The following is a 213626-nucleotide window of genomic DNA, read 5'->3' as shown; positions in this document are numbered from 1 at the left end:
CATGAGAGAGAGAGAGACACATGAGAGAGAGACAGAGAGAGAGAGAGAGACACACATGAGAGAGAGAGAGAGAGAGAGAGACATGAGAGCGAGAGAGACGCATGAGAGAGACGCACGAAAGAGAGAGAGAGACGCACAAGAGAGAGAGATGCACGAGAGAGAGAGACACACGAGAGAGAGAAACGCACAAGAGAGACACACGAGAGAGAGAAAGACGCATGAGAGAGAGAGAGAGACGCATGAGAGAGAGACAGACAGAGAGAGAGAGACAGACAGAGAAAAATGAGAGGAGGGAAGGAGAGACATGAGAGAGAGAGACTGAGAGGAGAGACATGAGAGAAAGAGAGAGAGACAGAGAGGAGAGAGACAGAGAGGAGAGACATGAGAGAAAGAGACACATAGAGGAGAGACATGAGAGAGAGAGAGAGAGAGAGAGAGAGAGAGAAAGAGAGGAGAGACATGAGAGAGACAGAGAGGAGAGACATGAGAGAGACAGAGAGGAGAGACATGAGAGAGACAGAGAGGAGAGACATGAGAGAGACAGAGAGGGGAGACATGAGAGAGAGAGAGACAGAGAGGGGAGACATGAGAAAAAGAAAGAGAGAGTCAGAGAGGAGAGAGAGAGGAGAGACATGAGAGAGAGCGAGAGAGACAGAGAGGAGAGACCAGAGACAGAAGCAGAGAGGAGAGACATGAGAGAGAGAGAGAAAAAGAGGAGAGACATGAGAGAGAGAGAGAGACAGAGAGAGAGAGAGAGAGAGGGGGGAGAGACATGAGAGAGAGGAGAGACATGAGAGAGAGAGAGAGAGAGAGAAAGAGAGGACAGACATGAGAGAGAGAGACAGAGAGGAGAGACATGAGAGAGAGAGAGAGAGAGAGAGAGGAGAGACATGAGAGAGAGAAAGAGAGGAGAGACATGAGAGAGAGAGAGAGACAGAGAGAGAGAGAGAGAGAGAGAGTGAGAGGAGAGACATGAGAGAGAGGAGAGACATGAGAGACATGAGAGAGAGAGAGAGAGAGAGAGAAAGAGAGGACAGACATGAGAGAGAGAGACAGAGAGGAGAGACATGAGAGAGAGAGAGAGAGGAGAGACATGAGAGAGAGAAAGAGAGGAGAGACATGAGAGAGAGAGACAGAGAGGAGAGACATGAGAGAGAGAGAGAAAGAGAGGAGAGGCATGAGAGAGAGAGACAGAGAGGAGAGACATGAGAGAGAGAGAGACAGAGAGGAGAGACAGAGAGGAGAGACATGAGAGAGAGAAACAGAGAGGAGAGACATGAGAGAGAGAGACAGAGAGGAGAGACATGAGAGAGAGAGAGAGAGAGAAAGAGAGGAGAGGCATGAGAGAGAGAGACAGAGAGGAGAGACATGAGAGAGAGAGAGAGAGACAGAGAGGAGAGACAGAGAGGAGAGACATGAGAGAGAGAAACAGAGAGGAGAGACATGATAGAGAGAGACAGAGAGGTAAATATACACGAACACACACTTTTTTTTTTATTTTTGAGGTTGGGGATGGTAATCTGGGGTGAGTTCCCACACTTTATTTCCCAGGACTTGACCCCTGGTTATAACATAAACAAAAAAACTTTTTTTTTTCAAACTTTTCGGTCTTTTTTTATTTGTGTAGCAAAAAATAAAAAACCTTGCGGTAATCAAATACAACCAAAAGAAAGCTCTGTTTGTGGGGAAAAAATGACATAAATTTGGTGTAGGTACAGTGTTGCATGACCGCGCAATTGTCATTCAAAATGCAACAGCGCTAAAAGCTGAAAATTGGCCTGGGCAGGAAGGGGGTGAAAGGGTGAAGGGTGCCCTATATTGAAGTGGTTAAGTTGGCAACTATGCTCAAAGTGCACTGTTGCAGTCCAGGGAGAGTATCAGTAAAGTCTGGTGGGGACTCCATGAAGACTTGTTGAAAGGGGTGTTATTTGAGACCTAGCAATATATTTATATACAAATATTCTGTTTATATTCCCATAAATTGTAATTATTTGTGACCAAGCAATATATTTACATACAAATATTCTGTTTATATTTTCATAAATTGTAATTATTTGTGACCAAGCAATATATTTACATACAAATATTCTGTTTATATTTTCATAAATTGTAATTATTTGTGACCAAGCGATATATTTACATACAAATATTCTGTATAATTGTAAAAAATACATCTGTTCTGTATTTATTAAATGAACATATTACATAAATAAATGTGATATTGATTTAAGAAACCGAATCTGTAATTCTATTTGTTATTCCTAATTTTGGTTCATATTTCATGACCCCTAGCAACCCATATTAGCATATATAAAGACACTTTCTTTCAGATGTCCATTGATTTGTTTTTGCAAAAGCATAATTGCAGATGACATTGATTATGCGAGATATCCCAAACCATGGATTTGTACAGAAACCTTGTGCAGCACAAACAGAACATAAAGCAGTTTGCATAAGACGCAGGTTGTCTTTACATGGATGAGTGCATTTGGCTGGTTGCAAAAGCCCATACATTCTCATATTGTAGCTTTTAACCCTTGGCTAACAGAAAACATCTGAGATCACAAGGCTTTTAAATCTCTCTGCTGCAGAATGTGTGTGTGCCTGTGTAGGGGGAGGGTTAATGACCATTCATGTTCTAATGCAGTGTTTTCTCCTTTAAATATAGGTGGAGCATGTAGTACACAAAAGACACCATAAGGATAGTTGTGGTGCAAACAGCCAATCAGAGAAGACCCATTGGAATCCAACATACTCCAAGAGGAGGCGAGCCAGCAGCAGAGCAGAGATGGGATGCTGCAGCAACACAGGGCTGTCCCACTGCAGAGCAGCTGCAGAGCACAGAGAGCTGGCACCAGCCCTTCTATAGGACCAGCTGGCAGGTAAAGGGATGTGAGAACTGACCTCTGTCCCTGTGGAAGCAGTGTTGTCCTAATGTCCTTCAAATCATGTGAAAATGTCACTTAAATGTCTTTGCCATAGCTGTGCAGGTGCAGAGGAGCTGTCCTTCAGCACAATGCAGCATTTCTAAGCAGCTCTGTTCTGGTCCCCCAGCAAGAAAGAAGTAGATTGCCCTTTCACAGCCCACTCTATTATAAGCAAATAGTGCCTATGTACAGCCATGAGCTGGCAGATGATCATGAGTCAAGAAGAGTCCCATCCAACTGCGCACTGCAACGAGCCAGCCAGTCTACAACACTGCTCATCACAGCAATGTGCTGTATTATTACCTGCAGTATCAAATCTGCAGAAGTAGGGGGTGTCTACCAAAAACCTCACATGATACCCAAGTAGCAGACCGTAGCCAGCGACTAGATCTCTCCACCCATAGCAAGCAAAGCATGTATGCACCCAGGTCACCCTTTGCTATCTTACCAGCCAGCTGCATGAGATAAAGCCTTCCTCTGTCTGCTCCGCTGCCAGGCTCTCCACAATAGTGTTACCCATTGGAAAAACAAGGGGAGGGAGCATGGGGAGAGAGGAGACATTGCAGCATTGACCAATCTACAAGACCAGGGTGGGCTCCTCGGTTGCAGCAGTGCGGCGGATGCCACAGAAACTTCTCTGATCTCCTTGCCACCCTGCACCCAGAATGAGACACCAAAAGGAGACATTAGTATAATATTACCATCCCATGTGTTGGAGAATTGTGTGTCTACCCTGCGATGCCATAGAATTAACCCTATGTGGCTTGGTTTCCAGTTCGCAGCATGGGTGAGTGGGTGAATAATGGGGTTGTGTGGGATTAACTTGAGTTGAACTGATTTTTTTTTTTTGGTGGCCTGGGGAATTTAGCATTTTTTTTTGGCTTGCGCAAAATGTTGTGACTTTCTGCATTGAATTATATCTATCCAGGTATGGAGAGTTGGGATGTGCCATAGAGGAGTCTGCACCCAGGGCGCATCTTACACAGGGTGAAATGATAATAAGGATTCAATAACAGGATAATTGATGAGTGCAGAAGAGACAATCTTGGGGATGTGATGAATGCTGGTACTGGCTAGCGCTAATCGGTCGCTATGTCTCCACAGGACGTGTGATGAGATGCAGAAAGTTGCAAGTGTGCCAGGCTAGAGGCTGAAGAATTGGATAGGAAATTGATTACCAAAATTAAAAAGCAAGGATGCAGTTGGCATGGGGTATAAGAAAGGAAAGGGGTAATGTAAAAGAAGATAAAAGGCTCTTTATTTTTATTTTTTTTATTGTTCTTAAAATACTAAAATCATGTACATCCACATGCTTGATCCTGGAACTCGATATTAAGAATTTATATTGTGACCTCTAAAAAAGTATTAAAAAAAAAAAAAAAGTATATGTATATTGACAAAAAATCTAATTGTCCACTGGGATCTCACCAATGTTGTCATAATGGCGCAGGATCATTTATCAAATTAAGAAAAACAGTGAGCCTCAACTGATAAAATATATCCAACTCCTTGTGTTAAAGAATGGTACTGCTGTAATATATAGCACATAGATCTGACAGCCAAATGGAATGGATAGTATCCCAACAGTTTTTTTTTTATAAAACCTTCTCCGCCGTATGGATTTTGGGGGATTAGTCCCATTGACAAGCTTTCAGGGATCCGGTTGTAGTCTTTCAACTCCTTCACACATGGGGGAATATGGCACATGCTGTGCTGGAAAGTAAGTCCACTTGCCTTGGCCACAGATGGAGGGCAACCGCGTGCAGCAATAATCGACAGGAAGTGCCTGCATGACGTCATTTTCACCCAGACGATCAGATCGACATGTTTTGGGAGCCTCCTTTTTTTTTTTTTATCTCTTCTGTGTCCACAGTGCTTCTTTGGAGACTATGGTGTTAACTCTTTGATGCTCTTACTTTTTTTTTTTTTAATCTTTTATGGTTCAAGTCCCAATAATAATTCTATGCAACAAACAATACAAGTATCTCTATGTATAGGCATTGCATGTCCAGCTTTTTATTTACCTTCTGAACATACATTTTATTTCTAATAGCAGCATATCACATACTTATGGGCCATACACACTATAAGATTTTCTGAAGACTTTTTCCTTTAGACTTACCAAAACCATATAATATGAGGTCAAACCTAAACACTTTCAATTTGTATGCAATCTGGCAGGCCCTTGCATTACATAGAAAAGGTAAATCTGAAGGAAATCTAACCACAAAAGTTGTATAGTGTGTATCCAGCTTTAGACTCAAACAACATCTAAAACCCTTATTGTACTCATCGCCACCCTTAACTGAAGTTTTCAGTTTTTTTGAAATAGAAAATCCAAAACCAATAACCAAACAGACCCTTTAATTCATCACATCTAGTTCTTACACTCAATAATGTCTGCATTCCATATGCGACTCATCTCCACCCATAAATGAAATTTTCAATTTTTTTTCTCCGTTTTTAATAAAGCCAATGTAAAAAAAAAAAAAAAAAACTAGTGAAGATAAATAAATCCATAATGTTTTTGAACACAAAAAGTTAAGTTACTGTTAAAGTTAATACAGGGTTAAACAAACCCACTTTGTGACTCTTTCCATGGCCACTAAATGTTTTGTTTTTTTAATTCACCCCAAACTTTACAAGCTAGGTACCTATCAAATTATTGAAAACCACAGACCTTCCAAAACTGACTTTCAATTCTTTATTTTGTATAACCAAGGCTATTTTCAATCCCAAATTGGGATCTTCTGGAACTATAAGGCCTAAAGGCCCTGTACACACGATAAGAAAATCTGTAGGGAAAATTCGTCCGACGACCGATCTGCCGATTTTCGGATTGTTAGTATGGTGCTTTCAACAGCCAACTCTGACTTTTCGGCTGACAAAATCCTGATGTGCAGGCTATATAATTTTTGTTGTCCGTAATACAACGTCCGATTTTCGTCTCTCTAGAGTACAGATTTCGACAGAAAAAAATCTTAAGAGCAAGACTAGGCCTGCTCAGAGATGAAAGAACACATACAAAGCAATCCAACACATGACATCACTTCTGAAGTAGAATTCGGTCGTACGGGAAAATTCGTATGAAAATAAACTCTTTACTTTCCACATCAGACTAGCATGCCACAAAAAACGGACGACAGATCGTTTGATAATCTGATCGTGTGTACGGGGCTTTAGACTCTATTCCCCTTTAAGATGGGCCGGTATACCCTAATGATTTGTTGCATATAATTAGTAGGAGAGTTAAAACATAGAAATAATACAAAATAAATATTTTGCTCATCTCCGCCATCAACTATTTTCTTTTCTTATTCAGGATATCCTTTAATTTCATTCTACTCTAAATCAGTGTTTCTCAACTAGGTCTCCATAGAACCCTAGGGTTCCTCCTGAGGTTGCTAGAGGTTCCTTGAGCTGTGAACAATGGTGGATTTATATCCCAACCACACTGACCACCATTGCAAGCATGAAGTTTTCCACTAACCACCAATGTAAGGCATCACTTTTACACTGACCACTAATGTTAAATGACACTGCAATTTTAACTGCCTGCCCATCTTTTCTGCTGTTATTGTTAATTTCAAGAATATTACTGAAAATAATTCTGTAGAGTTTTGGTAACAAAATTGTTCGCCCTGGGTGCCAATTACGCTAGGTATGCCACAATATTTTTTATTTTATTTAAAACTTTATCAACTTATCATGTATGCTAATTCACACTTCGAGTAAATATAATCATTTTTAGCAGGACCTGAAAATTATTTCAAGGGTTTCTCCAGGGTAAAAAAAGGTTAAGAAAGGCTGCTCTAAATGCTTTTGTTCTTCTTCATTATAATGTTGCATCCTGCTACGTTTCCTTCTAAGGCACATGAATAGGCTTTTAGGCACATTCATCTGTCACTTCTGTGTGTGACAATTGTTGGACAAGATTTAACTATTTGTAGCTACCAATTTTCTAAAACGTCAAATGTGACGCTGTAAAATATTCACTTCACATGAACTGTGGGTGTGGGGGAAAAAAAGCTTCCAATCATTCTAATTTAAACAGGTCAAAAAAGATTCCAATAAATCCTGACTCCCCAGTACCCAAACAAAATGACGTTGACTATGTACCTCTTCCAAAGAAAAATTGCATCTGATCTAGGGGCAGGGATCATTCATTTTCAGAAAATATTTCAAAGCTTCACAACCTCTATCATGTTCAATAATCATAAAGAGGGATGTTACATCCAGAGTACCAATGATTCATCTCTCCTCCCATTGTTAACTGACTATTTAGAATGTGTTTGTTATCTTCTAAATAAGAGGGGTCTGCTGCACATATTCCTAAAGACATCTGTCTATATACAGTGACAGGTTGGCAGTCCAACTATTAGTCTAAGGTCTTCAAGATTTTGGTAGATAGTACAATTTAGGAATGCAGGGAGAGTTTACGTTATTAGATCTCCCCACCCATAGCAAGCAAAGCATGTATGCACCCAGGTCACCCTTTTCTATCTTACCAGCCAGCTGCATGAGATAAAGCCTTCCTCTGTCTGCTCCGCTGCCAGGCTCTCCACAATAGTGTTACCCGTTGGAATAGCGAGGGGAGGGAGGGCTGGGGAGAGAGGAGACATTGCAGCATTGACCAATCTACAAGACCAGGGTGGGCTCCTCGGCTGCAGCAGTGCGGCGAATGCCACAGAAACTTCTCCTCTGATCTCTTCGCCACCCTGCACCCAGAATGAGACACTAAAAGGAGACATTAGTATAATATTACCATCCCATGTGTTGGAGAATTGTGTGTCTACCCTGCGATGCCAGAGAATTAACCCTATGTGGCTTGGTTTCCAGTTTGCAGCATGGGTAAGTCAATGACGAGGCTGTGTTGACATAGTAGGGGGTTACCTGAAGCCAAACTGATTCAGCCTTTTTTTTTTTTTTTTTTTTTTTTTGGGGTTGCCCATGTGGCCTGGGGAGTTTGGCAGTTTTTTGGTCATCTACTCAGTGTTTGCAACAAATTGTTGTGACTTTCTGCATTGAGTTGTAGCCATCCGGTTATGGAGAATTGGGATGTGCCGTAGACGAGTCTGCACCCAGGGTGAAAAGAATGCATAATTGATGAGTGCAGAGGGAGACAGACTTGGGGATGTGATGAATGCTGGTACTGGCTAGCTCCAAACGGCCGCTATGTCTCCACAGGACGTGTGATGAGATGCAGAAAGTTGCAAGTGTGCAGCTGCCAGGCTAGAGGCTGAAGAATTGGATAAGAAATTTGACTAAACTCAGTGCAGGGATGCAGTTGGCATGAATAATGCATGGGTTATAAGAAAGGAAAGATAGTATTACTGAGAGGGAGATTGTCTGTCTGAGGGGAAGAAAGGTGCAGGAATTTGGGGGTGAGTGCTCTATAAAATACATCAGTTTGCTAGTTTATCCTTTTCCCTCTGTATTGCAATGCATGTGGATGTTCAATGAGAAATGAATGTGATAATGCAGTTTAATGCAGTGCAGGAATGTGTTTGGATAGCATCATGTTTATGTCATTCGTTTTCTAGAGAATCAATGTGATGTGAAGGTCTGTGGCTGCTCTGGTCATTAGCGTCTGTCTGGATGGGTAATAAGCTCCAGCTTGTATTTACTGTATTAGAGCCCAAAGCTATCAATGACCCTAAGATTCATTCATGACCTTTCTTGTGTCAGGCTGCAGCTTGAAGCATCCATGGATCCAGATATGACCAAGACTATTTTACAGGTGCCACTCTATGAGGGTTTTACTTGTGAGTCCGGTGTAAAGGTTTAGTCTATGATATCGCACTTCAATGATTTAATAGGAATGTGCAGTTGTGTTGACTGTGGATAAATAGTGAATAGCGTTGTCTCTTACTACAACCTGAGCTTGTTTACACCTTATCATTTCAACTTCTTTGCGTCCTATGTAATCAGTAATCCTAGTAAAATGATCCTGTACACGCATTTAATGAATCTTTCATGCTTTGCGATGGCTTTACTTGTTTTACTCCCTTCTGTAGGTTTTGATTCATCTTTTTACACCCTGGTGTAATTCACTGGACGGTTCATATTTTATCTTCTGGTAGCAAATTGACTATGACTGCTTTAAACAATTGCAGGGTTGCCTTTAGAATAACTGTTTAAGCCAGTGTTGACAATGACTTTAAGCCAGTGTTGACAATGACATATCTAAAAAAGGTAAAATATATAGTGTGTAGACCAGGTATATGCAATCCGTAGAGACGTGGTCTCTGTAAAGCATACATAAGGGTCCCTAATGTGAGCAATTTAAGGACAATCAGACCCTTGAAAGATAAATTTTCTCTAGGCTAGTAAACACGCATTCGTTCAGTTACTGTCACACGTTGTCCCCATAGACTATGACCTGGGCCACTATATTACCATAAATCAACAAACAATATCTGTCAATAACATGGATATTTCTAACTAACTGTACATTTTTTTCATGTGACACCAGTTTTCCCATAAGCATACTTGCCAACTGTCCCGTTTTTGCTGGGACAGTCCCGGCAAAAAGGAGCCTGTCCCGGGTAATTTACATTGTCCCGGCAATGTACTTATTTACACCTTGCACTTTACACTTCCTTACTTAATGTACTTATTTACACCTTGCACTTTATTTATATTTACATTTTTTGTATGGTAACACCTGAGCATATTTGACACTTTACAATTTCAGGGAATTGTGATGAGAATTTTAAACTTTAGGCAGAAGTAGTGCAGCTGAATGGGAGAATTATTCCAACTCTGCTACTTTGGCCTCAAGTTTAAAATTCCCTTTTCAATTTCCTGAAATTCTCTATTGAGTAGACCCTATAATCTGATAAGTAGGCGGAGATTAATTATGTGGAGTGGGCAGAGCTTCAGGGAAATGGATATAGTAAGTAATTGATAGCTGTGCTGCAAAGTGTCCCTGGAAATTTTTTTCAAATGTTGGCAAATATGCATAAGTCTCTTTTTCACTTCATGCACAGATGGCACAATGTTTGCACCAAAATCATTCATATCAACAGCAACCTCATTCCTTCATTCATAATAGTTTTTTTACTAGCATAAGGACATGTAAGTGGCAAGCAAAGGGGAATTGTACTTAAGGCCTGAATACACTTCATCTTATGCATAACAAACCACTTTTCTATTACTACTTCGTCATCAGGTGTATTAAGTACAGTAGAGCAAAGAGTAATGATGGTTTGAAAAGTGTGATACGTTACACAAGCAATTTCAATACACTACAGTGAGAGATGGGTTATATGATCGCTTGTTTTTTTTACCTTCCACAATAAGCTGGAATGAGTGCTTTCTTTGCTGTAACTGCCCTCTTTAGGTTTACAATCTCACATTACAGTTGTATAATGTATGTCCCAAGAACTTCCTGGTATTGTTTTCTAACGTAAATTGGTACAGTTGCACAAAATTTGCAGTATGTATGATTGACACAACTGTATTGTGGGGAAGCTCAGTGGCTAAGTGGTTAACACTTCTGCCTGTCAGCACTAGGGTCATTGATTCGAATCCCAACCACAGCACTACCTGTGCAGAGTTTGCATGTTCTCCCTGTGCCTGTGTGGGTTTCCTCCTACACTCCAATGACATGTTGGTAGGCTAATTGACTTCTGTCTAAATTGGCCCTAGTATGTATGTGTATGCGTAAATGTGAGTTAGGGACTTTAGATTGTAAGCTCCTTGAGGGCAGGAACTGATGAGAATGTATAATACATATGTAAAGCGCTGTGCACACTGCCAGTGCTACATAAGTACCTGAAATAATAAATATTGTAAATGCCTGTCAAAGTAGCTCTGCATGACCACACTGCCTTTGAAGAGACCCTGTTGCCAGACTTCATTTCAATAGCAGATTGTTTAGCCAGTTCTAGCCTGGGACTTCAGCAAATAGTATTTAGCAAGGGGGGTTCCAAGAACCCAGCTAGAGCTCTCCAGCTCCAAACTCCATGACCCAATGGCCATGTCAGGGAGCATTCCCACACTTGCTTGTGAGGGACCCTGGTTACAGGCCTGGTCCATCGGACACACCAGATGCCAAAACTCACAAGGTCACGGGATATGAGGCGCGTTGCCTCACTGAGAAACCCATCTCACCAAAGCTAATTTAGCTTCACTAAGCTACCACCTGTTCTTGACTAAGTCAGTCTCTATCTGCTCCACAAGTGAAGGCTTACCCATAGTTCCATAGGAATTAGATGAAGACTTACCCATAGTTTCATAGGAATTAGGTGACTCAGCCCACATCTTCCTTTAACTCTTCTTTAGTGTGCAGAAGCTTTATTACAATAGTCCATAGATAAAATGGTTTCATAATACATGGCTATCCACATTCAGATTCCTTTCCCACTTAACCACTTAAGCCTCGGAAGATTTTACCCCCTTCCTGACCAGGGGGTATTTTGCGATTCGGCACTGCGTGACTTTAACGGACAATTGCGCGGTCGTGCGACGCTGTACCTAAACGAATTTGACGTCCTTTTTTTCCCATAAACAGAGCTTTCTTTTGGTGGTATTTTATCACCAATGCGATTTTTTGATCATGCGCTATAAAAAAAAAAGAGCGTCAATTTTGCAAAAATAACAATATTTTTCACATTTTTTTTTATATGAAATTCCCAAAAAAAAAAAAGTAAAAATCAAAATTTTTTAATATTTTAGGCCAATTTATTTTATGCTACATATTTTTGGTAAAAAAAAATCGCAAAAAGCGTATTTTGATTGGTTTGCACAAAAGTTATTGCGTTTACTAACTAAGGGAAAGTTTTTTGTCATTTTTTTTTTAACGCGTAATGGCGGCGATCTGCGATTTTTTTTTTTTTTTTTTGCGGGACTGCGACATTGCGGATCCGACAGATCGGACCCTTTACTGACATTTTTGACACTTTTGGGGTTACCAGTGACATTACTACAGTAATCAGTGCTATACATATGCACTGTTACTGTAAAAGGACACTGGCAGTGAAGGGGTTAACTTTATTTGAGAGGGAGGGGTTGTGTGTGTCCCTAGGGGCGTGATTCTAACTGTGATTGGCTGTGGCTTGAGGTGTAGGAACAGTGATCAACGGTCCTACATAGTAGAATCGTATGATCACTGTTCTTACACAGGGGAGAATGACAGGCGGCTTGTTTACATCAGCCGCCTGCCTTTCTCCCACTCTAACGGACGATCGTGAGTGAGCGGCGGACATCGGGTCCGCCGGGCACAAGCGCGGGGGGGGGCGGGACCGAGCGGGAGCGCGCATCCGGCGGCGCGCGCGCGCTCCCTAGAGCCTCACAGGCTAGTGACGTACCCATACGTCACTTTGCCTGTGAGGGGCTGACCGCCTTAGTATATGTACTTGCGGCGGTCGACAAGTGGTTAAAGTGCTACAAATGGTATCTCAGGTCATAGGTGGCAAATAGTTGCCATCATCCCATGTAACAATTAGGAACAAACAAGATATTTTTCTCCTCTTAATTGGGATTTTTAAGGCAATCAATGAACAAAAAAGAAATTTATATAAAATATTTAAACATTTATTGGAAACATGATTAAAAGTTTTTACAAATCACACAAATATATCACAATGCATGAGTGATACCAACAACCACTAATATAGATAGAACCATAATAAAATCAGACAATTATTTGAAAGGAATGAAGAGGAGGGAGGGACACAATACACCTCCATAAGGAGAAAGTATCCATAAGGGAATATTCCCTCCTTATGGATACTTTCTCCTTGTTGGTATCACTCATGCGTGATAGATTTGTGTGATTTGTAAAAAACGTTTAATCATGTTTCCAATAGATGTTTAAATATTTTATATAAATTTATTTTTTGTTCATTGATTGCCTTAAAAATCCCAATTAAGAGGAGAAAAATAGCTTGTTTGTTCCCACTTAAAGTGTGACTAAACTGTATCCGAGCACCATTAACTGGAGCCGCTAAAATAATATATTTTTAATATTCAAAGTAGATTCACCCATCTATCCATATCTCCATGCTTTATTTTGTTAAGAAATCACTTTAAAAAACACCCGCTAGCGTTTCTAGCCATGGCAATCTTGAGTAGGGATGATCGAACGGTTCGGGTCGACCATCGGTTCGGCCCAAACATTGGGTGTTCGAGGTTCGGCCGAATTTAGAACTTTTTGCCCAAAAAGTTCGGAATTCGGCAACCAGAACCGCCCAAAATGCAATGCTTCAGGAAATGGGCTTTAAAAGCCCGTGATTGGACCAGAACCATTAGCAAAAGCCAATTGAGGGGGCAGGAGAATGCTAGGAATGTGATTGGAGTGACTAGGGGGTCCCTAGACCAATCATTAGTGAATAAGCCCCCCAGTATATAAGATCGCCCCCGCCAAATTCCTAGCATTCTTATACTGGACATGGAAGAGAGTGGAAGCAGTTCTGTTAATTTTACTTTAAAAGTGTCATTTAGCTATTTTTAGTGTGAGGAAAGGGATATCTAGTGTAGTTAGAGTGCTCCTTTACACTTAAGTTAGCTTCAAAAAATTAGTTTCTGTAGGGAAAGTATGAAGTGCCAGGGTGACCGTAATGTAGTGTAGGGGAAACTGACTGCCATGGCAGGCTGACCAAACCCTTCCATACCAGGGTGACCGTAATGTAGTGTAGGGGAAACTGACTGCCATGACAGGCTGACCAAACCCTTCCATACCAGGGTGACCATAATGTAGTGTAGGGGAAACTGACTGCCATGGCAGGCTGACCAAACCCTTCCATACCAGGGTGACCGTAATGTAGTGTAGGGGAAACTGACTGCCATGGCAGGCTGACCGACTGACCAAACCCTTCCATACCAGGGTGACCGTAATGTAGTGTAGGGTGAACTGACAGTGACTGCCATGGCAGGGTGACCAAACCCTTCCATGTTAGGGTGACCGCAATAGAGAAATGATCATTTCTCTGAATAGCTTCGGAACACCATTATGGCTTCTCACCAGCAAGCATTTTTTATGCTGCAGGGGCTGCCACTGTCAGTGCTTTTTTGAGGACATGTTTGATGTCAGACATGACATCTGAACATGTGTATAGGGGGTATATATACACATATATGTCTGAATATATACCCCTAGACATATATAGGTGTGATAGTAGCAGAAATAAATGCTTGTGCTAATGAAATCATTTACAGTAATATATTTCTGCTACTATCACACCTATATATGTCTAGGGGTATATATTCAGACATATATGTGTATATATACCCCCTATACACATGTTCAGATGTTTTGCCTGCCTCAAAAGAACCCAAAAAAATGCCAAAAAAACGCTAGCGTCAAAAAAAAAAGGTGTGTTTTTGCTGGCATTTTTTGGGGGGTTTTGGAGGCAGGCAAAACATCTGAACTTGTGCACAGTACCACTATACACAAGTTCAGATGTTTTTCCTGACTGAAAAGAACCCCAAAAAATGCCTTCTATTAAACCGGGAGAGAAGCTAACTACCTGTCCTGAAAGAAAGTGTTCTAATACAAACGATCTTTTTTTTTCTGGTTCTCGACATGCTACAGAGCTGAAACTTCACATGCACACCTTTTAGATCCCCCCCCCCCCCCCCCCCAGATACGAAATCCAAAGTAAAAATCAAAAAATCTCTTTTTTTTTCAATAATTGGCTTTTTTATAAAAAATGACAATTTTTAAGAACTTTTTTGTGTGATTTTGTGTCTGGGGGGGTCTAAAAGGTGTATCTGTGAAGTTTCAGCTCTGTAGCATGTCCAGAACCAGAAAAAAAGATCATATAGGTGTTAAAGTTAAAGGAGGCTCCCGACCCACATCCCGGTTCTACTGAAAAATTATCTTTTTTTTTTTCATGGTTCTGGACATGCTACAGAGCTGAAACTTCACATGCACACCTTTTAGACCCCCAGATACTAAATCCAAAGTAAAAATCAAAAAATCTCTCTCTCTTTTTTTTTTTTTTTTAATTTTTTCAATAATTGGCTTTTTTATCAAAAATGACAATTTTTAAGAACTTTTTTTGTGTGATTAATAGTTAATGGGGCATGACCTGGGCACTTTTTAGGGGCGTATATTGGGTTTTAGGGCTTAAAAATTGTGTTTTTTGATTACCGAAGTTCAGGTCCCATTGATTTCAATGGGGTTCTGAAATCCGGGCCGAACTTTCGGGAAGTTCGGATGTTCTGGCCGAACCGAACTTTTCAAAAGTTCGATCATCCCTAATCTTGAGTAAGGGCAGATGATTCATGTAGCATTTACTTTCTGGAATATGCCCTTAGCTCAGGCATGCACGCAGAAGGGTGGAGGGTGTGCTTGACTGAGAAAGCCCCATCCTCCTGCTCCTCCAGATGAAAGAAATAAAAAATGCCCAATCAGACTCATGGGATGTATGACATCATTTTGGCCTAGGGCAGAAACAAGGAAGCAACTGAAGAAGCTTAAAAACTAAAGGTTTAAAACAAGTAAGTATAATATACATTCCTATCTAATGCTAGCAGCATAAGGATTAACAGGTAATGTCTATTCAGAGAGTTTAGTTCTGCTTTAACCACTTTAGGTCCACCCTATAGCAGTTTTACTGTTACAGGGTCACACCTGTGTGCTAGATCACACACAGCAGAAGCCGATTGGCGCATGCAGGGTACTCCATGTCCTCCGACACCCAGCAATCTTCAGGCAGAGAGAAAGAACTGTCTCTCTGCCTATGTAAACAAGACAGATTGCTCTTCTGACAAGGGGGAAGGGATGGAGTTTGTGTCCCTGCAAAGCAGGGAATAAATTCCATCTCTTCCCCAAGTAAAAGCGCCTCACATAGTATGGTAAAACCCTGGCTAGGCACAGAATTACACCTTTGATCGCTTCTGATGTTAACCCCTTTCCAGTGTCATTAGTAAAGGGACAGTGCATATTTTTAGCACTGATCACTGTATTAGTGTCACTGGTCCCCCAACAGTGTCAATGGCAGAATGTCCACTGCAAAATCGCTGCCATTACCAGCAATAAATAAATAAATAAAAATATCCCAAAGTTTGTAGATGCTATAACATTTGCGCAAACCAAATCAATATACGCTTATTGGGGTTTTTTTTTTTTTTAACAAAATTATGTAGCAGATAACACATTGGCCTAAATTTATGAAGAAGTTAGATTTTTTCAATTTTTTTTATTTGATAGCTTTTGTAGCCGAAAGTAAAAAATATTTACAGTATCTCACAAACACCCCTCACATTTTTGTAAATATTTTATTACGGTACATCTTTTATGTGACAATACTGAAGAAATGACACTTTGCTACAATGTAAAGTAGTGACTGTACAGCCTCAAAACAATTCAACACACAGCCATTAATGTCTAAACCACTAGTAACAAAAGTGAGTACACCTTTAAGTGGAAATGTCCAAATTGGGCCCAAAGTGTCAATATTTTGTGTGGCCATTATTTTCCAGCACTGCCTTAACCCTCTTGGACATGGAGTTCACCAGAGCTTCACAGGTTGTCACTGGAGTCCTCTTCCACTCCTCCATGAGGACATCATGGAGCTGGTGGATGTTAGAGACCTTGCGCTCCTCCACCTTCCCTTTGAGGATGCCCCACAATAGGGTTTAGGTCTGGAGACATGCTTGGCCAGTCCATCACCTTTACCATCAGCTTCTTTAGAAAGGCAGTGGTCATCTTGGAGGTGTGTTTGGGGTGGTTATCATGTTGGAATACTGCCCAGCGGCCCAGTCCTTGAAGGGAGGGGATCATGCTCTGCTTCAGTATGTCACAGTACATGTTGGCATTCATGGTTCCCTCAATGAATTGTAGCTCCCCAGTGCCGGCAGCACTTATGTCGCCCCAGGCCATGACACTCCCACCACCATGCTTGACTGTAGGCAAGACACACTTGTCGTTGTACTCCTCACCTGGTTGCCACCACACACGATTGACACCATCTGAACCAAATAAGTTTATCTTGGTCTCATCAGACCACAGGACATGGTTACAGTAATCCATGCCCTTAGTCTGCTTGTCTTCAGCAAACTGTTTGTGGACTTTTTTGTGCATAATCTTTAGAAGAGGCTTCCTTCTGGGACGACAGCCATGCAGACCAATTTGATGCAGTGTGCGGCGTATGGTCTGAGCACTGACAGACTGACCCCACACCCCTTCAACCTCTGCAGCAATGCTGGCAGCACTCATACGCAGTGTTGGTCATCTTACTTTAAAAAAGTAATTAGTTACAGTTACAAATTACTTCTCCCAAAAAGTAATTGAGTTACTGACTCAGTTACCACATTGAAAAAGTAATTAGTTACTCAGCAAAGTAACTGCGACTTTTTTTAATATTCTATAATGCAATTACGTTCTATGAGATCTTTAATAGTGGTGGCGGTGTGGCACACTGTGGGGGTCTGAGTCCTCCTGACTGTGAGTAACTGTATTTTGTTTTGTTTTTTGGTACCTGCTGTCTGGAGTGGCTGGCTGTTGGTGGTGTGGCACACGAGTGGTGGCAGTGTGAAACACTGGTGGTGGCGGTGTGGCACACTGGTGGTGGTGGCGGTGTGGCACACTGGTGGTGGTGGCGGTGTGGAAAACTGGTGGTGGCGGTGTGGCACACTGGTGGTGGCGGTGTGGAACACTGGTGGTGGGGTGGCGGTGTGGAACACTGGTGGTGGTGGTGTGGCACGCTGGTGGTGGTGGTGGTGTGGCACGCTGGTGGTGTTGGCGGTGTGGAACACTGGTGGTGGCGGTGTGGCACACTGGTGGTGGCGGTGTGGAACACTGGTGGTGGGGTGGCGGTGTGGAACACTGGTGGTGGTGTGGTGAACTTCCAGTGACCAGTATGAGAGAGTGAGAGTGATAACACCAAACTTAACACACCTGCTACCCATTCACACCACAGACCTTGTAACACTAAAGTGTCACATGACGAGGGAAAATGGCTAATTGGGCCCAATTTGGACATGTTTACTCAGGGGTGTACTCATTTTTGTTGCCAGCGGTTTAGACATTAATGGCTGTGGGTTGAGTTATTTTGAGGGGACAGCAAGTTTACACTGTTATACAAGCTGTACACTCACTTCCTTACATTGTAGCAAAAGGTAATTTCTTCAGTGTTGTCACAAGAAAAGAAATAATAAAATATTTATAAAAATGTGAGGGGAGTACTTCCTTTTGTGAGATACTGTAAATATATATATATATTTTTTTCAAAATTGCTGTTTTTTTTGTTTAAAGCACAAAAATCAAATGCAGAGGTGATCAAATACCACCAAAAGAAAGCTCTATTTGTGGGGAAAAAAAGAACTAAATTTTTTTGGGGTACAGTGCTGCATGACTGTGCAATTGTCAGTTAAAGTAATGCAGTGACGTATCGCAAAAAAATTGCCTGGCCATGAAGGGGGGTAAATCTTCCAAAGGTCAAGTGGTTAAGGGGATTCCTTTAGTAGCTATAACTTCCAGCTATCCTAGAGTTGCCCACCAAGAAAACTACTCCAGCTTCCCCTCAAAAAGATAGCTACAAGTTATTGTTGCATACATAGTCTCGGGTGCCATTCTTTTTTCATCAGCAACAACAAACCTCAGGGCTCCTCCCATCTTAATATTTTTACCTCCTGGACGGCACCCCTCAAAAAGGGCAATCCACTACTATCTACAGAAGTTTACATCTAGTGGCATCACTAAATATCACCCTTTAACCCTACTGATAAAAAAAATATTACCCTTTACCCCACAATAGGAAAGTACAAAGAGCCTTACAATAATCTCATAGGATTATATCCGTGTTTAACATATATTATGTATGCTTTTTACCTATAAATGTCTAGACATCCGGGAGACTTCTGCTGGGATTTACCTCCTTATGTGATACCAGCAGTGAATTGTCACTGCTGTCAGAAGGAGCAGAGGTCTTGTTAGCTGCTGGAGAGAGGATTCTACTCTCTTTTACATCTAATAGCAGCCTGCTGTGGGCAGAGGAGAGAAGGCATCTATTAGGAACACACCTCCATCTCAGCATGGAGCTGCTAGGAGTGAAGACAGGCTGCCCTGTTTTCTGTCCCCCTTGTCATGTGACATATCATATAATCAGAGATGGGCAGAAAGAGGTGTCGCCTTCATTTGTGGTCTGCTCTGGGAGGATAAGGGGACAACTCAGCCCTAGACCTTCCCTCCCCTCCCCTGCTCAAAACCGCCCAAGAGCTCCATAGTCTCCTCCATCCCTTAGAGCCCTTCAGTCCCCCTTCCTCACCCAAGATCCCTTTAGTTCCATGCACCCCAGAGAGCCCAGCTCCTCTCATCTCCTTCATCCAGCTAACACAGATACCTAAGTAGTCCGCCTCAGACTGACAGTAACTGATGGGGAGACAATTTTTCCTTCCAGTGACACCACTAATGCAAGAGTATTTGTCTTTCAGTAACACCACATGGTACATGTTTTCTTTTGCCACTGTTCGCCCAACGTTTGGGCACCAATATCAAACAATTTAGTTTGCTGAACCATAGCTGTCAGCACGATCTCACCACATGCCACAAACATTAAATACATTTTGAGACAGGCCATCGTGTGCAGCCCCATCCCCTCCTCCACCTGGGGGAGGGTTGCACAATTAGCCATCTTCTCAGAACTGGATGACCTTGTCCTGGCACTGGCTACTTACTATACAGTGGATGTGCAAGCGTATTCACCTGAAAACCAACAAATTACACAACACAGACTCTTCATTCTTGACTTTTAGGGTCCATTCACACTATTGATGTGAATGTTGCATTTACGGTAAAATCTGTTTCATATACCTCCTAGGCCAGTGGCTCTCAACTCCTGTCCCCAGGACCCACTAAAGCTGGCCATACACTATACAATTTTCTTATTCAATTTCCTTTAGATTTACCTTAAACTATGTAGTGCAAGGGCCTGCCAGATTGCATACAAATTGAAAGTGTTTAGGTTTGACCCTATATCACATGGTTTTGGTAAATCTAAAGCAAAGTTGAACAAGAAAATTGTATAGTGTATGGCCAGCCTTACAGGCCAGGTTTGAAAGAAAACTACAATACATCACAGGTGATATCATTTGCTGCTCAGTGATTGCAGTATTCTAGCCACTTAAGCCCCTGAAGATTTTACCCCCTTCCTGACCAGGGGGTATTTTTTTTACTTTTTGCGCTATAAACAAAAAAAGAGCGTCAATTTTGCAAAAATAACAATATTTTTCACATTTTTTTATATGAAATTCCCCCCCAAAAAAATTTAAAAATCCAAATTTTTTAACATTTTCGGCCAATTTGTTTTATGCCACATATGTTTGGTAAAAAAAAATCGCAAAAAGCGTATTTTGATTGGTTTGCGCAAAAGTTATCGCGTTTACTAACAAAGGGAGAGATTTTTGTCATTTTTGTTGTTTTTTTTTTTAACGCGTAATGGCGGCGATCTGCGATTTTTTTTTTGTGGGACTGCGACATTGGGGCGGACAGATCGGACCCTTGACTGACATTTTTGACACTTTTGGGGTTACCAGTGACATTACTGCAGTAATCAGTGCTATACATATGCACTGTTACTGTAAAATGACACTGGTAGTGAAGGGGTTAACTTTTGTTGTGTGTGTCCCTAGGGGGGTGATTCTAACTGTGATTGGCTGTGGCTTGAGCTGTAGGAACAGTGATCAACGGTCATACATAGTAGAACCGTATGATCACTGTTTCTACACAGGGGAGAATGACAGGCGGCTTGTTTACATCAGCTGCCTGCCTTTCTCCCTCTCCACCCGACGATCGCGAGTGACCGGTCGGACATCGGGTCCGCCGGTCACAAGCAGGGGGGGGGGGGTCCGTGACCCATACGTCACTTTGCCTGTGAGGGGCTGACCGCCGCAGTATATGTACTTGCGGCGGTCGGCAAGTGGCTTGTCTGCATTTCCCCAAGGTAATACTTAAATCTGGCCTGTTAGTGGGTCCTAAGGGCAGGAGTTGAGAACCACTGCCCTAGGCACATGTGATTGGGTATATCCCTGGGTACATGCCTACCCCCCCTCCCCCCCCCATGTACTATCGGAGGCAGCTTGCTGTCAGCATTGGGCTACTATTGGAATTTACAGCCTACCAGACAAATTTCTTCAGAGAATGACTTGAGAGTCTCAAGACTCCTCTGTGCAGCCACTGTATCCTCTTTCCCTTTTAGTACTGCTGCTGGAATTTTCCACAATTTCTAGAAGTGACACGTATACCAGGAGAGAGGAAGAAATGATAAACATTGTGTCATTGCTCTCATATCTTGCTACCCTAGGCACTGGCTCACAAATACTTGGCAATTACGGCCCTGGATGAGATAGATGAGTACACAGTAAACAAAGGCACCTATCTGCTTTACTGTAATGCAGCTTTAGTGAACACCGGGTAGAGGAAAGGTTGATGCTGGCATGACAAGGAAGCTGGTTTGCAGTACTGCAGCTGCTTTGGCTCTATATATATGAATAACATTACTATTGAATGACCGCATTTCATATATTGTGTTGCCATATACATAAGAATCTATCGTCCACATTCCCCTTTAACCTGTCAATTTATCTGCTGCAATACTCGTATTTGAATTGTAAAAGATCGATTATCATCACAACCTACAGACTTTGTACCTGTGTAGCGGGCATCCTCCCATTTACAATTGTTCATTAGTAGACCGTATAACATTTTGAAGGAACTCGGCTCCATCTAGTGGCCAAACTGCCACACTGCAGCTTGGTGGTTTTCATCAGAAGTTTCTAGTGGCCAAACTGCCACACTGCAGCTTGGTGATGTTCATCAGATACTACGATACCCACAATTCAGTTGGAACACCAGGGTGCATTGCTTCACCGCACAGCCTTTTGGGGGAAGCTTTATAAAGGAAGGGAGGAGCCAGGCTCTCTCTCTTGTCTCCTGACACAACAGCTAGAAGGAAGCAAGTGCTGTGGGCTGATGCTGCGGACTAGGCCTGAAGCCTGAGCCTGAAGTGACGGAGTGGAAGCATTTCATCTTCAGTAAAGGAGCCTTCCCAGAGAACCCATTGATGCTCTGCAGAGACTGGTGTTGCCCACATCTAACCACAAGAGCGGCTGGTGACAGAAATCGGAGGTGGAGAGCTCGGGAAGGAAGAGGCCGTTTGGTGAGCAGGGCACATGCCCAAATCTGTTTCTCGCTTGGAAGAAAGTAACTTTAGCCGGTGCTAACTACACTTCAGATAGTACGCAGTACACTCAGCGGCCTAGTGCACCTTCCAGGAGACTAAGCATTTAAACACAAGTACATAAGGTGTCAGGGGCCTATATATGCACCACTAAGAAGATTAATACGCCCAATTACGCAGTAACATTGCGGGTGATTGTAACCTTTTTTTTTCTCACCCCTTTTGACTATATATCCTTACTTTTGGATTACAAATAGCTTGTGCACCAACGATTGCTAGCGAAGATTCCAAACCAAAAGGAAGGAACTGTGTATGGGATTCAAATAGGTTCTGCCTACCTGATACAAGAGACTAGACGTGTGTAAAGTATAGCCTGAATTGGGTAAAAGAAAGCCTATGAGTTATCTTTTAGTTGCATAAGTATACAAAAATAGCTATCTTAATTATATTGTTTATTATTGTGTCAATAACTTTATCTTTCTTAGTTGACTCTTGTGATGTCTTTTGGAGTCAACTTGTACTTTAACTCTCAGTAAAGCTACTTTGGTTAAGCAAAAGTCTGTGTGTTGCACCTTGTGTCACCCAGAGGGACTGCGGCTGGAGAAAGGTGACAAGTTATTATTACTTATTGGGGTGATATATCCTGAACTGTGTTCTCCTGTAGCCATTTGGTATTATAGTCCCATTTCGTGTCAGTTGTGCCTAGGGAGGGTTCGAGCCAATTTCAGGGGTTGAAAGGCAGGACGTAGACCCAATAATCTAATCAGCAGCTCCTGCGGGGGTGGTGCTACACGTGGGGGCTCGTCCGGGATATCTACGGTCCTGCAACAGTTCCCTCTCAGTGACAAAATCGCTGTTCGCACAGAAATGGACCCTGCCGCTGCAGCCCGGTGGTGCAGAGAAGAAAATGTCCTTATCGGCCATGGTCTGGTGATTGGAATCAAGGGAGAGAACTGGACAGAGGAACAACTACTCTCAGTTCTGAGAACATATTCCAAGGACAGGAAACTTTGGGTGATGGACATGAGGACAGATACCACCAATCAACACACCTACGCATTGTGTGAATGGAAGAAGGGGGTCCCAGATCACTTCAAGGGCACCAGCATAAAAACTATAGATCAAGTAGAGTTATTCCTGATACATCCAGAAGGTGAAGAGGAAGACCCTATACCCACTACTACAGGGGGACTGAGCACAGAAGAAAGTGCCAAAAAGGAGGGATTCAGTGCACCACCTTTGACTACCCTTAGCTCAGAACTATGCGCTGTCCTGGGGGAAATAGTAGCCAAATGTAACAAGGATCCTCCAAACTATCTGATGGCTGGATACAGGAAGCTCAGGACTTTTTCTGGGAAGCAACCTGTACCCTCAGTGGAAGATGGATTCGAGGAGTGGCTAGATAACGCTACTCAGGCCTTGGAGGAGTGGGAGATACCAGAACAGCATAAGAAGCAGCGAATCACAGAGAGTTTGAAGGGGCCTGCATTGGAGGCCGTACGCAACCTCAAGCTAAGCAAGAAGGATTGTACTGCACAAGACTATCTGGATATTCTACAAGATGTGTTTGGCCGGACAGAAAAGGTTACTGAACTTCTTTACCAACTGGAGCACTGTTACCAGAAGGAAGGAGAAAAACTGTCTGAATTCATCGGGCGTCTGGATAGGATCATACATCAGATTCTGTTAAAAAAAGGGTTGGATCCCCGGAAGGTGGATGAGACTCGAGCACAACAGGTGCTGAGGGGAGCTCAACCTCTAGACCCTATTGCTATACTGTTGCGAACTCGCCAGGACGGTGGCATCCTGGAGTACCCTGATCTGATCAGGATGGTCCGGGAAGAAGAGGTCATGTTGGATAACAAAAGGAAGAGCCAAGAACGGGAAACAACCGCCCGAGTTAGAGTGATAAGTGTGGAAGAAGGCGACTCACAAGTTGAGCTCTTAAAGACTCAGGTGTCACAGCTAATAGAAATGGTATCCATCCTGAACAGTCAGGCATCTGCTCTATCTAATAGAAACACAGAAGAGAAGCCTGCTAAACACCCTAGTTCCAGTGTTGAACCAGAACAGAAACCTAGGAGGCCGATAACCTGTTTCAATTGTGGAGGGGTAGGGCATGTCAGAGGAGTATGTCCCAGTCCAGAGGAGGCTGCCTTCAAACACCGCAAGCCGGCGGAAAACTTCAGAGGGCTCCGGTGAAGGAGTCAACCGGGCGCCCAACAGTTTTAATGGACTCCAAGAGATCCCTTAAATTTAAGAGCCACAGTCAGGGAGTAAGGCCCTCTTTAAATGCCTCTCATTCCACGACTTGGGCCGATAAGAGGCGGGAAATCAATGCACACCAGGCCCAGGAGGAGATGAGGCCCGGTAGAAACTCAAAAAGGAAAGGAGTACGGGTGCAGGTAGCTGAGCCCGGCAGAAGGGCTACTCCAAAAGAATTTCCTGTCAAGCTAGTGGGGCCTTCCCCTGTAGTCTCAATCCAAGTAGAAGGAATTTATACAAAGGCTTTACTGGACACAGGAGCCCAGGTGACTCTCCTGTATAGGGATTTCTACGATAGACACCTCAAACATCTGCCCCTGCAGAGGCTGGAAGACCTGGAGATATGGGGTATTGGAACACAAAGTTTTCCCTATGACGGGTATTTGCCAATCAAATTAACTTTTGACCCCTCCTTGGCCGGCAAAGCTGAAACCTTCGATACTTTAGCAGTGGTATGCCCTCGCCCACCAGGGGCCAATAAGAGTTCCCTCATTATAGGGACCAACACTGACCTAGTCCGGCGATTGCTGACACAACTAGTCCAGGGACAGGATGCCCCAACTCTGAAAGTTCATCCCATGTTAAGGCAGGCCTATCAACGTCTAGGTCTGGAACAGAAGGCCCCTGCCGAAGGAGTTGGAAAGATCTGGAAGCTGGATAAAACAGAGAAGGTGTTGCAGCCGGGAGAGGTGACCTGCTTGAGGGCTTCTGTCAAGCTCACTTGGAAGCAGCCAGGCCCTTTCATGGTTCTTGAATCAGGCCCATCGGAGGCACAGAAAGGGATAGAAGTGATCCCCGAAGTGATCCCATTGAAGGCATTACAGAAAAGTCATGGGAAGGTTTTGGTGAGTGTCAGAAATACTGCTACTACTCCGGTGAAGGTGCCGGCCAGGGTGCTGTTGGGCCAGGTGAACCCGGCCACCCCAGTTGCCCCATCAGATTTGAAGAGGGAAGACGGGGGCGAAATCACCATAGAGGAGCTCTGCTCTGGAAATACGGCCCTCCCACCGGAATGGAAGAAGAGAGCCAGGGCCCAACTGATTCGATGGAAAGAAATATTCTCTAGAGATGAATTCGATGTGGGGTGTGCAAAGAGTGCCACCCATAATATCCGCCTACATGAAGATAAACCCTTTCGGGAGAGAGTCCGACGGGTTCCCTTGGGTGACTTAGAAGATCTACGGGAGCAGTTGGGGGAACTCAAGAGAACAGGGATTATTCGAGAATCCAGGAGCCCGTACGCTTCTCCAATAGTGGTAGTCCGGAAGAAAACTGGGTCCCTGAGGCTCTGTATCGACTACCGAACACTGAACAGAAGGACTATTCCAGACCAGTATACCACCCCCCGGATTGAAGACGCTTTACAAAGTTTGTCAGGGGCCAAGTGGTTCAGTGTGATGGACTTGAAGAGCGGATACTACCAGATCCCCATGAACCCTGAGGATAGGGAGAAGACAGCCTTCATCACCCCCGTGGGGTTCTTTGAGTTTAACCGCATGCCTCAAGGGTTGTCAGGAGCCCCAGCCACCTTCCAAAGACTGATGGAGAGAACTGTTGGAGATATGAACCTGATAGAGGTACTGGTATACTTGGATGATATTATTGTGTTCGGCAGAACCCTAGAAGAGCATGAAGAGAGGTTGGAAAAGGTCCTAAAGAGGTTATATGAAGAAGGCCTGAAACTTTCTCCGGAGAAGTGCCAGTTTTACCAGTCCTCGGTCCATTACCTGGGTCACATTGTGTCTGCAGAAGGAGTGTCCACCGACCCAGAGAAGCTGGATGCTGTTACTTCCTGGCCGAGGCCCACAAATGTGACTGAGCTCCGATCATTCCTGGGTTTCTGCTCCTATTACAGGAGATTTGTGGAAGGGTTTGCCAAAATTGCCCGACCCCTCAATGAATTACTCAGAACCGAAGGGGAAGATGATGTTCCAGAACTAGTCAAACCAGTGAAACCCGCCATGGGGCCTAGAAAGCCCAAGGAATCTATTCAGGATCAGTGGACCTCGAAATGTGAGGAAGCCTTCATTCAGTTGAAGAAGAGCCTGACCACTGCCCCTGTGTTGGCCTACGCAGACCCCTCAAAACCCTACGAACTACATGTCGATGCCAGCAGAGATGGGCTAGGTGGGGTGTTGTACCAGGAGCATGACGGTCACCTGCGGCCCGTTGCTTATGTGAGCAGAAGTCTGATACCTTCCGAGAGGAATTACCCCACACACAAGCTGGAATTCCTGGCCTTGAAGTGGGCTGTAGTAGACAAACTGAAAGATTACTTATATGGAGCAGAATTCATAGTCAAAACGGATAATAATCCACTTACCTACCTGCTGACCACTGCCAAACTGGACGCTACAGGACATAGGTGGTTAGCCGCTCTCTCTAGCTTTATGTTCAGTTTAAAATACCGACCAGGTGTTGGGAATAGGGATGCAGACGCCCTCTCCAGAAGGTCTCATGCCCCCAACGATCCTACTGAAGAATGGGCCCACTTGACCTCAGAGGGAGTGCGCGCCCTATGTCAGGGAACGGAATTTCGATCCAGTGGAGGAGCAAGAGCCGAAGAGATTGGGGTCTCAGCTGCTGGAGTACCCAGGTGTTATTGCAGGGTGACCCAGGTTGAAGAAGAAGGTTTGCCTAGGCTATCGAAAGGGGACTTGAGGAAGGAGCAGTTAAAAGACCCTTTGGGGAAACTTTTGCTGAAGGCCATAGAGACTCAGCGCCCTGAGCTGCTTCTAACAGACTCCCCTCGGGAAGCCCGATTGTTGCATAAAGAATGGGACCGGCTACAGATACGCCAAGGGGTGGTCTACCGAAGGGGCCCCTCTGATGATCTGGAAGAGAAGTGGCAACTGTTCCTACCAGCTAAATTCAGGGAAGGAGTCTTGGCTGCTCTCCATGACAATCATGGTCATCTGGGGCCTGAAAGGACTTTCCAACTTGTGAGAGACAGGTTTTACTGGCCCTGTATGCGGGGTGAAGTTGAAGGATACTGTCGTTCTTGTGCTCGCTGCATCCAGAGGAAAACTTTGCCACGTCAAGCAGCCCCAATGGGCCATCTGCAAAGTCAGGGGCCTATGGAACTGGTGTGCATTGATTTCCTTTGCCTGGAGCCTGACTTGAGTGGTCAAGGGAATGTCCTTGTGGTAACAGATCATTTCACCAGATACGCCCAGGCGTTTCCAACAAAAGACCAGAAAGCCACAACAGTGGCCAAAGTATTAGTGGAAAAGTTCTTTGTGCACTATGGTTTACCGCAACGCCTCCATTCAGATCAGGGAAGAGACTTTGAAAGCCGGCTGATTAAGAAGTTGCTAGACTTGTTAGGCATCCAAAAGACTAGGACTACTCCCTACCACCCACAAGGGGATGCTCAGCCTGAACGGTTTAACCGGACTCTTTTGAACATGTTGGGGACCCTGAGCTCAGAAAAGAAACAGCACTGGAGTAAACATGTAGCTGCCATCGTACATGCCTACAATAGTACTGTCAGTGATGTTACAGGATACTCCCCATACCGATTAATGTTCGGGCGGGAGGCTCGGCTGCCAGTGGACTTGGCTTTCGGCATATCACCTGATCACACCTCAGCAGCATCTCACAAGGGGTATGTGGACCGGTTGAGGAAGAGCCTAAAAACGGCCTACGAAAAAGCCCAAGTCTCATCTGATCAACGGGGGCTGAGAAATAAAAGAAACTTTGACCTGAAAGTTAGGATCCAGGATTTGCAGCCAGGGGATAAAGTGTTGTTGAGGAACTTGGGTATCCCTGGGAAACACAAGTTGGCTGACCGTTGGAAATCCCAGCCCTATGTCATCTGTAAGCAGCTGCCAAACCTTCCTGTGTATCAGATTAGGCCGGAAGGGAGAGTGGGCCCACTGAAGACTTGGCATAGGAACCACCTATTACCTCTCTCAGAAGCAGTTCGCCTACCTCCTGACCCAGTCTCACATGAAGTCCCTTCAACGTCTCAAGGGCACAGGCCAGTTACCAGATCTCAAACAGCATTTCCAGATGTGAGGGATGGAGATTCTCCAATTGAAGATCTGGAAGCTGAAGAGGAGGTACCTGATTGGATGTGGTCATCTCAGTTACCAGAACCCACGACTGCGTACCTGTCTTCATCCGAACTGGTTGAAAGAGGAACCCTTCGGGCAGAAGCTCCTGAATTTGTGCCTTTCCACATGCTTACAGAAGAAGTAGCTGATGGTGAAGATCCTGAGGAGGAGGTTGCATCTTTCTCTGAAGAAGAATTAACTGCTTCTGAAACCCCAGAGTCCAATGCGTTGGGACTAGAGGAGGAAGCTCTTGAAGAATCCCCAAGAGCGGCTGGTTCCAGCACTTCTAAGATTGTGACTCCCAAAGAACAGAGGGAAAGAAGAGTCATTCACCCACCCAAAAGACTAACTTACGACAAATTGGGGAAATGCTCGGAAGAAGCTGTTCTTACTTCTAAGAGAACTCTTGATCAGCCTAGTTCTTCCACTGCAGATTTAGTGGAGGACAACCCTAGCTCACCCCCAGGCACATCTGTACAAGCCACTCAAGTGTCGGGGGTTTGTGAACAGAACCACCTTCCCTCCCCCAACAATTGGTGGGAGGTTCCGCTGTCGGCCCTGTGTTTTAATGTGCAGTTGTTGGGTTTGAACTCTGCTTCTGATAAGGGACATGGTTTACCGTTGTGCATGAGTTAATTGTTTTTTTTTCCAACGTATGTGACAGGATACATGCTGTCGTTATCTTTGGGGACCAAAGTTTCTAAAGTGGGGGGAGTGTGTAGCGGGCATCCTCCCATTTACAATTGTTCATTAGTAGACCGTATAACATTTTGAAGGAACTCGGCTCCATCTAGTGGCCAAACTGCCACACTGCAGCTTGGTGGTTTTCATCAGAAGTTTCTAGTGGCCAAACTGCCACACTGCAGCTTGGTGATGTTCATCAGATACTACGATACCCACAATTCAGTTGGAACACCAGGGTGCATTGCTTCACCGCACAGCCTTTTGGGGGAAGCTTTATAAAGGAAGGGAGGAGCCAGGCTCTCTCTCTTGTCTCCTGACACAACAGCTAGAAGGAAGCAAGTGCTGTGGGCTGATGCTGCGGACTAGGCCTGAAGCCTGAGCCTGAAGTGACGGAGTGGAAGCATTTCATCTTCAGTAAAGGAGCCTTCCCAGAGAACCCATTGATGCTCTGCAGAGACTGGTGTTGCCCACATCTAACCACAAGAGCGGCTGGTGACAGAAATCGGAGGTGGAGAGCTCGGGAAGGAAGAGGCCGTTTGGTGAGCAGGGCACATGCCCAAATCTGTTTCTCGCTTGGAAGAAAGTAACTTTAGCCGGTGCTAACTACACTTCAGATAGTACGCAGTACACTCAGCGGCCTAGTGCACCTTCCAGGAGACTAAGCATTTAAACACAAGTACATAAGGTGTCAGGGGCCTATATATGCACCACTAAGAAGATTAATACGCCCAATTACGCAGTAACATTGCGGGTGATTGTAACCTTTTTTTTTCTCACCCCTTTTGACTATATATCCTTACTTTTGGATTACAAATAGCTTGTGCACCAACGATTGCTAGCGAAGATTCCAAACCAAAAGGAAGGAACTGTGTATGGGATTCAAATAGGTTCTGCCTACCTGATACAAGAGACTAGACGTGTGTAAAGTATAGCCTGAATTGGGTAAAAGAAAGCCTATGAGTTATCTTTTAGTTGCATAAGTATACAAAAATAGCTATCTTAATTATATTGTTTATTATTGTGTCAATAACTTTATCTTTCTTAGTTGACTCTTGTGATGTCTTTTGGAGTCAACTTGTACTTTAACTCTCAGTAAAGCTACTTTGGTTAAGCAAAAGTCTGTGTGTTGCACCTTGTGTCACCCAGAGGGACTGCGGCTGGAGAAAGGTGACAAGTTATTATTACTTATTGGGGTGATATATCCTGAACTGTGTTCTCCTGTAGCCATTTGGTATTATAGTCCCATTTCGTGTCAGTTGTGCCTAGGGAGGGTTCGAGCCAATTTCAGGGGTTGAAAGGCAGGACGTAGACCCAATAATCTAATCAGCAGCTCCTGCGGGGGTGGTGCTACACCAGTATATACATTTTTCATGGTTTTGTCAATATACAGGTGCCTATGTATGATAGGAGCTGACTGCTACTGATCCAACTGATTATAGTAGGATTAAAAATAATATATGTTTATAGGAAGTGTGCAGACATCTAGACCTCTGCAGACACCCCTGGCCAATCTGAACCCAACACACATGTTTATGCTATGATCTTCCTAAAGAACAGCACCGCAGTGGTCAGATCTTTAGACCACCCTCCTTATAGATGGCTTGCACCTTTATATATGTAAGAACAGATCCCAATATGCTGTATATTGTTATTCTATAACATTATTCTGGGATATCTATGCATTGCCTATTGTAAAGCCTAATCTTTTAAAATTGTGTCTTTGTATAGGAAATGTGTGCATCAAAGTAGTGAAATCTATATAAAAAAAACTGTACAGGGGGATGTACTATTCTGCTTTCAAATCGCACAGTACAATATAGAGCCAGATACGTGTGTTTGTTTTTGTGATCACATTTTCTTTAAACATGGAACCAGTGTTGTTTCACATGGTTGTCTTGGAGTGGAAGATGTAATTTGCAATCACAGGTGTGAAAAGTAGTTATCCCTTCCAAGTCAATAACTGATTTTTGACACCTTACCTGCAAAAACAGCAACTAAATGCTTTATGCAGCTGTTGTCCAGTCTTTCATCACTGCGGAAATATACTGGAAAAAAAAAGTGTTTACCACTGCCTGTTCTCTCCAGGATATAATATATATATATATATATATATATATATATATATTTTTTTTTTTTTTTTATTTCTACATATATATTTATATATATATATATATATATATATAAAATATATATATATATATATACAGTATATATATATACAGTATATATATATATATATATATATATATGTGTTTACCACTGGCTGTTCTCTCCAGGATATAATATATATATATATATATATATATATATATATATATATATATATATATTTTTTTTTTATTTCTACATATATATATATATATATATATATATATATATATATATATATATATATAAAAAGTGTTTACCACTGGCTGTTCTCTCCAGGATATAATATATATATATATATATATATATATATATATATATATATATATATATATTTTTTTTTTTATATATATATATATATTTTTTTTTTATTTATACATTTATATTTTATTTATAAGTGTTCACCACCGGCTGTTCTCTCCAGGATATAATATATATATATATATATATTTTTTTTTTATTATTTATATATATATATATATATATATACAGTATATATATATATATATATATATATATATATATATATATTTATTTGTATATTTATTTATATATATATATATATATATATATATATATATATATAGATATTTTTTACATTTGTTTATTTAGTTATATATATAGTAGGGGGAGGTTACCCCCCCCGGTTTCAGTTCCATTAGGGCCCTTTCACACTATCTGTCCGTCGGACGGACTCCGTTTATCTCAGCGGGGGATCGATCGGCCGATCCCCCGCTGAGCATGAGGATGACAGCTGTGTCTCTGCGCTGTGTGCAGAGACACAGCTGTCAGTTCCCCATACATCTCTATGGGGGAATTGGATGGGAACGGACCGTCGGTCCATTCTCATCTGATCCCATCCGATCCCATCCACTGGACGGATGGAAAATAGGGTTTCCATCCGTCCAGATTTAACAGATCGGATCGGATGTCAGTGGACATGTCTCCGCTGACATCCGATGCCGCATAGGAATGCATGGGGGGACCGTTCAGATCTGCCAAAAAAACGGACAGGCGGATCTGAACGGTCCGCCTGTGTGAAAAGGGCCTTAGACACTCATCAAGTGATTGAAATCTCCCAAAAGGAGACATACAGCAATTGAAGATTGGCAGAGAATCTAAAGCTACTCCACTCAATCCAATAAAAAAAAAAAAAGTTTGGCCTGGAGTACCGTTCAAGGCAAAACAGACACATAGGTTTAGGCTATAAAATGTGTGTTTTTCCACTGCTGAAGAAGCATGGACATTTTACCAAAGGGTGTAACTAATCCACTTAATTGATAACCACATCATTTTTAAGGAATCATTTCATATCTGGAAAGTCGCCAACTGTGGACATGGAAAATGCTTCAGTTAGACGATGGTCACGGTAAATGCCTTGAAAGGAAAGCAAATTAATCCATCTTTCCATCTTGGCAGAAAAGTGCATCCATCTGAAGTAAAATTCATCAATACTAACTGTGTTGTTCAACACTATAGCAACACTATAGCAAAATGTTTTTTTTTTTTTGCTACGGTTTTTTAATACCTTAAATTGATGAAGAAAGAAAATAGGCATTGGGGTTGATTTATTAACGGCAAGTAAGCAGTTTACTTTGCAAGGAAATTTTCTCTTTGTATAGTGAGTGAGGTGAAGCTCTGCTGACATCCATCATCCAATCACAATCAGCATGTTCAAGCAAAAATACTGTTTCCATTTGTTTTCCTTGCATGAGACTGGGTATGCTTTGCAAAGGGAATGTTCCCCACATTCTCATAGTTAAAGGAGAAGTATGGCCAAAGCTTTTTTGGTCAAATTTCTCCATTAGATCACAGGAGTGGAGTTCGTCACTCAGCTGGTCCAGGCTTAGGAAAGGTCCTGACCATATGGTTGGGATCCACCCAGATGTTTTGAATGGCACCTAGCTCAGCCTCTCAGTGATCCAATGAGAGCCTGGACCAGCCCCTCCAGCTCCCTCCACAGCCTGGCGCTCCAATGAGCACTGGAGGGGAGACAGGGGAGGACTGGGCCAGGGGGTAGGGGGGCAATTGTGATGCCCTGTAAAAAGGCTGCACATGCCTTAAGGATTCCTGGTGAAGAGAAGTAAAAAATTCCACACCGCTGACCTACTGAGTGCGGGATGAAGACAAGGACAGAGCGCAGGCCTCCCCTCCAGCATGGATGGTGTAAACTGTGTCTGAGCAGAGGCCAGTTCCATGCACCACTGGAGAATCCCCCCCCCCCCCTCCGGCCAGCCCCGAGTTTGGTCAGTGAGTAGAGAGTACCAGGAGTGGAGCTTCAGCCTGCATTAGAGGTCAAGAGGAGGCCGGGAAGAGAGAGAGTGGGAGGGGGGTCAAGTCGCTGCACCATGGGCCTCTGGTTTGTACTTGCCCCCCAGGCAGAAAGTTGCCAGTCTGCCCCTGAGGGGAGAGCAGAGAGCCACTGACTAACGGTCATGGCTCTCTGCTCAGAGCGTAGGGGGAGAACTTTTTTGTCGCCAGGACAAAAAGGTAAAGGTAGCAATAGAACACTGTAATTTTCTGCCATTGTTCAAGCACATTCCCCACTACTAAAATGTGTTTTTGTTCACTTTGGGGAGATTTTCCATCACTTCCTGACAGGAAATGAGAGAACATCTTCCAATAAGTATACAGATGGTACTAAAACCCAACTGAAGCTCTAACTCTTCTCCAATATATTCGAATCAAACCAAACCAAAAGTTTGCCTGTTGTGGGGTTTTAATCGTTTTTTTTTTTTTTGTAATGCAAGTTAAAATAGAAAGAAATGGAATTCTGTGAATCAGTATTTACACTTGTTATGAGAGTAATAAGGGGCTGCCATTGTTGGTCTCCTTGTAAAAATGCTATTGCCTGGTTTTCATGCAGATTCACTGGCTTCAGTATTCTTCTAATGCCTCGTACACACGCAACGATTAACGTCCGAACGATCGGCCGTCTTTTGTCCAGTGTTGTTGTGTTGGTTGAAATGTGCTTTAGACTGCACACAAATTTTCTCGGCCAACAACAACCAACTTCAGAAGTGATGTCATGTGATGGTTTACTTTCAGTGTGTTTTTTCTTCTCTGAGCATGCCCAGTCTTGCTCATCTGATTTTTGTCTGCCGAAATCTGTACTGACTGACGAACAATCGGCCGTTCTGTTGACGGCCAACAAAAATTTTATAGCATGCACACCAGATTTTGTTCGGCCGAAAAGTCGCAGTCGGTTGTCGGAAGCATCATACTAACAAGCCGACAATCGGCCGATCGGACGTTGGCCGAAAATTCACGGCCAACAATCGTTGCGTGTGTACGAGGCTTAAGTAAATCCTGACCAGGACTATTTATACAGATCAGGTGAGTCAGACACTCTTAGAGCCCGTTCACACTGGGGCGATGCTACTTCCCGGGGCGACCTCACAGGTCGCGGTGCGTCGTGGAGCGGCCGGCACGGACTTCATATCATTGAAGTCTATGCAGGTCGCTCCGGGTCGCCCCAAAGAAGCTCTGGACCCTTTTTCTAAGTCGGAGCGACTTGTGTCGCTCCTATTAGAATGGGTCCACAGCTTCTCTATGGCAGGCGACCTACGGCGACCTGTCAGGCGACCAGGTCGCCTGACAGGTCGCCCCAGTGTGAACAGGGTCTTATATGGAGACTTCTCCTGGTTTAGCAAGTTCTGAAGCAAGGAGGTCAAAATGAGAGCCAGGCAACCAGCATTTAGCCCCCGTTCACACTGGGGCGACCTGTGAGGCGACCTGGTCGCCTCACAGGTCGCCGCAGGTCGCCTCCCATAGGGAAGCTGCGGACCCGTTCTGATAGGAGCGACACAAGTCGCTCCGACTCAGAAAAAGGGTCCGGAGCTTCTTTGGGGCGACCAAGAGGCGACCGCCATAGACTTCAATGTTAAGAAGTCCGTGGCGGCCGCTCCGAGGTAGCGGCGCGCTGCTGTGAATGGGGGCTAAGAGAAAGAGAAGAGAGTAAAGGTAGCCTTTATGTTTGTTTAATAACAGATTTTCTCTTCGAAGTTTTATTTTACAACAGGTAAAACAAATAAGATACAGTATATTTGGATAATCTCTGAAGAATCTTGTCTCTTTATGTTTTCCTGTAGGGGAACGTTGACCTACAGCCCATCAGTCATGATGGTCCAGAAGTATCCTTCAGAAAGTCCAACCGTTTTTCGGACATAGCCATGAACAGCTGCAGATACAACGGGGGGATCCCACGACCCCTCAGCAGCCTGAGCTCCTCCAGGAGAAATCTCCACGAGGCAGACCCAGAGACCCAACCCCTGCAGACCTTACACAGTCCAGGGATCGAAGTGGTTGTCAACAAAAATGACCCAATCAAAGCATCGCACCGCAGCCTACGAGGAGGAGATGATGGTAGCCACCGGGGCCAAAAGAAAAACCAAAACGTTGGCTACAAATTGGGTCATCGCAGAGCCCTGTTCGAGAAGAGGAAAAGGCTTAGTGATTATGCACTTATATTTGGGATGTTTGGTATTGTGGTCATGGTTACCGAGACAGAGCTATCCTGGGGGGTCTACACTAAGGTAATGTTGAAAACATGACTAACTTGTAAGAAAACTGATGTATTTAATGACATGGAATGATGAACAATACTGTGTAGTAACCCATAATTAGCAATCATATCTTAGTTTTCTCTAATACACAATCATATTTCATTTGCGTCATTTCCATAGTTTATAGTAGCCAGAAAAATAGATGAAGATTATGACTAATTGCTTTAGGGTATTGCACATCATTGCTCATTACACTTTCAGTGCATGTCAAGGCAGCTTCCCATAGGCGATTAAACATGGCACCAGTTATAAGCAGAGAGCACTAGGAGCTAGGCATTGTCTTCTACGCAGACTTATCGACTTTACATCTGTCTTTTCCTATCAGTTCCAGTTGTTTTAACAAAATACACTGTCAGATTGTCAGACAGTTTCAACTGAAATCTTTTGTATTGCCTGACAACTTGGCTACATGTACTGTTTGCATAGCTTTAAACTTATATTGTGTTGCATTGCCATTGTTAGCCATACTTTTTCACATCTCTCTGAGCTCCCACCGTTTTTCCTTTATTCTTTTTAACATTAGGAACAGTTATACAATACATGTCAAAAACATATTCGCTTCTGAAGCAAAATTAGAAATGTACTTGGTCAGTGTATTCTCATAGGAGATTGTGTTTTTTGGAATATTTATCTGTCTTTCTGAGCACCAACAGCTACTAAATGCAAATGATGATTTCATTCTAACTGCATAATATGTGGGCTTGATAAAATGTGCACTATTTCTTTCTTAACTAACACTGGCAACTTAGGAAACGAGACTTTGTGGTTTTTTTTCTTTTCCCCTTTTTTTTGTTTCCCTTTTTTAAAACTTTGGGGAAAGAGTTGCAAATGATTTAAGGCCTTGTTCGCAAGGGTGTACTTAGGCATACATCAGTCTGAGAGCTGTGTTTTGCCCAGGGCTTTTTTTCTCAGAGAATAGGTGCAGGAACTCCCACTTTCGGAGTTACCCCTTGTCTCCGCCCCCTACCTACCTCCTCCGAGCACCGTTCCTAGGTTCCACCCCCTACCCACCTCACAGTACTGCCCCTTTTAGAGAATACAGAATCAAGTATCATTTGTGGTACTAAGTAATTTGTATGGGATTTGTTAATGATAACAAGAAAAGCAGTAAAATTACAACAAAGGACCCCCCGGAAACAGTAGATCCAACCAGCAACAATTGACCAGCCACAACCAAATACTCACCAGACAACAATAGACCTTCAGCATCAACAGTAGATCTCCCCACAGACAGCATCAATAGACCCTCCAGCAGCCATTTACAATAGACGGTTCCCTCAACAGTAGATCCCGCTCAGCAACAACTGACCCCCCCCCCCAAGCAACATAAGACCAACCTCAGCAACAAAAGACCCCCTCTGTAAAAATAGATCCCTTCCGGAGACAACAAGTCCCCTAGGAGCAACAGTAGACCTCCCCAGCAACAATAAACCCCCCGCAAAAATATATCACCTCCAGCAACAATAGATCCCCCACCAGCCAGCCTCAAAAGACACCCATAGCAAAGCCCAGCACCCGTTGCCATTACATACATTCAGTGTTGGAGGTGCCGGAACTGCGTTCCCCCGCGTTTCCGCTGAAAAAAAGCCCTGGTTTTGCCTGTACGGGATGCACAGTTGTTCTTTGCATCTGCGTACATGCAGTCCCATTCATGTCAATTGGGACACAGCTAAATTAAATACTAATCAATCGCAGTAGAGTTATGTGTTTGGTCTGTTCAGCGCTGAATATTACCCTTTTTTTCTGAATTGGGACGCAGTGGCTGCACAGACAGTGACTTCCCTGTGCTTCCCTTCTGCAGTAAGTGAGTACAGTGGGAGGGGCTGAGATTCCCATCTGATGAATGCAAGCTGGCAGAGGGAGGTCATGTGTCTGCACAGCAGGGCTCTGCAAAGAAAGGTATTTAGCATTATGATTTTAGAAAAACATACGCACTGTACTGAACAGGGACCTAAAACAGAGAGAATCAAAGTAATTAATACATGTTTCTTGACTTTACAAGTCTGGAGCAGCTGCAGGGAATAGAATTACACAGCCATGAGAGGAGAGGGGAGGAGAGGGGCGGGGAGGAGATCGGCCCTTACACAGACTACATAACTGGCAAGGTGAGAGGGAGTAGAGAATATGCAGAGACACTGATGAGATAGCTTGATGATGGAGGCACATAAACTGACCAAGCTATCAGAGATCAGCAGCCATGATATATGTGGTCAGTTTACAGAGGGGAAGACAGGAACAGGCAGGATCAACTAGGTATTGTACAGCAAAGAAAGGGAAAATTGACATGGCAAAAGCGCAGTGCTATGTCTCGTGTCTTAAAGAGACAGGAGCAGGAGCATTTTTTTTTCTAGTTTACAACCACCTTAAGGCCTCTTTCACACTACCAGACCAATTGGGTCAGCCTGCCAGTTTTTCAGGCGGACTCAATTGGACACTCCAGCCTCCTCTATGGAGCGGCGGGTGTCAACGGACATGTGTCCCTTTACATCTGCCAACATCCGATCCCATCTGCTAAAAACAGACAGATGGGGATCCGTTCCCCAACCGTCTGGTGGATCGGATCAGATGGCAATCGGGTGTTAATGGACAAGCAGTCTGTTTACATCCAACCACCCATAGAGGAGAACTGGCTGTGTCTGTGCCCACTCTGGAGTGGACACGGACCAGCCATCTGCCTGCTCAGCAGGGATCAGAGGATAGATTCCCTTAGGCATCAAAATAAAGCAAGTGTTTTTTGTTTTTTTTTACTAATGCAAACTTTTTGTTTGAAAAAAGGTTTTCTTACAGATATTTGAAGCAACAATAATGGAACATACAAGTAGTCAATTATGGATACACTGAAAATGTGTGTTCCTTAAAAAGATAGTTATCTAATGTGGCATATAACAAAGTGTCACCTCAAATAACTATTGTTATAGAAGGAGTGTTTTTTTTTTTAAGCTAGAAAAATGATTAACATTGTTTGAAAGGAGATTTGAAGTTGATGTAAATCATTGCAATGAAAGTAGGGCTATAGGCAAACCTTTTTAATTTGATTTACAATAGAGCAAGGGAGGGTTATAACCCCTGTCTGATTTTTATTTATTTTTTTGCCGACTTCCTCTCATTGCAGAGATTTCCCTTCACTTCCTATCCCATAGCTAAACAGGAAGTGAGCGGAAATCCTTGCAAATTAACCACTTTAGGACCAAGCCTATTTCTGACACAAGTTGTTTACAAGTTAAAATTAGTATTTTTTGCTAGAAAATTACTTAGAATCCCTAAACATTATATATATATATATTTTTTAACAAAGACTCTGGAGAATAAAGTGGCGGTCATTGCAATATTTTTTGTCACGTGGTATTTGCGCAGCGGTCTTTCAAACGCAATTTTTTTGGGAAAAAAAAGAATTTCACTGCATTTAAAAAAAACTAAACAGTAAAGTTAGCCTAATTTTTTGTATATTGTGAAAGATGAGGTCACGCCAAGTAAATAGATACCTAACATGTTACGGTTTAAAATTGCACACAATCGTGGAATGGCGACAAACTACAGTACTTAAAAATCTCCATAGGCGACGCTTTAAATTTTTTACTGGTTACCAGTTTAGAGTTACGAGGAGGTCCTTTTCTAGAATTATTGCTCTCACTCTGGCGATTGCGGCGATACCTCACATGTGTGGTTGGAACGCTGTTTTCATTTGCGGGCGCAACTTAGGTATGTGTTTTCTTTCGGGCGCTTTGAAAAAAAAATGTTTTCCTATTTATTTTTATTTTTAGCACTGTTTTTTTTAAAAAAAAAATAAATAAATCAGATCACTTTTATTGTTGTCACAAGGATAATAAACATCCCTTGTGACAGTAATAGGCAGTGACAGGTACTCTTTATGGAGGGATCTGGGGTCTAAAAAACCCCAGACCCCTCCACTGCACTTCAAAGTATTCAAAACGGCGAAATCGTCATTTTTGCATACTGACAGTTTTTTAAAATCAGCGCCTTTAGCGTGATTAGCGTGAAGTGATGTTGCTTCCGGGTCACTACATCGATCAAAGCTGAATCCGGCTTTGCTCGGGACTCCAACCAGCCGGCGGATGTGCAGGCTGGTTGCTCAGGTCTCCCGGTGGGATGGGATACCCGGGCGGAGCCGCGGAAGGAGGCGGGAGGGAGGGGACGTCCCCTCCCGCTCGCTGGGATAACGGCCGAGTGGCTGCTGAGCCACATTGGCTGTTATCTCCTGAAAGCCGACCGCCGGCTCTAAAAAAAACGGTACCGGGTTGATGCCTGCAACTGCAGGCATCATCCTGGTACAACCACTTCTGCAAGGTACAGGTACGTCGGTTTGCGGGAAGGGGCTAAGGGAATTCTATGAGGACCCCCATCCCCCATGACACTAGAACTAGTGTCCCCATTGGAAGATTTCCCCTCTATTACTTTTCTGGGAACAACCCAAAATTTGTGATTTTCTTTTACTTTTTATATTAATGGTAAGTTAAATAAAGAGGGTGGATCTCCGTAAGGCCTCTTTCACACAGGGGGACCGTTCAGATCTACCTGTCCGTTTTTTTTTTTTGGCGGATCTGAACGGATGCCCCATGTATCTTTATGCGGCATCGGATGTCAGCGGAGACATGTCCGCTGACATCTGATCCGATCCGTCAAATCTGGACGGATGGAAACCCTATTTCCCATCCGTCTAGCGGATTGGATCGGATCGGATGAGAATGGACAGGCGATCCATCCCATCCAATTCCCCCATAGAGAACAGCGGGGACCTGACAGCTCTGTCTCCGCACACAGCGTGGAGACAGAGCTGCCACCCGCCTGCTCAGCGGGAGATCGCCGGATCAATCCCCCGCTGAGAAAAACGGAGTCCACCGACGGACTCCCCTGTTTGAAAGGGGCCTAACAGGGGTACAGACAGAAATAAAAACCTAATAGGTGTTCTAATCTATCTCCACTCTAATCCAAAACTAAAAAAAAAGTTTTGCCTTATACTTGAACTTCTCTTATTTACTTTGATTTGGTCTGTTAAATATACCACTGATTGATTTGTTGATTCTGCTAGAAATCCAGTAAACAAATAACTTTCTCTTCCCTCTGCTGTATTGTTGTCAGTTATAATTACCTATTCTCTCTGGACTACAGAACACCCTTGCTAAATTATGGAGAGGGGGGAGTTTTGTGGTCCTAACACACTTCCTATCCTAGCCTGACCTTCTATCCTAGCGTGACAAGGGAACTTTCCCTACAGCTTAGAGAACGAGGTGAAGTTTTGCTGACTTCCAACATCCAATCAAATGCAAGTAAAATAGCTGTTAAATTCCTTTGCATGTGATTGGGTATTCTTTGAAAATTGAAACTTTCTTCCTTTTCCTTTCCTTTTTTTTCATTTTCTAAAAGCCATCATATTTTGAAATAATGTTTTCTGATTATCCATCAAACTAGCTGATGATTTAACAGGTAAATCTAGTTTGTACAGTATAATAATTGGTTGATTACGCTGACAATAGAGAGAAGGTTTTCATGCTCAGAGCTGTATTCTTAGACAGCACGTGAACAGGAGGTGATCATCACATGATCCAGCCAGGCCTGCTCATATTCAATGATGATCACGTCATCCATGGTAACTATGGTTCTTGTGCAGTGGCAGCAAAATGCTGGCATATGTATTAAAGCTATCCTGTTGGGAAAGACATTTAGAGGATTATCTTTCTAATAAAAGGCTTGTTTGCCTGGCTATTTTATTACATTCTAAGTCACAGACCCTACACAAACATGCTGCAAACCATAACCCCTGATCAGTATACTGTTTCAAACCAGTGACTTTAGACAGCCTTGTGACCATTAAATTGGAATAAAAGTCAGGCAATGACCATTTGCTGAAGGAGATCAGCAGCATCAGCTCTTTAATTTCTTTAATGGCAAGTTTACTTTACATTGAAGATAATCATTTAGTCAATATCCTTATATATCCAGTTATTTCTTTTATTGGATAATATTTTCCTTCATATATGCAATTGGAATTACATTATAAAAGCTTTCTCTTAAGCCTAGTACATACTACTAGTTTTTTTTTCATTCAACCCAGCAAGGCTGAAGGAAAAACACTAACAGTTCTGGAGGAGCTGCTGTACTAACTATGCAATATTAGTACAGCGATCTCCCCTTCTGTGCTGTTGTGTTCTGATAGGGGGGCGCCAGTACAGTCCAGGAGCCGATCAGCAGACCTTTTTCCGGTTATGGCCCTTCAAGCCACCGGCTTCTGTTGGACTGGCTGTAGGGTGACCACATACTACCAAACTGCCATTCAGGAACACCCCACCCCTTTTCCAGCTAAAAAAGGATGATTTGCTAATACCACAGCCACAGTAGTTTATAAGACCAACGCAATTAATAATTCTACCTACTATACGGGCCCAGCCGCCCAGCATGTCTGCACTTAAGCTTCACGAGACACTATGACTCACTATGAGAACACCAACACCAGCGACCCAGCTGGTTACTTCACCAGGTTATGTTGCCCCTCTCAGGTAACAAAAAAGCTGACAAGTACCCCAAAAATAGCACCCCCTGATTATAAGTGGCTCACACACACAATGCCCCTCCATGACAAGCACCCCATACACACTTCCCAGTTGATAATAAGTGCTCCACACACAGCTGGCACAGAAGAATGTAAAGCTACCTGCTGCAAAATGTGGAGGAGGAGGGCATATGACACTGAAGCCCCACCCCAATGATGTGTCCCTCAGGTGACAGGTCCCTCAGTCAGTCGGGCAGGAGGAGGAGAACTGAAGTCCGGCAGCCGATCTGAGCCAGCAGTGCTGCAGCTCACAGAGGACGATCACCACCAGCCAGCCCAGCCAGTCCCTGCAAGTCACTCCCTCCTTCTCTGCATGCCGACGGGTGCCGGACTGGAAAAGGAGGAGGTGGTTGGACTAGAGGTGGAGCTAAATAAGCATCAATGACTAGGCAGGCACCGGACTGGAGAAGAAGGAGATGAGTGGACAGGAGGTGGAGCTAACTAAGCAACACTAGGCAGCCACCGGACCAGAGAATGAGGAGATTGTGGACTGGAGGTGGAGCTAAGCAGCACTAGGCATGGGCAGGCGGCCTTGGTACTGGCGGCCTCACTCTTAGTCTGTCTGTGACTGTGTAGGTGACGACACTGGTTGGCGCCAGACGGCACTAGAAACCAGTTTTGGCAATGTAGCTGGTAGGGTGGGTGTGTTTATTTCATTCTGGGACACTGTATTGTCCCAGAATAAAGGTGCCGGAGATTGGGACAGACAAGCCAAATGTGGGACTGTCCCAGGCAATCCGGGACACGTGGGCACCCTAACCAACCTTTAATACACGTGGGCCGAATGTCAGCTGGTTTCTATTGAACCAGCCGATGCTGTCCAAAATTAAGCCCGTGTGTACTAGGATTTACTTTTTGAGTGATTACAGGCGGTCCCCGGGTTACAAACATCCGACTTACAAATGACTCCTACTTACAAACAGAGGGAGACAACAGGAAGTGAGAGGAAATCTACCCTTAGGAAGAGAAATTTACTCATGTAAGAGTTCTCATGAGAAAAAGGTGTCTCCACTGAAGCGTTATCACTAATTCTTGTTTTCACAACAACTCAAAATTTTCAAAATCCTTGTGCAGGCTCGCCCCAGAGTCCTGCTCTGTGTGTCCATAGGACATAGAGACCGTGGCTCAGCCCCGCCCTCCCCACTCCCTCCACACTGGCTGTGGCTGACGGTGGCTCCCACTGCTGTGTCTGAGCCAATGTGTAGGGAGAGAGCAGAGAGAGAAACGCTGCTCTTGTGCACATCGTTGAATTGAAATCAGGCTCAGGCAAGTAAAAAGGGGTGCTGGGAGGTTTTTTACGCTTATGCATTGAATGCATGAAGGTAAAAAAGCTTCAGCCTTTAGAACCACTTTAACTATGGTGGAGAAATTGATGCCAAAATGGCAAGGCTCCAGGCAGACTTATGACTTACCCACTAGTTATCTCAAACGAAGCTTGTCCGCTCCCCACCGTACACATAACAATAATTCAAACCCCACCACAGCTGAAACAATAAAGCTTTTAATAATAGGATGCTGATGCATTTTGGACTTTATTGTTATATTTTCGAGAAACTTTGAATTGTATGATGCATTGGTATTGATTCTACATTTGTGAAAAATCTGTGTAGTGGTTCAACAGTTGTTGTCTTTCAGCAATAAAACATTAAACAGTCCCTGCGCTGTATGTGGTTGACTTTATGGTGGTGAAGTCAGGGAGAAAAGGTTTGAAATCTCAATAAGAAACATGGGAAATAGATAGAAAAGCCGAATAACAAATGTGTGAAAAATGTTCACTTATCTAAGTTTTGTCCAAAGAAGGTCTTGACTCTAGATATCATGACTACCTTTTTTCTTATTATATTAGGGTTACAAGACTAAATGATTTGAGCATCACATATGTGTATTGTGTATGTGCTGGGATGAGTGCTATTAGGGTCCATGCACTTTGGCTTAAAGAGGTTGTAAACCTGAAAAAAAAAAATTCTTCTTTTTGCAACCTGTAAGACAAACACATAATGAGCTAGTATGCACCGCATACTAGCTCATTATGAAATACTTACCTTAGAATGAGCCCCCGCCATGCCATCCGCTTACCTGTATGACGGGCGGCATGTCCAGTCGCCCGTCTTCCGGGATCACGGCATCCGGCCATCTGATTGGCCGGAGCCGCGGTGACGTCACTCCCGCGCACGCACGGGGGAGCCGACGGTCACGGCACGGGACTCTGAAGGAACGGCACCAGCAGCCGTTCCTTCGGAGCGCATGCGCCAGTGACGTCACTGGCTGCATGTAAGGTAAATATCTCCTAAACGGTACATGTTTAGGAGGTATTTACAGTACCTATAGGTAAGCCTTATCATAGGCTTACCTATAGGTAAAAGTGTCAGAGGAGGGTTTACTTCCTCTTTAAAAAACACTGCTTTTATGGGAGTTTTATGTATTGCTTGTAGAAGCAGCTCAATGTCATCCTATGTGCCCTTGCACATTAGGCCATTTTAAAGACATATTTTAAGGTCAGCGTTTAGAGGCAGGGAAAAAAAATAGTAATATGTGTAATAATGTAATAATGTTTTTGAGGGCAGTTTTCTGGCAAAAAAAAAATGCTAAACGCTCCTAAACTCCTGTGCAAAATCGTTTTATATCAGCCAAGGGAGCTGGTGTTTTTTTAAGCCCAGTGTCCATGGACCCTTAAAGTGGTTGTAAAGTCAAATAAAGATTATTGCCAGCTCCTCTGTTCTATTAAGTCATACTACCCTGTGTACATGTTTGCATAAAATTACGCCTGTAAATATCTTATTTCAGTTTGTTTCTGGCCAGTCACGTGACCTCCCCCGATCTAAGGGCAACAGCGGGAGGGGCCGAGATCCCCCTCAGCTGGGAGGTCACGTGACTGCTGTGCTGTCCACTCAGCCCTTCCTGCTGTAGCCCTTAAATTGGGGAGGAAAGTGGCCAGAGGTCAAGTGACTGGCCAGAAACAAACTGATATAAGGTATTTACAGGCACAATTTTATACAAACATGTACACGGTGTGGTATGGCTTAGTAGAACATAGGGGCTGGCAGTAGTCTTTATTAAACTTTACTGCCAGCTACTAATAGTGGCAGGAGGAGAGGGGTGGGGAGGAGATGGCTCACACACACAGGAGCTGACAGGCAGGGAGGGAAGGGGAGAGAGAAGAACAGCGAGATGACAGAGGCACGTAACCTGACCACGGTATCATGGATCAGCTGCCATGATTACTGTGGTCAGCACACTAAGAGGGACACAGGAACAGGCAGGACCAACCAGGTTTTTTACAGCATAGAAAGGGACAGATTAGGCAGCGCAAGCACTGTGCTGTGTAGCCTGCTATAAGGGAACAGGATCTTTTTTTTTTCTTTTAGGGTTTAACCTCTTTAATATATTGCAGAAACTAGTTTTCCTACCAACATTTCCTATACACACCCCATATGTTGTGCCAAGGCTGCATTTTGCTCCCACTGCAACCTTGGAGAAGAAGAAATTAGCCATTATCAAAAGAGCAATGATTTCAACAGACGTTGCCTTCCATTTCTGTTAGGGAAGTTTGTATAAAAAAACATTTAGAGGCAAAGGAAAATGTAGATCTGTTCTGTATATGCTATCATAAAGGTCTCTATTCTGAGACGGGGATCCACAACTGAATTACCTTTGATTATATACACAACTATACTTCCAACAAGCCCTCCCAAATGGGGTTCCTTTTCCCCCACACCTTGTTTTTTAACCCCAAACCTATTGAAAAAACTACCACACTGTTCTGGGAATTTAAGTGGCAAAATGGTCTCTGCAAAAAAAACCCCATCCAAAGGGTGAAGCAGTACTCAAAAAAATGTCAACTGCATTTTGCCAGATTCTAACTGACAACCCACAAATAAGAAGTCGTGAACATGCAGTATGCGTTATGTTTTGCTTCTTCTTGAATTCTGAGATTGCCAGCTATCAGTGACCAAATAGTGAAGAGCTGTCTTCATGGATTCCCTCTGCAGTCTGCTTTGCCAAGCAGATACCTGGCTTTGGAATGCCAGCTAAAAGTAAAGTGGTAAAGGCATCATTTGGGAAATTTAGCAGTCCACTTCCATATCCCAGACTCTGTTGGATGATCCCCTCCCACCTTCCCAATAACAAAAATTAGACAAATCGAAATAAGGTTATTAAAGTGTCACCAAAGTCATATCATTAAAAAACGATCAATAAATGGTGTATTAAATGCTGTTCATACTCGGGCACTATGGGATTCATTTTCTGTATTCTGCAAAAAACCTGGTTGATCCTGCTGTTCTCTACCCCCCCTTCTGTCCGTGTCCTCAATTCAACTAGGGACCAGCTGTGATGGCAACTCTGCACATACTCAGGTTTCAGTGAGCTTCTATGTTAAGCGTTTCCTCTCTATCACATCTGAGCAGCCCATGTGATTATAAAGTCACACATGTGGGTGTATACAAAGTGGTAAATGACAGTCCACTCCCTCCCTCCTCCTCCATAACCACTAAGCAGCTAAACACAATGGAAGCTGGATATTATATGTAGATTGATGGAGGCTTCGCCTCCCTCTTATTCTAAGACACAGGCTGGAGGGGTGGGACGCAGCCTATGATTGGCAGAAATCCGCATTACAAAGGCTGTTTTTTTTAACATGTGACCAACAGCAGAGGACTAAAAGCTCCTCCTGCTTATGTTTCCCTGCAGACAGGCTTGGAAAGAGCTGGGTCATGTGACAGCTGTATATCAATTAGGAAAAAGGTAATTAAATGTTTGTTTTTTTAATTCAAATAATTACAGTGCCATCATTCACATACAGAAATAGAAGGAAGAATCTAAATTAAACAGTGTATGTTTAGTATCACTTTAATGATGACTCAACACATCCAAAAGGTAATGTAATGCCCATTTCCCTGGCCCTAGCTTGTCAATCAAGGTTGATGAATGGCTTGTGCAACACCAGAGCTTGGGTCTCCCAACAAGGATTAAGGTCCAAAGAACCCCTTTGTCAGTTCACAAAGTAGATTGGATCGAGTTGTGATTTTTAGCAGATTATTTCAGTGTCCTTTAGCCCTGGTTCACACCGAATCTGACTCTGAAATCATGTGACTTCACTTGAAATCGCACGGTTTTAAAGCCACAGGTCATTGCAACTTTAGGTGCGACTTGGCTGACAACTGTGGGACTTCATGCACAGGTTTTTTTGTGGCAAGTTGCACCTGAAATTGCAAAAATATTACAAGAACCTTTTTTTTTTTCAAATTGGTGCGGCACTGCAAAGTCGGCATCGCACTGATTTGAACAGTTCTATTGCCAAAAATAGGGTGCGACTTGTCATGCGATATGAACCTGTCATATGGGGCTAAATCCTCAATGATGGGAGTTGCAAAGTGGGGGCTTTTTTTTTATCATCAACACTTCATATCTGAACCATTCTCATTAGCCATACACCGATTGATTTCTATAGGAAGCACTCTGTTATGTAGACTCATGAAACTGTACTATCAATGACAAGCACAAGCACAATAATCTTCAATGCCTATTTTTTTGTATTATCTGAGTAGTTATTAGTGTTTAATGGTATAATGGTATATATATTATATATTTCCATTAACAACCTGTTTCAGAAAATAATACCCAGGTAATGGCTGTGAGTTGATCTATCCTGTTTCTTTGTTTTTGTAGGAATCCTCTTACTCATTTGCACTGAAATGCCTTATCAGCCTCTCAACTGCTATCCTGCTTGGACTCATTGTCATGTATCACGCCAGAGAGATCCAGGTACTATCTCTTGTTAAAATTAGACTGTGTAACAGCTCTATTACTCATTTTCTCACATCTGTTGCAAAAATATGAATTCAAAGGTAAGAGCGTGAAGACATTTCTATACATTAGATCTGTGCTATCCTACATCTTAGATTTTATATCCTGAAGCAAAATATATAAGTAACACATTTGTTAATGCTTGCTTGGCTAGACTATGGAATGGTTTAAAAGGCAAAAATGCACCTTTAATAATATTATTCAATATACTACAGTGCAAATTGTACTGCACGTCCTTCAAAGGATATACAGTAAGACCTACTTATGGGTAAGGTGCAGTGTGGTGTGGCGGCAGAGAGACCACACACAGAAGTGGATATATTAAAAATGTTCCTGTAAGGTACAGTAGGGCCCGGTGGGTGAGCACAGCCGTCTGTTGCCACATACAAAGCTCACAGCAGTAATCCTGTGGGTTGAGCCATGCTGACAGTGTCTGCAGAGAGGGAGGGGAAGTGCAGCCAGTCCAACCCAATAAGGGAGCTGCTTCAAAGAAGGTTGACATAGTCCCTACATTTTTCCTACCCCTCCAACACTAAGCACTCTCCCTGCCAGATGGGTAACCTCAGTGGCGGAGCCAGAGGGTTAGCTGGGGTGGCGATTGCCACCCCAGACAAAGTCCTTGCCACCCCTGTTGCCACCCCGATCGTGGGCGGGTGCCATCCCCTGACCGCTCAGAAAAAAAGTCTTAAATGGGCAAAATTATCTGAAAAAACGGACCCTTTAACTACTTCAGCTCCCCCTTAATGACCAGACCATTTTCTGCGATACAGCACTGTATTGCTTTAACTGACAATTGTGAGGTTGTGCGACGCTGATCACCTCTGCAGTTTTTATATTTTGCGTTATAAACATAAAATTAGCGACAAATCCTTTTTACTTTCTGCTATAAAACATTGAACACGTTGTATATTGACCCCCCAAAATAATACCTTGTCACCCCTTTGCCACCCCTGTTTTAAAAGTCTAGTTCTGCCACTGGGTAACCTGTCCTTAGGCTAGCCACTTCGCCAATGTGTGCCAAATCAGAGGGTCATAAGCTTAAATAAGCTGTGCCCTCACCCAAGATGGCTGCGGAGGTCACGAGAGGGCCTGCATCCAATCAGACAGCTGCTCCCAAGTGACCATAGGAAATCATAGAGGAATTAGCTCTGCTAGACTTCCTTCCCCTTCTGTATTGCTGCTTTGGCCAAGCGCCACCTACAATGGGAAGTACAGACTGCACCTGCCTACATACTGCAGATGTTTTATGATTATACCGAAAGCTGGTAGGTTTATAAACCATGTCTTGGTATTGTCTGTGTGTCCAAACTTTATAGAAATTATGTATTTATATTACTATTGTGTGCTGCCTCTGGGTGACAGCATTGACCATGCACATTACCCATCTTACTTGACTGGTACCACGCCCACTGTTACAGTGCTTTACTTAGACTCCATCTGCCTACGACATAGATTTTTGTGGGGGATTGGTGATGGTGGAGTGGTGGGTTCTGCTGGAGGTGGTGGGTTTGGTGGTGGTGAGAGTGGTATGAGAGATTTTATATACTGCAATAATAAGAGCACGTTTTCCTGCATTTGAGTATGTCTTTTTGTACTGCATATATAGAGTACAAACAAATGCCTTTTTTATGGGTTGCCTGAGCGCAGTCCCAGGCCACAACTGGGTAACCCTTTGATTTCCAACAGAAATATACTAAGGCATAAAAAGCACAAAATACAGTTGTGGATGCACAATGCGTGTAACCAGCCTCTCACGTATAACATTTAAAAGAAGGCAGGCTGGTATGCATTTGAAAGGAGATCTGTGGTAACAGTATGCACTTTTATTTTAAAGTATTGGTATTGTAAAAGCAATACAAACAATAGTTATATTTGACAACGCAGTACAAGCTTTCATGAAAAATCTCCTTTTTATGTTGTGAATGCTATCTGTCTGCTGGCCAACTCTTCTCACAACTTCCTGGATTCCCTGCATGCTTTGCAGATTCTCCTCTGCTGTTTACTTTCAATTTATAAGGACTATATATCCCAAGGTACCTTGCTGCCTGCAAGCTGTGATTCCTGTACTGACTCCATATCCTTAAACTCCTCCCTTTAACACCTCTTTAGTTCAGTAGGAAGGCTCATGGAAATGGGTGACAGGGCAGTGTCTACTGTGACGGTACTAGGGTTATGTAGCTCAGTGCCAAAACAGTGAGTTTACTCCATGCCAGAAATAGTTTTCAGGGCTTTTCTGCCCACTTTTATTGAAAAGAACATCAAAAGTTCATAGAAGGTATGTCTTCCCGCACAGAGGGTTCTCACCATCAATATGAACCAAACATGACAATTAGTTTCCTGGCTCTCTTGACAACTTTACTGCTCCGATTAATACCTCGTGGTCCTCCTGATCATTAGTACCTCTTGGTCCTCCTGACCATCAAACACATCCCAATGTTCGTGCACAGGTGCTGTACCTTAGCTCTGCCTCTTTCCTGGCCGCTCCCTGCTGCTCTGTCCCTCAAGGTCTCTCTCTTATGGCGCTTTTCGACTGCATGGAACCAAACAGTTCGGCTCACTTTTGTGCTTTTTCCACTGCTGGTACCGCATGGCACGGTGTAGGAACAGTTCGGTACGGTACGGTACGGCGGCGCTTTTCCACTACATGGAACCGAACGGTACGGCTCGCTAAAAAAGTCCAACCTCGATTGTGGTTCCAAGAGGTACCATACCCGGTGCCATATCCCACAATCCTTTGCATGCAGCTGACTGTTTGTCACTGCTAGGCACTGATGGGTTAGAGAATCGTTGTTATCCCACCCACTTAACTTTTGTACTACTTTAGTGGAAAAGCAAACCATACCAAACGGTACCGAACCGTTCCAACATGCGGTACCATGCAGTGGAATACCAAACCGGGCCAAGCAGGGCCGAGTAGAGCCGAGCCGGTACTTGCAGTGGAAAAGTGCCATTAGGCTGGGGCCTTGGTCTATCCTGACCTGGACAGAATGGTGCATACGAGCACCTCTCACTGCTCCTTTCATACACTGACCCCCTCTGGAGGATGGGGCCCTGAGCTCTAACTTTGGCTCCCATATGAAGCCAGAACACACCTGTGCCATTAGTGTGCTTACTTTTTACAGAATCTGGGGTAAACCATAATAAACAGTGGCATGGGCTCGCCCTGCCACACTACTCACAGGACATAGTGAATATATATAGTGGAATTCAAGGAAGTAAATGTTTGGATATTTTCGCAAAGTAAGCTTGCAAACTTCAGTTAAATTAATAGGTGTAGGCTGGAAATAACCAAAAAGTTGAAATGAATATATGATTTTATACTTTGACCATAGATATTTGGTTAAAATGCGTAAGCTTGCCATTCACACCATGGGCCCTCATGTCTGGAGCACTTTCCAAAAACAGTTTCTTTTTGTGACCGAATGCATGAATATATGTATATAAAGTAGACCTATACTTAAAATCTAAAGTTTGGGTGTCTAGCAGGGGATTCATTAGAACATTTTATTGTGACAAAGGAAATATCATTTCTGAATAGAAGCAGCAGAGCACACTCTTCACACGTGACAAGTGCATAGTCATACACTGTTCTTTTAGCCTCACAGGAGCCTATTAGGAGATTGATATGCATAGCTTGCCCACCCCTTCATTTGATTATTGGATTACATTAATGTTTTTTTATCAGAGAGCGAGGTGTGGGAACAGGACTAGCTATTCCACAGGGATACTATGCAATGGATGAAAATGTGGGCCTAAGAAAATGAACAGCTGCAGCATGCCTACTAAAAGTGCTTTATCAGTCACAACTGATATTTCTTATACTGTTTAAACAATATGATTGTCTAGGTCTAGGTGTGCTGTAAAGTCATAGTAAAGGCTGGTATTTTTTACCCAAAATGAAAAAAGAAGTTTCCACTTATCAGCTCTTTGTAAGGACATCGCACAGAGCGGTCCCTTACCTCTACTTCTTGAGTCCCTCATTGGCTTTGTCCGCTCCTCCTCTCTTGAGTGTGCCTTCATAGCAAGCAGTGACGTCCCGTCCATACAGGGCGCAGGGACGCCGCTCCCCTAATCTATGCATCCGGCCCCTAATCTAATTCATGCCGGATGCATGAATTTCAATGGGGTTTTTATTTTTTTTTTGAAGCACATGATTAGAGCCTGAGGCTTTAATTGGTTTCAGAAAAGGGTGGGCTCACCCAGTTGTGTGACAAAAGCGAATTAATATTCACTATTGTCCTCCTGCTTCTCCTCCTGACCAATCAGGAAGTGGCTCCTCCGATTGGCAGTGATGTATTTAGGATTTGTGCTGCCCTAGGCCTGACTAAACTTGTGCACCCCCTAATTTAAATATGACCCACCCCTTCCTGCCAAGGCCACACCTCTTTCTGTTTAAGACCCCCCCTGTCATCTGCAATTCACACCCCTTCCTCTTAAGGCTTCACCAATGCAGTGGCTAGTGTGAATGGATGCTAAGCTGTGTTGAGAGGCTTTTGCATGCTTCAAGTAGGTTTTCCATACCCATGTAAGTCTACTGTAATGCAAAATCTGCATAAAGCACAGGTAAATGCAGGTCAGAAGGAGGTCAAGTGCACCTGTCAATGAATTCTAAATGATCACTGAAACATCTCAAACTGATGTCAAAACAAATGCCAATGCTAAGTGATAACAAAAGCTCTTCCAGTGGTGGAAGTGCTCGTATTCACCTGCTAAAATACCCCTAAATGACATCACATTGGGCCAGCAGATAAGGTTGGGCTAAATCCATATTTGTGGATTATTGGACATACAATGCTGATCTGACAACACAGGTACCGCTCTTGGCTGTCAGTGCCACTTATCCCAGGAGGGACACTGGGGATGGGGACCTGCCCAACTACAGTTCCATTTGAAGGTGGTCATGTGACATTCACAAACCAGTTTAACCACTTGCCGACCGCCGCAAGTACATTTACTGCGGCAGTCAGCCCCTCCTGGACAAAGCGGCGTAGCACTACGTCACTCGCCCAGGAGCCTGTAGGGGGCGAGCGCGCACCGCCGGAGGCGCGCTCCCGCCCCTGCTCATTCACGGCCATCCCCACGCGAGTGACCGGTGGCTCCGATGTCCGCCGGCCACTCGCGATCTCCCGCTGGAGAGGGAGAAAGGCAGGCGGCTAATGTAAACAAAGCCGCCTGTCATTCTTCCCGGTGTAACAGCAGAGATCATACGATCCTGCTATGTAGGATCGTATGTCTCTGTAGTTACATCAAAAGCCACGCCCCTTGACAGTTAGAATCACGCCCCTAGGGACACACTTAACCCCTGGATCTCTAATAAAGTTAACCCCTTCCCTGCCAGTGTCATTTTTACAGTAACAGTGAATATGTATAGCATATGATTACTGTAATAATGTCACTGGTACCCCCAAAAGTGTCAAAAAATGTTAGTCAGGGGTCCGATCTGTCCGCCGCAATGTCGCAGTCCCCGCAAAAAAAATCACAGATCGCCGCCATTACTAGTTAAAAAAAACACACAATAAAAATGACATAAATCTTTCCCTTAGTTAGTAAATACAATAACTTTTGCGCAAATCAATCAAAATACGCTTATTGCGATTTTTTATTTTTTTTTTTTACCAAAAATATGTAGCAGAAAACAAATTGGCCTAAAATGTTAAAAAATTTAGATTTTTACATTTTTTTGGGGGGAATTTCATATAAAAAAAAATGTGAAAAATATTGTTATTTTTTCAAAATTGACACTCTTTTTTTGTTTATAGCACAAAAAATTTAAATCGCACAGGTGATCAAATACCACCAAAAGAAAGCTCTGTTTGTGGGAAAAAAAGGACTTCAATTTCATTTGGGTACAGGGTCGCACGACCGCGCAATTGTCCGTTAAAGTCACGCAGTGCCGAATCGCAAAATAGGCCCTGGTCTTTGAGCAGCCAAATCCTCCGGGGCTTAAGTGGTTAATAGTCAAAGCATTAGGACTCAATGAGGCCAAAAATTACCCAAAAATATGTCAACGCACAGACTGAAAGATCTTTTACCCTTGTATGTTTAATTACAATATATTTTGCTAAATAAAACAGGAATAACTGCCATTAAGATGTTCCTATAGAGATAAACCTAAGACAAATCAGCAGGTTGCAAAAACTCTTTTCGTGCAGGAGCCTGGAGGCTTTTTTTTTATGCGGGGGCAGCTTTTTTGATGCCCCCCTGCAAAGTGCCTCCCTAGGCCTGGGCCTTGTTGGCCTAGGCCAAGATACAGCATTGGGACTCCCGGCCAATTGGGGTCTCAGGACCTACTTTCTGTTCGGCCGGGAGGAGAAGCAATGTCCCTGAAACAAGGAGAACCTGGAGCGCAGAGCAGCAGCCCTACCTCGGATCCTTGTCATCTGCCTCCTAAGGTAAGGAGGCCTCTGAACGCCGCTGTCCTGTCCGTCTCCCCGGTGGGGGGTGGCATTGGTTTGCCCCCAAAATATCGAGCACCAGCCGCCACTGATAGCAAGCCATGTACTATGAGGGCACATGTGCGGGTACACTCCTGAGCCCGGCTGTGTGCATGCATAGACACACAGTGCAAGTTGATCACCCCCCTGCTCCCCTGCTCTCTCCTCACTGGATTTTATTGACAGCAGCAAGAGCTAATGGCTCTTGCTGCTATCAGTCTGTCCTCTGAGAGCAGGGAAAAAGACCAGCACAGCTGAAGACAGGCACGGCACTGAATCTAGAGAAGACTCGGGTAAGTATTTAGGAAGGAGGGTGGGGGGAACAGGAGGAGACAAAGGCTTTTTATATGTATGTAGGTAATGCATTATGGTAAACAGCCTTTTGACTTTAGAACCACTTTAGGTAAGAATGTACATGTTTATTCGTGCCAAATCAGGAGATCATAAGTTTAAATAAGCTGTGCCCTCACCCAAGATGGCTGCGGAGGTCACGAGGGGGCCAGTATCCGATCAGACAGCTACTCCCAAGTGACTCTAGTAAATCATAGAGGAATTTGCTCCGCTAGAATTCCTTCCCCCTCTGTATTGCCGCTTTGGTCAAGCTTTGGTCAAGCGCCATTCTCCCTTGTATGTGCATGTATGTAAGTATGTTTATGCATGTATGTGCAGTACATAGGCGTGCTCAGGGGTGTACCAGGTGTGCCTGGGCACACCCTAATCACTGCGTGCAGTGCCGATTCCCCCTCTCGCCTGGGCTTCCACCAGTGTTGTGCCCCCCGGCAACGCTGCTGACTTCTTTCCTCTCCCTCCAGCTCCTGTGGGGGATGTTTCAGAATAGAGAGTGTGGGAAGGGGCTAGTAAATATGTCATTTACTAGCCCCTTCCATTTCCAAATGGACACAGTGAACACACTCACTCACTGTGTTCATTCATAACCCAAAGCATAGTGTGTTTACTATGCTTCAGTTTGTGAATGAACAGGAAGCCGCTCAGCACAGAGCACTATCCTGTTCATTTACTGTCCAGTGCAGCTGAGGCTGCAGAGAAAGGCATTTGTGTTTGAGCTTTGAAGTGCACACCCTAATGCCATAGGCTGCGCACACCTATGGTGCAGTATGTGTGTGTTTTAACTCCTTCCCACTCAGTCCCGGCATCCATTTAAGAGGGTCTTTATGCCTAGGGGGAGGGAAGGACTGCCCAATCACATGACTATTGTGGTTGGCTGTTACAGGGATCATATGATCGGGAGCTGGTCCCATCAGCTACCAATCTTTGCTAGAGACCGGTAACTGTCTTTGACAGCTTGGTCTCTGTGCTAGGAGTGCGCTCTCAATACAAAGTATTGACTCAGGGAGGCTGAATACAAATGCACACCACACTTTTTATATGTTTATTTGTAAAAAAATGTGAAAACCATTTATCATTTTCCTTCCATTTCACAATTATGTGCCACTTTGTGTCGGTCTATCATATTAAATCCCAATAAAACACATTTATGTTTTTGGTTGTAACATGACAAAATGTGGAAAATTTCAAGGGGTATGAATACTTTCTCAAGGCACTGTATACGTGAATATGCACAGGAGGGCTGCCCTGTAGCAGTATACAGTATCTGCTTTGGGTCGGTCCGGATGGGGTTAAATAACTTGTTCCCTAAATGTATGGCAATGTCAAACCTTTATCCACTGCTAACTGAAGTAATTCAAGAACTTGACAAAGCCAATATTGTCATGAGTCAAATTTTAAACTTTGTAGAGATTGAAGAATGTTTATACCTTGGGGTTCCCTTACTAGAAGCCCTTCTTGCTTCATAACAGCAAGAACACTTGTATGAGCGTAATGATACTAAAGAAAAAATGCATCTTAGCATAGCAGACATAAAAATAGTAGTAGGTGTCATTACTAGTAGTCATCAGACTGGTCATCATCTACTAAAATGATGATTATATAAATATACACTATCATGCAAAAGTTTTAGGCAGGTGTGCAAAATGCTGTAAATTATGAATGCTTTCAGAAATAGAAGTGTTAATAGTTTATTTTTATCAATTAATAAAAAGGAAAGTAAATAAACAGAAGAGAAATTCAAATCAAATCAAATATTTGGCGTGACCACCCATTGCCTTCAAAACAGCATACATTTTTCTAGGTACACTTGCATGTAGTTTTTGAAGGAACTCAGCAGGTAGCTTGTTCCAAACATCTTGGAGAACTAACCACAGATCTTCTGTGGATGTAGGCTGCCCCAAATCCTTCTGTCTCTTCATGTATTTCGAGACAGAATCGATGATGTTGAGATCAGGGCCATGTGGGGGCCAAACCATCACCATCACTCCTTGTTCTTCTTTACACTGAAGATTCCTATTGTCATTGGCTGTATGTTTGGGGTCATAGTCCTGCTGCAGAATAAACTTGGAGTCAGTCCCATGCCTCCCTGATGGTATGGCATGATGGATAAGTGTCTGCCTGTGTTTCTCAGCATTAGGGATACCATTGATCCTGACCAAATCTCCAACTCCATCTGCAGAAATGCAGCCCCAAACTTCCACCATGCTTCACCGTTGATTGCAGGCACTCATTATTGTACCAGTCTCCAGCTCTTCGGTGAACAAACTGCCTTCTGTTACAGTCAAATATTTTGAAGTTTGACTGCTCAATCCAGAGCACCTTCTGCCATTTTTCTGAACCCCAGTTTCTATGTTTTCTTGCATAGTTGAGTCACATAGTCTTGTTTCCACGTCAGAGGCACGGCTTTTTGGCCACAATTCTTCCATGAAGACTGTTTCTGGCCAGACTTCTGCAGGCAGTAAATGAGTATACCTGGGTCCCACTGGTTTACACCAGTTCTGTCCTGATGGCACTACTGGACATCTTCTAATGTCGAAGGGAAGTAAGCATGATGTGTCTACAAACCTCAGCGTTGCCTGTTTCTTTGTGCTTCTTCAAAAGAGCTTGAACAGCACATTTTGAAACCCCAGTCTGCTTAGAAATCTTGCTGATGCAGTGTAACTACCTTGTGTCTTGTTGCTGTACTCAGCCTTGCCATGGTGTATGACCTGTGACATGAAACTGTCTTCCACAACCTCACCTTAATAGCAGAGTTTGGCTGTTCCTCACCCAGTTTTAAGTATCTTACGCAGCTGTTTATGTTTAATTTAATGACTGTGTTTCAACTTACATATCAAATTGATAATCACTAGCACCTGTATGTGAAAATAAAATCTCTGTGCCAGTGGGTAAATGTGAAAAATATAAAAATAGAATTGAACTGAAAAAAGCTGCAGTTACTGGTGACCCAAAGTTGTTAGTGAAAAATATAAATTGTAACCACGCTAAGTGTATCTTTTTATGAATAAATATTAACCTAAGAGCCGGTTCACATTAGCGCGACTTGTCAGGCGACTTGTCAGCCTGACAAGTCGCGCTCCCTCGCGGCCCATTGACCGCTACAGGACCCGTTCTAATAGGAGCGACACAAGTCGCTCCGACTTAGAAAAAGGGTCCTGTACTATTTCGGGGCGACCTCTGAGCGACTTGCATAGACTTCCATCATGTGAAGTCCCTGCAAGTCGCTCCGAAGTCATGGTGCAATGTAATGTACAAGTCGCCCCCGAAGTAGTAAGGAGTCGTGTCGCCTCAGTGTGAACCGGCTCTAAGTCTCAATCTTCACTGGGGCGACTTGTCAGACGACTTAGTCCCCTGACAAGTCGCGCTACATTCAGTGCAATGGAATCATTTTTATCACAGCAACTCAAGCAGCTCCGACTTAAAAAAAGGTTCCTGCACTACTTGAGGGCGACTTCAAAGGGACTTGCATTGACCTCTGTTAGAGAAGTCCTTTTCAAGCCACGATGAACCGAGCTTAAATCAACTGAATTCATCTAAGCAAATTATTCTTAATAAAAAAATATGTGCAGAATTGATAATTCAACAAACCGAATCTTCATCAAAACATGTGCATAAACAATAATTATTAAGCCATCCAATTGATATATCCAGTCAATGTTAAAACACATTGTAACAATTCAGGGCGATTAATCTCAAGTGGTGCATGCCATTTGAAGAAGTAGTGTCAGTCCAGACTGCGGTTTTTTTAAAGGGCATGGCAGCCCATTTTTATTTAAAGAGTGGAAAATTCACAAAACCACAGCAATTTTCCTCGCAGGTGTTCCACCATTACTGTATATGGTTAATTCAGCCTCCTGGCTTACTCACATACCACACGGCTGCTTCAGGTATCACGCCTAGGCCTAAGGTCTGATCCTCAGGCCAACACAAGTATCCTTTGGCCAAGCTCCCTTGTAGCTTCCTTGGAATCAGCTTCATACTGAACTGTTGCGGAATACATCTGCCTCCTGAAGACCTGTAAGCTCTGGCTGCCAACTGCGGCCCCTCTCTCTCTCTCAGAGAAGGTGGGAGCCCTCCTGACGCCCATACACAGACCTTGTGTCTCTCAGTTGGAGTCCTCCTGACTCCTGGGCCAGACCTCCTGTCTGCCCGGGTGCAGCTGTCTCCAACTGGGAGCCCTGATTGCTAACCCTGGAAATAATATGAACCCAGCCCACAGGTGTGCAATCAGCAGGCCTGTCTTAATCAAAACCAGGCGTAGATTGCTAACACACACATTGACCCGGGGTCGCCTCTCTATAATATGTATCCAAATAAAGTGCAAGTGTAGTCCAGTCAACCAATCGATTCCACTAATAATCACAAAAAGTATCCCAAACCGTGATGTCCAATGATTCCTAGTAATCACCAGGTGTCCTTCTTTGAACACCCACTGTACTCAACAATTACGGAAAGATCACCAGATGGGGGTTGATAAATAAACACTGTTTCCTCTTATCTATTATAAGCTAAAGGTCTTTAATCCAATGGACGTTTCCTCTCCAGCTCACACCATCCTTTCCAGCAGTATATAAAGGGTTAAGAAGCTCCTCATTCACTTTTGCTCTCATATTCCTCTCCGATATAAAAATGAAAGTCAGCTCATCCTCCCTTGTTCATAACTCTCATGCAAACATAGAGGGTAGAAGACGAGCGCTCATAGTGTAAAAAAGCTTTAAACTTTTATTCGCAAAGAAAGGTATTCAACTTACAATCTCGGAGCCCGACACACGCTTAGTGTTTGTGCACGGCCGGCTCTAGCGGTAGCATCAAGCCGCTAGCAGACAGGCTGTGTGGTGTAGCGTCATGATCCACACCTATTGATCATTAGCACCTGCTTGGTATAATTGGTTAATCATACATCTGACTCTACTCCTACAACCTGACTTTATGCAAGTGTACAAAATGTGAAGAAATGATGCTGGTTTGACGCCAAAGGGTAGTCACACCAAATATTGATTGGATTTAGATTTTTCTTCTGTTTGCTCACTTTGCATCTTGTAAATTGATAAAAACAATGTTTTTGAAAGCATTCTTACTTTACAGCATTTCTTTAAATCTGCCTAAAACTTTTGTAAAGTACTGTAAGGCCCTGTTCACATAGGGGCGACGCTACTTCGCACCGTGACCTCCGAGGTCGCGGTGCGAGCAGCGCGCCGCGACCTCGGAGCGGCCGCCACGGACTTCATAACATTGAAGTCTATGGCGGTCGCCTCCTGGTCGCCCCAAAGAAGCTCCGGACCCTTTTTCTAAGTCTGAGCGACTTGTGTCGCTCCTATTAGAACGGGTCCGCAGCTTCCCTATGGGAGGCGACCTACGGCGACCTGTGAGGCGACCAGGTCGCCTCACAGGTCGCCTTAGTGTGAACCGGGACTAAATATATATATTTTTTTCTTTGTTTTCAATCAAGTAAATATGAAATATTACATCTGTACGTATTTGCCAAATCAGCCAATAGGTGGCATATTAGAGGGAGCATATAAGTAGATTTTCTGTACAGTGATTTACTTCTATGCTGTAAACCAGACTTTTTCAACCAGGGTGCCATGGCACACTGGGGTGCCTTCTGGGTTTTTCATGGGTGCCTTGACAAAATGTCTAAAAATTTCCACAAATTTCCCAAAAATTTGTGTACAGGCCAGCGGGAAGATTAAGCCTGCCTTTTTGTTACTCAAAGCCAAAGGTTTTTATTGTGCAACATTACAACCTTGGGCACTATGTGGGTCAAACGCCAGCGCTCTAACAACTGCTGATGCCTTCAGTTGATAAGGAAGATGTCTGTGACCTGGACAACATCCTTGTTTCACCCCTGTCTGTCAGCATTGGGGGTCACATTAGCATGGGGGAAAAAAAAATGAGCAAGCAGAAATGCTGCAATATTAATCTGTACCAGTGTGCAAAAGTTTTTGTTTTGGCAAGAAATAAACACCTCTAATGTTGGGTGTCCTATGTGTGTGGATGCCGCTACAATATGTAAAACTATTAGGGGTGCCTCAAAATTGTACTTAATTTTAAAGGGTGCCTTTAATGGAAAAAGGTTGTAAATAGCCTAAAAACACTGCGTAATTAGATATCCTGCTGTTTAGGTCTTTTCAAAATACACTCATCTGAATAAGAATGATACCATTAGCCATGATAGTTTTCCCTAAAAGTAGGCATAGCTTTTCTCTTAAGTCCAACAAAAGGCTCCTGCATGACAGTGTAGACAAATACCGAATCCAGTTGCTATATGACGCACAAGCCTTGTAAACTAAACAATAAACTTCCTTTACACTCGCTCACTGAGCCAAATCCTTCGTTATCTGTGCCTCACATGTGCTTCCCATCCCAGACACTGCAGTTCATAGTGGGAGGCTTTCAGCAACAGATGCAGTGCTTTCAGTTCACAAAGCAGTGGGCAGAAGCTGATTGATAAGCTGCAGGCTTTTGAATGTGCAGTGAAAATAAATGATAGCCACACCCGCAGCAACATTTTTTCACTCAATTGTAGTGCAAGCAGGCACAGCGCCTGCCTAAGAGCGGCAACTCTCCTCTGAATTCAGGAACAGTGCAGCATTGTTGCCGCACCATCACAGTAGGTTGCAACAGGTGAACTTCACTGGTATTCAACAGGTATTTGTGGGACTTTCCAGGGGGACTAAGAGAAAACTGTAAAGTGCAATTGTTCTACTTTAGGATATCTTCTTTACTCATGTTGGCACTAGCAACCATTTAAGCAATGTCAGTTTAGACTCTAAGAGCCTCTGTATCTCAGGTAGAAACTAGAGAGGAGTATCCCATGGAGGGAGTACTATTCCATGGTAGATATAACTGGAGATATGGCTTGGAAATTGCGTTGAGGACTTTCTCCAAATGTTGGACCTTTTTGCTAAAAAAATCATTTTTTAAATTCCTCTTTAAATAGAAATAATCTTTTCTGTGGGAAACATCAATAGCAAAATCCAAAGCAAATAAGTGTTTTCGCCCTTTTTTGATCCAAGTCCCTAGGATTTTTTCTGCTAGAGCCAACAGAGGTAAAAATGCCCCCATACTTTCCCGTTCTGTCATTTTATCGACTTTGCTCTAAATCTTTTGAGAAAGATGATTCCTAAAAACTTTTTCACTGACTTTCATTTGCCCTACACCCCTACAGGTTGTGAGCTAGAGCTTACCTACTTTTGAGAGAATGTTGCTGCTCCCTAGAATGGCAGTAATGCTTGTAGTTGCTGACTTTTAAGAAGCAGACACTTACTAGAACATGTAGTACAGCACTGTGTTCCCTAAAGAACAGGTTTTGGGTCTCTGATGTTTCCATTTTGGATATGGGAGCCAGCTATGACTTCCTGAAGTCCCACAGCAAGCTCCCCACTGTGCATGCACAAGAAACTGAGACTGGTCCTGCAGCCTCCTGGGAAACGTCATACATCCCAGTAGACTGTGGGACCAGTCTCCTAGTGCTGCAATGTTTAATGGCTGTAGGTGGTAAGTGGGGTGGCCAAGCTGGTGTAATTTTTGCCTAGGCAAGAATTGAGGCATTGGAAGCAAATACCTGTCAAAAAGATTGGTTAGATTCTGAGGGGAGGAAGGAAATGTGGGGCATTGAGCCACAAGCTTTTGTGGGAGTACAGTTTTAGTAAAAAAAAAGCTAAAAAACGCTACTGCAAAAACGTAGCAAAACTCATTCTACAGCTACAGCTTTCTACAGCTAATGCTACTGGCATTTTTATAATGTCCAGTGTGCACGAGGCCTAAAGTGCAAGGGCCTGCCTAATTAGATAGAAAATTAAGAGGACAGTTTAGTTAGGTCCTCAGTTTACATAGTTTTGTAAAAACATAGTTGCTTGTACAAAGATTGCATGGTCAGCTTGTAAAATGTATGTCAGGTATCACTACCGCTGACTGCAATCTGGATCCAGACAGGGTCACTGTTCCATATACAGTGTTCGCCACTTAGGAGCCAGTGCTTTCCCCCAGCCTCCACCTCTGTCATTTCATAGAAGAGCAAAGGGCACGAGTCACAGCAGAACTGGATAGAAGGAGGAATCTTCTCAAGTTAACTTTTCAAGTTAACTGCAGGTAATTGGTTGCTATGATGCTGGACGGTCCTAGCAACCAATCATCAGCCTTTTAATATGTAAAGTTAACTCCAGCAGCTTCCTCTCCCACCCTCCGTCCATTGCTGCTGTGCCTCCTGCCATCTGGTCTTTTGTGTGCCCCTGTGACGTAGGAGAGTTAAGAGGCTAGGACACAGCTGTGAAGGATGTGGGTGGGGGGTGAAGGGGGACAGAGGAGGACACTGATGCGGGGCAGTGAAGGGGCAAAAGGGTACACTAGTGTGGGGAGTAAAGGGGGGCAGAGGAGGACACTGCTGGGGGTTGGGGTTTGAAGGGGGAAGAGGAGGACACTACTGTAGGGGGGGATGTAAAGGGGGCAAAGGAGGACACTGCTGTGGTGGATGAAGGGGGGAGGGCAAAGGAGAACACTGCTGGGGGGGCATTGATTTAAAGGTGGGTTTAGGACACTGCTGTGAATGAAGGGGGGATGTTATGCAAAGGCAGGTTCCGAAGACTACTGTGAAAAGGATGGGGGGATGATGTGAAGGGGGGGGGGGGTGATGTGACGAGGGGCTGAGAACACTACTGTGAAGGGGATAGGGGGTTGATGTGAAAAGAATGGGGGGATGATGTAAGGAGGGGGTGATGTGACGAGGGGCTAAGAACACTACTGTGAAGGGGATAGGGAGTTGATGTGAAAAGAATGGGGGGATGTTGTAAGGAGGGGGTGATGTGACGAGGGGCTAAGAACACTACTGTGAGGGGGATAGGGGGTTGATGTGAAAAGAATGGGGGGATGTTGTAAGGAGGGGGTGATGTGACGAGGGGCTAAGAACACTACTGTGAAGGGGATAGGGAGTTGATGTGAAGGGGGTGGGAGGTGATGTGAAGAGGGGCTGAGAACACTACTGTGAAGGGGGAAATGTGAGGCGACGTGGGGAGATTGTGATATGCAGATGTATTGAGGACACTGATGTAAGAACGGGATTGTGATATAGGAGGAGAGGGGTTCATGTGAATGATCTGAGTCATTGCACAAACATACGATTCAGACCTTTGCTGTAATATCCTTTTTCTAATCGGACCCCTGTGAATTTTAATTGAATACCCCTTATCTCTGGTGACCCTAAGCGGAATGAGTGACCATAACATTGAGAACACCTCAGAAGGACATAAAGTAGGCAATTGAGGGGATGATTGAAAAAAGGTTTGGAGAACTTAAAGTGGTATGAGTGTCGTACAAAATTTTAGGCCAAATTTAGCACTTATAATTAGAACTAGAAATTACTCAATTAGAACAAAGAACAAAATGTATTGTATGAAATATAAAAAAAAAAAAAAAAAACAGCAAAAACCTAGTGAAATGTTTCCGAAAATATAACATCAAAAGACAATTAAGGTGGCATGTGTGCTATTACACACTGAAAGGTGACACATTCAAACAGGAAAAACACGAAATACACCCACAGCCCCAAGTGACCTTGTCATTTGATAACCCATCTATGCTCTACCATCCGCTTCCCCACCTGTCAGGTTTCTGTCCACACCGAGAACAGAAGCAAACCAATTTTAATTATAATCTCTTTGCTGTACACCTTCCTGCTAACATGGAAAGAAGAGATCATGCATAATCAAATTAGATGTCTTATGGTTCTCTTTGGCTATGCTATTACCACTTAAAAGGGGTAGGTGCAGAATAAATCCATCTGAAAGGTTTTCTTTATACAATCAAGAAAAATAAATGGAAATAAAGAAATACTTCTTGCTGCTTTACAGTGACTCATATTCTGTATATTGAATGCAATTTGTACTACATTGTTAAACATATTTAGAAAAGTTATTTTGAGCTTTTACATTATGTTACTTTTGATTTAAAGCCCAACTCCAGGCAGAAATAAAACTGCACAGCCCCACTGCAAGGGTTGTTTGCTCATTTTGTTCAGGGGAGAGGAGAAGCGCCCCGATTTCCCTTATCCTCCACTCCCCCCGGCGGACTGAGCTCCCCCATGATCGGGCAGTAGACTGCTCCTGGTGCCCTCATGTCCAGAGCAGGGTTATGGACACTGCTCTGGGCTTGATGATGTCAGAACTCAAGACAGCTGGAGCACAGTGGGGCAAGGGCTGCATAAACTGGTCTTTGGCGTAGAGGAATGGAGGATTGGGTAAGTATATCTCCTTTTATCTTTCCCGTAGGGATAAACAAGCAATTAATCCTTGAAGTGCAGGCACAGCCCCCCTGCAAGGGATAACTTTTTGTTTGCCCTGAGTTAAGCTTTAAAGCTGAACTCCATCCAAACAGCTAAAAAAAAAATAGCTAAAATACATATTATGAATATTATAGGAGAGCTGTTTTACTTGACAAAATATTTGTAAATCTCTGCTTTAATGCCTGAGATTTACACAGACTATTAGACAGCACAGCCTGGAGACCTGGCTTTTCTGTACTGCACAAAACTAATATATTAACCACTTGCCTACAGTGCACTTTCACCCGCTTCCTGCCCAGGCCAATTTTCAGCTTTCAGCGCTCTTACACTTTGAATGACAATTGCGCGGCCATGCTACACTGTACCCATATGAAATTTTTATCATTTTTTTCACACAAATAGAGCTTTCTTTTGGTGGTATTTAATCACCTCTGGGTTTTTTATTTCTTACAAAAAAAAAAAGTCAGAAAATTTTGAAAAAAAAAAAAGTTTTTCTTATTTTCTGTGAGTAAATTTTGAAAATACATAACTTTTTCTCCTTCACTGATGTGCGCTGATGAGGCGGCACTGATGGGCACTGATAGGCTGCACTGATGGGCACTGATGAGGTGGCACTGATGAGGTGGCACTGATGAGGAGGTACTAATATGCCGCACTGATGAGCACTGATAGGTGGCACTGATAGGCGGCACTGATGAGCACTGATAAGCAGCACTGATGAGCGCTTATAGGTGGCACTGCTGGGCATTGAGAGGTGGTACTGATGGGCACTGAGGGGTGGCACTGATGGGCACTGAGAGGCGGCACTGATGGACATTGATGGGTGGCACTGATGGACACTGATGGGTGGCACTGATGAGCACTGATAGGCAGCACTGATGAGCACTTATAGGTGGCACTGCTGGGCATTGAGAGGTGGTACTGATGGGCACTGACGGGCGGCACTGATGGGCACTGAGAGGCGGCACTGATGGACATTGATGGGTGGCACTGATGGACACTGATGGGTGGCACTGATGAGCACTTATGGGCGGCACTGATGAGCACTGATGGGCAGCACCATCAGTGCCCACACTCAGTGCCCATAGTGCTGCCAGTCAGTGCTCATCAGTGCCTAGATGAGCAGGCACTGATGGGCACTGATTGACAGCACTATGGGCACTGATTGTGGGCACTTATGGGGGGCACTGATGGCGGGCACTGTGGACACTGATGGTGGGCAGTTATGGCAGTTTATTTCCCTCTTGTGTAATCAGGGGACTGGTGATCAGTGCCCTGATTACATTTCTCTGTGTCCCCTATGAGGAGGAGCCGCTGATCGGGCTCTCCTCGGCTCACACACTGACATTGTGAGCCGAGGAGAGCCGAATAACGGCACTTCCTCATTCACATGTGACCGGCTGTGATTGGACACAGCCGATCACATGGGTAAAGAGTCATGTCATTGACTCATTACCGAGATCGGGATCGCGCCGTGTCCTAGCAACACGGCGCAGTCACGATCGCCCCTCCCCGCGCCCCCGGGGGCGCGCGAGAGAAGCTGTTCTGGTACGCCGTCATATGACGGCGTCCCAGGATAATAGGTACACCGCTCCGCCGTCATTTGACGGGTGGGTAGTAAGCGGTTAAAGTTTTGTCTCTGCCCCAGCCTGTGATTGGACAATGAAGAAGAAGCTGCAAACTGATGAGCTCTTCTCTCTCCTCTTGTCAGCATTTTCCTTTTTAAGGCCTGGTTCACACTGGTGCAATTTCAGATGCAACTTGGGTTACACAGAATCGCATGAAGATGGAAATTACAACACAACTGTGATGTTACTTTGGGGAAGGGTTATGTTGTCCCACCCCCCTCACCACCACAGCTGCCACTGATTAGTAATTAGTGCTAAAAATATGCACTGTCACTGTACTAATGACACTGGCTGGGAAGGGGTTAAACATCTAGGACGATCAAAGGGTTAAATGTGTGCCTAACCAGTGTTTGTGTGTGTACAGTGTGCTGCTTTCACTAAGGGATGTGCTAGATTTTATTCCCTTTTTTGCAGGGAAACAAAATCCAGCACATTCCCGCTGGCACGATGGAGCTCTGCATTGTTTACTTTTGCAGAGCTATGTCTAGTATGTCTCCTCGCTGATCAGCGGGTGCCGGCAGTCATCCATTGACCAGCACCCGCTGATTGGCTTCTGCTGTGACTAATCACAGTAGAAGTGGCATTCCAGTGGCTCGCACGTGCGCACCCCCTACCCAGAAGTGCAGAATCACGTATATATATGTGATTCTGCACAGAGTGGCTGTGCTGTAGCAGTAAAGCTACAGTAGGGCGGCCAGCAACTGGTTAAATTTGTATATAGATTTAATTTGAGGCGCTACTAATTGATACATATCATGTGTATAAATATATAAATGTGATGAACTTGTATCAAAAACACTCAGTCTTTACCTAATCATATATAACTTTTTCAAAAAGTGTCCAAAAGTATGTGATATTATATTTCTTCCACACCACGTGCTTAAATGTGCTCAATATGCCTTCTCAAAAGTGCTCCTTTGTATACTTGTGCAAATTGCTTTTGAAAGCTTTTTTTTTTAATGAGCATCATATTAGCTGCAATTGTAGGGTTTGTATGTGCCTACAGTTGAGGTTTAAAGTAACAAATGTAAAAATAAAATTTTTTAATTTATATTCTTAAATCAAAAAATTCTATTGCTCTCAGCCTCCTCCAAATCCCTCTTATGCTGCTATGAACCGACTTTCGACTTTCTGTTAGAGGGTGGCAACGTATGTAGGAACGTAGCTACCAGGGCTGGTGCAAGCATTTTTGACACCCTAGGGGAAACCTAATTTTGCTGCCCCCCCCCCCCCCTGGCTAGGAAGAGGAGTGAGCTTGGCAGGGATGGTGCTGAGGGGGGATCAGTGGGTGTGGTGATGGGGAGGATGAGATCAGTGGTAGTGATGGGGGGTGGGATCAGAGGAAGCGGTGGTGGTGAGGGGGGTAGGATCAGTGGCAGAGGTGGTGGTGAGGGGGGTGGGATCAGTGGCAGCGGTGGTGGGGAGGGGGGTGGAATCAATGGCAGCGGTGGAGATGAGGTGGGGGGGGAAGTGGCAGCGGTGGTGGTGGGGAGGTGGGATCAGTGGCAGTGGTGGTGGTGAGGGAGGTGGAATCAGTGGCAGCGGTGATGGTGAGGGGGGTTGGGATCAGTGGCAGTGGTGGTGCTGAGGGGGTTTGGATCATTGGCAGCAGTGGTGGTGAGGGGGGTGGGATCAGTGGCAGTGGTGATGGTGAGGGGGTTGGGATTAGTGGCAGTGGTGAGAGGGGTGGGATCAGTGGTGATGGTGAGGGGGTTGGGATTAGTGGCAGTGGTGAGGGGGGTGGGATCAGTGGCAGCAGTGGTGGTGAGGGGGTTGGGATCAGTGGTAGTGGTGGTGGTGAGGGGCAATGGGAGCAGTGGAAGCGCGGTGGTGAGGGGGTTGAGATCAGTGGCAGTGGTGGTGGTGAGGGGGTTGGGATCAGTGGTGGTGGTGAGGGGGTTGGGATTAGTGGCAGCGGTGGTGGTGAGGGGCAGTGGAAGCGTGGTGGTGAGGGGGTTGGGATCAGTGGCAGCGGTGGTGGTGAGGGGGATGGGATCAGTAGCAGTGGTGGTGGTGAGGGGGCGTTGGGACCAGTGGAAGCATGGTGGTGATGGGGATGGGATCAGTAGCAGTGGTGGTGGTGAGGGGGCGTTGGGACCAGTGGAAGCATGGTGGTGATGGGGTGGGAGCAGTCGAAGCTTGGTGGTGAGGGGGTCGGGATCAGTGGCAGCGGTGGTGGTGAGGGGGTTAGGATCAGTGGCAGCATTGGTGGTAAGGGGGTTGGGATCAGTGGCAGCAGTGGTGGTGAGGGGGTGGGATCAGTGGCAGCTGTGGTGATGAAGGGGGGTGGGATCAGTGGCAGCAGTGCTGATGAGGGGGTTGGGATTAGTGGCAGCGGTGGCGGTAAAGGGGGTTGGGAACAGTGGCAGCGGTGGTGGTGAGAAGCGTTGGGAGCAGCAAAAGCATGGTGATGAGGGTGTGGGATCAGTGGCAGCGGTGGTGGTTGGGGGCGGTGGGAGCAGTGGAAGTGTGGTGGTGAGGGGCTTTGGATCAGTGGCAGCAGTGGTTGTGAGGGGGTTGGGATCAGTGGCAACGATAATGGCTAGGGGTTGCGATCAGTGGCAGCGGTGGTGGTGAGGGGCGGTGGGAGCAGTAGAAGCGTGGTGGTGAGGGGGTTGGGATCAGTGGCAGTGGTGGTATTGAGGGGGTTGGGATCAGTGGCAGCGTTGGTGGTGAGGGGGTGGGATTAGTGGCTGCGGTGGTGGTTGGGGGGTGGTGGAAGCAGTGGAAGTGTGGTGATGAGGGGCTTTGGATCAGTGGCAGCGGTGATTGTGAGGGGTTGGTATCAGTGGCAGCGGTGGTGGTGAGGGGGTTGGGATCAGTGGCAGCTGTGTTGGTGAGGGAGGTGGGATCAGTGGCAGCAGTGGTGGTGAGGGGTTGGGATCAGTGGCAGAGGAGGTGGTGAGGTGGTTGGGATCAGTGGCAGCGAGGGTGGTGAGGGGCGTTGGGAGCAGTGAAAGTGTGGTGGTGAGGGGGTGGGATCAGTCACAGAGTGGTGGTGAGAGGCAATGAGAGCAGTGGAAACATGGGGGGGAGGATGTTGTGATCAGTGGCAGCGGTGGTGGTGAGGGGGTTGGGATCATTGGCGACGGTGGTGGTGAGGGGCGGTGGGATCAATGGAAGCATGGTGGTGAGGGGGGTTAAGATCAGGGGTATCAGTGGTGGTGAGGGGGTTGGGATCAGTGGTAGCGGTCGTGGTGAAGGGGTTGGGATCAGTGGCAGCGGTGGTGGTGAGGGGTGGTGGGAGCAGTGGCAGCAGCGGTGCTGGTGAGGGGCGGTGGGAGCAGTGGAAGTGGTGGTGGTGAGAGGGTTGGGATCAGTGGCAGCAGTGGTGGTGAGGGGGTTGGGCTCAGTGGCAGCGGTGGTGGTGAGGGGGTTGGGATCAGTAGCAGCGGTGGTGGTGAGGGGGTTGGGATCAGTGGCAGCAGCGGTGGTGAGGGGTGGTGGGAGCAGTGGCAGCTGTGGCAGCTGTGGTGGTGGGAGGGGTGGAATCAGTGGCAGCAGTGATGGTGAGAGAGTTGGGATTAGTGGCAGCAGTGATGGTGAGGGGGTTGGGATCAGTGGCAGCAGTGGTGGTGAGGGGGTTGGGATCAGTGGCTGTGGTGGTGGTGAGGGGGTTGCGATCAGTGGCAGTGGTGGTGGTGGTGAGGGGGTTGGGATCAGTGGCAGCGGTTGTGGTTAGGAGAGGTATGAGCAGTAGATGTGTGGTGATAAGGGGTGTTGGATCAGTGGCAGCAGTGGTGGTGAGGGGGGTGGGAGCAGTGGAAGCGTGGTGGTGAGGGGGTTGGGATCAGTGGCAGCAGCGGTGCTAGTGAGGGGCGGTGGGAGCAGTGGAAGTGGTGGTGGTGAGGGGGTTGGGATCAGTGGCAGCGGTGGTGGGGAGGGGGTTGGGCTCAGTGGCAGCGGTGGTGGTTGGGATCAGTGGCAGCAGCGGTGGTGGTGAGGGGTGGTGGGAGCAGTGGAAGCGGTGGTGGTGAGGGGGTTGGGATCAGTGGCAGCGGTGGTGGTGATGGAGTTGGGATCAGTGGCAGCGGTGGGGGTGAGGGGCGGTGGGAGCAGTGGAACCTGTGGTGGTGGGAGGGGTGGGATCAGTGGCAGCAGTGGTGGTGAGAGGGTTGGGATCAGTGGCAGCAGTGGTGGTGTGGGGGTTGAGATCAGTGACAGCAGTGGTGGTGAGGGGTCTTGGGAGCAGTGAAAGCATGGTGGTGAAGGAGTGGGATCAGTGGCAGCAGTTGTGGTTAGGGGCGGTGGGAGCAGTAGAAGTGTGGTGGTGAGGGGGTTGGGATCAGTGGCAGCGATGGTAGTGAGGGGGTTGAGATCAGTGGCAGTGGTGGTGGTGAGGGGTTTGAAATCAGGGGTGGTGTCATCCTCCACCTCCACCACCGCTACCTCTTACTGATACCATCCCGTAAGTGGTGGTGGAGGATGGAATCAATTGCACTGGCAATTTCTTACTCACTTTGACTTTCAGTCGATTGCTTGTCAGCCTCAGTGCCTCTGCATCTCCCTCTCCCTCTTCACACTTGCCTCCAGGGATTCTGCCTCTTGACATGGGGTCTTCTAGCAGCGCTCAGGGCTCACCCCCCTTCACTACAGGATCGCTGATAGGAGGGACCACCAGCCCTCCTGTAGGGGGCTGGGCACAAAGGGGGGCCCCAACAGCACAGGGAATCCGTGTGGTCGGGCATGGGGGCAATTACAGAAGGAAGCCCTGTGCGGATCTCTGCAGCAGCTGAAAGCCAGTTTCTCCCCCTCCTGACAGCTTTCAGCTGCTGCCATGTGAGACACAGACACAGGGCATCATTCCTGTAATTGCTTCTCTGACACCCATCCCCCTCCCTGTTCTGCCTGCTTCTGATCCCCCCCTCTTCTTGTGTGCCCCTTTTCAATGTATATATAAAAAATAATAATTAAACATTATAATAAATAATTTAAAAAAATTGTACAATAAAACATTTTTAACATTTAAATGTAAAAAACATTTAAAAAGGGCTAATTCAAACAGGTTCTCTGTTATGTTTTTGTCCACTAATAATGAATTTAGTGTATTTTTTGTGAAAAATATGTCTCGATATATATTCGGAGTGGGGCCTGCCAGGTAGGCTGTACGGGGCCCGGTGATTTCTAACAACGGCGGAACGAACAAAGAAACGGACGGGCGGGTGGCCCCCTTCTCAGCGGCGGAACGAACGGGTGGGTGGGCCACCCTCTCAGTGGCGGAATGAAAGAAGAAACGGATGGGCGGGTGGGCCCCCTCTCAGCGGTGGAACAAACAAAGAAATGGACGGGCGGGTGGGCCCCTTCTCAGCAGCAGGAAGGAAAGGGTGGGTGGGGTGGGCCACCCTCTCAGCGGCGGAACGAACAAAGAAACTGACGGGCAGGTGGGCCCCCTCTCAGCGGTGGAACGAACAAATAAATGGACGGGCCGGTGGGCCCCTTCTCAGCGGCAGGAAGGAACGGGTGAGTGGGCCACCCTCTCAGTGTTAGAATGAAAGAAGAAACGGACGGGCGGGTGGGCCCCCTCTCAGCGGTGGAACAAACAAAGAAATGGACGGGCGGGTGGGCCCCTTCTCAGCAGTAGGAAGGAAAGGGTGGGTGTGGTGGGCCACCCTCTCAGTGGTGGAACGAAAGAAGAAACGGACGGGCGGGTGGGCCCCCTCTCAGCGGCGGAACGAACGGGTGGGTGGGCCACCCTCTCAGAGGCGGAACAAACGAATAAACGGATGGGCAGGTGGGCCCCCTCTCAGCGGTGGAACAAACAAAGAAATGGACGGGCGGGTGGGTCCCTTCTCAGCTGCGGAATGAACAAAGAAATGGGTGGGCCCCTTCTCAGCGGCGGAACGAACGGGTGGGTGGGCCACCCTCTCAGCGGCGGAACGAACAAAGAAATGGAGGGGCGGGTGGGCCCCTTCTCAGCGGCGGAACGAACGGGTGGGTGGGCCACCCTCTCAGCGGCGTAACGAACGGGATGGGTGGGCCACCCTCTCAGTGGCAGAACGAATGAAGAAACAGATGGGTGGACAGACCCCCTCATAGTGACAGGTTGGGCGCACCCAACGGATGTGTGTGCTAAGCCGGAGCATACCTTGCCTATAGGTAGCACCGGCCTTGTAGCTACCCTCTCTTGCTTGCTTCCAAGTTGAACTAAGGACTATGAGCTGTGGGCTATTGGGGTTCATTTCAAAGTGAGCAGGAAAAGGAGAGGTTTGGGAGCTCATGGAGATTGTTACAAGGAGGCAGAAAAACAGTCATGAAAGATAGATTTCAGAGCCATTAGGTGGTGGATGTGTATAGGTTATTTTTTTTAGAGTAAAAGAATATTAATTTGTTGTTTAGTAGGATTTTTTTTTTAGTGCAAAGTGCAATAGGACATAGCAATCAGAAATCATTTTTCATTGCCCTGACTGCTCAGAATAGAGGTAAATCCTGGCTGATGACTATGGTTTACTACATTTTGAACACCATCATTACTGCTCTTTGCACTGCCTTGTTAAATAAACCCCAAAGTGTAGTGGTGTGTGAAATGGTTGAGAAAGAGGTGTCACTTTGTATATGTATGCATGCTGCCATTCACCTTTCCCTGGCTGCTGACAGTGACAGTTCTGTGTATTGCTGTGTTAGGGAATCTGGAGTTAAATAGTTCAGCAAAGAGGGGACAGCTCATCTATTTCATTTAGATTAGTATTCTTAACCTTTTGTTATGATTACAAATCCCCGATGTGTCGCCCTGTATGTCCCAATATCCTCTTTGCCAGACTGTTGAAATCATTATCATCACCAGAACTATTAGGTATCAGTATGACTTATAAGGTGTCAGTAGCCTGGATTCACATTACACAGAACGGCTGAAAGAAAATAAGATGTATTTACATAAAAATGGCAAATTACAAAGACGGAAGCTAGCTACAACTAGAGAGATCTTTGCTGTTGTTTTTGTGTAATCAAAGCAAGAAATTGAAGTACAATTACTCACATCATCTGTACAGTACTCCACTTTTCAGGTTTGATAATGCAGAGAATCCTGTTTCATTTTTTTCATTATACAGAGATCCAGACCCATCATTTGGTTGTTGTACCAGGGGTGTTGATATTCTGGTAAAATATCCTGATTTAGGGCAGCATCACTGAGAGGAGGAAAAGAAAAAACAATTTACTGACCAGACTATGGGTCAACATTATGCTGTGATGGTGGAGAACATTAAGCGCCGATTCACACATATATGCGAACTGCTCTGCAAATCACATGCAATCTCTGTACGATGCAAATTCAGCCATACAGGTTGTATGGCATGAATTTGCATCGGATTTGGACACAACACGCACAGGACACATAGGTGTTCACACCAATGCTATCCGATTCATGTCTAAACAGACAGTTCACAATGCCATTTGCAAACTGATCTGGGGGTGCCGTTAACTTTGGATTGACACCCCCAGCGATTTGCATATGGCAGTGTGTATTGCCTGCGAGTTGAATGTGATGCGGGAACCCGCAGTGGATTTGCAGGGTTTCCGCATCACATATGTGGGAACCGGGACTAAAAGCAATCATTTAAAGGTTAAGCTATCAATATCAATTCGTATTGAATTGTTTTAAACAGTTCTGGACCAGAAGTATTTTCCCCCTTAATGCCCAGGCCCTATTATGCGATTCAGCACTGCGTTAATTTAACGGACAATTGCGTGGTCATGCAACGCTGTACCCAAACAAAATTTACTTCCTTCTTTTCCCACAAATAGAGCTTTCTTTTGATGGTATTTTATCACCTGTACGATTTTTATTTTTTGCGTTATAAACAAAAAAAGAGCGACAATTTTTGAAAAAAAGGCAAAAACAATATTTTTAAGTTTAATTAGTTTTAAAAAAAATGTAATAAATACATTTAAAAATTATTAATTTTTGTTTCCATACTGACACCAGTCAGTGTCCCTGATCACTGCCACACCAGTTAAATAATAACGCTGTACTGCACTGGAAAGAGTATTTAACAAAAAAAAAAAAATTCAAATTTTATTTTAATTACTTAATTTTCCAAAAGAGTATGACAAGAAATTACAACTTCAAAAATCCCGCCATGCCTCTTACTAAATACCTTGGACTGTCTGGTTTCCAAAAAGGGGTCATTTGGGGGGTATTTGTGTTGTACTGTAATTTTAGGGCCTTAAGAAATGACATTTGTCAGTACAACAGAATTGATCAATGTTTAGATATATACCATAGTTTGTGGACTCTATAACTTTCCTACGAACTGAATAATATACCGTATTTTCCGGCGTATAAGACGACCCCCCTATTATATGATCTACCGGTAATACTTATACTTAGGTTACCTTGGAGATATTATACTCGGCGTATAAGACGACCTCCCATTTTTGAGGGATTTTTTTGAGGTTCAAAAGTCTTATACGCCAGAAAATACAGTACATTGATTTGGCTTATTTTCACCAAAGAAATTTAGCAGAATATATTATGGCCTACATTTATGAAGAACAATTATTTTTTTATTTGCAAAATTTTGTAACAGAAACAAAAAAAAAAACCTGGGTTTTTCTTCAAAATTTTCAGTCTTTTTTTCTTTATTTAGCAAAAAAATAAAAAAACAGAATGGTGATTAAATACCCTCAAAGGAAAGCGCTATTTGTGTGAAAAACATTATAAAAATGTCCTATTGGTACAGTGTTGCATTACAGTGCAATTTTTATTCAGTGTGACAGCGCTGAAAGCTGAAAATTGGCCTGGGCAGGAAGGGGGTTAAGGTGCCCTGTATTGAAGTGATTAAATAGGACAATAGAAAAAAATTAAAGCTGTTCAGGTTATCTAATGCAGTTGCTGTTGACTATGGTGCACTAGTGATTTGAGGCTGCATAGATATGTATTGTAGGCCAACTACAGAAGCAACAAATCACCACAAAAACATGAACATTCCTACCCATCCCTGCTACAAAAATAATACTGTGACATGGCAATTATGGACATATGAGATCTAAGTCTTAACTAGTGATGGGCAAATCTGCCTGGATTCAATTCTCCCCAAGTTCAGTGAATCTGGTACCAAGTTCAGTGAACCTAGACAATGCAACAAATGTCAGTGAAATCTCAGTGGGGCAATCCTGCTGTTAATTTCTGGCCATTCTTTGGAATAATTGACAAACTATTGTCAAGAAGGGTATGGGTAGCTGGGCATGTCCATGAGGAAGATTTAACAAAGCAAAGAAATGTTTTTGAATTACCGAGGGAGAGGCAACTATTAATGCAGTTTTAAGGGTCACGCGGAAAAAAAAAAAAACACCCATCCTTTAAATGACATGACTGTATGTGGTGTTGTGTAATAGTATGATTTTCCTGGGCAGCTTTAGTGACATTCTTTTTTTGCATAATATATTTAAATGAGTATTGATTTTTTAAAATCAAACTCTGATAGGCCTGAATTGACAAGTGGAAGTATGTGCCCATAATATTAAAAATACAGTATATGTATACTTCGATAATGTGTTTGGTTTAAATTGGCCATTACTGTATTAGGAAAGTAGATGTGCAAACCAATAGACAGTAAATAGAGACAAAGCAGATTCTATCTTGCCGTAATAATTACAGTTTATTATAGGAGACAATAACCTCAAATATTTATAGTGCCTAGATATTATGTAGGCATTCTGGCTAGGCCACAACCTAAAAATGGAGAGAAGAAGGCAAGTTTTATCTTGAAATAAAAATGAAGAGTCTATTATCTAATAGGCCACAGACACAAACTTTGTACAATGACTAGACAGTATGTAAGCAGCTTGGTTGGTTTGCAGAATAAGAGGGAGGGATGAGACAGGATCTATCTTGAAATAAAAACCTTACAGTGTATCATATGATAGACAATAGTTGATGTTGGTGCTGAGTATCTGCCTGATAAAGGACCTTTCCGGAAACAAGGGCAATTCATAATGAACCGCAGTACCATCAGGTTGATGACATGTACTAGGCAAGGTACATGTGTGATTTTTACAGACCAAGGGCAGCCAGTAAGTTGGTGCTGTTATTACACATGACCTTGCCTGGCTAAAAGGGGGTGGTGTCAGCCACCTTGTGGCCTGGTCCTGCAGGCTCCTATTACCCAAGCATACACACTGCAACACAACATAGCAGTATTTAGCCTAGGATGATTCAAGGAGTAGGAGGATGAGGCCAGAATGAAGGTTGGGGTTAAGTGACTTCTCTGTCACCATCAGAAAAGACACATGACGGCACCACCAAGTCCAGTAGTGAGCCCTGTTCTAAATACTTCCCAAGCACCAGGAAAATTGATCCAGTGTGCTGTGAAAAATATCCAAGATAGCAAGCAATTGTGCTGCAAGTTTGAAAATGACTTGCTAAGCTATTGCTAGACTTGCCAGGCTTTACAAGTTTTTTGCACAATTGCAGTAAGTCCGCATTTCATGACTCCAAATCAACTTTCTTTGCAAACATTCTGCAAGTCTGCTGCAAGTTCTGGTTCAGTTATGTTGTGCTATAGTCATCCCACCACAGGGGGTCACTGTGGCTGAAATTACATGTTGTAGACTTGCAGAGCTCTTGCTGTAGACTCACCACTACAACTTTGGTCTTGGTAGAGACTTACCATGCAAATTTGCTACAAATTGGAAAAGTGTCAACTAGAACTTGTGCTTCAAGTGCTCTGTAAGTGTAAAACTTGCCAGTAAAAATGTGCAGCAATTTAACAATTCAACAAGATTCAAGATTTACAATTCAACACTGCTACAAATTTGTGGCAAGTTATCCTTGCTATCTGGGATGTAGCATGGCTGCCCATACTTTCTGAACAATGTGTCTGGGGTCATGTGTACCCTGTCATTGACTGTGTGTTCTAGCAGCACAGACACATTATGTTGCAGCTGCTGGTGGAAGCCAGAGATGACCTTCTTGGCAAAGTAATGGGGGCTAGGCACCTGCCACTGTGGTATAACACAGGCCATAAACTTGAAAAGGGGCTGATTTCACGAGCTGGAATAGGATCAGCTGCAAACTCTGCTGCTGGCATTAGGGCACTGGGCATGGCGGGTGATTTGGGGACATATTTATTCTTTGCTTCCTAGAAACTTCATTAGACATGCCTTCCCTGGAAAGAAAACTGCTGAAGAAAGTGAGGTGTGTAGGAGAATTCAGCAGAGGTTCAAGTCTTTGATTGACCCTCCTATGTGTAGCCCTGTGACCCCCTTGACCACTAGATGGGGCATAGCCCAAGCTTCTGAAATCCTTTCCCTCACTGTCAATAGAGGCTGGAGATGTTGCAATGGATGCACAAGCAGAATGCTGGCATGGGAGTGGAGATGCAGAAAGTGAGGAGCGAGGAGTGCAGGTCTTTTGCTGCCAACCTATGTTATTGGGTCACTGCTCTCACTGAACTCTGTGGGGCAGGGTGATGAATTCTCTCATGCATATGGTACCCAACTGGCTGTTACTTGTACCACGGCTGATACATTTCTGGCAGAAACATGCAGACTTGTGGATAGCAGAAGCTTAAACCTCATCCCTACTAATTCTGAACACTTTTTGTCATTTGTATTTTTCTAAGAAAACTGAACTTTCACTTTTTTTACATCCCCCCAGTATCCTGGAAGATTTCTAAGTTTGATCAATTCGATTTTTTTCATACCCAAGTACTTTTAATTATTTATTGATTGATTCTTGTTTTAGCAAGTGCATGTTTTTAACCTACTATAAACCTAATTATTGCCTGGGAACCCTAAGAGCCCATTCAGACTAGCGCGACACGACTTTGGGGGGCGACCTGTGAAGTCGTGTGCACCGCGACTTCGGCGCGACTTGCAGAGACTTCACATAATGGAAGTCTATGCAAGTCGCTCCGAGGTCGGCCCAAAGTAGTACAGGACCCTTTTTGTAAGTCGGAGCGACTTGTGTCGCTCCTATTAGACAGACTTGTATAAAGTACTCGAAATTTCTACTTGAGTAAAAGTACAAGTGCTCGATCAAAAAGTGACTTGAGTAGAAGTGGAAGTGCTTACAGAAAAAGTTACTTAAGTAGAAGTACTAAAGTATTCAACATTTTTTTTACTTAAGTATTGCAAGTAGTTTTTTCAAAAAATTTGCTACTTAAGTACTAAAAGTAAAAAGTACCAGTAGTTTTGAAAAAAAATTTCTACTCAAGTACTAAAAGTAGAAGTACAAGTACTGTGTTATGTAGTTATTAAAGAAAGAAGTCAAAAGTTTGAATATCATATTGTTTTTTATTATTTCAAATGATTTATTCAAATGATTAACCTGTGTTTGTTAGTAGTTCCTTGATGCACTTTAAGCGCTGTAGCACCATTTATTTGTTTGTTTCATATTTTCTTTTTATTGGAAAGATTTGGTATAGCAGCTTTTATTATACACAGCCTTTATTTTCGTATGCGCTGATTTACAAATGACATTATACACATTTTTTTGAGCTTTATGCAACCTGCCATCTACTGTTCTGGCAGTGGTAATTTTTTTAAAAGTAACGAGTAACTATGCAGCACAAAAAAAAAATACTTGAGTAGAAGTATCGAAATCATCGAAAAATGTAGTGAAGTAAAAGTAGAAGTAGAAGAAAAAAATTCTACTCTAGGAAAGTACAGATACCGCATTTCGGTACTTAAGTACAGTACTTAAGTAGTTCTACTTCGTTACTATACATCTCTGCTATTAGAATGGGTCCTGTGCTAATCAATGGGCCGCGACCGAGCGCGACTTGTCAGGCTGACAAGTCGCCTGACAAGTCGCGCTAATGTGAATGGGCTCTTAATCAACTGTAATACAACAGTATATTTTTATGGCATATTAAACAATTTCTCCTACTACTCCCTTAGTGTGTGTCTAGGCAATAAAGTGTCAACCACATGACACTTCTTGTGCACATTGTCAATTTATTTAAGCATGTTTTTATATCTGCCGCAATTTTGTTTTCCTGATTTTCTATTGCCTAACTTTACTTTGTTGTAGCTTTTTATGGTGGACAATGGAGCGGATGACTGGAGAATAGCCATGACCTATGAACGGATATTTTTCATCACTTTAGAGTTGACTGTGTGTGCCATTCATCCTATCCCTGGACAGTACTCTTTTACCTGGACAGCTCGTCTGGCCTTCTTCTATACCACCTCTGTAGCCAATGCCGACATAGACATCATCTTATCCATCCCTATGTTCTTAAGGCTCTATCTAATTGGACGTGTGATGCTCCTCCACAGCAAGCTCTTCACTGATGCATCTTCAAGGAGCATAGGTGCCCTCAACAAGATCAATTTCAACACTCGCTTTGTAATGAAGACTCTTATGACCATCTGTCCGGGTACAGTTCTTCTGGTTTTCAGCATCTCATCCTGGATCATTGCAGCATGGACAGTCCGAGTATGTGAAAGGTAAGTCCCTCCCTTTATATTGATTACTGCTGTAGATTTTATAGAGCAGCAAATCCATCTTGTGTTTAGCATGCGTTTAGCATGTTTTTTCCTTTTGAATCTGCATACATCTCACTAAGGATAATTTATTTCCAATGAGTTTTTTACATTTCAGAAAATAAAACATAATTTTGAACAATCATTTTAAACTAACCATGGAAATGCAGCTGCTGATCATCTCCCTTATGCTGTTTGTCCCATGTAATTGCTGTCTCTGCCTGTCTTCCATGTATGGCTACATGACATTTATGAAAGTTTAAATTATGGGGTTTGAAATAGTCCTTTTCTGTCTTTCCACATCAGATGCCATCAAAAGTCACCTTAATCAAGCTTCTAGCAAACAGCAATCTAGCTGTTCTTCATTCATATGACAATGCCATGCCTACCACCCATTTTGACTTATTTCACATGTTTAAAATGACCTTTTACCCATATTTAACATTATCATATTGCAGCACAATCTTACTACATTAAAACGAAGGCGGAAACATAGAAGGCATTAGATGTCTCTGGCAAATGGGCTGCATGTAAATATTCACCTATAGCACAATGTCTTTGAAATCATGCCAACTTTGTTTTTATAAGCATAAAAAAGATCATATAGAATGAATGATTTTGAAGATTGTGTAAGAAAGAAGAAATACTTTAATTAGTAGTATATAACCCCATTCCTTGAGAACCTTAAACAAGAAATAATTTATGACTATATTTATTACAATTATTTAATTTAAAGCCCAACTCCACCAAAAAAAAAAAAAGACACCCTTGTAGTAGGGCCTCTCTGCACTACAGTTTTTATTTTTGTTTCTGGTGGAGGAGTTTGGAATTTAAAGAATAAATATAGGAAGGTTAACAAAATGCTCATTGGGTATATCAAATATAAAACAAGCAAAATCTTACCTTTGCACTAAAGAATTCTAGATAATTTTTCTCTTTCTTTTTTTTTGCTGCTATTTTACAGTGTCTATATAAACCAAAAATCTATTTTCAGTATGTATTGCATCATGACTCACTGTATACAGTTTTCCTAAAGCGGAGTTCTACCCAAAAGTGGAACTTCCGCTCTTTTGCTTCCTTCCCCCCTCTGATGCGACATTTGGCACCTTTTAGGGGGGAGGGGGGAATGGGTACCTGTTTTTGACAGGTACCCTTCCCTACTTTCGGGAGACGGCGCCGAGGCGCTGTCCCTCGGAGGTTTGGCCTCCTCCTCCTTCCCTGGGCCAGTTCGCGCATGCGCAGTAGGGACCCGCCCGCGAAGCCGCAAGGCTTCACTGCCGGGTTCCCTTACTGGTAATGGCGGCGGCAGCACCCGACAGCCGATGGAAACATCGGCTGCGGTGCCGACATCGCTGGACTCCAGGACAGGTAGGTGTCCTAATATTAAAAGTCAGCAGCTACAGTATGTGTAGCTGCTGACTTTTAATTTTTGGAGGGGGAGAAGGAACTCCGCTTTAGGCAAGCATTTTTTGTGACCCCTGTTGCAAAGTTTGTTTTACCTGGAGATCTTGCCAGACTCCCGTTTCAGGCTGACAATGATAAGCTGTTGTCTGTCAATGACCAGCATTGTTGTCAAACTCCTTTAATTAGCCATTGTGCTGCCTATCTGGTCTATCAGCAGCACAATGGCCAACAGAAGGCTTGTGCAGAGGAGCCTAATAACATTGTCGCTAAGGCCCTGTTCACACCTGAGCGTTTTTCAGTTTCTAAAACGTCATCTCTGAAGTTACAAAACGCCCAACAAGCAAAATCCCATACATTTCAATGGCCCCTGTTCACATATGAGTGTTTTGTTGCCTGAAGCAAAATGCCTGAGGCTCAAAAAAATACATGAGCTTCTTTTTTGGCAGAATACAGGCTTTTTTGGTTAGATGGCAATGCCTGCCTCCAAACACCTGCAAAAAACATTTGAAAAAAAGCCTGCAAACGATACGCTCAGGTATGAATGGAGCCAAAATGTGAGCCAGTGTCAGGAGGAAGTGCTATTACTGGCAAGACAGAAAAAACTGTATATAGTGAGGCTTGATCTTAAAAATAATGGAAAAAGATTTATGGTTTACGTACCATTGAAAGTAGTATTAAACACTCCCACAAAAAAACAGCTTGCTCCCCACTCATTCAGACAGCTTCCCTGAACTTCCAGTAGGGAAAGTGTGCACAGTACAAGTTACAGAATGGTCACATGACCAATCTTCTTGTATCCTCATAACGGTCTGAAAACAATAAAATACACATGTAAAAATGCCTGTTTTTACTATCTGGAACGCTGCCATATATACAATATATGCGTAAAGGATAGGTTTATTTTTGAACATGTCACACCTGTATTTAGGGTATAACATGTACTGTAACATGTTTAAGTAGAGCCCCTTTAGCCCCCCTTCTCTGTGACAACCCCTACAGAGGTATGGACACATCGCTGTAGAAAGAGCCTGCAGGAGCCTGACATTGCACCCCTTGTGAAAAAAATAATACATGCACATTTTCTTACCTGCAAATATATGTGCATTTATTTTTTTCAAAACGGTGAACTTAGCTTTTACATTTATCCAATAACACAGTCAGGAAATTAAATTTCTGAGGGCATTCCATACACCGATGGTATGCAGAATACCTCCACTGCATTTCACTTTTTTTTTTTTTTTTTTACAGTATTAGAATATTACAGCGTTTGCAGATTGAAATGGAAAGGTAATTTTTACTGCAATTAAATTACAACAGGCTTGAATAAAAAAAAAAATCTTTGACAAAAAAAAAAGAAAATAAAATTACAACAGGCCTGTGCTGTATTATATTTTTACCAATAGTGGAAATCTCCATCTCCTTAGATATAGATACAGTTGAATATGGCTCCCCACAACCTCTCTGAATATAGTAATGTAGAGGTTATTTAAACTAATATAATTTCATAAAATGTTCTTAAAATTTAGAGTGGAACTGAAGTGATGCTGAATTGTTTAAATTCAGCGACCTTCTCCATCCTTCACAACATCTATTGTAAAAAGAAAAAGGAAAAAAAAAAAAAAAAAAAAAAAAAAAAAGCAGACTTCTGATTAGATGCTTTTACTTGTAGTTCGCATAGCATCAGGTTTCAGGCTGTATTTACAAGGGTTTCCATTAACTAGTTTGGTGCAGTATCCATGAGTCACTGTACAGTGATTTTTTTAACATAATTTCATTTGCACTTTAACCAAAGATTTATACTGACTTACATTTTAATGCAGCTGACAGGTTTAAAATGATTTGGGACCTCTGAGTACTGCATTATGATATGACAAAAAAAAAATGCAATTTGCATTACTTTGTACTTCAGAGTATATACTGTAGGAAAGCTTTTCCCTCTATTTGATAGTCATAACCATCAGATCCACAGGGCTGCCTGAAGTTATTTACACCATTAACCGGTTTTAAATGCTGTATTGCAGCACTCCGTTTATTAGTTCAATCATCTGACAGGTCCCTCCTGAATGGCACGTAATGAATACCAGCCCGGACTTCAAAGAGCACAATAATGCTAACAGCATTAATAGTTCTCTAAATACACTTCATTTATTGTCAGATAACCAAAAGCCATTTATGAATCAGACTAGGCAGATACACTAGAAAAAGAAATGTGTATAGAGATTATATGGCACACTTCCATATCCTATCATATCCTGTCCTTTACAGTAATAAAGTACTACTTTCAGCAGGGACCACCCGAATTATGATCATTGTGTGGACATCTCTGCACAATGCAAGTCCATCTTTTGATAGATTTCTGTTGAAGGGACATGCTGAAAAACCCTTGTTGATCAGCAGCTTTGACAGCTGTTTAGTGTATTCTGAAAGCGGTGGGCCCCACTGTCAGACAGGACCGGTGCTACCACTAGGCAAACTAGGCGGTCGCCTAGGGCGCACTACCACCTAGGGCGCAGCCATGGCCAGTGAGACTTTCCTCTCCTGTCACCTCTTCATCCCCGGTGGATGTCACCTCTAGAGAGGGGGGGGGGGGCACCTTGTATATAAAGGGGTGTGTGGGGTTTAAGGGGGCAGTGTGTATATGAAGGGGGTTGTAGGGTTAAAGAGGGGCAGTGTGTGCAAGAAGGGGGTGTAGCAGAGTGTAGTGTTAAAAGGGGGCATTATGTACAAGAAAGGTGGCAATGTGTACAGTTATTTTTATTTTGGGGGGGGGGGGGTTGTGCGCAAGTAGCTGGTCTTGCCTAGGGTGCAAGATAGTCTAGCACCGGCCCTGCTGTCAGAATACAATATCCTGGCAGGGGGGATTCCTCCATCCACCTCACCATTTACTTATCTTTGCCATCTATCCCCCTTTGCATCCTTTACCCTCACTGGTGCACACAGACTTTGTAGTAGTAGTCGCAACACAGACCACACACTCACGTCACAGAACACAGACACCCATTCACAGCCATCAGGGCTCAGTCACACTTCCAGCACAGAGCTTTTTCAGGTTCTTGCTTTCAGGCTGCCTTTTCTTTTGAGCTGGTTCAGGTGCAGATTAAGAAATTTCTGTCCCTGTTTTGTATCTGATGGACTTAAGACTTGGGGCTTCAATAGACCTTTGATGTCTTAAAAAATAGACCATGTCACCACAATAAAAAAAAAAAATCATGTAACAAAAACATATGTTTCTTGATCAGGGTTCTCCAAACTGCTGCCCTTGGAGCACTTTTCCTTCCACTGACACCAAAGACGGAGCACTACTCCTTCCACTGACTCCAAAGACAGGGCACTATTCCTCTCCATGGGACCAACAATGGGGTACTATTCCTCCCACTGACACAAGAGATGGGGAACTAATCCTCCCACTGACACCAAATATTGGGCACTATTCCTCCCACTGACACCAAATATTGGGCACTAGTCCTCCCACTGACACCAATTATTGGGCACTATTCCTCCCACTGACACCAAATATCGGGCACCATTCCTCCCACTGACACCAAATATTGGGCACTATTCCTCCCACTGACACCAAATATTGGGCACTATTCCTCCCACTGACAACAAATATTGGGCACTAGTCCTCCCACTGACACCAATTATTGGGCACTAGTCCTCCCACTGACACCAATTATTGGGCACTATTCCTCCCACTGACACCAAATATTGGGCGCTAGTCCTCCCACTGACACCAATTATTGGGCACTATTCCTCCCACTCACACCAATGATAGAATATTTTTTACTCCCAATGACCACCAAGTCTCTTTGTTTTGAAAGTTTGGAGACCCCTGTTCTTGATCATTGAGGGACATAGGATTCAGAGATATTTGGGATATACCGCTGCCTACAGGAGGATTTGGACAGGGAAACAAACACAGTAAATAGTGACAAGCCTGGTACAACCTCTCCCACTCCTAGCATGCCTCAGTTTTTTGCTAATCTCAAAAGGATGGAAGACTTTTCTCCATTGAAAAAAGCTCACCCATTTTACTGGTCCGAATTTCTTTACTTAAGATTATTATTGTTTGTTTGGGTTCCACCCTTTGCTGTCTAGTCGTACTCTACTGGATCAGTGAGTTCTTCTTAGGCTTTTTAAGTGATTGTAAAGTCTTGTTTTTTTGTTTTCTATTAAAATAACAAACATATTCTATTTATGTAACAAACTATATAAATAAATAAATCACCGGGACCGGATGGCTTGCACCCGAGGGTTCTTAAAGAGCTCAGCCAGGTGATTGCCAGACCATTATTCTTGATCTTTAAGGATAGTTTACAGACGGGTATGGTGCCAGCTGATTGGAAAAAATCCAACATGGTACCAATATTTAAAAAGGGGCCGAGATATATCCCGGGTAACTATAGGCTGGTCAGCCTAACATCTGTAGTCTGCAAGATTTTGGAGGGGATGTTAAGGGACCACATACAAGACTTTAGTAATGAAAACTGTATTATTAGTAGTAATCAGCATGGATTCATGAAAAATTGTTCTTGCCAAACCAATCTATTAACCTTCTACGATGAAGTGAGCTGCCACCTAGATAAAGGAAAGCCTGTGGATGTGGTGTATCTGGACTTTGCAAAGGCCTTTGACACCGTTCCCCACAAACGCTTACTGTACAAACTAAGGAAGGTAGGTATGAACCATAAGGTGAGTACCTGGATAGAGAACTGGCTCCAGGGGAGAGTCCAGAGGGTGATGATTAACGGGGAGTACTCGGATTGGGCGGGTGTGGAAAGTGGGGTCCCCCAGGGTTCTGTCCTGGGACCCAACCTGTTTAATTTATTCATAAATGATCTAGAGGAGGGGATATCTAGTACAATCTCAGTATTTGCGGATGATACTAAACTAAGCTTGCCAATATCTTCTATGCAGGATGTGGAAACCTTACAAGCAGACCTGAACAAAACGGGGTGGGCAACTACATGGCAGATGAGGTTTAATGTTGAAAAATATAAAGTAATGCACTTGGGCTCCAGAAACCAGAAAGCAAGCTACTCACTAGGGGGGGGGGAACCTCTGGGTGAGTCTAGGATGGAAAAAGACTTGGGGGTACTGGTAGACAACAGGCTTGGCAGTGGCATGCAATGCCAAGCCGCTGCAAGCAAAGCCAACAGAATTCTGGGATGTATAAAAAAGGGGATTCACTCCAGAAATAAAGAGATTATTCTCCCGCTCTACAAGACTCTGGTCCGGCCACATCTGGAGTATGCTGTCCAGTTCTGGGCAACGGTCCTCAGGAAGGATGTGCTGGAATTGGAAAGAGTCCAGAGAAAGCCAACAAAAATAATTAGGGGAATGGAGGACATCAGCTATGAGGAAAGACTACAAGCACTGAACTTATTCTCTCTGGAGAAGAGACGATTGAGGGGGGATATGATATCAATGTACAAATACTGTACTGACGACCCTAGCATAAGGAACAAACTATTCAGAGAAAGGAGATACAATAAGAAATGTGGCCACTCACTAAAACTAGAGGAAAAGCGGTTTAACCTTAAAATGCGTAAGGGGTTCTTCACTGTAAGAGCAGTAAGGATGTGGAATTCTCTTCCACAAGCAGTTGTATTAGCAGGGAGCATTGATAGTTTCAAAAAACTATTAGATGGGCACCTTAGAGACCACAACATACAGGGGTATACAATGTACGGTTAACAGCAAACACACACACACATCATAGGTTGAACTGGATGGACTGATGTCTTTTTTCAACCTCACTAACTATGTAACTATGTAACTATATTATACTTGCCTCCTCTGTGCAGTGGTTTTGCACTGGGCAACCAAGATCCTTCGCTTCTAGTGTCCCTGGCTGGAGCTTCTGTCCCCTCCTTCCTGTTAAATGCCCTCACAGCGAGCAGCTTGCTGAGCTGCAGCTCTGTGTATCCATTAATTAATAGGTACACAGAGCTGCCATTCGGCCCTGCCCCCTCTCTCTCTCCAGATTGGCTAACTGAGTTTGATTGACAGCAGCGGGAGCCAATGGTGCCGCTGATGTGTCTCAGCCAATCAGGAGAGAGAGTCCCGGGCGGCTGAGGCACTCATGGACATCACTGGATAGAGAAGGGGCTCAGGTAAGTATTAGGGGGGCTGAAGGGGGCTGCTGCACACAGAGGGCTTTTTATCTTAATGCATAGAATGCATTAAGATAAAAAAACCTTTGAATTTACAACCACTTTCAGCATCAGGCAACTGTTTCCAAGATTTGCAAGGCTTCTACCTGTTCTTCTTTTCACACATTCTCTAAGTTCTACCAGGTGGATGTCCATGCCTCAGCTAATGCCCGCATTGGGTGTAATCTTTGGGTGGCTCTTTCAGTTTCAGGCAGTCAGTGTTTACTGTTGAGGGCCTTTTAGCATTTTGTTTGTTGTTATGCCTACCCCTCTGTTTTGGACATCCCAAATGTCTCTGAATCCTATGTCCCTCAATGAACTCCAAGAAAAGAATTTTACAGTGAGGACAAAAATCTTATTATCATATCCTAACCTTTCAACCCACATTTTGCTTGTAAATTGTGAATGGTCTCTTCTTACCACCACCTCTAACAAACACTAGATCTACTGGCATACCCTCCCCATTTCTTTCTTGAACATAGTGCTCACTACCTTGCATTTTACATGTTATTCCAGCACATACTGCCCCCCTATAAACCCTACACACTCTTTTGCATATAATGCCCATTGCCATACTCTTCACATTCTCCTGTATATAATGCTGCCTTCATACCCTTCAGCACTCCATTGCTGTACATATTGTTGTTGAACATAGTCCTCTCACTTATCTCCAGCACATAAACCCCACTGTCATACCCTCTGACAAACCTCTTCTGCACATGCCAACTCTGTCATACCAACGCACTGCATAGACGCATTTATGCACTGCACAACGCATAAATATGTATACGTACAATTATTTTTGTGATGAATACAAGCATGTTATAATGGATTATGCATATTTCTGAACCATATATAATGAGGTACAGCGCCACAATAGCAAATACTGGGAAAAAGAACACAGATAATGCAAAGTCCATGAAATTCTGTGAAACCAGTTGCTGAGGTGCAGAAATGAATGCAGGAAAGTCCAACACCATAGAGAAGAACACAATCCTGACGGTCACCACGTGCTCAAATAAGGTGATGCTCTTACCAGAACTTTAGACCCCCTGTTACGGAAGGTCAACCGAGCCAAAAACATGGAAAAAAACACCAGGATAGGGTCCACTCCAAAATCCTGCACCAGATCCACCACTTAACTTCATCCAGAGTATTGTGTCCTCAAATGCATAAGTGCCTTGGATAATGGATGGTGTTATCCCTCCAAAAAACAAATGAGGCTCCAATGGTGAAGTATGCACATTTATTGAGTAATAAAAATCAAGGAATAAAACTCACATGACATCAAATGATAAAAGCATGTAGTTCCAGTTGCAATCGCCACGGCTGGAGGCGTGTCTGCATGAGGGCTGGCGTGTTTCGTCTTCATCAGACGTTATTTCTGAACCAGCCTTGTATATTTATTTATTTTTTAAAAAAGCACCTAAGAGCTCTGTTTTAAGGAGTAGAACACAACAAAATACACTCTATTTAATTGCAATAAATGTTTATTCATATTTATTGCATGCCACAAATTAATTTTATCATTCATTGATCGACACAGAAATATAATAATTCTTGGATATTTGGGTTATACTGTCACCTTCAGGGGGCTGGAATATTAGCAGTATGAAAAAAAAAAAAACCTTAAGCCAGCTCCATATGACCCCACCCCTAATCATAATAATTTCCTAAGAGGTTGGATACTTTTAGCTGAGCTCTGCTTGTAAAAACTCTTACTATGTTTTTTCACATATTTTCTCTTCTGTTAACATCCTTGGCACTCAGCAGATGTTTTTTTTAATCAGACGTGAGTTGGTCACTATACAGCAGCTATCGGGTTTGGCGTATCTTTAGCAATAGATTTGGAGGCTGGACCTGGAACCCGCTAGACCAAAGATGATTTGGAAAGCCCAAAATCTGAACTTTGGGCTCTGCAATGGGTTCTTCCCTGGTCTTAGTGTACTGTGATAGTTAGCTGCAGAATATTCTCCAGTTCCAGAACCCTGGCACAGCCTCTGGTGTGACCCAGTCTCTGAAGATTTATTCTGTGAGTAGGCCCATCCTTGGACTGCGGGCAGATAGCCTGGATTGGGACCTTTAGGCCCTAAACTCCATATTGTGATGCTTTCCAGGTGCTTCTGTACCGTGTCAGTTAGTTGCAGGGCTCTCTCTCTAGTTTTAGAGCTGTGGTACAACTACAGCCTTTGGTGTAGCACAGTCTTTGATGACTCTCTGTTTGAGTAAGCCTCTGGAGGTTTTGAAGATAACTTTATATTCAGACATTGTGGTCTGCATTGTGGAGTTTTCCAGACCCTTCTAACCACAAATAACTCTCCAGGTCCAGAGTTGTGACAGTTTTTGTTGTTACCCAGTGTCTGCAGTATCACACTCTGAGTGAGACTGATTGTGATTAACATATTCTGATATTTGACTTTTGAGAAGTGGTGTCTGCTATATGGCACTTCTCAGTCCTTTGTGCACTATATTAGTATTATCTGCAGAGCACTTCCCAGTTCGAGAGCAATGGCAAAGCCTTTCAACGTGACCCAGTCTCTCACTACTCATTTATGGAGTATGGCGGTCGGGTTGGTCCACTGGCTGCCTATAGTGACTTTATAACCTTGGCCTACTATGACCGTCATCAGTACCAACTGCTTAGATTTTTTAGAATGCAAGGCCTTGCCTAACTTTAAGCCTAGCTGCTTACCAATAAGCAGTGCGAAATGTATTTTAAATGATGCACATAGGTCAGCCCACTGCAACGAGTTACCTTGACCCTTTTTCTCCTACTGTTTCTAGAAATGATTCATAATTATCCCCAGAAGGATCTGATGCCTGTAACCCAAACCCAAAGATCCCTGTTTTTAAATAGCTGTCTTTACCTACAGCTTCTTTAATGGAGTTCCACCCATTTTCGTAACTTTAGATGTATGTAATCCCCTTTAAAATGACTTTTACCAATGGAAACTTTTTTTTTTTTTTTTTGCTAGTAAATACCTTATTTTCTTGTTTATTCCTCCTCTCCTCACTTCCGGGTGATTCGTCATTCGGCGATTCGCAGTGTGTGCTGGGATGTATTCCATGCTAGAAATCTTGCAGTATTACCCAGGAGCTGAGCTGTACTGAGCCGTGACCTGCCCTGCCTCCACCCCGCCTCCTCTCAGTGAGTTGTACTGTATGCATTGTATTCAGTCCATGCTCTGCCCCGCCTCCGCCCCGCCTCCTCTCAGTGAGCGAGGACTGAAAGCATTATATCCTCACTGAGCTCACTGAGAGGAGGCGGGGCAGAGGCGGGGCAGGTCACGGCTCAGTACAGCTCAGCTCCTGGGTAATACTGCGAGATTTCTAGCATGGAATACATCCCAGCACACACGAAGTGAGGAGAGGAGGAATAAACAAGAAAATAAGGTATTTACTAGCAAAAAAAAAAAAGTTTCCATTGGTAAAAGTCGTTTTAAAGGGGATTACATACATCTATGTAATCCAACGTATTAAAAATGGGTGGAACTCCGCTTTAACTTCATGGCCTGAACCTAAGCTTTGTGCTGTGCCATTTACATCCACTTTTTATCTTGTGTCAGTCTGTGCACAAATAATGGGCATTCTGCTTGCAGGAGCTCCAATCACGCTCCTGCACCTTCAACGGCAGAGTTTATCACTGACCTTACTTTAACTAAGAGTGTCCTATTGCCACCTCTGATTCAGAGCGTGTACATTCTTCCTCCTAGAGGAAGGATTATATAACTCAAATATGCAATCTGTTGTTTCCAACCTGATTGATATAGTACACTCTACAGGGCATCTAGTGGATGTTGAGCTTCTTCATATACTCAGTACTTTAAACGTTCCTCTCAGAATGGCAAACATCCCATGCAATCATGACTTCTGAATAACAATGTGATGTTGTTTTTTCCAGTTGATAGGGAATTGGTATTGGTAAATGTTCCCTTCCTTTTATGGTTTCTTAGACTCTCAGATATATCATCACACAGGTTGATGGCATCTCCACCCTTAGGGATTTCACTGATAGGCAGGTGAACAACTTTGTCCTCTGTTGACAGGGACTATAATTTGTGAAACCATGCTTCATGCTTGGGATGTAGAGGATACTTTAAATAACACAAGTCACAAAACCCTTTAAGGGAAGGTATCTCTTTAGCCATGCACTGGTCAGTGGCCTTCCTGATACTACTGGACCTCACATTTTTCCCTACTTTCACGCAGTAGATATGTAGACAGGATAGAAGAGCCCAGATATTCACCCATTACACCTGTAATACCTTGTATGTCTGTATTTCTTCTTCGCAGTTTGGATGACCAGACTTAACCTGCAGCTTTTACTCTAGACACTACAACCAGGCATCTACTTCAGTTGTTTTTCTTACTTTTCTGGGTTTTCTGTACCCATTGTACATAATCACAGATTATTTAGGGTCTCTGCACCCCAAGACGTTGGTCTACATATGCTGTCTGAAGCTTATTTTGGGGTATACTACCTCTTTCCTTCTCTCACACTTTTTTCAAGAGTCTATTAACTTATAATAATTACATCCCTTGTGATGTTTCCTCTCCTCCGGCCTTTCTCTGTCATAAGGGACTGCTTTTTGTCCTAGCCTCCCCATTGTGGAATGCCTAATAGATCATTACTAAGTAAATTCAGCGTCCTAGATTCTGACAAATACCATTATGTCATATTAAAAAAGAATAGCGCACACATGCACAAGAAATGACTATCAAATATGAAGACAATCCATAAATAAAAATGGGGATTTGGTCCCACCATATGGCCATATTGTGCTCAAGCCCACCAAATACCATTATGTCACCTGCCTTTTCCTCTCTACTTTTTGAGGTTAGTTGATGCTACCCTATTTCACCCGTTTAGATTTGTGGGATTTATTGGGAGCTTCGTTCACATGCTCCCTTTTCACACTGTCCCTCAGTATTTTCTGGATCTGAAATGTGTACAATGTACACACATGGTCCTTGATCTTACAAGTCCCATTTACTATAGTTTCTGGATAAGGTGGAAATTGTTCCTTTTCCCTTTCCTTCAACCTAGAAATATTTTTCTAACTGGATTTATCAAATTTCATACTTGTTAGTCTTGTTCTATGAAACGTACAGTTCTCCCCAATCATAGGGAAATTTCTATGTCAGTCAGTCTCACATCTCAAAGAAATTGAGTACTCTACCTGTAACTGACTAGTGTCTTCCATTTTTGTTGGACAACATTGGTGGTGTCATTAATGTCCACACTATTTCTATCCCAGGCTCAAAGTCTTCTGGATTACTGCATCTGGGAGGGTTCTGATCATAACTGCAATATTTTTTCCTTCCTCAGAAGGAAACATCCATCTTGTTTGTTCTGTATATTCCTGAAGGTTCAGCAGGCTCAGCACTCTGTTACCTAGCTACGGAGTTCCTCTAGGTGGGGAAACTGTAAGTCCGGAGGTCCTTATGGGACCTATTTATGGAAGAAAGATCTTGTTCCATCTGACAGATTGTTTACGTGTTTATGTGTAACCAGGCAGCTTGTATTGTGGTTATAACGCCTCTGAATCTATAGGTGTGAGCTGAAAGGTCTTTCTCATCCTTCTCGTTCTGAGATCCCTGTACTATTTTGTTACAGCTTTTCCTAAACCAGCCTTTCCTTATGTATGGCGGTGCAAATCTCTTCACCACTTTCTTAAAAGATTTAGTAGTAGTAGTATATAACTTCACTTTGTGTGTTTCTAATGCCTTTGCAAACCCATATTTTGTCCTATAAAAGTAGTGGTGACATTAGCACTGTGCTGCACATAACCTGTGTAGAGAGCAGAGCTGTGGGAGAAATTTAGCAGGTCCACCTGCTACAAGTTGCCTGCAAAGGACTACACCCAACACTTGGAGAGAGAGCAACAGTGACTGGTGCTATTTTACATAGTTACATAGTTAGTCTGGTTGAAAAAAGATACAAGTCCATCCAGTTCAACCAATATAAGGAAAAAAAATGAACCAATCCTATATATACAACCCCATATCCACAGTTCATCTTCTAGACTAGAGGAATGCAGAAAACCCCAATAAAGCATGATCAAAGGTGCTCCAGCATGGGTGAAAATTAAGCAGCATTCATGTTTCTTTTTTGAACATTAATTAAGGGTAACTGGGGGTAATATAAAGCTGAAATAGTTTTATTTTTATTAAAAATCTTTTTATTTGTGAAGTTTTTACAAATGACCCGATATGCAGGCATAATTAATAAACATGTTGTAATAATATTCTTGTTACAACATATTTATAATTAAGCTTGTCTGCCCAATTTTTACCTGGTTCATATGCAATATTGATACATCTAATATAAAAAAAAAAAAAAAGGTTTCACCATAATAAAAAATGAAAATATATACAAAACCACTTCACATTCTGTTTAAAGTGTAACTTTTTTGCGCAATTATATTTACATCAGAGTCAGTGGCATACCTAGCCACTCTGGCAACCAGGACAGTACAGACATCCCCCAAAACCCCCCAAGTACAGACCCTCATTACAGATCTCCCCCCTGACTCACCAAATAGGCGGGAGCACACAATGAGTGGAAGTCTCGTATGAGCAGCTGCTGTGCTGGTGCCAAAAAGCAACATTTGGGGACTCAGCTGGGGGTGCTGGCTGACATTTCTTCATTTGACTTGCATGGTGGTGCAGAGAAAATGATAGGGGTGCAATGCTGTGCCATTCAAACGTCAAAATGTCAACCAGCATTCCCAGTTGAGTCCAAACCCGGAGTGGACTGCACCCCCTTTACCCACATTGGTGTGCCACTGATCAGCGTGCCTCTCATTCCTCACCTCACTGCCAGTCCTGTATTTACCTATCTCCAGTCAAGCAAGATATCACTGCATGGTCAGCTTTCATGATATAGGGGGTCTCCTATGCGGCCCCAACTAAAGGGCTGCAGATATTATTAATTGAATGTGATGTTACTGTCAGAGACTGCAAGCATGCAACAGAAGATAGTCAAAGATTATGTGCATTCTGCAAGAAACTGGGTTAGAGACTGGGGCTATGTTGTAGGGGATGGTCAGAAACTACAAAAATGCTATAGTACTTGTTGGAGACTGGGGACATGTTTCAGAAGACATTCATAGACATTAGACTCCTAAAGATCATGGTCATTACTTTCTCTGTACAAATAAATATTTCCCTATTTGTGTACTCTACAGCTACATTGTGCCACATTTGTTATTTCTTTCAGCAAGATCCATTATAAAAGATTAGTGAAAGAAATAAACATGGAATGGGATGGGCAGCACAAAAAAAGTGAAATACAGTGAAATAAATAAACCAAACTATTTAACTACTTGAAGCTGCTCTTAAGACTGCTCTTATTTTTCCTTCACTGGATTGAGTAAGCACCAAAGTATGTGTAGCGCTACTCCCATAGGAGCTACAGGATTTACTCGTTCAGGTCTTCCCAACTTCAGCCCCGCAACCAGGCACAAAACAGGCTCATTCACTCTTTCTTCAAAGACCAGTCTAGGGGATGTTGTTTTTATTTTTGGAGAACTTGGATAGGGATGAAGTTAGTGATGGGATACTCTAAGAATAAGAACTATGTACAACTGAGGACTTGGTTTTCCTTTCTGAGCAAGCTAGTGAAGTCCGAGCTTGTGGCAAGCAGTAGACTTCAGCTTAATTAGTAGTAGAGACACTAGAGCAAAGTCCTTTTTAAGTGGGCAAATATCTGGACAGAGCTCTTCAGAAGACCAGCTGGTGCCCCGTTTAACAGACCCACAGCTGATTATAACTGGGCACCAGAGGGGTATCTAGAGAACAAGGTCCCCAAGATATTTCAATGTCTAAGTATTTGTACCTCGGGTTGCCTACTTGAGGCCACCTCATGGCAGCCTGTGCCTGAGAGGGACAAGATCCAGAGCTCTCCCAGCATTCCATCAGAGCCTGCCTCTCTGGGATAGGCTGGGGCCATATCAACATTCATGCTGCTATCTGCATAGCTCCACACCTATCATCCAGAAACTTCTCAAGTTGCCTAGATACAGCAGACTGGCAGCAGCAGAGTACAGAGATCAGGCCTATTTAAATACAGTGAGCCAAACTATGCTTTTACATACAGTACATACACATTTGCAGCCACATTGCCTACAGTGTGGCAACTAAATTTACCTATCAAAAACACACTCTAACATTTATCTAACTATCCTAGCACCTACCTAGGAGGGTGCTACATATGGGAAACCCAGACTATGTCTGCAGGAGCCCAGTGGCTAAACAAGTGGAGTTCATAAGGGCTGTAGGTTGAGTGCTAGAAGCCTAGTTCCTATAGACACCTGAGTGCAAGCTCAGAAGCCTGTAGGAATAAATAATATTGTAGAACGCAAGCATGGGCACAGCCTGGGACATTCAAAAGTGACCAGTCTTTATTTTTTTTTTGTTGCAGGGGATCCTATACCTGTTTGCCACAAAAAAAAAAATCTTTCTTTCTTTCTCTTTTTCTCTTTCTTTCTTTCTTTCTTTCTTTCTCTTTCTTTCTTTCCCTCCTTCCTTCTCCTCTACATGACCACAGCAATACGCAACTTCTTGTTGGTAAGAGAACCAGCAATAGATCTTTGGTACAAATGACCACTGCTTTTGGAGAGCTGGATCAAACAGATAACCCTGGAAGGAAATTGATTTCTATATAGCATTTCCATAGTAAGCTTAAATGCATAAATTATTTAGCACCCTATACTACAATATAACATTTCTGACATGGAAGTTTAAGGAGAGGCTTGCAGTTCCAGCTTCCTCTCATTTAAACTGTTCCTTTTCTCTAAAATAGCACTGTAGACCAGTGAGGTCTGCTGTCTTCACATCACCTTCAATGTAGGTTTTGAAGTTCAAGGATTATTTTACTACAGGTTCTTAAATCACACCTATATTTTCACTGCCTTCACATTTCAAAAGAACACCTAGCAACATTTCTGGGGCAAACACATTACCACACGATTATGGTTATAAAAGAGGCTAAAATGACTCTCTTCCATTCATATTTAATATGAGTTTGTTTAGAATAATTGTATGCCTGATTTTTCTAGAGATATTACCTATTTATCTCTACCTGGCTCAGTCATTACTTCTAGTGGGCATGTAGTCTTAAAATGATGCAGTGGTGCAAGCTATTAGAGGACAGTTGTGGTTAAAAAACAAAGTATTTAAGCCAATTTTGTTCCTCATAAGCCTCACTGCCTGATCCCTAATGACATATATTCTATTGCTTTCACCCATGTTCAGAGAAGGATGGCAAAATGTATAGGTGGTAAAAGAGCGAACATACGTATTTGCTAGGTGAACTTAGCATTCAGTAAGGGCTGCAGTTTTCAGAGGATGGACTCGTTTATTTTCAACTTTGCATCCCACATTGTTAAAGTCTACAAACTAGGTCATTATTAAACACATTTGTCATATACATTTTATCTTTGATCTACTACTGTCAATCCACCTATGGCATCGCCTGCCCCGTTTTCTTATTTGAAAGCCTGTCATACACCGTTAGATAATATTTTGCTTTATACACAGTTAAAGAATATAAGATGCAATTAAAAGTAGTGAACATGTCACCTTCTGTCCAAAGCATAGTGCTATGATGACGAACAGGAATAATGTAATGTAAATCATAAAACCAATCATCAAAGAAAATATTGTGGCAGAAAAACTATTTGGAATAATAATAATTTCTACGAGTTTTAACATTTTCTTATTGTAACTGCCCATTTCTATACAATATATTGATGGGTGATGAAATAACTCCATTATTGTGATAATAATCATGGTATACATCTGTTGTCTAATTAATATGAGGTTAAATATGCTTTCACTTCAACTAAATGCAGTTTTTGTGTTTTAGTCAATGCTAAGCACAATAGAAACAGAAAATATTGTGAATTCAAAATGAATTTGTAAATGTACACTAGTGCATGTCTGCTAAAAGATGCTAGTACTGAAGTGCTTTCCTTTGTGAACGGTGGAAAATAATTAGCCGTATTCTTTGATCTATCCTGTGCATACACCTCTTAAAGTGTCTTTGATCTATCCTGTGCATACACCTCTTAAATTGTATCTATAGTCAATTTGTTTTTGGAAAACCTATGTTTATTTCCTATTCCAGAGACAGAACAGTAAGTGAGTAGAGCAAGAACAAATTTAGTCGTACAGTAGTCACCGGAACAGGTGTGCCTATTAGAATACTTCTCACCTGTTCTGGTGACAACTGTAAGGCTGGGTTCACACTAGCTGTGGCTGTGACTCACAGCAGGTCCAGTTCGACCCCAGTCTCCATTTAAGGTGCAAATCATGTTCAAAATTTTGCCTGAATTCGGACCTGAAACGGACCAGAAGACGCACAGGACCCTTTTCCAGTGCAGACTGCGGCCGCCCCGGGGCTGTGTAAACTGGCTCCATTAGGAGCCGGTCACAATCTCCTGTGAACCCAGCCTAACACTTTGAATTTCTCATCACTTTCTGTCTTGGTGACAATGGTCACCAGAAGAAATAGAGAGAGCAATCTACCCTTTGGGAAAAAGCACAGAAATTTTAAACCTCTATCCAAAAAATAAGTTTGTGCTATAGATACATTTTAGGGGTATCTGAGTAGAAGTTCCCTACACCACCTTTTGCAATTAATTTAATTAATTTTTCAGTTTTTTTGGTTCTGTCAATGGCTTTTACCTTAAGAAATACCCTCTCCAAGACTCACATATATACACATATACATTTGATTGCTTTAATTACTGTTTTTTTGTTATGGAAAACTTACAGATACTGCCTGAATCACTGACATGCAAAATAAAAAAAGGAATCAAACAGCTTCTCAAGCAGGAATGGGGTTATACTTTAATTTGGTTGTCCCTCCAGTGTTGAATGTTTTAAGACTTCGTAACCAGCATCCTTGTAAACCGTCCTGCTGCCCTGCTAATATTGAAACTGTTTAAGACTAGCCTATTCACCAGCTAATCCCTACATGTCTCTCATTTCCCATCTCTTCTGTCCATCTACCAACTCCCTTGCTGTCTTCTCACCAACTCCCCCAGTCTGTTACATGCTCCCTAACCTGCCGTTGTCTCCCCTCTTTCTAATGACCAATGCTGCTCCTAGGGAGAAACTGTGAGTTTTACTGTAAATGAACGTCAGGCTCTTTTTCTAAATGCACGACTGCTCTAAATCCTACCAAAGATTTAGGGCTTGCTGCAGCTGTTTGGGTACTTGAACTAAGTGGGAGGCCATAACATGTTAAACCAATTAATTAAATAGCTGCCTTCTGTGAATCATGACTCCATACAGTATATTGTGATGCTTGTTCAGATTCTGGACAAGGGAGTAAGTGTGGATTATCACATGAGACAACCTATTGATTATAAAAGCAAATTAATTTACAAATAAGGTAGGACGCAGAATGTACTTATGCACTAAATATGCAGTATGAATGTCTCCTTAACAACCTAGAAATGAAATAACTAAAACATGTGTCTTTGATGAGTATGCCACCATAAATGCTATAAAGTGAACCTATTACGTACTTTAGAAGTTAACATCCCTTAAAAAATTGCATGACCAGAGGTTGCCTTTAGTTAAGACTGTATGACAAAATGATAAGCAGATCCAGAGATAAAGACAATACATTTCATAATCAAATCTCAACATTCCATGTGCAAGTCAACCATGGCTCCACCATGGGTTTTCCCTCTGTTTAGTCAAGGAGGTTTGGGAGCCTCATGATGTGGGAGGACCAGCTTGACTTGTAGGGAAAGTTGATATTTGGGGGTAACTTAACCACTTGACCTCCAGAAGAATTTACCCCCTTCATGACCGGACCATTTTTTGCTATTCCGCATTGTGCTACTTTAAATGGCAATTGCTGGGTCGTGCAACACTGTACCCAAATTAAATTGATATATATATTTTTTTTACACAAAAATGTTACTTACTAAGTAGAGTTTTTTTTGGTGTTATTTGATCACTACTAGGTTATTAATTCTTTATTATATAAATGAAAAGAGATCGAAAATTTTGAAAAATAAATTTTCTACTTTATGGCCCTAATATGCCAGGACAGTATACATACCCCTCCAAATGACCCATTTTTGGAAAGTAGAAAAGGTCATGCAACACTTTACGCAAATGAAATTGATATTCTTTTCTTTTTTCACACAAATAGAGCTTTCTTTTGGTGGTATTTGATCACCACAGTTTTTTTTATTGTTTTTTTTTTCATATACTGTATAAACGAGAAAGACAGAAAAACAATATCTTCTCAATTCTGTTATAAATCATATCCAATAAAATCAAATTTATTAATACATTTAGGCCAAAATGTATTCTGCTACATGTTGCAAGTGCTGGCAGTGATTGGGGCTGATCCTGCTAACCCTGCGTTTTTGGGGATACTATACTATTGGGGACACTAATATAGTTCTGACCGTGACTAGGATACGGACCTGGATAGATAATATACTAGAAGTGACAGTGATTAGTGACTTAGTGTGACTGTGATAGTGTGGTGGGCAATCAGGGACTGGCGCTAACTGACACTGGCTGGGAGGGATGCTAACTGACTAACTGACACTATCTGATGCCACTAGGGACACTAATACAGTGATCAGTGGCAATACTGTACACTGACACTGTACTAATGGCACTGGCTGGGTGACAGGGGTGTTCAGGAGGGCAATCAAAGGATTAACAGTGTGCCTAACAAATGTATGTGTGCATAATTTACACACTTACAGACTGGCTAGCTTTTCTTCCTGATTTTAGCTCTGAACGGTAAGTGAAATCAGGGAGAAAAAAACAGTCATATCTGTGTTGTATTTACTAACACACACAGATCTGTGCTGTGATTGGCCACAACACAAACTCATGCTGTGTCCAACCCCACAAGAGCAGCAGGGGGCACACACATATGTGCCTGTAAATATAAAAGTTTGGCATGAGGTACCAGCATGTTGCTGTGCCTGGCGGAGTCACCCGCCAGCAGTAAATGTACTGTTGGCGGTCAGCAAGTGGTTAAAGTAGCATTGTGAGCAGGCTATGGACATTAAAAGTATTTTTTTATATTTTTAGCAAGCAGTGCATTAACATAAAATAAGTCCCAAATGACCTATGTAATTGCAGGCACTAAAGAGAAGTTCATCCTCAAATTTGACAAGAGATGCAGTTAAGTAGTTTAGGTCAGGTCTCAGCACTCTGCTCTCCCCCTCTTTTTCCATGCAGCTGTTATGTGTTTACATTAGAGATTAGAAGGCTTGCAGGCTGCCAAAAGCAAGTGCTGAAAATAAAGCTGTTCTTCTGTAAACTTTGAAGATGAACATCTCCATGGTAGCTGCAGCTACAGAGGTCCATGGAGGCTTGTTTTGAAGCTCATTTCCTACTTCCTACAATATTGCATTCTATAAAAGAGCAAAGAGATTATTAAATATGAGACAAGACAAAAACATCAAAACATTGCATAATGACTACCAAAATAGTTTACAGTAGCATACTGTCCTTATAGACAGCCCATTGCCCCAGATGTACGGATGGGGCCTAAGGTATTCTGCTCAAGGATCCATCCTGTACACCAAACAGCGCAGTCACAAGTGTCCAGCTTGGAGGGGAGAGAAGAGAAGCAAGGACCCAAGCAATCTATGAAAAAAGAAAAGAAAAAAGGGAAAAAAAACCCGTATATATTATGTCTAAGGCCTTTAAGGGCAACTTACATATTTTTTATGTAAGTTGCCCTTAAAGTTCCATTAGTACTTGGGGGTTACTCACATACCTTCTTTACAGATATATTTTAAGGCAGAATTGTTTTTTTTTTTTAAACTTACCTAGGTCCAGCTTGGCTTAATGCAAGTAGCCATATTTATCTGTAGGGCCACCGGGAATGCTGAAAGCCACTGAAGTCGTCCATGCTACATTCAGTGATATCCATGATCTTCCAGGTGCTGCTCCAATCGCTTTCCCTCTTCATACTAAACTCACAGCTGCTGGCAGAGACAACCTTCTATTGTTTTAAAGAAATGACAAGGCATTCTCCCTAATGGTGGTGGTGCTGAGTGAGAAAGTGTCACGGTTTGTTGTGCAGAGAAGAAGCTGCTGGAGCAGCACCTGGAACATCATGGCTATCAATGTATCTAGTGTAGACTACTACAGTGATTTTCAACATCAACAGCAGCCCTCTGGATATCAGATATGGATACTTACATAATGCCAAGCTGCCTAGATGTAAGTTTGCAAAAGAGATCATTCCTGTAGTTCTGCTTTAAGAAATCTGTATTTCTTTCTCTGCTGACGTTTTGACATACGCTGCTTATGATATATGCTCAAGTTGAATTGCCCAGGGCTGAGACATGTTTATTTTACCACTTGCTGACCGTCAACAGTACATTTACTGCTGGCGGACGGCTCTCCCAGGCACCGCAATGTACCCATACATCGTGGTGCTCATGCACACTGTGCGTGTGCCCTAGGGTGCACAGCAACGCAATCTGCAACCGCTGTGTCTACCTGACACAGCTGATTGCCGTCCTCGGTAGGCCGCTGGTGAATGGCCCAGATATCACGTGATCCTTGTGCAATCACATCACACATAATAAAAAATAGTGTTGAATATAAGAGCCGGTTCACACTGGGGCGATTTGTCAGGCGACCTGGTCGCCTGACAAGTCGCCGCGGGTCGCCTGCCATAGATTAGCACAGGACCCATTCTAATAGGAGCGACACAAGTCGCTCCGACTTAGAAAAAGGGTCCTGTGCTACTTTGGGGCGACCTGGAGCGACCTGCATTGACTTTAATGATATGAAGTCTGTGCATGGCGCTCCGAGATCGCCCCGGCGAGTCGGGTCGCGCCTATGTTAACCGGCTCTAATCCATTTATGACATCATTGTTTACTACTGTGTATGATCTGTAACACTAGTGATCACATGGTACCTGGGTCAATCACAGCACCCTGTACCATGTGGGCCAATAACAGCATCACAATAGTAAACAATGAGTCATGAATGAAAGTCATTCAAACAATTGCTGTTACAGTGATCATCACTGTAACAAACAATCATAGTGTAAAAAAAAAAAAACATCCTGATCATCCCCTAGTGTAGTACAGTGTCAATATGGTGACACTGAAGTACTCTGATGATGGTATGAAACAAAAATAAATAAATAAATAATTGTAAAAAAAAAAATAAAAAAAAGTGAATTAAAAAAAAATATTTATATATTTTTTTATATACTGTTACCAGTCAGTATCCCTGATCACCGCTACAACAGTCATATGATGATGCTGTACTGCACTGGTGACAGTATGTAAAGAAACAAATTTGAAAAAAAATCTACATTTTATTTAATTTGCTTTATTTTTCCCAAAAAAAAAAGTTCAAAAAACTTGCCATGCCTCTTGCTGAATACCTTTGACTGTTAACTTTCCAAAAGGGGGTAATTTATTATATATAATAAAAAAATAAAAAAAAAAACTGTAGAGATCAAATACCACCAAAAGAAAGCTTTATTTATATATATATATATATATATATATATATATATATATATATAAATATATATATTTGTGAAAAAAGTATATCAATTTCTCATTTGGGTACAGTGTTGCATGACGGAGCGATTGCCAGTTAAAGCAGCACATTGCAGAATAGCAAAAAATGCCTTGGTCATGAAGGGTGTAAAACCTTCCAGAGGTCAAGTAGTTAAGATCAACTCCTGCTAGATTCACAAGCTTTTTTAAACCACTTCTGGGTAAAACTAAAGCTTTTTTACCACACTTTTTGTGCTTTGCATCCTTCCTTTCTGCCTTCAGTGTGTGTGATTGAGCCTGCAGTGTTACTACAAACCTGAAAACTCTTTGCCAGCATTTTTGCAGACTCATATATTGTATATAGTGTCATTCAGAAAATCTGGATACTGTAATTGGATTTAGCCAGCGGGTCAGCTAGACAAACAAAAATGGAAAGGTGAAAAGCAGAGTCACAGGGAAGGTAGGCTTTGTTTATTCCGTGTGAATGCAACATGTGATCATTTGAATATTTTTCAATGCAGCACGCTTTAATATGATTACATTTCCTAACTACTTCTGAAATCCCGTAAAGGTTCAGCAATCTTATGGAGAGCTTTCTGTTCTGAGTTTGATTCTTACATTATTATATTTTTAACGAACTTACCTATGGCTGAAAAGTAATGGTGTCTAGAGCAGTGTTTCTCAAACTTTTTGCAAAATATTGAGGCATTCCAGTCTAAAATGGGGTCCCCCTGATCACATTAGAAGCCCCCTATTCACATCAGATTCCTCTGTCCCCAGCTCCCCCTTTTCACATCTGCGTTTCTCCCCAATTTCACATGGGTTCTCATTCCCCCTCTTTTAAATCAGAGTTTCCAGGCTCCCCACACACACATACACACACACACCCTTTTCACATCAGAGTTCTCAGTGCCCCCACATCCACCTTGCCCCCCAACCAACACACACACCTTTACATCCAGAGAGTCCTATCTCTACACTTCACATCGGGGTCCTACTTTGTGATCTTCAACATAGCGCAGTTGCAACAGCATACCAGTGACCAGAAGGTGTAGTAGGTATAGACAGAGGAGGATTTCCTTAGTTCCCCTCTTTTACATCAAAATCCTCAATCCCCCCTCTTATCCTAAGAGTCCTAAGTCCCCAAATCTGGCTCTTCAGCCCTTTACTTTCACTCCAGAGTCCTGAATTTCCCTTTACATCAGGGTCCTACCTTGTAATCTTCAACACAGCGCAGCTGCAGCAGCATGCCAGTAATCAGGAGGTAGAGCAGGTGTAGATGGAGATGGAGTTCTGTCTCCCTCTTATGCCCCGTACACATGCGTCGATAGTTGGCGGTGAATTTTCGGCCAACGTCCGATCGGCCGATTTTCGGCTTGTTAGTATGATGCTTTCGACAACCGACTCCGACTTTTCGGCCGAATAAAATCTGGTGTGCAGGCTATAAAATTTTTGTTGGCCGTCACCACAACGGCCGATTTTCCGTCAGTCAGTACAGATTTCGGCAGACAAAAATCTGATGAGCAAGACTGGGCATGCTCAGAGAAGAAAAAACACACGGAAACTAAACCATCACATGACATCACTTCTGAAGTAGATTTTTGTTGGCCGAGAAAATTTGTGTGCAGTCTAGAGCACATTTCAACCAACACAACAACACTGGACAAAAGACGGCCGATCGGTCGGCCGATAATCATTGCGTGTGTACGAGGCATTAATGCTTGGGGAGGCTCTAAATACCACCCGTCCTGTATTAGCATCTTGTGTTTCCATGGTGCTGCTGGCTGTCCCATCAAAACCATGGAAACACAGGGCACTGTGCAAAATACAGCATGCAGCATGGCACCCCTGATGATCCCAGATGATGGTCTAAAGGGCAGCTCTTACATACGTCTTATTCACTTCCAACATAAAACTAAACTGGTGTTTACTTTCTGTAGCTTTAGCATCTTAGGCATAATTCCCAGCAAGAATATTGATTATGTCCTCTAGAAGCCCAAATGTAATTCTTCCAGGTGCCTTAGGCTTCTCTAATACTTACTGCTGAGTTGATTGGCTTTATCTATTATCTAATACTGACCTAACAGTCTCTGCACACATGTATGACTATGGTAGGGACATCATTTTGTGGGACAGTGTCTTTTATGAGTGATTTTGTGAAAATTTTCAGTTCTATGTAAAAGAGTATATATAAATAAGTAAAATAAATTAATGGATAGCGGTGGAAAAAGTAGCCATTTGCTTGTCAGAGTACTGTAGATTGACCATGCTTTAGCTGACTAGCCACCCTAGCTACCAAGAACAAAAAGTATTGCATGGCAGGTGTACAAGTCTATCTTATCATCCTGTGAATAGTGCAAAACACGTACAGCATATGTATCTAAGGTATTGAGAAAATAAAAAGGGAGACACATATCCACATGTGATCCATGCCCTTCGGAGACTCTCTATAAGATGTGGAGGAGTCTGTCTCGAAATAGGTGAAGGGGATCCAGGCCCAGGTTATCCAACCATGGCTGCCAAATATTGGAGAATTTCATAGGGGCATTATGGTGTTGATAGGATTTTTTTCTCAGACTAAGATTGAGTTAACCTGTGTGATCCACTGTTGGACTGAGGGAGGGGGTCTTGTGGCGATAGCTATAGCTGGGTCATCTGTTAGCGAGCTTCATAAAGTAGGCATTAGATAGCAGTATATACTGGTGGAGTATATAGCTCCTCGTTTAGAGCACCCAGGAGACAGACCGTGGGGTCCTGAGGTAGAGGGCTATCATAAACCGAGGAAATGGTATTAATAACAGCTGTCCAATATCTAAAGAGTTTTGGACATCTTCAGAACATACTGTATGTATTAAACTACCTTCTTCATTATTGCATGTGGGACAGATAGGACAATCTCGCCTTCTCCATTTAAATAATTTTACAAGTGTCCTATAGACCTGGTGTAGAAGGAATAACTGAGACAGCTTTTGGGATGCCAAGATGGATAGAAAAGCAGCGGACACTAAAAAAGCTGCCCACTTCTCACCATCCAGGTGGCCCACACCATTCTCCTATTGCCCTCTACAGGGCAAATTAGCAGGGTCTTGGTCTTAGCATTGGTGCTAAAAGAGTAATATAAATGCGAGAAATCATACCCTTTTTTTCCGTTGCTGGCATAATGTCCCCAATAAGCCGAGGGTCTTCTAAGATTATCCTAGTATGTACTGTTTGGGATTGAAGCGCATGGCATAACTCCAGATAATGTGAAAAAACTAATTTATACCCGCGCTTATGGAATAAAATAACTAAATTATAAATCTCCAAGTGATCAAATGGTGTATAAATTCAGTGCAAAGAAATAATATATTTATAAATGAGCAGCTGCTGCGACACTAAGAAAATCTTAGGAATGATATACAACACAAATTTAAAGCAGCGCTAGCCCTTAAAATTGTATAAATAAATAAATAAATAAATGACACTAGGTATCTCCTAGGTAAAAAATGTGACACTCTCAAGTAAAAAATGTGGATATAAAATTTGGTTAAACAATTTTTAGAAACAACTATATATTAAATAATGTGAAAATGACAATATTTCGGTGCTAAAATACATATATAATTATAAAAAGCTGTGACATCGTGCTAAAGTCCATAAAAAATAACCCTTAGGTGATCAAAGTAAGGTGCTCCGGTGCCGGTTATACAATAAAGTGCTCCAAGGTGAAAAGGTGCCCCTCTTGGTTCGCTACTCACCACAACGCCAATATTTAAGAGCCTCAACAGTATTGCAAATAAGCCTTGACACCAGGATAATTTCCTCTGTACGCCTTTCACTGTATATATGGGTCCGCTTGCGCATCCACCATTAAGAGAAATAAAGGGCGTATATAGTGAAGTAAGTACGTAAGGTTTTATTTCTGCTTAGCAGCCAAATGCATACTTACAGCAAGTAAAAGATAATTAGGCATATACAAACAGTGCCTCGTGGTTACGCCGCTCGGCGTGCGTTCCACGGACAGGAAGTGATGAACCGGAAATGACGCACGCACGCACGGAGCGGCACGTCATTTCCGGTTCATCACTTCCTGTCCGTGGAACGCACGCCGAGCGGCGTAACCACGAGGCACTGTTTGTATATGCCTAATTATCTTTTACTTGCTGTAAGTATGCATTTGGCTGCTAAGCAGAAATAAAACCTTACGTACTTACTTCACTATATACGCCCTTTATTTCTCTTAATGGTGGATGCGCAAGCGGACCCATATATACAGTGAAAGGCGTACAGAGGAAATTATCCTGGTGTCAAGGCTTATTTGCAATACTGTTGAGGCTCTTAAATATTGGCGTTGTGGTGAGTAGCGAACCAAGAGGGGCACCTTTTCACCTTGGAGCACTTTATTGTATAACCGGCACCGGAGCACCTTACTTTGATCACCTAAGGGTTATTTTTTTATGGACTTTAGCACGATGTCACAGCTTTTTATAATTATATATGTATTTTAGCACCGAAATATTGTCATTTTCACATTATTTAATATATAGTTGTTTCTAAAAATTGTTTAACCAAATTTTATATCCACATTTTTTACTTGAGAGTGTCACATTTTTTACCTAGGAGATACCTAGTGTCATTTATTTATTTATTTATTTATACAATTTTAAGGGCTAGCGCTGCTTTAAATTTGTGTTGTATATAACTCCAGATAGTTAAAAGAAAAGAGTGATGTCTGTTTGTAATGTGTAGAAGGATTTTATAACGTCACCAGAATAGAATAAAAGCAAAAAGTGATGTCTCGGAAGACCAAACTCTGTTTGTAATGTGTAGAAGGATTTTATAACATCACCAGCTTACCGATCAATAGATCTAGTGGCTGCATCAGTTTTCTTTTTTAAGACTTTTTTCACCTGTTTTCACCTGGTGATCTAGCCAGTAACACACCTCCTGTATTATACTGCCACCAATCTGGATGAATGAGCACGGGGGGCAGATTTGGACAGCAGCATATACTTTCTGGATGCACTGTATAATGTACAGCACAAAAATAAATAATGACCAGGCACCAGTGGGAGAAAATTATGCCCCAGTAGGTGAAAAAAAGGCTCTGGTGTTAGTGGTCAGAATGAGAAAGACATTTCCCATAGTCAGTGCTTATTATGATGGAAATATGCCTAGTATTGATGTTCAATAGAAGGAAGACATGCCCCATCATTAGTAGTAAGACAAGTGCATTGTTAGTGGGTAGAAAAAATTATCCCATTGTCAGCAGTTGGCAACATGGTTATCATAGGGAGAAAAAATCCAAAATTGTCAGTGGTGAATAAGTGGAAGAGTGCCCTATTGTTGACATCAATTGAAGGAAGAATTCTCCTTAACGTCTATTTGTGGAAGGAGGAATCCCTCATCCCAGCATTGGTGTTAGTGGAACAAAGAAACCCCCCCTCCCCCAGGTGGTCAGTAGTAGTAAGTAGGGATGATCGAACTTTTCAAAAGTTTGGTTCGGCCAGAACATCCGAACTTCCCAAAAGTTCAGCCCGGATTTCAGAACCCCATTGAAATCAATGGGACCCGAACTTCGGTAATCAAAAAACACCATTTTGAAGCCCTAAAACCCAAATAATGCCCCTAAAAAGTGCCTAGGGTTCTGGGTCATACCCCAGGGACTATTAATCACACAAAAAAAAGTTCTTAAAAATTGTCATTTTTGATAGAGAGACAATTATTGAAAAAATTAAAAAAAAAAAAATTTCTTTGGATTTAGTATCTGGGGGGTCTAAAAAGTGTACCTGTGAAGTTTCAGCTCTGTAGCATGTCCAGAACCATAAAAAAAAAAAGATTGTTTGTATTTTGTCACTTATAGAACAGGTTAGTGGCTTCTCTCTTTTCACACCTTGCCGGTTTAGTAGCAGGCGTTTTTTTGGGCATTTTTTGGGGTCTTTTCAGGCAGGCAAAACATCTGAACTTGTGTATACGGGTATATATACACACATACTTATATGTATATATATATACACCTAGACATATATAGGTATGATAGTAGCAGAAATATATGCTTGCGCTAATTAAATCATTTACACTAATATGGCTCCTATAAGTGTAAAATACATATAAGTATGTGTGTATATATACCACTATACACAAGTTCAGATGTTTTGCCTGCCTCCAAAGAACCCAAAAAAATGCCCAAAAAAACGCAAGCGCCAAAAAAAAAAAAACGCCCAGGTGTGTTGTTGCAGGCATTTTTTTGGGGTTTTTGGAGACAGGCAAAACATCTAAACTTGTGTATAGTGGTATATATACACACATACTTATATGTATTTTACACTTAGATATATATAGGTGTTATAAGAGCGGAGCCATATTAGTGTAAATGATTTCATTAGCGCAAGCATATATTTCTGCTACTATCACACCTATATATGTCTAGGTGTATATATACAGGACAGATCACCCTGCCATAGCAGTCAGAGTCAGTTCACCCTACACTACACTACGGTCACCCTGGCAATTAACACTTTCCCTACAGAAACTAAATTTTTGCATCTAACTAAAGTGTAAAAGAGCACTCTAACTACACTAGATATCCCTTTCCTCACACTAATAAATGCTAAATGACACTTTTGAAGCCAATTTAACAGAACTGCTTCCATTCTCTTCCATGTCCCTGTATTACAATGCTAGGAATTTGCCGGGGCTATCTTATATACTGGGGGGCGTATTCACTAATGTTTGGTCTAGGGACCCCCTAGTCACTCCAATCACATTCCTAGCATTCTCCTGCCCCCTCAATTGGCTTTTGCTAATGGTTCTGGTCCAATCATGGGCTTTTAAAGCCCATTTCCTGTCCCATTGCATTTTGGTTGGTTCTGGTTGCCGAATTCCGAACTTTTTGGGCAAAAAGTTCTAAATTCGGCCGAACCTCGAACAGCCAATGTTCGGGTCGAACCGATGGTCGACCCGAACCGTTCGATCATCCCTAGTATTAAGATGCCCCCCTTGTCATTGGTGGGCAGTGAGATATAAATTCCACGGTTTCTCCTTCATAGGCATTGGTGATCTGTGGAAGGCCCCCCCACGGTATTGGTAGTCAGTAAAAAGATTCCCCACCCACACCCCCTCCCCCCTTCAAAGCATTGGTGGTCAGCGGGATGTAGCTCCACCCTCCTTTCTAGGCTTTATGAGCGGAGAATGTCCCCTCTTCCATCCGTGGTGGTCAAGAGGCAGTTCAACTTATACATACTTGTGTCCTGCTCTGTGTCCTGTGCTGCCGTCTCTTTGGAAGGCAAACCCCATAGGAACTTTGCAGACACTGCATTCCAGCAGCAACAAGTGTTCTGGATCTGCATTTTGTTGTAAGCCAAGACAGTTCCATGAGATTGGCAATGAAAACCCTAACTATTGGTTTGTAGGGTCAAAGGTCTGCTCAGTAATTGCAACAAGTTGAGAACCTAGGTCTGAGGCCAATCAAGACTGAAGTAAGTTAAAATTTATATTAAAATTTATATGCTACTTGGAAGGACATGTAAAGGATGTCTGAGAAGTATAGAGCATGGAAAATTCCAGTTTTGTCTAGAAAAAAAAACATTCCTTGTAGGTTAATTGTATACCTAGCAAGAATTGAACAATCGCTTTTTGATTGGCTTTAAAAGACCAAGTTCCCTATTTTTCTTAAAGTATAACTAAAGGCACATTGGTTTTGAATAGAGTTGAGTAGGGATTAGAACACCTCTCGGGTTTTTATTGGTGTCTGTTGGGGAGATTCACTCTCTCTAATTGTCCAGTTAGACTCAATATTGAGTGGTCACGAGAACAGAAATAGTGGGGAAATCTTCCAAATGAGAACTAGTTCTTGTAGTTCTACTAGTTCTTCTGACCTTGGTGACTACCAGGAATTACCCCACTTTGGAGGGATTTCCTCCCACTCCCTGTTGTGGTTATAGGACAGGAAGTGCAATGGGAAACAGATGGTAAACCCTTATTCTACCCAAAATGAGAAAAAACGTTTGCTTTCAGTTCTACTTTAACCGCTTGCTGACCACCGCACGACTATTTACTGCGGCGGTCAGCCCCGTACAGGCAAAGTGACGTAGGACTACGTCGCTAGCCTGTGAGCCTGTAGGGGGCGAGCACGCGACGCCGGAGGCGCGCTCCCGACCCTGCTCGTTCCCTAAGAAGTCAGCGATGTCCGCCGGTCACTCGCAATCTCCCCGTGGAGAGGGAGAAAGGCAGGCGGCTAATGTAAACAAAGCCGCCTGTCATTCTCCCTGATGTAAGAACAGAGATCATACGATCCTGCTATATAGGATCGTATGTCTTTGTGCTTACATCACTAGCCACACCCCTTTACAATTAGAAGCACGCCCCTAGGGACACACTTAACCCCTGCATCACCAATAAAGTTAACCCCTTCCCTGCCAGTGTCATTTTTACAGTAACAGTGCATTTGTATAGCACTGATTACTGTAGTAATGTCACTGGTAACCCCAAAAGTGTCAAAAATGTCAGTCAAGGGTCCGATCTGTCCACCGCAATGTCGCAGTCCCGCAAAAAAAATCGCAGATCGCCGCCATTACTCGTTTAAAAAAAAAAAACACCAAAAATGACAGAAATCTTTCCCTTAGTTAGTAAACGCTATAACTTTTGCGCAAACCAATCAAAATACGCTTATTGCAATTTTTTTTACCAAACATATGTAGCAGAAAACAAATTGGCCAAAAATGTTAAATTTTGATTTTTACATTTTTTTGGGGGGAATTTCATATAAAAAATGTGAAAAATATTGTTATTTTTTCAAAATTGTCGCTCTTTTTTTGTTTATAGCGCAAAAAGTAAAAATTGCACAGGTGATCAAATACCACCAAAAGAAAGCTCTGTTTGTGGGAAAAAAAGGACGTCAATTTCATTTGGGTACAGCGTCGCACGACCGCGCAATTGTCCGTTAAAATCACGCAGTGCCAAATCGCAAAATAGGGCCTGGTCAGGAAGGGGGTAAAATCTTCCGGGGCTTAAGTGGTTAAGATAGGTCACGGTTGGAAAAAATATTAAAGGTATATCATACAGTCACATAAACACCACCAGATAAGTAAAAAAAAAAAACTCACCATTTGATGAAGGTACATTAAAAACTAAATTGAGAGCCATGTATAAAAGCAGACCTGGTACCCTCGATTCTATACCTCTTTATACATAAATCCCAAAAAATAATGTACTCTATATTTCTGAAATTACTAAGGGCCCATTCACATTTGTGTGCTGTGCAGTGGGTGCTAAAACAAGCACATTCCAGTAACACACAGCAATGCTGTTGCTCTATGTTTAATGCACTGTGATATCATTCATTGTGAATCTCACCCTAATGCAATGTACATCAAAGTACAAAACACAGCGCACTGCAGCACATCAGAATGGACATACAGTACCATGCCTTGTGGTATTCCACAATGCCAAAAAAGGGTCATGTGCATTTTTTGATTTGTTGTGGTGCATTGGCAACTCACTTGAGCTGGCGGTCTTAATGGGACACATGTTAATGTGCAAAGTGTAACACAACACAACAGATCGCTAAATGTGAATCAGCCTAGTAAAATATGCAAGAATAAGCAAAAAGATATTTCTCATGCATTACAGGACAGGAAGGGTATTCGGGTATATGGGCATGAGGTTATGCTGCTGCCTTCAGGACTGGCAAACAAGAGTTGTAAGGACAGCTTAGTATAAACCCAGTATAACCCCTCCCTCTCCTAGCCTTGCTGAGCTTATAGCTAGTGTCCTAGGAGAACAGACATCTTCTCTCCTCGCAATAAAGCAATTCTCTTTTACTTTTCTCATAATTATTTTTTTCTCAAGTGATTTTCCATAGTTTGCTGCAGAGCTACTGGGACTTGTAGCTTCTAGATCAGCTAACTCTCTGCCCTAGAAGCTATACCCAGACTCTGCTGTGAAGAAGTGCAGCCGGACTGTATTGTGGCACTGGCCTCTGCAATAGGCGCTCACCTAGGCACCTTTGATGCAACGCGCAGTTAGCCTCAGAGTGCGATACAGGTCCAGGACCATGGTCCACACTACCAGAGGACTTCCATCCCTGAGGACTCCTTTAGCAGTAAGTACAGAAGAAGGATGAAGAACAGTGAATCCTGCTTATTTACCCAGTGGGGACCGCAAGCTGTCAAGACTACTGCTTTGGTAAGTCAGAGCTTCTCCTAGGGAGTTATATCTCAGGAGCTCCTGCATTCTGTTGCAGTTCGGTGGCAGGAGAGGACACTGCAACTCTGCGACACTGCAACTGATTTTGAATTTTGGTGCTAATATACAGGTTTACTACCTGTGCACCCCTACTAGTTGTCCATTGTGTACATGCATGCAGCCAGCAGATGTAAGCGCGTTTCAGCCTTGTGGGCCTTGTTTACTACAAACGCCATGTACGAAAATGCCACAATATATACAGTATCTCACAAAGTGAGTACACCCCTCACATTTTTGTAAATATTTTATTATATCTTTTCATGTCAAAACACTGAAGAAATGGCACTTTGCTACAATGTAAAGTAGTGAGTGTACAGCTTGTATAACAATGCAAGTTTGCTGTCCCCTCAAAATATGTAACACACGGCCATTAATGTCTAAACCGCTGGCAACAAAAATGAGTACACCCCGAAGTCAAAATGTACAAATTGGGCCCGTAACCCTCTTAGGCATGGAATTCACCAGAGCTTCACAGGATGCTACTGGAGTCCTCTTCCACTCCTCTATGATGACATGGTGGATGTTAGAGACCTTGCGCTCCTCCACCTTCAGTTTGAGGATGCCCCACAGATGCTCAATAGGGTTTAGGTCTAGAGACATGCTTGGCCAGTCCATCACCTTTACCCTCAGCTTCTTTAGCAAAGCAGTGGTTGTCTTGGAGGAGTGTTTGGGATTGTTATCATGTTGGAATACTGCCCTGGGGCCCAGTCTCCAAATGGAGGGGATCATGCTCTGCTTCAGTATGTCACAGTACATGTTGGCATTCATGGTTCCCTCAGTGAACTGTAGCTCCCCAGTGCCGGTAGAACTCATGCAGCCCCAGACCATGACACTCCCACCACAATGCTTGACTGTAGGCAAGACACACTTGTCTTTGTACTCCTCACCTGGTTGCCGCCACACACGCTTGACACCATCTGAACCAAATACGTTTATCTTGGTCTTTTCAGATCACAGGACATGGTTCCAGTAATCCATGTCCTTAGTTTGCTTGTCTTCAGCATACTGTTTGTGGGCTTTCTTCTGGGACAACAGCCATGCAGACCAACTTGATGCAGTGTGCGGCATATGGTCTGAGCACGGACAGGCTGACTCCCCACCACTGCGGTATTTTGGCCTAGGCCGACAAGGCCCAGGCCTAGGGCGGCACTTTGTGGGGGGGGGGCGGCAAAAATCCGCCCCCCCCCCCGCATAAAAAAAACCCTGATCCGTTCTATCAGACCTGTCTGCATCCGCAGTCATCTTATGTGCCGCCGCCCCCTTGTCTGCTCCCGCCCACTTACCTTGTCCTTCCCGAGTCCCGCCGCCTCCCACACACACACACACACAGTGAAGGGGCGTACTTGCCAGGAAGGGAGGGACTGGCGCCCCATAAAGCCGCAGTGAGCGGCTGCACTTCAAAAAGTGGGTGGGGCGGAGTTTAATGCTCCGCCTACCCTCCTCAGTGCGGCATGGGTCTATATCGAGCAGGAGGAGAGAGAGGACTCGAGGAGGAAAAGGGAACCCCCAGCCAAACCACCAGGACATCAGATAGCAGGTAGGACTGAGTCACCATTTTAGGTTACCACTACCACCACTGCTAATGGCATTGCTAGAATTACATATTAATTCCATTTAATTGTTGCAGAAAATGTCACTCAGTATGTTCAACAAATATGGAGCAGTTTGCAGTACAATACATGAACTTTCACTGCATGTGAACTGGTAAATGAGTTTGCATTGGTTTCAGCATGTGCAAAGTGCTCCATGCATTCTGAAACCAATGCAAATGCATTTAACAGTTCACATGCAGTGAAAGTTCATGTATTGTACTGCAAACTGTTCCAAGCTTTAACCACTTATGGACTGGAGGATTTTCCCCCTTAATGACCAGGCTATTTTTGCAATTCAGGACTGCATTATTTAATGGACAATTGCGCAGTCGTCGTGCGACGCTGTACCCTAAAAAAGTTGATGTCCCTTTTTTCACCACAAATAGAGCTTTCTTTTGGTGGTATTTGATCAGCTGTGCGATTTTTTTATTTATTGCGCTATAAACAAAAAAAGAGCAACAATTTTTTTTTCACATTCTGCTACATAATATTTCCAAAAAAAAAAAAATTAAAAATCAAAATGTTTTATCCTTTTAGGCCAATTTGTTTTCTGATACATATTTTTGGTAAAAAAAAATCCCAATAAGCGTATTTTGATTGGTTTGCGCAAAAGTTATCGTGTCTACAAGCTAGGAGAAAAATGTATCATTTTTATTTATTTAATTTTTTTTTTACTAGTAATGGCGGCGATCTGCGATTTTTAGTGGGGCCGCGACATTGCGGCGGACAGATCGGACCCCTGACTGACATTTTGTGACACTTTTGGGGAGACCAGTGACATTACTACAGTAATCAGTGCTAAAAATATGCACTGTCACTGTAATAATGACACTGGCAGGGAAGGGGGTTAACACCAGGGGTAATCAAAGGGTTAAATGTGAGCCTAGGGGGTGTTTTCTAACTATTTGGGGGAGGGACTTGTGAAATGACCACAGAGACCTGTGATCCTAAATAGGAGGAACACAGGCGCTCTGTGGTCATTTCAGAGAGAACAACGGTCGGCTGTGTTTACAACATCCGACCGTCCTTCTCTCTCAGCGGGGAGCGATCGTGTGTGCCCGGCGGCAACTGCGGCCGCCGGCCCTGTGGATTGGCATCTCCGCTGCCTAGTGGGGGCCCCAGGAGTGCACGCTTAGCCCCAGGAGCTCTCCCAGGAACCGATGTACACAAAGGTCAGTTTGCTCAGCCGAGCCAGCCTGCCGCAGTAATTCGGCGGTAGGCGAACGGCAAGTGGTTAACCACTTGCCAACCACCCGCTGCAGTTTTACTGTGGCAAGCTGGCTCGGCTGCGCGAAACAGGAAGGGGTGTGGCTTTGACAGGAAGGGGTGAGTCGTAGTTAAATTAGGGCGTGCACGAATTTAGTCCGGCCTAGGGCAGCACAAAACCTAAATACACCACTGCTCCCCACCCCTTCAACCTTTGCAGCAATGCTGGCAGCACTCATGCGTCTATTTCCCAAAGAAAACTTCTGGATATGACGTACGTGCACTCAACTTCTTTGGCCGACCATGGCGAGGCCTGTTCTGAGTGGAACCTGTCCTGTTAAACCGCTGTATGGTCTTGGCCACCATGCTGCAGCTCAGTTTCAGGGTCCTGGCAATCTTCTTATAGCCCAGGCCATCTTTATGTAGAGAAACAATTCTTTTTTTCAGATCCTCAGAGAGTTCTTTGCCATGAGGTGCCATGTTGAACTTCAAGTGACCAGGAGAGAGTGAGAGCGATAACACCAAATTTAACACACCTGCTCCATATTCACACCTGAGACCTTGTAACACTAACGAGTCACATGACACATGAGGGAAAATGGATAATTGGGCTCAATTTGGACATTGTCACTTAGGGGATAGAAAATAGTACTAAAACAGAAGAGGCAGGTAGTACAAAAGGGAATCAACATAAGTGTAAATCCAGGTCCTGTCTGAGGTTTAACCCCTAAGGGACCCTGGTATTTATTCTAAATATCCACCATGCCTCTCTATCTAAAAGCTGCCTGTTCCTATCGCCACCCCTGGGCATAGGAGTCAACCTCTCAATGCCAGTAAACCTAAAGGAAGACCAGAAGTTATCAGAATGGCATTCTTTAAAGTGACGGGAGATATTTGAAATATGCTTTGCATTTGGATCAACAGAGTCACAATAACATTCTCCTATTATTTAAAGAGCCCCCAGCCTGCCAAAACATTTTCTGTTCACTCATATTTGTTCAGTGACTGTCCGAATCCTGAAAGAATCTTCTCAAATGCTTAGGAAGTGGAGGAGTTCCTAAAAAGTGGACTTTCCCAGTTATGGATCGAGTGTTTAAAGACCCTGTGGATAAAAGGTTTGAAGCCCTTTCTAATGCTGGTCATACGACCATAAAAGCAAACAATAGTGCCATCATGTAATGACCGATAAATTGTTCAATGAACATAAATGAATCAATTTTTTGTTCCTTTTTTTTACATATACCTAGTGCAAACAGTTTGGACAAGAAACACATTAACCTTTTAATTTATCGTTCATTCGGCAGAAAATTTCCAAATTTGTCCTTTGTTTTTTCTTCTCAAAAATATCACAACCGATTACCAATTTGTGGCCATTAACTGGCCAAAAAACAATAGAACTTTCCAAATGACCGAATTTCGGCCGATTTTTCCTATAGTGTTTGGCCAGCCTAAAAACTTTTTTTTTCTTTTGCAGGCCCTGCTCTGCAACTTGTTATTGTGGGCATGTCCATTTGCAAGACCTCGGCTGTCTGGTCCAAGGAGATGTCTAAGGATCCTGGTTCTATCCTGGTGGACCCCTCTGTCCTCTAACAACTGGTGCTCTTGCCTGTGGCCTTGCTCTGTTGTGTTGACATAGGGAATATTATTCACCAAATATCCAGAATGGGCCTCTTTTCAGCACACATGCAGAGAACCCTTAGGCCCAAATAAACATTTCTTGTATATATGCCCTTGGGAATTGGAAATGGCTCCTGGAATAGCATTACCCTTTTTGTTCATAAAAAGAAAGAAAAACTTCCTATGAAACCTTTTGCTTCTGAACCTAAGAAGCGTTTCTTTTATTTCCCAGGCTTCCAAGTCCAATGCAAAGCCTGAAATTCAGTTCTGCGGCAACTTCTGAGCCAATCCTCTAGTTCCACAATCAAGTCTTCCTCTCAATGGGGGGCTCTTATTGTCTAGATACCATGTTCTGGCCTTTGGGGTCCAGACAAGGGTTTGCAGAGGCAGGCTACTAGCTGCAATTTTGGTCTTTACCTCCACCCTGCTCTCCCCACAAAGACTGGTGGAACTCCATACTGCTCTGGAGCAGCTCTTTCTGAAGGGGGTCAAACACTGTCTTAAAAATAGAGGGGTTCTAAGGCTTCTATTCAAACCTGTTCACCATCCCCAAGGCAAAAGGAGGTGTTTGCCCTATTCTGTATCTCTGGATCTGAAGGTCCTCAATACTTTTGAAATGTATTAAGGACCTTCAGATCCAGAAATGTTCTATATGGAACTGTGGTAATGGCTTCCCTGTTTCTGGGGAGCTGACCTCTGTGGACATCAAGAATGCCTACTTGCTTGTCACCACTTTCCTGGCACATCAAAAATACCTACATTTTGCTGTAGGCTTGCAACATCACCAATTTGCCGTCCCTCTCTTTATTCTGTCCACTACTCCTCAGGTCTTCACCATGGTGCTAGCTCCTCCACAGCCAACATCTTTTCATATGTATATTATACATCAGTGTTTCTCAACCTTTTTCCAGTCGGGCTCCCTTGACAAGTATTTTTAGTCTTGAGGCACCTCTGTCCAAGGTTCAGTTCACATTACTGTATGTCGCAGAACAAGAGCAAAACCGCGCTCGTTCCATGACAAATGCTCTGCTCTTTAGGGATGCCAATAATTCTTAATAGTACCCCACACATTAGAAAACATGGGGTGCTTTTGGTGCGGCGTAATTTAAAAAAAAGGGTCAGGGACTTCTTTCACTGCAGGTAGGGAATCCCATTGAAATGAATTTGCTGCCCTACACGCAGCACGCTGTCATGCAGATGTGAACCAAGGGCTTGTTCACATGTCAGGTTGGAGGGGTGGTAAAACCCAATGGTTGAGCTATTTTTACCACCCCAAAACTCCTCCCCTTTTAGCTGCAGAAGCAGCGGCTGGGGCTGAACACTTGCTGTGGCTGCAGCCAGAGGTATACCCAGGGTGAATGGGGCTGCACTGCAACTACCCCACAACTGTGTGCATTGCATGGTTGCGTGTAGTGATGCTACATTTACAGGCTTAAAATGGGCGGTGAGTAGGCAACATATTGCTTTTTTACCTCCTGCCAAATGTCTCTGAAAAGCAATCTGAGCATGGATTGCTTTTCAGAGGAGCAGCAGTCCTTGCTGCTATCACAAACAAGCCCTAAAAAAAGCATTTCTGATGGTACAGGAATAGGGCGGTTCAGGATTAAAAGAACATACACACACATATGAACACACATGCACATGAACACACACACACACATACGCACACACACACAAACACATGTACACACACACAGACACATGTATATGTAGCACCCTACAGGTAGGTGCTAGGTAAATGCATAGTGGGCCTTGTCTGCCTAACAGGGCCATGATTGTTTTGTTGGGTAGGGTGTCATGGCTTCCAGGTGTGTCTGCTGAGAGGGGAGTCTCCCCAATGGCTCTTTGAGAGGCTTCGCATAGGGCAGTGGAGGAAACGCAATCAGGGACACATTCTGGCTTGTAACTACCCCAGAAGGCAGATTCTGCTGCAAAGGATTCTGGGAGTGGGTATAAGTCTGAGGGGAATGCGTGACTGAGCGCCTTTGGCGGGAGCAGAGACCCAGGAGGGAGAGCACAGCTGTCTCTTCTCCTGTTGAGAAAGTGGATGTCTCGGGGTGCTGTCCGAGAATCCAGAGGATGCTGAGTTGAGCTGCAGGGATCCGGTGTGCCGAAAACTAGCGGAGGGAAAGAGGGGTCCAGTCCCAGGAAAGCCTACACAGGTCGTGAGTACTGAGGATTGCCCTGGGGGTCTGCCTAGTGTCAGAGGGGACCACTCCGGAGAAGGTTCTAGAATCCAAGTGTCAGCTAGCTGTAAAGGGGGTGCCTAGGTAGAGGACCCTGAAGTGACAGAGGGGGTGCCTAGATGGGGGACCCTGAAGAGTTAAAGGGGCTGTCTGCAGTTTGGGCCCTGAAGAGTCAATGCATAGTGTGTAGTGCATCAGTTAAGAGTTGCAGCCATACAGGAATTCACAACAAGCTACCTCAAGCCAGTGCAAGGCAGGAGGGAGTAGTCAGTGACTTTGAGTGCAAGTATTCTTAGAAGTTCAGTACTCTACAGTCCTGGATCTTTTAGACTTCGGAGTTCCAGCACAGCTTTCAGAGATACAGTGTGTTCCAAGCGCCAGTAAGCGCTGGCTAGCATCTGCTGGCGTCAAGACAGCGCTAACGGGCATTTTTGTATAAAGTCCCAGAATTGTACATAGTCGAGCCAAAGGGGTATCCCACTCATTCCCTTCTCCCATCCCCTAAAAACACAATAAAACAACCAAACAAAGATGCCGGAGTTGTCCATGTCTCAGTTCTCACACCCAGGGTCGCAGCTCACATGGGCCGGAGAGGTAACCAGTAACAATGGCAGACCCACATCAGGCCCAATGCCTGGAAAACCTACTACATATATATGCACACATACAGACACAGACAGACACTTGTACACACACACATATACAGACACACGTGTACACAAATACAGGCATATGTGCACACACATGTACACACACAGACACATGTACAAACACATATTAACACACATGCACACACACACACGAACACACATGTATAAAGCCCTTTAAAATGTTCTAGCACAGTACCTTTTTCTCATTCAGCTGAGTAATGCACTGTAGGGGGAAGCAGAGAGCACAGCACACTCCTTCCTTCCTTCCCTTTCACTTTTGAAGCTGACGGAGCTCCCTTGAAGTGCCGATGTACATTTTGGCAGGGGATCAGGAGATCGGGCTCAACTGACAGCCCTTCTCTCCCACTATTCTGCGGCACACTTCAGGACCTCTGGCGGCACACCAGTGTGCCGCGGCACACTGTTTGAGAAAGGCTGTTATACATTATGTACACTGCATGTTACTGCTTTGAATTTGGGAGGTTGTAGTTATAGATGCCCCCGAGCTGGATGAGTAATGTTATGCTGTGGGTGAGCTTATAAGGGGTTGGTTTATAAGAGATATACATTTTGTATGTTTTGTTATAATGTGGAACCTTTTCTCTTTGACCAATTGATTATTGGTGAAGCACTAATGAAATACAGATTTCTTGATATGGTTGAGAATTTATAGTTTTTGAGAGATAATGCACCTTTAAAATCACACAAATATCCATTTTGTCCTGAGAGACATATGTTGTTGTTTCTGTCAGCCTATGACCAATGAAATTTCTCGACCCTGTGAAGATTCAGGTGGACCCTGAGACTCAAGAAGGCAGCGTGATCCCATCAGTTGGAGTGTCTCCTTCAAGACAGTACTGTATATCCAATTTTACTTCATATCATTGCAACTTAACTTTCTGGCTGTATAGGGACAGGGAGGCTCAGTCCCTGGATCGTCAAAGTTGTTTGAACATGCAAAACCAGGCTTGCCCTAGCATGGTAGGTTACAGGTTGGAAAAATCATTCTTTTCATTGGCCTGGAAGGTTCTCTCCACAGATGCCAGCCAGTCAGACTGGGGAGGAGTCCCAGGGGACTGGATCTTGACTAACAATCAATATTCCGGAGCTCAGAGTGATTCTGTTGCCCCTATTATGCTGGACTTCTCAACTGCAGAAGGTTATCCAACCTGGATTCAGTCAGTGCCAAAGTAGTGGCATACATCAACCATTAAGGAAGAACCAGAAGTCTTGCAGCTTAGAGGAAAGCTGAGCAAATTCCGGCTTGGGTGCAGCTTCATGTTCCAGCCCTGTCCACCGTGCATTTTCTGGGTATGTACAGTTGTCAGACTTTCTCAGTCATCAAAATCTGGATTCCAGAGGGTGGTCCCTTCACCAGGAGGTGTTTCAAAGACCTCCTGGCTTCCAGGTTCAACAACAAACTGGCCAAGTTTGACTCCTTGTAGACTCTCTGTGGGCTATCCCAGATGGTCTGGATCTTCTGTCCAAGGTCTTGATTTGCCACCCTGCTTCTTAGTCACTGGCTTAAATGTCCTGCCTGTTGAGATCTAGGTCTTAAAGGGACAGTGGTATTTTGGATTTGGCTATCACTACATTCTTCAAAGTTAGGAAATCACCTTTCCGCAAAGTCTATCGTTGCATCTGAAAGGCATATTTCTCGCTCTTGAAGTAAGGTGAGAAAATGTCATCCTAGAAAGTAATCCATGGCATGAATACTGTCTTTTCTTCAGTCTGGTCTAGATCAGTGTTTGGCCTTGGGTAGCATGAAGGGTCGAATCTCTGCCTTAGCGATTCTTTTTCAGTATCTTTGCTACAGTTTTCCTACATCAGTCTGACTCTCGGGTTTCATTCCTAAAGGTTACTGTAAGAGACAACCACCTTTCTGTTCCACTATGGCCTGATTGATGCAGCAACTTATCCTTCAAGTCTGTGATCTCAGATACATAGTTTCTCCTTCTCATGAGATCAAACTCCTTTAGGTGGGTTAGTGCCACTTAAGCTTTTCAGCATCAGGCACCTGTTTCTCAGATTTGCAAGACTGCGATCTAGTCTTTTGTTTACACATTACAAAAAGTAGCTAAGTTCCGATAGGATATCAAATATTAATCCTCGATGAGGAGTAGAAAAAGAGAGCGTTATTAGGTATCTATCCCTAACTTTGAACAAGAAATGATCTTTGGGAGGGTCAGTTTATAGAGGAACAGGATTATGCGATACCCAGACAGTGTAAGTAATGGAACATTAACACGGAAGGTGAAAATATATAAAAAATGTTGGTATTTTTATTAAACACAGCATTAAAAAGGAGAAATACTCCAAAACAAGCAGTGAAAAAAGGTTGAATACACATATATCAATTCAATAAGAACAAATACAACTTGTATACCCTACAGCATGCAGCAGTATTGTTAATCTGGTATGGAACAGAGCATATGGACAAAGAGACCCCAACGCGTTTCAACACAATGTCTTCTTCTGGGGGAAGGATGTCCACAATTTACCAATGTCTGTAATTAACGTTTTTATAAAGAAAACAATTAGTATCAAGAGCTTATACAGTCCAACCGCAGTTCATATACAAAATATCTTATTTTACAGATCATATAGACACATAAATGCAATATCACTTACATTCTATCGTAGCATGTATAGTGACTAGACATATGCCGGTTTTCGGTAATTCGATATATCGCAGTATTGCATAGCCACGATATTGTTATTGTGGCATTTTTAAAATACCGAGTTTCTCTGCTCCTGGGTCTGACTTGTGAATTGATACATTTCAGTGAGCTGGATGACTCATTCACTCACACAGCTAACACCTAACTATAAACAAAAATGATTACATTGTATCTTTTCCTTCCCTCTGCCAGGGAGAAAGGAAGTTTAACCTCTTAAAGACTGGATCTTTTTCTGACACTTGTTGCTTGCAAGTTAAAATCAATTTTTTTTTTGCTAGAAAAGTACTTAGAACCCCCAAACATTTTATATATTTTTTTAGCAGAGACCCTACAGAAAAAAATGGCGATTGTTGTAATATTTTATGTCACACTGTATTTGCGCAGCAGTCTTTCAAACGCAATTAATAGACTTTAATGAATAAAAAAAAAAAAAAAACGTAACAGTAAAGTTATCCCAATTTTTTTTTTTTGTTACACAGAGAATCGTGAGAGAATCGTGATCTTTATTCCAAGCTAAAAAATCGTGATTCTCATTTTGGCCAGAATCGTGCAGCTCTAATATATTTATATATATATATATATATATATATATATATATATATATATATATACACACATATACACACACACGCATAGCAGCCCACATTACATTATTATATAGCCATCAAGCAGTGTCTGGCCTACCTGGTGATGACTGGTCCTGGCGCTCTGATCCGATGGCCTGGTCTTTAAAGGGGCAAATCCTTGCGATCCAGAAGTGGTTAAACCTGCAGGAGGACCGGTGTTTTTATCTATTAATGACTTTACTATTGCTTTAGGCCTGGTTCACATGTATGCGGGTTGGTGGTTCACATGTATGCGGGTTGGGGGCCCACATTTGCACAGGCATAGCAGCCCATTCAAGTGAATGGGCTTGAGCTGCTATGCCTGCGTTTTCAGCTGAAAAAAGGTGCATGCAGAATTTAAAAAAATGCAGTGGCCATGAAATCCATCCTTCTTTTGCACCATGCGACTTACCTGCCGTTGCTGCACACGCAAACTGTTTTTAAATGCCGTGCCCACGTATACAAAAAATGCAGAAAGCTTGCCAGAGCAGGAACTGCAGGTTAGTCGCATGGTGCAAAAGCAGGATGGATTTCAAGGCCACTGAATTTTAAAAAAAATGCTGCATGCACCTTTTTTCTGCGGAAAATGAGGGCATAGCAGCCCGTTCAAATCAATGGGCTGCTATGCCTGTGCAAATGTGGGCCGCCAACCCGCATACATGTGAACCACCAACCCGCATACATGTGAACCACCAACCCGCATACATGTGAACCAGGCCTAAAGCAATAGTAAAGTAATTTATAAACAACACCTCCTTCAGGTTTAACCACTTCTTGACCACAAGGATTTGCCCTCTTAATGACCAGGCCATCGGATCGGAGCCGAGCGCCAGGACCAGTTATCACCAGTTAGGCCAGACACTGCTTGATGACCTATTTTAGGCCTGGTTCACAGAGTCTGTACTGACTGACTATATAATAATGTGCAAAAGTGAACCAAAGCCCCTAAATTCAGCAATGAAATTGAAGTGAGGTAGAAATTTAATAATTTAAATTTAATAATAGAATACCGTGATAATACCGTATACCGTGGCAAAACCTTAATCAATTAATCGCAGCATGAAAATCTGATACCGTCACAAGCCTAATAGTGACTGATTTAACTGAGAAAAGACTACATGTCAAGGGTTCAAGGATGGACAAGGAGGTCCTAGACCACAATTAAGGCCACAAAAGGGACAGCAAGGAAAACAGGAAAACGTAATCCTATTCAGGAAAAAATAGGAAATAAAATAGTGATGATATATACACCAGTGTGTGTGTGTGTGTGTGTGTGTGTGTGTGTGTGTGTGTGTATATATATATATATATATATATATATATATATATATATAGGTATATCACCGAAGAGTGAACCCTCTGGGAAGGTGTCCTCAATGAGGGGGTTCACTCTTCGGGTGGTCAGTTACACCGTGGTCAGTTTACAGGGGAAGGGCAGAAACTGGCAGGATCAGCCAGGTATTTCAGGTGATACAGGGGGGCAAATTACACAGCACAAGCACTGTGTTTAAAGGAACAGGATCTTTTTTTTTTTTTTTTTTTTTGGGGGGGGGGGGTAAAAACGCTTTAAGGCAAAGCTGTTCCTGATTCTTGATGTCACATTTGACAAAGCCTTTCTAAGTTGCATATCACTTCTAAAATAGATTTGTTTTGAGCACATGTGTAGCCACTGCATGCTGTGTCTCAAATAAGCAATCTACAAAAAGTAAAATGATGGATGCAGAAATCAAAGTTTTTGAAATATCCACTTAATTAATCAATATCTACACAAAATGTAGTGTACACAAGCAAAGACAGTGCCCAGGACAATTTGCAACAGGTATAGAGTAAGGAAGAATTGTTATCAGTGCCCATTAGTACAGCCTTATGTCACTGGATTAGTAAGATTACTCCTTTCTTTTAAGATATTTGAACTTGTGTTTGCTGCCACTGATTGTAATCATAGGATTATTTCACTTATTTGTATAATGACTAGGAAGTCCATAGTCATTATACAAATAAGTGAAATAATCCTATCATTACAATTAGTGGCAGCAAACACAAGTCCAAATATCTTATCAGATTCAAGTAATCTTACTAACCCACTGACATATTGCGATAGCACATATGGGGTGAGTAGGTCCAAAATATTATTGCCATCATATACAATTAAGTCTTAATTGTATAGGATGTAATTCAATATGCTTGCTCAAGGACAAGGACGAAATTATATTATTGTCATAATGCCTGCCATACATGGGGGCGGAGGAGGGTAGGTGGAGCATTAGGCTGTAGTGCCACACTTTTTAGCATTGGCGGCCATCGGGCCAGTTGTATTAGGTGTGGTCGGCAGCCTGCGGTCTGTCTGAATGTCCTCACCGGCCAGTATTATCAAACCGGCAGGTAGCAGTGTGACTGCTTTATGGGGCCGTCAGACTGATTTGCCTCCTGAACCCTGCCCTCCGACCCAATTCAACCCATAAGACTGGCACTATACTAAAAGTGTAGTGCAAGCCGGCGGGGACCCTTTTCGTGCTGGAGTCGGGAGAAGGCTGTTTTTTTTTAGTGCGGGGAGCAGCTTTTTTGCTGCCCCCCTGCAAAGGGCCGCCCTAGACCTGGGCCTTGTTGGTCTAAGCCAAGATACAGCACTGCCATCCGTGAAAAGACCGCTTTGATGTTCCAATAGTCTGAGGCTCAAACTCAGTAGCTTCTTTGATACCCGAGGTCAAGATTTTAGCATGCGTCTGAGGAAACATCTGGCCTCTTGACCAGCTCTTCCTAAAATCCAGACCTGGTCTGTAAAAACATGCGACCCTCGCACGCTCTGAACTTTGTCCTCTAGACTGTGTCATCTTACGGCCTAGTGGGCACTGGTCCTGAGTCAAGACCCAACTTGCTAACTGTGGCCCGGGTTACGGTGCCGTCCAACTTGCCAAAAAATGAAGCTCCCTCAAAGGGATCTTACACAAGGCCTGTTAGAGGCGGGATCGGCAAGCCCAGGCCCCAGCCATAGCACTCACTTTGCCGTAACTAACGAAAGCAAAACCCAAGCCACTATGCGGATGATGTGATTTGGAGCCTCACAATGGAAACCGACACCAGCTCTGGCTCCGGATCCAGAACTACCTAGTTTCTGAAAACGCTCTTAAATACTGCATCCACATTCTCCTTCCACGTTTCCATCACTTTAAACATGGCCACAAGAGCCCAGGCCGACTTTCAGGCCATTCACTGCATCTTCCGAGGAAGAGCGACATGCTTGCTTGCCTCATCAAGGCCTCAACAACTAGAGAGGCAGCCTTTAGATGCTTCAAATCCTTATCTTTGAATGAACAGAGCTTGGCCATCTTGCTCAGAAGGAAGGTATATCTCGCGACCTTGCTCCACTCATCCAAAATTATGTCCTTTATTTCTGTTAGGAAAGGGAAGTTAGAACGCTCTCTCTAGAGGTGCTTAAAGAACTTCCTCTTGCTTTCCAGGACACTCTACAGGTTCTCACTCATATAAATGCCCCCTTCATTGCCTTGACCAAAGGTGTCACAAGGGCAAAGGGACTCATGCCTCACTTTCTGAGGTCTTCATAGATGGAGTCTGTCAGGAAACCTCCACTTCCCATTCCTCTGCTTTGCCCTGCTCCATGCTCTGTGACAGCAGGTCGGCAATCCCAGACGTGATCCACCAGTCACCTGGTTGCGAACGACTGGTAGATCATGGTCCACGGGTTGCCGACCCGGGATATATCTCATAGTTTGTAGACATTATAACTTTCACTCAAAACAATAAATATACCTTTATTGAGATTTTTTTTTTTTTTTACCAAGGACATTTAGCAAAATATAATTTGGCCTAAATTTATGAAGAAATTTGATTTTATTGGATATGTTTTATAACATTTTCTGTCTTTTTTTTTTCTGTTTTCAAATTCTGTTTTTTCTGTTTTCAAATACCACCACAAGAAAGCTCTATTTGTGTGAAGAAAAAAAATATATATTTCATTTGTTTGCATGACCAAGCAGTTGTCAGTTAAAGTAGCGCAGTGCTGAATAGTAAAAAATGCTCTGGTCATGAAGGGGGTAAAACCTTCTGGAGCTCAAGTGGTTAATATCACTTCCAGGAGTAAACAAGAGAGCAGATGAGAGCTAAAGGCATACTCTTTTGTTGTTTAAATATGAGAATGCTTTACTTATTTGGAAAGAAAAGAATGCATAAAGCTATAACTCTTGCCTGAGAATGGATGTGGTGCTACAAAGATGCCTGAACCAAAAAATACTATTTGTGTTGTGCTTCAAGCAAAATGAAAATGAACTAAAAACCTAAAGTATCTACACATGAGTTGCACTTAATTTAAGCATTCAGCACTCCAAACCCAGAAGCAAGGATGATAACATACTGACCTTTTACATCTAGGGACATCAAATCAACAGTGCAAAATTTTAAAGTTGGCCAAAAAGAGACTTGAAGCCGAACTCTATCCAAAAGGGAAAGTTCCAGTTTAAGGACTCGTCCCCCGCTCCTCTTGCACAATTGGAACTTTTGAGGAGCGGGGTGGGGGGAAGCAGGTACCTGATTTTGCTAGGTACCTGCTCCCACTTCTGTTCCTAGGGAATAGAAATGTTCCTCCCTCCCTCCCCCCTGCACTCTTCTGGGACTCTGAAAGGTCCCAGATAACTGCATCCACCAATCCAGAATGTGCAGTGCGACTCGCGCATGCGCAGTGGGCACCCGGCTGCGAAGCCGCAAGCTGTAACAGCCAGGTGCCCATAGTGAAGATGCCAGCGCCGCCGAGGGAGGATGGAGGATGAAGACGGCTGGGGTAGCTCACCACTGGTCCATGGGACAGGTGGGTGGCTGTTTTTTAAGAGTCAGCAGCTATACTTTTTGTAGCTGCTGACTTTTATTTATTTTTTTTTATAGGTGGCTGGAGCTCCTCTTTAATTGTAGCCTGACATATCCAAATTATTGTATATACAGTATCTTTATCTTTTCATGTGACAACACTGAAGAAATGACACTTTGCTACAATATAAAGTAGTGAGTGTACAGCTTGTATAACAGTGTAAATTTGCTGTCCCCTCAAAATAACTCAACACACAGCCATTAATGTCTAAACCGCTGGCAAAAAAAGTGAGTACACCCCTAAGTGAAAATGTCCAAATTGGGCCAATTATCCATTTTCCCTACATAAAGATGGCCTAGGCTATAAAAAGATTGCCAAGACCCTAAAACTGAGCTGCAGCATGATGGCCAAGACTATACAGCGGTTTAACAGGAGAGATTCCACTCAGAACAAGCCTTACTGTGGTCAACCAAAGAAATGCACGTGTTCAGTTTCATATCCAGAGGTTGTCTTTGGGAAATAGACGTATGAGTGCTGCCAGCATTGCTGCAGAGGTTGAAGGGGTGGGAGGTCAGCCTGTCAGTGCTCAGACCATACGCCACACACTGCATCAAATTGGTCTGCATTGCTGTCGTCCCAGAAGGAAGCCTCTTCTAAAGGATGCACAAAGGAAGGAAGCCTCTTCTAAAGGATGCACAAGTAAGCCCGCAAACAGTTTCCAGAAGACAAGCAGACTAAGGACATGGATTACTGGAATCATGTCCTGTGGTCTGATGAGACCAAGATAAACATATTTGATTCAGACGGTGTCAAGCGTGTGTGGCGGCAACCAGGTGAGGAGTACAAAGACAAGTGTGTCTTCCCTACGGTCAAGCATGGTGGTGGGAGTGTCATGATCTGGGGCTTCATGAGTGCTGCCAGCACTGGGGAGCTACAGTTCATTGAGGGAACCATGAATGCTAACATGTACTGTGACATTCTGAAGCAGAGTATGATCCCCTCCCTCCGGAGACTGGGCCGCAGGACAGTATTCCAACGACCCCAAACACACCTCCAAGAGGACCACTGCCTGTAGGTCTCCAGACCTAAACCCTATTGAGCATCTGTGGGGCATCCTTAAATGGAAGGTGGAGGAGCGCAAGGTCTCTAACACCCACCAGCTCCGTGATTTTGTCATGGAGGAGTGGAAGAGGACTCCAGTGGCAACTTGTGAAGCTCTTTTGAACTCCATGCCCAAGAGGGTTAAGGCAGTGCTGGCAAATAATGGTGACCACACAAAATATTGACACTTTGGGCCCAATTTAGACATATTGATTTAGGGGTGTACTACCTTTTGTTAAGGGGGCAGCAAATGTACACTGTTATACAAGCTGTACACTGATTGTGCTGGGTTAGCAGCTTCCCTGGCTGTAACAGCCTCTGAAATCAAGTGACAAAATAATTGTTACTTCTGGCTTCATTCACTGTAGAGGAGGTTGGGGGATGGATGTTCCTTTATCCCCTACCAATTGCCACCCTGAAGCCCTCCAGTATGGCCCTGGGCTCCTGGGAAGAGGATCTGTACCATGGTAGTTTTGACCAAAAAGACAAGCAGAAGGCAAAGAACTAGTTCCCAGTATTGCCTGTGGTCTCTCTGCAGTTGGTCTTTTACACTTTACTTGCTTACCATACCTTGTTCTTCACTTTTTATCTTATTGATAAATATAAGGATTTGCTTCCACATGTCAGAGCTGTACTTCTAATGCCTGGCTATCTGATGACTGATGGGGAGATCTTCAGGAAGCAGAAGTAGAGGTGGGAAAAGCACTGGTCCAGAGAATAAAAGATGCAGAAGCAAGAAGATCCTTGCGCTGCAGGTCTTCAGGTAAAACCCCCTCTTTAGCAAGGAGAACAATAATGCCTCGTTTCCACTGAGTGGTACGGTACGGTTCGGTTCAGTACGGTACGGTTCGCTACGGTTCGGTGCGGTACACATTGCGTTTCCACTGCCAATAGTACCCTTTCATGATAGGCGTGGTGTAGCAGGAAAGCTGTGATAGAGAATTCTCTGTCAACCAATCAAAGTTCTGCAGAGTGTAGCTCCACCCAGTTGGTACGGTACTAATGTGCTTGGTACCCCAACGAAAGGGTACCAAAAAAGTGGTACGGTATGGTTCGGAATTAGGGTACCATTCATAATGGAAACGGCATAAATAGCGTACCGTACCGCACCGAACCGTACCAGAAAGCTCAGTGGAAACGAGCCATAAGTGGCACAGAGACAGCAGTGCCTTGGATCTCATATTGCGGGTATTCAGCTATGGGACTCAAGGCATGGCTAATATTCCAGAGGAATTCTAAGCAAAAGGTACACTTTTTACGCTACTGCCTAAACACAATTAAAATCTCTAAATGAGCCCTAAGAGATAACAGATCTTCACTTTTTGGTGTTCAGGCCACTTTAGGTTAGTTTATCCAGTCATGGGTACATTCAATGTAGTTAACTCATTGACACACCGGTCACACCAATCGCGACATTGAAATTGTGCTACTTCCCCTTAAGTAGCATGATTTCAAAGTAATAAAAAGAAAAGAGAAGGCGCCTGGCCCTTTAAATAAAAGATTGTTGAACCTGCTGCCCTTTTAATTGTAATAAAACAATAAATAGGTATATATCATAGGTAAAAAGGCGCTGGTAATCTTAATATATCACGTGTTATAAAAATTAATAAGTGATTTAAAGTGTAATATATGTGATTAAAAATTGCTACAAATATATATATGATCTACTATTGGTGCAATTAGCAAAGAAAAGTGCATACCAGTGCAATTTCAATTCAGAAGTGTTTGTGCTTCTCAAAGTAAATTAATCCACAAAGGTGTGGATCAGTGAACCAATAAATAGATATATAAAGAATTCCATACAAAAATCACATAAGAATATATAAAAATATAAATATATAAATGTGCTCCAAGTAGTGTTTAAAAGTCCAGGCAATAGCATGCAATCAAAATTGTGCTTGGTGGATTCTTATTAATCCCTTCACAGTGCTCCAGGTGCTGGGATGTGACAACCGTCAATTAAGAAGTGCTTGTGCTTCTCAAAGTAAATTAATCCACAAAGGTGTGGATCAGTGAACCAATAAATAAATATATAAAGAATTCCATACAAAAATCACATAAGGATATATAAAAAAATCACATAAGAATATATAAAAAAGTATAAATATATAAATGTGCTCCAAGTAGTGTTTAAAAGTCCAAGCAATAGCATGCAATCAAAATTGTGCTTGGTGAATTCTTATTAATCCATTCACAGTGCTCCAGGTGCTGGGATGTGACCACCGTGGCCTCTTACCAGCTAGCAGCAGGTCACAAGGACCCCCAACGCCTGTGATCCCTTTATTGGGTGGATCAAACCTCTCCTCGATTGCTTGGATCTCTGGCTCCTATATTACTCGAGTTGGACCATGTAGTCCCCCCATACACATAAAGATATAGAAGAACAAATAGCCTCCAATAGTGAAATACTGTTTTATTCTCCAAAAAACATACACTATAAGGTGACAATTAGCCTCTTACTATTTGTTGTGCCCTCCTGGCACTGGGCAATTCGGCAGTACAAAATCGTTTTTTTGGGTCTTAGGAAGATATTCTCCGGGGATCTGCAGCACCCTGTATCTCCTTTCCCCCTTCTTTGTATTGCGGCGGTGGATGTGTATCCCAGCCTCTGTTCCGAATGCCTCTGTGTGTTACTTCCGGGTTAGCATTGACCACAATGCATTTCGCTTAACGAGCGTCCTCAGGCAGTCTATGCTGGCCCTGTCAGTCACATCTTAAGTATCGCTATCTCTATTATGATTGGCCAGTGTTTAGTTTTGCTTTTGTAGCGCCATTCATTTTTATTGACATTAAGTGCCGATCTGTATATTTAACAGGATGTATCGATTTATTACGTGACCCTTTACGGAAAATAGGGTGCTACTTGTCATGGAATTTGAAACTGTCAACTCGCATGACAAGTCGCTCCGGGGCTGTGAGAACAATTTAGATTGTAAAAGCTCTTTTCAAGAAGTCATTCATTAAAGTTGTTGATCCACATCCAACACTTTTTCATATAGTAGTGTGGAGAGTAGGTCAAGTTCTTTTATTAAAAAAAAAAAAACATTTTGATGCTATAGCAAAAAAAAAAAAAAACTACAACCCAAAATGTTTCAGTTCTTTTCAGGAAGCACAGAAAAAACACATAGAACAGATGGCCAACAGCACAACAGCATTAGTCATAAGGCTTACATCAGAGCCATGCCCATGCAATCTTTTCAATTCACGTTTTAGAAGACATGATCTGAGATGCGAAACATATACTTCAATGGTGAGGAGAATTAAAGTGGTTCTAAAGCCACAAGGTTTTCTACCTTAATGCATTCTATACATTAAGGCCCCTTTCACACAGGCGGACCGTTCAGATCCGCCTGTTCGTTATTTTGGTGGATCTGAACGGTCCCCCCATGCATTCCTATGGGGCATCGGATGGCAGCGGAGACATGTCCGCTGACATCCGACCCGATCCGATCCGTCAAATCTGGACGGATGGAAACCCTATTTTCCATCCATCCAGCGGATCGGATGGGATGGGATCGGATGAGAACGGACCGACGGTCCGTTCCCATCCGATTTCCCCCATAGAGATAAATGGGGAACTGACAGCTGTGTCTCCGCACACAGCACGGAGAGAGAGCTGTCATCCTGCTGCTCAGCGGGGGATCGGCGGCTCGATCCCCTGCTGAGAAAAACGGAATCCGTCCGACGGATGGATAGTGTGAAAGGGGCCTTAGTTAAAAAACCTTCTCTGCTGCAGGATCTTCCCCAGTTCCCCTTATTTTTACCTGAGCCTGATCCGATCCAGCAACGTACACGGGAGTAGCGGCTCTCGCCGCTGTCTCCATCCTCATTGGACAGATTGATAGCTGTCAATTAAGTGCTTTGATGAGGGAGTGGGAGAGGACCTGAGTTGCCTAGTCTGTGTCAATAGACGCAGACAGGGTGGCTCAGGTGCGAGCCTGCATGGTTGCCCCCATTGAAGCAGCTTTCCCTGGAGGCACTCGCTAAGGAGGAGGGGCCTGGAGCGCCGAAGGGGGGCCCCAGGAAGGGAGGAACAGTGTTGCTCTGTGCAAAACAATTGCATAGAACAGGTAAGTATACTATGTTTGTTACTTTATTAAAAAATAAATAAAACAGACCTTTATTGTTAATTTAAGTTAAATACGTCAGACTTGTGTCCCATTCCACACCAACTGGAGTTTTCCAAAGGAGCCATGTGAACGTGGTTTTTTCAAATCAGATTCAGAACTTATTTTCTCCCATACAAATCAATAAGAATGCAAAAAATGTTGAAGCAGGTTGATACAGCTTAGAAGGAGGTCAGAAGGAGGTCAACTTCAGGTCCGTTGCTCCTGTCTGTGAACTGTGAAGGACTTCAGAAGCTTCTAAAACTGGTATCAAATGCGATCAAATGCACCTGAATTCAAGTTGAAATTGACCATCAACACAAACCTAAAGCCTGTCCATGTATGCAGTTAGGAGAGCTCTAAAGACTCGATTTCCTGATATTGCACCTTACTAGTTATTATTATTATTAATATGTTCAAGGAGTTTGGAGAAAAAGGGAGCAAGAATCGGTGGGGAAGTTGAGGAGGATGCTAGAAGGGAGGGAGAGATTGAAGATGTGGGTTAGAGAGTGAAGGCTAGAGCCAGAGGGTGACCATAGTATTTGTGAGGGACCAGGGGGCAGGTGGTTAGACGTTCCATAGACATTCCATAGACATTCCATAGCCAGCTGACTTACAGCAGCATGTACACAACAAAATAACTGCTAGGAGACCTGCAATATTTCAGGAGTACAGAGGGTATTTATAGAGCAGTTACTGCTATGTGCTATATATCTCAAAGTTATACCTCCATTTTCCTATTCATAGACCTATTCATAAAATGTGGTATGGAGCCCCTGGTCCTTTCTGCATAACACAACACAGAAAATTCTGTGATTGGAAGAAATGCTGGCCACATGGCTTTGACAGGTCACGTGACCAGACTCTTTTTTACCTTTTGTTTTAAGTGCACTGTCCTTGCTTTTGAGTGAGACTGTAGGTTACAGGTCATGCCGCTTCTTTTTATATTGACCCCTAAATGTTGACACACTATACGATAGGATGAATCAGCATCTCCACCAAAAAAAGTTATAGAGGTAATATACCTTTACCTTCTTGTTATAGTACAGTCTACTATAGCCAAAACATGTTTCTTGGTTTTGTATAGCATTAGGAATGGTAAAAACATATTTATTTTTGCTGTCAGCAATTATACTGGACAGAGGTTCTAACACTTCCCTTACAAAAGTACAAAAAAGGAATTATGTTGGCTATAGATACACTTTAAAAATTCACAGAATGCATATAGTAAAAAATTAAGGTGGTTCTAAAGTCAAAAAAGTTTGTATACGTTACTGCTGTTCCTACCCCACCTCTCTATATACTTACCTGAGACCGGTATTGTTCCACGGCTGTGCCGATCTGCAATTCTTTTCTTCTCTCTCTCAGCTCTCACAAGCTTGGCTCCTGCTGCCATCAGTCAAAGCCTGTGAGGCGAGGGCCCATCTCGGGAGAAAGCTCACACCTGCATCCCCATAGGAAGCGGCTTTCTATGGTGGCACAGAGAGAAGCGAAGAATGCCAGTGGGTGACCCCAGAAGAGGAGGTTCGGGGACGCTCAGTGCAATACCCTTGCACAAAGCAGGTAAGTATAATCACTGACGGTGGAAACTTCACACTGAACCTCATGCAACATGGATTCTGTGTCCCTCCACTCTTCCTCCAGACTCCTGGTCCTTTGATTTCCAAATTAAATGCAACATTTTCCACAGTCCATGATGATTTAATGAGCCATGTCATCTGCTGGTGTTGGTCCACTGTGTTTTATCAAGTCCAAAGTCAGTACAGTCCTCTACCAGGAAATTCTAGAGCACTTCATGCTTCCCTCTGCTGACCAGCTTTTTAGAGATGCTGATTTCATTTTCCAGCAGAACTTGGCGCCTGCCCACTCAAAAAAAGTACCAATACCTGGTTTAATTACTTGGCTCTTTACCCATGTGATTGGCTATGTCCAATCACAGCCGGTCATATGTAAATAAGGAAGTTCCGTTTACCTGCTCTCTTTGCCTCACATTGTCAGAGTGTGTGGCGAGGAGAGCCAATCAGCGGCTCCTCCTCAAAGGGGAGCCTAGGACAGGTAATCAGGGCACTGATCATCAGTCAGTGCCCATCAGTGCCTGCTCATCTGTGCTGTCCATCAGTGCCCATCAGTGCCACCTATCAGTGCCCATTAGTGCCACGTCTCAGTGCCCTTCAGTGCCCATCGTGCCACCTATCAGTGCTCATCGGTGCCGCCTATCAGTGCTCATCAGTGCCGCCTATCAGTGCCACCTATCAGTGCCCATCAGTGTGGCATATTAGTACCTCCTCATCAGTGCCACCTCATCAGTGCCAATGAGTGCCACCTCATCAGTGCCCATAAGTGCCACCTCATCAGTGCCCATCAGTGTGGCCTATCAGTGCCACCTCATTAGCGCACATCAGTGAAGGAAAAAAATTACTTATTTTCAAAATTTACTGACAGAAAATAAGAAAACCTTTTTTTTTCCCCCAAATTCTCTTTTTTTTTTTTAGTAAGAAATAAAAAACACAGCAGTTATTAAATACCACCAAAAGAAAGCTCTATTTGTGTGAAAGAAATGATAAAAATTTCATATGGGTACAGTGTAGCATGACCGCGCAATTGTCATTCAAAGTGAGACAGCGCTGAAAGCTGAAAATTTTCCTGGGCAGGAAGGGGTGAAAGGGCCCTGTATTGAAGTGGTTAAGGTCATGCAGTGGCCCAGCCAGTCTCAAGACCTTAATCCTATAGAAAATTTATGGAGGGAGCTGAAACTTTGAGTTGCCAAGAGACAGCCAAGAAACCTTAAAGCAATATTAAAGTCTCATGTTTTTGTTAACCCCTTTTCGCCAGCTGCCACTGGGCCTTTAAAAGATTTGCTATGCTGGGAGGTGGGGCAGGGCTTATGGCCATGTGACCTCCGTGATTGGCTGCAATGGTGGTCACATGATTAGAATGCATAAAGGTAAAAAAACTTGTGCCTTTACAACCACTTTAAGGAGTTAGAGAAGATCTGTAAAGAAGAGTGGAGCAAAATCCCACCTGAGATGTGTGCAAACCTGGTAACCAACTAGAAGAAAGTCTTACCTCTGTCAATCATAAAGGTTGCAGCGCTAAATGATAAAATGTGATGAAATATATGTGAAAATCCAGTCCATCAAAAAAAACAAAGAGTCCAACAGGCAGTAAATCCATATGGATGATGATCTTCTGTGTCAATGTAATTCAAACCGACACCATCAAGTGTTCCTCCACCAAAGTAAGAAGTGAAAACTCACCAGACCAATATGCTGTCTTATCTGGACAGCTAATGCGTATAAGATGAAGCCAGAAAATGTCAGGATTGGATTTACTGCCTGTTGGACTCTTTGTTTATTGATGGACTGGATTATCACATATAATTCATCACATTTTATCATTAAGTGTCGGGTCACACTTATGCAATGCGGGAAGGCTGCGAATTAGCAGCCTGTTCCCGCATCGCAAATGCACCCCTGGCAGTTCACACTGCCATATGCGATATGCTGGGGGTGTCAATGAAATGTTAACGACATCCCCAGTTTGATCGCATATCGCAGTGCGATCTTGCAGTTCGCACAGGATCGGATCGCACAAGTGTGAACCACTGTGCGATCCGATCCTGATGCGGCTATAAAAAAGGGTCCTGTGCGTCTTTGGTGCGGATACAGTGCGAATTCAGCCATACAAAGTGTATGGCTGAATTCACACCGCACAGCCGATCACATGTAATGAAGGAGCAGTGCGCTCTGATATTACATGCGATCGCCGCAGCCGCAAGAGAGTGAACCGGCACTTAGCGCTGCAACCTTTATTATTTATATTTCACTGGTGTTTGTATGTTCACACTGTTTGCAAGCTGCTGTTTTTTGCTGATCATTAGGCGCTGACATTTTTTCTTTTTGTTTATGATCTTACCTCTGTGCTTGCCAACAAGGGTTTCTCCACCAAGTACTAAGTCATGTTTTTCTTTGAGATCAAATACTTATTTTACTCACTGAACTGCAACTCAATTTACAACGGTTGTATTGTGTGTTTTTTCTGGATTTTGTGGTTGATATTCAGTCTCTATCATTTACGTAAAATACACCTATGATAAAAAAATTATAGACCCTTCATTTCTTTGTAAGTGGACAAACGTACAAAGTATGCAGAGGATCAAAAAATTATTTTCCCCACTGTGTGTATATATATATATATATATATATATATATATATATATATATATATATATATATATATATACAGTGTATATAATTGCATCAAAGTTTAAGCATAGACACCACTGGTATTCCTTAGTAAATGACACATTAGTGGCAAGGCATCCTGCGGACTGTACTACAATATCCACCTAATGCAGTCCTGGTGTGAATCTATTCTAATATTTCAAAGCAGCTATGGTGACTTCCCGATTTCCAAGCTACATAACCAAGATTTGTTTAAAGGTGGGCAGTGGCCACCAAAGCTGTTAAAATTGTTTTATTATTTATTATTAACTGTAATTCTACATGGGCAAAGTAGAATTTACTGGGAGAAAGGCACGTGTTCATGCAAAATCTGCATCAGGTCACAAACCTGTGCATTTAGCGTGGTAAAGTATTTGCTAATGAAGATAGGTCTGGCAGCTACCTTAATGACTGAACTGGTATCAGTTAAATGAATTGTAAGGCAGTTTGTAAAGAATTACAGTAGTCCAGTGAGGAAATAATTAGTGCATGGATTAAAGTTGGGGAGAATCGGCGAGATTTTATTTAGTCGAAAGCAGTGCTTTAAGTGGCCCAAAAGAGGTGCCGGTACTCTATTATAGCCTATAAATTTTGTCGCCCCCCCCCCCACGCCACATCAGGGTCCCCACAGAGCACCCCCCTGGCCTGGGCTGGGACTCCGGAGCAGGGGGACTCACTGGTGGTGACTGGTCTGGCTCTGGAGTGGGAAATATTCTGGGGGGGGGGGGGGCAATTGAGGGCGCAGATGTCCAAAATGAGCGTACTGGTACGCTAAGGCGCACGGAGATTTGGCGGTATGCTAAAGAGCCATATTTGGAAGTGGCGGTACTGAGTACCAGTGCATACCGGCCCACTTAAAGCACTGGTCGAAAGATAGTTTTCACAGAGCTTTCATTTAAGGGGAAAGCGTTGAGTAGAATCAAAGGTGACCCCTTGTGAATGGGCTTTTAAAAAAGGAATTAACCTCCTGCCATCCACGCTATAGCCGGTAGACGGCTACAGCGCAGACTCACATTTCCGGGAGGCAGTCTCCCCGCGCGCTCCCGCGAGCGCGCATCAGGGAAAATCTGTGTTGGCCGTGTCCCTTGGACACAGCCAATCACAGATCGTGGTAAATGGCCAATCACAGCGGCCATTTACCACGTGATCGGCCCATGCAATGAGAGATGATCTCATATGAGATCATCTCTCATCGCCAGCGCTACTTCCTCACACAGAGACTGCAGTGTGAGGAAGGAGGAGAACCGATCAGCCGTCGGGGACACAGTGGAATGTAATCAGGGCAACGATCACCAGTGCCCTGATTACTACAGAGGTAAAAAAAAAACAATGTGCCCACCATCAGTGCCCACAGTGCCCTCCATCAGTGCCCCCCATCAGTGCCCACAATCAGTGCCCATAGTGCCCACAATCAGTGCCCACAGTCAGTGCCCATCAGTGCCTGCTCATCTAGGCACTGATGAGCACTGACTGGCAGCACTATGGGCACTGAGTGTGGGCACTGATGGTGCTGCCCATCAGTGCTCATCAGTGCCGCCCATCAGTGCCACCCGTCAGTGTCCATCAGTGCCACCTGCCAGTGCCCATCAGTGCCACCTATCAGTGCCTAGCAGTGCCACCTCTCAGTGCCCAGCAGTGCCACCTATCAGTGCTAATCAGTGCCGCCTACCAGTGCTCATCAGTGCCGCCTATCAGTGCTCATCAGTGCAGCATATTAGTACCTCCTCATCAGTGCCCATAAGTGCCACCTTATCAGTGCCCATAAGTGCCACCTCATCAGTGCCCACCAGTTCAGCCTATCAGTGCCCATCAGTGCTGCCTCATCAGCGCACATCAATGAAGGAGAAAAAATTATTTATTTTCAAAATTTACTCGCAGAAAATAAGAAAAACTTTTTTTTTTTTTCAAAATTTTCTGTCTTTTTTCTTTTTTTTTGTAAAAAAGAAAAAAACCCAGAGATGATTAAATACCACCAAAAGAAAGCTCTATTTGTGTGAAAAAAATGATAAAAATTTCATATGGGTACAGTGTAGCATGACCGCGCAATTGTCATTCAAAGCGTGAGAGCACTGAAAGCTTAAAATTGGCCTGGATGGGAAGGGGGTGAAAGTGGCCAGTAGGCAAGTGGTTAATATTTGCATCATTCACTGAGAAGGTGAGTTGAGGTATACGGTAGATATGAGTGGTATTACACAAAGGTAGTTTTTATAAAGGGCTCGTTTATAAGGCAGAGGGACACTATTAATGAACAGAGGGGAAAGCTATTATAAATGTAAACCTCTTTTCATATAAAGCATTGCTAACCTTATAGCTTGTCATGCTTACAGATCTAGTTGCTATGTGACATGTCCTGACATCCCCATTAATACAGCTTGCTTTAAATCTCATTGAGCTCGGCTGCACTGGATCTACAGATAGTTTGCAGTGATTATTTTCTATAATCACCCTTCCTTGTAGGTGCAGAGTTTTCAATGAGGCATCACTACAGAGCCTTATTTCTCTAGCTCATTATATTTTTAGTATACTGTTCCATATTACTGGAGCCTAGTTCTAATGTCTGCAGGCTGCAGTAATTTGAATCATTCTTACTGACTTGCTACTGTATATAAATAGGAAAAGGATATTTTAGGCCTATATGTATTGCTTCCAGGTGCTTCTTTATTGGATTGAAAAAGAGAACGTGGCTTCTAGTGTCTTGCAACTTATCTGTCAAATTAGGCAGGATGTAGTCATTGGACTCTGGTTCTATCCCAGTGTCTGTGAAGCTGCCTAGAAATGGACTGACATCCCAGGTTGCTGCCCACCCTGAATTGTGAAGCTGTCACTTTGGCTCTGTCATACTGCTGCTTTGCAGTCAATAGGGTGACACTATCTTAGAGCAGAGCCGTTTAACCGTAAAGGCAAGATAGACAAGCTTGTCCACTAAATTATACCAGACGATAACATTTGTGATGGCATAGTCTGGCTAAGGATAAATGTATATTATGTTACATTTAAATTAATACATGAGAGTAAGAATATTTTTCTTGCAGTATTTGTTTATGCCAGTAAATGCATGTGACATTCAGAAGGACTTATAGAATTGCTCAACCCTGTTTATTAGCCCAACCCAAATGCCCATAGGCTGCATTCTGTTAGTATCCTAGAAACAAAGGCTACATTGCAAAAAAGAAACAAGATGGAATGTGGATATATTATGAAGGGAACATAATATATATATATTTTTATATATATAGATATATATATATCTATATATATATACTGTATATAAACGTAAAGCACTCCATAAATTGACAGTGCTATATAAGTACCTACATACAGTAAATATATACAGTATATATGACTGCATCTACTTTTGAGTATGGACACCACTAGTATTAACTAGTAGATGACACATTATTAATGGTTATGATTATATCATATACAGTTCTTTTATATACAGTATATATATATATATATATATATATATATATATATATATATATATATATAGACACTGCTCGAAAAAAAATAAAGGAAAAAATAAACCTTTTAAACAGAATATAACATCAAGTCAATTAAACTCCTGATAAGAGTTGCCTGAGAGCCTGGTATCCTCTAGTGTTCCCTGTGCTCACTGCCTGGCATCCCGGAGCTTGATTAGCATTTTCCATTGAACACCAGAATTGGCAGGTCCGCCACTGGCGCCCTGTGCTTTTTAGAGGTGAGAGCAGGTTCACCCTGAACACATTTGATAAACTTGAAAGGGTCTAGAGAAGCACTGGAGAACGTTATGCTGCCTGTAACATCGTTCAGCATGACGGGTTTGGTGGTTGGTCAGAGATGGCCTATGGAAGGCATATCCATGGAGGGATGCACAAACATCTACAGGCAAAACAATGGCACCCTGACTGCCATTAGGTATCAGGGTGAAATCCTTGGACCCATTGTCAGACCCTACGCTGGTTCAGTGGGTCCTGGGTTCCTCCTAGTACACGACAATGCCCAGGCTCATATAGCGAGAGCATGCAGCCAGTTCCTGCAGGATGAAGGAATTGATACCATTGAATGGCCCCCACGCTCGCCTAACCTAAATCCAAAAGAACACCTCTGGGACATTATGTTTTGATCCATCCGACGCCACCAGATTGCACCTCGTTTTGTTCAGGAGCTCAGTGATGCCCTGGTCCAGGTCTCATTAGAAGCATGCCCCGACATTGTCAGGCATGCATACAAGCATGTGCGGGCCATACAAAGAGTATCATTTTGAGTTGCTGCAATGAAATTTCAGCAAAATGAACTAGCCTGCTGTATCATTTTTTCGCTTTGACTTTCAAGCTGTCTTTGAATTCAGCCGTCTGTAGGTTGGTAATTTTAATTTCCATCAAATGATATGGCATCCTTTCGTTCCAAACACATTACCGAGTCCATATCATACTGAGTCCGTATAGATATTCAGCATAATTTTTTTCCCCATTGAGATCTAATGTGTTTTCAAAGTGTTCCTTTAATTTTTTTGAGCAGTGTGTGTGTATATATATATATATAGTATATATACATATATATATATATATATATATGTATATGTTTACATTTTTATCATCTTGCATCTTTGTGACATTGACTTTCATGTTTAGAGGGTCATGATTGTGTTGTACATCTGTCAGACCATGAGCTGTCTGCTTTGCATGAAGCACTGTGGATTTTGTACAGATGGTACAGGTACTATACATATGGTTCCCGATTAAGCGTATTATGAATGATCTTCAAGGCAGTAAGCAGAAAAAAAACAGTTTATATGCACATGAATTGTTGTCCTGTGAGCAGCATCTATTTATCTTGGATTATAGATCAAGGTTATTTTAAAAACTGCTAGTGGAGATTTTTTTTTTTTTTTATCTTCTGTGTACTTCTGCCTTCCCTGTGTCATATTTGCTTTGCCTACTATAGCTAAGCCTTATTTGCTTTTTCTGTTGGCACTAAGCTCTAGGGCATGACTATAATGAGGCTTTGCTGTGCCCATCGTCTAAATGTAATAAGTATTTCCCGGCTCCTGCCAGACGTAATAGGGTGACCTATGCCAAATACAATACTGACAGTGGACAAGGGCATTGCACAAGGTGTCTCAGGATCTTGACTGCAAAAGCCAATGCAGTCATCCTCAGGCGGTAGGCAGACAGGTTCTGTGGATTTGGATTTGGCAGTTGCCCACATTAAAGTAAAAGACACAGAATACTCTTGTTGGCAATTTTGATTTATGTGAACCTGTGCCCAGACTCTGCAAATTAGGTATTACATATTCTGAGCATGTACTAAAAAGGCTTTTAAAGCAAACCGGATGAGTCTTTGTTGTGATCTTTGAGGATTTTTGAGAACAAATGAGTTCACGTTACAAGTAGCAAGACAGGTCCGGAATGACTTATTTTAAAGCTTGTTTACTGCTTGTTAAGAATACGTACATAGTAGGGGCATAGGTAGACTTTAAAGCGGAACTCTAGTCTGGGCAAAATTCTATGTGCCACAACTCCCCCCTACCATATGCAGAACATACAGCTTGTCTAGGGGGGTCTTATCTTTCTCCACAGTCCTACAACAGCCAGTGCCAGAATGTAAATAAGCATTCTGATGCCAGAATGTGGTTTACACTCCTACATTATGATCACTGGCCCATCATTGTATGTGATGATGTTTCAGACAGGGCCAGTGGCTTAACTAGTTCGAGCAAGAGCAACTGTTAATCTCCTGGGTCCTCAAAGCTATTTCTTGTTCCTCCCTCTGACCTTCTTATATTATAGTATACAGTAGTGACAGAGACCAGCAGGAGGAACCTTTGACATCTAGAACCCAGAATATTGGCACTCCCAGAAGGGTCGTTTTAGCATCAGTTCAGCAAATGAAAAAAAAAACTAACAGATTCCTCCATTCACACAAGTGAGGTGGATGGAGGAGTCCTCTTGTCCGGTATTCTGACAGTGGGACATCTAGCAGGGATGGCCACACCCGGATCGAAATTTGGCTGGTCCCCGCAGAACCTGACGGATTTAGATCCGTGAATGGCCATCCCTGCTGGAAAAATATTGCTGGTCAGTGTATTCTGACAACAGAGAGTCCCACTGTCAGGACAGGACAGAAGAGGACTCCTCCATCCACCTCACTTGTGTGAATGGAGGAATCTGTTAGTTTTTTTTCATAAACTTTTCGTTCATGTATATTCAAAGATGTTGGGGGAGAAGCTACAACATGGTTAAACCAGTGTGTCATAATCAGTATGTTAAAAGAGACAGATTACCATTAACATTATGGTAACCAGTTCGGGGGCGTGGCCAGCGTGGGACGTAGATGGACGCCTGAAGCTGAGCTCCGGCACCAGTCTCAATAATCCAGCGCCATCCACAGCATCCTGGGCAGAAACGAGAAAACATCTGAGCTCCTCAGCACCCCCAGTCACATTAAAGATGTCCCGCAAGCGCAAGGAAGAAAAAGGGCCCAAGAAACTGACGGCCTTCTTCCCGCCGTCATCCAGGGGCGGTCGACAAGATGGCGCCGGCGGTCCGGGCCTTGCCGCCTCGGGGCACAGGCAGGATCACTTTACTGACCTTCCGGACGCTGAGTCTACCCAAGGACATCCGAACAAGGGTACTGTCTCCCCCCGCTCCCCTGAGCCATCCAGCCCCTCCTGCCCTGCAAAGTCCCGCATGAGGATGGAAAGCTGTGCCCAGGCCTCTGCATTAGGCCTCATTTCTACCGCAGTAACCCTGGGGTCTTCTCCTATAGCTGCCTTTCCCACCACATGCTAACCCATCATAGACACCACACTAGGGGACAGGGTCCACGCAGTGGAATCCTCAGTCTCAGATATGGTCACTACTATCATTGATCTCGTTGAGGCTCATGAAGAGAACATTACTGAGAGACAATGGATAAAGGCTAAAATAGCAGAACTGGAGGATCGCTCCAGGAGAAATGACCTTAAAATCCAGGGCATCCCTGAATCAGTGCATCCACCTGAGCTACACAAATTTGCCCAGGACCTCTTCTCAGCTCTCCTCCCTGGAGCGACCCCGCTGGAGCTCACGATTGATCGTATCCACAGAGTACCAAAGCCTCCTTTTCTCCCCCCGCAGACCCCTCGAGATGTACTACTGTGGGTCAATTTTTATCAATCTAAAGAGGCCATACTCTCCAAATCGAGATCCTCTGGTCGCCTTCCTGACCCATACGCCAACATACAGATTTTCGCTGACTTATCTAAACATTATTGTAACCAAAATTTCATTCTTACATCTGAGAATTAAAGTCGTTTAATAACTCATCAAAAGTGCAGATATTGCTTATCTATTTTTTAATAAAGCCACTAGAATTATGTTTCTGGTGCAAAGCATTTTATAACCTTGACCCCATTCAGGTTTCAGTAATCCAAATGACAGGCAGCCTATTAGTTGTATTGCTGTAGACCTTTACTAGTGGCATAGGACATTCTTGTAACTACCTGTTTCATTTTTCTGCTGTTCACGGTTATTGAAGAGGTGAAGCCGTTTGAAGCTTTACCTGCATTTAGTAAATGCAATTCATTTTTCACTCAGCACCAACCTATTACAAGCCCCTGGGACACAAGCCTGACTGCTGCTCATCTTTATTTACCATATTTTTACTATGTTCTAAACCGTATAAAGCAGCATTTCTTTTTCATTCACAATATTTTTTTTTTCATGTATATTATTTGCTGCTACAGCCTCTATGGGTTTTTTAACTTCATAGAAAAAGAAGATATTATACCTCATTTTGCTAAAGGTTAGCAACCCAAGGACAGAGCAAGACCCTTGAAAGTTTTTCTATGACTTTAGATAATGTCCCCGTTGCTTTTAGTTTTGTCTTTGAGCTAGCTTATTTTTCTCTATAAAGCATTGCCTGTTGCCTTGGCTACGTTTATTTTCCCGGTAAGCCTTTTCACATATGTGATGTGTACCATTATTTTATATGTTCTGTCATCTTCAATTGTGACCATGTTGTTAAAACTGCTTATGTTTAACACCCCAAGTGCTAATATCTGCATCCCTAGCATTACAGCCAAAATTGCTTCCGTAGATAAGGAAAGAACTGAGTAATTAGGAGAATTATGGACTGACACGTTGGAGCAGGAAGCTATTTTGGTGAGGTGAAACTTGATTTCCTGCTGCATTTAGAGGACACATAAAAGAAGAAGGAAAGGACAATGTCCCTGAAAAACACAGAGGAGCTAAGGGTGCTTTTATAGCATAAAAACATGTGCTGTGTCAATTTTTACTGTCAGAAACTGACATTGGGGTCAATTCACTAAGAGTTAAATAACAGCTAATAATATGTGGTAAAATACTACAAGTGGTAACAATTGTGCAAGTGCTCAATTCACTAAGAATTTGGAGTTAAATACCAAATGCAGTATTTCTTCGATTTAGCGGTAATGACCACATTAGTTAATGTGGTAATTTAGAACATTAAGCTGGTTGCTGACTGGTGGACTGGGAAGCCGGCCACCACATCCTTAACAACCGATGACTCATCATCAACCCACTGACAGCTAAATGTAAAAAAAAAAATGCAGACAATTAAAAATGTCCCCCCCCCCCAATCTATACCAGACCCTTATTTGAGCATGCAGCCCAGCAGGTCAGGAAGGGGGGGGGGGGCTGGCTACATCACCTGGTGGTCCTGCCACCTTATGATGTCATGGACCAGAGCATGCTGGTTTGGTGATGTCACAAGGGGCAGGGCCACCAGCTGACAAAGCCAGATGCCCCCCCCCCCTTACCTATATAAGAAATGTAAGACGGCAGAGCCTGCAGTAGGCAGCCAGCCTTCATCAACAGCGGGAGCGCCCTTGTTTTTCTATCCTTTTTTGATCTGGCGGGTGGTGTGATTGATGGTGGATTTACATCTGGGGACACTATTTTTTATTTTTATATTTTTTAATAAAGGATTTGTCAAAAACTTGTCTCTTGTTTTTATTACTTTGTGACACTTTTTTGGTGAATAGGTAGGGGTACGATGTACCCGATACTTATTCACATGGGGGGGCTGGGACCTGGGGGGCCCCTTCTTAAAGAGGGCTTCCAGTTTCCAATTTGCCCCCTGCCCGCAGACCCCCCACAACCATCAGCCACGGTTGTAGGGATGAGGCCCTTGACCCCCCATGTTGAGGGCATGTGGCCTGGTATCGTTTAGGAGGAGGGGAGGATTTTCCATCCCCCCATTTCCTGACCTGCCAGGCTGCATGCCTGGATAAGGGCCTGGTATGGACTAGGGGGCCCCCTGCCCGCAGACCCCCCACAACCATCAGCCACGGTTGTGGGGATGAAGCCCTTGACCCCCCCATGTTGAGGGCATGTGGCCTGGTATCATTCAGGAGGAGGGGGTGCTTTTCTGTCCCCCCCCTTTCCTGACCTGCCAGGCTGCATGCTTGCATAAGGGCCTGGTATGGACTAGGGGGGACCTCACCTCACGCTGTTTTATTTCAAACGTTTTAATTGTCTGCTTTTTTTTTTCAATCTGCTGTTAGCAGGGAACCTGCTGACAGCTGATGAGTCATGGGTTGTTAAGGATGGGACGGCTGGCTTCCCAGCCCGCTGCTTAGCAACCAGCTATTTGTCCCCCGACCACCAGGCTGTTTTTTGACAAATACCACATGTGATACTGCCAGCAAAACCCTGGTGGCAATTATCGCATGCTTTTTTACTCTCTGGTCCATTTGTTAATTAGACTTTGATTTTTATTATTTGTTTAGAATTATTATAGTTTTTTATGTACTATTTACCTGGCAAATTTTCTTTTTCAGTTACTTTTTATTATTTACATTTTTTTTTTAATTTTAATTTGCAATTAACAAAATAAAAAAAAAAAAGGAGAGAAAAACAAAAATCTCATATAACATTGTCCATGTACAAATAACCCATTTGCCACCCTCCCATCTCCCTCCTTCTACCTCATTCCCTCCCCCCCCATCTAGGCCCACATTACGTCTTCCGATTTGATGTTATTTTCTATCCTCTGTCTATATTCAAATTTTTAATTTTTTTTTAAATTCTGTTACTTTTTCTTTGATAGGTCTGTTATAAAAATTTCATAATAATTACTGGATTTTTTAAAAATCTGTCCATCTACTCCATTTTACTTATAGATTATTTGGTAGATCCTCTTGCTTAATCGCCAGATATTCCATATTATAAACATGATCGACTCTTCTACACCATTCTATCAGAGTAGGGCTCTTTATTTCCATCCATTTTGGAATAGCTCCTTTGGCTGCGTCTAATAAGATTGGTACCAATGTGGTTTTATATTGTTTTAATGGAATCATTGTTTTATGAAACAAACACCCCCATGATTCATCTGGGAGTTCCGTTCCAGTGATCTCCCTAATAATTTGCAGAGCTTTCGACCAGTAGTCTCAAATCATGTGGCATTCCCACCAGATGTGGAACATAGTCCTCTTTCCTCCACAGCCTCTCCAACATCAGTCTGTTTTTTCTGGCTGAAACGTATGTGCTATTACTGGTGTTATGCACCATCTGGACAAACATTTATAATTATGTTCAGTAGTACCAACATCCGTTGCGATGCAGTGTGCGACTCTCAGTACCGTTTTTATTTCATGGTTTAACAAAGGGGTTTCTATTTCCTTTTCCCATTTTGTAATGAAAGAAGGCATCTCCACGCTCGAGCCCTCCGTCAGCATTTCATATATCTGAGAGATACTATGTTTTGGCTTTCCAGCAAAATTACACAGTCTTTCAATTGTATTCAGATCTTTATCAGATCTGATTGGTTTTGATATTGAGTTTACAAATGCTCCAGCTGGAGGTACCTCCATTCATTTAATTTCATTTTATTTTCATCAAAATGTACCGTATTTCTTGGTATGTCCTGATTTTACCATTGTAAATATCCTTTAACTGCGTGTTCCCTTTCCAATTGTTAAAATGTTTCTCATTCCCTGGAGCAAAATAATTTGCGCCATTTAGTGATATCAAAGGGGAATTATATTCCCATTTAAACTGCTTAGTGACCCTATCCCAAATCTTGTAAACTACTTTTGTGAATTCTAATGTATCTTGCTGTGTTTCTCTAAATTTTGGTGGGATCCATATACGTGGTTTTATCTAGTTGAGTGTTATTTTGTGCAAATTCAATTTTTATCCACCTTTTCCCTAAATTTCCCTTTGTCCATTCAATCATTTGTGAAATTATTACTGCTTTGTAATACATTTCTATTTCTGAGACTGACAGCCCCCCTTGTGACTTATTTCTAGTGAGAACCGCATACTGCACCCTAAGTTTCTTTCCTTGCCATATATGTTTCAATAACATTGTTTTAATAATCCTAAAAAATATAGGCGGAATATCAACTGGTAGCATTTGGAGCTTATATAAAATCTTGGGCAGTAGGAGCATCTTAATCATATTGACTCTTCCGATCCAAGATACATGTTGATTAGATGCTCTTCTAATGTCCATTTTTATCTCGTTTAGTAGGGGTAGATAATTAACTTGATATACATTTTTTATTAAGGGGGGTTATATATATATCCCTAAGTACTTTCATTTTTATTTTACCCAGGTAAAATGGAGACACTTTTCCAGGTCTCGTTCCTCTTCCTTTTTCAACCTTATATTCACAACTTCTGACTTTATTTGGTTTATCTTAAAAATCGAGAGCTCATCATAATCTTTAAGGACCTTCAAAATATTTAGGAGAGTAATTCTGGGATTCCTGATGTAAAATATGATGTCATCTGCATATGCTGTGATCCTATGTTCTTTATGTCCCACTCTTACTCCCCCTATGTCCCCATTTGTCTTATTTTTGCTAATAATGGTTCTAATGTTAATATGAACAGCATGGGCGAGAGAGGACAACCCTGTCTCGTTCTGTTGCTCATCTAGAATTTTGATGACAGTTCCATATTCACCTTAACCGATGCAGTGGGCTTATTATATAAAGCACTGATCCATTGTACCATCCTTGGTCCCACACCTAGTTCTTTTAACATCTCAGTCAGGAAGTCCCAGTCTACCCTATCAAAGGCTTTCTCAGCAACTATTGACAGCAAGGGGACTGGAACCCCAGAGTCTCTGGTTTTATTTTAGAGCATAAGGGTTCTAATTGCGTTATCCCTTTCTTCTCTCCCCGGTAAAAAACCTGTTTGATCTGCATGGATCCACTCTTCCAACACTGATTTTAATCTTGTTGCCAGTACTTTTGCATAAAATCTTGTGTCAACGTTTAATAGGGCAATTGGTCTATAGCTGGAACAAAGAGTTGGGTCTTTCCCTTCTTTCGGTATTATTGTTTCCAATGCTTGTAAAGATTCTTCCCTCATACCTCCTATCGGTCCAATCCCGTTAATATAGGTACATATCTTTGGAATTTTTTCCCAAATCTTTTATAATAGTGTACCGTAAATCTGTCCGGCCCTGGGCTTTTGCCATTTGGAGTTTTTTTTTAATGCCTTTTGGATTTCAGCCTCAGAAATTGGTGATCCAAGAGCTGCCAGCTTGTATACTGCGACTTTTTTTTACTTTTTTTTTGTTACTACCGCATAATTGTTGTTTTTTTGTGAATTGGACTTAATTTACTGCATGCGATATTTTATGCAACACGATATCCTTATCGCATACAGTAAACGTTAGTGAATTGACCTCATTGCCTTTTTACTGTTGCAAGTGGATAATATTAGGATAGAAGGAGCCCTGAATGTTCAGAGAGTGCTCATAGGGGTCCAACATTTGTGGTCTAATTACTATATCCCAATCCAGCTGCAAAGGCAAATGCCCCCCTTACGTATTTCACCATCCACCTCTGGCTCTAAGGTATAATTTTTGCTGAACAGTCAACATGGATCACGCCTGTTGCAATTCAGTGCCATTCATTCTGTGTAGTCCCCAAAGCACCTTCTCAATGCACTTGTTTTGCAGAGTAGCACAACATGTGGAAATGTGTATTATTATTATTATTATTATATAGGGTTTATATAGCACCGACAGTTTGCGCAGCGCTTTACAATATGAGGGTAGACAATACAGTTACAATACAATTCAATACAGGAGGAATTAGAGGGCCCTGCTCGTTAGAGCTTACAATCTAGAAGGGGGGGGGGGGGGTCAAGTGAAACAAAAGGCAATAGCTGTGGGGGGTGAGCTGATGGAGAAAATGGAGGTACAGTTGTCAGGTGTGGGTAGGATAGGCTTCTCTGAAGAGGAGGGTTTTCAGAGATCGTCTAAAAGCTAATAGAGTAGGAGATAATCGGACAGATAAGGGTAAGGAGTTCCATAGGATTGGACAGGCTCTGGTATTATCATCTGCTACACTGCCAAAAATGCTGCACACACTTTTTTGGGTGCATTTTGCTGTGTTAGGTAACCCATTCATATGAATGGGCTGCCTTAACACAACACCCTTTAATGTGCGGCTTATCAAGTGTTGGCACTAATGCAGTGCAGCAATGTGAACCCAGCTTTAATGATTTTTAAATGAACGCTGATCTGCATGAATTGATGTTTTTCTGCCTACAGTTCAGCTTTAATTGAGAAATAAACAAATTGATGTATATCCTTTGTTTCTCTATTATTGTTTGAAAGGATAAAGTAGTTAAAATAATTAAGCAGCATGGTTGTAAAAAATTACCAGATACTGTCTGCAGTATTATTCTGCAATACTCAAACTAATGTAACAGTAAACGCACTAACTGAATATAACACTACCTTGAAGGGTCTAAATCTTCTGTTAAATTGGACTTAGCCTTTCACAATGCAAAGTAATACTGCTTAAGTATGCCTAAGCCTTAGTATGACACCATGCATAAATCCGAAATCATTTTTCATTGCTCTGATTTTCTAAACTGATAACATCTGATTGGAATTGTAGGATACACCTCAACCCTCCTAACACCAATCCCCAAATACAACCAACTGACAAGAAAGAAAACCATTAGGCAAAAGTGGCAAGAAATGGCCGCGACACTTTATTGGTGATAAACCATAAACAAACATATCATCACTAACCATGATTGCATTTAATATAATATAATACACAGGTTACATTAAACTTTTGGCCCAGTTATTAGAAATCAAGCCAGAACTAAACATTATAACATTTATCAAAGACCCCCCTGACTCCAGGGTGTCACCACCACACAAAGTGCTTGCAATGGGTGGGAGGGAGCTCTTTTGCACGCAGAGAGGCCAGCTGATGCTGCCATAGAATCCCAGAGTCCTTTGGTAGCTTCCCAACGGCCTTCCAGAATATCCCATGGAATCTTTCTGGCTCAATCCGGGTCGCTTATTAACATACCTAAAGGGGCTATTACATTAAATACCCCCAGAGCCTTCATACATTAATTTGACCCTTTTAAACCATGCTAGCCTAGGAGAGGGGATATGACCACTATCCCAATCACAAGCCCAAAGGTTTGTGCCCACTTTAGCTATTCTTGGTATAAATTCCTAAGTATGATTGCTCTTTATGATATAATGGTATATTAGCCCTAGATATGCTCAAAGCTATACCTTAACCTGTAACACACATTTCACTCCAAGTTACCAAACCAGTACTATTGTGTGACATTGACCATGTAACTCAGAAAAACCAACAGCTTACATGAGTTATGTCTGGTCAACAAGTGATAAGAATGATGCATTTTCCTGCTAATTGGAATATAGGATAAAAGGAAGAATTTTAATAAAATGTATGTTCAGCCAAAACTTTTTTTTTTAATAAAGCTGGGGAAAAAAAGAAACCCTGTCCGCTTGATAATGTCTGTGTCCCTGTAGCAATTTTTTTCCTCATTTTCGTTAGCGTGAAATCATTGTCACTGTCAAAGTAGAAATCTGTCCAATAGAGACCTATATATCAATCAATGGAGAAGAAGGGGTCTAATACTTCCCTACTCTATCCAAAAGTGGAAAAAAGGTTTAGGCTGGATGTGTACTTCAAAGCCAAACTCCAGGTTTAAGAATTCAGATTTCAATTGAGCCAAGCTGGCCTAAACAAACAGTATTCTTTTGCTACATACAGTTTATACAGCACTGACAGAAGCCACATCAATTAGGAAAGAGGATAGTTTGCTTAGGCCAGCATTACTCAAACAAATTATTAAAGTGAAAGTAAACCTGGAGTTTGGCAGGACATAAATGTGTAAATACAAACCCACTAAGACTTGTAAGGAATAGCCCTGGGGCCATCCTAAAATTATTAAACAAAATTCTTAGTTTCGGAGTCCGAATTCTGGGATTAAAAGTCAGAATTCTGAGTTTCAAAGTCAAATTACGGAGAATAAAAGTCAGAATGCTGAGCTTGATGGGCCCAGAGTTTAGCTCATCTATATTTTTGCACACACACTGAATGCAGAAAGATAACTGCTATTTTTTTTTTTACAAAAGAAGAGCATTCAATTTGCTTAAAAAATAAATTCTCTAATTCTGTGCATATTCTTTGAGGAATTTAGAGCCCAATGAATAATAGGAGCTGTATACCGTTTAAGCTATATTCCTTAGGGTAACCCAGGATATAATAGTATTTGGCTTATGTTTTCCTCTTTTTTATGTGTTGTAGTATTGTGTACTTTACACTTTTTGTCTACTCTTCTGATATGGTGTATGAACGGACCAGACATTAGCCATGCAGATCCCAAGATGGGATATATATTCGACTGAAAGAATTACAAAGAAAAACAAAATAAACAACTGCAGCAACCTCTAAAATGCCTCCTTTTTCCTCCCTATACCCTTTTCCTTCCTATATCCCTCCTTCCACTTTCACTGCTTGATTTTCATGACAGCAGTTAGATACTATCTTCATTTGAATCCATTTATGACATAACAAAAAGGTTTGGGGTTCTTTCATTCCCAGCATGTACTGCGTTTTTGCTCCGATGTTCATCTAAGCATGCTTACCCTTTAGCAAATTGGAAGAAATATGGTATCTCAGAGAATAAAGCAATGAAGAATGTAGAGATGGGGCTTATTTATAAAGCAGTGAGTGTGACATTCACCAAAAATTCACTGTGGGTCAATCACACTGGTGCATGTGTTTAAGTTACAGTGATTGATTTACTTGCAATGAATGTTTGGTAAAGGTCGCATTCACTACTTTATCAATATGCCTCTAGGGATTTTGTATTTATGTGATTGTAATATTTTAACATATACAATATTGCATAGAATTCTAAGCATGAATTCCTTTCTTAAGCACTTAAACAGTATTTTTCTTATTGACCATTGGTGTCTGTGTATCAAGGCAATATTATGTTAGAAGTGTTCTGTGTAACTTCACCTGTATCACAGGAACACAATCTTTCCTTCTTATGAAGTATAAGAAGTATCCTTGTTATGTTGTCACATAAAGTGACTAAACCCACAGAGAATTTGTTGCAGCAAAAAAGTCATTCCTGTAGTTTACTTAAAATGTTAAATACACTTAAATAGAGAAATAATCTTTGAAGACATTGTAACATATTTATAATGTTACATAATGATCCTATTTCAGGCCAAACCAACCAAAGTATAGCTTTTATCCCTTCAGAATAATGAACGTAAAGAAAGAATGTTTTTGTGCAAGGTTACCAATTTTTCTTGTTTGGTTTTGTCAAAGGAATCCATTGTGTACTGATATGAATGACCACATGTAAAAATAATGCTCTTTACAAGATGCCATTAAAGCTTAAACATATGCAGAAGGGAAAAAGTTGTTTCGTTTTGGACAGATTCGTTATGTTACTAATTTCATTTTATTGATTCATTTTGGAATTCGTTTAGTTTCGTTTCATAAAATTTTGTTTAGTTTATCCATTTGCTAAGGAATTCCAAAATTGTCAAACAAATCGAATTCGGATTGGTCCAAAAACTGATCGACCGATTCAATAAAAAAAATTTCCCCCAATGTAGATCCATCATCCATCACGACCCCCACCGCCGACTAAAAAAAAACAAAAAAACACCAGTCCTAATGAAGGCTTCCGCAGTCTGACAGCCTTTGAATAACTAATGGGCGGGACAACCCAGTGGCATCGCTGGGTGGCACCACCCCTTGTGGCATCATCGACCAAGGGCATATTGGATCGTTGACGTCACAATGGGCTGGGGTCAACAGAATTTTAACTAAATTCGTTGCTATTTCATTCGGAGATTCGGATACACCTGAATCTCTGAATAACCAAAAATATGTCCGGATCGAAACAAATTGCACATGTCTATCAAAGCCCTTACTACTGCCAAAAATCTTAATCCACTTTACCAGAAGTTCCACTTTTCTAACATTGTAAAGTGAAACTGTGCCCAGACTGTGATCATTCATGTATATTCCTATTCCTAACAAGCAGTAAAAGTACTTTAAAACAAACCATCATTGACCTCTCAAGCTGCAGATACTGTGGGGCAAATCATAAGCAATCTTTTAATGTCATTGTTCTGGGCACAGGTTCACTTTAACCACTTGCCAACCGCCCACAGTATATTTACTGCGGCAGTCAGCCCCGTACAGGCAAAGTGACGTAGTACTACGTCGCTAGCCTGAGAGCCTCTAGGGGGTGAGCGCGCGCCGCTGAAGGCGCGCTCCCGCCCCCGCTCGTTCCCTAACATGTCCGCGCGTGTGACCGGCGGACCCGATGTCCGCCGGTCACTTGAGATCTCCTGGTGCAGAGGGAGAAAGGCAGGCGGCTAATGTAAACAAAGCCGCCTGTCATTCTCCCTGATCTAACTGCAGAGATCATACGATCCTGCTATGTAAGATCGTATGTCTCTGTGGTTACATCACTAGCCACACCCCTTTACAGTTAGAAGCACGCCCCTAGGGACACACTTAAACCCTGCATCACCAATAAAGTTAACCCCTTCCCTGCCAGTGTCATTTTTACAGTAACAGTGCATATGTATAGCACTGATTACTGTAGTAATGTCACTGGTACCCCCAAAAGTGTCAAAAATGTCAGTCAAGGGTCCGATCTATCCGCCGCAATGTTGCAGTCCCGCAACAAAAATGGCAGATCACCGCCATTCCTCCTTATATAATAGATAGAGATGAGGGGAGAAGGGTTTGTAGTCCAAATCAAGAGAGCAGCCTATGGTGACAACACTGCTTACTCCATAGATACAGTACAATGAGTGAGTTTTCACCCTATGGCAGGAGGTCTATTACCTGCAGGATCACAGATAAAATTAAAAATCAGTTACAGGTCCCTTTTGAGAACTGATCAGATTAGAATGAATTGTTAAAAAAAATCCTAATAAAAAGTTTAAACATGTCTACTACTGTATGTAAAATTGTTGAAGCAACTTAGAATGGCCATTCTCATAATGCATTTTTTGTCAAAATTTTACCCAAAAGATATCTAGTTGTTAGCTACGTTCAACTGGACATGGACATCTGTAATTTTGAAGACATAACTTATCCAAGCCACTTCAATTCTTATGAGTATCATGAAGATGCTCTAGCATATATATCCACACAAGTAGCATCAACGCCTTGACCAAGTCACCATTGAAAGCAGTGGCGGCCCGTGCATAGCGGGCGCCAGGGCGCCGCCCCCCTACCCCTAAAAAAAAGAAAAAAAAAATGACAGCGAACAAATAAAGTTTAAAAAAAAAAAAAAATTGGGTTCGCCGGCCTTTGTAATGGAAGTGGTGGCTAGGGGGAGGTGGGGTTACGTCCCAGAAGAGGCGCCGATCGGCAGCCTTCTGGGGGCGTAACTCGATGGCAAGTCCTTGCGATTGGACACCCCCACTTTCGGATATCCTGGCTGTGATTGGTCCAATCTCCAGCCTGGACCAATCATCATCCAGGACATCCGATCCCTGACGTCACAATGGGGGCGGTGCCGGTGCGTGAGTCAGTCACTCACCGTCACCGCCGCTCGGAGGACGAGGGAGAAGCCGCTCTCCTTCCCGCCGCCGCCGCCGCAGAGAGGACGAACTGGATCGAGGAGGGAAGAACCCGCCGCCGCCGCCGCCAGGTAAGTGCATTAAATTGAAGGGAGCACGCACGCTGCACTCTGCATTGATTGGGGGACAATGCTGTGGGCACTCTGCATTTATTGGGGTACATTGCTGTGGCACTCTGCATTTATTGGGGTACATTGCTGTGGCACTCTGCATTTATTGGGGTACAATGCTGTGGACACTCTGCATTGATTGGGGGACAATGCTGTGGGCACTCTGCATTTATTGGGGGACAATGCTGTGGGCACTCTGCATTGATTGGGGGACAATGCTGTGGCACTCTGCAATCATTGGGGTACAATGCTGTGGGCACTCTGCATTTATTGGGGTACAATGCTGTGGTGCTCTGCAATCATTGGGGTACAATGCTGTGGCACTCTGCAATAATTGGGGTACAATTCTGTGGCACTCTGCAATCATTGGGGTACAATTCTGTGGCGCTCTGCATTTATTGGGGTACAATGCTGAGGCGCTCTGTATTTATTGGGGTACAATGCTGTGGCGCTCTGCATTTATTGGGGTACAATGCTGTGGGCACTCTTCATTTATTGGGGTACAATGCTGTGGGCACTCTGCATTTATTGGGGTACAATGCTGTGGCGCTCTGCATTTATTGGGATACAATGCTGTGGCACTCTGCAATCATTGGGGTACAATGCTGTGGGCACTCTGCATTTATTGGGGTACAATGCTGTGGCGCTCTGCAATCATTGGGGTACAATGCTGTGGCACTCTGCAATCATTGGGGTACAATTCTGTGGCACTCTGCAATCATTGGGGTACAATTCTGTGGCACTCTGCAATCATTGGGGTACAATTCTGTGGTGCTCTGCATTTATTGGGGTATAATGCTGAGGCGCTCTGTATTTATTGGGGTACAATGCTGTGGCGCTCTGCATTTATTGGGGTACAATGCTGTGGGTACTCTGCATTTATTGGGGTACAATGCTGTGGGCACTCTGCAATCATTGGGGTACAATGCTGTGGGCACTCTGCATTTATTGGGGTACAATGCTGTGGGCACTCTGCAATCATTGGGGTACAATGCTGTGGCACTCTGCAATCATTGGGGTACAATTCTGTGGCACTCTGCAATCATTGGGGTACAATGCTGTGGCACTCTGCAATCATTGGGGTACAATTCTGTGGCACTCTGTAATCATTGGGGTACAATTCTGTGGCACTCTGCAATCATTGGGGTACACTTCTGTGGGCACTCTGCAATCATTGGGGTACAATGCTGTGGGCACTCTGCATTTATTGGGGTACAATTCTGTGGCACTCTGCAATCATTGGGGTACAATGCTGTGGCACTCTGCAATCATTGGGGTACAATTCTGTGGTGCTCTGCATTTATTGGGGTACAATGCTGAGGCGCTCTGTATTTATTGGGGTACAATGCTGTGGCGCTCTGCATTTATTGGGGTACAATGCTGTGGGTACTCTGCATTTATTGGGGTACAATGCTGTGGGCACTCTGCAATCATTGGGGTACAATGCTGTGGGCACTCTGCATTTATTGGGGTACAATGCTGTGGGCACTCTGCAATCATTGGGGTACAATGCTGTGGCACTCTGCAATCATTGGGGTACAATTCTGTGGCACTCTGCAATCATTGGGGTACAATGCTGTGGCACTCTGCAATCATTGGGGTACAATTCTGTGGCACTCTGTAATCATTGGGGTACAATTCTGTGGCACTCTGCAATCATTGGGGTACACTTCTGTGGGCACTCTGCAATCATTGGGGTACAATGCTGTGGGCACTCTGCATTTATTGGGGTACAATTCTGTGGCACTCTGCAATCATTGGGGTACAATGCTGTGGCACTCTGCAATCATTGGGGGACAATGCTGTGGGCACTCTGCAATCATTGGGGACAATGCTGTGGTGCTCTGCAGTGATTGGGGACAATGCTGTGGCGCTCTGAATTGAAAGGGGCTCGCACGCTGAACTCTGCATTGTGGGGGCACAGCACAGTGTTTATTGCATTGAAGGGGGCACAGCACAGTGTTCATTGCATTGAAGGGGGCACAGCACAGTGTTCATTGCATTGAAGGGGGCACAGCACAGTGTTCATTGCATTGAAGGGGGCACAGCTTCAAAGTCACGCAATTTTTTTACTGCGTTTTTTGGCGCGAAGCAATACCTATTACATTTTTCTTTTTGCGCCCCCCCCAAAAATTTTGAGCACCAGCCGCCACTGATTGAAAGATTAATGTTCTTGTCTAAGAACAGGATGGGACATGAAAAAAAATACATGGTTTTACCAAAACGACATACAAAGGCAATAAAAAAAAAAAAAACAGATTAGAAAGTTGTGGAGATTTTTAATAATCCAAATTTTACCAAGTGCATTTTTAGTTGGCTTTTTTGAAGCTTTTAGAATATAGTACTACAATACAAATCTCTAATCAGTATCTTAATGGAAATACAAGACATCCATTTAGTAACTGTTTGTGGACATGGGCATTTGCCTGCTTCTGAAATGCTTTACTTCTTCATGCGAAAACAGCTTTAAGCATTTCAGAGGCGATTTGAAGCAGCTCGGAAACAGCTCAAAAGCCTCTCAAAACAACTAAAAAGCAGCCCAAAGCAACTACTAACTACTCATATGTACCACAGAAGTACGTTGTAATTAGATGTAATCAGTTTAAAGCTGTGAAAACTGTTTTGCAGCATAAAAGCATTCTGAATTTGACTTGCTTCTCAACACAAGCTCTTAATCAGGCTCAAAAACACAGTACATTTTGTAGTGCTGAACTATAAATGCATAGATTTTCAAAAAAACGAATAGGCTTCACTTTAAAGACTATTAAATAAGATTATCGAGCAGTGTCATTTTTTTTCCATTTTTTTTATTTCCAAATAACATTGTAATAAAATTGGCCTGCCATCAATCTGCATCTCTTTGCCTTGATACGCAGACTCTACCAGTTTTGCAGCTGGTATGAAAAGAACCAATGGACTAAAAAATGTAAGAATAATGGGAATTCAAATCTATACATCAGAGGTTGACATTTTTTATATGTTTTTGTTTCCATCTGGAAATGGCACTTGAACCCATATCACCTGGTTCCATGGGATGAGGGAACTTTTGCAAGTCATGAAGTTCCCGGATGGTTTCAGCATGCAGTATAGCCTACCATCCATGTGCTTAAGCATGACCCTTACATGCCACATGTCTGCGGCATGCATGTGAGGGCTTTGATTCAATTTTCTTTGCCCACTTCGCTCATGACCCATATATGAGAACTTAGTAAGAAAAGCTCATTTTAAAAGCATGCAGTGAGCATGGTCATGTTTAAAGTATAACTCCATCTTTCCAACTACTGATACAGTATATCAGGGCAGTGAAATTATAAACTCTGTAAATAGTAGTCATTATCTAGGCAAAACAAACTCTGAATATTCTCAGCTTGGGACAGTGGACCCCTGGAACTAAATATGCAATGATTATTATTTACATTCGTTATTTTGCTGCTTTGTCTTGGCTACACAATTAAAAAGATGGAGTTACTCTTTAAAGGCTCAGTCCTAAAATACAATTATTTATTTAGGTCATGCAGCACCTCTGTGCCCGAAAGATGTGCTCCACAGTGTCCATTTTCTAAGACAACTTGTCCCTACTAGGACCAAAGTGTTCTAATAATAATGTTGATAATGGGGTTAAATCTTTCGGCAACTTCACAAGACTTGCAGGATATTTTAGAGCAGACAAGATACTGCAGAAACCACTTAAACTTCCAGGGATGAAAGATCAGCAGTTTTTGGAGGTGTTCATTAAATATCTGGCACTTTTACCGAGAGCAGCCAGTTGTGTAGATTCTCCTTTAGGTGTAAGTAAAGCAGACCTAAACTAATGCTTAAAAAAATAGAAAATTGTGACAGAGTAGTAGGACAAATTTGAAGTGTCTACAAAAAACTTGTCAGATGGAATGGCGTGAAAAGTCCTATGGCACTCTGTGTCTGGGTCCAGTGACCTGAAGACGAATTGTTTATTATTTGATCGCTACCTCTGCACTGCATTCTGCTTAAGAAGTGTCCCAATCAATCCCTTTTGGGCCTCTGGACTTGTTATCTGGAACCAGAATGCCTTGGAACCTGCTGTTTCCACTAATAACTATATTCTCACAAGTTTGGACACCCCGATTCTGCCTATATTATGCCTTCCTGTTTTTTTAGAGTGCCAAAGAAAATGCTTTACATTTGCTTGAGCATTGAATACAATTATTCAGCATGAAAAGAGAAAAAATATTATTACATTGTACAATTCATCTGACAGATTCTATGTAAAGTGCCCCCACACATTTATGGAAAATATACTGTATGATTACAGTCTCTTGTGGAGGCTAAAAGTAACACCCGAAGCTGCAGAGGAAAAATATCTAAAGTAGTAGATGCAGCCAGAAAATTCTCTAATAGTCATTCACTGTACTTTTGGTTTTATAACCACCTAAACAGTACAGATATTTTTTAGAAATTTAGTAGATCAGTAGTCTTCAAACTGTGGCCCGGGGGTAATATTTCATCTTCTGAAACCAACAATGGGGCATAATCCCCCCACTGACACCAATGAAGGGGCACAATTCCTCCCAATTACACCATCAATTGTGCACAGTTCCTCCCAGTGACACCAACGATGAGGCATTATTGTTCCTACCCAGTGACACAGTGGGGCACAATTCCTCTCCCTGACAGCAAAGATGGGGCATTGTTTACCCCCCACTGATGCCAGGACATTTTCTACTTCCATTGGCCACAGTTTGCCCCCCCCCGCCCCCTTAAAGTCTAAAGAACCGTACATTGGCCCTTTGTTTAGAAAGTTTGAAGACCCCTGCTCTAGATGTTCATTATTTTCCACCAACTCCTCTAGATGTTCATGTTTCTTCAGCATCCCTCAAGATCAGTGGTCTCCAAACTGTGGCCTTTAGCTTTTCTTTATCAGGCTCTTTAGACACTATTCCTCCCACTGATACAAGGCCCTATTTCTTCGACACCAACAATGGGGCATTATTCCTGCTGCTGGAGCCAACAATAGGGCACTATTCCTACCACTGACCCCAACAATGAGACACTCTTTTTCCTACTGACACCAATGATGGGGCTCTATTCCTTGCTCTGATATCAACAATGGAGCACTATTCCTCCCAATAACACCAATGATGGGGCACTGTTTCTTCCTCTAATACTAACAATGGGGTAATATTCCTTTCACTGGTACCAATGATGGGGCATTCTTTACTCCCATTGATACCAGGGCATTTTTCTATTCATTCTGGCCACAGTCCGGCCCCCTCAAAGTCTGAAGGATAGTAAACTGGCTATTTTTTCAGAAATTTTGGAGACACCGGTTGTAGATTAATAATATCAACAGGCTAAACTCAGAAGACACACTTGGTAGTAATTTGCCTTCATTTAATTTAGCCTAATTTAATTTCCTAGCAAAGATTTTTTAGATTTCTGCATCCTTTAGTTTAATAAAAAATAATGTTTTGATTAATATTCAACTCTTTCTGGGAAATAAAATAATTAAACTGCAAAACTTAATATATGAAATATTAGTTCACTTGGGTCCTAGAGAAAGACATTTCTTTGAACAAGCAATACTGCAGGACTGAGCTTTAAACCCTTGAGGTGTCAGAGTATGGGCACGTTATCTTTGACATCAAATGAGGTTGGAGGAATCCAGCCTATACTACATTCACTTGAAAATGCTGCATGACAGGCTTTTTAGAATTTAGAAAAAAAAAAAAAAAAAAAAACCTCCCCTACTAGACTAACTTACTCTGCTATTCCTCTCTTTACTCTCCCCGGCAGGTACCATGACAAACAGGAGGTGACCAGTAACTTCCTGGGTGCCATGTGGCTGATTTCTATAACGTTCCTGTCAATTGGCTATGGAGACATGGTGCCTAACACATATTGTGGAAAGGGAGTCTGTCTACTAACTGGAATTATGGTAAGACAATTGAGCTGCATTCACATCATTCATTCCCCATTGTCTTTCTGCTTCTCTCTGTCGTCCCTTCCTTTCATTCATCCTTGTAGTACCCTAGATCCTACCACATAATCCTTGTCTAATTTCTATCTCAATTTATGTTTTATTTTTTTTCTTCTTGTTCCATGTTTGCAGTGAGTATTTCCTTTCCTTCCACAGGGTGCAGGCTGCACAGCTCTGGTTGTTGCCGTTGTTGCAAGAAAGTTGGAACTCACCAAAGCTGAGAAACACGTACACAACTTTATGATGGACACACAACTTTCAAAGCGGGTACTTAGCAGCTGGGCAGCTGGGAATGGGGTGGCTTGTGGTGGGTAATGTACAGATGAAACAGTTGAAAAGCACTATCTGCAGCTAAGCTGGTAACATAAAGTAGCTATATTGTGCCTTTGGGGAAAAAAAAAAACCTTTTGGGGACAAAACACTTAGGGGTCTATTGATAAACATTTTCACACAATGTTGACTGAATCTGATTTGAAAGGTGTGTAAATCTAGGGTGAAAGCTGTGTGAATCTTGGATAAAAACATATATAGACCCCTAGTATTTAAGGGTCCCTATACCTCCTCATACATGTATAGGATAATGAAGAAAAATAGTAGTCATGTGTAGCCCACTTCCTACTCCTCAGAATTCATAACTGTCAGTTGGGGAGCAGCACAAATATTGCATGGTTCTTTCTGACTCCTAGTGAGCTTAAAGGGTCCCTGTCCTCAGATCATTCTTTTTAAAATAAATCTTTCATCAGATTATATGTATATTTAACAAATTTGATGCATGATGGTTACCTGTAAACCCCCCCTTGGATAGACATCCAAAAGCCCTGAGACTGCTGTTGGTTACCATTATCTTGGATGTGATGTCAGCAGCCCCAGCATACTCAGAAGAAGAAAAGCAGGTGCCGTTGAGTGTAGCAACAAATTTATTACTGACAATAAAAATAGTAACTCACATCATAGTATTTTTTTTACGTCTGAGGAAGGAGCCTAGTACGCATGCTCCGAAACGCGTTACGTCATTTCCGGTTAGCTTGCGGTCCACCGCGGCTTCCGCTTTAACCAGCTCCTCTGTGAAGCTTCCTGAAACGTCATCTCCCGGCTGCGAGCCGGTCGGGACACGGAAGATCAAACCCAGGAAGCATATACACAATGGAATATGGACATAAGAATACTATGATATGAGTAACTATTTTTATTGTCAGTAATAAATTTGTTGCTACACTCAGCAGCGCCTGCTTTTCTTCTTTTGTTGCCAGCGGGATTTTTCCGTTCTTTTGCCTGCCAGAGCTGCCCTGAACTATAGCATCATCAGTGAAGTCTGGTCCGTTACAGCCTCTGACCATCTGGCTGTTTATATTGGTGTCCACTCTTCTGGCACAAGCGCCCAACATCCCTCTCCCAGCATATTCAGAGTTTTCACTCAAGTGACACCCTACAAGGATTCTCCTTTGCTCCTCCTGTAGCAGCTACATAATAGTTTATATAGGGAGATGAAGGGAGAGGTCAAGAAGCAGGGCAAGTACAAACAGTAATTGGGTACTTCAAGAAGACGGGAGGACTATGACATGCAAGGAGACCATTAATAGGAATTGACAATTCAGCAGTAGTCAAACTTTCAAATAAATACAAATAAGTATGGAAAACACTAAGTAAGCATTTTAAATACTTGAGTTTCGTGCTTTTACCTGAAATTTTAAGTTGGTGAAAGGGTCACAATCACTCGGACCTGTCATGACAGAATGTGGGAGCTGCCATGGTTGACACCCTTCTAAGAATGCCAGTTATTTGGCTGCTATAATAAATATTCTCTGAATCACTAACCTTAAACAAGTCTGCAGATATGGATATTTAGATTGAGATCTTTACCTGCATTTCCATGCATAGTTAAACAGTGGCAATGTTTGTGTTGCTGTGACAACATGTTTTCTTTAAAGATGGTCAAACACTGACGGCAAGTTATTCTGTTTGTCTGGCAATCATCAAATTTGTCCAGATACTTTTTCAGCTTCCGAAATTGCAAAAATGTTGTTATTAGGTTATATTTAGGGAAATAAAGTGCTCTACTATTAGAAACTACTAATTTTCTTGAAGGGGTGAGTTTTGGTCAATTTTATTATTATTTTTTTTTTTTTAAGTTTTCAATTGTATAAACTGATGTTTTCTATTAACCACTTGCCGACTGCCGCACGACTATTTACATCGGCAGTCAGCCCCTAACAGGCAGAGTAACGTAGGGCTACGTCGCTAGCCTGTATGGGTTTTGGGAGCGAGCGCGTGCCGCCGGATGCGCGCTCCCGCTCCCGCTCAGTCACGGACCCCCCGCCCGTGTGCCCGGTGGTCCCAATGTCCGCCGGGCACTCGCGATCGTCCGTGACAGCGGGAGAAAGGCAGGCGGCTAGTGTAAACAAAGCCGCCTGTCAGTTCTCCCTGTGTAAGAATGGTGATCAAACGGTTCTACTATGTAAGACCGTTGATCACTGTTCTTACACATCAAGCCACACCCAATCACAGTTAGAAACACGCCCCTAGGACACACTTAATCCCTCCCTCTCCAATACAGTTAACCCCTTCACTGCCAGTGTCATTTTTACAGTAACAGTGCATATCTATAGCACTGATTACTGTAGTAATGTCACTGATAACCCAAAAAGTGTAAAAAATGTCAGTCAAGGGTCCGATCTGTCCGTCCCAATGTCGCAGTCCCGCAAAAAAAAAATCGCAGATCGCCGCCATTATGCGTTCAAAAAAAAACAACAAAAATGACAAAGATCTTTCCCTTTGTTAGTAAACGCAATAACTTTTGCGCAAACCAATCAAAATTCGCTTTTTGCGATTTTTTTTACCAAACATATGGTAAAAAAAAATTGGCCTAAAATGTTAAAAAATTTAGATTTTTACATTTTTTTTGGGGAATTTCATATAAAAAAATGTGAAAAATATTGTTATTTTTGCAAAATTGACGCTCTTTTTTTGTTAATAGCGCATGATCAAAAAATCGCACAGGTGATCAAATACCACCAAAAGAAAGCTCTGTTTGTGGGACCAGGCCCTGTTCAGGAAGGGTGTAAAATCTTCCGGGGCTTAAGTGGTTAAAGAGGAAGTAAATCCTCCTCTGCAACTTTTACCTATAGGTAAGCCTATGATAAGGCTTACCTATAGGTACTGTAAATATCTCCTAAACATGCACCGTTTAGGAGATATTTACCTTACAGGCAGCCAGTGACATCACAGGCGCATGCACTCTGAAGGGATGGCCGCTGGTGCCGTTCCTTCAGAGCACCGTGCCGTGACCATCAGCTCGCGCGTGCGCGGGAGTGACGTCGCCACGGCTCCGGCCAATCAGATGGCCGGATGCCGCGATCCCGAAAGATGGGCGACTGAACATGTCGCCCGTCATAGAGGTAAGCGGGCGGCACGGCGGGGGCTCGTTCTAAGGTAAGTATTTCATAATGAGCTAGTATGCGATGCATACTAGCTCATTATGTGTTTTTCTTTCAGGTTAAAAAAAAAAAAAAAGGTTTGAGTTTACAACCTCTTTAATGTACCTATATTTATAAAATCATTATTTTAAGAAAGTAGCAGTAGCAGTGCATGCTGGGCTATCTTATAAGAAAGCCTAGTGCTGGCTGCATACTTGTTGACAGCCTTTTATCTGACTAAACAATCCAGAAGCATCTATCTCAGCTAAAATGGGAGGAGTCATACAAGTATAAGTAATAAAATCTATGTATTTCACATCAGAAACAGATTTTGAATTTCTAGAAGGAAGCTAATCTGCTTGGTAAACACCACCTGCAGGATACATGCAAAGGAGCTTCTAGAATTGTGTGAGCTCTCCAGCCTTCTTACTGGTGACCCACCCTGTCAATAGACAGCTTCAACCTTCTTTTTACAATGTTTGCTTGATTATCTTTGTAAACGAGAATTAGGGCTACAGGATACATACAAAAAACGGCAGCGTTGAAAATCCCTCAGCAAAGCAGACTTGTCCAAGAATTCTATGGGACTAAATGATCATCTATCTTTCAGTTTATTAAGCCTCTCCCATAGGCCAATTAAGACTCTGTAGCATGAGACAGGCAGCCACCTTATAAGCCTCGTACACACGCAACGATTATCGGCCAACCGATCGTCCGACTTTTGTCCAAGTTGTGTTTGTTGGTTGGAATATGCCTAGACTGCACACGAATTTTCTCGGCCAACAAAATTCTACTTCAGAAGTGATGTCATGTGTTGGTTTGTTTTCTTTGTGTCTTTTCTTCACTGAGCATGCCCAGACTTGCTCATCAGATTTTTCCCTGTCGAAATCTGTACTGACTGCACGAAAATCGGCCGTTGTGTTGACGGCCAACAAAAATGTTATAGTCTGCACACCAGATTTTTTTCGGCCAAAAAGTCGGAGTTGGTTGTCGGAAGCATCATACTAACAAGCCGAAAATCGGACGTTGGCCGAAAATTCCCTGCCAATTTTCGACGCGTGTGTACGGGGCTTTAGTTTCTTACACCTCTGCCACAGGCCAGCTTGGATTCTGTAGGCCCTGGTTTAGGCCCCCCATGAGAACAAAGCACTTCTTCTGGCTTTCTTCATCTGGGCAAAGGCTTGGGTTGCAAGAGATGTCTCCCAGCTACATTCTTTCCAGGCAAGGGTCTGAAAAGCAAGAACCCTTCTAGAAGGTCACTCCAGTCCAAATACATATCCTCTTCCTCAGCCCTGATCACTAAAATAAACCACTTATTGAATGGCCAAGGCAGAATCAATATTCATAAGTGAATAACTAATAACTGTTCCCTTTAACTACTGGAAATCACACAACAGCAACAGTCAAAAGCAATCAATGTCCTGGGTTTAGGAAAAACCCAAGTATTACAGATAACACAAACAAAGCTCAGTCTGCTACAGCCCAGCTGCAAACACTACATTTGGTTACGGGACACTACTTGATTATGAAAAAAATAACAGATATTTTCTTTAATAGGCGTTCATATACATCCAAGTTGCAATCCTGTAAATCCCCACATAACCAAAATTGCATAAAATTTTGTAAATGTTTTTTACAATGTAAATAATACAAACTGCTATAGACATGTTCCATGTCTTTTATTGTGACCTATTTATACCCTACAGAGGTGTGTTCAACTGGTCATTATGAGAGGAAAAAATGTACTGCATACTGCACTTGATTTATTAAATATAAAAGGTGCAATAATGCTCATAAAACAAATGAACAGCAATTACACTAGCAGCGCTTGCATAAACTTATAAATAAATATATACCCATAAGTCCAGTCCAAAATGCTGGAAGTGCTAGATGGTGTAAATGACAACCATGCTCATAGTGACTGCATCCATGAAAATAAAGTTCTTATAAAGTTCATAAATGCATCAAGCTGTATCTCTTTCTTCACCACGGTGCAGTATCAAAACGAACTGATTTGGACAGGACAGGCTGGTGTACACACGGTACAGTTTCTGTTTAACCAGCCGATATTCGGCCCGTGTGTATGGGCCTTATCCTGTGATGAGAGAGTGGGGGGAATGGGGTAAAGTCACGCTGTGTTTCTCTATAGATGCACACAGTCTGGCTCAGGAGTGAGCCAGCAGGTGCGCCCCCATGGGTAGCAGCTACCTATGGTGGTGCACCGAGAAGAGGAGGAGCAGGGAGCGCTGGCAGGAATACCAGAAGAGGATGTTGGGGACAAGTATATATACCATGCTTGTTATTTTAGAAAAAAATGTTTAAATTTACAACCACTTTACCATTGTACTGTATATATGATGGCCATGGCAGGGTGCTATCCTGGAAGGGAGTTTGTTATATACTGAACTGCAACACTATGTTGTGCAGTATTGTGCTACCATAGTCTCGTTCTGAACAGACCAAGTACAGCTTACACTGTACATTCCACATAACATATACTATACATAGTTACATAGTTAGTCAGGTTGAAAAAAGACACAAGTCCATCTGGCTCAGCCAATAAAAAACAAAAAAACAAAAACAGTAAAGAAAACCCAACCATACAATCCCATATACACAATCATATACCCGCAGTTGATCCAGAGGAAGGCGAAAAACCCAGAAAAGCATGATCCAATTTGCTACAACAGGAAAAAAAAAATTCCTTCCTGATCCCCCGATAGGCAATCGGATATTTCCTGGATCAACTTTACCTACCGTATAAATATTAGTACCCATTTATATTATGTACACCCAGGAAAGAATCCAGGCCTTTTTTAAAGCAATCTAGTGAGCTAGCTAGAACCACCTCTGGAGGGAGTCTATTCCACATTTTCACAGCTCTTACGGTGAAGAAACCTTTCCGTATTTGAAGATGAAATCTGTATTCCTCTAGACGTAAAGAGTGCCCCCCTTGTCCTCTGTGTTGATCTTAAAGTGAATAACTCAAAACCTAGTTGACTCTATGGACCCCTTATGTATTTATACATGTTGATCATATCCCCCCTTAATCTCCTCTTCTCAAGAGAGAAAAAATTCAGTTCCTCTAATCTTTCCTCATAGCTGAGCTCCTCCATGGCTCTTATCAGTTTGGTTGCCCTTCTCTGCACTTTCTCCAGTTCCCCGATATCCTTTTTAAAAACTGGTGCCCAAAACCGAGCTGCATATTCCAGATGAGGTCTTACTAATGATTTGTTCAGAGGCAAAATTATATCTCTCTCTCTCTCTCTCTCTCTCTCTCTGAAGTCTATGCCTCTGTTAATACAAGAAAGGACTTTGCTTGCTTTGGAAACTGCAGTTCGGCATTGCATGCTATTATTAAGCTTAGGATCTACCAGAACACCCAGATCCTTCTCCGCTATGGATTCCCCCAGCTGTACTCCACCTGCATGCATATTCTTAGCCCCAAAGTGAATAAGTTTACATTTATCAACATTAAACCTCATTTGTCACATACTGTAGTTGCCCAATGAAACAGTGCATTGAGGTCAGCTTGTAGATTGGAGACATCCTGTAAAAGAAGTTATTTCACTGCAAAGCTTGGTGTCATCTGCAAAGACTGAAATGGTACTTTTAATCCCAGACCCTATATCATTTATAAAGATATTAAAAAAAAGTAAGGGTCCCAACACTGAACCTTGGGGTACACCACTGATAACCTTAGACCATTCAGAGTAAGAATCATTAACCACTACTCTCTGAATTCTATCTTTTAGCCAATTTTCTATCCAATTACAAACTGGTCTTTCCAAGTCTGTAGACTTTACCTTACACATTAGCCGTGTGTGGGGAACTGTGTCAAACGCTTTTGCAAAATCCAAGTATACTACATCCACAGCCACCCCTCTGTCCAAGGTTTTTCACAACCAGGGCAGGCCTTAGGTGTTCAGGGGCCCTGTGCGAGCTAATCTGTTGGTGCCCTCCCCCCCCCCCCATCCTCACCCATCGCCCCCTGGTCACCTAAACATACACAGAGAGGAAAATAATATTTGTAACAAATAAGAGAGAGATGCAGGGGCTGCGGGCGTGGTACAAGAGATGCAGGGGCTGCGGACATGGTACAGGAGATGCAGGGGTTGCGGGCATGGTGCAGGAGATGCAGGAGCTGCAGGCATGGTGCAGGAAATGCATGGGCCGCTGACATGATGCAGGAGATGCAGGGCCCGCAGGCATGGTGCAGAAAAATGCAGGGGCTGCAGGAATTGTGTAGGAGATGCAGGGGCTGCGGGAATGATGCTGGACTATGAGCATGGTACATACAGGGCTGTGGGCATGGCACAGGAGAGATGGTGCTGCGGGCATAGTACAGAAGATGCAGAGGCTGTGGGCATGGGGCAGGAGATGTAGGGGCTGCAGGCATGGTAGAGGAGATGCAGGGGCTGCAGGCATGGTGTAGGAGATGCAGGGCTGTGGGCATGGTACATGCAGGGCTGTGGGCATGGTACAGGGGAGACGTAAATGGACACCCTCTCGGCAATATAGGCCCTCGCTGTAGCCGTCTTTTGGCTATAGTGTGAGCATGAAGAGGTTAAATACCAATAGTATTTGAAATATGCAACATGAAGGGGATTAATGCATTAGTGACCATTGTCAGTTAAATAACCCCTTTTGTGCTGCATTAGTGTCAGTGTTGATAAACACCTACATCCTGCAGCATAAAGGGATTTATTAACTGACAATGGTCGCTAATGAATTAATCCCCTTCATGCTGCATATTTTAAATACCATTGGTAATTAATTACCTCACCCCTCAAAACCCCCCTCCCCCCCCCCCCTCAATTAGCTGAATAATCAGTAGATGCCCCCCTGCTTACTTTTTAGATTCACTGCCCGGTTGCTTCCTCCTCTAAGTCGCACTCACTTGCTGCCGGGCTGCTTTCTATAGTACTCTCCCAGCCGGCCTCTCGGTGACGTCACTCCTCGCTGGGACTCAGAAGTGCCTGTCAGGGAAGTAAAGGCTGGGTCCCAGGCTTGTGCCGGGTGCAGGAAAGCACTCGGCACATCATTGCAGGCAGCCCATTGTAGTGCCTTCCGCCCACCCCTTGTACCGGCCCTGGCTGCGAGCTGTGATGGCCGCACGGTGCCCCTGTTGCCCATGACGCCCCAAATACTGGCCCTGTTCACACCTCCTCATAAAAACAAATCAGGTTTGTTTGACAACTTCTGTCTTTCATGAATCCTTGCCGTCTGTTGCGTAAAATATTTTTTCCCAACAAGAACTCATCTATGTGGTCTTTTATTAAACTCTCCAGTATCTTTCCGACTATAGAAGTTAAACTACACAAAGAAAGCCATATTAACCCTGCTCTCTAGCCAAATAAGCAGATCATTTCAATATGTTGTATACAAGTCTTCATTGTGAGTGGGTTGAGAACTAGCAATGGGCACTGCACAAACCAAACAGCCATAAATCAAGAAGTACCTGTACAGCATTTGAATTGCAGAATTAATTGTGTTCAGTATGCAATAGGATAATTACATTTCTAGTACACCAAAGCTTTTGTATGTTTTGGAAAACCTCTGGAAAGTTATAGTGTAATTCAGAGGATTTAGTCTAGAGCAGCCTTTCTCAACCTTTTCAAAACATAGGAACCCTTGAAATAACTTTCTGGTGTCAAGGAATCCCTGCTAAAAATCACCATATCTACAACTCAAGATACATTAGTGTGATGGTCAGTGGAAAAATTGTTCCTTACACTTGTGATTACTTGGAAGAATTACCCCCTTTAAAGATAGCTAAAAAGATCAATGGTGTCAGAGGGAATTTATCTAAGAAGAGAAAATTGCTCATTGCTCAAGGAACCCTTGGCAACCTCTGGGAGGAACCCTAGTTGAGCAACCCTGATCTAGAGAATAGCTGTATGTTTCTGCAGAAGTAATATACACTGCAAGGAGTCCATTTAAAAATGGCTTTACTAAGTAGAATGCCTTTTTTTTTTTAAATAAAAAAGGGTGTGACAGATCAAGCAGAGAAGTGTATCAATCTGTAACACTAGCAGCGCTAACACATATCAAATAATCATATAATCATATAATCATATAATTGTCAGTGACTTATATAAAATGTCCACAGAGTAAAGCATGCAATCACTGGAAGTAGATAAACCACTACACCCAATGATAAAGTCCAGATTTAGGTGCAGATGACAAACATTGGTGAAACAAATGTGCAGCTATCTGTATGACCAGTGCGCCTCCACCATCAAGCTGTGTCACCCCATCAAAATGGACACTCACCAAAGAGATGATCAGTAAAAGCTTGCATTTATCAGAAATGATCTCCATCAATGGACAAGTATGCACCCACAGCTTGGCTCTCAAAGGGACCCCGTATCTCCAACGGTAATCAGCTCACGCCAAACAACTCATAAAAGTGGAAGCAAAAACGGGGACACATAGTGTAATTCCGTACACTTTTATTGTAAAACACTATAAAAACACGTCCCCCGTTCCCATCAGAGTGCTACTCACAAACTACGAAGATGTTTAATCGTTGCAAATGCATAGGAAGAATGTAAAGCCCAACCGCCGCTGTCCTCTTGAGCTGACCGCTCTGTACCTAGCAAGCCGGAACTGACAGCGCGGCATCTCACTTTGCTATGGCGACCACGCACTAACGCTCTAACGCGTTTCGTCATCACGGACTTCAACTGACTTTTTTTAATGCTATATGTGTTTCTACTGCGGAAAATTGACTCCCTTTTCCAATTATATTGGTCACCAGGACAGGAAGGCGATATGGCTCTTCCTTCCACTTTTAACCCTCTAAAAGCATTACACATTGTTGTGGGATGGTTGCAGCGACAGGAGGTCCAATTCCTGCCGTGTCCACAAAGCTTTGCTTTGTGGCCGGTTGGCTCAGCTCTGTGTTTTTATTGTCCCCCAACTGCAAATGTAAATGAGCCCTTACTGGTCAGATCACCAGGTAAAAATAAAAGGAAATGCAGCCACCACATCTAAGAACTGGTAAGCTGCAATCTGTGCCACTATAAGTTGTATCCTGTTTTGTACAGAACTTCCTCCAATTTGCACAGAACTTGTCAAAGCATGTCCTATTATTATAAGCTTAACCACTTGGTTATGCCATTAAGCAAACCTGTGAGATATGAACCTAGGGAGCACATAAGGAACCGCTGAGTATAATTTCTTCACCTGTAGCGTTGAGTTGTAGAATGAGGACACCATGCCCTTTAAAAGTCTTTATTGTCTATAACCATTTTCTTTCTATATATTTACATAATAAAGGTTTTAAGGTTTTTGTTTTTTTTTGGGTGTTGTAGCAATGGCATTATATGTTGGCATGTGCTATGTTTTTTAACAATCATTACAACCCAATTTCAAAAAAGTTGGCACACTGTGTAAAACTTACATATGAATACAATACAATGATTTGCAAATCCCATAAATCCATATTTTATTCACAATAGAAAATAGAACCATACCGGGCCACATGACCCCTACATGGGGGGGGGGGTGCTTTGGGGTAGGTGGAAACCCTCTCAGGGCACCTTGTTCCCATATTGATGAGGACAAGGGCCTTTTCCCCATAAACCTGGCCCGATGGTTGTGGAGGTGCGGGGGGAGGGGGGGGGGACTTACCAAAATTTGGAAGCTAAGAAAAACAAGAAGGCCCCCAGATCACCCCCCCCCCCCATTTGAATGAGTAGGGGTACATGCTGTGTTGCTGCATCCATTTCAAAATTACCTTATTTTTTTTCTTAAAATTGTATATTTTCTCTGTTTAAATATTGGATACAGTATGTTTTTTATTTTCTATTGTAAATAAAATATGGGTTTATGACATTTGCAAATCATTGCATTCTATTTTATGTAGCTTTAACACAGCATCCCAAATGTTTCATAATTGGGGCTTTAATTTGGTTTATTTACCTTGGATTTGTGGTTCTAGTATAACATCTGTTTTAGCCAGTTTCTTTAAAGGATAAGTTCCCCCTTTTCACCTGTATTTAGGGTGTAACATGCAACTTGTTGGTCCTGCAGCTCCGCAAATACCATGTGATATAAAATATTGCAACGACCACCATTTTATTCTCCAGAGTCTTTGCTAAAATATATATATATATATATATGTATATATATATATAACCTTTGGGGGTTCTAAGTCATTTTCTAGCAAAAAGTACTTATTTTAACTAGTAAACAACATGTGTCAGAAATAGGCTTGGTCCTTAAGTGGTTAATTACTGATAGATTTTAGCTTGTTCTTCTCCCTTGATTACCCAAATCTAGGCTTTTAACCACTTACCGCAAAGTGACGTAGGGCTACGTCGGCAAACTAGCTAGAGGCACCATCCCGGTACTGTGGTTTAGAGCTGGCGGTCGGCTTTCCATCAGTAATGACCGATGCGGCTCAGGAGCCGCTCGATCGTTACCCGGGTGAGTGGGAGGGGACATCCCCCCCTCCCGCCGCCTTCCCTGACTTCAGAGATGTATAGTAACGAAGTAGAACTACTTAAGTACTGTACTTAAGTACCGAAATGCGGTATCTGTACTTTCCTAGAGTAGAATTTTTTTCTCCTACTTCTACTTTTACTTCACTACATTTTTTCGATGATTTCGATACTTCTACTCAAGTATTTTTTTTTTGTGCTGCATAGTTACTCGTTACTTTTAAAAAAATTACCACTGCCAGAACAGTAGATGGCAGGTTGCATAAAGCTCAAAAAAATGTGTATAATGTCATTTGTAAATCAGCACATACGAAAATAAAGGCTATGTATAATAAAAGCTGCTATACCAAATCTTTCCAATAAAAAGAAAATATGAAACAAACAAATAAATGGTGCTACAGCGCTTAAAGTGCATCAAGAAACTACTAACAAACACAGGTTAATCATTTGAATAAATCATTTGAAATAATAAAAACAATATGATGTTCATACTTTTGACTTCTTTCTTTAATAACTACATAACACAGTACTTCTACTTCTACTTTCAGTACTTGAGTAGAAATTTTTTTTCAAAACTACTGGTACTTTTTACTTTTAGTACTTAAGTAGCAAATTTTTTGAAAAAACTACTTGCAATACTTAAGTAAAAAAAATGTTGAATACTTTAGTACTTCTACTTAAGTAACTTTTTCTGCGAGCACTTCCACTTCTACTCAAGTAATTTTTTGATCGAGCACTTGTACTTTTACTCAAGTAGAAATTTCGAGTACTTTATACAAGTCTGCGTGACTTTGCCCGGGCCTCCCGTCCCACCGGGAGACCCAAGCACCCAGACGGCGCTTCCGCCGGCTGGATGGAGTCCCGATCTAAGCCAGAAGTGGCTTTGATCATGTCTCCTATGACGTAACCCTGAGGTGGCGTCCATGACGTCATTTCCGGGTTACTCTGCTGCAAAAGGCGACAGATTTAAAAAACGACTGTATGCAAAAATGCAGTTTTCGGCGTTTTGCATACATGAAAGTGTAGTGGAGGGGTCGAGGGTCTTTTAGACCCTTATCCCTCCATAAAGAGTACCTGTCACTGCATATTGGTGTCACAAGGGATGTTTACATCGCTTGTGACAGCAATAAAAGTGATCAGATTTTTTTTTATAAAAAAGTTAAAAAAAATAAAATAAATAGGAAAAAAAATTAAAATTTAGCCGACCCCGTCACCGTTAGCTTGCGCACGAAAGAAACCATATACGGAAGTCGAGCCGAGAATGAAATCACTGTTCAAACCACACATGTGAGGTATCGCCGCGATCGCCGGAGTGTGAGCAATAATTAAAAAAAAAGAGCTACACTCTAACTCTAAACTGGTAACCGTTAAAAATTTTTAAAGCGTCGCTTATTGAGATTTCTATTGACCGTAGTTTGTTGCCATTCCACGGGTGTGCGCAATTTTAAACCGTAACATGTTGGATATCTATTTACTCGGCGTGACATCATCTTTCACAATATACAAAAAAAATGGGCTAACTTTACTGTTTAGTATTTTTTAAATGCAGTGAAATGTGATTTTTCGTAATTGTTCCAAATAATGGCGTTTTAAAGACCACTGCGCAAATACCGCGTGACAAAAAATATTGCAATGACCGACATTTTATTCTCCAGAGTCTTTGCTAAAAAAAATATATAATGTTTGGGGGTTCTAAGTAGTTTTCTAGGAAAAAATACTGATTTTAACTTGTAAACAAAAAGTGTCCGAAATAGGCCTGGGGCTTAACCACTTAAGCCCTGGAGGATTTGGCTGCTAAAAGACCAGGGGGTATTTTGCGATTCGGCACTGCGTGAATTTAAAGGACAATTGCGTGGTCGTGCGACGATGTACCTAAACGAATTTGACGTCCTTTTTTTCCCACAAACAGAGCTTTCTTTTGGTGGTATTTGATTACCTGTGCGATTTTTTGATCATGCGCTGTAAACAAAAAAAGAGCGTAAATTTTGCAAAAATAACAATATTTTTCACATTTTTTTAAATGAAATTCCCCCAAAAAAATGTAAAAATCAAAATTTTTTAACATTTTCGGCCAATTTGTTTTATGCTACATATGTTTGGTAAAAAAATCGCAAAAAGCGTATTTTTATTGGTTTGCGCAAAAGTTATCGCGTTTACTAACAAAGGGAAAGATTTTTGTAATTTTTGTTGTTTTTTTTTAACGCGTAATGGCGGCGATCTGTGATTTTTTTTGCGGTACTGCGACATTGCGGCGGACAGATCGGACCCTTGACTGACATTTTTGACACTTTTGGGGTTACCAGTGACATTTCTACAGTAATCAGTGCTATACATATGCACTGTTACTGTAAAAATACACTGGTAGTGAAGGGGTTAACTTTATCTGAGAGGGAGGGGCTGTGTGTGTCCCTAGGGGCATGATTCTTACTGTGATTGGCTGTGGCTTGAGCTGTAGGAACACTGATCAACGGTCCTACATTGTAGAACCATGTGATCAGTGTTTCTACACAGGGGATAATGACAGGTGGCTTGTTTACACAAGCCGCCTGACTTTCTCCCTCTCCCCCGAAGATCGCCGAGTGACCGGCGGACATCGGGTCCGCCGGTCACGCGCGGGGGGGGGGGTCCGTGATTGCGCGGGAGCGGGAGCGTGCCTCCGCGGGCGCGCGCTCGCTCCCCAGAGCCTCACAGGCTAGCGACGTAGACCTACGTCGCTCTGCCTGTGAGGGGCTGACTGCTGCAGTAAATATACTGTGAGCAGTCGGCAAGCGGTTAAGTGGTTAACAAGTGGGCCCTTTTCATTGGGTCTGTATTTGTTAAACATGTAACGTATTAGTATTATTATACTGGGCAATGCCATCACTATATTCATCTGCCTTTCTTTTTTTATGCATTTTATTTATTTCATAAATATATGGAAAAAAAAGTTCTTCAATCTGTCTCCTTACAGAGACAGAGACTTGGTGCTCAAACTATAACTATGCATTTTGAAATATTTAATTTAACACAGTAACATTTTATCACTCTTGCTTAAGAGAAAAGCAGTGCAAAACGGTAACAAAAGACAGATTATGAGGCAAAACAAAATAGTATATTTAGTCAAATCCTTCAGTAGTTTTAGATTAGAGTATGGCTCTTATCCATGCACACTGGCTTAAAAAATCGCTGCTACTACAGGAGTTTTGCGTTTTGCCCGTAGAAGCAGATCAATGTTATCCTATGTGTCCATGCACATTAGGACGATTACAGGCATGTTTTTAGCTCAGCGTTTAGAGGCAGGAAAAAAACCCTTCTGGTTTGCATTTCTAATTGGAACTTACTGGTAGAAAAAAAGCAAAACTCTCCTAAACTCATCTAAACTCTCCACGCGCATGGAGCCTAAAGCTGGATACATACTATCCAACATTTGTGGTTAGATTTCCTTCAGATTTACCTTTTCTATGTAGTGCAAGGGCCTGCCTGATTGCATACAAATGGAAAGTGTTTAGGTATGACCTCATATTATATGGTTTTGGTAAGTCTAAAGGAAAAAGTCTTCAGAAAATCTTATAGTGTGTATGGCCCATAAGGAATAGTTAGGTCCTCTCTCAGTTTCTTTTGCTGCTTGAGTCCCCACTGGGAGAAATCCCCCTCTCTTTTTGTCCTGATGATAAAAGCTAAGAGGTGAAATCACCTCATTATGTCAAGAATGATGTCACCACTCAAGGTCCAACAGATTCCAACTAGTCAACTAGGTTTTCAAGGAAATTTGACTCTATACTAGCCTCTCATCCCAGTAATTTGTACAAACATTATCTTTGTCAAATATTTCCATTATCACAGTCTAATGTTATGCAGTAACCACAGATTTTTACCAGCCTGCCCGCACCCCCAAATCCTGTAGCAACTGCAGAGGGTTCTGTGGGTATTGTTATACCCAGGTCTAGACCTTTTTTCTGTACAATTTAGTCTGTTTTTTATGAATACATGGATGAAAGGTTCTACTTCTGGTCCACTATGTAAAGGTATTGGAGAAAATTAAGGAAGATGGGTGTTCTTTTGGGTATGATGTCTTTCTAATACTTTATTTTACCATCTCCCCATCCACCCTTCCTTAAAATCCTCTATGCAGAATTCCTTGTCACTATATCAAGTCTTCATTTCCACGTCTTCCTGTTTCTGTCTTCATTCACTGCAATTTTTCCTATTATTGCTGATGATGTGATTTGTTTTTTTCTTATTCTTTTCTTTTTCCAGGTGAAAAATGCAGCTGCCAATGTGCTCAGGGAAACGTGGCTCATTTACAAACACACAAAGCTTGTGAGAAAAATTGACCATGCTAAAGTACGCAAACATCAGCGCAAGTTCCTGCAAGCAATTCACCTGTAAGTGAGAGTAGAAGGGAAAGAAAGGTGTAAAGGTCAGTCAAGGGGAGAAAGGAAATGAGGGTAACTAAAACTTCAAAATAAAAGCAAAATAAGGGGGGCAGAGTGGAAAGAAATAGGAGCAAGAAAGCCTTTTTTTTTTTTTTATATATACATATATAGTACTAATCATTTTTACCCTCAGCCCCGGTTCACACTTGTGTGTGTGCGGGGTTCGCATGTAATGTCGGAGCGCACTGCTCCGACATTACATGCGATCGGCTGTGCAGTGCGAGTTTAGCCATACAGTTTGTATGGCTAAATTCGCACCGCAGCCGCACCAAACACGCACAGGACCCTTTTTGGCAGCCGCATCAGAATCGGATCGCACAGCGGTTCACACTTGTGCGATCCGCTCCTGTGCGAACTGCACGATCGCACTGCGATATGCGATCAAACTGGGGGTGTCGTTAACATTACATTGACACCCCCAGCGTATCACATATGGCAGTGTGAGCCCCGGTTCACACTTGTGCGTGTGCGGGGTTCGCATGTAATGTCGGAGCGCACTGCTCCGACATTACATGCGATCGGCTGTGCGGTGCGAGTTTAGCCATACAGTTTGTATGGCTAAATTCGCACCGCAGCCACACCAAACACGCACAGGACCCTTTTTGGCAGCCGCATCAGGATCGGATCGCACAGCGGTTCACACTTGTGCGATCCGCTCCTGTGCAAACTGCACGATCGCACTGCGATAAGCGATCAAACTGGGGGTGTCGTTAACATTACATTGACACCCCCAGCGTATCGCATATGGCAGTGTGAACTGCCGGGGGTGCGTGTGCGATGCGGGAACAGGCTGCGAATTCGCAGCCTTCCCGCATCGCATAAGTGTGAACCGGCACTGAACTGCCGGGGGTGCGTGTGCGATGCGGGAACAGGCTGCGAATTCGCAGCCTTCCCGCATCGCATAAGTGTGAACCGGCACTAACACTCATGGTATAATTTTTATAAACCCATGCATCCGCTTTGAAAAAAAAAAGTTTTCCAAAGTTTCAGAGCACATGTTACTTGGTTCCATGTCTCTGTCTCTATATCTCCCTCTCATGGGAAATACCAAAATTCATATAATATCAGGCTGGGTCTAAACTCCAAATTGGAAATGTACCTGAGATATGTTTTTGAATACACTTTACATTTTAAATTAAGCTTGAAGGATGATAAAGTGTATGTCAATAAAACTATATATATATATATATATATATAAAATATATATATTATATATATATATAATATATATATATAAAATATATATATTATATATATATAATATATATATTATATATATATAATATATATATATATATATATATATATATATATATATATATATATATATATATATATATATATATATATATATTAAATATAAAAATAAAATACATTTTCTTTTTTATCATTTAAATAGAGGGGGTAGTTTTAGAACTGTGATTGGCTTTTAATACAGCAAGTTCAGGTTAGAACCCCTATCAAATATGCAATACCACAGTGTTAGGGCTAACCTTCCAAATAGACTCTAGCCATATTTCTACTCCTCCATACTATAATAATAATAAGAAGAATAAGAATTATTATTATCATGATTATTTGAGCTAGAATGCCTTACTTGTGGCAGCATTATGGTAGCTTTACATACAAACTACTTTCAACGGGTTTTGCACCATTTCTTCCCATTTTCGACAGGATACGCCAATGGTAAAAAAAAAATTAAATGAAAAAAAATTGTAATAGCCTACCTTGCTGCTCTCTCCTGCCTTGCTGCCCTACACACTCATGCATAAGCACCTAATAATATTTATAGCCCTGTAATAACCCCTTTAATAAGATGTATAATACCTATTAGAGATAAACCTTTCCATGTTGTTTATTAAGATAAAACACTATTGAAAAAGCGTACAAATAGCTACATAAAAATAACTACAAAGTGAAGAGAGTACTAAACATGCTCCTTGTGTTGTTCATATTATGGTGCTTAAAAGATAAAGCATTGGCAAGGTATTGTTTTTTTTTTTTTTGCTATCCAAGCTTAAGCTCCTACTATATTAATATATATGAAGACCAAAGAACAAAAAACTTTTAGTGAAAACTGTATTTACTATATGAACTACAAAGGGTTAGGTTATGTTAAAAGTCGAAATATAAAAAATACTAGATATCATTTCAAATGTGCCTTTTTTATACCAGCATTATGAACTGTATGCCGTTTGTTCAATGTTTTACAGTAGGGTTGTGTATAATTTACATAAATGTGTAATTTATGCTATATTTCCTTGTATTCAATCAAGTTAGACAATGTATTTGTGTTATAATGTGTACTTTCACTTAGATCAACTATTGGTCAAATAATGGCAGAACGCATTTGCTATTATTAAATGGGTTGCTACAAATTAACATTATATCTTTTTTTTTTTTTTTTTCATTTTTAACCTGTTTAAATATTTCCCACCTACCCTGTGTGAGTAAATATATGCAGAAAATAAATATGGACAAAATGAACTGAAGCTTGTACAACTCTGATTTCCCCGAGATTTGTTTAGCTAATTCTTGAAGTGGCTTCCATGGCAACACGAAAAATACAGCAGCAATGCAGATGAAATGTATAACCAAACAGGTGCCAGTTTATACGAAGAGGAGTAAGGAGATAAAAGGCCAAGAATTCATTCTTATAGGTTTTAATAAAAGACCGGGTGGCATAGTGGATAATAATTGTGATCGCTGAAATCCATTCACAAAACTTGCGTATTGCCAAAAAGCTTGTTTTCTTATGCAGATTTGTCTAGTCTGCAGAGAATCCTGCAATTCATAAATCATAATTGCCTGGATTGCTGAAATATTTGAGTTCCAACAGATCAGACAGACCTACATGAAAATATTCAGGGGAATTTTCTGATTACGCTATCACTACATGTAAATCTGCCTTCACACTGAGGAGTTTTTCAATCGATTTTACATTAAAAAAAGCACTTTAAAAACTCAAGTAAAATGCTTTCCTTTAAAACCAATTAATGTGTTCACACTGGAGCGGCGCGTTTTTGTTGCGGTGAAAAACCCCTACTTGCAGCATTTTTGGAGTATGTTTGGGGAGTTCAAAAAAAACGCACCAAAAACATCGCTTCCCATTGAAAACAATAGAAAACGCGGTAAAAACACACCAGCGATGCGTTTATAGTGCGGTTTTTGAGTCACATGTTTAAAAAAACTCACTGAAAACGTGGCAAAATCGCTGCAAAAACGCATATGCTTTTTTTCCGCGGATCAGTGTGAAAGCAGCCTTAGAGCAAAAATAAACCAATCAATTCATTGGTTACCCAAAACAGATATATTAAAGGCATGTCATGAATGATAACTGTCTCTATTGCTTGTAATCTCAACTGAACGGTCAAGCCATCAAATGGCTGGGGTCATAACTGATCACATGTGCAGCACAAGGGCAACTGCAGCTCAAACAGAGGCTAAGATGGCAGCTTCCTAGGCTGTAAAGGATATCAGGGTTTAGTTCCCTTCAACATAAACATACCTTGCATTTTTTTTGTATGAATAACAGATTTTAGAGGCCACTTCTTCAACATAGGTGCTGGATGGCATATAAAAAGAAATGGTACACATGGCCTGCACCAGTGCATTTTTTCTGTATGAATAACAAATTTTAGAGGCCAATTTTTCAGCATAGGTGCTGGATGGCAAATAAAAAGAAATGGTACACATGGCCTGAACCAGTGCTTTATATTCATAAATTCATAATCATTGAAGTAAGCTGACCATTGTTGAGGAGGTCATCAAGACCAGGTGGAGCCTTCTTTCTTTATGCATTTCCACTGAGGTATCAACAAAGACAAGCCTGCAATTCTATTTTATCGTGGAAACAACGCTAGATTGCTTGATTAGTCTCTGCAACCCTTGCTTCACAATGTAAGAAACCACATATAAGAATTAAAAGTATTTTGAGTGTAAAAAACTCCAACGGTTCACATATTCACATATTCAAGGATACATCTGTATGTCAGTCTAAAAAAAGATTCCCATTGTCAAAAACTGACCTATCCATTGAACATTGGATATACTCTTTATCAACACGTTAAAATGTACTCTCTTATATCTACTTTATTGTCATTTACTTGGCAATTCCCTGGCTTATGTACCCTCCAGATTGTCTCCTGTATACACCTAAGTCCTGTAAACTAGATGTGTTGCATTTTGTGTTTAGTGTCTTGTTTGTTAATGGCAACAACAATTTTGTTGTGTTTTGTCTTTGTTCTGCTAAATCATCCCCTACCAGAGCACAGAAGTAAGTTTCTTTCTCCATTCCCCACCCCAACTGTCCAACAAGTAACTTCTCCAGATGTATTGGTGCTTGTCTGCATGGGAATTGAAACAACTGCAAAGTCGTGATCTTCATCTCTGAGATCCTGTTGTGGTTTTTCATTCGCTGGTGAATGAGAAAACCAGGCATAAATTTTTTTTCTTTCTGTGAGCTGTGAACATGCTGCTTTCTATAATGAGCTGAAGTATTTTAGTAACTATGCCACCTGAGAGAACTAAATAAGACATTATATAAGACAGTAGCGTAACTTTACTTGCAAGCCAAACCGCACTCATCTGCTTGCTTTAGATCCAAATCTATAGCTGATTTTGCGCTGCTGCAGTTAGTAACAGTTGGGTGTCTTCTCCACAGCCTATGACTGGACAGTGAAAAGAGAAGCAGCAGATGGATGAGATTACCACTCTGCTGTCTCCTAACAGTATGCTCCTTTCACTGTAGCACAACACACTGGCTCCAAGCTGTTTTTCCTTCTCCTAGTCTAAGCTCTGCAAGAGACTGATATCAAGTCAAAGTCAGGTCCTTATACAACTTGAGCTTAAAAAAGTACATTATTTTAATACATAAAAATATGCATTCTTTTTTGTCCTTGCCTTCTACCTGGAGTTCAACTTTAAAAGAACCCTGATAGGAGAGCAAAAAAATGTCTGTCATTTTTAACGGCTCCTTTTGAAGACGCAACTTGCTTGTCTTTCGCACTGACTCAGTTTAGTGCTTCAAACAAGTTATGGAGCTCAGGAATTTTGATTTTTCTTGCTGCATACAAGTTCTAGATCAGTGACTCACATTTTATACTAAGGCACAACAACAGGCATTTACAGAAGGAGGCCAGGAATTGTAACCCTGCATTTTCCCCATGGCATGCTTATTAAATTCACTAAGGAAAAAAAGTGTAAATTGGCAGATAATTCACAGAAAAAGATGTTACAAGCTGCATCTTATCACGGTGCACCTTGTAGACATTTACGAATAAAAGGCTCAATGGTCCTGTCATTTGCTTGTGTGTATTTTCCATGTGACAGGATAGCAGAGTGCTTGCTAATTAAAGACTATCAAAATCTTTCAGCAGACATCTTTCACACTGTGAGACCCAATGGAAGTAGCCCTTAGGCTGGAATCTTTAAAGTAGAAGTTTTGTTTAAATTAGAAATGGGCATTTGTTCAGTCTAGCTTGGGGGTTAGTATAGGAACACTTTACCCTTACCTTTAGTGTAGAAACGGCTTTCATCCCCCAACGTTTTTTGTAGCATTTTGTTTCGAATAAACTCCTCTCAATGTTTCTCCTAAATTTATAGTCTACTGTATGTCCATCTGAAGTCCAGTTCCTACACCAAAAATGGGTTGTAATTGAGACAGCAGTTGCTTAACCACTTAAGCCCCGGAGGATTTGGCTGCTAAAAGACCAGGGGGTTTTTTGCGATTTTTTACTGCGTGAATTTAACGGACAATTGCGCGGTCGTGCAACGCTGTACCTAAACGAATTTGACGTCCTTTTTTTCCCACAAACAGAGCTTTCTTTTGGTGGTATTTGATCACCTGTGCGATTTTTTGATCATGCGCTATAAACAAAAAAAGAGCGTCAATTTTGCAAAAATAACAATATTTTTCACATTTTTTTTTATATGAAATTCCCCCCCCAAAAAATGTAAAAATCAAATTTTTTTAACATTTTCGGCCAATTTGTTTTATGCTACATATGTTTGGTAAAAAAAATCACAAAAAGCGTATTTTGATTGGTTTGCGCAAAAGTTATCGCGTTTACTAACAAAGGGAAAGATTTTTGTCATTTTTGGTGTTTTTCTTTTAACGCGTAATGGCGGCGATCTGCGATTTTTTTTTTGCGGTACTGCGACATTGCGGCGGACAGATCAGACCCCTGACTGACATTTTTGACACTTTTGGGGTTACCAGTGACATTACTGCAGTAATCAGTGCTATATATATGCACTGTTACTGCAAAAATGACACTGGCAGGGAAGGGGTTAACTTTATTGGACAGGGAGGGGTTAAGGGTGTCCTAGGGGCATGATTCTAACTGTATAGGGACATTGCTATTGGTGTAAAAACAAAGATCAACGGTCCTACATAGTAGAACCGTCTGATCTTCATTTTTACACCAGAAAGAATGACGGGCGGCTTGTTTACATAAGCCACTCCGCCTTTCTCCCTTCACCGGAGCGATCGTAGTGTGACCGGCAGACATCGGGTCCGCCGGTCACACGCACTGACTTGTCAGTGAACGAGCCGCGGCAGGCGCGCGCCCGCCCGCAATTGGCTCGCAAGTCAGTGACAGGCGAGTGACGTATCCATACGTCACTCTGCCTGGCCGGGGCTGACCGCCGCAGTATATAGTCGTGCGACGGTCAGCAACCGGTTAAAACCCATAAACAATAAAATGACCTTTTAATACAATCAAGCTTGCAATTACTTTCAGGTCTCGAATACCAGTAGCAGTTGAATAAAACTTCTAGGAGAAGTACACAGTCCTGTACAGCATAGAGATAGCAAGCTTTACACTTGAATGTTTGCCTACTTGATCCTACCCTGCTTCTTTTTAGGGCTAAATGTAGAAATATGCCTGTATTTATAAATGTTGACAATATCAAGCCAAATGAGATAACCTCAAATCAAAAACGAGTCTGTGCATCACTGCATTTATTTCCATTAGTGGACCTACTGCATGCCCCCTAACTCTATTAGATCTAACTAGACGCTCCTTTTGAACAGAATCCCTTGGTCACACAGGTCTATGACAAGTCCTGCTATAGAATTGAATAGGCATCCTCCAATCCAGGCTTTACACCATAGAAGTTGGTGAGCCTAGCCAAGGAGTCTTCCATAGAAGTGAACAGGGCTAAGCTGTCTGAGAGTTTTGCATTTGCAGGACGTCTTACAAACTATTGATGCCCAGACATTTTTTTTCTCCCCCTGATGACGTCCAATCTTTATTAAAATTTTGCGACCCCCACTTTTGTCTGCAGTGTACTCCCATGTCACTTACACATCAAGTTGTTTCTTTTTCTAAAACCCTGAAACTAGCAGGTAAAATAGGAGAGAAATGCTGTGAGTCTAACTGGAAGTCTGAAAACTAGGCCCCTTGATAGGGCTAACGAACCTCTGTGGTTTTGTAGTTTTAAGCTTGACAGGAAACATTCCAGTCTCACTCCCTCTATACTTACACATTAATGTTCCCAACTGCAGATGGATGTATACAAATAGCAATATGTGAAAAAGCTGTCCTGCAAGTCTAGTTTTTCAAAGCAAATCTATACCCAAAACCAGTTTATTTTTTATCAATAAACAAAATTTAAAATGAATGAACAGAAGAGAAAAGTAAATGAAATCAATATTTGGCATGACCGCCCTTTTGGCTTCAAACAAGCATCAAATCTTTTAGTTATACTTGCACGCAGTTTGTGAAGGAACTCGGCAGGTAGGTTGTTCCAGACATCTTGGAGAACTAACCATAGATCTTCTGTGGATGTAGGCAGCCTCAAATCTATCTGTCTCTTCAAGTAATCCAAGACAGACTCGATGATGCTGTGATCAGGGCTCTGTGGGGGCCAAACCATCACCTCCAGGACTCCTTGTTCTTCTTTATGCCAAATTTAGTTCTTAATAACATTGGCTGTATGTTTGGTGTCATCGTTCTGCTACAGAAAAAAATGTGGGCAATTAACACACCTCCCTGGTGGTATGGCATGATTGATAAGTATCTGCCAGCATTTCTATGAATTGATAACACCATTGATCGGGCAACATTGAAGACCGAGGATGCAATGCTGATTTCCCTTCGACATCAGGAGAGGTTTAGTAGTGCCATCATCACAGAACTGGTGGAAACCAGTAGGATCTAGGTACACCCATCTACACAGAGAAGTCTGGCTAGAAGTGGTCTTCATGGAAAAATAAATGTAGAAAAAAAACTCAACTATGCATGAAAACATAGGAACTAGGGTGCAGAAAAATGTCTAGCATCTAGACTGATGAGTCAAAATGTTATAATTGTGGCTGTAGCAGAAGGCAGTTTGCTTGCTACAGGGCTGGAGAGCGGTGCAATAAAGAATATCATCAGGCAACTGTGAAGGATCGTGGAGGTTCCTTGCAAGTTTGGGGCTGCATTTCTGCAAATGGAGTTGGAGATTTGGTCTAGATCAATGGTGTCCTCAATGCTGAGAAATATTGGCAATGATTAAGCACTTTGTGTGAAACGTGTCTGCTGACTAGTGTGTTGTCCTGTATGTCGGATGTTGGATCCATGAATTTTCAATAAATCTTTTGTTTTCCTATTGCTGGAGGTGCCACTCTTTCTTGTTTCATTGTATTTATCATTTATCCATCATGCCATACCATCAAGGAGGCGTATGACTGGCCCCAAACATACAGCCAATGTCATTAAGAACTACCTTCAGTGTAAAGAAGAACAAAGAGTCCCGGAGGTGATGGTTTAGCTCCCACAGAGCCCTGATTTCAACATCATCGAGTCTGTCTGGGATTACACGAAGAGACAGAAGGGTTTGAGACAGCCTACATTAACAAAAGATCTTATATTGATTTGATTTTGATTTCTCTTCTGTTGATTAACTTTCAATTTTTTTAATTGATAAAAAATAAACCATTAACACTTTTATTTTTAAAAGCATTTTTAATTTACAGCCTTTTTCCACACCTGCTGTAAATGAATATAGTACACAGTATATTTTAACATTACAAGCATGACTAGCAAGTCGAACTATCAAAGCTTTGTACTTGATCTAACCTATAGTAAATCCTGTATGTTTGGACTTGGTTTGAAAAGAGCTTAGTTTCGCTTAGTTTCATTTCTGAAACCGAAGTTGACTTAATGATCTCTGTCAGGTGGCATAGTCTGAAATGACTCTTCTTCATAATAGTTAGCAGCATACTCATTTTCAAAGATGGTTGCGGTGGCTGCTCCAGTTTTCCATGAAAGCTATCTATCCGAGGTAATGGTGGTACAAAGGGTAACTCATACTGATGCATGCAAAGATGCTTAACAAACTTTAAACTTCTAACCCATTACAAGATGTGCATCAGTGTACTGGCCTTTTCATACAAAGGTCTTTAGCTATGCTATGCAGATTTGAACTTTTTGCTTGCTCATTTTCAATTAACTTTGCATGATCTAATGCCTAAAGATTCTTAACCCTGACAGCACTGAACTGTCCTATGTTTTAGGCTATGTGAAGGTGCTGCAGGGGATGGTGTTATAGTTCAGCTTCAGTTGTTTTGGCCTTGGTTTTCATTTCTTTTTTTTGTGAAGAAAGAAAAGACATTGGTTGCTTTGCATGTGTCATGGAACATTTTTTCAAATATTGGTCTGCCATTGTGAAAGTAACCATTCTGTCATTTGCAGGTTACGCAGTGTGAAAATGGAACAGAGAAAGCTCAATGATCAGGCCAACACTTTGGTGGATTTAGCAAAGGTGAGCTGTTTAGGGGGCCTTTATTTTCATACAAGTTTCATTTGATATATGCCTACCAACATCAGGAAGCCTAGCTCAATGGTAAGGTTATTTATACTGCTATGGGCCCCAAGATCATGGTCGTCTCTCTCCTCCTATATACATGTTTGCTGTTAGTATAACTCATGCACCATAAAGAAAATAGTATTTTTGCCTGCACTTGACAGGATGATGGAAGTCAGCAGAGCTTTATCTCATTCACTAAGCTCTTGAGAAAATTTCCTGCAGGGTGCAACTTCCCTTGCAAAGTCAACCCTATAGAGTCTAAACGACAAGGAAATATTTTATATAATTTAAATCACATCAGATATAGGAACTGGAGGGATTGCAGTGCCAGGTCAAATACTTATTTACTCTGAAACCTTTAGGACATAGACAGCAGGCAGTGAGGTTGGGAACACCTGAATTTCATATTAACATGGTTTAAGAGATGATTTTCCTGGAACAGCATTATCGGTAGTAAGGAGATTTAAGCAGGGAAGCTACATGGTGCGCTTTAACAAAGGCTGGATGAAAACCATAAGCCCTGAACAGGTACCATGTATTGCATTCTAATGTTTGGTTTTGACTAGAATTTAGTTTAAAGCGATTCTCCTGGTAAAAACTTTTTTTTTAGTTTTTGGTAGAGTGGAGAAGGGTTAGACCCTCAAATACGTTTATACTGCTGTCTTGCTTTGCCATTGGGGGGATTCACACCTCTATTTGCACTGATGACCATTGTGATAGACAAAGAAGAGTGATGGGAATTACAAATTTTGGAGTTGTGCCCAGAACACAAGCCCCGTACACACTATAAGAAATTCGGAAGGGAAATTTCGTCCGACGACCGATCTGCCGATTTTCGGATTGTTAGTATGGTGCTTTCGATAGTCGACTCCGACTTTTCGGCTGACAAAATCCTGATGTGCAGGCATTAAAATTTTTGTCCTCTGTCAACACACGTCCGATTTTCGTCTCATTAGTACAGATTTCGACGGGGAAAAATCTTATGAGCAAGACTAGGCATGCTCAGAGATGAAAGAACACATAGAAAGCAATCCAACACAACATCACTTCTGAAGTAGAATTCTGTCGTTCGGGAAAATTCGTGTGCAGTCTAGAGCACATTCCAACCAACGGACACTCACTCTGGACAAAAGACGGACGACCGGTCGGTGGAAATTCATAGCGTGTGTATGGGGCATAAGCAAGGAATTCACCTCACTTTGGGAAATTTTCCTCTTTCCTGTTGTGTCTCTAGAACAGGATGTAAAGGAAAATTTTTCCAATGGTACAGAGACAATAAATAACAACCCAGCAGGGGTTTTAACCCTTTCCTACTGTATCATTTGTTGTATATACACTTAAAATGCAGTTTAGAAAAGGCTTGTTTAAAGGAAATATATAGATAACAATAGAAAAAGATCAGATTGATTTTGCCTGCATCTGTTAATGTATTAAATACCTTATTTCTATGTATATTTTGTAATTATATGTGAAAATGGATTAGCCCTATTAAGTCATTAGATATGCAGAATCTCCTTCATGTTTTGCAGTGTGATACGGTCATTGTGTTTTACTGCCCCTTCTTACACCCTTAAAACTTCCTGAAATGTTAAGGCCCCTTTCACACAAATGTTCCAATCGGGTCTGCCTGTCTGTTTTTCAGGTGGACCCGATTAGAACCTCTATTCTTCTCTATGGAGCTGCGGGTGTAAATGGACATGTGTCTGTTTACACCCGCCTACCTCCAATCCGATCCAGAAAAAAAAAAGCAGAAGGGTATTCGTTCCTTTCCGTCTGGCAAGATCGCATGGCCCATTTACATCTGACCACCCATAAAGGAGAGCAGGCTGTGTCCATGTCCTCTCTGCATAAGCGGAGCCGACATGGACCTGTCTTTCGCCTGCTCAGCAGGGATTACTGGACAGATCCCCTGCTGTGCAAGTGGATCGTGGCCTGCCTGAGTCCTCTCCTTGTCAAAGGGGCTGTATAATTGAAAAAACAAGAGCAGTGCCTCGTCTTCTCTACTCACTTTGTTGACAGGATATTGTTTCTCTAAGTTTACTGATGCTCTTTAAAGTGAAACTGTTCTTTATCTTAAACTTTGATAAATACAAATCTTGTCTTAAAGGTGAAGTATAGCCAAAGCTTTTTTGGCTATACTTCTCCTGTGGATCACAGTAGTGCAGTTCGTTCTGCACTCCTGTTATCTGTTTTCAGCTGACAGTGGGCTGTCCGCTGACATCACAGAGCCGGTCCAGACTCTAGAAAGATCCCAACCATATCGTTGGGTTCAACCCAGAAGCTTGGAGCAAAACCTGGCTCATAACACTTTTGGCTCTGAAGAAGAGGGTCCTCCCTTGAAATGCATCAGCCAGACCATTCCTGATACCATCAACTCATCCTGCAGTTTAGGAGTATCCTGGAGGCGATTGGTCTCTAATTTCTACATGCGTGTATATATCTCACGTTTGCGACTACAATGTATGCTACTTTTTTGGATTTTAATAAACTCTTTTAGTGGTAATGCACGACGTTGGTGCGTCCTTCTCTTGTAGTTGTTTTTCAAAACCTGGCTCAGCCTGTCAGCTATCTGCTGAGAGCCTGAGCCAGCCACACCTGCCCCCTCCAAAGCCCAATGCTCCAGTGAGCGCTTGAAAGAAGAGCAGAGAGCCACTTAAAGACAGCCACCGCTTTCTGCTTAGTTGAGTGGAGGGGGAGAACTGAGCGATCAGTGGTGTTTTATCGTTCATTTCTCACTACAGAGCTGGTGGGGGGCAGATGCAGCATGGGATCGATGGTGCATCCACATAGGTGAGTATAAATGTTTATGTGGAAAGCCATACTTCTCTATAAGCCAGACACAAAATAATACCTAATATTACATTTATTAGCCAAATAAGTCTGTTCTGTGCCTCTCTCTGATTTCATTTCACTTTTTTAATTGGGAAAAAGATTTCCTGACTTTAAGGTTAAGCTCCTCCAACTGCCAATTTCCTATCCAATTAGTGTGCACACAACAAAACGGTCTGTTTTCCTGTGCAGGCTGTTGTCTGTGCTGTATGGGCTTCGGGGCAGTGCCGTGCATTTTTACAACACAAGACAGTTTCTGCACTTAGAGTTGCAATTTGCTTAGTAAAGATGCCCTGCAGACTTCTGTCATCTGAATCATGTAAAAAAAACTAAATGAAGTTTTTTTTTTTTAATTTTCCTTGCACATGATTGGGTATTCTTTGTAAACTTTCACTTAATGACATTTAGTGAATGTCAATGTCATATTAAGTGAATGTCATGTCAATTAGCTCTGGGGCTAATTCCCTTCCAAAGTGAACAGTCTATTTGCCTTTAGTCAATCAACAACAAACAAAATGGCCCCTGCCCACACCTATAACTGGCCTTCATAGCAAAGAGCACATGGAAGGGCAACGCATGTGAGACAAAAACAGCTCAATTGAGCTGGGAGTTTTTTCTGTTTTTGTCTCGCTTTAGTCAATCAACCCCATCAATTTCATTTTAAAGTGTTAAGGGAAAACAGGGTCACTTTATTGCTATTTAGTCCCACGCCCAGTCACTTATAAATGTTGTCCGAATTTTGTGTATTGTGCCTTTGAAATTAAACTTTGTTCTTTGGGCCCAGTTCATTCACTTTTCATAGCTCATAACTAGCGATGCACCGAATGTTCGGCAACCGAAATTATTCGGCCGCAAATAGCCAAAAAAAGCACTTTCGGTGTTCGGCCGAATAAGTAAATAGGCCGAATAAATTTTGCCGAACAATGAAGTTTTTAACTCCCTCCCATCCGTGCTACAGCCTATATACGGCTGCAGCGCGGACTTGAATTTTCGGGAGGCCGTTTTTAAAAGCCTCCCAGAAAGACTCTCCCCGCGCGCTCCCGCGAGCGCGCATCGGGGAGAATCTGTGTCGTGGTGAATGACCAATCACAGCGGCCATTCACCACGTGATCAAGCCGTCCAATGAGAGATGATCTCATATGTAAACATATGAGATCATCTCTCATCGCCGGCGCTCCTTCCTCACACAGACACTGCAGTGTGAGGAAGGAGGGGGAGCCGACAGCCGCCGGGGACACAGCAATGTAATCAGGGCACTGTATTTTTGTTATTTGATTTATTTATCTGAAAAGCAACACAAAATAGTAAAAAGCTAATTTTTACCATTTAATTATTGTAATGGTGAAAAAATTGGCAAAATAAATGGAAAAAATGTGAAACACCGCGTTCGGTATTCGGCCTTCGGCCAAGCATTTCATTATTATTCGGCTTCGTCTTCGGCCAAGAATTTCATTTCGGTGCATCCCTACTCATAACTATAAACCTGCATTTCTAGGAACATTTGTCCCACTTTGCTGCAATTGAACTGCTTCCTCTGCTTTTCTGATTCTAATACCATGATTAATCTACTCAGTGGAGTGTGAGGAAAAAGGGGCTTTGTGTCTTTTCATCCGTCCAGTCAGCGAGCCTAATTCTTTTAATTGCCTTGCTTCCCTGGGTGTATTTTTCCATGAACAATTTGCATGTGTCTTGAAAAATGCATGCCATATGGACTCCTACTGAAAATATGTCCTATGAGCAGCTGCAAAATCAGAAATGTGATTTTTCTGAACAGCTATCTTGACTTGTTCAGGAAGCCATGCATTTAATTGCAAGGCAACCATAACTACTTTTTTTTATCCATTTTTAACCCATCTAGGTTATATATATATATATATATAAGTTATTTGTGTTTATGGGCTAACATGTACAGTCTATCCTTTTCTGCCAACTTTGTATATATACTATACAAAGCCATAGGAATATACTGTTCCAATGCTAAGTACCTGACAAGCTGTTAACAGTACTCAGTAACTTAGCTTTTACATTCTTATTCTGGTCCAGAGAAAAAGATGTTTCCAAATGGAGTACATTTTTGTTAGCTAAGCAGTCACATTTAAAGTGAACCTGGAGCTGCATTTTACTTGCTAAAGCACCACCATCAAGGAATTCAGGCTCCTACAGGTCATCCAGTAAGATTACGCATTACAGTGATGGATCAATAGTGAGGCAAGAGTGGACAAGGAGAGGGTATTGACATAACCGGTCGAAAATTGCATATGCCTTGGTATTCAGTACTGAGAGGCTCAGTTGTAAAATAAAGAGTGGCTTTATGTTTATGAAAAATGGTAGAATGGAGAATAAATAGGAGCTCCCTTAAAGTTGAAACAAACCCAGTACATATTCAGTGCAAAAAATGATCCCTTTAAAAACATCATATGTACAGCAAAAATACCATGCTAAGCTGAAATACAGTATGCTCCTAACTTCCTGTTTGGACTGGCAGCATCCCTACTGCAATTAAATCCAAACTACTCTTGTCAGCTCTGCCTGCTCGAGTAGGGACTCTTCCTATCCCCCACCCCTTTCTGTCCCATTCAATTTGGAAACATTGATTTCCCAGCTATACTATGCCACTGCCTAGACCAGGGATCCTCAAACGATGGCCCTCCAGCTGTTGCGGAACTACACATCCCATGAGGCATTGTAAAACTCTGACATTCACAGACATGACTAGGCATGATGGGAACAGTGGTGTATTTAGGTTTTGTGCTGCCCTAGGCCTGACCAAACTTGGGCACCCCTAATTTAAATATGACCCACCCCTTCCTGTAAAGGCCACACCCTTTCCTATTTATGACCCGCCCTGTCATCTGTAAACCACAGAACACAACCACAATCTATCATTGCCCATCAGTGCAGCCTCATCAGTGCAGCATATCAGTGCAGCCTCATCAGTGGACATCAGTACAGCCCCATCAGTGGCCACCAGTGCAGCCTCTCAGTGCCCATTAGTGCAGCCTATCAGTGCACCATATCAGTGCCCATCGACTCTTAGGATATGTAGTTATGGGGGGTTAAGAGGGTATCTGTGTCAATCGAGAATTGAGCTTTTAACAACAGCTCCTGGAGAAATCTGGTGATGACATCACATGCATTAATGCAATCTGTTTTCTGCAGAGAAAAAAAAATGCTAGAATATGCCCAAGAAGGGAAAAGGAGGTTTGGAGAAAATTTTGGGTAATGCCTGGGCATACTGTTTAGGAAATGGTAATGTCTCTCCTATAATTGTTTCCTAAAGCACCAAACATATAGAAAGAGACCTTTATTCAATGATAAATAGGACCAGACTTATCCAATAGGTAACCTTTGCCTAGCTTATCACTACCTTATATACAGAACTTATATACAATCATATTTTAATTTTATGGCTTATTCATTTGGTATTAAACTAGGGATCGACCCATTATCGGCAAAGCCGATATATCGAAGCCTGATATGCACTTTCCCCGATATATCGGAATCGGCCTTGGAGGTTACTGTTATTGCCGCTTTTTCGGAAAGTTCTTTTACTGGAGTGATGCCTGCAGCTAGAGGCATCACCCTGGTACTGACGTCCATAGCCGACAGTCGGCTGTCTTGTAATGGCAACCGATGCGGCTGAGTGGCCTCCCACCACCTTCCGCGGCTCGCCCGGGTCTCCCAATCCCACCGAGAGACCCGGGCAACCAGCCTGCACGGTGGCCGAAGACCCGATTAAAGTCGCATTCAGCTCTGATCAGGTCTCCGTGCAAAAACCTGGAAGTGATGTCAGGAGTGACATCACTTCCAGGTACTGTCTGGCGCCAGATTAAAAAAAATGACAGCATTCAAAACTGCCAAACTTGGCGTTTTGAATGCTTTTAAGTGCAGAAGAGATCCCTCCACAAGAGTACCTGTCAAAAAAAAAAAAAAAATTTCTAAATGTACGAAAATATCAGCTCGTATCGGCCGATACCGATATGCGATGACCAAAATATCGGTATCAGCAATGAAAAAACGATATCGGTCAGCCACTAATTTAAACAGTGATGTTATGATTTCATTTTCCTCTGTTTCTTGCTTAAAGCCTATGTGCAGTCAAATTGAAAAACAGAAAAATCAGCACAAGAGACACAACTTACACCTCCTCCCTCTGTGCTCCCCTCTCCCACCTCCACAATCTTCCATTGTGGTGCGAATTAATAAAACTGTGGGAGCTGTCACGGGCTCTTGTCAAGGATGCCTGACTATGCCCACCCTTTCCACCCAGATCCCCCATTCATAGAAGCTTTTCTACAGCTTCTATGCATAAAACACAATCTATGAATGAAGGAGCTGGCATAAAAGGTGGGCATAAGATGAAGGCAGGGCTGGCGATACCGTAAGGCAGCACAGGCAGCCGCCTAGGGCGCCAGGTTAAGGGGGGGGGGGGCGTAAAATGTTCCCTCGCCTCTGTAGACAGACTTCTGTGCTCCATGTCCCAGACTCTGAACGCCATCTGCACCCTCCATGGACCCATTTCTGATCTGCTCGCATTTCTCTGGTGCCTCTTCCTTACCCATAGTATTTAGCACTCACTCCTCCCCAACAACTCTGCCTCACCTCCTCTAAGCCTGTATTTCCAGCAGTGGTGGGAACTTAAGGGGTTGCAATTGCTCCACGGGGGCCATATGCCCACTGTGGCAGACAACAGCAAACACCTGTTATTTGTCCTGAGCATCAGCCATTCTTGAAAGGCAGCAGCCGACAGCTTGTTTTGCAGATAACGGTGCCGGAGGCTGACTGCTCTTCTCATGTCACCCCATAAGCTGCCTCTATTGGGGAGTGAGCTCTTCTTATATGCAATATGCAATTATTTAAAACAAACTTGCCAAACAAGTTACATTATATGCAGGATTCTTTTCATGTCAAGATGCTATACCCCAGCCACATCTCTCATGGTCCAGCACAAGACACCATCAGACTTGATCAGTATTAACAATGTGAAAGTGGAATACCTCATATTTGATTTTCTGCACAAGTGATCCATCTATATAGATCAGCCGAGGGACCTTGTACTGACCCCCGACCACGGGCTTTAATTAGAAGTGCGGACAATTTGTGATGCAACAGTTGGGGACATATCCAGGAGGCTTAAAGTGGTAGTAAACTGCAGCCATGACAAAAAAAGAAATCCCCTGCAAGGCAATTGCATAATGTGCTAGTATGTATCACATACTAGCACATTATGAAAGCCTTACCTTAAAACAAAGCCCTCCAGCGGTGCATCACACATCGCACTTGTGCGTGGGAATTGCAACCATGACAGAGCACTCTGAAGAAATGGCACAGGCATGCCGTTTCTTCAGAGCACATGCGCCCATGGCATCACTGGCTGCCAAAAGAGTAAACATCTCCTAAGCAGTGCACGTTTAGGAGATACTCGCCTTATTATAAGCTAACTTGTAGGTAAAAATAACAAAGCAAACGTTACTACCACTATAGAGCTGTTTAGGCAGCCATCTTAGGACATGGGGTGGGGTGGGGGGGGTAAAATGCACCTTCACCTAATTAGATAAAAATCCTTCCACGGGCCCTGGATGAAGGGGGATTTCACTTAACAGAAGAGGCATCAGCACAAGGTACACATCCTACATACTATAATTTATGTCCATTGTGTGGGCTTTTGTGTTTTTATTTTGACTGCATTTAGGTTTTAAATAAAGTGATTTGCATAGTTGTATCACCCTCCTAGGTAGGTGCTAGGAAAAAGCATATATTGGCCCTGTCTGCTTATCAGGGGGTCTGGATTTGTTAGCTATTCTGTCACATGCCTCCAGGTGTGGCCTGTTGAGTCTGGGGAGTCTCCCCACTGTATCCAATGAGGGATCTTGTTGGACAGTGGAGGAAACCTAGCCAATAGCACACCAGGGTTTATGACTGTCCCAGTGTGCAGGGTTTGCCGCAGTGCACCCTGGGATTGGAAATAAATCTGGAGGGAGCATGTGACAGAGTGTCTCTTGGTGGGAGCATGAGTCCCAGGAGGAGGTGACGGCTGTCTCTACTCCTGTAAATGTGAAAAGGTGGTCCAGGCAGTCGGCCGAGGGACCGGAGGTTGGGCTGGGCTGCAAGGGATCCAGAGTTGCTGACCGAGTGGAGCTACTGGGCAGAGATCTTCAGGAAAAACAGTGTCATGAGTTCTCAAGATCTGCCCAGGGGTCTGCTAGGAGAGGGGACCACTCCAGAGAGGTCAAAAGGGATCCAGGAGCCAGCTAACCAGGAGTGTACAGTAAAGGGGGTGCCAAGTAGTAAAGTCCTGAAGTTTGGGGAGTGAAGGGGGTGCCAGGAAGGGCCCTGAAGTGTTCAGCAATACAGTTTGCATTAAAATCAGCTACCTCAGGAAGGAGTACTTTGGGGAGCTCAAAGGGACTTTCCACGGTCAGAGGTGAAGTTCTAGTAACTGGCCTAGCCGAGCCCAGCATCAGTCAGCGTTAACCAGCATCAGTGAAGCGTTAACCAGCGTCAGTGAAGCGTTAACTACTTGCCGACCGCCGCAAGTAGATATACTGCAGCGGTCAGCCCCGGCCAGGCAAAGTGACGTATATATACGTCACTAGCCTGTGACCGGTTTGTGAGCCAATAGCGTGCGAGCGCGCGCGCGCCGCGGCTCGTTCACGGAGGAGTCCGCGCGTGTGACCGGCGGACCCGTTGTCCGCCGGTCACACTACAATCGTCGGTAGAGCGGGAGAAAGGCGGGCGGCTTATGTAAACAAGCCGCCTGTCATTCTCCCCTGTGTAAAAATGGAGATCAGACGGTTCTACTATGTAGAACCGTTGATCTCTGTTTTTACAATAGGAGACATGTCCCATCACAGTTAGAAACACGCCCCTAGGACACACTTAACCCCTCCCTATCCAATACAGTTAACCCCTTCCCTGCCAGTGTCATTTTTACAGTAACAGTGCATATTTTTAGCACTGATTACTGCAGTAATGTCACTGGTAACCCCAAAAGTGTCGAAAATGTCAGTCAAGGGTCCGATCTGTCCGCCGCAATGTCACAGTCCCGCAAAAAAAATCGCAGATCGCCGCCATTACTCGTTAAAAAAAACCACCAAAAATGACAAAAATCTTTCCCTTTGTTAGTAAACGCGATAACTTTTGTGCAAACCAATCAAAATACGCCTTTTGCGATTTTTTTTGCCAAACATATGTAGCATAAAACAAATTGGCCGAAAATGTTAAAAAAGTTTGATTTTACATTTTTTGGGGGGAATTTCATATAAAAAAATGTGAAAAATATTGTTATTTTTGCAAAATTTACACTCTTTTTTTTTGTTTATAGCGCATGATCAAAAAATCGCACAGGTGATCATATACCACCAAAAGAAAGCTCTGTTTGTGGGAAAAAAAGGACGTGAAAATTAATTTAGGTATAGCGTTGCACAACCGCACAATTGTCCGTTAAAGTCACGCAGTAAAAAATCGCAAAAAAAACCCTGGTCGGAATGGGGGTAAAATCTTCCGGGGCTTAAGTGGTTAATCAGCGTCAAACAGCATTTTTCAGTGTCCCTGCCTATTCGTGCATAGTTCAAAACCAAAGAAACTAAACTGGTTCTTGTCTGAGGTGCTCACACTTGAAAAACATGCTTAAAGGTACTGTTGTTGCTAGCGGTAACCTAGGGGGACCCACACTCAGCAGATCCCTTGGAAGTAGTCATACATAGTGTATGTGCAGTATGTACATATTTAGAAACACAAGTAGTGACAGAACTGTAAAAATGAGGATACAATTGTACAAATTATGTAAAAAAAAAAAATATTGATTTTTTTTGCAAGCTAGACAAGGTTTTAGTTTTCTGTTTCTGTTTGATGTACTAAGCAAGGGTTAATACTGCATAGGTTTGTTGGTGCAGATCGCCTCACCCCCGCCATAAAGATGCTGTACGTTCCTCTACTTGATTGATAGGATTTGCTCCGTGAACCCACCTCCAGCTTTAACTGGTGTTCTCTGAATGGAAGTACACAGTTCATATCTTGTCAATCAAAGTCCCATACAGCACGGTATGGAGTCAGGGAAAAAGAGAAGAGCTAGTATTGTTTAGCCACCATTCTCAGGTATTCTTGTTCTGTAGAGCTTGAAGGACTTAAAGCGGAGTTCCACCCTGGGAATACATTTTTTATTAAAAATACCCCTGGGACAGTCAGGGCTAGTACATTCCACAATGGCTAGCCTCTGATCTGTCCCGGGTTGCACCTTTTAGGAGAAATACTTACCTTGAAAATGTATTGTCCAGCGCTGCCATCTCAAGTGTGGGCAGCTTGCAGCCAGCGCGATCCTCTTCTGCGTCCTCTTCCTTCTTCTTTGGTCCCACGATACACTGCACCGGCCCCACCGTCACTTCCGGTGCGCGCGCGCGTCATCCCTCCACAGCTTCTGGGCATGCCCAGAAGCTGTTTAGAAGGGAATGACGCGCGCGCACAGGAAGTGACGTCGGGGCCGGTGTTGTAAAATTTTGTCGGACCCGTGAAAAAATCGGACCTCATCACTTCCGGGGACAGAGCATCACAAAAGAGCTGATGGGAGTCGTCCGTGCGCATGCGCAGAAGACATTTTTCGAGGTTTGGCAAAATTATAACAGAGAGCGGACAGCCGATTGAGAGGAGGCGGGGCTGAGGTGCGACGGAGGACACCGCGGCGTCATTGAAACATTACAGGGACGGAGGCACATATGCAGAACTGAATGGAGAAGGCGGGACGGAGGTGCGGCCATGTAATAAATGCAGGGCTTAAGCGACTCCTTCTGTTTTATTATCTTTAGTACTTATCGTATTATTTATCCTTAGGATTTCATTACATTTAGTTTTTCTTATTTTGTATTATAGAAATACTAAATGTTATGAAATCCTAAGGATAAATAATACGATAATTACTAAAGATAATAAAACAGAAGGAGTCGCTAAAGTCCTGCATTTATTACACGGCCGCACCTCCGTCCCGCCTCCTCTATTCAGCTCTGCAGATGTCGCGGCGGTGTCTTCCGTCCTACTTCAGCCCCGCCTCCTCTCAAGCAACTGCCCGCTATGTGTTATAATTTTACCAAACCAAGATAATGTCTTGTGCGCATGCGCACTTGAGACTTCCATCAGCTGTTTCATGAAGTAGGGCCACCGGAAGTGACGAGGTCCGATTTTTTCATGGGTCCGAGAAAATTTTAGAACACCGGTGCATGCGCAATGATTCCTGGGAGCGATGACGTTCAGCTCCCAGGAATCATTGCAAAAGCCAGGAAGTGACAATTCGCCGTGGCCGCCGAGGGGAGGAAGAGGAAGTAAGGTAAGTATATTTTCTCTACGAGGTAAGTAAAAAAAAAAAAAATTGCGATTATCCATTTGTTTTTCAGGTGACCCGGAGCAAGAAGATGGAGGTAAGTATAAATTTAGGGTGGAACTCCACTTTAATTCTACATACATTTTTGGGGTGGCATCAAGCCTCTGAGCACCCAAAGTCACCTTGACAGTGATCAAGACTGTGGCTGGCCTACTGGCATGTTTATATCTATACAGTAGTATTCTTTGATTTGTAATGCCAATAACAATTATTGCTTCTCTGCCTTTTGGCTAAGATCATGTGTAGTATCTGTTCATATCAGTGTCCAGTAGGGCTATCATTCTGGCTTGCTTGGGAGCTGGAGTGGCTGGCTATGTACCCCTGCTGGAGTGATGGGGGCCCTGAAGGCTAGTACCAGCTAGAACAGAAACCAGGACATCCACAGGCTGACGGGGCACAGAAGAAATTCCCCTGGTAAAACAGGATGAGTCCTGTGCTTTCTGATTTGAGTGGATCTACCTTGTTCGACCATGGGCTGGGAAGGCAGAGAGTGTCTGTGCCCACTGGGAGTGGTCACCCTAGGAGTGTTCTTAGTAACACTTGGGTGTGAGACTACAGTGTGAACTGCCACATGGTCACAGTCACTAAAACTTTTTCTGCACTGTGCCTTTAAGGGCTGGGCCTTTTGGCTAAGTCCGAGGCAATTTTTTGTCTTCCAGGCCTCAGGGCCCAGCCAGTGCACATGCATGGCCACTAATTTATTCTCATTTATTTTTCTCCACCGTTTGTCACTCTTTCACTTTTGTGTGTGTTTTTTTCTTACTAAGATGAAGGGTGTGAGTCCTTGGGCTTGCCCTGACATCATGGGGGAGGATGTGTGGCCTTCTGGTTCCTACCTACCCTGCCGCTGGGAGGGGGACTTTCTTCAGGAGAGCCCCCCAACATAGTATTTAATGTTCAGCTTTGGCTAACATAGAAAAACAGGGTCTGTCAGGCCTTCTGGCAAGGCAGACAATTGAAACCTTATGTCCCTGTCAAGACCCTTGCGCCCTGGGGGATCAGGTAGAGGTCCTACCCCTTCGGGGGGATGGACTAAAGCACACCCTTAAGTGCACTTTTTAGTGTGTGTTTCACATGCACGTTTTTTGTTCACTTAATGATTTTTCAGTTTTTTAGGTTTTTGCACCACCAGGGTTAGAAAAAAGTAAAACAAAATAATAATATTTATAGATTGGTTTTAGAATTTTGGTCCTGGGTGTGCTGACTTGCTGTTTGAACATCTCTTTGTACCCAGGCAAATGTCACCCATCCATTGTCTATATGTTGAACCCAGGGGCGGATCCAGAGACTAGTCTTGAGAGGGGCACTGCCAGAAAATAAGTTGTTGCTTACAGAACTGTATTGCAAAACAAACTGCACTTCTGTGATCCATAGGAGAAGTACAGCCAAACAAGCTTTCCCTGTACTTCTCCTTTAAGTGTGTACCCAGCTAAAAGTGGAAAGGGCTTAAAGGGGGGTGAATAAACAGAATCTGAGCCTACTCGCTGTATACACTGCACACACATACCACAATCCTTCTACCACAAAATACTCCTAATTACTATGCCACAGGTTACAGTTTTATAGACACATATAAACCTCAGAATGAATGATAATTTTTTAAGAAAATTAAATGTTTCCATCACATATGCTTTACTTTGCACGGAAACTGATCACTTTGTCTGACTGGGCCTACCTTAACCAGTTCGCCGACCGCCCACCGCAGATATACTGCGGCAGGGCAGCTCGGCTGCACAAAATCACGTATATCTACGTCATTTCGTGCATGCGAGCTCGGTGGCGCGCGCCATTCCCCCACACAGTCAGTAAGCATATTTAGGCATACATTAGCCCCTTTGATCACCCCCAGTGTTAACCCCTTCCTTGCCAGTGTAATTTATACAGTTACAGTGCATATTATTTAGCACTGATTACTGTAGTAATGTCACTGGTCCCCAAAAGCGTCAAAAATGTCAATTAGAGATCCGATCTGTCCACCGCAATGTCACAGTCCCGCTAAAAATCGCAGATCACTGCCATTACTAATAAAAAAATAATTAGAAATAAAAAGTCCAAAAATCTATCCCGTAGTTTATAAATGCTATAACTTCTTACCTCTTACGTCCTCAGAGTCACCCCCCTTACATCGGGGTCACCAGAGTCACACTCCCCCCTTACTCCAGGGTCTCCAGAGCCACCCCCTTTACATTAAGGTCCCCAGAGCCACCCTCCGCCTTACATTAGGGTCCCCTGAACCACCCTCCCATGCATCAGGGTCCACAGAGCCCTCTCTCTTACATCAGGGTCCCCTGAACCACTCCTTTACATCAGGGTCCCCAGAGCCTCCCTCAGTACATCATGGTCCCAATAGCCACCCTCCCTCTTACATTAGAGTCCCCTGAGCCACCCTCCCATGCATCAGGGTCCACAGAGCCCTCTCTCTTACATCAGGATCCCAAGAGTTGCTCCTTGTTACATCAGGGTCCTTAGAGAGCCCCCCTCCTTACATCAGGGACCCCAGAGCCCCCCACTTTACATCAGGGTCCCGAGAGCCCTCCTTGTTACATCAGGGTCCCCAGAGAGCCCCCTCTCCTTACATTAGTGTCCCCAGAGAGCCCCCCTCCCTCACTTAAATCAGGGTCCCCAGAGCTCCCCTTATTACATCAGGGCCCCCAGAGAGCCCCCCCTTACATCAGGGTCCCCAGAGAGCCCCCCACTTACATCAGGGTTCCCAAAGACCCCCTCATTACATCAGGGTCCCTAGAGAGTCCCTCCTCCTTACATCAGGGTCCCCAGAGAGCCCCCCTCACATCAGGATCCCCAGAGAGCCCCTCCTTACATCAGGGTCCCCAGAGAGCCCCTTCTTTTATCAAGGTCCCCAGAGAGCCTCCCCCCTTACATAAGGGTCCCCAGAGAGCACTCCCTCACATCAGGGTCCCCATAGAGCCCCCCTCACATCAGGGTCCCCACAGAGCCCACAATCACATCAGAATCCCCAGAGAGCCCCCTCCTTACTTCAGGGTCCCCAGAGAGCCCCCCTCACATTAGGGTCCCCAAAGAGCCCCCCTCACATCAGGGTCCCCAGAGAGCCCCCCTAGCATCAGGGTCCCCAGAGAGCCCCCCTCACATCAGGGTCCCCAGAGAGTCCCCCCCCACATTAGGGTCTCCAGAGAGCCCCCTTCTTGCATCAGGGTCCCCACAGAGCTGCCCTCACATCAAGGTCCTCACAGAGCCCCCTCCTCACATCAGGGTCCCCAGAGAGCCCCCCTTACATCAGGATTCCCACAGAGCCCCCCCCCCCCACATCAGGGTCCCCAGAGAGCATCCCCTTACATCAGGGACCCCAGAGAGCCCCCCTCACATCAGGGTCCCCAGAAAGTCCCCCCTTACATCAGGGTCCCCAAAGAGGCCCCTCCTTACATCAGGGCCCCCAAACAGTGCCCCCCTTACATCAGGGTCCCCAGAGAGCCCTCCCCCTCACATCAGGGTCCCTAGAGAGCCCCCTCCTTACATCAGGGTCCCCAAAGAGCCCCCTCATTACATTATAAAAGAAGCAAAAAATATGTCCCTGGGGAATTTTATTGGACCAGGCTAAGGAAAGTAGTACAGTAAGAAAATACAAAAAGGTAGATAAAAAAATAACATTTATTTAGTCAAGTTAAAATCGACATATAATAACAAATCAAATATATGATAGAGATAAAAAGAACATGGTAATGTAATCACGTTCAAGTGGTAATACACATATCCTGGGGAGGAGTGTAGATCATAGGTTCTTGTGTGTATCCAACATGTTTTGAAATTTGAAAATTCCTTCTTCAGGGAAATGTACACAGAACATACAATCACCACATCAACATCTAGAAAGTATATAAAACAAGTATGAGTAATACAGTGAAGTATGTACATGTGCTAAGGCCGTCTTTCCATCAGTATAGGGAATTCAAATATTTAAAACATTCATTTGAGTCACTTAGAGAAATATACATCCCCACAGGGGTTCACAGTAACTGAAAAAAGTGTGTATATATATATGCAAAATGCATCGACTTACCCAAACGGCAGGATGCATGTACGTAACCCTTGCGTCAATAAGCCAAGAGATAAAAAAGCAAACGAATGTCTATGCAACCGTTCAGCAAAAACCTTTGATCTGGCCCTATTGTATTGCACCAATGGAAAGAGAATATATATATACGTTGTACAGAGGGCCACTTGGTGGGGTACAATGTACAGGGGAGCAAAGGCCCCCACACGTCAAGATGGTCCTGAGGATCCCCACTGTTGGTCCTGTTTCCCCCAGAAAAAGGTCCCTGTCCACACAGTGGTCACAAGGAGCACATAAGAAGAAACGGTTGTACACCTAAGGTATAATGATAAAAAAAGGGGGAAAGATTACTATGGATTGCTACAAAAGCGCATCCAGTTATGTAAGGGGGGAGGAAAGCAGTAAAGTTTAACTTACACAGAGAGGGGGAAATCTAATCTTATATAGACAACACAGATGGCTTTATCCGACTGCAGTGACCCAAAGGTAGTGGGAAATGCTCCTAGGAGTGCATTTATATGCTACTCCTGGCAATACTTACCTAATTGAGGAAGTGGATATAGCTGTGTGGGAAGGTGTCGGTGGGTGTCTCCCACGTCCGTGTCCCCATAACTCACAAGTAGTATCCGGTTATCTCTATCCTGGGATTGGTCCCCCCTCTCTCTCTCTCTAACGAGCAGAGGAGAGGGATTGATGACCCCGCTCCAGGAAGTATTCCCCCGGTCCGTGCGGCGTCTGGCGCCGCCGCGTATGGATGACACAATGGCGTCCGACGTCACATGACCGCCGACACGAAAATGGCCGGCTATCGCGGGAGGATGGAAAAGATCCCACGGATAGGCGTGGACAAAGGACGTGCAGCGTCACAGAGGGAGCTCGAGTCCAACCACGTCCTAAACCAGGCCACCCAAACTACAGGCCCCAGCAAGCGGGGGCCTTTGCGTGCCGGGGAACACAATGTGGCCGGCCAATGGGAGAGAGGGCGACAACAGCGGGTCTAGAGATAAATAATAAGTAAACAAACATATAAAATGGGCATATAGTGTACTATATTTTTGGAGGGGCCAGATACCGAGTTAGATGAACGGTTATAAGTGTGTTACTATATTGAATATCCCATATAAAAAGGGATGGAGCGATGAACACCTGTAGCACAGAATATACAATGCTTCACAGATAATTATTCACAAATACAAAATATTACAAGATTCCTATCTTGTATATATATAGGTACAAGTACATATACAAATCCGATTAGTCAGTCAACATTTGCACATCTTAGGCATCTAGTTCATATTATATTACAAATCTAAGCAACACAGTGCATAAATATATGGCATTTCATAAGAGGGACAGGGAACAAGGAAGGATAAGGAGGAATCATAAAGGAGAATATGATAACCACGTAAAGAGAACCAAGAAATGATTGTTCTATTAAACAGCAATGTGACAAGATATAAGAAGATCCAGTGTAAGGGATTATTCTATAAGTCCCATTCAAAACCACCCGAACTAAATCCAGGAAGGAAGGGTTTGAAATTAAAGGCTTCGTTGAGCCCTGGAGGAGAAATCGCATTAAGATTTGAAATCCACCGCAGCTCGCGTTGGAGGAGAACCTTATTCAGGTCTCCGCCTCGGGGGCTGGGGTGGATTCTATTTAATGCCAAAAAAGTCACAAAAGGAGTATTGGCCCCATGTACTAGAGCAGAGTGCCGGCCCAAGGGTACATCAGGGTCTTTTTGTTTGATGCTAAGGATATGTCGGTTTATCCGTTTCCCAAATTTTTGGACGGTCTTCCCGACATAATAACATCCACAGTCACAGGATAGTAAATAAACGACAGCTGTGGTTTGACAGTTAACATAGTGTCTTGGATGGAAATTCCATCCATTGGGGAGTGTTATCTTTTTCCTAGTATCAATGTAGCGACACTGAGCACAAGATCCGCATGTACCTAGATAGGTACAGGGGTCACTCCTAGTTTGGCCCCGATATTCACTGCTTACCAGAAAATCATTCAAAGAAGAAGCTCTTTTGAATGTAATCTGGGGTATATCAGAGATAAAGGGGCTAATGGTAGGGTCGGATGTAAGGACATTCCAATATTTTTTGAGAATTTTTCTAATATGTTGTTGTCCCTGGGAGTATTTTGTAATGATCCTAGTAGTGTCATTCGATCCCCTATCCCTTTTGTGAAACAAAAGGTCCTGGCGTGGGCGCGATTTGGCCTTATTGAAGGCCCGTTTTAGACATTTAGGACTATACCCTCTTAGCAATAGTCTCTGTTGTATGTTAGCGGCTTCCTTAAGGAAGGACTCCTCATTGGTGCATATACGTCTCGCCCTTAGATATTGTGTATATGGAATGGAGTTTACCAGTGGCTTGGGATGCAAGCTAGATGCATGTAAAGTGGTATTGCCGGAGGTTGATTTCCGGAATAGTTCACACGACAACATGTCGCAGTCCCCCCTGGATATCTTGACATCGAGGAAGGTCACCAAGACGCTGTCGTGTTCCATTGCAAACTTGAGATTTAAATCATTATGATTGATATAATCAAGGCATTCCAAAAAAAGGGAAGGTGGACCATCCCATATCAGGAAGATATCATCGATGTAGCGGTACCACATTGGTATGTGGTCCGCATACATCGAGAACTCTTCCGTTAAGAAGAGATCACGCTCCCACTCCCCCAGGTACAGGTTGGCATATGCCGGGGCACAGCAAGTGCCCATGGCAACGCCCTGTACCTGGAGGTAGTGGGAGCCTGCAAAGCTGAAAACATTGTGTTGCAAAATGAAATCTAAGGAGGCTAGAATAAACTCATGGAATGATCTATTGTTGTAATTGGTCCTTGCTAGTACCTTCCGAATTGCTGCTAAGCCTAAAGTATGAGGTATAGAGCTATAAAGCCCCTCTACATCTATAGTTACCAAGATTGCATGTGATGATATATGGATATTTTCCAATATGCGCAATAGGTGAATCGTGTCCTGTATGTAGGATGGGAGGTCCGTTACAAGGGGTCTCAAATGTTGGTCTACAAGTCTACTAAGGTTTTCAGTAATTGCTCCATTGCCTGAAATGATAGGCCTTCCTGTTGGGTTGGATACACTCTTATGGACCTTAGGAAGGGCGTAGAACGTGGGAATACGCGGGTGACTAGTTCTAATAAAGTCCCATGTCATCTTGGGGATAATATTGTTGTAATAGGCCTCATCTACTAGGGTACAGAATGCCATATTGAATCTTTCCACGACAGATTTGCTAATTGGTCTATACCAGTCCGCATTTTTGAGAATACGTAGACACATAGAGACGTATTGGCTATTATCCATGAGGACGATATTTCCACCTTTATCAGATGGTTTGATGGTCAACCCATGATTATTGCGAAGATTATTTAAGGCCTTTTTCTCTTCCGCGGAAAGATTACCATGGATTCTAATATCCGCAAGGTCAGATTTCAGATTCCTTATCTCCCTGGATGTAAGTTTCAAAAACGTGGCTATGGCATGATTGGAACTGGGTGAAGGGTAAATATTGGATGGTTTCTTTAAAAGTTTTTGTTCAACCACTAAAGGGGGTGTGGGAAAGTCAGGGTCCTCCACCTGTGACAGTAGCATCTCAATGTCAATTCTGTCAATGAGATCTAGGGGTTAGTTTTCTTCTAGAAGGGCTTCCAAGTTTGTCAGTGCCTGCCGTTCACTTGGGGTATGTGCAGTGTCAAAAGTTTTTTGGGAATAAATACTCTTAAGTAAGAGTTTTCGAGTGAACAAGTGTATGTCCTTAATGGTCTCAAATTTGTCAAGACGTGAGTCAGGACAAAAAGTGAGACCCTTGTGAAGAAGTTGGGTTTCAGTGACTGTAAGTGCATGTGACGAAAGATTAATTATATTAAGTTGATCAGTGCATGTGGAAATTTCCTTATTCTGAACCATTTTAGTTATGTGTTTGGGGGAACTGTGGTCTTTCCTAAAAAAATCTTGGGAATTCTGGGAGTAATTATCGGTGAAGTGTCAGTTGAATTGGCAGGGACAGTGGCCTCATTTGGAGGGTTAGGTTGCCCACCTCGGGAGGGGGGAACGATCTCCTGGGTAGGCCCGGATGGAAACATTTTTGTTGTTTGTTCGTTCGGGATCTTATGATGTTTTTTGGGGGGACCCTCTCCCTGGCGACGTCTCTTCTGTCGTCTACTATTTTTAGTGGATTTAGAGGAGTTTGAAGAGACAGAGGAATTGTCAGAGGCACACGAAAATTTGAGTGATTCATTATTTTTCGAAATATTTCTAGAACTATAGCCCTGATGCCATTTATAGGCCTTACCTTACTTGAATGCATGCTTATCGCGTAAGAATTTAGCTTCTTTCTTTTTTAGTATTTCCTTATTGAAATATTCAAGGTGTTTTTTTTAATTTGATATTGTACTCCTCATATAGAGGGTGTGTCTTAAAGGGGGTAAGTTCTAGGTATATTTTTTCTATATTTTGATTAACCTCTGTAGATTGTCTCTTGTATTCACCAATTAAGAGTTCTATCATTTGACTAGAACATTGCTGTAGATTGTCTTCCCATGCTTTTTTGAAGACAGGATCAATGTCCTCAAAAGAGGGGAAGATTTGGATCCGCAAACCCAAAGGGTTGAGACCATCTTCCTTGTATTGTTCAAATGTTTTAATGTGCAAGTGTATGGCTGATTTCTTCTCAAGCCATTTGGTAAGACCTGAGAAGATAAATGTCAGCTCAGATGTGATAGATTCCTGCTGGCCAAATTCTTTCTGAAGGCCAGTTACAAAATCCTCCCAAACCTTACCCTGATATTCCGCCATGAAAGGAGAAATAGATGCAAAAGGCTAAAAATAGCCAAAGAAAAGATGAAGTAAATGAGAGAGAGACAGACAAAAAACGGATAGGGCAATTTGCTGTATCAAAGAATGGGACGTGGGTATTTGCTACCCGAAAATCAAGATGCAAAAAATGGGGTTGATACAGAAAATATGCCGGCATATTGTCTGTATCAACCCCATTTTTTGCACCCTCATTAAATTAGGGCCCCCAGAGAACCCCCCCTCACATCAGGGTCCCCAGAGAGCCCCCCTCACTTTAGGGTCCCCAGAGAGCCCCCCCCCACATCAGGGTCCCCACAGAGCCTCTCCCCCTCACATCAGGGTCCCCACAGAGCCCCCCTCACATCAGGGCCCTTATAGAGCCCCCCTCACTTTAGGGTCCCCAGAGCCCCCCCACATCAGGGTCCCCAGAGAGCATCCCCTTACATCAGGGTCCCCAGAGAGGCCCCTCCTTACATCAGGGTCCCCAAAGAGTGCCCCCCTTACATCAGGGACCCCAGAGAGCCCCCCTCACATCAGGGTCCCTAGAGAGCCCCCTCCTTACATCAGGGTCCCCAGAGAGCCCCGTCCTTACATTAGGGTTCCCAGAGAGCCCCCCTCACATCAGGGTCCCCAGAGAACCCCCCCCCCCCCACATCAGGGTCCCCAGAGAGCCTCACCCCTCACATCAGGGTCCCCAGTGAGCCCCCCTCACATTAGGATCCCCAGAGAGCCCCCCCTCACATCAGGGTCCCCACAGAGCCCCCCCCCCTCACATCAGGGTCCCCAAGCTGCTCCTCCTCTAACAATAAATATGGGTTCCAGAAGTTTCTTACTTTCTTTAAATTTATAAGGTGTGAAGCATGGGGGAGGCAAGGCACTGTCAGCAGGCAGGTCCAAAGGAATAAGTTCCACACACTGGGAGCAGAGTCAGACAAACAATGTGGTTGGTTTGTTGGTTGATAGCAACCAACCACTGTTAGCTATAGGAGTAAGCCGGGAGGTGTGGCGGGAAGTGATAGATCTACTCTCTGCTGGATGCCGGGGGGCGGAGTCGTATTAACCACGTGGTTGGTTGCTAGACGCTGGGTGGTCGAACCCAAGTGCAGATCTAAGAGTCTTTACAGGATTTTGGTTCTATTATGGTCAACATACACCTTAACAGAGAGTGATGTACAGGAGCAGCAGTTGAGGGAAAATCGTCAAATTGGGACAACTGTAATGGTAACATTTGTGTAATTTTCTTTCCTGTCACTTCCTTGATGTTCTTTTTTGTTCTCTTGGACATAAAATTTAAGGAAATCTCCCCAACAGGTCACATCCAGCAAATAAATAAACTGACAAGGGTTCTAACCAGTCCCCATTCTTTCCAAAACTAAAAAGAAAAGTCTGGGCTTTAGATACACTTCATTTTTATATAACTCCATGTTGCAAAATACTGTGTATATAGTAGAAAATGTAGTACTTTTATACATTTAAAATGTTAATTTTTCAATATAATCTTTTCACTCTTACTCAGACGCAGAATGTGATGTATGACCTCATGTCTGAACTGCAAGAACGAAATGATGATCTTGAGAAGAGGATCATGACCCTGGAGACCAAGATTGACTCCCTGAATGGTTCTCTCCATGCTCTTCCAGGGCTTATAGCTCAGGCTCTGCTCCGAGAGCAGGGAGAACTCTTCCTTCTGCGGTCCCACAGGCCTTTTCCCCCTTCCAACAGCTCGGACAATTCATGGAGCCCCCCACGGAGACGTACCTCTCCTTCCACTGCCCCTCACACTTCTTCAGACAGCGGCTGAAGGGAGAAGAGGAGGGATGGAATTCAGGGTGGGAGCGGTGGAGTGAAGACCTAACAATCTCACCTTTTATCCATAGCCACTATGTGGTTTAATTATGTCAGCTTTTTTTCTTAAAAGCCTTGGATATTTGTTAACCCCTGAGGGTTCTTTGAAAATGCTGGAGTGAGAGTTCTATCAAAAATGAAAAGAAAATATAAAAAATGTTTGTGTAAACACGCACACGCGAGTACGCGCATGGCGCGATTATCCCTCTCTCTGTCACAGGGTAATCCTGCGCAGTGATGGGGTATAGTCCAGTCTAGATAGATTTCTAAATCCGTCTGCTAAAGAAATCTCCAAATTGTATTTATTTTGTTTTAAAATAGGTTTTTAAGGTTGTCTGCCATGTGTTTTGTTACAGATACAAACACCTTTGTCCTGAGGCTTGCCGCTTCATGTTTTTAAAAAATGGGCAGTCAGTCATATTTTTTTAAACCCCCCCTCCCCCTCCCCCTTCCGCCAAAGGAGAAAACTGTGTATGTATATATAGATATATAAATAGGAATGAAGGTGATACAAATAGTATAGATTTTAAAGAGTCACATATGAATGAGATGAGACTGCATGTAACCTTGTTTTTGTCAGAGGAAATCGCAACATTCATCTGGCAGGAAGGTGTTCAGCTGTTAGTGGGCCATTAATTGGTCCTAAACGTACGTGTGTGTGTTTACATATATAAATATGTATATATAAATATAGCCATATATATATTTATATATATATATATAGTATAAAAGAAAGCAAAACTCTGTATTTTTTTAAACTTTTTGTTTCTGGAGTGGTGTAATGTAGTATGTCAGAGTTACTGCCCCACTGGGTGACAGGTATTATTGTATGAGGGTCATGGTGAATGGTGTATGAGACTGGTATCTGGTTTTTAAAATAATCAGTAGAAAAATTAAATTTGTAAGGCACATACACTCTATTACCAAAAGTATTGGGACACCTGCCTTTATATGCACATAAACTTTAAAGTCATACCAGTCTTAGTCTGTAGTGTTCAATATTGAGTTGGCCCACCCTTTGCAGCTATAACAGCTTCAACTCTTCTAGGAGGCTGTTCACAAGGTTTAGGAGTGTTTCTATAGGAATGTTTGACCATTCTTCCAGAAGCGCAGTTGTGAGGTCAGTCACTGATGTTGGACAAGAAAGGCCTGTCTCGCAGTCTCCACTCTAATTCATCCCAACTGTGTTCTATCGGGTTGAGGTCAGTACTCTGTGCAGGCCAGTCAAGTTTCTTCACCCCAAACTCCCTCATCCATGTCTTTATGGATCTTGCTTTGTGCACTGGTCCAAATCATTTGGTGGAGGGGGCATTATGGTGTGGGGATGTTTTTTAGGGG

General features: G+C 42.9%; 1 protein-coding gene across 3 annotated transcripts; it reads left to right on the top strand.

Annotated features, from left to right (window-relative positions):
* Positions 1 to 2528: 2528 nt before the first annotated feature.
* KCNN1 (potassium calcium-activated channel subfamily N member 1) lies at positions 2529 to 213190 on the top strand. Of its 3 annotated transcripts, none has more exons than XM_082266734.1 (9): positions 2529 to 2882; positions 35304 to 35747; positions 48010 to 48105; positions 79810 to 80228; positions 163129 to 163270; positions 163469 to 163579; positions 179412 to 179539; positions 189274 to 189343; positions 211960 to 213190. In XM_082266734.1, the coding sequence occupies exons 2-9, from the start codon at positions 35385 to 35387 to the stop codon at positions 212242 to 212244; spliced, it is 1614 nt and encodes a 537-aa protein (XP_082122860.1). In that variant the 5' UTR covers positions 2529 to 2882; positions 35304 to 35384; the 3' UTR covers positions 212245 to 213190. The 3 variants fall into 3 exon arrangements, with proteins under 3 accessions (XP_082122860.1, XP_082122859.1, XP_082122858.1); XM_082266733.1 differs by lacking the exon at positions 2529 to 2882 and adding an exon at positions 2926 to 3714; XM_082266732.1 differs by lacking the exon at positions 2529 to 2882 and adding an exon at positions 6804 to 7778.
* Positions 213191 to 213626: the final 436 nt, after the last annotated feature.

The sequence above is a fragment of the Pelophylax lessonae genome (genome assembly GCF_965119305.1).
Source record: "Pelophylax lessonae genome assembly, chromosome: 1".
NCBI classification, from domain to species: domain Eukaryota; kingdom Metazoa; phylum Chordata; class Amphibia; order Anura; family Ranidae; genus Pelophylax; species Pelophylax lessonae.
This window is presented reverse-complemented; position numbering and strand designations above follow the sequence as displayed.

Bases quoted from the DNA above. Each gene is read 5' to 3' on its own strand.
- KCNN1 (XM_082266733.1), top strand. From the start codon at position 3,685: ATGTGGCTTGGTTTCCAGTTCGCAGCATGG. The intron at 163,271-163,468 runs GTAAGACAATTG...TTCCTTCCACAG, and splicing joins GTCTACTAACTGGAATTATG to GGTGCAGGCTGCACAGCTCT. The intron at 163,580-179,411 runs GTACTTAGCAGC...TTCTTTTTCCAG, and splicing joins ACACACAACTTTCAAAGCGG to GTGAAAAATGCAGCTGCCAA.